The 288,358-nt window shown below is 44.3% G+C and overlaps 6 protein-coding genes across 6 annotated transcripts; all 6 read left to right on the forward strand.

Moving 5' to 3' along the window:
* Positions 1-2,737: 2,737 nt before the first annotated feature.
* LOC138789375 (calcium-activated chloride channel regulator 1-like) lies at positions 2,738-24,279 on the forward strand. The gene is made up of 12 exons (XM_069967987.1): positions 2,738-2,896; positions 3,396-3,536; positions 5,245-5,395; positions 6,674-6,797; positions 8,458-8,626; positions 10,002-10,226; positions 11,161-11,385; positions 12,103-12,286; positions 13,142-13,248; positions 13,492-13,717; positions 21,928-22,158; positions 23,489-24,279. Exons 1-12 carry the CDS (start codon positions 2,738-2,740, stop codon positions 23,911-23,913), a joined length of 2,367 nt encoding a protein of 788 aa, XP_069824088.1. The 3' UTR covers positions 23,914-24,279.
* LOC138789376 (calcium-activated chloride channel regulator 4A-like) lies at positions 24,215-46,710 on the forward strand. Its single transcript, XM_069967988.1, has 18 exons — positions 24,215-24,220; positions 25,310-25,344; positions 26,079-26,181; positions 27,042-27,179; positions 27,892-28,042; positions 29,084-29,192; positions 29,386-29,563; positions 29,641-29,865; positions 31,316-31,545; positions 31,721-31,739; positions 34,750-34,888; positions 36,205-36,335; positions 39,661-39,876; positions 40,888-41,158; positions 41,572-41,739; positions 42,060-42,290; positions 44,144-44,204; positions 46,596-46,710. The coding sequence occupies exons 1-18, from the start codon at positions 24,215-24,217 to the stop codon at positions 46,708-46,710; spliced, it is 2,526 nt and encodes an 841-aa protein (XP_069824089.1).
* A 10,348-nt stretch (positions 46,711-57,058) lies between these two features.
* LOC138789077 (calcium-activated chloride channel regulator 1-like) lies at positions 57,059-85,842 on the forward strand. Its single transcript, XM_069967627.1, has 14 exons — positions 57,059-57,263; positions 62,119-62,256; positions 63,273-63,423; positions 64,544-64,652; positions 67,580-67,757; positions 67,838-68,062; positions 68,145-68,369; positions 70,183-70,363; positions 71,354-71,466; positions 75,274-75,495; positions 77,625-77,895; positions 80,758-80,925; positions 83,273-83,503; positions 85,084-85,842. Exons 1-14 carry the CDS (start codon positions 57,102-57,104, stop codon positions 85,725-85,727), a joined length of 3,018 nt encoding a protein of 1,005 aa, XP_069823728.1. The 5' UTR covers positions 57,059-57,101; the 3' UTR covers positions 85,728-85,842.
* A 26,879-nt stretch (positions 85,843-112,721) lies between these two features.
* LOC138789378 (calcium-activated chloride channel regulator 1-like) lies at positions 112,722-144,978 on the forward strand. The gene is made up of 15 exons (XM_069967989.1): positions 112,722-112,812; positions 114,578-114,708; positions 116,963-117,100; positions 122,812-122,962; positions 126,317-126,425; positions 131,120-131,297; positions 132,342-132,566; positions 132,861-133,085; positions 134,987-135,167; positions 138,456-138,568; positions 139,638-139,859; positions 141,304-141,574; positions 142,732-142,899; positions 143,208-143,438; positions 144,493-144,978. Exons 1-15 carry the CDS (start codon positions 112,722-112,724, stop codon positions 144,972-144,974), a joined length of 2,916 nt encoding a protein of 971 aa, XP_069824090.1. The 3' UTR covers positions 144,975-144,978.
* A 5,429-nt stretch (positions 144,979-150,407) lies between these two features.
* LOC138789078 (calcium-activated chloride channel regulator 1-like) lies at positions 150,408-179,914 on the forward strand. Its single transcript, XM_069967629.1, has 14 exons — positions 150,408-150,613; positions 154,579-154,719; positions 155,505-155,652; positions 156,025-156,133; positions 156,648-156,831; positions 157,463-157,687; positions 164,208-164,432; positions 165,453-165,633; positions 165,872-165,960; positions 167,364-167,585; positions 174,639-174,909; positions 176,129-176,293; positions 177,618-177,854; positions 179,396-179,914. The coding sequence occupies exons 1-14, from the start codon at positions 150,455-150,457 to the stop codon at positions 179,887-179,889; spliced, it is 2,850 nt and encodes a 949-aa protein (XP_069823730.1). The 5' UTR covers positions 150,408-150,454; the 3' UTR covers positions 179,890-179,914.
* Positions 179,915-247,414: 67,500 nt separating this feature from the next.
* On the forward strand, positions 247,415-278,067 carry LOC138789079 (calcium-activated chloride channel regulator 1-like). The gene is made up of 15 exons (XM_069967630.1): positions 247,415-247,479; positions 251,498-251,753; positions 252,612-252,752; positions 261,385-261,532; positions 264,456-264,564; positions 267,130-267,307; positions 267,688-267,912; positions 268,239-268,463; positions 271,686-271,863; positions 272,615-272,721; positions 272,917-273,138; positions 273,617-273,887; positions 275,202-275,366; positions 275,651-275,881; positions 276,955-278,067. Exons 2-15 carry the CDS (start codon positions 251,595-251,597, stop codon positions 277,308-277,310), a joined length of 2,715 nt encoding a protein of 904 aa, XP_069823731.1. The 5' UTR covers positions 247,415-247,479; positions 251,498-251,594; the 3' UTR covers positions 277,311-278,067.
* The last annotated feature ends 10,291 nt before the right edge of the window (positions 278,068-288,358 follow it).

The raw sequence follows: 288,358 nt of genomic DNA on the forward strand, positions 1-288,358 counted from the left end.
TATACTGCTATTAATCTGTATAATTGTACTGTATACTGCTATTACTATGTATAATTATACTGTATACTGCTATTACTATGTATAATTGTACTGTATACTGCTATTACTCTGTATAATTGTACTGTATACTGCTATTACTCTGTATAATTGTACTGTATACTGCTATTACTTGATATAATTGTACTGTATACTGCTATTAATCTGTATAATTTTACTCTATACTCCTATTACTATGTATAATTACCTTCTACGTAGAGACACAGTAGCGGCACTCTCCCATAGGTAAAATTGCTTTATTTCATAGGCAAGAACATAGGACAAACAGTGCGATCCACAGGAAGAGCTACGAATCGTTTCGCGCTACACGCGCATCAACAGGCTCATGTTTCCATACGTCACTGGCGCATCTTAAATACGTCAGCATACGGAGATAATATATAATATAACAGTGCAAAAAATGATAAAAACACACATAGTTATATATAATAAAATCAAAAGTAACCAAAAAGCCACAAGGGAATTTTTCACAAGCACAATAATCAGGAAGGGTTCTACAAAAAAGCTGACATTTCATTTCTATCATTTAAGCCCAGAGGGCCCATGGCTCCAGTCCGGATGATCCATGTCGCCTCTTTTCTGGCTAAAACTTTCTGCCGATCCCCTCCGTCTGGATTATTTCGAATCAGTTCTAAGCCTGAAAATTTAAGCACAGTGGGATCACTGTTATGTTTTTCCCTAATGTGTGCTATTAATCTGGCTGCTCCTACTCCTGTGGCCACAGAGCGCAAATGTTCCCTGAAACGGATCTGCAAATTGCGGATGGTTCTCCCTATGTAAAACATACCACAGGGACATACTAGCACGTATATCACAAAACCAGACCGACAAGTAATGAACTGTCTCACTTCCCAGCTGACGCCTCCCAAAGAAATAAATTTAGACTCGGCATTGTACCTACAATAGGAACAATGACCGCATCTAAAATTTCCCCTGGGTAGGTCCCTGTCCAGCCAAGTGCGATTTTTCTTACCCTCTGTGTGAATAGGTTTTGATAAATGATCTCCTATTGTGTGTGTTCTCCTATACGCAAACAAAGGCTGTCTATGTGCCACTTCTCCTAAGTCCTGGTCATGTTCTATTAAGTGCCAATGCTTTCTAATAGCTGACTGAATCGTTCTGTCCATAGAAGTATGTGTGAATGTAAATACAAAACGTTTATCATTTTTATTTTTTAACTTCTTTTTATTGCCAAGGATTCTTTCCCTTTGCTGTGTCTTAGCCCTCTCGAAGGCTTCCAATATTACACCAGCTGAATAGCCTCTCTCTCTAAGCCGTTCAGTAAGCTCCTGTGACTGTTTGAGAAATTTCTCGTCTGTCGAATTGAGCCGTCTAAGGCGAAGAAATTGGCTATAGGGCAAAGACCTCTTGACGTGAGGGGGATGGTAACTATCAAAATGAAGTAAAGAATTGGTAGCCGTCTCTTTCCGGAAACCTGAAGTGATTAGTTTACCATCTACAATTTCCACCCTCACGTCAAGAAAATCCAGTTTTTGATCCCCAAAAATGGAAGTGAATTTCATATTCATTTTGGTTCCCTCATTTAGATATTCCACAAATTGTTCAAACTGGACTTTTGTGCCCGACCAAACAATAAAAATGTCATCCATGAAACGTAGAAATGTGACAATGTACTGCATAAAGTACTAATTAATCATTAAGCATTTATCATGCTTATTAAGCATTAATCATGTCTTTGGCAGAGCACCACCCGATGGTATAACAGCGGTTCCAGCTTCAGTACACAGCCCGGGCTTGCTCTACTTATTGACTGGTGTGCCAGCCGTTTCCTCTTGGTTGGTGTGGACTATGTATAATTATACTGTATACTGCTATTAATTTGTATAATTGTACTGTATACTGCTATTACTCTATATAATTATACTGTATACTGCTATTACTCTGTATAATTATACTGTATACTGCTATTACTCTGTATAATTATACTGTATACTGCTATACAGAAATTAGTAATGTACTTGTATTCAAAAATCTCCACTCTTCCAGTACTTATCAGCTGCAGGGGTGGTTTAACTTTACCATTGGCCCCCGGGCTGTTCCCCAAGCCCGGGTCCTTTGTCCAGCTGATTTTAAAGAAAAGAATTTTGGTGAACAACCCCTTTATTCACAACATTTACATTGTGAACTTTACCTATAGCATAATAGTCCGCTGCCCCCTTTATATTTCTGGGTAAAGTTACTTTCTTAAAGCCGCGTGATCTTAGCACATAACCTATTACGAAGTTTAATCCCTAAACGGGACACGACTGTAATATCCAGCACGATTGCTATGAAAATATTGCAGCGTGCGGATAGTGATGAGACAGCAGCAGCGCCCAGACCTTCTATCTAATATTGATATCTTATCTTTAACCCCTTAACACCTACTTGAACCCGCCCACACCTATGTTAAATATAGTAACATGGGATATATAAACCATATATTTTATGACTTAGTTCTATTTCTTCTTATCGGATATAGATTCGCCTCTTCCTTCGGTTTCCGCTTCCTGTTTATAAATATATATTGCTGACTTATAGTCATTAATAAGTCACAAATAGACAAAAGAATGTAACCTACAGTAACAAAGTCCGTAGGGATGTCCTGATAAGAAGGAGCACTACATATATATGGACTTTCTTAAGACTCACTCTAAGCACTGAGAGTATATGGAAGAAGATGGGACTCGGCCCCCTCCTACCCTTATTCTTACTATTCCCATTGCTTGCTATAAGCAGCAGTTCTCAGGTGAAGCTTAATAATGGAGGATACCAGGATATCGTCATTGCCATCAATCCTGCCGTACCCGAAGATCCCAAAATCATTGAGAATTTACAGGTAAGAACATTAGAAATTTATTTTATTGTTTCCCATTCTAATAACAACAATTGTTATACGGCGCCAACATATTCCATACTGTCTCATACATTGCAGGCTGACGGTTCAGTCTCCAGCTCCATTATGTCCTCTCCTGAACCATCTTCTATGCTAGACTGTGACTAAACCAAACATCAACATGGATGTGGTCATCAAATAGCTTAGAGGATTATTCAGGAGAGGAGACTGGGCTCGGGGATCTCCTTCTCCAGGGACATTACTACCCTGCTGATGGATTGACCGCTCAGCCAATCAGTGACTGGGGTGGGACAAGCATTTTTTCCTGAGTTACGATGGCGATTTGTGAGTTCTAGCGGGGATCCTGGAGCCTATGTCGCAGCACTTTGGGGGCACGGGGAGAGGTAAGTAGTGCTTCTTTATTATGTCCCCCCTAAATTATTATTTTCTCCGGACTTCTCCTTTAACTTTTTTTTTGTTACTTTTTTTCGTTACTGAACAGAAAATGATAAAAGAGGCTTCAAGTTATTTGTTCTCTGCTACGAGAAAACGACTCTTCATCCAGAGCGCCAAGATCTTAATTCCGATGACTTGGCGAGGAAACAAAAAGTATCAGAAAACAAAAACAGAATCCTATGAAAAGGTAAGAAACTCAAAAAGTTTCACTAGTTACATTATCCCCTTTACAGACCAAGGCCAGTTTTTTTTAAATCTGCTCTGTCTTGTGTTATATATTAACCCCCTCACGTCAGCAATCCGTATATATATGTTCCTGACTGAAGGGGCTGTAGATGTGTGCGGGAGCGCTGCATATCAGTGTGTCCGGGGCCGGAGGTAAGGACTAGGCTTGATCGAACATTCTGAAAAGCAAGGTTCGATCAAACTTGAACCTAGCCGGACCTTCCGCATTTGATTGCTGATGCCTTACCGGTCCGTGGAGAAGGAGGAGGCATCCCGGGACTGCCTGGAATTGCAGGATTCAGCCTATTACCTAGGCTGCATCCCAGAATGCCAAGCGGTCCCGCACGGATCAGGAAGACACCAGCAATCAAACGCGGAAGGTCCGGCTAGGTTCGAGTTTGATCGAACCTTGCTTTTCAGGATGTTCGATCTAGCCTAGTAATGACAAGCAGCTGCTTGCCATTAAAGCCTTATGCTGCATTTACACGGAACAATTATCGTGCGAATTCGCATGATAACGATCGAATTCGAACGATAATCGTACATGTAAACACAGCGAACGATCAAACAACGAGCGAGAAATCATTCATTTTGATCTTTCAACAGCTTCTCAAATCGTCGTTAATCGTTCGCAAAGAAAATCGCAGATCGTTCCGTGTGAACAGTCATTCGCCGATTTAACCAATGTGTGAGAAAGGCTTAAAACGAATTTCCGTACGATATTTCGTACTGTCTAAGCGCTGATCATTATGAACAAAGAAGATTGTGGTGTTTAGGGTACTCAGTGACAGAACAAGCTTCTGTCACTGAGTGGTCGGGACCCAATCGGGTCCCGATCGCTTGTACCAACGGGCAGGGGTAATCCAATTACCTCCGTCCTGTCGGTCCGGCCATCTTTGGATATAGTCTTCTCTCAGGCAGGCTTTATGCATGGATCGCCGATAACACTGATCTATGCTATGCTATGGTATTGATCAGTATATGCAATCTATCGATTGCATGTTTTAAATTGAAAGTAAGTGTAAAAAAAAAGTGTAATAAAAAAAAAGGTTTTAAAGTATTAAAAAAAAACCCTTTATAACCCCCCCCCCCCATGAAAGTTTAAACTACCCCCTTCCCCATTATAAAAATAAAAAAATATTTTAAAAAACATATTATATATCAAAGCGTGCGGAATTGTCCAATCTAATAAAATAACATAACATTATTGTTCCCACACAGTGAACGGCATAAAAGATTCCCTGACTTCAGATCTGTTAATTTACTATTCTCCTGGATCCTATTTTTGTACTTTGCTGCCTGTTCGGTTTTGACCTCGGACTATTCACCTTCCCTTGTATGTAATTATGCATTGTCCTGTGTTATAACCTTTATCGCAAGGTGGGATCATCTCCATGGTTGTCCGCAGTTACCTAGTACTGTTGAGGCAAGTAGGCAGGATCAGCTGGTGGGACCAGATTCATTTAAAAAAAATTATAAAATTTAAATTTTTCTAAATTTCAAATACCTTGGACTTGAAGGGCCTGCATGCTAGAAACCTCCATCACCCCATGTTAAAACTTCCCCCCTCAAAGGATTCAAATTGACACTCATGCCAGAAAGAGTTTGGAAAAGTTAATGTAAAATAATATGAAGTTTTTATTTTTTATTTTTATCATTTGTAAAATTAGGCTGATGTAATTGTTGCCGACCCACACATGAAGAATGGAGATGACCCCTACACCTTACAGTACGGCCAATGTGGGGAGAAAGGCAAATATATTCATTTTACCCCTAATTTCCTGGTAGATGATAACCTGCTGCCAGTGTATGGACCCAGAGGTAAAAATATTTTGTTTTTTAATTGTGTTTTCCTTCTCCAATGCATAATAAGTATAGTATATAGAAAGAATGGAAGGAGGAATATTATGGTGTATACCATATCATCTTCTTGCTCTATTCATATTTTAGCAAAGTTATTTTAAAAAGTTGACTCAGCACAATCCTAAAATAGTCATCCAATTCTCTGCCATCTGTATCTTCTCCCTTCTGTGCATACCCTATAGTGTCCACTGCCCTCCCTTTTGTGCATACCCTATAGTGTCCACTGCCCTCCCTTCTGTGCATACCCTATAGTGTCCACTGTCCTCCCTTTTGTGCATACCCTATAGTGTCCACTGTCCTCCCTTCTGTGCATACCCTATAGTGCCTACTGTCCTCCCTTCTGAGCATACCCTATAGTGCCTACTGTCCTTCTTTCTCTGCATACCCTATAGTGTCCACTGTCCTCCCTTCTGTGAGTGCCCTTTATTATCCACTGTCCTCCCTTCTGTGAGTGCCCTTTATTATCCACTGTCCTCCCTTCTGTGAGTACCATATAGTGTCCACTGTCCTCCCTTCTGTGAGTACCTTATAGTAACCTCTGTCTTCCTTCTGTGTTGCTCCTTACTTCTGAAGTCAATCTCAACCTGTATAGCAACACAACCCCAACTATCATCCTGTTTCTGCCTCTTGTGCCCCTATGGCACTGCTCAGTACCCCCAAATACCATGCTTTGAATAGAAAAGATCCTTAGAATGGAGAGAGAGATCACATTGGGGCAAAAATAGAATATGATGGGCTCCAACCAAACCACAAATTTCAGACCCCCAAATCAGACCATACACTGATTCAAAGCTCCTTATCCCCCCCCCCCCCGTGTCAGAGGGATTACTGTTTATGGTCTCTTATCTCTTTCTCGACTAGTGCCCATGGTCCCTCTCTCATATAGACCATTGCTTTTGCCCCTTTTCGACAACTGCTGCTAAGCCCCTCTCCCCCATTGCAAAAACAGCAATTCATGCTCAGATCACGGCAAAATGCAAAAATCAAACTGTTCCAGTGCGCCCCTAAGATTTTTGTGCCCAGGGCAAATTCTCCCTTTGTCCCCCACACTATGCCATTGTATGGAACAACACTGATTATTTAAAAAATATTTGCTGCCTCTAATGTTTTTTTTTTATAATTTGTTACTGTTTATGTTCTCTGAATATTTGTGTATTTGTAGATCTATATATATAATGTAATTTTTGTGTATGTGATTGTTTGGATATCATCATGACTCCTGCTTTGTTGTTACAGGAAGAGTCTTTGTCCATGAATGGGCTCACCTCCGATGGGGGGTCTTTGATGAGTACAATTCAATGTGGCCATTCTACTTTACTTACAATAATAATACTCAAAAAATAGATATAGAAGCTACAAGGTATGGAAAGCTGCTTTGCATTTTCTACTTACCAATAGTTCAATGGAAACTTAAAAACAGAAAAAAGTGGTTTATATAATATAGAATATCTAGTTCTACTTAGCTTTCCCTTAACCCTGCCCCCTCCTTCCCAATGCCGCCACCACCATGCTTTACTATAGGGATGGTATGGAGTGGGTGATGAAGCAGAACCTGGAAACATGAAGTTTAGTATGGGGGGGCAAAAATCAAAAAGTTTGAGTGTTCTAGAGCAGAGTATGTATCCATCTGAAACTCCCTTCGCTGCTGTTTTACAAACTGGAGGCTATTACTGTCTAGTGACGACTTTCTGATTGCTCTGCATAAAGATCAGGTTGGTGGACGCCATAGTGATGTCTCAGCTTCTCGAAGTTCCTCCATCTGCACACAGGATCTCTGGAGCTCAGCCAGAGAGACCATTGGTTTCCTGGTCACCTCTCTTACCAAGGCCTTCTCCCTCGATGACTTATTGTAGTTTAGTCAGTTAGTCAAGCTCTAGGAAGAGTCCTGGTTGTTCCGAACTTTTTTTTATTGAAGAATTATGGAGGCCACTGTGCTCCTAGGAATTTTCAGAGCAGCAGAATTTTTTTTCGTCCCCTTCTCCAGATCTGTTCCTCTATACAATCCTGTCTCTGAGCTCTACAGGCAGTTCTTTCCTCCTCCACACAATGTTGTCTCTAAGCTCTACAGGCAGCTCTTTCCTCCTCCACACAGTCCTGTCTCTGAGCTCTACAGGCAGCTCTTTCCTCCTCCACACAGTCCTGTCTCTGAGCTCTACAGGCAGGTCTTTCCTCTTCCACACAGTCCTGTCTCTGAGCTCTACAGGCAGCTCTTTCCTCCTCCACACAATGTTGTCTCTGAGCTCTACAGGCAGCTCTTTCCTCCTCCACACAGTCCTGTCTCTGAGCTCTACAGGCAGCTCTTTCCTCCTCCACACAGTCCTGTCTCTGAGCTCTACAGGCAGCTCTTTCGTCCTCCACACAGTCCTGTCTCTGAGCTCTACAGGCAGGTCTTTCCTCTTCCACACAGTCCTGTCTCTGAGCTCTACAGGCAGCTCTTTCCTCCTCCGCACAATCCTGTCTGAGCTCTACAGGCAGCTCTTTCCTCCTCCGCACAATCCTGTCTGAGCTCTACAGGCAGTTCCTTCCTCCTCCACTCAGTCCTGTCTCTCAGTTCTACAGGCATTTATTTCCTCCTCCACACAATCCTGTCTCTCAGCTCTACAGGCATTTATTTCCTCCTCCACACAATCCTGTCTCTCAGCTCTACAGGCATTTACTTCCTCCTCCACACAATCTTGTCTCTGAGCTCTACAGGCAACTCTTTCCTTCCCATGACTTGATGTTAGCTACTATTCATTATAGAGAAAAAGTTCTGAATTTACCACCAGTCACTACCATCAAGAACATCTCCACAATAATTGAGAGCTAAAAGTCAAGTGTCATAGCAAAGTGTCTGAATTCTAACGGCCATGTGAATCTTATTTTTGCCTTTTTAGGAAATTTGCTAAATGTTCTAAAATTCTGTTTTCCCATAATTTTTTGTATGGGGGATGCAGTGCAATTTGTTGGAGAAAACTTGAGTGAGAGGGTCTCAAGACTTTACAAACACATTGTAGATGATCTTTCCCCCCCCCCCTCAGGTGCTCTGTTGAACTACAAGGTGTACATATTAAAGAAAACTGCACAGGGGACATGTGTCAATGTGAAAGGAACAAGAAAACTGGACTGTATGAAGACGGATGTGTGTTTGTTCCTTACAAAAATGCGACTAGCAAGCACTCCATAATGTATCTGCAGGCCGTGACGAGTGTAAGTTATAGTCAGCTCCTTATATCCATAGACACTATCATGATCATATCTGACCTAATACCAACACCGACGGTGATTTATAGAAGGATATAGGAAACAATCAGAAGTAGACATTATACATAAAAATGGCGCCGACCAAAGAACCCTTTTAGGCCACTCTTTTATTCAGATTGGATCCAAAACAGATATCTTGCTATAGATTTGTATACAAAAATTCACAGTGGATTACGAGTGAATGGGGTCATGTTATGACCCACAAGTGTCTTTGGCCGTGACCCCAGAGTAACAAAAAATCCATCAAGGATGGATTTTTAAAATTGCTAAACTATAGTGGGGGACGTTATTCATGGCTTTTGCACCTATTTTAAAGTGAATATACACCCATTTTCCGAGATGGAGTGGTATTTACTAATGAGTAATCACTAGTTGAATATTTATTCTCTGTGGTTATTTTAACATTTGTCCTTTTGTAGTATTATATTCACTCTATTGGGCCAGTACGCCCTATTTATTATCTGCACAAAAATTCAAACATTTTCCATCTGCTGGTGCAAGGATGCATCTGCTCTGAACCAGGTGAATACATTTCACTTATTCAAGCCGTGCATAATTTTTTTAAAAATTCATCAAGAACAAGGAAAAAATACAAATATCTAAAATTTGTTAGAAAAATTGCAGCTACGAGACTCACCAATAGATTTCCATCTTTGTATTGTAGGGGGTTGTAGATATGGTTGCTTCCATTAGGAGGTCCAAAGGCATCGAAGGGCAGTGATGAAGAGACATAGAGAGCCCCCTTCTATAAGTGCTCAATTGTTGGGGCTGCCATTGGCTATCAATAAAAACTACAAGTTCCATAGATGGTGAATAAAGAAGTTAGATAGATATTTTATTTTTCGATTCCAAATCCTAAGTAATTTGTTTTGGGTTACCCAATACGTCATATGATACATGACAAGAAGAAGAGGACTTTTTGCCTACCTCAGTGACTCCTATAACCTTTCATAACCCTGACCCCTACCGAGTGACACTTTGATTATCTATCTATGAAGTTTGGGAAATATGTTAAGAAATCATCAGAGATGATAGAACCTGGAGCATGCTCAAGTCTATCCGAACCCGAACGTTCGGTATTTGATTAGCTGGGGCTGCTGAGGTTGGATAAAGCCCTAAGGTTGTCTGGGAAACATGGATACAGCCAATGACTATACCCATGTTTTCCACATAGCCTTAGGGATTTATCCAAGTTCAGCGGCCACCGCTAATCAAATGCCGATCGTTCGGGTTCGGATGGCTTCGAGCATGCTCGAGGTTCGCTCATCTCTAGAAATCATCCATAAATGACATCTGTCCTAACAAATGTGAATGTTCTCAGGTATCTGAATTCTGTGACGCTCAGAGTCACAACACAGAAGCCATAAATCAGCAGAACCGAATGTGCAACCATCGCAGTACATGGGAGGTCATCATGGACTCAGCTGATATCAAGAATACTCCGGCATCATCTAATACTAATATCCCAGAACCCACCGTCACTCTTCTTCAGGCATCAGAAAGGATGGTGATCTTAGTATTTGATGTCTCGGGAAGCATGGCTGCAGTAAGTGTTTGGATCATCTCTATCTGCTCTTCTCTCTTTGCCTTACTTAGTCTACGATCACATACAGGTCAGTATTATGTATAAGCATTTGTCAGCCAGAACCAGGAGCGGATCCCAGAAAATGGAAGAGCTGCAAAGATTTTCATCTTAGTCGTTCCCTGTTTATGTTCCACTCAGAGGAGTAAGTAGGGTCCTATGGGCTCCAGTGCAGATTTTGAACCAACCTTCACTTCTTAATACATTAGTCATAGTCATGGAGCTACCAAATAACACCAGCATACAAGCAGCAAATATCAACATACATAGTACCATCATACTGTAACCAACCAAACCCAATATACCAAGGCCAACAATGCGAATAATACCTCTATAAGAGACCCATACTACAACCACACCGTTACCACTACCATTACACCGTATAGAGACTGGATAATACCCCTACACTGTTAGTGAATGAAATCTACTATATGAGGTGCACCTATATCCAGTAAAGGGTGTACTTATGTCCCCTATATGCTAGATCAGCTTCCTACTCTCCCCATATAGCATAGGCCCCCTCTGTGCCCCTTACATTATTAAGGCCCCACACTGCCTCATATAGAGGTTAAGACCACAACCACTTTGCCCCCATATAGTAGTTAGGCCCCCCTTACTGCCCCCAAGTATAAGCACCTCTATTCCCCCTTACATTACTTAGCTGTGGTTGTTCAGGGATGTGTGTCCCAGATGGGTAAGCCCCCTTTGCCTTTTGAGCCCAGTTGCACCCCCTGCAACCATGATTTTTATGCCCCTGGTTCCATGCTGACTTTTGGCTTTCAAAGTACCAACCAAGAGCAGACTATACAATTTTATCTTTCATCATAAATTTTCTTATATTTTTAGTTGGCTTTTAGTTTTATTTATGTTGTTTATTAAAAATTTCTTACATTTACAGAATGAACGAGATCTGAGATTAGTCCGGGCTGCAGAAACAATAATCCTGCAGATAGTTGAGATGGGATCCCATGTCGGACTTGTGGAGTTTAACAGTTTAGCTTCAATCCTTTATCCCATGGTGCAAATAATCACTAATGAACAACGGTGGCATCATAGAAACGCCATTAAAAGGAAAGCGAGTGGGGACAAAAACATATGTGAGGGCATTATGAAAGCTTTGGAGGTAATATATCTTTTGCCTTTTTCTTGAAATCGTGTAATTCAGTACATTGTAAGCTAATTGGGGAAAGGGCCTGGTCTCAGCGACCCACTAGTGAGTTATTGGTGACCTATCCTGTGGATAGGCCATCCATAATTTTTACATGGAAATCCCTTTAAGTGGTATTTTTTATAAAATACCTTGTGCTAGGGGGTTTCCCTGCCATTAGAGGTGATCGGGAAGCCCAAACACGGCCAACCCAACTGTCTTCTGAAATTTGTGTAACTCTGACTTTTTTTGCCTTTTTATTTCATCTGACATGTTTCACTAAACTATCTTTGCCCAATTCCCCCCCTCCCCATACTACCCCTAATCCGTACCACCTCCATTATAGTCCATAGTGTGTAAATGGAGTGGTTTAAAGGGGCTATCCAGTGCTACAAAAACATGGCCACTTTGTTTCAGAGACAACACGACTCTTGTCTCCAGTTCAGGTGCGGTTTGCAATTAAGCTCCATTCACTTCAATGGAACTGAGCAGCAAAACCCCGCCCAAGCTGGAGACAAGAGTGGGGCTGTTTCTGGAAGAAAGTGGACATATTTTTGTAGCACTGGATAACCCCTTTAAATTCCCACTTGTGCAATGTGCCGCCTCTGTTCAGAACCAAAAAATTCACAATTACATCATATGTCTAAGAAGGTACCGTACAGGGTCTGCATTTTTTGTTAATTTTAATTTTAGGTTATTATACGATCTGGTGGCAGTTCCACATACAGCAGTGAGATAATATTATTGTCAGATGGAGAAGATCCCAGTTTCCCATCAGGCTGTTACGATGAGATAATAAAGAGTGAAGTCATCATTCATGTCATCATGCTTGGACCTAATGCAACGGCCGCCCTTGAAGAAATGGCAACAGAAACAGGTAAGTCTTAAGTTTTCCAGGCGGTCCTCCGGCTGTATCCACCCTCTCCCCGAAGGTGGAAGACAGCGGGAATCATTGCCAAGAGTTCAGATTCGTACGAACCCGAACCTCGGCAGGTTCGGACCATCCCTAATTTCAAGCTGTTAAAAACCTTGAAAAACGCGATTCAGACAATGTTTCTCTATGTAGAGAAATGTACTGTATGTGGCCGAAACCACTCCCCCATTTCTTCCCCAGTAGTTATGTGCTGTTAGCAGGATTATTGGCCATACGCCTATTGGTTACTGCATGAGTTTCTGGCATCTGCTGCACGTGGTGTCGTACAGTAAGGGTGCCTTCACATGTACCGGATCCGCAGCGGATTTCACGCTGCAAATTTGCGGATTCAGTGTCATTCAACCCTATGACAATACATACACGCAGCGGGATTGACATCCCGCAGCAAGTATGTAAATTAACCCCCTTGGCGGCCAGAGCATAACTTACAGTGACAGCGGACCCATCCTCCATCTAACAGTGGTCTTTGCGGGCGGGAGGATCGGTGCGCTGTCACTGTAAGTTATGCTCCGGCCACCGAGGGGGTTCATTTACATTCTCGCTGCAGGATGTCAATCCCACTGCGAGTATGTATTGTCATAGGGTTAAATGACACTGGATCCGCAGCAGATTTCACTACGAATTTGTAGTGTGAAATCCGCTGCGGATCTGGTACGTGTGAAGGCACCCTAAATGCGGGAACGCGGCCTAAGACTGATCAGATATTAATATGATGTTCAGAAACAAGAAAATCCTGATGCTGATTGGTGAGTGAAGATGGGGCGTCCTTAGGTTTATAAACCCGACTTTATTTTACAGGTGGATTAACGTTTTTTGCTACGGACAGTTTTCATGCACAAGATTTGGTTGATGCTTTTGCCTCAATGGCATCTGGAAGTGGGGACATCAGTAGAAAGACTGTCCAGGTAATGTATTATTTCTTGGATATGATATGTGGTGTTTGGTTGTTTTAAATGAGACCTTACTATGTGTCATTTGTTATTATTATTATTATTATTATTGTTATTATGTATTATTATGTATTATTCATGTATTTTTCGAGGCTTTGGGCATTTTATTGTCGTTCCAAGGATGAGCTGGTTCCAGGACGTCCGAGTGTTGGTTATCCGTATATTTGGTGTAGTGACTTGCTTCTATTCCATATACAGCTGGAGAACACGGCATCAACAATAACAGGCGGTGAATGTTTACAAGGCTCCGTTTTCATTGATGAGACGGTGGGGAATGACACCTTCTTCTGGATTACTTGGCAATCTGAATTACCTAGCATTAATGTGCTGGATCCAGTAGGAACACAATATACAATAGTACATTTTATGGGTGACAGAGAGACCAAGACTGCCTCCATGGAAGTTACAGAAACAGCTGAGGTACGTAAATGTCACAAATATAAGTGATAATTAGATAGAAGTCAATTTTACAATTTTTTTTCTTGTTCAAGTGAATTTACTGTGGTTGATGATGTGCTGCTGAGCCTGCTCCATATGTAGTGAGATGGTATGGTGCTGAGCCTGCTCCATATGTAGTGAGATGGTATGGTGCTGAGCCTGCTCCATATGTAGTGAGATGGTATGCTGCTGAGCCTGCTCCATATGTAGTGGGATGACATGGTGCTGAGCCTGCTCCATATATAGTGAGATGGTATGGTGCTGAGCCTGCTCCATATGTAGTGAGATGGTATGCTGCTGAGCCTGCTCCATATGTAGTGGGATGACATGGTGCTGAGCCTGCTCCATATATAGTGAGATGGTATGGTGCTGAGGCTGCTCCATATATAGTGAGATGGCATGGTGCTGAGCCTGCTCCATATGTAGTGGGATGATATGGTGCTGAGCCTGCTCCATATGTAGTGAGATGGTATGCTGCTGAGCCTGCTCCATATGTAGTGGGATGACATGGTGCTGAGCCTGCTCCATATATAGTGAGATGGTATGGTGCTGAGCCTGCTCCATATGTAGTGGGATGGTATGGTGCTGAGCCTGCTCCATATGTAGTGAGATGGTATGGTGCTGAGCCTGCTCCATATGTAGTGAGATGGTATGCTGCTGAGCCTGCTCCATATGTAGTGGGATGATATGGTGCTGAGCCTGCTCCATATATAGTGAGATGGTATGGTGCTGAGCCTGCTCCATATGTAGTGGGATGGTATGGTGCTGAGCCTGCTCCATATGTAGTGAGATGGTATGGTACTGAGTCTGCTCCATATGTAGTGGGATGGTATGGTGCTGAGCCTGCTCCATATGTAGTGAGATGGTATGGTGCTGAGCCTGCTCCATATGTAGTGAGATGATATGGTGCTGAGCCTGCTCCATATGTAGTGAGATGGCATGGTGCTGAGCCTGCTCCATATGTAGTGAGATGGTATGGTGCTGAGCCTGCTCCATATGTAGTGGGATGGTATGGTGCTGAGCCTGCTCCATATGTAGTGAGATGGTATGGTGCTGAGCCTGCTCCATATGTAGTGAGATGGCATGGTGCTGAGCCTGCTCCATATGTAGTGAGATGATATGGTGCTGAGCCTGCTCCATATGTAGTGAGATGGCATGGTGCTGAGCCTGCTCCATATGTAGTGAGATGGTATGGTGCTGAGCCTGCTCCATATGTAGTGGGATGGTATGGTGCTGAGCCTGCTCCTTATGTAGTGAGATGGCATGGTGCTGAGTCTGCTCCATATGTAGTGGGATGTTATGGTACTGAGTCTGCTCCATATGTAGTGGGATGGTATGGTGCTGAGCCTGCTCCATATGTAGTGGGATGGTATGGTGCTGAGCCTACTCCATATGTAGTGAGATGGTATGGTGCTGAGTCTGCTCCATATGTAGTGGGATGTTATGGTTCTGAGTCTGCTCCATATGTAGTGGGATGGTATGGTGCTGAGCCTGCTCCATATATAGTGAGATGGCATGGTGCTGAGGCTGCTCCATATGTAGTGGGATGATATGGTGCTGAGCCTGCTCCATATGTAGTGGGATGGTATGGTGCTGAGCCTGCTCCATACGTAGTGGGATGGTATGGTGCTGAGCCTGCTCTATATGTTCATATGTAGTGCTGAGTCTGCTAAATATGTGGTGGGAGGATGTAGTGCTGAGCCTGCTCCATATGTGGTGGGATGACATGGTGCTGAGCCTGCTCCATATATAGTGAGATGGTATGGTGCTGAGGCTGCTCCATATGTAGTGGGATGACATGGTGCTGAGCCTGCTCCATATATAGTGAGATGGTATGGTGCTGAGCCTGCTCCATATGTGGTGGGATGTTATGGTGCTGAGCCTGCTCCATATATAGTGAGATGGTATGGTGCTGAGCCTGCTCCATATATAGTGAGATGGTATGGTGCTGAGCCTGCTCCATATGTAGTGGGATGTTATGGTGCTGAGCCTGCTCCATATATAGTGAGATGGTATGGTGCTGAGCCTGCTCCATATGTAGTGAGATGGTATGTTGCTGAGCCTGCTCCATATGTAGTGGGATGGTATGGTGCTGAGCCTGCTCCATATGTAGTGGGATGGTATGTAGCTGAGCCTGCTCCATATGTCATCGGCTGACGTAGTGGCGAAGATACTTCAGATGTAGTGGGGGATGATTTGGTGCTGAGCCTGCTCCATATATAGTGAGATGGTATGGTGCTGAGCCTGCTCCATATGTAGTGGGATGGTATGGTGCTGAGCCTGCTCCATATATAGTGAGATGGTATGGTGCTGAGCCTGCTCCATATGTCGTGGGATGATATGGTGCTGAGCCTGCTCCATATATAGTGAGATGTTATGGTGCTGAGCCTGCTCCATATATAGTGAGATGGTATGGTGCTGAGCCTGCTCCATATATAGTGAGATGGTATGGTGCTGAGGATGATTTGGTGCTGAGCCTGCTCCATATATAGTGAGATGGTATGGTGCTGAGCCTGCTCCATATGTAGTGGGATGATATGGTGCTGAGCGTGCTCCATATGTAGTGAGATGGTATGGTGCTGAGCCTGCTCCATATGTCGTGGGATGATATGGTGCTGAGCCTGCTCCATAAGTAGTGGGATGGTATGGTGCTGAGCCTGCTCCATATGTAGTAAGATGGTATGGTCCTGAGCCTGCTCCATATGTTGTGGGATGATATGGTGCTGAGCCTGCTCCATTTGTAGTGGGATGGTATGGTGCTGAGCCTGCTCCATATGTAGTGGGATGGTATGGTGCTGAGCCTGCTCCATATGTAGTGGGATGGTATGGTGCTGAGCCTACTCTATATGTAGTGGGATGGTATGGTGCTGAGCCTGCTCCATATGTAGTGGGATGGTATGGTGCTGAGCCTGCTCCATATGTAGTGAGATGGCATGGTGCTGAGGCTGCTCCATATGTAGTGGGATGGCATGGTGCTGAGCCTGCTCCATATGTAGTGGGATGGTATGGTGCTGAGCCTGCTCCATATGTAGTGAGATGGTATGGTGCTGAGCCTACTCTATATGTAGTGGGATGATATGGTGCTGAGCCTGCTCCATATGTAGTGAGATGATATGGTGCTGAGCCTGCTCCATATGTAGTGAGATGGCATGGTGCTGAGCCTGCTCCATATGTAGTGAGATGGTATGGTGCTGAGCCTGCTCCATATGTAGTGGGATGGTATGGTGCTGAGCCTGCTCCTTATGTAGTGAGATGGCATGGTGCTGAGTCTGCTCCATATGTAGTGGGATGTTATGGTACTGAGTCTGCTCCATATGTAGTGGGATGGTATGGTGCTGAGCCTGCTCCATATGTAGTGGGATGGTATGGTGCTGAGCCTACTCCATATGTAGTGAGATGGTATGGTGCTGAGTCTGCTCCATATGTAGTGGGATGTTATGGTACTGAGTCTGCTCCATATGTAGTGGGATGGTATGGTGCTGAGCCTGCTCCATATATAGTGAGATGGCATGGTGCTGAGGCTGCTCCATATGTAGTGGGATGATATGGTGCTGAGCCTGCTCCATATGTAGTGGGATGGTATGGTGCTGAGCCTGCTCCATACGTAGTGGGATGGTATGGTGCTGAGCCTGCTCTATATGTTCATATGTAGTGCTGAGTCTGCTAAATATGTGGTGGGAGGATGTAGTGCTGAGCCTGCTCCATATGTGGTGGGATGACATGGTGCTGAGCCTGCTCCATATATAGTGAGATGGTATGGTGCTGAGGCTGCTCCATATGTAGTGGGATGACATGGTGCTGAGCCTGCTCCATATATAGTGAGATGGTATGGTGCTGAGCCTGCTCCATATGTGGTGGGATGTTATGGTGCTGAGCCTGCTCCATATATAGTGAGATGGTATGGTGCTGAGCCTGCTCCATATATAGTGAGATGGTATGGTGCTGAGCCTGCTCCATATGTAGTGGGATGTTATGGTGCTGAGCCTGCTCCATATATAGTGAGATGGTATGGTGCTGAGCCTGCTCCATATGTAGTGAGATGGTATGTTGCTGAGCCTGCTCCATATGTAGTGGGATGGTATGGTGCTGAGCCTGCTCCATATGTAGTGGGATGGTATGTAGCTGAGCCTGCTCCATATGTCATCGGCTGACGTAGTGGCGAAGATACTTCAGATGTAGTGGGGGATGATTTGGTGCTGAGCCTGCTCCATATATAGTGAGATGGTATGGTGCTGAGCCTGCTCCATATGTAGTGGGATGATTTGGTGCTGAGCGTGCTCCATATATAGTGAGATGGTATGGTGCTGAGCCTGCTCCATATGTCGTGGGATGATATGGTGCTGAGCCTGCTCCATATATAGTGAGATGTTATGGTGCTGAGCCTGCTCCATATATAGTGAGATGGTATGGTGCTGAGCCTGCTCCATATATAGTGAGATGGTATGGTGCTGAGGATGATTTGGTGCTGAGCCTGCTCCATATATAGTGAGATGGTATGGTGCTGAGCCTGCTCCATATGTAGTGGGATGATTTGGTGCTGAGCGTGCTCCATATATAGTGAGATGGTATGGTGCTGAGCCTGCTCCATATGTCGTGGGATGATATGGTGCTGAGCCTGCTCCATAAGTAGTGGGATGGTATGGTGCTGAGCCTGCTCCATATGTAGTAAGATGGTATGGTCCTGAGCCTGCTCCATATGCTGTGGGATGATATGGTGCTGAGCCTGCTCCATTTGTAGTGGGATGGTATGGTGCTGAGCCTGCTCCATATGTAGTGGGATGGTATGGTGCTGAGCCTGCTCCATATGTAGTGGGATGGTATGGTGCTGAGCCTACTCTATATGTAGTGGGATGGTATGGTGCTGAGCCTGCTCCATATGTAGTGGGATGGTATGGTGCTGAGCCTGCTCCATATGTAGTGAGATGGCATGGTGCTGAGGCTGCTCCATATGTAGTGGGATGGCATGGTGCTGAGCCTGCTCCATATGTAGTGGGATGGTATGGTGCTGAGCCTGCTCCATATGTAGTGAGATGGTATGGTGCTGAGCCTACTCTATATGTAGTGGGATGATATGGTGCTGAGCCTGCTCCATATGTAGTGAGATGGTATGGTGCTGAGCCTACTCTATATGTAGTGGGATGGTATGGTGCTGAGCCTACTCTATATTTAGTGGGATGGTATGGTGCTGAGCCTGCTCCATATGTAGTGGGATGATATGGTGCTGAGCCTGCTCCATATGTAGTGGGATTGTATGGTGCTGAGCCTGCTCCATATGTAGTGGGATGATATAGTGCTGAGCCTGCTCCATATGTAGTGGGATTGTATGGTGCTGAGCCTGCTCCATATGTAGTGGGATGGTATGGTGCTGAGCCTGCTCCATATATAGTGAGATGGCATGGTGCTGAGCCTGCTCCATATGTAGTGGGATGGTATGGTGCTGAGCCTACTCTATATTTAGTGGGATGGTATGGTGCTGAGCCTGCTCTATATGTCTATATGTAGTGCTGAGTCTGCTAAATATGTGGTGGGAGGATGTAGTGCTGAGGCTGCTGCATGTGTAGTAGGATGATAGGCTGTTGCTGAGAAATTCAGAAGTATGTTACTTTCTATGAGGATGTTCTATTATAATTAAATAAGTCTGCCAATTTGTATAAAAAAATTTCATTTGGCAGGGGCAGGGTAGAACATAATAAACAATTGTAACTTACCTATCCCTGTGCTTGTGAAGTGGCACGTCAAAGGCGTCACTTCAGAGTTCTGATGACGTCATGACTTGGTAGAAAATGCCCGACCCGGCTGATGGAAAGCCCGCTTAACCAATCAGTGACGGCAGCGGTGTCCAGCCCCGGTCACTGACTGGCTGACTGGCCTTGACGTCGACTGTGGTAGAGATCCCAGAGCCCAGTGGGGGTCCTGGAGAGGCAATCCATTGGTGTATAGGCACGGGGAGAGGTGAGTAATGATTGTTTATTATGTGTGTGTGTGTGTCCCCTTCCTCTTCCATTTGAATTTTTTTTTTAATTACCGCACTTCTCCTTTAACTGTGTTGTTAACATGTTCCTAACCTTTCCTTCTAGAGGGGACTGTGGGAGTACAGTCTATGTAATGGTCTGTCATCATCCCAAGCAATAGGAATCACTGTAACCTCCAAAGCTGCAGACGCAGATATTCCACCAGTAGTGGTAAATGCCCATATAAACCAGGACACCATCAACTACCCCAGCCCAATAGTGGTCTATGCCTCTGTTACTCAAGGACTGGTGCCAGTGACTAATGTAAAGGTGACCGCCATCATTGAAGCAGCTAATGGACAAACACATACCCTAGAACTGCTGGATAACGGAGCAGGTAACGTGGGAATTAAAACATATATATATATATATATATATATATATATATATATATATATATATATACAGCTCACTAAAAATGCACATAACAAAGTAAAAGTGGATCCATACCGAGTAACCTACAAGGTTTGCAGTTGGCTAAGATAGTGCTATTGATATCAGAACTTTTTACCCCTTCAAGTTTGGATTGCCAATGGTATGTAATGTGCCAGTGGATGGACAACTAATAGACTTAGGGTAGGTTCACACTGCTTTTTCTTTCTGTTTAGAGTATACATGATGCAAACAGATGCTGCTGTATTCCATATAATAGTATCCATTTTCCATTAATCGTCCTGCACAGTGTTGGGCTGTAAGCACAACCCTTATCTGTGGACATCGGGCCCTCATACCATCCTCATGGAGTTAGTTTCTAACCGTTTGTACAGACACCAGCACATCTGTGGCCTACTGGAGGTCATTTTGCAGGGCTCTGGCAGTGCTCCTCCTGTTCCTCCTTGCACAAAGGTGGAGGTAGCGCTGGGTTGTTGCCCTCCTACGGCCTCCTCCATGTCTTCTAGTGCACTGGCCTGTCTCCTAGTAGTGCCTCCAGCCTCTGGACACTATGCTGCCACAGCTCACATTGATGTGCCATCCTGGAGGAGCTGCACTACCTGAGCCACTTGTGTGTTTCTCATGATGAATCAGGGCCTAAACAAATTCATTTTACAGTGCAGTTGGTGCAGAAGAGGGAAAATAGTTGCATACGGCTTAGTTTGTGCATACATTATGTGCGTATTGGCCCTCTATACTGGGTAGTGGGTGGTACAGGGGGCGTGGCCACACACCTAGGGGGCGGGACCTCTGCGAGCACCACATTTAACACAATTTCTGCCAAGTAACGTTTATAGAAACAGTTCTGTACTTCTATTTATTATGCAAAAAATTATTCTGTATTTCCCCAAGGTGCTGATATCGATCACTTTGATGGCGTCTACTCAAGGTACTTTACAAAATTCTCAATTAACGGAAGATACAACTTAAAAGTGCGAGTCGAAAGCAGCAAAAGCCGTTTGACATTTCCCAGGAATGGGGCTCTTTATATACCGGGCTATGTGGAGAATGGTAAGAGCATATACTATATATATATATATATATATATATATATATATATATATAATTACTTTATTACTATATTAACATTAAACACATAAAAAACATAAGAGATGCCTTCAGTATTACATCTGTAGAAAAATGGTGCCGCAAATAAATGAATTTTATCAAGTTCAGCCTATTTGCCTATAGTGTTGATCCAGAGTAAGGGTACTATTGCACAGAGCGTTTTTCCGTCGATTAACAACTCAAACTCAAACAACCGCTATGGCGAACGACCTGAAATTGTTCATCCAATTACACAGAAAGATGATCGTTATTTATTATCATTATTGTGTTCATTCTGTCGTCGCTACTGCGTTAGCCACTACCGCGAACGACCGAACAACACCTTATTACATGCGAACGATTTGCAAACGATCAACGATTAAAAATAGGTTCCAATTCTATTAAACGACCAACGATTTGTCGTTGGTCGTTTAATTGTTGTCTGCTATTGCACTAAACGATTATCGTTGAAATCTGAATGATTTATCGATTTTTCCAAAGATAATCGTTCCATGTGAAACCACCTTAAGGAAAAAAACCAATGAGGTAGAAGCCAAAAATACTTTCCGAACCCAGGTTGCGTTGACTAGCCTACAGTGTGTATCGGGGGTGGGGGGGGGGGTGGGGTGGTGATTTGAATAAACTAAAGACAAAACCATAAACACCACTTAACACAACACAAACATATTTTTATCGATTTCTTTAGGAGTGGTCTCCATGAATCCTCCAAGACCTGTAATCGATGAAGAACAACTGGTGGTGGATACATTCAGCAGAACTGCATCCGGCGGATCTTTTGTGATATCTAATATACCGGCGAACCTTCCGATGGACATTTACAAACCAGAGAAAATAACTGATTTAGATGTATGGATAAGTCTTGGAGGCGTTGATTTAGCCTGGACCGCCACCGGTGACGAACTGGACCAAGGAACTGGTAAGACATTTCTATGCAATATATTTATTGGATTTCAGTGCTAAAATTTTAAGTCAATGTATCAGCATTAACTATCCTTTGAGAATTACACATAAAAAAATAAAAAAACCTGTTCCCTAGTAAGCATGACACCTTTTGGTAATTTATCTATAGAGTGGATTATGTGCAATCTCGCATTTCCTAATGTAATGAAGAGTCAAAGAGGAGTAGTGGTTCAGCATTTGTGCCGCACCTTGGCCGCCTCACCACTCACCTTTCTCCTCCTTCTTCATGAATAATCTCTGCTGCCCGGCCTTCTGAACCTACACTATTGATCTGAACCTACACTATTGATCTGAACCTACACTACACCCCCCACTCCTCGGTAAACAGATGCCCGTAGTGCTGCACATAGCTACACCATGCACACTTCTAATGCAAAATTTGTGGGGAAAAATAAGCAAAAAACAGTCCTGTGTTTACTGTGCAATAGTATTGAAAGCAGTAGGCAGGAAAGAAAGCTAAGAGGGCAAGAATGCAAACAGACCAATCAGGAAAATGCATGATAAAAAATTTAGTTTCCTGGCCGTCACCATCTTGGATACAGATTGACTTTTAGAAAAACTTGTAACTCTGGATTGGCAGCAGCTAGAAAGACAGAAGACGGCTCAAAATACTTAGGAGGGCTCGGAGAGTAAGATCAGTCAGCATTTCATTTTTTAGCTCTTAGGTGGGTGAGTTGGTACATTCCATTTGATCAAATGGTTTGCTAAGAACCTAATTTTTTTAATGGAATTTTCTATTTTTGTGTGTATGTTGGCCACAGCAGCATGCAAACTGCATAGTGTGAACAAGTGTGAGTGGGGTGCTGACTATTCTGTGTTTTTGTAGAGAGAGGGTTGGAGGTCTTGAAGTCAAACTGGTTAGATGACACAGTAGGTTCACACCAGTGAGAGTGATGGTAGAGATGGGCATTTTACACCTTACGCTAATTTTTTCAATGACAGTGCCCATTTACCCAAGGGAACCAATCAGTGCATTTACTGTCATTTCTAACAAATATTTCATCTGTTTTAGCTTTATACGCGTATATGACCTGATTGGTTCCCTTTAAGCTAACACATATGAATAAGCATAAAAATAATGTAACACATTAGACAAGTTTACCTCACAATACCCAATGTGAGATAAAATGTTTGTCCCTTCCAGAGCACAACGGAAATAAAAATAGAGGAGTTTTACGTGTCTCAAAAAGTTTTCACCTTAATATTAACGGTTTTCATGAGAATTAGAAGCTTTTGAGGTTATCTGGATGACTCACATGATATATTTTTTACATTTTTGTCACCAGCTACGAGCTATGACTTGAGGATGAGCTTCAACCCTAAAGATCTCAGAGAGAACTTTGATGGATCAACTAAAGTGGACATATCCAGTGTCTCTCCAAAAGAAGCTGGAAACCGGGAATTCTTCTGGTTCAAACCAGAAAACGTGATAGAAAAAAACGTGATAGAAAACGGCACAATTCTTTACTTTGCTTTAGTGGCTACTGATAAAGCCGATAAGAGATCAGATGTTTCTAACATAGCCCAGGCCGCTCTGGTCATCCCACCGACACCGGCTCTGTCAACAACGCCTACTACAACATCGGCTACCACCACACCGGCTCCCACAACACCAGTTCCAACAACAAATGATTGTTCCAATAGGATGAATGGAGTTGTGATCACATTGATTGTGTGCTCCGCAGTAACCCTTATCACCTTAATAATATAATCTGCTGCCAAAGGAAGAAGAATAAAGAAATAGAGGAAATTGTATTTGCTAATGCAGATTATTCATTATATAATAAAAAGTTTTATGTGTAGCTATTATTTTTTATTGTATTGGTTAAATGGGTTTTCCACTGTGGCAGCTTTATTCATTCTCTATGGAGCCACTGGAGAGAGCCCAGTACAGTGCTTGGCTCTTTCTGGCAGCTCCATAGAGAATGAATAGAGCTGCAGGTCATGTGCCACACCCGTGGTTGTATTCAAAACAAAGGAGCCGGCGGGCGAACTGGAGATGGCAGTTGGGCATGGAGGTCGGACCTCCCATGATGGCTTACTTGTCCCCTATCCTGTGGATAGGGGCACAATTTTTTTTTGCCCCTTTAACCCTTCAACTAAAACTTTTAGATCTCTATTACATGCTCATCCAACGGCTGATCTGGTCATCAGGCCTGAGAATTCATTGGCTGAGCCATACAAATGATCATTGGGTTGTTTGTGTGGTCCTATACTGCAATTAGCCTAGTGACAGTTGGTTGGAGGAAAGAGCCACACAAACCAATCAACGTATGGCCTGGCCATGTGGCTGATTGAGTCCTGTGAAGGCTGTACAGACAATTGTTGATCACCGAGATCGGCGCTCATTTACAGAGGGTCTTGAGCCATCTAATATGACCCATACCATACCGGAACCTGCGTTTCCATCCAAAGGCAGAACAGATTTTTATGTCTTTGACATAAACAATGGAGGTCCCGATTAAATGACCACAATCTTCATCTAGAATACTATGCAGAATTTATAGGAAAAGTGTCAATATGTATAATTTTTTATTATACCTTGAATAATCTTAATGTGCTAAAACCATAATACCCTTTAAAATCACTTATAGGCTATGTTCTCACACAGTATTTTTGCTCAGTAACCAAAACCAGGAGTGGATTGGGGACACAGAAAGGCTATGTTCACACACTGTTGAAATTGAGTGGATGGTCGCCATTTAATGGCAAATAATTACCGTTCTTGTTAAGCAATGACCATTGTTTTGAAATAACTGTAATAATTTGCCATTAAATGGCGGCCATCCACTCAATTTCAACAGTGTGTGAACAGAGCCTTTCTGTGTGTTCAATCCACTCCTGGTTTGGGTTACTATGTGGGAACATAGCCCTAAGATGTATAAATTGAATGAGCAAATTAGAAACGCTTTGGGATCTGGGCTATGTAAAGCCACGGCTGCCAGCACTACAGATCAATTATTATCAATGATCACCAGCTGTAATTTATCAATAATAAGTAAAGGAGATATGAGCAACAATTTGACTGCGTAGTTTCTTGCTTTTATGATAATCGTCATTCATATATTTTATTATAATGTCAGTCGCTCTTTATCTTTATTTTTTAGGTGGGTGCGTACACAGGAATGCCAAATATACAAAGGTGTGGCATCCATGTAAGCAGACCATGCAACTGCTATGGGGCCCAGGGGGCTGGTAAAATTACTGGAAGATCTCACTTCTAATAACAGCCCATGTAGATGCTGAGAGTTTCAGCAGTATATGCGTTACCCGACATCAGGGCACCTGGGTGTTCTGCTCCTGCTCTCTGTGTAGATGACCTGGTGACTTCTCCTCTCTTTCTATACCGTCCCCTGCCCCACAATGACCTCACTGAACTTACCAGGCCTGAATTCTCTGCCTCCCCTACATGGTGAAGTCTATGGAGCCAGCATAGTAAAAACCGACCATATAATGTAACTGCAGGTCCTGTTTCATTGCAGTCCAGGCTTTTGCGGTGCACAAAATTTTTTTACGGTGCACAAAAAGTCGCTCAAATCCTACCTTGAAGTGAATGACTATATTTCTGGTTACATCTGACATACTGATGTGCTAGGAGTTCACACTGCTGTAGTTTTACCGTCTCAAGAGTGAAAAATAAGGCAACTTTGTTTTTCTTTGTGAAAATAATGACTCAGATTACAAAGCTGTAAACATATAATCCTATTATACTAATGTGTCCCAAAGTCCGGACACAACATTTGATAAGGTGCAGGAGTATATAAATACCAGGGATCAATGCTCATATAACAAGCTCAGATGTTTCTCCTGATCACTGACGATGACACCAGGAAATGTTTTTGCATTATTTTTAGTTTTTCACTTTTTTGCCGGTAGTGGGAGCTCCCTGGTTAAACTCAATAATGGCGGATATGAAGATATTGTTATCGCTATCAATCCTAATGTCAGGGAAGATCTGCAGATCATTGAAAATACTAAGGTAAGAATTATTGAGTATGGTAAATGGGATGGGCTTGAAATGCTGTCTATAGGGGGTGGGGGGGGGGGGGGTAGAATGGCAATGGAGGTCATTGTCAAGGCTCTGTCAAGGATTTGGATGATTTGTCAAGGATTTGGATGACTTACAATGCTCCCGGGGAGCACTGACTAACTTATAAGCCTCCCTACAGCAGCTGGGAGTCTCCACAAAAAGAAAAATTACCACTTCAGACATTTAGTTCCCTTTCATCACACATCCATGATGTTAGGTATGAGCCCTAGTGCTAGGTCCCACAACTGTCCCTACCTACATGTCCATCCGACCATAGATGGTCAGTGTCAACTGGTCCTATGGCAAAGTGCACCCTGAAACGAGACAAACATTGAAGAGTGGTCATAAGGGGAAATGGGTAAATAAAACAAATTGCAAATACAGTGCAAGCAAGAGAATCTACATAAATCCACATAAAGCAAGCCAAATCCCAAAAAGCATCCCAGTCCAGGGCGTGATTGGACCAGTCCACTGACATCCAAACCACTCAGATCAGAGGCTGGTAAGGAAGGAATATTAGTGGTGAAGGAACTGCCAATTACAACGTCTGTAGCCCAGAAGTCAGCAGAAGAAACAGACAAGGAGTGAAATAGAGCAGTGTTCAGACCAGCGCAGGACAAAATACAATGTATACACCACAAAGCATTGAAGAATGTGCTGTCACTTTCTACTGAACTCTATCAGCTTCTTAGCGTCGTCACATATATTTCTGGACATCCAACTAATATAAATTTATAGCGACCATTAATAAATACCTATTAATTTTATTTTTTGTCCATTTTATTTTACCCATTTTATTTTTTCTATAGAAAATGGTGAAAGAAGCCACAGGTTTCCTGTTTGATGCCACTGGCAAGAGGCTCTATATACGTAGCGTAAAGATTTTGATTCCCAAGTCCTGGTCAGCACATGGCTACACCAGACCCAGAACAGAAACCTATGATAAGGTACAGAAATACAATGATATTCAAGGGCAATGACTATTGCATTTTATGTTAGTTTTAAGGGGTATCCAGCGTTTAAAACTTTTTTATACATTGCTGCCCAGTTGGTGAACATAACAAACATCCCATGCTTATCTCTTCGTGCTCCCCCGGTGTCCCAATGCGGTCTCTTCGGTGTCCCCTCTTTTTCCCCTTTGTCTGCCTGTGAATAGAGATGAGCAAACAGCCTGAGGACTGCCTGGAAAACTGGGATACAGCCATAGTAGGCTGTACCCCAGTTTTCTAGGCGGTCCTCAGGCTGTATCCACCCTCTCCAGGGAGCGGGCAGACAGCAAGAATCAGAAGCCAAGAGTTCAGGTTCATACGAACCCGAACCTCGGCCGGTTCGCTCATCTCTCCCTGTAAAGTCATCAGCTCATTGCCTATGTTCCCGACCACTGTTCTCAGCTCAGAGTGGGGTGCCTGGGCTGAGACATATACTATGTGACTTTGGGGAGTAGCAAGTATAGTTTATTCCTCCTCCACTGTCTCTCACTGAGCTTGGATTGTCCCTGGAGACATGTGTAGCAATGCTGAGCTGATGACGAGCTGATGCTGAGCGATGCAGAGCTGATTCAGCTAAGCACCTTCGCATACCATCCTCCCTGAACCAGAAAGTGAGCTGGGAAACCCCCTTTAATGGCTTGTAACAGATATTTTTCTGTGTTAATGTCAGGCAGATATTATCATCGCTGATCCTACCCTGATGCATGCGGATGACCCTTATACACAACAGTATGGAGGCTGTGGAGACCCAGGCCAATACATTCACCTTACCCCAAACTTCATGACTGATGACATGCTCATTTCATCGTACGGACCCCGAGGTAAGAGGAGAAGATTTTTACCTTTTCCATTTGGATCAGTTACTTCCTTACAAATGAAGGCTTTAAGTTAATCTGGAGGGGTATAGTGGGGGGAATAGAAAAAAAATACAAAATTACAAACCCACGGTCCTCTGCTGCTCTCCTACATATCCCGTTCTCTGCTGTCCAGGCACCCCCAGATCATCTTCCTGCTTCCATATTTCACTAAGCCTGGATAACCCCATTAATTCTCCTGAGACCCACTACCATCAGGAAATAGTAACGCACAGGGTGGAGCACTTAAAAGGGGTTATTGAGTGCTACAAAAACATGGCTATTATCTTTCACAAAAATTTGCAAAAGAAGAGCCCGGGGAGCCTCATTAAAGGCTTGAAACACAGGACTAGCCAGATATCCCTCCGGGAAGGACCCGGCCATGGGGGGGGGGGGGGGGGAGGGGCTCCTGTAGGGAAACCACCAAACCCACCATATAAAGTGGCCCTATAAGTCAATGTAATGACAAAGGAAAAACCAAGGCCAGGTATTCATTCACATGCAGCTGTTTTGGGGTGTTGCCCCTCATTAGTGTGGAGCAGGATTCTGGCTAGGTAGGAGCAATGCCTAGTAGAGCCATAAGAGAAACAGATCACAGATCTCAGGGAGACCAGCCAAATGATAACACTGCCGGCTGCTAGTGACAGCGCTCAATGCCGTGAAATCCTAAACAGTGAAATCCCTGGACAGCGGACAGAGAATTTTCCCTCTGTAGAGGGAGAATTCTCTGTCTGGAGCCCTACAGATGCTGCGGTCGTGCTGACCGCAGTATCTATAGGGTTAACTCTCAGCACCGGAGCACGGCTCCAAGGCTGAGAGTTGCGGCGGGTCCCCGGCTATGACCGGGATCCGCTGCGGATGACACAGGCGCAGCTCCTGCGCCTGTGTCATCCTGGATCATTAATTAACGTCGCTGCAGCATTGGGCATTAATTAATTAACAGTGCGGTGGCGGGAGGAGGTTAATAGACAAATAGGATTTATACTATTTATTTATTTTAACTCTCAGGTAAAGTGTTTATTCATGAGTGGGCTCATCTCCGGTGGGGGGTGTTCGATGAGTACAGCCGGGAGAATCCCTTCTACATTGCGGGGAATCTTAGAGTGGAGGCCACCAGGTAAGATATTTAAATTAGTATGTAAGATATTGAAGTGTGATATAGACCACTCCATCTATAGATTATATAGATTTTGAACCCCTCCCCTGTTCTCCACCATGGGCCCCTTTACACAGGCCGATGTACTCCAGAAGTTAAGGGCCGATCCTTTAGGAATGAATGTGACGTTTTGCATTGTTGATGTCATTTCCAGGTGTTCTGGTGATATTCTTGGTGAATACAGAATTCAGAAATGTCAGGGAACTTCCTGTAAGGTCACGTCGTGTAACTTTGACCCGATCACCGGACTCTATGAGAAAGGTTGTGTGTTTGTGCCGGACTATAGACAGATTGTCACCGAATCCCTCATGTACATGCAGGCTCTTCCTGCTGTAAGTACTGATACACTTAATATTCTGTTAATCAGTCGTGTAGCGGCGTGTAAATTAACCCTGTAATTTCTGTCTAGGTCACTATGTTCTGTGATGCCAGTAACCATAACCCTGATGCTCCCAACATGCAAAACAGGATGTGCGATGCCCGAAGCACCTGGGACGTGATCATTAACTCCACCGATATCAAGTCTACTCAACCCAATCCGGGATTCAGTATTCCTGACCCCAGCTTCACACTTCTGCAGCCTTCAGAGCGGGTGATAACTTTAGTGCTGGACACTTCTGAACACATGAGCATCGTAAGTGGTTTCAGGGGCAGCCCATGGAGTGTCAGGTCTGGTAGCATGAGTTCCAGGATTGAATGACTGGGTGAAGCTAACCTCTCAAGGTTCCCTGAGAAGGTCGAGCAGGAATTGAATGGGGTTCCTCGGCTGTGTTGCACTTATCTCCGCTGCAGACAAATCCCTTTTAGACAGTTTGTCCTGACTAGGTGTGAGAATGGTGACCCCAGGCATAGACAAGGTTTTCCAGGTGACAGTTACCCCCCCTCTAGGTTTAGCACTGCATGCTCTCTCTCACCAACTCCAACAACTAATAATCTTCTCCCTCAAAACTCCAACTTTGGAAGATCAGGGGCCCTGGACTTTGGGCCAGGCCCGGGTGCGAACTACAGCCAGAACACTAACTTTGGCCTGTTCTCTCTCCACCATCTACTAGAAAAGACCAGGAAAAGATCCTCCCACCAGGAACTAGCGACCTTAAATAGGGGTGACTATGATTAACCTCCTATTGGTTGGGAAAGTGCTAGACGAACAGGAATCTAAGTGTTTGATAGGTGATGTAGTGCGAAGCACCCAAGTTACTGATTGGTTACATAAAACAGAACATAAAACAGAACATAGAACACAGTTAACCTTTAAAGGGGTTATCCAGCGCTACAAAAACATGGTCACTTCCCCCCTACTGTTGTCTCCAGTTTGTGTGGGGTTTGGAAACTCAGTTCCATTGAAGTAAATGAAGACTAATTGCAAACTGCACCTGAACTGGAGACAACAGTAGGGGAAAAAGTGGCCATGTTTTTGTAGCACTGAATAACCCCTTTAAAGGGAACCTGTCACCCCCGTGCCGGGGTGACAGGCTCCCGACCCCCCGTTAGAGCCCCATATACTTACCTAATCCCGCCGGGTCCCGCTTCTGGAGGTCGGGTGACTGAGATCTCAGCTGCTGCAGCCCGGCGCGCGCGCTGAGAGATGAGTCCAACACCCATAGAGAATGACGGAGCGCTGGACTCTCCTGTCATTCTCTATGGGTGTTGGACTCATCTCTCAGCGGCTGCAGCGGCTGAGATCTCCGTCACCCGACCACCTCCAGAAGCGGGACCCGGCGGGATTAGGTAAGTATATGGGGCTCTAACGGGGGGTCGGGAGCCTGTCACCCCGGCACGGGGGGTGACAGGTTCCCTTTAAGAACCTTAAGCTGTGCAGGAAAGTAGGGGAGAGTGAGACACCAAGTGGCAAAAGTGTAAAACAGCAGCCTTCAACCCAGAGTGTGACACCTGACTTGAGTAGCTTGCGGCAGGTGACATAAAGACATAGTGGCCCACCTTTTTGAAGGTACAGAATATGGTGAGAATGGGGCCCAACATGTCTTGTTCACACAACAAACAAAAAAAAAAAACTAAAAAAAAAACCCCTACATATTAAAATGCAATTAAAAGAAGTGACCTTTGTGTTTTTCTTGTGCTTTCAGTATAGTCGTATCCAGCATCTGTACCAGGCGGCAGAGGTTTTTCTTGTACAAATCATCGAGAGCGATTCCTATGTTGGACTGGTGACGTATTCAGACTCTGCCTCCATTAGATCCCCATTAGTCCAAATAAAAGGTGATGCAGAACGTCAGCAGCTGAAGCGACTTCTTCCCACAGAATCAGGCGGAGGAACAAATATATGTGCCGGACTTCTGGCTGCCATTGAGGTAAAGTACAAACAGATATCTGTGGGAAGGATGCAGCGGTGTAGCTAGGGGTCAGGTGGTTGGGGGGGGGGTTAATCTGGGGTGGAGTGGGCCTGCTGGTGGGTTTGGTGTTTTGGGGGCTACTTTTCACGGTGGCCAGGAGCGGTAGAGATTAGAGATAGTGTGAGAAATGGAGTGTAGGTGCAAGTACGATGGTAGAGTCCTACTTTAAACAACTTTAAAACTTTACTTGGAAAATGTCAAGGATAGTGACAATCAGTGTTTCGGTACTTAGAGCAAACAGTTACAGAGAGTGCTCAGGTAATTAGTGCAAAACAATCTCTACTGATTTAACAGGTAGATAGGTGAGTTGATAGAAGGAAGAGTAAGAGGAGAAAAGGACCGGATAGGAGGGCCCTTTCCTAATATACTAGGTACTCTGCCAGGATGTGGTGAAGTGTCGAGAAGTGTTTGAAGAAATCCTCGTACTCATGTATGGATGATTCTAGGTATCTTACCTAACCGCCTTCTGCCCCACATTGTCGGGTTACCCATCCTACTGGGGTAGTACAAGTCCCAGGTCTCTGCTCTGGGTAGAGCTGGCTTGTAGTGTCCTTCCTACAAAACTGAGTGTCAGTCAGTAGAGAGCGGCTTGCTGTGCTCTATGCAGGTCCAGTCCTGAGTTGTCCGTCCCTTTTCTCTAAGGTGGTTGACTGTCCAGTTGTTAGCTAGTAAGTCCATGGTATAGGCAAGGGTGAAGACTCCCTTGTCTCTGATTTCCCTAGGAGTCTGGTCTAGTGACCCATAGTGGTTGGGTAACTAGTGCTGAAACAACTATATACAGGTCTTACCTGGCCTATAGCGAGACACCAACTTACTAACTGGTGACTAATGACTAAATCCCATACCGTACAGGGACCTCGCTGGGCACGCGCACACAGCTCTCCAGACAAGCCCTGCCCAGATTTCATTGGCTGCTCCGTTCCTAGCAGCCAAAATCAGACCCTGCCGGACCCCTGACCCTAATCCGAACTTTTAGTTTTAGGGTTAGGGTTGGGGGTCGGATTAGGGTTATTACCAACATATTACTTAACTATCCCCTGCCCACACAACAACCCTAATCTTCGGGGTTGGTGCTAATCAGGAAGGTTAGGGTTAAGGTTGGGGCTGTGGGGAGGGTTAGACCATGACAAATAAGTGGGACATAACCCCCAACCCTAACCCTAAAACTAAACGTTCGGATTAGGGTTGGGGGTCCGTCAGGGTCTGATTTTGGCTGCTAGGAAGCCCGGAGTGGAGCAGCCAATTAAATGCGTGTGCACGCACCCATCGAGGTCCCTTTACGGTATGGGATTTAGACACTACTCTTACTAAATACTAAAAGGAAGTATTTACTATAGAGGGAAAATTGTGTGTGTAGCTAGACCTAGTGTTATCTGCAGCTGTGCTGTGAGATTGTGACATCTAGTGGTTGGAGTAAGGAACAGCAGCCTCCTGTCCTGACCTGTGTCACTAGAGAGATGCCCTGTCACCAAGGTGTAAGAAGAAAAGAAAAACACATAGTGGGACACTACATAGCTCTCACGCAATAAGTAGAATCCCCCATATACCTATCCTCCAGACTGGTAGTCCCCCCCCAGTAGTCCCCCCATGTATTCTACATGCAGGTTATGTGCCCTTGTAGTATGCTTTCTAGGTAATCCTCTCCGCAGTGACCACCCCAGCAATAAACCTGTAAGCTATGCCTCTTTTGTAAAAAATAAATAAATAACAAATATATATATATATATATATATATATATATATATATATATATACGCACCTGGCTTCTACCCAGTCCCTCACTTCTCCTCTTCCTTTAGGCACTGACAGTAGGCCTGGGAGTTGGGGAATATGGCTTCTGCTTTACGCTTTATGTACTGTAGTGTGAAAGTGACACAAACTTCACTTACATGCTGAAACAAAAAAAATGGTTAAAGAGCAGAAGACAATGAGATCTCTGCTTCCCTGCTCTGCACTGATGACCCCTGATCTCTGCATGGAGCCCCTCACACTTTTCTACCAGCGGGCAGCTGGAGAACAAAGGTTAGGGGTTATCATTGCAGAGCAGGAAAGCAAAGGTCTCCTTGTCTTCTGCTCTTTAACCCATTTTTTGTGCTGTAGCAAGTATGTGTCACTTTCAAACTGCAGTACATAGGGGTTAAGCAGTCTGGCAGACTCTGGCACAGTCTCCCCTGCACAGTGCATTCTGTGGCTCTTACCTTCCCTTGGCGTTCCTGGGGCTCATGGTACATTGTAGTGCAGGAGGCACTGCCTGTGGGGTAAGGGGGTGGGGGGATCGTGCTTGCTGGCAGCTGAGGTGTTGCAGAAGCCATGCTGAGATACTGCCTTTGTCAGACGGGGGGTATAGCAAGCATCATTGAGGCAGGCTACCCTTTGCTGAGGGCGGCCAGGGCTCCTCTGCTGTACGGGCCCCCAAGCAGCTGCATTGTCTACCCCCATGATAGCCTCTGACTGTACGTCTTCTTTCAGCATTTAGGAATACATATTTATTTTTGCTTAAAGGGGTTGTCCAGCAAAAATCTTTTTCTTTCAAATCAACTGATATCAGAAAGTTATATAGATTTGTAATTTACTTCTATTAAAAAATCTCAAGTCTTCCCATACTTATTAGCTGCTGTATGTCATGTTATTTTTAGTCTCACACTGTGCTCTCTGCTGACATCTCTGGCCGAGACAGGAACTCTGTCTCGGTTTTATATGAATTCCCATAGAAAACCTCTCCTGCTCTGGACAGTTCCTGTCCCGGCCAGAGATGTCAGCAGAGAGCACTGTGTCAGACTGAAAATAAAACATTTCCTGCAGGACATACAGCAGCTGATAAGTATGGGAAGACTTAAGATTTTTTAATATAAGTAAATTACAAATCTTTACAACTTTCTGACACCAGTTGATTTGAAGAAAAAGATTTTCACAGGAACTGCTGATCAAAAAGGATCAAGGACTGTTGTATTTGTGTGTCGGGGGATAGTAAAAGTCATTATACCTAATTAAAAATTTCTGTCACCTGACAACCCCTTTAAGGCCATGTTCATAAGCAATCCTGAGTTACCCGGTTACATTATATACAGAGCTGTTCTGGAATTAGAAAAGGGAGCATTGACGTGTCTTATCCAGGTGTATAATTTATAGCCACATATCCTGTTACTGCACAGGTCAATGGAGAGAAGGCTGATGGATCAGAAATCCTAATAGTATCAGCGGGGGAAGATGACCACGATACACCACTTTATTTTCCACAAGTTATAGATAGCGGCGCCATAGTACACGTCATATTCCTCGGATCTGCTGAAGAACCAAAACTTACAAACAAATAACAGGTGAGCTCCTATATAGTACAGTACTCCCTATAATAGATCCGGACATAAGGAATGGCGCACACTACCCAAATACTGTGTGACTCTACAACGTTTCCAGCCTTATTATTATTATTGTTATTATTAATATTATTATTATTGTTAATATTATTATTATTATTATTATTATTATTATTATTGTTATTATTGTTATTAATATTACTAATATTGTTATTATTATTATTATTATTAATAATATTATTATTATTATTATTATTGTTATTATTATTATTGTTGTTATTATTATTATTTTTTTTTTTTAAGAGACACTGTAGATGTTGTTACTTTATTCTATAAATTTCCTATTACTCTACATGGGCTCAGGGTTGTGGATAATACTCTGATATACTTTATATTTCTGCAGTTGGTGATTTTTACCTTTTTGATGGCGATGATATTTTCTAGAGATGAGCAAATATAAGGTAATAACTAAGCAATTCTCTTCATTAGCTCAGCAGTCGGCTTATTAACCTGCTGCCTTTTAACTCACTGCCGCTCCTCCCCGGGTGCTGGGAAAAGCTGGATCCAACTCTGGGAGAATAAACAAAGTTTCCCAGGACTGGATCCAGCTTTTCCAGACACACCGGGTATGGTAACCACGTCTGGTGAGGGGAGGGGGGGGGGGAGCTCAAAAACGCCTGCCTCCCCCACTGAATGCGGCGACCACTATAAAAAATGAAAAAAAATGAACTCACCTTATAGGTCCAATCTTCTTATAAGCTGGAAAATATGGTAGTTATTACTGTATATTCGTTCATCTGTAATATTTACCATGTGGGAAAAACAACATTAGATTTGACGAGTTGAAAGACAAATGTGGTAATACCAACAATGTCATTGTGATTAAAGGGCTTATCCAGCGCTACAAAAACATGGCCACTTTCTGTCAGAGACAGCCCCACTCTTGTCTCCAGCTTGGGCAGAGTTTTGCACAGCTCAGTTCCATTGAAGTGAATGGAGCTTATTTGCAAACTGCACCTGACCTGGAGACAAGAGTCGTGTTGTCTCTGGAACCAAGTGGCCATGTTTTTGTAGCACTGGATAAGCCCTTTAATGGGGATGGGGCTTTTTGAATTTTTAATACATGGGGCTTTTAGTTTCAAAAACTTTCTTTTTACATGAAAACTTTTAGTTATAGTTCCAAGAGACTTGTACAAGTGATTCCTACTACTGTACTGCAGTGTATTATGCATGAGGATTGCGGAGCGCTGCACAGATAATAGGGAGTTTACATACAGCATAATCTAAAACTAAATGGCTATCCTTCCCCCCCCCCCCCCCTCACAGGTGGATTATTATTACTGGCTGCAGATTCAGGAGGGCCACAAGGGTTAATCGATGCCTTTAGCTCAATTACAGCTAATAATGGAGACATCACTAAACACTTTATACAGATAAATGTTCATTGTCTTAATATGACCCGACAGAGAGATTATATGGATCTGTGCTGATGACTAAGATTTTGTTCTGAACCAGGAAGCACATTAAGGCTATGTTCACACACCTTTCTGAAGTGAAAAATGAAATGTTTTAAATAATAACAGCCGTAAAAAAGAAAGGATCCTGATCATTATTTACAGCCATTCTTATAAAGACAATGCCGCTATTATAAAAAACTTTATTTTTTCACTGTAAGAAAATGATGTGTTAACATAGCCAAAAAGGGAATCTGTCAGCTCCCGGGCCCTACCTGAGGTGCTGCAGTAGGCTGTAGCTGTCAGTCCCCCAGTGAGCATGGTGCCTTTTGGTCATTTGTCCGTGCACATTATTGAGTCTCCTACTGTAAAGAAGATTTAAAGAGGAGTTGTGGCTCAGCGTTTGTGCCCCACTCTGGCCGCCTCACCACTCCTTCCTCTTTCCTCTTTTTCATGAATAATTTCTGTTGCCCGGCCTCCTGCTCGCTCAGCTGTCAGCCAGTGTCTCTGATTGTAGATCAGTCCTCTGTAGGCAGGTTATGTCTGAAAGAAACACATTTAGTTGAATCTCTGAGCCCAAATGTGCTGGAGCTGTGGTTGGTCTAGAGTCGTCTCAGTCATCTGTCGAAAGACAACAACAGTTTTCTGCTGGGTTAAATGCTCCTGATGGAAATAAAATATAGTTATTGACTTTTTTCTTATTTCTCATTTTTGTATAAAAAATGAATTTTAAAACTAATTTGGGCCTGATTGGAAATTCTTTGCACTTTAAAAAATGATACAGTAATGAGAAGACCCCTGGGGGTCGCCTGTCGCAGCAAGTCCATCCTACCTTGCGGCGGGCTCTGGTGAAGACCAGCGGCCCCTTAGACTCCTCTACCTGGTGTGGCTTCGTCATCGCTAGTGGTGGTACAGCGGATCCACGACTCCAACCGTTACATGGAGGCCGAGCAGCAAGGATTATTCATGAAAGAGAGGGAGGAGTGGTAAGGCGTGCCAGAGTGAGGCACAAATGCTGAGCCACAACTCCTCTTTGACTCTTCATTACAGAAGGAGATCTGATATTGTGCATAATCCACTCCCCAAACAAATTACCAAAAGGCCCCATGTTCACTAGGGGACTGCCAACTACAGCAGACTGTCAGCACCTCATGTACCACAAGACAGATATTACCAATAACACCAGCATATACTGTAGGAAGAGAAAATATTATCAGCATATATATTACCGCCATACTGTTACTGACCAAATCCTGTACACTTAAACCAACATTACCAATAATACCAGTATATAGGAAGGAAATATAACTGCCACACCACAACCACTACCATTACCACTATATTGTTACTGACCAAATCCAGTATACTGAGACCAATAAAACACAGTACCAGATAACAAGAAACAAATAACACCCCCACATACTGACTAACACCGCCACATACTGACTAACACCACCACATAATGACTAACACTACCACATACTGACTAACAACCACCGCTGCTACTGAATGAAATCCACTGTACACAGATCACTATCACCTCATCCAGTCATATAGAGGTGGCCCCAGCTCTACACAGGTTGTATACACCATATACATTACAGTGCAGTTACATCAGGTGACTCACAGGGGACGTCTTCTCTGATCAGAGTTCTTCCCTTTTCATTTTCTTCTCCATCTGCCCTGGGCCATTAGAACTTCTCCGAGCCACAAATCCACAGAATCTGCCAGACAGACATATTAGTCTCCTCACTCTGGCACCATCCTCATCTCTTTACTAACTGCACGTCTGTATCGGCCCCTTTACACCCTCATTTAGTGAGTAGACTGACTCTAAGTGATCCCCCTTATACTATATATAGATGGCCCCCACTGTATGTTGCCCCACCTTATAGATGGCCCACTCTCCCCCCCCTTATAGATGGCCCCCTCTCCCCTTACCCCTTATAGCTGGCCCCCTCTCCCCCCACCCATTAAAGATGGCCCCCTGTTCCCCCACCCCTTATAAATGGCCCATCTCCCCCTCCCCTTATAGACGGCCCCTTATCCCCCCACCCCTTATAGATGGCCCCCTCTCCCCCCACCCCTTATAGATGGCCCCTCTCCTTATAGATGGCATGTTGTCCCCCCTTCTAGATGGCCCCCTCTCCCCCCTCCCCTTCTAGATGGCCCCCTCTCTCCCCCTTCTAGATGGCCCCTCTCCCCCCCTTATAGATGGCCCCCTCTCCCCCCACCCCTTTTAGATGTCCCCCACTTCATGTTGCTCCCCCTTATAGATGGCCCCCACTGCATGTTGATCCCCCCTTATAGATGGCCCCCGATGAATGTTGCCTAGCCTTATAGATGCCCCCCCAATCCTTATAGATGGCCCGCACTGCATGTTCCCCCCCTTATAGATGGCCCCCTTTCCCCCTCCCCTTATAGATGGCCCCCACTGCATGTTGCCTCCTCTTATAGATGGCCCCCTCTCTCCCCCCTTATAGATGCCCCCCTCTCCCCCCTTATAGATGGCCCCCACTGCATGTTGCCTCCCCTTATAGATGGCCCCCTCTCGCCCCACCCCTTATAGATTGCCCCCTCTCCTTATAGATGGGCCCCCACTGCATGTTGCCCCCTTATAGATGGCCCCCTTTCCCCCCCTCACCTTATAGATGGCCCCCTCTCTCCCCCCTTATAGATGGCTCCCTCTTCCCTCTATGCAAAGCAAAAAAAAAGCACAAACTCACCTAACAACAAACTCCCCCGTCGATCCCCTCTCCTGTAGTCTCCGTCTGGTCCCCGCACATCAGTAAGCTTCTTATGCGCTGGGGCCCCAGGTACACAGGGAGTTCACTGTGGGTATAGGACGGGACACCCTCGTCAGCCGCATCAACCGGGGGCCCGGACGAGTCTGCTCTTGTGACCGCAAGCAAAACAATGCTTGCGGTCACAAGAGTGATTAACGGGGGAGGGGGCACAGTGTGGTGGCAAGGGCCTCGCCCCCCTCTCGGCGGGCCAGGTCGCAGTGGCGACCCCTGCGACCCTTGTAGCTACGCCACTGTATGGCACCCTGGTGGTCTCAAAGTGGTGCTGCAACCCACTCTCCATGCATTGTCCTTGGCAATGTCTTCCTCGGGTATCTCCAGCACTTCCATATAAAATGCATAGACATTGGTGGGGTCCCTGAGGTCAGAGCTCCTGTCAGCAGACACCTATACCCTGTCCTTTGGAGAGGGGATATTTTAAGGGCTGGGATACCGCTTTAAATTACACTACAGATTCAAATAACATTTGGTATTTACACTGAATCTTCTCCTTTTACCAGCTGGAGAGCTCCGCCTCAAGTCTACAACCCGCTCAGTGCTCGGATGGCACCGTCTACATTGATGACACAGTGGGGAAGGACACGTTCTTCCTAGTTACCTGGCACAATGCTATACCCAACATTACACTGCAGGATCCACACGGCATTACATATACTTCTGTACAATTTACCAGTGACACCACTTCCAAATCCGCAAGGTTATACATCCCGGGAACAGCGAAGGTAACAATTTCCCATTTGTCATTTAATAGAATTAAAAACATTTTTTAAATCACTTTTAAAATCATAAACTTTTTATAGCCAACAGTCCTCGCTGTCTGAGGTCTGAATGAATCAGCACAGGATTATTTTTTTTTTTTAATTACTTACAGGCAGTATCGTCTCTCCGTGGTGGCCTGTAGGCCGTAGAGCCTGAGGGCTGGTTGTGCCTTTTAAGATGTGGAATCACATCACATCATTTACAATTGTACAACTGTATAACAAGGCAATCACTTTGCTAAGAAATATATATATTTTTTTTTACTGCAGGACGTTACACAATTTACAGTTTCAATAGCTTAGCTGTGACTAGCTGAATACAAGGGGAGCTCTTAGAGGGGCACATATATTTAGAATAAGGGGTCCTTGTGTTCTCTCCTCTATCCTTAAGCCCATAAGGTTTCTCTCCACTAAAAGGTAACATATTAGATGTGCTGCAGTGCCCTCTGCGGGGTGCAGGTCCTGTAGAAAAGGTGGCAAGGATGGTTTGGAATTTATTTCTAACACCACCAAAAATTCTTTATTGCCCAAAACAGTCCAAGGCAAAAAAAATGTATAGTCCTTCCCTCATAGGATACCTGCAGACTCCGCTCCATTTGCCGTCTCTTTCAATGGGAGGTCTCCTGCACCTCTGCTCTCCGCTCAAAGCATTGAACATGTCAATTTTTTTGCGTGGAAAGGTGCGTTAGCGTGAGGCCTCCCATTGAAAGAGATGGCAGACGGCATTCGGAGTGGAGTCCGCCGGCAGAGGTTCCGAGCGGAATCTTCACACTGACCCTGTAGTGTGAATGGGCCCTTATATTACAATAAGCCCCTCTACTTGCAGCTAAGAATATTCACCAGTAGGTGGCAGCATAGCACAACAAAGTACAAAGAAGAACATTATAATATGATGTGCACTAAAACAACCAGTGATCTGTAGTGATCTTCCATATTGTGCTGAATTTATTAATGTGGGTTTTCTTTCTGTCCTAGAGCGGACCCTGGCAGAACAGTCTCTGCAATTCCCGTAGTGCAGCTGAAGTTTTGGGTTTAGTTGTGACCTCTAAGGCTTCAGATGAAGAAGTTCCTCCAATTGTTGTAAAAGCTCATATGAACAAAGATATAAACCAATATCCCCACCCCATGGTTATCTACACCTCAGTGAGCCAAGGACTGATGCCGGTCATCGGAGCAAAGGTCACTGCAACAATAGAGACGGTCAGTGGACAAATAGTGACCCTGGAGCTGCTGGACAATGGAGCAGGTAATGCGGTGTGTGTTAGGGTCCTATTACACCGAGCGTTTTTTAACGACTTACGTTAAAGGATCGCAAACGAGATTGTTTATCGTTCACCTGAAATTGTTCACCACAGAACGATGGTCGTTAGTTATGATCGTTACTATAATCGTTATTGCGATCGTTACTATGATTGTTTATTCCTTCTGATCCCAGGAAAACAATGAGCAATGTGCAATTACACTGAATGTTTAGTGAAAAAATGTGGAACTTGAGCGAACGAACGCGGAATTACAGCAAACGATGAGCAATAGTTTTGGGTTCAGATCTAAATCAACGATCATGATATTTTCTCATGTTGCTTCAGATCGTCCCCCCAATAATCTCAGATTGTGCCCCTTGTTCTTGCGCTCAGTCTCTTCCCTTTTCTTCGTTTCCAGGCCCAGATATTATGAAGGACGACGGCGTCTATTCTAGATACTTCACCCAGTTCTCAGCGAATGGAAGATACGGCTTAAAAGTTCGGGTCAAAAGCGATAAAAAGGGTAAAAGTCGTCGGGTCCTCCCCGAGAGCCGCGCTCTGTATATTCCAGGATTTATGGTAAATGGTAAGAGACATTTAAAGGGTCACTGTCACTTCAGAAAACTTTTGACAGGTCATAGAGACATGGCGATGCGTGGTCGGCGCCCGACAATTATGGCTCCAAACCCATATCAACGATCAGCCAATGATCGTTGTCATCACCTGATCGTTGTGTTTATTACACGGAGCGATAATCGTCCGGATAGGGCCGATTCGGACGATTATTGTTCTATGTAATAAGGCCCTTAGAATACCCTTTAATTTACAAGGACAGGCAGGAAAGGGTTAACCTTTCATCCAAATATTTCAATGGTCTTTTCCCATTCTGGACATCTCTCTCTGTAGGTGCCGTCACTATGAAAACTCTACGACCCAAAACTGCTGCAGATGACCTCCATGTTGGAGAGTTCAGCAGGACGGTCTCAGGAGGGTCTTTTCTGGTATCTGATGTGCCCTCAGCTCCTCAACCCAATATCTATAAACCCGAGAAGATAACCGATCTAGAGGCGACCATTGTAGATGATAGGATTGTGTTATCCTGGACTGCGACCGGGGACGATCTGGACCAGGGAAACGGTGAATAATATATTGTATATTTTTATATCATTTGTTTCTTTTTTATGTAATAAATGGGATAGGAGATAGATAGATAGATAGATAGATAGATAGATAGATAGATAGATAGATAAATAGGTAGGTAGGAGATAGATAGATAGATAGATAGATAGATAGATAGATAGATAGATAGATAGATAGATAGATAGATAGATAGATAGATAGATAGATAGATAGATAAATAGGTAGGTAGGAGATAGATAGATAGATAGATAGATAGATAGATAGATAGATAGATAGGAGATAGATAGGAGATAGATAGATAGGAGATAGATAGATAGATAGATAGATAGATAGATAGATAGATAGGAGATAGATAGATAGATAGATAGATAGATAGATAGATAGATAGATAGGAGATAGGGAAATAGATAGATAGATAGATAGATAGATAGGAGATAGATAGAAGATAGATAGATAGATAGATAGATAGATAGATAGATAGATAGATAGATAGATAGGAGATAGATAGATAGATAGATAGATAGGAGATAGATAGATAGATAGATAGGAGATAGATAGATAGATAGATAGATAGGAGATAGATAGATAGATAGATAAATAGAGAGATAGAGAGATAGATAGATAGATAGATAGATAGGAGATAGATAGATAGATAGATAGGAGATAGATAGATAGATAGATAATAGATAGATAGATAGATAGATAGATAGATAGATAGATAGATAGGAGATAGATAGATAGATAGATAGATAGATAGATAGATAGATAGGAGATAGATAGATAGGAGATAGATAGATAGATAGATAGATAGATAGATAGATAGATAGGAGATAGATAGATAGATAGATAGGAGATAGATAGATAGATAGATAGATAGGAGATAGATAGATAGATAGATAGATAGAAGATAGATAGATAGATAAATAGAGAGATAGATAGAGAGAGAGATAGATAGATAGATAGGAGATAGATAGGAGATAGATAGATTAGATAGATAGATAGAGAGAGAGAGATAGATAGATAGATAGATAGGAGATAGATAGATAGATAGATAGATAGATAGATAGATAGATAGATAGATAGATAGGAGATAGATAGATAGATAGATAGATAGATATGGACAGAGGTGGCAGCAGAGAGCACTGTGTAAGACTGGAGAGAAAACACCACTTCCTGCAGGACATACAGCAGCTGATAAGTACTGGAAGCCTGGAGATTTTTCAATAGAAATAAAATTACAAATCTATATAACTTTCTGGCACCAGTTGATTTGAAAGAAAAAGATTTTCGCTGGACAACCCCTTTAAGCCTACACATTCAGGGCATGTAGGATCCAGCTTTTTCCCATGGGATATGGGTGAAGATCTAAAATGGGGGCAGCAGTGGAATAGGAGCGGTGGCAGCAGACCGCCGCTATCTTCTTTGAGCTGCCCGAACAATCTAATGATCGCCCAGACAACCCTCCTCGCCACTCCCCGCGGCCCCCCTGCTCTTACCTGCCCGCTGTCAGCAGATGTAATAGCACCAGCAGCGAGGGGGGCACTCACTTCCTTCTCGTCCCGTGTAATAGGGGCTTAAGGGAAATTCAAATCCTAGATCCTTGGACCTGGTGATAGAATCATCATTTATTGCTCTGAATTGTTTTGCTACATAAGTAGAATAATGTTGATCATGAACAGTCTCAGACCCGGTCCAAGAGTCTCCTGTGCCGCCATCTCCACCCAGCAATGCGCCCATAAGACGACTGACGCCTATGGTGTGTGAGTCAGGGTGTTTGTTGGAGATTCAGAGGAATACCTGGTGATGGTCTTTATGGTTTAATATTCCTTATAAAAGTTTTCCCTTTATAGCTCTAGCAGGATATGGGAAGATTAGAGCGGTCGGAGCCATAAAACGCTTCCATTGTATTGGGTAATTCATATAACGTCTACACTTATGTTCTTAACTTGCCAAAATCTCTCTAAACTTTGTAATTTCCTGCAATAAAGCTAATTTTAGGTCACTGCACAAGCTTAAGGCTATGTTCACACAACGTAAAAAGTACAGCCATTCGTGCGATCGTGCTTAGTCTTCTATGGAATCACAGCTGGAGCGTATACACATACTGTAGTATACGCTCTGGCCAGGATCTCTCGCGGTGCCGTAGAAAACTGACATGTCAGTGCATACCCTGTCAGTGCACACAATGGAGCGAGCGGCTCCGGCCGTACGCTCCATAGGGTGCAGCGGAGAGTTCTGATGTGGGCGCGCATCAGAACTCTGCGGCTGCAAAGATCATCCGGCCAGTACTGCATTACCGGCCGGGATGACCTTTTCAGAGACCGGCCGTTCCGTGACCCGGCCAGGTAACAGAGTGGCCGGTCTCTTATGATGTGTGAACATAGCCTAAGGGTGCATTCACGCGTACAGGATCATCAGCAGATTTTATCCTGTCTTCAGTTATTTAGATCAAATCTGCTGTGGATCCAAGGCAGAAATTCCGCTGCGTTCCGGTACAGGTGAAGCTACCCTACCAAGTACCGGATCCACAGCGGATTTCACGCTGTGAGTTTGCAGGGAAATCCGCTGCGGATCCTGGTAGTGTGAAGGTCTAAGGGATTACATATCCGCAGCAGAATTTTTATTCCACTTCAGTTATGTTACCCAGCCCCTTTAACCCCCCCCCCCCTCACCGCCTGCAGCCCCCAGCCCGGAGCATGCATTACCTGCTCAGCGCTGCAGCTGTGTGTGAGGCTCCTGTCGGTCCCCATCAGCCAATCAGTGCTGCCGTACACCGATTGGCTGCGGTGCTGAGCAGGTAATGTATGCTCCGGGCCGGGGGCTGCAGACGTATGTGGGGGGGGGGGTTAAAGGGGCCGGGTCACATACTGGCAGCCAAATTAAAATATGTGACCCATTCAACTTCACACTACCAGGATCCGTAGCAGATCCGGTACGTTTGAAGCTACCCTAAAGGTTATATGTTAGCTGTTCTCTATACTAAGGTCCACAGACATCATTGCATAGCCAAGTGTCATGGAAGCGGAGCCAAGCTGCTCAAGTGCCACAGCCCGGCACACCTCCTCGCTTTCCTCATCTCCCAGCCCCTGCTTGATTGACATATGGAGCCCTGTACAACCGTTGAGGCCCTCCACCAGCATTGATTTCCATACACACCACAGATGAACAGACTGCATCCATGGAAGATCAATAACGGCCGCCGTTCATGGAACAGCAGCTGTTATTAATTGACGTGTTCATTTTTTTGGAAATAAGGCAAAACGTTTCTTCTTTTTTTTTAACGTTTTTAATATACAAAAATTCAGTGCTCAGCAGAGACAAATATTTAAGAAATGGAGACAGTAGATAAAATATTATTAAAAAAAGTTTTAAGTAAGAAAAATATTATTATTATTAGTAGTAGTAGTAGTAGTATTGCTATTATTTATTATTGCTATTATTTATTATTGTTACTAATAATTATGATAATAATAATAATAATAATAATAATAATAATAATAATAATAATAATAATAATAATAACATGAATCCATTTGGCTGAGGTCCCTAACTTGTACCAACATAGTTTTTTTTTATAGTAGTAAAATATTATTATTATTATTATTATTATTATTATTATTATTATTTATTATTGCTATTATTTATTATTATCATTATTAATAATAATAATATTATTATTATTATTATTAATAATAATAATAAATAATAGCAATAATAAATAATAATAATAATAATATTTTACTACTATAAAAAAAAAACTATGTTGGTACAAGTTAGGGACCTCAGCCAAATGGATTCATATTATTATTATTATTATTATTATTATTATTATTATTATTATTATTATTAAATAATAGCAATAATAAATAATAATAATAATAATAATAATAATAATAATAATAATAATAATAATAATAATAATAATATGAATCCATTTGGCTGAGGTCCCCAACTTGTACCAACATAGTTTTGTTTATAGTAGTAAAATATTATTATTATTATTGTTATTATTGATTATATTATTATTAATAATAATAATAATAATAATAATAATAATAATAATAATAATAATAATAATATGAATCCATTTGGCTGAGGTCCCCAACTTGTACCAACCTAGTTTTGTTTATAGTAGTAAAATATTTATGGAGTTAGGGAAAATAGTTCATAAGAAATGATGAAATCTTATAATAAACCGTTTTCATCCTTTGTACTTTACCCCATAATAACAATAATATCCTGTCCTGATAACGTCCGGAATAATTCCAGAGAAGCGACAAAACATTGTGTTCTGTAACTCAGGGCGACGTGTGACATGTTCTGTCTCTATCACGGACTGCGGCGAGGTGACTACAACATCAGCAAAAGAGAAGCCGAGTCTCGTCAGGCTGTAAACACCGATGAGACGTCACATTGAGGACAGTGCGGACGGAGATAAGGAGTGACAGATAACAGATATCACCGCCTTCCATCACAAGGATCAGAGAGACGTTACACATGTTATAGGCTGCAGCCCAGGAGAAGGTCCAGTCATCGCATCATAAAAGGTTGGAAGGGATTTCAGAGTAAACAAGTCAACGACCCAAGAAAGACGCTGTGCGGGATGGAACTGGCGCTACACGAGGAGCTTAGAGCGCAAAGGAAAGTGAGCAACAAGTCTATAGAAGAAGAGAACCAGGAGGACTTTACAGATGTATAATATATATATATATATATATATATATATATATTCTAGCACTAAAAAAGTCAGAAGTTCCTGTCCATGTGAGACCGATGTCCATGTGAGTCTGATGTCCATGTGAGACTGATGTCCGTGTGAGACTGATGTCCATGTGAGACTGATGTCCGTGTGAGTCTGATGTCCATGTGAGACTGATGTCCGTGTGAGACTGATGTCGATGTGAGACCAATGTCCATGTGAGACCGATGTCCATGTGAGACCAATGTCCATGTGAGACCGATGTCCATGTGAGACTGATGTCCATGTGAGACTTATATCCATGTGAGTCTTATGTCCTTGTGAGTCTGATGTCCATGTGAGTCTTATGTCCTTGTGAGTCTGATGTCCATGTGAGTCTGATGTCCATGTGAGTCTGATGTCCATGTGAGACTGATGTCCGTGTGAGACTGATGTCGATGTGAGACCAATGTCCATGTGAGACCGATGTCCATGTGAGACCGATGTCCATGTGAGTCTGATGTCCATGTGAGACTGATGTCCATGTGAGACTTATATCCATGTGAGTCTTATGTCCTTGTGAGTCTGATGTCCATGTGAGTCTGATGTCCATGTGAGACTGATGTCCGTGTGAGACTGATGTCGATGTGAGACCAATGTCCATGTGAGACCGATGTCCATGTGAGACCGATGTCCATGTGAGTCTGATGTCCATGTGAGACTGATGTCCATGTGACTCTGATGTCCATGTGAGACTGATGTCCATGTGAGACTGATATCCATGTGAGTCTTATGTCCTTGTGAGTCTGATGTCCATGTGAGACTGATGTCCATGTGAGTCTGATGTCCATGTGAGACTGATGTCCATGTGAGACTGATGTCCATGAGACACTGATGTCCATGTGAGACTGAAGTTGGGGAAGATGTTTTATAGGAAAAGAGGGGGGGGGTGAAAATAAAAATTGCACAAGTTATAAAATCCCTCTTTATTAAAGTCACACACACAGGCTTTGTTCACACAATGTTTTTTAACGGCCATTTGTTACCATACTTTACCAGTCGTTATTGCAATAACGGCCATAGATTCAGGTTTGGGTGTAAGATGGCCCCTTTTGGGTGCGGCTATTTAGAAGATAAATTAAATTCATGTTAAAAATGGCAGAATGGCGGCCAGGAAATAAAACAAAGGGGTAGATTTATCAAACTGGTGTAAAGTAGAATTGTCTCAGTTGCCCCCGGCAACCAATCAGATTCCACCTTTCATTTTTTAAATAATCTGTGTGGAATAAAAAGTGGTTGCTAGGGGCAAATAAGACAATTCTACTTTACACCAGTTTGATAAATCTCCCCCTAAGGGTATGTGCACAATGAGGAAATTTGACGTAAAATCTGTTGCGGAATTCGTTGCTCGCGGACTGCGCCGGGCACGCGCGTCTCCGCCCGTTTCATAAACTCTATACTATGCATGGGCAGATTCCTTCATCCTTCCAAAAAATTAACGTGTGAACAACTCAAAATAACGACTGCGAATAAATGTAATATGCGTTAATTTGACGGTCGATTGTTCTATGCATTGTGTGAATGGACGGTTATTATTTGCATAGACTTCAGTTGGAATCGTTGAAAATTCAAAACAACGGCCGTTGTTTTTAAAAAAATTCAGCGGCAATTTTTATTTTAGCTAAAATGACATTTCGTGAACATACAGTAAAAATAAAACAGAAAGAAGACCAGCACAAAATAAACCAGTCCCAGCTCTGTGTCCGTGCATATTATGGTCACACATCGGTCCGTTCACCGTCATATCTGATACATAATATATAAGGTAATAGGTAAATATCCTAGTATGCTGCATTACAAACCCCAATGCTCAAAATAAATAAAAAAAAAAAAAATACCCAGGCATCAAAAATGTGTGAAAGAGCTTCTCTCCATGGCCGGTGATGTCACCCGACCTGCACTTTGCCCCCGCGTTTCATCCGCCCTTCGCAAAACGTCAGAAAATACGCAGAACCTTGTCATAAAAGACTGCCAGGTTTATATATGATTTTATGGAAATAGAGTAAAAGCCTTGTACATATTACAGTATTATGGTCAGTGTTTCCGTCAGTCTTTTGGTCAGTATTTCCGTCAGTCTTTTGGTCAGTATTTCCGTCAGTCTTTTGGTCAGTATTTCCGTCAGTCTTTTGGTCAGTATTTCCGTCAGTCTTTTGGTCAGTATTTCCGTCAGTCTTTGTATCAAAAATCCAATGCTATGGACTTTGCTCCTTTTGTAACTGAATATTCTGCTATATTTGAAAAATATGAGCTCAAGGCTATGATCACACACTGTGGAAATTTAGTGGATGGCCGTCATTTAATGGAAAATAACGGCGGTTGTTTTAAAATAACAGCAATTATTTGCCATAAAATGACGGCCATCTGCTTAATTTCAAGAGTGTGTGAACATAGTCTTTGTGTGTTTTCAATCCACTCCTGGTTTTGGTTGCAAAATACTGACCAAAATACTGAGTAAAATACTGTGTGTGAACATAGCCCAAGGGTGTGACTCTTTCTGCCAGTGGCCGACAGCCGCCTTGTTCATCCATAGCACAAAGTAGCTCATACCGAGAGGGTAGACATCTACTTGTGCATCGAAATCCTCAAGAACAGCCCAGGTTTGGTGCTGTAGAGTCAGGATGGACGGAAATTCTGCCAATAAAGAAAACTCTTTAAAAGTTTTGATTCATCAATTACTGAGATTCCACCAATCAGGAGAACGATTGGGGAGCAGCGCACATCACGTCCTCGCTATCAATCATCTCCATTCAGCGCCCCCCCATAGACTTATACTGGAGCTGCCTGGATGGAGATCACTGCTAGGCAGGGAGTGTAATCCGTTGCCGTCACCGCCTGCTGCTCCCATCTCATTCTTGACATGTCCCTGTGTCAAAGGTTTTATTTATTTATTTTTTATTAATGACGACAGTTTACGAAGAGTTAATCCCTCACCAACGGTTCATAGATGATCAATAGTGTCATGTTTTTCTCTGCTTAAATTTGAGCACCAAAGTATAGGGATTTTTTTAAAAAAACAGTTTGTGTTATTTTTCTGCCACCGACCTCCACAGGGTTCTTGTAAGGTCAAAATGTAAAATAATTTAAAAACAAAAAACAAGGCTTGGAAGCAGGTGTAGATTTCGTACACCGGGCACAGGTTCGGGTGCCCAGCGAGCGCCTCTTAGTAAATCCTGCCAGGGGAAAGGGGGCGGGGCCTAATATAAGACCGGTCTTCATAAATCCCCCCCCCATGTGTATTGTATTGTGCTTTTTTATTTACCTGTTGTATTTTTTTTTATTTTTACATTCTTTCACAGAAATAATTGAATGACAGGATGGAGGAGTCCCATAACTTGCCATGAGAAAAATCATGAAAAAGGCGTATACTATAACATGCAATGTCTGGGGGGAAAAGTTACAAGAACAGCATCATGGAGAACCAAAGGTGCTACAAGAGTTGTCGGGGCCGGGAGGGCTTGTCCTGATTTTGGTCCCTGGTGCTTTCAGGTGCTATGCTGTGTCCTGTTTCTGCGCTCAGGATGACCACTTCTCTACCTGTACATTAGAGCAGTCAGTACTCTGACCGGTAATGCTGAGGCGCTGTATACTACACCGGATCTGTATACACCTGACGTATGTCTGAGATACAGAAATATCCACGTACGTAAGTCAGGCAGGCAGAATAAAATGTGACTTGTGGGGTAAAAGAGAGAATAAAAACCTTTGATCCTTGTAATCCTATCCTCACCAGACAAACTGATTATATGGTAAATAATTTGTAATAATTTGGTAAATAATTGATACACAGGTCACAAAAGTTCAATATTTTTTATTGGCAATGAATAATATTTTATATAGTCCTCACTGAACCATGGGACAGACATACCATTCAACCCGCCCTGGGTTAGAGGTCGCACTCTACTCTTCAATAGACCACAGTGGCACTTTAATAAGACGAGGAAGAAGAGAACATGTTGTGGCAATCCCCAGTTTATACTAATCCATTAAAGGAAGTAAGACAAGGGTAAAGCCTGACCGGGATTCACTGTTTACCTTGCATCCATTACAGCTAATCTTTAGAAGATTCTTTAATCTCCATGTCACAGAGTTTTAGTTCACCTCGAATGGTTCTCTATTTAGTTCCAGTTCTCATACAGTACTCGTACCTAGACGTTCTATCATTCTGTGAAACAAATGAAACCTGGTTGTCTATTGGATATGAAGCATATTTTCCCATTTTTGAGTTTTAGTCTATTTTTCAACTAGATAAAAATAAGGTCAAATAACGGCTGTTTGTGTATGGATGACTACACCCACACAAAAACACCTCTGATAATATCATATTTAACTGCTAATATTATGGAAATGGCACTGAGGAGAACTGTGGACGTTGGTGGATGAATAACTCGTTCAGTATCAGGAATCGACTGCTGTGCACAGCTCTCCTGGGTGACGTTAATACTGTGAAGCACCTGCTAGGTTACGTCAGTGTTTGGCAACAGAATAAGTGTGATTGACAATGACACTTATTCTGCTGCCGGACACGGTTTTAGGACAGGCCACCTGATGTAACCTAACAGGTGCTTCACAGGATTAACTTCACCCAGGAGAGTGGTGGACAGTGTGCACTGACACAAAGTGAAAGGACAGGAGCGATTTCACAGCTACACAGCTTATACTACTACCTTCACACTGTCCTCTGTCATGAAGAACAAACTGTGATGTCATGAGAGAAGGATAAACCCTTGCACCCAGGCTTTTTGTGATGCAATGTACAATATGTGGCTGCCATTTTGAACCAGGTTCCTACAAACTTTAACTTTAGCATACAGTACTAGAACCAAACACAGTTACAAAAAAAAACACACCAGAACCAACAGTAATGGAATTATTAAATTCTGATCACACTGTAGCCTCTTTGGTTTGTACAATAATGAAATAGAGCATACTTACCTCCCCTTACCAGGACCAGTGCTCCATTCTGCCCCGGTACCTGTGTCCACTTACACAGATCACGCACCCTCCCAGCTCTTCTGTAATATGTTCTGAGCGCCATCCGTATAGCCAGGAAAGCGGGTCATCAGTATAAGGAAACCGAAGGGTCGGGGTGGGCACTATGAGGCTACAGATTGCTTTACAGGTTGTGCCATCATTTTAGAGAGCTAACCCCGGATCTTCTGCCGCTGATCCTTCTGTCTCATCATGTAATCTTAGACAGTTTGGATGATGTGAGATCGGGCCGTCATGGTGCAATATCATCCCATTTGTAGCCTGATGGGAGGTGTTTTTGCAGCATTTTTCTACACCTGCCCAAAACGTTGCACTTTACTGTATATCCTTCATATCAAAATGACTGAAACAAAACATAATTTCCCCAAAAAGTACCAGCAAAATAAATGTATCCGATCACTAAGGGGAATCTGTCCCAGTCTGGAAGTGGTTACCTATAGAGGCGAGCTTATCTTCATCAGAGGAATGGCCTCAGATCCGGTCATATAGAGCAGTAAATGCTTAGCTGTATATATAATATTCCTTATATTACGTTACTACTGATCAATAAAATGGTGTTTCCAATAATCTCCAGTATTTCCACGTAAGGATAACATACACATACAGGCGAGAACGTTATCTGCTTTATCGGTGTGGTGACTTCCTATCCTGTCATATAGAGCAGTAAATGTTTATCTGCTGACATTTCCCTGAGTTATGCTGCTACTTGTACAACTACTGCTGATAAACCTCCACATGCTTACGGCTGGGTTCACACTGCGTTCTTGAAATGTTTTTTTTTTTTTCATCTGTTTTATGCAATAAAAAAAAAAAAAAAAAAAAAGGATTAATTTGTGTGCATTTGTGTGACTTCCATTATTAAAAAAAAAAAAAAGGATGAAAAATTGGATCAAAACATCCTTTTTTTTTTTTTAAGCAAACACAAAAACGTGGTCGACCACATTTTTGTGTACACTAACAAAAACAGATGCGCTTTTGTTGTTTTTTTTGTTGTTGTTATAACGGATAGTCAATGGAAAAATGGATCAAAACGCATGCACCCAAATGCATCTATTTTTGTATCTGTTCTTTGTTTTTTTTCATTAAAATTGTAATATTTAAAAGATTGCTAGAAGCAGCAAAGATTGAAACAGAAGGATTGCAGCAGAAAGTAAAAATATCCCCAATAGTGTCACCTTTTTATAAACAATGAAACGTGTTAAAACGCTGACCCCATCAGAAATAATCTGGGTGTAATAGTGGAGGAAGATGAGAAAAAGACCAATCTATTAAAGATATTCTGTACTGTATTTAGACAGGAAAAAGAAGCAGTTAACAAAGTTAAATAGAACTTAAATTATCTACTAAATCAGCTTCTTAAGCCAACAATAATAATAATAAGAAGAAGAAACAAATACTTAAAGAGAGACTCCAGTTAGGAGTCACCGTTCAATCCCCACCCATAATCTAAGCTTGTGTGTAATAGGTTTCTATTATTTGAATTGGGCCGTTTGTCTCCAGCACATCCTAACACCCTAAAGCTGCTGAAAATCCTTAGTGCCTGGTCCACTCTGTCTCCACTCCTACATCCTCCCCCTCCTTTCTGAGACAGAGGTCACATGATCTCTTTCTCTACTGTGGGCCAGGTAAGCTGTAAAATGTCTTCTGTAACTGACTCACACCTATCTGTGATCACCCGGCCAAAGCAGAATGAGCCGGTGGTGGGCAGGTACCAGACATTTGGCTCTGCGGTGCAATGCATGCTGGGAGATGTAGTTTCCCGGCCAGATGCCATGATGTAAAGCTGGGATCATTTGTAAAATTCTGGAGCTAGGAGCAGTGTAGACATGTGAGAAAGGTGAAACCAAAAACCTTTTGCTGAAACCACTCCAGAGAGTAAGAAAATCTAATGCTCAAGGATGTACAGATCACACAACACCCCGAAAGAAACTCTTCCCCCCGAAGAGACATCCGAGCCAAACCACAAATCTTTCGAAATAATCAATAAAGTTTATTTTGTACAATCACTTTGAAAATATAATTTACACAACAATTCAAAAAATATATATTTTATGCAGAGGGGGACAACACAAGACAGACAACACAACACATGGAAAGGGAGACAACATGGGTCATGCAAGTGTCATGAAAGAAATAAAGTGCATGCTTTAGCCAACAAATCTCATATATTACAAAGTGCCACGTCAGCGACGAACCACCGTCACCGCCGCGGATGCCCCAACCAATATGGCCGCCAGGAGGTGCCGTGTGCATGCGCGAGTCACTATAGCGCACCGCAACTCCGAAGGCCATTGACCTACAATAATATTATTCAGAAATGACAACCTATGCATGGCGGGAAGAGTGGTGTCTAAAAAATAATAAAGTAAAAAGATATATGGACAGGGGCGACCCGCGACACAGCGCCTGCGCCGGAAAACGGCGCCTGCGCAGTGCAGCGAGCCATCCAAAAGAGAGACCACCATAGAATGAATAAATGAACAAACCTGGCACAGAAAAAACACAGACCCAGCCACAAGACAAACAGGAGAGACAGTTACAGAACCACATGGCTACCCTTAAATCGTCACGACATCACATTAAAATTTCATAATATTCATATTTGACACATTAAAATATAACATAGTATATAATCCCCCTAAAACATTCCATTACCGCCTATCAATATACCAGTCATACTAAACATATGTAAATAAGTGAATAAGTGACAGAGTCCTAATAGTGCAAAAAGTGAATAAAGTGCGCAGTGCGTAAGTGATCAGTGAAAAAAATATACAAAATCAAAAAGAGCAAAAACAACTGAATTATATAAAGTGAAATCATATACCAATAAGTGATCGGTCAATTTTAAAGAATCATAAAAGTAAAAATTGTATAAATAATGTACAGATCAATTAGTATACAATAAATAAATAATTAGACCGATAAAAGTATAGTAATAATAAATAAATAATTAATTAAATCATTATTTTGTATGTGGGGTGTTTAGTAAGGTACCTGTGTAGATTGTGTAATGTGAGAAAGGTGTCACATCATCAGCGAGTGCACTTATATGCTTTTTGAGCATTTTATTTTTTGGGGGGATCGCCGGAATACCCCTTTAATATAATCTTGTAGATGAAGCATACCTGGCATTAGACAGCTTTCCTGATTGGCATGCAGTCGCTCCTGCTGCTAGATGATTGGGTGACCATGGATACGACCATGTCCAGTGAGTTCTGTGCACAAGCCCTACTGAGTATCCAGAGTAACTCAATCTTCCGGCAGCAGAAGTGACTGCGCGCCAATCAAGAAAGCTGCCTAACAACAGTAAACCTAATCATTCAGGGAGCAAAAAGGGTATCCGGTGTTCTGCTCCCTAGCGCGTCACATCTGCCCTCAGCTTGTCTTGGTATAATTTTAGAGATTAGAGTGGGTGTCAATTTACTTGGTACCCGTCCCTGCTCGTCTCCAAGAATATACCTCCTAAGACAGACCAAGGCTATGCTCCTGCTACGTTAAAATTATGGCAGTCTTTCCGGGCAACAGTCACTTTACCGCTAAATCGGTAATAACGGCCGCATGCTCATGATCATTATTTGTGGTCATCATTTGGCACTAAGATGACGGCCGCCCAGAAAGACGGACATCATTTTTACACAGTGGGAACATAGCCCAAAAGTGAAAGTTGAGCGAACAACCCCTTTTAAGGACCCATAAACAGTTTATAGAGTTCAACCTATTTTGTTACTTCAACTTGTGCACAGTAAAAAATACTATTAAACCAAAGTTTCCCTATAAATCCTCTTGGTTTGCTGTTTTCCCACCACTCCCATGTAGCGTCAAGCCCATCCAGTCCTCTGGTCTCCAACCCATTCAAGCGTTCTTAGTCTCTGCTGCAGCTACTAGATGTGACAACTTGGGAGACCATTTTGCCCTTGGCCCATTTCACATGGGCATCTGTGTCCATATTACAGGTGACTACTGGTCTAATAACCCGAACTGACATCATCATATATCCTGTCCATATTATACACTTGTTAAACTGGGCGAATTAAGCTCCTCAAAGTTGATGTGTGGTCTACTACTGTACAATATACTTTAGTAGCCCTAAACAGAGAACATACACGTACACATGTGTGCAGAACTAGGCTTAGAGGCAGCTGCCCATCAAGCATATCAAATTTCTGTGGAATCCAAATGGTACCCAACTAGTTTCCCTGAGCCGGCTTCATCAGAGGTCGCCATACAGTTTCACTTAGAGGAGAACTCCAGCAACAAAAAAAAAGGTGCAGGCAGGGAGGTGGGGGAACATAATTAGGAATCTATACTTGCCCCATCCCCATGCCCCCGCAGCGCCGTGTCCCCACCACGCTTTCACCCTCTGGTCTCCATTTTCTCAGGTGTTCCAGTGTTATCACGGCTCAGCCTGTCAGTGACTGCAGAGATGTCCCAGTCCTGTCACTGACTGGCTGAGCGAAAGGAGCAGAGGTCCAGGAGCGGTGATGCAGCACTGCAGGGGCACAGGGAAGGGTAAGTATAGATATTTGCCCACACTGCATTTTTTCTTCTTTTAGTTCTCCTTTAAAAGCTTCTTTTATAATGTTTCCAGCTCAATCTGGGTCAAATCCATCATGTAGAACAATTATTTGCATAATTTCATTTATTTCCTCATAGGATCAGAAGCTCTCACTGATGCAGAGACTGGTCGTATAGATGTGCACGGGAGTGGCGTAAAAACCAACCAACCAAGCTGATTTAGACGGAACCTTTGTTTTTATAGCATTGTTACAGTTCACAAGTTATGTTGAAATCCGTGAACGCATTCCTGGTCACACCTGGCGTATTGATGTGACATTGATTTGCGCTTTAAGGTAATTTTATTGTCTCAAAGGCGGAGAATAAGGAAACATACTTTATTTTCCTTTATTTAGTCAATGGTGACTCATCTCAGATTATGTGGCTGTAAAAAGATAATCCCTCTCTCGCTCATGTCAAAACCAAAGTCCGGACATCGTATCTGATAAGGTATAGGAGTATATAAATAAAGCATAAGAGGAAACGATGTTCAGACGTTCCGGCACTTTTCACGATTGTTGACAATGACGCCAAGAAGTATGTTTGTATTAGTTTTGGTAGCTTTTTACATTTTTGCCGGTAATGCCAGTTCTATAGTTAAACTCAATAATGGAGGATATGATGATATCGTTATCGCTATCAATCCGAATGTCAAGGAAGATCTGCAGATCATCGAGAATATTAAGGTAAGAAGTCTAATTATTTTAAGCTTCTAAGCTCTTATCTTGTCCCGTCCAGTGACCATGCTCAGGGATTTCTTGTCCCTTTTTATTTACTTGGACAAATACAAGTGCTAAATATTGATGGGGCCCAACCACTGGGTGCTCAACAAAATTCTCATTAACGGAAGGACATGTATCGATTGGTGGCCCAAATTCCATAAAAGTCCATGGCTAGGTTCACAAACTGTTGAAACTGTGCAAATCTTTCCATTATTTTTCCCTGTCAGTTCCACTCCTGGTTTTGGTTGAAAAAAAGACTGACGGACATACTGTGTGTAAACACAGCCTAGTGGACATCTTCTATCATTCACGGTTAGAAAAAGTCGAAGAGAAAGAGGGAAGGAGTTTCCTCATTCAAGTGAAAAAATATTCCAACAGTCTTTGTTTTCAAATTGTATACAAATTTTGTAAAGAATCAATATTTAAATGTTGAGTCTGGAAACTCTTATCCGACCAGATGTTCTGTGCTTCAATGTATCCATCTAGATACTGTAGTAGTAATAAACAAACAAACAAATATCGGAAAACTAAGATCCAACGGCAATACTATTTTCTGCCATATCCTCATGTTTTATAATTGGAATATGTGTCACCAGATTATGGTTGGGGTTCAATGGCCCCCCAGAAGAACATACTATGTAGCCCATCTCAATCTCTATAGAAGTGGTCTAGTTGAGTAACCTTTATTGCTATCATTGTACACATATAACCTATTGTTAATAAGGTCCAATATATTATAGGTCAACGTATAAGACTATTGGACTATTGTGGCAGCTAATAAAATTACCCTAAAATAGTGTAGTCTTCTGCTGAACCTTTGGGGCTCTATTGTAATGGAGCCTCACAGAGCCTGAGCTCCTCAATGAATGTTTTGAAGACTCCTTCCTACAATCCATGCTCATACACCGACCAGTTGGTCTCAAGCAACTTCTCCCCCAATGTCCTGATGAAGCTATAGGAACAGTTATAGTACTAGCCCCCAATGTCCTGATGAAGCTATAGGAACAGTTATAGTACTAGCCCCCAATGTCCTGATGAAGCTATAGGAACAGTTATAGTACTAGCCCCCAATGCCCTGATGAAGCTATAGGAACAGTTATAGTACTAGCCCCCAATGCCCTGATGAAGCTATAGGAACAGTTATAGTACTAGCCCCCAATGTCCTGATGAAGCTATAGGAACAGTTATAGAACTAGCCCTCAATGCCCTGATGAAGCTATAGGAACAGTTATAATACTAGCCCCCAACGCCCTAATGAAGCTATAGGAACAGTTATAGTACTAGCCCTCAATGCCCTGATGAAGCTATAGGAACAGTTATATTACTAGCCCCCAATGTCCTGATGAAGCTATAGGAACAGTTATAATACTAGCCCCCAACGCCCTGATGAAGCTATAGGAACAGTTATAGTACTAGCCCTCAATGCCCTGATGAAGTAATAGGAACAGTTATAGAACTAGCCCTCAATGCCCTGATGAAGTAATAGGAACAGTTATAGTACTAGCCCCCAATGCCCTGATGAAGCTATAGGAACAGTTATAGAACTAGCCCTCAATGCCCTGATGAAGCTATAGGAACAGTTATAATACTAGCCCCCAACGCCCTGATGAAGCTATAGGAACAGTTATAGTACTAGCCCTCTATGCCCTGATGAAGCTATAGGAACAGTTATAGAACTAGCCCTCAATGCCCTGATGAAGTAATAGGAACAGTTATAGTACTAGCCCCCAATGCCCTGATGAAGCTATAGGAACAGTTATAGAACTAGCCCTCAATGCCCTGATGAAGCTATAGGAACAGTTATAATACTAGCCCCCAACGCCCTGATGAAGCTATAGGAACAGTTATAGTACTAGCCCTCTATGCCCTGATGAAGCTATAGGAACAGTTATAGAACTAGCCCTCAATGCCCTGATGAAACTATAGGAACAGTTATAGAACTAGCCCTCAATGCCCTGATGAAGCTATAGGAACAGTTATAGAACTAGCCCTCAATGCCCTGATGAAGCTATAGGAACAGTTATAGAACTAGCCCTCAATGCCCTGATGAAGCTATAGGAACAGTTATAGTACTAGCCCTCTATGCCCTGATGAAGCTATAGGAACAGTTATAGAACTAGCCCTCAATGCCCTGATGAAGCTATAGGAACAGTTATAGAACTAGCCCTCAATGCCCTGATGAAGCTATAGGAACAGTTATAGAACTAGCCCTCAATGCCCTGATGAAGCTATAGGAACAGTTATAGAACTAGCCCTCAATGCCCTGATGAAGCTATAGGAACAGTTATAGAACTAGCCCTCAATGCCCTGATGAAGCTATAGGAACAGTTACAGAACTAGCCCTCAATGCCCTGATGAAGTAATAGGAACAGTTATAGTACTAGCCCCCAATATCCTGATGAAGTACAATTGTGATTATTGCAAAACATCAAACATCTTTTTTTTCTTTGTAACTAGACAAAAAAAGAACAAACAAGACAGTAAATGTTTTATAAAATGTCACCCTCCCAGTTTATTAGAGAATCTTGGCCCCGATCTGTAGGCGGCCTCTTTGGATCAGAAACGAGGTGGGGGAGCATGCTAGGATTTTAATATATCATCTATTATTAGCTGTATTTTTCTTTATGTTTACAATCATGATGTAGAGATCAGTTCCCCAGTAATAGGTACTGCCTGTGATTCTGTTATGGGTAGGTAGGGATCAGTCACCAGCAATATGTACAGCCTGTGATTCTGTTATGGGTAGGTAGGGATCAGTGGTAGGGATCAGTCACCAGCAATATGTACAGCCTGTGATTCTGTTATAGGTAGGTAGGGATCAGTCACCAGTAATACGTACTGCCTGTGATTCTGTTATGGGTAGGTAGGGATCAGTGGTAGGGATCAGTGCCCCAGTAATATGTACAGCCTGTGATTCTGTTATGGGTAGGTAGGGATCAGTCACCAGTAATATGTACAGCCTGTGATTCTGTTATGGGTAGGTAGGGATCAGTGGTAGGGATCAGTCACCAGTAATATGTACAGCCTGTGATTCTGTTATGGGTAGGTAGGGATCAGTGGTAGGGATCAGTCACCAGTAATATGTACAGCCTGTGATTCTGTTATGGGTAGGTAGGGATCAGTCACCAGCAATATGTACAGCCTGTGATTCTGTTATGGGTAGGTAGGGATCAGTCACCAGCAATATGTACAGCCTGTGATTCTGTTATGGGTAGGTAGGGATCAGTCACCAGTAATATGTATAGCCTGTGATTCTGTTATGGGTAGGTGGGGATCAGTGGTAGGGATCAGTCACCAGTAATATGTACAGCCTGTGATTCTGTTATGGGTAGGTAGGGATCAGTGGTAGGGATCAGTCACCAGCAATATGTACAGCCTGTGATTCTGTTATGGGTAGGTAGGGATCAGTCACCAGTAATATGTATAGCCTTTGATTCTGTTATGGGTAGGTAGGGATCAGTGGTAGGGATCAGTGACCAGTAATATGTACAGCCTGTGATTCTGTTATGGGTAGGTAGGGATCAGTGGTAGGGATCAGTCACCAGCAATATGTACAGCCTGTGATTCTGTTATGGGTAGGTAGGGATCAGTCACCAGTAATATGTATAGCCTTTGATTCTGTTATGGGTAGGTAGGGATCAGTGGTAGGGATCAGTGACCAGTAATATGTACAGCCTGTGATTCTGTTATGGGTAGGTAGGGATCAGTGGTAGGGATCAGTCACCAGCAATATGTACAGCCTGTGATTCTGTTATGGGTAGGTAGGGATCAGTGGTAGGGATCAGTGCCCCAGTAATACGTACAGCCTGTGATTCTGTTATGGGTAGGTAGGGATCAGTGCGGTCATGCTCTCACCCATGATACTGTTCCTACCTACTTGGACTATCCACACTACCTATGTGGCTCTAAACTGGTTTAGGCAGGATGGACCCAACAGATATTACTCATTAGTCAAGGCAAAGGTCATAAAAGAGTCCGGATATCAGGATACTGGAAAAGCTGGATACAGGCAGTAGAAATGTGAGTGAAGGCAGAAGGAGATGAATCATGGGCAGCCTGGTGGCTCAGTGGTTAGCATTGTAGACACGCAGCCCTGGGGTCCTGGATTCAGCGCTGCAGAATCAGTTGGCGCTATACAATCTTTTTTAAAAAAAAAAAGCTATGATGGCTGCCATGTAACGTCATTGCTGCACGGCTGTTTCCCTGACAACCTGGGGAAGAGTAACCAGACATCGGGTCAGTTTTTAAAACAAATGTGTTTTTTTAAATATAAATATTGGGGGAGATTTATCAAACTGGTGTAAAGTACAATTGTCCCAGTTGCCCCCGGCAACCAATCAGATTCCTCCTTTCATTTTCCAAAGAAACTGTCAAGAATATAAAGGTGGAATCTGATTGGTTGCTAGGGGCAACTGGGCCAATTCTACTTTATACCAGTTTGATAAATGTCCCTCATTGTCCCCATGGATGCGCGCGGCGGAATCTGCTTGAAGTTCTCCACTCGGAATCCGTAGTGTGCACATACCCTTATGGAGTAGAATTGTTGGTTTTCTCTACACTGGTCGCTGTACACTACCGGCATATACACCAAACCTTAATGAAATTCTGTTCTGACTTTGACTCAGCAAAGCATGCTGGGAGATTAAGGTGTGTAACTGCGTAATACTGACTGCGACCCATGACCGGGACAAGATAAGTTACGGGATGTATACTGAACGCTGGTGTTTGATGGTCTCCTTGCGTTAAACTCTACTATGAAAGTTTGCACATAGAATTAGAAATTATTTTTTTTCCGATTTTTTTTTTCTTCTTCCTAAAGGATATGGTAAAAGAAGCTACCGGTTTTCTATTCGATGCCACGGGCAAGAGGCTGTATATACGCAGTGTGAAGATTCTGATTCCCGTTTCCTGGTCTGCAAAAAACTATTCAAGACCCAAAACAGAAACCTATGATAAGGTAACGATATAATGCAGGATGACTTAAAGGGATCGACCGGCGGATTCTGTGTATTTGTAGACTGTAAAAGAGAGATAAGGTGTTTGCCATGCGTTTAGATTTTATAGCTATGTTTTTTTTGTTTTTTTAATTGTTTCTGTGAGCTTGCAGCTGTAATTCCTGGGAATGAATGGTCAATAGAGTTTTTTTAAAGTGAATAATGATCGCTAAGTTTTAATAAGTTGCTTATCTGCTCGTACATTAGCAACTTACTGACCAAAAATTTGAGAGCATTGTGCAAAAATTTACAATTTTGCACAAAAATGTGCAATTTTTTAGATCAGGGATGGGGAACCTTCGGTCCTCCAGCCAGTAGCGGATCATAAAAGGTCCGTTTAGGGCGGTAGTCTAGCGCCCCGAGCCCCTGGGGGGCCCCATGGCCACCTAAAAAGACTTATACTCTTAGTGGTGTGCTGTCACCTGGCTACAGTTCGACCATGATTTGCAAAAATTTGCTGCTTTTTTACCACAACTTTGCACAAATCAGGGCATTATGACATTATCTATCCTGTATTATGAACACCAGGCTAGTGCTGCCATACAGTAGTTACAGTGGGGTGGGGGGCCCAGGCTTGGTAAAAAGCCCGGGGCCTATGGTAAAATTAATCCGCCCCTGCCTCCAGCTGTTGCAAAACTACAATTCCCATCATGCCTGGGAATCACGCTAAAGCTTTGGGTGTCCAGGCATGATGGGAAATGTAGATGAAAGTGTAGATAAATTCCCAAGGGTCAATACTCACACGAGCAGTTACCCTTCACATATAAGCTGCGGACCTGCAAACCAAGAGATCCCTCTGGGGAAGTCACCCACTGTTTAGTATACAGCATATTCATTGGATAAGCACCAGGACAGGACTTGGGTAGCTGCGCATGCGCTAGCATTACTGAGCGCCATTATAGTAGGGAATCTCATTGATGCATTGAAGATCCAACCCTGTTACCATCATGATGATGTATTTATGTGCTTATAATTTTAGGCAGATATTATCATCGCTGATCCTATCGTGAAGTTTGGAAATGATCCTTATACACAACAGTATGGAGGCTGTGGGGAACCGGGCCAATACATTCATCTTACCCCAGAATACATAACTGATGACGATCTCATCTCATCGTACGGACCCCGAGGTCAGAGGAGAAGCTTTTATCCTTTACTTTATGTTGATAGATGTACAGTATTATGTCTTGTTCTCATTCTTGTCAAAAATTTGGAGCCGTTGGGGATCTCAAAGCTAACAACTTCATTGATCACCTCTACCTTAAAGGGTATTCCTAGCTCAGCTACTATAGTTATACTCAGTGGCGGTCTTTGGCACCAAGCACCCCAAGCGCTCGCTTGGGGCCCCCAACATCCAGGGGGGCCCCCACGCCCCGCTCTTGTGCTCAAGACCGCTGGACAGGGCCGCTGCCCCGCTCACTGCTGCCATCTGAACTGTAACTATGAGCACTCGTAATGAGCGCTCATAGTTACATGCACCAGCACTGACAGGGCGGGAGACATTGGCTCCCTTCCTATCAGTCACTCTTGTGGCCGCAGGAAGGGTTTTCCCTGCGGTCACAAGTGGCCACTTTGTCCTTGTGGTGCCGGTGCTCCAGTGACATCACTGGAGCATCGGCGCCAGGACAAGGGGAGCGGCCTCTTGTGATCGCAGGGAAAACCCTTCCTAAAACCCCTTTGGAATGCGTGTCGAGGGGGGGGGGGCCCAGACATAACTTCGCTTGGGGCCCCAGAAATGCCAAGACTGCCCCTGGTTATACTTGTAGTGTAGTGTCCCAATACAGATTGGTCACTAAGTCTATAACCCCCATGGTAAAGTATCTCTGTCAAGTAGGGTAAACCCTTGTCTACGCCTGTGATCCTACTTAAAAATCAGGGCAGTCACCTCCTAAAGGAAAGGAAGAGGGACTGATCCCAAGTAGAGCAAAGTTGCCTTAAGAGCCGAAGTATTCTGCTGATTATGCTCAACTACCTTGGGCAATCTTGAGGAGTTAGCTACGCCCAGAGACATAGGTCTAGGACTCGTACCTCCCAGTGCCCTCAGTGTCAGGGGGTGGGTACTACTGCTCCTGCCAACCACCACTCTGCTCTAAAAGCAGTGGTCTACACTGGTTTACATGAACCTAACAAGTTTACCTATAATAGTTGAGCATCCACTTCTTTACACTCATTCTATTGATCGCTTGGCATCTTTGCTCTGTTATAAATTAAAAAAAATATATTTACAATTTCTTTACTTTTTACTGATAGGTAAAGTGTTTGTTCATGAATGGGCTCATCTCCGGTGGGGGGTGTTTGATGAGTACAACCAGGACACTCCTTTCTACATTGCGGATACTCAAAAAGTGGAAGCTACAAGGTGAGCCATTTAAATCAGTATGTTGTATGAAGTCAGGAAAACTTTGGACGCAGGGATTTTCTGAGTCTCAGTTTAGGGAGGTTGTCAGGGCTCATAGGAACATAACTGTGCACTAATACAGTATAACTAGTATCTTTAAAGGGAATCTGTCACTAGGTTTATTCCCCCTTAAATGAGGGCAGCATAAACTAGTGACCGAAATGCTGTACAGATCGGTGTATTACTTACATCATTGTGTTCACCCGTTCTCCTAATATGCAGGAGAATAGTATTCTTGCCACACCCCTCCCCCGCCCTCCAGATGCTGATACATACTGTGTATAAGGCAGTCAACAGCCAATCAGCAGCTGGTGGGTGGAGTTTTCTGCTTCTCATGAATATCCAGGACTAATGAGCTCATGCACATAATGGAGAGGACTACGTATCGTCCATATTATTCAGGAGGAGATCTCTGGATCAGCCGCACAGAACAATGTAAGTGATACATCATTCTGTTCAGCTTCTCTGTCACTAGTTTATGCTATCCTGGGATAGGACACCATAAACCTATTGACAGAGTCTCTTTAAGCTGTTATGATTTTTATTGTATGTATAATGTACTGTAATAAAAGTTAAGTTTTACAACCAGGTAATAAGCATTAGTAAGTTTTCATATCATAGTCTTATTAGATTGACAGAGAGTTATTACCTTAAAAGACCTCAGTGAGTGATAGTACAATCTATTCTTACATCTTATCAGCTCTTCTTATTGCTCCACCACCTCCTTATGTCAGCATCAATACTGTATAAATATAGATTCTTCTTCCTCTTCTTCTTCATTGTCCCTGTGTTAGTGGGTGTGGGCTAAAGTCACGGGGCCTGAGTGGTATGTGTCCTCCCCGGGTAACAAACACACGCCTAATAGAAGTTGAATAGTGCAGGTGTTACGCAAGGAACTACAGAGTCCAGGATAGACTAAAAAAAGGTGCAACTTTTACTTGTAAACTTCTTAAAGGCACGGTACACAATTAATCACAGTCTTTCCAATAAGGTGAAGAAATACAGTAGTTGAGGCTACTAACTGAGATCCGAGACTTGAGGTTTTAGATCACTGCTTAATGCAGGTATACTGTAGGCAACTTGAGATAATCACTGCTAGTTTAATAACTTGATTTGTACCTGAGAAAGTCTCTTGTTACTAGTTATAGACCTAACTTTGGTGACAGTGGGCTACTTGCAGGGAGGGGGACTTATCCAGACCCTTATGGCTCTCAGCTGAAGAAGCTCGAACCATCTGGTGTAATTAGTGATAAAACAATACCTGCTGCGTCAACAGCTATGACTATCCGCTTCTTGCTGTCCAAGGGCACTGAGTGACACAAATCCAGGAACACAGGCCCTAACTCGTGGTTAACGCTAGCCGTCGAGGAGACCCCCTAATGAAACCTAGCACGTTGTAGCAGAGTTTTCGACATGACCTGCACTTATCGAACTGCTGACTCTTGACTCCTGTCTCAGTTTTAAGGAGGTTTGAAATAGAAACAGAACAAAAGTCCCTCAGCCTGAATAAGTTTTCTCTCCTGACTAAGTTTTCTCCCCCGTCTCGTGTAGCCTCACCCAGGGTGTTACTAGCCCAGCATGGTTTATGCTGGAACTCTTCTTAAGAAAATACCAATTACCTCACTCATTGGAACCACTGTATAGTACTCTCCAACTACTTACTACACACTTCTGATCACATGGCCTGCTTTACCACTTTATAAGGCTTCAGGGAGCTGGCAGGAGATTGGAAGAAAAGTTTCAAAAAGAATGTCTGTCTAACCTCTGATAGGTTAGCCGGAGAGAGGAGGGACAACTGTGAGGTGCCGAGTGCAGGCATAGGCTCTCAGTCAGTTTCACAAAACAGTGTTGTACACAGAAAACTACATGACATAAGTCACATCCACAGTTAACCCTTGTTACACCTCCCTTCAGCAGTTCCATGTAGAGCATAGAATATAGTGAGACATCTAGTGGTGGGAGTGCAGAATGCGGCCTTCAGTCCACAGCATAGACGCAGAATAATACTGACCCCGAAACATAGAAGATTGTTGGAAGAAAAAGACCACTTGGTCCATCTAGTCTGCCCTATTAGTATTTCCTTTCTTATTATCCTTTGTTTTATCCCAGGCAGGTTTACATTCTATTATTGTAGATTTACCAACCACATCTGCTGGAAGTTTGTTCCAAGCATCTAAATACTTGCTAAACAGCAGTGGCACACCCGCTCTGGGACACTGCATAAACTTAATGTTGTGCATACACAGAAATGGGGATCTTCTTCCCTATATCTTTATAGCACACCATAATAAGCAGCATAAGGGACATTATAGATCTGTACTGAGCAGTCTAAGCTGTCAATTAAACCCTTATGCAGATATAATACTTAGACATACTTGAACATATTTTTTGCAGAGTCAATGATTAATTTATGATTGGGAGATGCAGTAAATGGGCCTTAAAAGTCAAGAAAGAGGCATTAATCTGTGATAAGATCACAAAGATTCCCATATTCATCTGTACTACTGATTTATGCCACATTTGTTGAAGTGACAGTGATCATTTGAAGAAGTTGTCCTATGATTTCATACTACAAATGAACAAATCAATTTCAAATCAAAGTCTGACTGTCAATCAGGGATGGGAGAAGGGTTGAGGACGCCATACACTTTGGATTGTGTAGCACTATATGCAGTATATGGTGGTGACATACTGTATGGTATAGTCATTTGTATAGTATAGCCATACCATACTGCACTAACACTGAGGCACTGACACTGCACCATAACACAATAAGCAACAATACAATAACAATAAGAGCGTATCATTCACTGTAAGGCCAGTCCGGTGTGCATCTATCCGAGTAGATATCAGGTATAACCGTCTCGCATTGTTGATGTCATTTCCAGGTGTTCTGGTGATATTCTTGGTGAATACAGAATTCAGAAATGTCAGGGAACTTCCTGTAAGGTCACGTCGTGTAACTTTGACCCGAACACCGGACTCTATGAGAAAGGTTGTGTGTATGTGCCGCAGCAGTCGCAGATTGCCACCGAATCCCTCATGTACATGCAGTTTCTTCCCGATGTAAGTAGAAGCACGGCTATTTCCATCAAGCAGTCGTGTATTTCCTTTTGGAAGTAATTAACCCTGTGATTGCTGTTTAGGTCACTAAGTTCTGTGATGACAGTAACCATAACCCTGAAGCTCCCAACATGCAAAACAGGAAGTGCAATTCTCGCAGCACCTGGGACGTGATCATGAGCTCCACCGATATCAAGTCTACTCCACCCAATCCCGGACTCCTTATTCCTGATCCCACCTTCACCCTTCTGCAGTTCTCGGAGAGAGTGGTGACGTTAGTGCTGGACACCTCGGGAAGCATGGCGAGTGTGAGTGCCCCCTGTAAAGTCTCAGTGTTCCTGGACCTCCAGAAATGACCTATTATATATATATTTGTGTCTTTCTTTTCAGTTTAATCGTATTCAGCGTCTCTACCAGGCTGCCGAGGTTTTTATTATACAAATCATTGAGACTGGTTCCGATGCTGGGATGGTGACATTCTCAAACTCTGCCGTTATAAAATCCAACTTAATCAAAGTTAAAAGTGATACAGAACGTCAGCAGCTGAAAGCTCTCCTTCCCAGAGTAGGAAGTGGAGGAACCAATATATGTTCTGGACTCCTGTCCGGCATTCAGGTAATGTACAACAAGAAATCTTCTCTCTCCACATTGTAGAATCACTGTAGTGTAGAAATGATGTACAAAAAGGTCACTACAAGTCAAAATCTATGCTATGTTCAGGGCAGAACATAGCAATGAAGCGTTGCTTACCTCTCCCCATGCCAACAACGCGCCGTCTGACTGGCCCCAGGACCCCTGCCGGAGGCCATTTTTCCCTAAATTGTGATGCCTGTCCCAGCCAATGGACAGCCTGCTCAGCCAATCAGTGACTGGAGTGGCATCCTGTCCCAGTCACTGATTGGCTGAGCGTGCTGTTCCTCAACCAGGTGGTGACGTTGGCAGCGCAGGAGATCCAGGAGCCTGGCAGGGTTCCCAGAGTGGTCCATGGCTGTAGAGGCACGGAGAGAGGTGAGTGTGGATCGTTTATGTTCCCACCTGCCCCTGGAGGTTTTACAAGTGGCCAGACTTTAAAGGAGGGCAAACAAATTATTACTGGGGTGGGGGAACATAAAAAAGAAGTTATAGTCACCTGCCCTGGTGCCCACGCAGCACCACGTCCTGCTCCTGGGCCCCAGCCAGCTGTCTACTTTGCTCCTCTCCAGCTACGTCACGACCCGGTTGACTGATGCCCAGCTCAGCCAGTCAGTGACTGGGACAGGACACCACTGCAGTCAATGATTGGCTAAGCAGGCTAAATCCCACCGCTTGTGACATTGAACCTGGGTCATGATGTACCCCCCCCCCCCCTTTATAGTACATAGACATTAAATACTATATATATGTGATGCCCAAAAACTGAAGTTAGGTGCTCAGACTAGCAATACAACAATCAAGGAAGAACAATAGCAGAACAAATAGTCCAGCGCTAACAAACATTTTAGTTTATTCCATACAAATAGTGCAGGGAGGGGAGGAAGACAGCTGCAGGCGAGCTTCCTGGATCAACGACCATTTCGGGCAGACTGCCCTTCTTCAGGTCAGGAACAGAAATGGTCGTTGATGCAGGAAGCGATCCCCACCACTCGTTTCTCAACACAAAGATCACTCGGGCTCATGGTAACCTGCATCTTGAAATGTACTATTAAGGATATTAGACAAAAATTTTCTTTTTGTTAAAGCAACAATCATATTTTCTGAAACTTGAGTAGATTTATTGGCTGTCGGAGCCACAAATGAGCAACAATCAGCGAGATCAGCGCTAGTTTGTAGTGCCTTTACATGACATTAGTAATCTAGCAGCTGAGCTGCACAAACGATCCTTGTATACAGATGTCCGTGCTGTCAGTTTCCATATCACAAAGCAGTACATACTTACCTTGTGCTCTGCTGCTTGTGATCCAGCATCCTGTCCTCTGCAGCTCCTGTACAGCTGCTGTGTTTTCAGTCTCCGCCTCGTCTAGAATGATAGCCAGAAAAAGCGAGGCCTGAAGACACAGCAGGAGAGCCGGACAGCAGGGTGCCAGATCACAGGCAGCAGAGCACGAGGTAAGTATGTACTGCTGTGTCATATGGAAACTGACAGCACAGATATATGTATATCCTATATGTACATTATATAGAGGGGGGGTGGGCGCAGAGAAATGCAGGATGATCTTTACATCGTCGGAGTGGCCCATGAAAGAGCGACCGTCTGCTGCTACCGCTCCTGTCGCATGGCGGAATGGCCAGAAGACTGTCGCTATCATTGTTTTTATTCAGCATGAGCTTTTACAAGAAATGATTATGGTCCGGAGCGGCCAGTAATCAGCCAAGTACGGTCGATAATCGTTTGTGCAATAGGAACCTATTAAAAATCTAATTTCTATCCCTGTATCATGTGACCGCTCAGGTAAATAAAGGAAAGTCTGGATCTTCTCATGGAACAGAAGTTGTATTACTATCAGATGGAGAAGATAACTATGATACTCGCCTCTGCTTCCAACAAATTATAGATAGCGGCGTCATAGTACACGTCATATTCCTCGGATCTGCCGAAGAACCAACACTTAAAGAGATTGTACAAAAAACAGGTAAGTACTGACAGTACAGAACAGCACTCTCTATATCACACCTGGCTGGTACTACAGTATGACTTTACACATCAGTACTACGCAGATATAGTACCGTATGCCACCTGGACTAAATGTGACTCCATTGATCCATTATACACCATATTTTAAAGACATTCTGTAATACAGCTCCATGGGGCGTCTATGAGAACCAAGGACCAGGGGTTCCATGTGCCTCTGTACAGCCTCTTCTATATTGCTATTTACTGCTCTACCATGTGCAAAACCATTAGGGGGCACTTTGGCATACTTTTGTTATTCATTATGCAGCTAGTCGGAGAATAATTCTCTAATTCGGTTCCAGACCCCCTATTCACTTTAATAGGAACCGAGTCCTATTTTACTGCATCATGGCCCTGACAGCAGACTTTAAAGAGAGCGGATGCATTTTGCAAGATGGTGGCTGTTACATGTCACATGACTTAGATACAGTAGGGAATTGCATGGATGCACCAGAGCTGGGATGAAACAGATGACACCGCAGGAATAGAGATACTGTGCATTACATGGCCCCCCAAAAAATGAAAAAAAAAAAAAAAATTTGGCGATTGCTGCTTTAATTGCAGGCAAAGTAAATGATATATACCATATAGTAATAGAGAGGGCATGGAATTATTATCCAGCATTAGAGATGAGCCGAAGCGCTCACCGAAGCGAATCGCTTCATTTGATTGGCGCTCTGCTGATCATGCCGCCGGGCTTCCTGCACTGCTCCGCTCTGTGGATGCGGGAAAAAGCAGGATTCAATCCTGGGAAACTTCTCCCAGTTTTCCAGAATGGATCCAGCATTTCTCTGGCACCCGGAGTGGTGCGGCAGGGAGTGGAGCAGTGCGGGAAGGCCAGCGGCTTGATAAGCTGAGCGCTGATCTAGCGAAGCGCTTCGCTTAGATGAGCTCTTTGCTCATCTCTATCCAGCAAATAACCTGCTGATTTATTATTATTTTCTTGCAGGTGGAACCATATATTTGGCCACGGATAATACCGAAGTGAGTGCACAAGGTTTAATCGACGCCTTCAGCTCCATTTCAGCCGGTGATGGAGACATTACTAAGCAGTCTATACAGGTGAGCCGGTGATGGAGACATTATTAAGCAGTCTATACAGGTGAGCCGGTGATGGAGACATTACTAAGCAGTCTATACAGATGAACCGGTGATGGAGACATTACTAAGCAGTCGATACAGGTGAGTCGGTGATGGAGACATTACTAAGCAGTCTATACAGGTGAGCCGTGATGGAGACATTACTAAGCAGTCTATACAGGTGAGTCGGTGATGGAGACATTACTAAGCAGTCTATACAGGTGAGCCGGTGATGGAGACATTACTAGGCAGTCTATACAGGTGAGCCGTGATGGAGACATTACTAAGCAGTCTATACAGGTGAGCCGGTGATGGAGACATTACTAAGCAGTCTATACAGGTGAGCCGGTGATGGAGACATTACTAAGCAGTCTATACAGGTGTGCTGGTGATGGAGACATTACTAAGCAGTCTATACAGGTGAGCCGTGATGGAGACATTACTAAGCAGTCTATACAGGTGAGTCGGTGATGGAGACATTACTAAGCAGTCTATACAGGTGAGCCGGTGATGGAGACATTACTAGGCAGTCTATACAGGTGAGCCGGTGATGGAGACATTACTAAGCAGTCTATACAGGTGAACCGGTGATGGAGACATTACTAAGCAGTCGATACAGGTGAGTCGGTGATGGAGACATTACTAAGCAGTCTATACAGGTGAGCCGTGATGGAGACATTACTAAGCAGTCTATACAGGTGAGTCGGTGATGGAGACATTACTAAGCAGTCTATACAGGTGAGCCGGTGATGGAGACATTACTAGGCAGTCTATACAGGTGAGCCGTGATGGAGACATTACTAAGCAGTCTATACAGGCGAGTCGGTGATGGAGACATTACTAAGCAGTCGATACAGGTGAGTCGGTGATGGAGACATTACTAAGCAGTCTATACAGGTGAGCCGTGATGGAGACATTACTAAGCAGTCTATACAGGTGAGTCGGTGATGGAGACATTACTAAGCAGTCTATACAGGCGAGTCGGTGATGGAGACATTACTAAGCAGTCGATACAGGTGAGTCGGTGATGGAGACATTACTAAGCAGTCTATACTGGTGAGCCGTGATGGAGACATTACTAAGCAGTCTATACAGGTGAGTCGGTGATGGAGACATTACTAAGCAGTCTATACAGGTGAGCCGTGATGGAGACATTACTAAGCAGTCTATACAGGTGAGCCGGTGATGGAGACATTACTAAGCAGTCTATACAGGTGAGCCGGTGATGGAGACATTACTGAGCAGTCTATACAGGTGAACGTTTCATTTATGTCTATCACATGAAATTATATGGAAATTATATGGACCTCCATGAATGAAATTTTTGTTACAACCAGGTTATGTTTACGCAACATATTTTTTATGTACTTTTGAAATGGCCGTTTTATTTTTTTTTTATAAAAAAAAAATGTGTTGCATTGGAATCAATGCAATCAACGGCCGTTCACACAATGTATTGAACAATGGCCGTTGTTCACTATGGCTGTAGAAACAATTGACATATCAATTATTTCCGCCCCTTCTAAATTGATTTTAATGCAGTTGTCAGTGCAACAACGGCCGTTGTTCGTACCTTGTGTGAACATAGCCTTAATATGAAACTTAAAGGGGTTATCCACAATTAGGGAAAAGGGGCTTCTTTCTGTCATAAATAGCTCCATACCTGAGTATGAGTATTGTCTGATATTGCAGCTCACCTCGAATGCTACTTATTGGTTGTTGAAAAACCTTTTTTTTATGCCGGCAGACCGTTTCCTAATGCTGGTGGACCCTATTTCCAATGCTGGAGGACCTCTTTAAAGTGACTTTGTACCCACAATCTCACCCACCAAACCACTTGTACCTTCAGATAGCTGCTATTAATCCAAGATCTGACCTGGGGTCCGTTCGGCAGGTGATACAGTTATTGTCCTAAAAAACAACTTTTAAACTTGCAGCCCCAAGCCCAAGGGGTGTGGCCTAGATTGTGTATGCATTAGGCTGGCACCACCTCTCTTTCCCTCCACCCCTGCCCTCCTCATCATTAGGAATGCTCAAGGCAGATTGCTTCCTATTCGCCAGCTGTGTGAATACTGAACATGGGCTGGATCATTAACCCTTAGGGGACACAGCCAGTTTTCATTTTTGCGTTTTTGTTTTTCCCTCCTCGTGTATATAAGGCCATAGCGCCTGCATTTTTCCACCTAGAGACCCAAATGAGCCCTTATTTTTTGCGCAACTAATTGTACTTTGCTATGGCAGATGTAATTTTTGCCTAAAATGTGCCGGGAAACCAGAAAAAAAATTATATGTGTGGTGAAATTGAAAAAAAAAATGTTTTTTTTTTTATTTGGGGGGGGTTGTTTTTACTATGTTCGCCCTGGGGTAAAACTGACTCGTTATATATGTTCCTTAAGTTGTTACGATTACAACGATATGTAACATGTATAACTTTTATTTGATTTGATGGCTTGTAAAAAATTAAAACCTTTTAAAGAAAATATATGTTCTTTAAAATCGCTCCATTCCCAGGCTTATAGCGCTTTTATCCTTTGGTCTATGGGGCTGTGTCAGGTGTCATTTTTTGCGCCATGATGTGATCTTTCTATCGGTACCTTGATTGCGCATATATGACTTTTTGATCGCTTTTTATTACAATTATTCTGGATTTGATGCGACCAAAAATGCGCAATTTTGCACTTTGGGATTTTTTTGCGCTGACGCCGTTTACCATGTGAGATCAGGAATGTGATTAATTAATAGTTCGGGCGATTACGCGCGCGGCGATAGCAAACATGTTTGTTTATTAATTAATTTATTTATTTTTATTTATAAAATGGGGAAAGGGGGGTGATTCAGACTTTTATTAGGGGAGGGGATTTTGTGTTATTAAAAATACATTTTTCTTTTACTTTATACATATACTAGAAGCCCCCCTGGGGTTAGGGTTATTCCCCCCCTGGGGTTAGGGTTATTCCCCCTGGGGGACTTCTAGTATATGCACTCTGATCTCTCATAGAGATCCATGCAGTATAGTTATACTGCATGAATCCATGAGATCGGTGTTCTATTACTTTTGGCTGCTGCAGCCAAAAGCAATAGAATGCCGAGCCGGGATCAGCGCCATTACGGAGCAGACCCCGGCCCGGGATGGATGCGGGGATGGCCCCCCCGCAATCGCGCCGCAGGGGGGCGATCCCCCCACTAGACCACCAGGTATGGAGATTATCAAGTATTTAGAAGCAGCTGTCAACTTTGACAGCTGCTTCTAAGTACTTAATTAGCGGGCACGGTCCGCTTAATTAGCGGGCACGGCGATCGGACCGTGCCCGCTAATAGCCGCGATCCCGGGCTACACGCGGCACCCGGGATCGCGGCAGTTCAGAGGGGGGTCGCCGCGCGACCCCCCTCTGAACTCCCATAGCGGCACGAGGACGTTCAATAACGTCCTGGTGCAGCTATGGGTTAAGGCACCTGTGCAATGTTCAGACAGGAGAAAATGTTCCAGTGGCATTCCTAATGATGAAGAGGGTGGGGAGGAGGGTTAGAGGGGTGGTGCCAGCCTAACGCATACACAATGTAAGCCACAGCTGTTGGGCACAGGGCTGCAAGTTTAAAAGTTGTTTTTTAGGACAATAACTGCATCACCTGCCGAACGGACCCCAGGACAGATCTTGGATTAAAAGCAGCTATCTGAAGGTACAAGTGGTTTGGGGGGGGCAGATTGTGGGTACAGAGTCGCTTTAAACTACAGTACATATAAGAACATTGTCACTTCCTGTATATTAACTCTTTGTCTTCTTCCATCAGCTGGAGAGCACGGCCTTAGGTCTTAAACCCTCTGAATGCTTGAGTGGCACCGTCTACGTTGATAGAACTGTGGGGAATGACACTTTCTTTCTAGTTACTTGGCAAACTGCAGTACCGAATATTAAATTGCAAAGTCCAAGTGGGATTATATATACTGCTGCACAATTTGTTAGTGACAACACCGCTAAATCCTCAAGGCTCGCCATCCCGGGAAAAGCAGAGGTAATGTAGTAAAAAATTATTGAAAGGAAAACCATAATAGTCATATACTTTATGGATCCAAAACAGTCAGATGGTTGGGGGAGCACCATACTGGTAAGGGGTCCCCTATATCCTCATGATTCGTGGGGGTATCGCCAAAGGCATATCCCCTCCATCCTAATGATTGGTGGGGGTCTCGTTGATGGCCTATCCCCTCCATACTCATGATTGGTGGGAGTCTCATCAATGGCATATGCCCTCTATCCTCATGATTGGTGGGGGTCTCATCAATGGCATATCCCCTCTATCCTCATGATTGGTGGGGGTCTCATCAATGGCATATCCCCTCCATCCTCATGATTGGTGGGGGTCTCATCAATGGCATATCCCCTCCATCCTCATGATTGGTGGGGGTCTCATCAATGGCATATCCCCTCCATCCTCATGAATGGTGGGAGTCTCATCCATGGCATATCCCCTTCATCCTCATGATTGGTGGGGGTCTCTTCAATGGCATATCCCCTCCATCCTTATGATTGGTGGGGGTCATATCAATGGCATATCCCCTCCATCCTCATGATTGGTGGGGGTCTCTTCAATGGCATATCCCCTCCATCCTCATGATTGGTGGGGGTCATATCAATGGCATATCCCCTCCATCCTCATGAATGGTGGGAGTCTCATCCATGGCATATCCCCTTCATCCTCATGATTGGTGGGGGTCTCTTCAATGGCATATCCCCTCCATCCTTATGATTGGTGGGGGTCATATCAATGGCATATCCCCTCCATCCTCATGATTGGTGGGGGTCTCTTCAATGGCATATCCCCTCCATCCTCATGATTGGTGGGGGTCATATCAATGGCATATCCCCTCCATCCTCATGAATGGTGGGAGTCTCATCCATGGCATATCCCCTTCATCCTCATGATTGGTGGGGGTCTCTTCAATGGCATATCCCCTCCATCCTCATGATTGGTGGGGGTCTCGTCGATGGCATATCCCCTCCATCCTCATGATTGGTGGGGGTCTCATCAATGGCATATCCCCTCCATCCTCATGATTGGTGGGGGTCTCATCAATGGCATATCCCCTCCATCCTCATGATTGGTGGGGGTCTCATCAATGGCACATCCCCTCCATCCTCATGATTGGTGGGGGTCTCGTTGATGGCATATCCCCTCCATCCTCATGATTGGTGAGAGTCTCTTTAATGGCATATCCCCTCCATCCTCATGATTGGTGGGGGTCTTGTCGATGGCATATCCCTTCCATCCTCATGATTGGTGGGGGTCTCATCAATGGCATATCCCCTCCATCCTCATGATTGGTGGGGGTCTCATCAATGGCATATCCCCTCCATCCTCATGATTGGTGGGGGTCTCATCAATGGCACATCCCCTCCATCCTCATGATTGGTGGGGGTCTCGTTGATGGCATATCCCCTCCATCCTCATGATTGGTGAGAGTCTCTTTAATGGCATATCCCCTCCATCCTCATGATTGGTGGGGGTCTTGTCGATGGCATATCCCCTCCATCCTCATGATTGGTGGGGGTCTCATCAATGGCATATCCCCTCCATCCTCATGATTGGTGGGGGTCTTGTCGATGGCATTTCCCTTTCATCCTCATGATTGGTGGGGGTCTCATCAATGGCATATCCCCTCCATCCTCATGATTGGTGGGGGTCTCATCAATGGCATATCCCCACCATCCTCATGATTGGTGGGGGTCTCATCAATGGCATATCCCCTCCATCCTCATGATTGGTGGGGGTCTCATCAATGGCGTATCCTAACAACAGGCTGTCACTGTCAGATGAGATGTCAAATGAGGATAACTCTTTGGGGGGGAAATATCAAGATACACCCCTAGGGTACGCCAGCTGTATCCCCCACTCCCCTGAGTGGCAGGCAAGTGGGGGCGCGGCTAGGAAGGGAGGAAGAGAAGCCCTACTTGCAGGCATAAATAATAATACAAATCCCAAGCTGGTGTAGATTTGTTCTTGTTCCGCAATGCCAGCACCAGGAAAAGGGCCATCCGGGCCTTTACTTAGTAAATTCGGGCAGGGGAAAGGGGACATACTGAACCTAACTCTTCAATCTTTATTTGTGGTGTTCTTCCATAATAGTTTCCTTTCTGTCCTAGAGCGGACCCTGGGATTACAGCCTCTGCAATTCCCGAAGTTCAGTTGAAATTTTGGGTTTAGTTGTGAATTCCAAGGCCTCCGATGAAACAGTTCCCCCAATCATTGTAAATGCTCATATGAACCAAGATATAAACCAATATCCCCACCCCATGGTTATCTACGCCTCACTGAGCCAAGGACTGATGCCGGTCATCGGAGCAAATGTCACTGCAACAATTGAGACTGTCAGCGGACAAATAGTGACCATAGAGCTTCTGGACAATGGAGCAGGTAATATTACATCTATCTCACTATACCCCCCCCGATTCCCTTGAGCGTCAGCCTACACTCCGCTGCTCCATTACTACCTATGAGATTGCCAAAGATATCTGAATGCTGTAGGTATCTTCATCTGTCCCCTAGAGAGTGAATGAAGCACAGCGTATGTGCTCAACTGCAACTTCATTCACATAGGGGGACAAGGGGCCCCATTCACATAAGGGGACAAGGGGCCCCATTCTTAAAGGGGGACAAGGGGCCCCATTCACATAGGGGGACAAGGGGCCCCATTCAAATAGGGGGACAAGAATCCCCATTCACATAGGGGGACAAGGGGCCCCATTCTTAAAGGGGGACAAGGGGCCCCATTCAAATAGGGGGACAAGAATCCCCATTCACATAGGGGGACAAGGGGCCCCATTCACAAAGGGGGGCAAGGGGCCCCATTCACAAAGGGGGGCAAGGGGCCCCATTCACAAAGGGGGACAAGGGGCCCCATTCACATAGGGGTACAAGGGACTACATTCACATAGGGCAACAAGGGGCCCCATTCTCACGATCACAAGAATCTCACCTGTCCTGTAATTCCCAATCAGGACATGGTATAGGTGTCTGTATTAAATCCTGTGCACATAGGTTTAGCAGCCATTTTAGGGAGCAGGTATTAGGAGACGATCGGGTCACACAAACAATAATTTTAGCTAAATAAGCACTATAGAGAGCATTGTGCATTTGTTTGGCCAGTGCAAAATCTCTTTCATTGCAACTTAAAGGGATTGCTCACGAACAAATGTTTTCCTTCAGATCAACTGGTACCAGAAAGTGCCAGAGATTTATAATTTGCTATAATTCGTCCAGTACTTATTAGCTGCTGTATGTCCTGCAGGAAGTAATGTATTCTTTCCAGTCTGACACAGGGCTCTCTGCTGCCACATCTGTCCATGTCAGGAACTGTCTAGAGCAGCAGCAAATCCCCATAGAAAACCTCTCCTGCTCTAGACAGTTCCTGACATGGACAGATGTGGCAGCAGAGAGCACTGTGTCAGACTGGAATTCACCACTTTTCTGCAGGACATACATCAGCGGATAAGTACTGGAAATTTTTTAATGGAATTAAATTACAAATTTCTGGCACTTGCTGGGACCAGTTGATTTGTAAGAAAAAAAAAAATTGGTAAACTTTATGTGTGCCAGATTTCTCTTTTTTATGGTACACTAATTGTTGTCAAAGAGCAGCACATAGAGGGTTTTATGTGATTTTTACACACAGTCACACACAGTGCCATTTCCTTTTCACTTTCTAGGACACCCTTCCTACTGCTACTCCCCAAAATAAGATAATTATTTGATAACCTGTAAAATGCCATTGCTTCTCTACTTTCCAGGTGCAAAACTTACTACTCCCAAAAAAGAGATCATGTTGGACAGCTTAGAAAAAGTCATTGTTTTTTTTCCGATTGACCTTTATTTATTTAAAAAACGTTAAAAAAAAAATCCACATTGCAGTGTTTTTACGCAAGTTGTTAGTGTCCCTTGGTTGGTACCATATGTTTCCCCATGGCCATACATGTTGACATGCAGACATTAAAGCGAATGTACCACTTTCCATAATAAAAGAATAGTTTTATATAACCTGGTCGGCACCGGTGTGGTTTCTCTATATACAAATAGGGTCGCTCGGTGCACTGAAGGCGGGCCCGGTTCCCCTGGTGGACCAATATTCCTTCCCCTCGGTGACACCTCCAAACTTGATTCAGTAGGCGTGTCACCCAGGGGAGGAGCTATCAGTGCACTGGGGGATGCCACGCCCCCCTACAGTGCCCAAATGACTCTATTTGCATATGGAAAAAATGGTACAAATGGCGTGAAAAAGGCAGCAGTTGGAAAAATGGGCGACGGCGCGAGGATCTATGCACCAGCACCGACCAAAATATAATTTTCCTTACGGGAAGTGATACATTTGCTTCAATTTCATCTCGTGATCAAACAGCGTTATACAGGGCTCTTAGTGACATAGATGAGAGGTTGGACTATTGAGTTCAGATCAAACTAGTTGTCTTCTAAAAGATTTGCTCACCTCACACTTCCTTACAGTCCTACAGGTCCTACAGGTGTGTCCACAATGATTGACTTTCAGTTTTCCTAAAAGATGCAATAGACTGATAGTTAAAGTGTCACTGTTGGTTTTTTTTTGTTGTTGTTGTTGTTGTTGTTGTTGTTGTTGTTGTTTTTGCAGAAATCAATAGTTCAGGCGATTTTGAGAAACTTTGTAATTGTGTTTATTAGCCGAAAAAAATGCATTTTTATCATGAAAAAGCAGTTTGAAGCTCTCCCCCCTGTCTTCATGGCTCTCTATGGAGAGGGGAGGGGTGGAGGGAGATGAGGCACCAAAACAGGACAACAAAGAGTTAATTTACAGTAACATCACCGGACTATCTCGTCTGATGTCAGCACTGACCTCTCTGACCTCTGAATACTAGCTTTCACACAGCTCCCACTGTGTAATCCTTTGTTCTCTGCTCTCTGCTGCCAACTAATCTCCCTCCTCCCCCCTCCCCTCTCCATAGAACAGACAGGATCCGACTGATGTAAAAGAGTCAAGATTTCCTGATAATGAGCAGTGAATGAGAGAGAGGAGGGGAGGGGGGGGGGGACCTGGGGAAAGTCTTTACGAATGCAGATAATGGCAGATTTACCTAATAAACCCAATTACAAAGTTTCTTAAAATCGCCTGGACTATTGATTTTTGCAAAAAAAAAAACCAAAAAACAAACCCGTGACACTTTAAAGTATTGCAAAAAGCTGACATTTATACAAATGTGAACACATAGACCTGTAACGCATGTAACCGTCTTGATGAAATGTCATTTTCAGGTCCGGATATTATGAAGAATGACGGCGTCTATTCCAGATACTTCACCCAGTTTTCAGCAAACGGAAGATACGGCTTGAAAGTCCGAGCTGAGAACAACAGTAAGAATAAAAGTCGCCTGGCCCTCCCCAATAACCGCGCTCTGTATATTCCAGGACTCATCATAAATGGTAAGAGAGACAATATAGGAAATGTATTTCACACTAAACACCAGTAACCAATATCCCTCCGGTTAGGCTGCGTTCTCACTACGTATATTTCAGTCAGTATATTTCAGTCAGTATTGCAACCAAAACCAGGAGTGGATTAAAAACACAGAAAAGATCTGTTCACACAATGTTGTAATTGAGTGGATGGCCGCCATATAATGGCAAATATTTGCTGTTATTTTAGAACAACGGCTGTTATATTGAAATAATGGCCGTTATTTACTGTTATATGGCGGCCATCCACTCAATTTCAACATTGTGTGAACAGAGCCTTTCTGTGTTTTTAATCCACTCCTGGTTTTGGTTGCAATACTGACTGAAATATACGTAGTGTGAACGCAGCCCCCAAAGGAAACTCACCTTGTAATATAGAGACTTGTCCTAAGCTCACAATGAGCAATCAGCTCTCCCTGGTAGCCAGAACTAGGAGACCATTGGTTTCTCTTGAATTTCTTTCCCATTGGAAGGTCACCAGGAAATCAGGGGCGTAAATAAGCCCATGACTAGTTAGGGGTAGCCATCGTGAGTCCAGGCATAAATGTGTTATCGCCATAGTTATTTCCAGCACTGACATATAAGCCTGTTTTTAAACAAATAAGGTTCAAGTGCCCCGGGGGCGTTCCCTAGCAAAGAAAGAGTCCAAGTAAGTCCAGTCTATGTCCTCTTTATTACTGCACACTGGGCCACTTGCATCCACCTACCCCATCATACTGACAGCCATTAGATGAAGAGGACGTGGGATGGAGTTCCCGTGTTCTTGTCGTACTGGGGACCGCCCTTTGGGCACTTGACACCAGTTTGCATAATGCCATGAAAGCTTATATCTCAGCACTGGAAAGGACTTGAGGTTAAAAAAAAAAGCTCTCTGGAATCCTGATTATTAGCGGTATGTAGCCATGAGCCTATTTCCAGCCCTGCGGACAGGTCCACTTTTGTTGTAGGAAGCTGATAGGAGCTTTGGTTGTAGGAGTCCTTGTGGTTTCCACTGAGGAGAGTTTAACACAAGTCACTGAAGCATGCTTACAGTTAGAGGTACACTCCTGTATAATTTACCTTACTGCACTTACGATAACGCAGTCGATTTGCCATTGGCCAGGGTAGCTTTGGCAATGTTGTGGCTGCTAGGTGGGTGAAGTGTCACTCGGGCCCTTGTCACGGTAGCCTGGAGTCGCGTTGGTACCCACCCCAATCAGACAGGCACTGATTTGGATAACCCAAGTGTAACCGGCTGTGTAGGTGCAAAATGATTGACCAGTAGCTTAACTAGGATAACGTATACTTGAATTATTCAGTGTAATACAACCATAAGGCTTCAATGACTGCAGGTGAAGGCGAGAGGTAGAAGAAGTAGCAACTATAGAAGTGAGAGTAGAGGAACATCTTGAGGGCCCTGTCCAAGGTAGCTGTGTACTCTGCAGGGATAGCGTAGTTGAGAAGAGAAGAAGAAATGGATACTAGTACTGACGTATAGATAACTTGGATCTAACTGCCTTATGCCCTACAGTGTCAAGATACCTGTCCTGCTAGGATAGTACAAGGTCCCAGGTCCCTGCGCTGGGTTGAGCAGACTTTCTGAAACTTTACAGAACAGCCGTGTATTGCAGTAGGATACGTAGGCTTACTGCAGCTTTGTCCAACTGTGGTCAGTACCTAGCTCAGGTATGCTGCCCTGTGTGGTGGGTGCAGAAGTTATCCCTGGTGTGGACAAGGTGATCTTCAGAGGACGTCCTTTCCTCCTCAGGGGTCTAGCGATGCATGCTAGCAGTGGTGAACAGCTTAGGAACCCTCTCTCACACTGTCTCTCTCTCGCTGAAGTATTAGAGGACCCTACCACCAGGAACAAATCTCCCTTTTATAGGGGCAACCCAAACCTCCTAGTGATTGGTGGGGCTGTGTGGTGTGAAAGAGAAAAGAAAGAGGACAGGCAGAAAAGTGAGGGAAACCAGGCCTGCACCTGTGATGGGAGAGAAAACAAACATGTGACAACACAGTTAACCCAATGCTTCCTTCTGCTGTGCACACTATAAGACATACAGAAAATGTAGTAGTGACACCTGGTGGGAAAAACACAGAATACACTTTAACCATATCCCACAGTGGAAACCTGAGTCAGTTACTTTTCCCAGGGGCATAAAAGACTTAGTGGCACACCTGTGCTGGGACACTACACCCTCACTTACAATGACCCATAAAATGCTAAACACCATGATAGGTGACTTGTTAAATAGTAACTCCAGAGACTGCGGCATAATAACAACATGAGACACGGATATAACACAACTTTCTCCCTGGACATCTCTCTCTGTAGGTACTGTAATCATGAACCCTCCACGCCCCGAAATACCTGATGATGACCTCAATGTTGGAGAGTTCAGCAGGACGGCCTCAGGAGGGTCTTTTCTGGTATCTGATGTACCCTCAGGTCCTCAACCCGATATCTATAAACCCGAGAAGATAACCGATCTAGAGGCGACCATTGTAGATGATAAGATTGTGTTATCCTGGACTGCGACCGGGGACGATCTGGACCAGGGAACTGGTGAATAATAAATCTTTTATTTATTTTTATGTCTTTTGTATAATAAATATATAAGAGATAGGAGAGAGAGATAGATAGATAGATAGATAGGAGATAGATAGATAGATAGATAGATAAATAGATAGGAGATAGATAATAGATAGATAGATAGATAGATAGATAAATAGATAGGAGATAGATAATAGATAGATATGCGGCAAAGCAGTAGGGGGTGCTATCGGCTGAGGTAGCTTTGGTGGTGTTGTGGCATCTAGGTGGGTGTGGGTCACTCAGGCACTCGTCAGGTAGCCTGGAGTGTCGTTGGTACCCACCTACCGATCAGACAGGCACTGCTTCTGCAGGTTTGGATAACCCAAGCATAACCTGGTGTGTAGGTGCAAAATGACTGACAGAGTCCAGTAGCTTAAGTTCTTTAGTGAAATACAACAATAAGGCTTCAGTAACCGCAGTTGAAAACAAGAGGTTTGAGAAGTAGTAACAGCTGAAGTGAGAATAGAGGAGCATCTTAAGGGCTCTGTCCAATGTAGCCATGTACTCTGACGGGATAGCGTAGTGAAGAGAAGAAGAAAGAGAAGAAACTCGTACTCAAGTATTTGTCTGCCTATTTGCCCTACAGTGTTGGGATACCCGTCCTATAAGGGTAGTATGAGGCCCCAGGTCCCTGCGCTGAGTGAAGCAGACTTCCCAAAACCTTTCAGAGGAGCCGTCTATTACAGTAGGATATATAGGCAAATGGCAAATTTCTCCTGCTAGCGTCAGTACAAAATGCAGGTATACTGCCCCGTATCTTGTGGAATGTATCCCTGGTGTGGACAAGGTGATCCTCAGAGGACGTCCTTTCCTCCTGAGAGGTCTAACACTGTAAGCTAGCTGACGTTAATTGCTTAAGAAATAAAGTATTTTCCTTGGTCCCTGGCAAGGGTCCTGGCTAGAGATGAGCGAACCTGGAGTCCATCCGAACCCGAACTTTCGGCATTTGATTACCGGTGGCTGCTGAAGTTGGATAAAGCCCTAAGCCCAGCAGCCCCTGCTAATAAAATGCCAAAAGTTCGGGTTCGGATGGACTCGAACCCGAACCCGGTTTGCTCATCTCTAGTCCTGGCCTAAGCCAGGCCCTGACTTTACTGCAGCAGCAACTGTGTTTTTGTCTAGTGACTCTCTCTAGTGACTGAAACTAGAAGACCCTCCCACCAGTAACTATCTTCCTTTTGTAGAGGCAACTAAACCTCCTAGTGACTGGTGGGGCTGTGTGTGCAAAAGAGAAAAAGAAGGTGATAGGACAAAAAAAGCAGAAAAACAGACCTGCACCTGTGATTTGACAGAAAATAGTTAACCCAATACATTCCTTAAGGTGTGCATAGATAATACAGAAAACGTAGTAGTGACACCAAGTGGGGGAAAACACAGAATACACTTGGACTATATCCCACTGTGGGAACCTGGAACCTTTGCCCAGGTGCAATATAAACTTAGTGGCACACCTGTGCTGGGACACTACAGATAGATAATAGATAGATGGTAATAGACATATATGTGGAGTCAGTGATGTGATATTATATACTTTACTCCTTGTTCTCCAGCTACAAGCTATGACCTAAGAATGAGCCTCAACCCCAGCGATCTCAGAACCAACTTCAATAGATCCACACCGATCAACATTTCCGCTCTTACCCCCCTGACAGCCGGATCCAGAGAAACTTTCTCATTCCTGCCCGAAAACATAGTTATACAAAATGGCACAATTCTTTACTTTGCTTTAGTTGCGATTGATAAAGTTGATCATCGATCAGATGTATCAAACATAGCTCAGGCCGCTCTGGTCATCCCACCGACACCGGCTCCAACAACAACACCGGCTCTAACAACAACAAGAACAGCGACAACAAGAACAGCGACAACAAGAACAGCAACAACAAGAATAGCAACAACAAGAATAGCAATAACACCGGCTCCAACAACGGCCACCACCACTGAGTCAGCTACAACTGATACTAGACCAAAAAGTACAGCAATAGTTACTCCACCCAGAACTGATAGACCTTACATTACAGCCAAAGTTACCAGACCCAGCACCGATCCCCCGGCTGGCGACAGCTCCGCAGGACTGAACGCGTCAGTAATCACAGGGATCGTATGTGGTGCTGTAGTTCTCATCTGTATCATTGTAAGTGTCACCGTCTGCATTGTCAGCTGTAATAGGAACAATAGTAATATTACAGTCTGAAATAGAAGATGATGCACATGTGTATAATAACGCATCGGTTTCATGTTATATATTGTATATTATTGTGATATATATTGTATATCATTAAAGAGAACTAGCCTCTCATCACCTCCCAGCAGACTGTACTGTAGCTTACACTTTCTCTGCCTCCGAGCTTTGGACATCTGTGCATCGGGGGTTCGAACGGCCACCGTTCACGTCCAGCAAGTTCCATAAACAAGCTATACTGTAATGAATAGGGATCATGTACCCAGTGTGCATGGTTACTAAATCCCCGACATGAAATGTGTCTCCACTTGGGACTATGGAGAGGGGCAGGGTGACAGAGAGAGAGAGAGAACGATCAGTCGATGAAATGATCATCGGCTGATCGTTTCTTTAGGTCCAGACCTAAAATCATCAGGTGCTGGGCATGCATCCTTAGTGATGTCCATGCAGCCCTTGCCATTAGTGTAAAATAATAAAGTATTTACTCACTTTACCACGTTCCCCGGTGTCCTCGGGCCTTCCCTGGTGTCTGCAGCTGCAGCTCTGCCTTCTGTTCCAGTCTCTGCACTGACAGACCGCTCAGCCAATCACTGACCAAGACAGAACAGGACCACGGCCAGCGATTGGCTGTCAGTGCAGACTCCGGAACAGAAGGCAGAGCTGCAGCTGCAGAGACTGGGGAAGGCCTGAGGACACCGGGGAACGTGGTAAAGTGAGTAAATACTTTATTATTTTACACTAAAGGCAAGGGCTGCACAGACATCACTAACAATGTCCATGCAGCCCTTGCTGCCCAATAGTCGTGTAATTGCTCAGTAAACAAGTACTGATCTAGCAGACCGGCACTTGTTTACACTTAATGATCGGCCGTGTAATAGGACCCTTAGTCGGCCCTCCAGTAATAATATTGGCTGTGCACTCTGCTGAAAAGTTGCAAATCGTGATACAGATGCAAAATCTACAACTCTTAACCATCACCAATGCAGAAAAAGCGGAGCAAGGGTATCAGGGATGTGGTCTCAGAGTCTTAGGGTGAGTTCACACACTGCAGATTTAGAAAAGCAGGACTGGAAACTAAACACATTGGAAATATAACAGAGAATATAATAATGACAAAAGGTATAATAAAAAGCCAAGCAGGGAGGGCGCCATCATTCCTGTCATACTTGGAATATTCTGGATTCACCTCAAATCAATAACAAACAGGGACTGCTGGGACTGGAGCCAAGGTTTCGCAATGTTCTCTATGATACTAAACACCTTAGAGATTGTCTACTTTTCATAACTTTTATTATCATTGTTTCATGTTTGGTCACGTCCATAGACCCTCATACATGTACATAGTCCTAGAGAGAATACCGCGCCGGGGGCCCTATACCGGCTAAATATCAAGGACTCAAATAAGCTGTCAATCAAATGTTAGAACTTAAATAATATGGATAAAACCAACAACATGTAAATACTGTTACATATGGTTACCTTTTCAGCAAGCTTAAAGGGGTATTCTAGAGGGGAAATCCTCTGTTTTCATTTGCTACCAGGCTGCAGCTAGGAGGAGCCTCAGTAGAATGGTGTAGACTGCCCCCAGCTGCTCCACTTACGGAACTGACAAAAAAGTAAGAAGAGAACAAAAAAGTCCCATTCAATTTAAAGTTTACCTGTCGCAATTTTTTTATTTTTTTTTAAATCGACGGGTTGTGATCAAAAGCAGTTTTGCAACATACTCACTTTACTTTTATTTTTAAAAGGGTAGTGCGGCGCTCCACAATTATTCACAGAATAACACACATTACAAAGTTATACAACTCTGTGAATCGCCCCCTTCCCGTGTACCCCCACCCCCGCACGTGTACCCGGAAGTGTGGTGCGCTATACATACCTGATCCGTGTCGACCGACCCCATCCGCCATCTTCTTCAAAGATGTCATCTTCGGGATGCCGGCCCCCCTCTGCAGCGTCATCAGCTGCTCAGCCACGTGTTATTCTGTGAATAATTGCTGAGAGACGCCCTACCCCTTTAAGTTGTCTATGTTTAAATCAATGTTTTACATATGGCCAAACTGTGCTCCAGGCTCCCTCCATGCTGATATTTGGTCTTTTCTCTGATCAAACAAAACACAGACTAAACACAGGAAGTCCCCGTCTTCTGTGCGCTCACACAAGGAAAGATGCCTGTCCATCCTGCAGGTTGTATATCAACTGAGGGCAATTCATGTAGGCCAATTATGTTAATAACATTTACTAATTCTATTATCTCTGCAGCTTACCAGGAGACAATGCTCTTTGTTATGTAACAATGCAGCCAGTATAATATCACTGTGTGGTTACAGAGGTTTTGGTGCTGTGTGACAGGAGAGTTGACCGTACAATGTGAGCACCTCCAGTATAAAGAAATACACATAGTAAGCACCACCAGGTACAGGGATTGAGGAGAAGTCATTTTAGTACAGTTTTCAACTGATTCAGAGGGGGGGGGGGAGGGGGGGGGGGGGACAAACAGTTAAGCCGACCTGTGAGAGTTTAAAGTAGCTTTCCCTGTGTCCACCAGGTGTCAGTACACACATATTATGCTATCACCATACACTGCAAAAGTCAGCTCAAAGTGACAGCAGCGTTTATGGAGGTAACTGGCTGGTAACAGGTGGTAGCCGCAGTGTTGTTCCCATCTGCCGGTGTTCATACATAAATAGTTTCAGGATAAGCAAACAGTTTTTTTTTTTTGTTTGTTTTTTTTTACAAAAAGGAGTCAAAAATGTTTGGGGTTTATTATAAAGGTTTTATTTATTCTCCTATGATGATGATAATAATAATAATAATAATAATAATAATAATAACTAGATTTGCATTTCCAGGAAAATACATAGTGCTTGAAAAGAGCGCCCCTTTACCAGTGACTTCCTTTTAAGAGAAACTTTAAGCCTGGGTGTCATCCCTTTAAGAGCGACCTGGGTCCCGTCCCTTTAAGCGCAACTTGGGTCCTGTCCCTTTAAGAGCAACTTGGGTCCCATCCCTTTAAGAGCAACTTGGGTCCTGTCCCTTTAAGAGCAACTTGGGTCCCGTCCCTTTAAGAGCAACTTGGGTCCTTTTAGGAGCGACCTGGGTCCATTTAAGAGCGAAATGGGTCCCTTTAAGAGCGACCCGGGTCCCTTTAAGAGCGAAATGGGTCCCTTTAAGAGCGACCCGGGTCCGTTTAAGAGCAAACCGGGCCCCTTTAAGAGCGACCCGGGTCCCTTCGCTCTTATAGGGACTCAAGTCGCTCTTTAAGAGCGACCCGGGTCCCTGTAAGAGCGACCTGGGTCCCTTTAAGAGCAACCTGGGTCCCTTTAAGATCGACCTGGGTCCCTTTAAGAGTGACCTGGGTCTCGTCCCTTTAAGAGCGACATGGGTCCCTTAAAGAGCTCCCCTTTACCAGTGACTTTCTTTTAAGAGAAACTTTAAGCCTGGGTGCCATCCCTTTAAGAGCGACCTGGGTCCCGTCCCTTTAAGAGCAACTTGGGTCTCGTCCCTTTAAGAGCAACTTGGGTCCCATCCCTTTAAGAGCAACTTGGGTCCCTTCCCTTTAAGAGCAACTTGGGTCCCGTCCCTTTAAGAGCAACTTGGGTCCCTTTAGGAGCGACCTGGGTCCATTTAAGAGCGAAATGGGTCCCTTTAAGAGCGACCCGGGTCCCTTTAAGAGCGACCCGGGCCCCTTTAAGAGCGACCCAGGTCCCTTCGCTCTTATAGGGACTCAAGTCGCTCTTTAAGAGCAACCCGGGTCCCTGTAAGAGTGACCTGGGTCCCTTTAAGAGCGACCTAGGTCCCTTTAAGATCGACCTGGGTCCCTTTAAGAGCGACCTGGATCTTGTCCCTTTAAAAGCGACATGGGTCCCTTAAAGAGCGACTTGGGTACTTATAATGGTAAAGATCATTGCTCGGTTACCGTGACAATCTTACTCATGTCAGTGAGACAAAATCGTTAAAGGGGTTGTCCGGCGAAAAAAATTATTCACAGAATAACACACATTACAAAGTTATACAACTTTGTAATGTATGTTATGTCTGTGAATGGCCCCCTTCCCCGTGTCCCACCACCCCCACCCGTGTACCCGGAAGTGTGGTGCGCTATACATTACCTGTCACGTGCCGACCACGGTCTCCGATCCTCAGCAGTGACGTCTTCTTCGGGAGGCCACGGATCTTCCCGAGTGCTGGCCGCCCTCTGCAGCGTCATCCGAAGCTCAGCCGCGATTGGCTGAGCATAACTGTGCTCAGCCAATCGCGGCTGAGCAGCTGATGACGTGGCCGCGTCATCAGCCGCTCAGCCGCGATTGGCTGAGCACAGTTATGCTCAGCCAATCGCGGCTGAGCTTCGGATGACGCTGCAGAGGGCGGCCGGCACTCGGGAAGATCCGCCGGACTCACGAAGAAGACGTCACTGCTGACGATCGGAGACCGTGGACGACACGACATGCGGTGAGTATAATGCACCACACTTCCGGGTCTAGCGTGGGTGGGGGGAAACACGGGGAAGGGGGCCATTCACAGACATAACATACATTACAAAGTTGTATAACTTTGTAATGTGTGTTATTCTGTGAATAATTTTTTATCGCCGGACAACCCCTTTAAGGACCTTCCATACATTACAACTTCTATTGGCCAATAGTGGACATGTGACTATGTGACACATTGCCTGACAGGACCTTAGAGTTCCTATTGGCTGCTATATTTCAGCTATTTGCATATGTGCTGTGATTGGCTGTCAGCGGTTAGAGTGTGGCCATTATTTCCAATGGGCCATTATTTTCTATGGGAAATTAGGGGTCTTTAAATGTAAATTTCTTTAAAAACGACAATTCCGATCAAAACGAAAGATAGATAGCACACCACACACCGCCGAGGGCTTTGAAACGCAGTTTGAATGGAGTCTGTGCGCAAAGCGGTTCGGGCTGTATTATGCGCAGAAAAATGGCTGGAAGAAGAAGAAGAAGAAGAAGAAGAAGAATACGGATTACAATATAGGGATTTTCAAGCACAATAATAAAAATAATAATAATATTAATAATAATAAAGCATTCTAACCAAGAACAGTAAATACCGTAACAAAACTAAGCACAGTCAATGCTACTAGTACTAAGCGTAGTTAATAGGTACAGTAACAGAATTAAACACTGTATGGTAAATTGACATATACATCAAAGCAAATGTACCAATTCGCCTACTGGTTTCATTAGAATCAAGTCTGGCCACGTCACTGAGGGAATATCGTTACACTGGGGGCGCTGGGCTCGACTCCAGTGCATAGAGCGGGCCGAAAGCATATCAAGAAGAACTGATGCGACGATCACGGGAATTGGGGGACGTTTTGAAAAATGTCCCATGCCACCAGGATCTTTGTGCTGCTACTAGCCAGGTAGTGGTAGTGTATCGGATTGGTATATTTGCATAAATAAAGCACAGTAAATAAAAAGTACCAGGAACAAAAATACTAAATACTAAATATCAGAAAATAAGTGCACTATTAAAGGGGTACTCCAGAGAAATAATTTTTTTTTAAAGGAGCGGGTGTCAGAAAGTTATATACATTTGTAAATAACTTTTATTAAAAAAAAACAAAAACTATAGCTGCTGTATGTACTGCAGGAAGTGGTGTATTCTCTTCAGTCGGACACAGTGCTCTCTGCTGCCACCTCTGTCCATGTCAGGAACTGTCCAGAGCAGGAGAAGTTTTCTATAGGGATTTGCTACTGCTCTGCACAGTTCCTGACATGGACAGAGGTGGCAGCAGAGAGCACTGTGTCCGACTGGAGAGAATACACCACTTCCTGCAGGACATACAGAAGCTGATAAGTACTGGAAAACTGGAGATATTTTCAAATAGTAACTAATAAGTAATTTACAAGTAATATGTAACCTTTTGATATCAGATTTTTTTAAAACAATGTTTTTCTCTGGGGTACACCATTAACCACAATAACAAAGTATAGTACAAGAACCAAGCACAGTAGATAAGTACAATATCAGTAAAAAGGGCAGTAAATAAGTACAATACCAGAATCTAGAGCAGTAAAGAAACACAGGTCCAAATCTAAGGACAGTAAATATGTTACATAAGTAAATATGGTAAATAAAAATAATAAAAAAAAAAGATATTAAAAATTGTAAAGGGAACCTGTCACCTGGGAACAGAGGGAAGAGCCCGTCTGGAGCCCCGGATACTTACTGTACCTCATCCTGCAAGTCCCGCTCCAGAAGCCGGTCCCACCGCGGAGAAATCGCCGCCTGGCGGTCTGCACGCGATATGTAAATGAGAAGAGATGAGTCCGACGTCCATAGGAAATCACTGCAGCAGTGGGGTCGGGGGCTCTTCCCTCTGCTCTCAGGTACAGGTTGCCTTTAAGGTTAACAAATACTAGTGTGGTGACCCCCGGTGTGGAGGTACGACCGGTCACCTACCTAGTTAAGAGTGACGCCAGTCTTGTGGTGGTTGGCCGAGATATAGCCTTGCCCGGTAGTATTTTGTTGTGACACCAGTGCCGGTTGGGCACACAGGTATGGTGGCACACCTGCTTTTAGTTTAATGAGCTGGCTTTACCTTGTTCCCCTGTGGACAGTGACCTGACGGGCTGTTGCGGGGTCCCTTGGTTACTTATCATGGTGGTCCATAGTGGAGTAGTGACCCACCCAGCATATTGGCACTGACACCCACAGAAAGGGGAGATGTCCCAAGGAAGGTGTGTGTACTGTGTCGGTGCATACTGAAGAATCACAGAGTCTCTTTATCATAAATATAATCTTGTTTACTCTGAAGATACTTGAGGTAGACAGCAGGTAATACAGCTTTGCCTTGATACAATACCTTACACTTGATAAGTTATTTAATACTCTTTGACTCTTTGGTCTTTGCACCATTTATTGCCCACTATTGTTGAGTGACCCATCCTAGAGGGTGACACAAGCCCCAGACCTTGTTACCTGGGATGAGCAGTATGCTGAGGGTTCCCTGCTTACACCTGTGCTGTGAGATAGAGTTCATAGGCTTCTAGCAACTTTGCTCTATCCGGATCAATTCCTTACCTCTTTATGGATACTGTCCTGCACTGTGTTCCTCCGGTCCACGGCGTGGCTTAGGATGATCCCTGACTTGTCCTCTCTAGTGGAAGCTTAACACTGCATAGTGTGTTGTGAGGTTACTTGAGGAGAAACTGTGAGGAACATCCTACCTCTACAAAGTCTAAAGGCAAAAGACCCTACACTTCCTCTACCCATGTGACTGCCTTCCTTCAGCAGGTGTAACCTGTGCTGTGAGTGGGTGAGGAGTAAGTGTGTGCAGGTAAAGAGAGAGATGATGATAGGTGAGAAGAAGAATGAACTCTCATTGGTGTACAGACCCATGTGGTACATAAGCAAAACAATAATCCTTTGAGTACTACAGCTGTGCAATCTCTAGATACACATAGTTATAACTGCGACATCTTGTGGCAAAACTCTGGTACTACTACATTACCATTTACTCTTGAAAGTACAGGCTTTTACGAAGGATGTTACCAATAGCAACACCAGTGGTGGGACACCACACTAGAAATCCCAGCAACTCATCAGAGAGGGATTGAAATATACATCAAATGGTAACTGGTTGATAGATGGCGTCTAGTATAGTAAAATAGTTTATTGCAGATGAACAATGTTGCCAGAACAAGATGCCCGAACAATAACCAACTTAGCTGTCCCTTTGTCTTTGATTATGGAGATTTTATTTGTCTCACCCATATGCTTTATAAGGGGACCACCAACTCTGGGTCTCTCTCTCTTTATAATCCAGAACTTTGGTGACCTTGAGCCCATCTGTAATATATGGACATCCATTCATCTGAGTGACAGCCATGTAATTCTACTGTTCCCCTGCAGTGCCCACTATAATGTAGGAATATCTGCTCTATTTACTTAAATTAATGTTAGTGTAACTGGGCTGCAATGCTATACCCAAACTGACGACAAGGGTGGCGCTTTTTCTAGAATAAATCTAGCGTATTTTACTAATTCTGAATATCTCTAAAGTAAGAAATGGACAATACAGGGATTAGACCTTGAATTGTGGGTTATTGGTCTTATGAGACAATGCTCCAGTGTGATTTATACAGCTATGATTGGGTCAGGCTGACAAAGATTGTTCAAGAGAAATAGATTAAATATGGCCAAAGTCTATATAATATTTGCATAGGTTAAAGCACGTCCTTCCTGTTCTAAGGAATCAGAGGTTTTCATTATCTCTCACCAGTACATTAGCTTTGAGTTCTTTATCTCTCATAAACATGACTTGGCCCTCAGTTTATATCAAAGCAGCATAGTGCAATGTCATAAATTTTAACCCATCAAGCAATAACATCCACAACTGGGCTGTGTTATTATACCGATTTAGAGTTGCTTTATATATTAGTCTGTATTTTACCATTTCTATCAAATCTTTTGCATGTGACCCATAAGCCGTATTCACACATGTCGATAACTGTGCCGATCAATCTCGTCAACAACATGCGGCTATTGGTAGATACATGGGGGGGGGGGAGTTTCTGTATGGGAAAATGCAGCCTTAGGAAATTCTAAATAGAGGAATTTCTCATTTAGGACGAGAACAGAGAGCGAGAAAAGACGGCAAATCAGAGAGTTCAATGGGAAATATGTACGGCTTTATTTTCTCCTATAAACCAATTGGTAGAGATGAGCGAAATTAAATTCAGTATGGGTTCACATAATCCTAAACACTCTGAATTTGACCTAGGAAGGAGGCTGAGCTGCTGGAGCAAGGGTTCCACTCCTTTGGGTAGCGTGGGTGGACTGCGTGGAAGACTGGGTGGTGGATAAGTTACTGGACATATTATCCGCTATCCATGTGATCACCTGTTCACTAGAGATGAGCGGACTTTTCGGATTTCTGGTTCAAGAGAACTGGAACGATCAGCGTCGGATTCCCGTTGTCTGCTCGCTCCGTGCAGCGGGTGGATACCTCCTAAGGAACGCCTGGAAAACTGGGATACAGCCAATGCCAATGCCTAAGGGGTTCCTTAGGAGATATCCACCCGCTGCACGGAGCGAGCAGACAGCGGGAACCCGACGCAGATTGTTCTGGTTCTCACGATCCAGAAGTCCGAAAAGTCCGCTCATCTCTACTGTTCACACTGCTGCAGTTTCAATAGTGGTGTACCCTGAGACCCCGTAAGTTGCGAGAAGAAGCTAGAGATTGAATGTGGTGTGCCACTGCTCCCTCCTCAATGGGTGCTGCTGTGTCACCCTGCCTTGAACCACGGCCTCTGCTCACTGCATCGCTTGGAACCCCACGCCCTCGTCCTCAACCCTTACCCCTGGGATTCACCATTTTATGTACACTGCACAGTCAAAACTGAGATAGCTGGACTACAGATCACAGCAAGCCAAGAAAATATATTACTTATATTATATTTATATACTTATATATATAAATATATTATTTGTATAGAGTCTTTGTGTAAGTGGTGCTTTATGGTGTATGCCACCCTCTTACACAAGACAATGAGCAGTGAGGTTGGATGTGGCTGCACTTAAAAAGGAAGCAACCCTGCTGACTGGCTGCAGATGAGAAAATATACTGATCACACTAGTTTTTGGAGGCTGTCGTACAGTCTGTGTGTAAGTGGGGGTATATGGTCTGTGCCACCTCTTAAACGGGACAATGAGCAGTGAGGTTCTATGCAGCTGTACTACAAATCACAGCAATACAATGTACAGCACCACCAGCCACAAAAAAAATAATAGCACTGAGGACTTCTTTGGGGTCTATATGCAACACCTGCTGTCCCCTTTCTGCCAGCAGCCGATCAGCACAGTGTGCTACTAAGATAGTGGTAGCTGCGCTGCAAGTCCCAGCCAGCAGTCTGGAGTAATCCAAAATAAAATAAAGATTTTAGGCCCTTACAAAGGCTGTTGGGTTCTGTATATAGCATCCCTGCAGGATCCCTACAGGAATGCTAATTCCCTCCCAAACTGTAGAAAATGGCGTTGGCACCTGTAGTTTATGGCTCGCCGCAGTAGGATGACATCAGAGAGGTTTCTTTATAAAATGGAGATTTATTGCTTCTTCTTTAAAAGTAATGAAAGTTACAGAATTGTATAGAAATGAATATCAGAGAAACGTCTTACAGCCCTTAGTGTCTAGTGTCCATAGTTCATATAAGAGTCCTTTGAAGTGAAGGGTTTGTCTTACAAATCGTCACGAGCTTCAGGCAGCTGTTGCTTCACTCAAGCATCCTTCACGCTTCCATCATGGATTCCTCACGCGACACAACCTTTTCCTTGAAGGCTCTGGATCCTTCTTGTGACATAGGGCTCATACCTTCTGTACAGCCCTGATCCAACCCAACCTCCATCTTGGTGACTACCATCTTATATAGGGTTCATGACTCACTGTCAATGTCATGTGTGGGTGTGTTTATTATAATTGAGTGTGTGTGTCTGCACATATATGACCATAACAAATATAGAACTCTTTCTCTATGCATCAGCATAACTTGTTTCCACTTATGGATGTATAGTTATCGTGCTGTGTACTGGCATCACCACCCTACATACGTCATGGAATCATAAATAGTGATGTGTACACTTATGTATCTATTTCCAACGTATACACGTTTACTTAGTATAGAATATGATATTATAATGTCAGTATTACAATCACTTTATACAGTGAATAGTGTTGTGCTATTATGGTGAGGTCAGCAGTATATATGACTTACATTATATTACACCAAGATATTGTTCATTGTAAAACACATCGTATTTAACATTTCCCCCTCTTGAGGATGAAATACATTGTACTGACTCCTCAATGTATCAAGACTTTCCACTGAACAATACCTTTTATACATTAGAGATCACGGAATCTTCTTTCTTCATTCTTCTTATAAACACACAGGACAACGTCTATCACTTTAATAACAAGTCTATGAAAATTATCAATTTACCCAAACCATAATGGATTTGTAGCATTTAAATTATTATGTTATGAGAAACTGTGATTTGATTTTATAAAAAGATAGAATTCTAGCTAGACCTAGTCTAAAAAATGTATCTTCTTGTCTCCATCTGGACCCATGGTAAACTTGGAATGGTTCAGATGACTTTATTCTTCTTGTTGTAACAAAGTCTTTAGGTTATAGATCCCTTTGTTGTTAATGAATCAAAATATGATTGGCAAAGTCTTTTGAAAAATAATTCCTTCGCTGAAAAAGTAAACAACAAAATCAATGTCTTGATATTATCCCTCATGCAATAATCCATCTCTTTTCCTTTGCATGGTAAACAATCCTTGAGTCTTTGTCTCTCTGGAATTGAAACTATCAGGTGACACCGGCTAGGCTACTGAAAAAATACAACAAAGAGTTAACACTTCTTGACCCCCCTTGTCTGTGCAAACGACTTTCACATTTCATCTGTGACTTCTGTAATCTTTAACTCTGTAACGTCAGTACCTGGAGCAGACATCTTGTAACATAACATAGTCATTTCTCATCCAGATTGTGGAGATAAAGATTTAGCTTATAGCACAAAGTCCATTGTACTTAGACTTTAGGAACAATCTTTTCCAACAACTCGCTGAGGTGGATAGAATCTTGTATAACTTACACTTGATAAAAGCATAGTCCAGCAACCATCACTTACATATGCCATCTTTTGTCCTTTGCCATCATGACCACTGGAGGAGATTTAATGAAATGAACAAAGTCTTTTAAAACTCACTTGTAGACTTGCTGCTAGCAGAAGAGGATTGTGCAGACTTTCAGCTTTCCTCACACTCTGCCCACTTGGCTTCCGGTCATGGCATCTGTAGTTGGCTTGACATAGTTAAAAATATAACAAACAAAAGAATGTCAATCATGAAGATACTTTAGCGTAGTCCCAGGATAGATCACCTGAAGAAAGTTCAATAGCCATCTAGAAGCTTGTGGTACTAGAAGTCTCAGCATGCCAGTTGATCAAAGAAAAGAATAGTAAAACAGTCCACGATTTATCTGTTCCCTTCAAGTGCTTTACTTGGATAAGAATTACAGATCAGTCTCTTTCTCTTGTTACTGGTCATCAACGCTGGAAAAAATCAAAAATCTATACAAAAATTCTAGGCTTTGATGTCTTGATTGAAGATCCACTTTTTCTTCCCTATCCTACACCAAAAACTTGGTGATTATTACTATCCTATGATAATCACAGTGTACCATAGCATATCACTCTGTTTTACCTTAACTATTCCCATATCTATTTTACTCAAAAACCTCATTTACTAGAATGTTCATGTATGTATTCAGTAAGAATAGAATATGGTCTTGCAATAGTTAGATAACTTTAAATTATCTTTAAGCATGAATTCCAGTATGACTTGGTGTCCTTATACCTAAAGATGTTTTCAACATTATTCAGATAGAATAAATTACATAATGTTTCATTCAATGAATATGTCACAAAAATAATACTATCAAAAGTCCAGACTATTGTAACCATATTCAGTGAAGAAGCATTACCATAATTTACCAAAAAATATAGTTTGAATGTTTTTACCTTTAAAAAACACCATTCCTAATCAATGAAACAATATTATTGTTATAGACCTTGTTTTGTTAAAGTCAGTGTGCTTTCACCTGTTATTATATTATATACTACTTCCTTTATTTACTGGAACACGATCACCACATGTATTTACTATATTTATTAATAATCCCGCAATATAATATTATTCACCTTCTATAACCACCATATTTGTATGAGTGAATGAAATATTTTATGTGATATGTCTTGCTATTCTTGGCAGACCGTCTTCTGAGGCAGACATCAGTAGTATCGTAGTTCTAATGAGACCACATTAAAAATAAACAAATATACCCAAATGAAACATAAAGTTGTGTGTATATATGTGTGTATATATTCATACTACTATCAAACACATATGCTTGTAGATATATGCACACACTGTGTGTTCACACATTTGTATTTGTGTATTGGACTTCTCAACTGAAAGAACTGAAATGACACCATCAAATAGTCCTGTAAGAAACTGAAACAACATTTGTTAGAGAATGAACTTAAACTTCTGATAATGACATATTTATAATGACATGATTAAATATAACCCCTAAACCATTATGTATCTCTGAAAATGTGTCTTTGTATATTATTTGGATAAACATCAAATATATATATATATATATATATATATATATATATATATATATATATATATATATATTGTGACAATCTGGGGGTTACTCACTCGCTGGGATCGCCATCTCCTGAGCCTGAGACGGTTGGCACATCACAAATTGCAGTCCAGTCAGTGCTGTATGCTTTATACTGACCTCAGTCAGCTTTATTTATCCGTTCAAATAACACAAGACATAGGCAACACTGCCAATAAAATAAAACCTGGGCTGTCTAGCCACTGACTAACACATTACAGCTTCCCTAGCTGACTTTCTGAGCCTACTGCTCTATTTGACCAGGTACACTGGTCTCACCCAGACTTCTTGTCTGCAGCTCCCACAGGCCTAGTGCTGCCTGTTCTCTTCACCTGGGAGCCATCACCTGGGCAGCTCTGGAGTCTCTAATAGATCCACCAGGTGGTTTCAGAGCCTCATTAGCTCTAGGGCTGGAGTGGAGTATCGAACAGGAGCTCCACCTGAACTCCAATTCCCACTCCAGAGGCATAGAACTGCCTCTTACAGCCCCACCATGCCACATATCCTCCCCCCCTGACAAAGGCCGTAGGACTTGTCACTTTATTAACACCCCCTCCTGGGTCAAAGGTCCTACATTGGGGTAAGATGCGACACCATTCATGCCTTATCTTCTTTTCCTGGGGACACAACCCACACTTTTCATGAGATTTATGTTTCCCCCACATTTTCCTTAACACAGGAACACCATGGTCCACTTTCTCACTTTGCCGTTCATTTCTTTCATGCAGACGTCCATTAGGGGAGACATATATTGGACGGCTGTACTGAGAACCAGTCTCATCATGCACACAGTCCTTATTCTCAGCAGGCACACAGTCCTTATTCTCATTCACAATTTGGTTTCCCTTATTGGTAACATCCAGGTTGTTACCCTCGGCAACATGAAACCTCTCACTTCCAGCTACATTGGATGGGACTGTATGAGTGACACTCAGCTCAGACCTTGCCTGATAGGTCTCACTACCTCTCACTCCAGACAGGGCAACATACAGACTGCAGACACTTTCAGTCTCCAAAGTGACAGTTTTCACACCAGCTCCTTCATGCACATCTGTGTTTTGAGGACTCAGTTCCTCCAAAGTTACCTCCAAAGTTACCACTTCACCATTTATATCGGCCTCAGCAACTTCCAGACTCCCTGTAAGAGGTAATGTGTGAGCCAACACAAGCTCTTCAGTCGGACCTTCTCTGGCCACCATCTCATCACCTGCTACTTGAGGCGTGTTCACATTAGCCACAGGAACAGCTTCTGGGACCTGACAAAGAAGGGACTCTATAACCATAAGTGGCGACTGTTCTACTACTGTGTGACCACCACTAACATCACTGGATGCGCCTACTGTGTGACCACCACTCAGGTCTATCTGGCTCTGCCGTGTAACACAGTCCTCCACACCAGGCTTACTGTCATAAACATAGGGGGCGCTCTCAGTCAAGCCACATGCATACGGCTTCCTACCAGGCCAAGCACACCTGGCTATCTTCATGCAACATTTCTGTCTACAACCATGTTCACACTGGTCACTTTTTACCCTTCTTTTCTTTCTGTGATACTTGTTGGACAGCAGGCTAGCACAGCGGTGATGGAAAACCTTATTATAGCAGAACTTCTTGACTTGCTCACTGTAAGGACGCAGTGCAGGTTTGAGAATACACAACACATTTTCACTATGTTTCCGCATCTCATGCATTCTCACTGCACCACGTTGGGAAAAACGCACCCCACAAACCCAGCATACATACCGCTTACTGCCACAGTCACTTCTCATATGCTGTTTGACTTTGTAGGTGACTCTCCTGGTATTATGCAAACGGATACGCTTGTCAACAGTCTTCTCACCCTCCTTCTTACCATTTACAGCAGATATCTGGTTTCCACTAGCAACCACATTGGCCTCACTTGTGTTAGTAAAGGCCACCAAACTCTCCATATTGTTTTCAGCCACAGCACATTCATCCCATGCAATACTCTGGTCCTTACACACCATGACCTCTAGGGGCAGCACTGTACCTTCATCACATGCAATCTTCTCATCATTAACCATCATGACCTTTAGGGGCACACTAGAGCTAATCCCCTCTACTGCTTTTTCTGCTTTAGAGGTTAGTTCACAGTCTGCATTCACTAGAACTGCCTCTGTAGCACACCCATCATTTACCTGCTCAGGTTGTGTGACATAGTTATGGGTTAGATGCATGTTAGGCAGCAAATCTGACATGACCTTACTGCTATCACATAACTGCGGGGTGACATTACCGCTATCACATAACTGCGGGGTGACATTACCGCTATCACATAACTGCGGGGTGACCTTACTGCTATCACATAACTGCGGGGTGACATTACTGCTATCACATAACTGCGGGGTGACATTACTGCTATCACATAACTGCGGGGTGACATTACTGCTATCACATAACTGCTGGGTGACATTTTCAATAAACATTGCATGCAATACATTATCATTAAGTTCATCTGACTTTTCAAGTCCATGTTCAGACTGTGCAATAATCTCATCAGACATCAGGATGGTCTTATCAGCCACAGGATTCTTCTCCTCACTTGGTAGCATTGCTGAACATTTGGACTTATTTTGGTCACAGTTCACACAGTAAGACAGTGAGGCTCCACCCACTGGTAACTCTGGGACGTGTGTATATGGTTCTCCTGGTTCCTCCCCCTTAGGCAGTGGTACAGTACACTTTACTGGGGACTCTCCCTCCCACAACTGCCAGAAATAAGGAAAGTCTCTGCCAAGTATGAACTCCACCTGAAGCTCCGCACAGACCTCCAGCACATGATTTACTGTCCCATAACAAGTTTTAAAGTCAATTAGAATAGTCTTACCATATGGCTCTGGTCGACTCTTCACAAACAGTATAATATCCGGGTGGACCCTGGACACCTCCTGGCGACAATCCAGGTCAACCAGCAGTGGGATGCCACCCACCAGCAATTCACAGGTTTTTGGTTTAAATCTCTCTGATCTCCTGACCAGAGGACAATAAGATGCACAGACACCCGCTCCCATGCACCTCCAACATGGCGCTCTCTGCTCAGTGACTGCCGCTTGCTCTTGGGGTTGGTTGCTCTTAGCAACAACATCATGGCGCCTCTGCAAAAGTGACTTTTTAACACTTGGGCTTTGGGCAAAAGCACATCCAATTACACAACAGTCCATTCTCATACATCTCAAGCCTGGCTCAGAATGAGACCAGGATGCAACTGGGACCTTGGTACAGCAACCACTGGGCTTGGACCCCTGTGCTTTCTGGTTAGCAGCCCCCTGCAGTGCAGTGCGGGGTGTAGCAGTACATGCATTTTGTACATTGCTTATCCAATGTCCTTTGCAGTTGGGCTTCACCAGCCTCCCGCTCTGTTTCAAACTGCGCAAGGTTATAACCCATCTGTTTAGCCATGTCTTCACGGCGCTGTATGTCCCATATACGTCTGACATAGTCCTCTGCTAGACCCATGGCAACTATATTCTTTATGCAGCAGAAACACCAGCTTCAAACATAAGCAATACTGGCCTTATCCAGACAAGACAGTCTCTGTAGGTCTCTCTCCACAGCAACACAGTCTCTGTATGTCTCTCTCCACAGGGACACAATCTCTCATAAGGCTTCTGGCCCTTTAAAACCAGCAGAAACACAGTCTCTGTATGTCTCTCTTGCTCCACAGAGACACAACCTCTTATAAGGCTTCTGGCCCTTTAAATCCAGCCACAAACTTCATGTGCCATTTTCTTGCCCACAGCAATCCTCCACCATATGTGACAATCTGGGGGTTACTCACTTGCTGGGATCGCCATCTCCTGGGCCTGAGACGGTTGGCACATCACAAATTGCAGTCCAGTCAGTGCTGTATGCTTTATACGGACCTCAGTCAGCTTTATTTATCCGTTCAAATAACACAAGACATAGGCAACACTGCCAATAAAATAAAACCTGGGCTGTCTAGCCACTGACTAACACATTACAGCTTCCCTAGCTGACTTTCTGAGCCTACTGCTCTATTTGACCAGGTCCACTGGTCTCACCCAGACTTCTTGTCTGCAGCTCCCACAGGCCTAGTGCTGCCTGTTCTCCCACCCTGGGAGTCTTCACCTGGGAGCCATCACCTGGGCAGCTCTGGAGTCTCTAATAGATCCACCAGGTGGTTTCAGAGCCTCATTAGCTCTAGGGCTGGAGTGGAGTATCTGGACCAGGAGCTCCACCTGAACTCCAATTCCCACTCCAGAGGCATAGAACTGCCTCTTACAGTCCCACCATGCCACAATATATATATCAGTGTTCTTATGATGATACCCAGGATAAAATATTGTGCACTTAATATTCCCTCCTATTATTATCTCATGTTAACCCTTTTAACAAATAAGACACTTTTCCTTTCTCATGATTTTGTCACATTACACACACACGCGGTACTATACTCATACATTCCCTTACTGAGCAGCTGCTATAACACGTCACACATCACTTATTCCTGACATGTGTACATTCATTCATCTCAGAGGATTTTCACATTTAGTCTTTTCTTAAAAAATAATGCGCATAAAAACCTTAAGTATTTTCCTAGGATACTTCTAAAAAATAGATGTTTAATGGATCCAACAAGTCTTGGTGTATTGGTTGTACCTCAATATACCGATTCTTCCATGTTGAGGAAAAATATAGGCCTTTCTTTAAAATATTGTTTTCACAGACGAAAACATATAGACATGGGACACGAGACATTCCAGGCCCTCCTGTTCCCATCAATCACTTATCCAAACACATGCCTTTACACTTGCACTGAATGAGAATAACATGCAACAGTACAATACATTGTTTAATCTCAGCAAATGCAATTCCTCTTATATTAGTGACAGATTTTGTTATGACAAATTAGTTACATCATTAAAAAGCATTGCAGGCTAACACAAAACTATTACTTTACATTCAACCATTAACCAAAAAAATGCTCATATTCTTTTTTGTGAAGACTCTATAATGAGAGAAAATATCATTAGAATCACATATCATACATTTAAGAATTTAGCCATTGGGAGTGATTCCTGAAATTAACTACTAGAGTTAATAACAAATGGAAAAGTAATAGATACAATACAGAATCCCTGTACATACATATCTTTCCTGACTTCTGAGGAGTAACCCATATAATTATTAATGGCCTTTGACATTTAAAAAGAATTCCTAGGGGGAGAAAGGTTATTAGCTTTAGGCTGGGTTCACACTACGTATATTTCAGGCAGTATTTGGTCCTCAAGTCAGGTCCTCATAGCAACCAAAACCAGGAGTGGATTGAAAACACAGAAAGGCTCTGTCCACACAATGGTGAAATTAAGAGGATGGCCGTCATATAACGGTAAATAACTGCCATTATTTCAATATAACAGCCGTTGTTTTAAAATAACAGCAAAAATTTGCCATTAACCCTTAGACGACCCAGGGCGTATAGTTACGCCATGGAAGTCTGTCCCCAGACGACCTAGGGCGTAACTGTACGCCCTGGGTGTTTCTCCCGCTATGAAGCGCGCTCCGGAGCGGAGCGCGCTTCATAGCAGGTGGGGGCCGGCTGCAATCAGCAGCCGGGACCTCACCGGTAATGACACGCTGCAGCGATCGCGCTGCCGCGTGTCATTAACCCCTTAAACGCCGCGATCACGGCGCGACCGCGGCGTTTAAGTGTAAGTGACAGGGGGAGTCCCCTGTCACTTACCGATCGGGACCCCCGCAGTGTGACTGCGGGGGTCCCGATCGGTAAAACGGGCCGCCGGAGCTCTCTCACCTGCCTCCGTGCGGTCCGATCGGCGCTCTGGTCACTGAGCCTGCACAGGCAGGCTCAATGAGCAGATCGCCGATAACACTGATCAATGCTATGCCTATGGCATAGCATTCATCAGTGTAAAAATCCAAGTACTGGATGTAGAAGTCCCCCAAAGGGACTTCAAATGTGTAAAAAAAAAAAAGTTAAAAACACTAACACACTACCCCAAAACCCCTCCCCCAATAAAAGTTGAAATCACCACCCTTTCCCATTATATAAATAAAACATATAAAAATAAATAAATAGATAAACATATAATATACCGTAGCGTGCGTAATTGTCCGATCTATTAAAATATAACAAGCGTCATTGCGAACGGTAAACGGCGTACACGAAAAGAGGGAAAAAAGTGCGCGGATTACCGATTTTATGTTACATTATATATATAAAATAATTAATAAAAAGTGATCAAAACGTCCGATCTTCACAAATATGGTATTAATAAAAACTAGAGATCATGGCGGAAAAAATGACACCCCATACAGCCCCGTAGGTGAAAAAATAAAACCGTTATAAGCGTCACAATAGTCCCATTTTATTTATAATTAATTGCCAAAAAAAAGGATTTCATTTAAAAAAAAATATATAACATTAGAGAATCTGTGTAACCTGCATATGGTTGTGTTCAGACTGACCTATAGAATAATGGTATCATGTCGCTGTTACCATATAGTGCATTACGTAGACACAGGAACCCCCCAAACGTTACCATATTGCATTCTTTTTTGCGATTTCACCAATTTATATCTTCATAAATAATATATTTGGAATTCCATCATACATGTTATGGTAAAATGAAAGACGCCATTACACAGTACAACTATTCCTGTAACAAATAAGCCCTTACATGGCCTGTAGATAGAAAACTGAAAGTGCTGGAGCTCTTAGAAGGGGAGGAGGGAAAAACGGAAACACTAAGATCAAAATTTGCGCGGTCCACTGGGTCATTTTGGGCCTGGTCCTCAAAGGGTTAAATGACGGCCATCCACTCAATTACAACATTATGTGAACATAGCCTTTCTGTGTTTTCAATCCACTCCTGGTTTTGGTTGCTATACAGCCTCACAAATACAGCCTCAAATATACATAGTGTGAACCTAAACTAAACCATATACACTGTATATATCTATACCAGTTACACTTTTAAAACTGTCATTAATTCCCTTTCTATGTTCTCAGGATCTAAACTATGATAATAAGTGCTCCGGAATCTGCTGGTGCTATAAAAATAAAAAATATTATTTTTATTATTATCCTTATTATTATGTATTAATTTCCATTGCATTATCCATATTAATAATATCTCATATATTACTAATAATACATAATAACTACTTTTTATTTCGTAATTAAATAACTCAAGTCCTTAGTACAAAGCCGGGTCCGTTACCAGTAATTAATATCCTTCACATATCATATGAAACCTCTAGCCAATCCCTATTCCAGGTCTGAACACTTCATGATTTAGAAAATCATTGACTATATGAAATGCATTTCTCAAATATTGAGGTTCTCCTAATTTATGCATTTTCCTGATCTTGTTATTTATGAGTGCAAGCATGTCAGCTTTGGAACCATTTGGTACCAATCTGTCTTTGCTTGACAGCTCTGTGACAGGCCGAGGATCACGTATCCTTGGTCTCTCCCTACTTTTAGGTGTCTGAACAGCTGTCACACTCACTCCAGAATCATTTACTTGTGACATTGTCTCAAAGTAAGATTTGGGTTTTACATGAATCTTTTTACATCTCTCTAAATAAATTTCATCATTGAAATATTTTTTAGAGGTATATGGCTGTTTTGATATTTTAATCCCTTTTTGACTATTCTGTGGGATTTCTCTGTGGGACTCCTGCCGTCTGGCGATATCGATTACCTTGGCAGCTTCCAAAATAGTTTCCTTGTCAGATGCCAATAATGTTTGAACAAATTGCTTTATATGCTCTTTTGTACATGGACATGAATGTAAAAGTACATTCGTTCCAGCCAATTCTTAATTTATTCAAAATGTCCAATGTAGGAACTCCCTCTGTAGCATTGCAGAGTAACTTTAACCGTCCTACGTCATCAGAATGTAACCATTCATCATTGTCAAAACACTTTTTTAATTCTAGGCATCGACTTAAAGTGTCACTGTCGTGAATTTTTTTTTTTGCAGAAATCAATAGTCCAGGCGATTTTAAGAAACTTTGTAATTGGGTTTATTATCCGAAAAATGCATTTTTATCATGAAAAAGCAGTTTGAAGCTCTCCCCCCTGTCTTCATTGTTCTCCTATGGAGAGAGCTAAAGAAAAGACCAAAACAGGACAACAAAGAGTTAATCTACAAATCCCTCACGGGATATCTCCTGGGACAGTCACCAGTGACCTGTCTGAGCTCGGATTACAGCTGTCACCCAGCTCCGTGCCTGTAATCCTCTGTTATCTGCTTTCTGCTGCCGGCTAACTCCCTCCTCCCCCCTCCCCCCTCCCCTCTCCCTAGAGCAGACAGGGTACGACTCCTGCAACAAGTCACAATTTTCAGATTTTTCAGAGTGGATGAAAAAGAGGAAGGAGGGGGGGGACCTGGGAAAAGGCTTTTTACATGCAGATAATGGCAGATTTGGCTAATAAACCCAATTACAAAGTTTCTTAAAATCGCCTGGACTATTGATTTCTGCTAAAAAAAAAAAAATACGACAGTGACGACAGTTTACTGGTAGCCATATTTTAAACAATTTGTTCTTTTGTTCATTTGACAGATCAAATTTCTCAGCAAAACTCTCAAAAACCTCAGAATTCCTGCATACATGCACTTTCTCATCATATGCAGGTAATTCCTTACTTAGGTTTATCAAGTATCTTTGTAACTTCAGTTTTAAGCTGGCTTCTTTTATATTTAAAAGTTTCTTCTGAAAAGAACTGTCTCCAGCATGGCCCATTGACACATTCTTTTCAGAAATACTACACTGCGTAGCTGTGTCTATTGTTGGAGCAGTTACAGTCGTTACACTAGGATCCATACATTGTACAACAAAAGAATGATAAACATTCACCAAATGTGCAATGTTAATTAATTTTAAATCTTCATCTAAGTTTCTATTCATAGCACTACATTGTGAATACAAATGCATCCATGCTATACTTAAATCTGGCTTATCACTAGAATTTACTGTACTTTCTACAGCACTCTTCTCAGTAATAGAAGATAAAGTTTCCATACTTACAACCTTGTTCCTGATCATAAGCACATTCACGTATCTGGATTCCCGTTGTCCTTCCTACTGTCCTTAGGTTCTCCGTGTTCCGAAAGCTTGAAACGTATGTCTCTTGGGTTTCGACTCACTCCCCCTGTTCAAGCTGAAGGAGCTTGGTATGGCTGGCACTCGCCAAACTGTAGAAAATGGCGTTGGCACCTGTAGTTTATGGCTCGCCGCAGTAGGATGACATCAGAGAGGTTTCTTTATAAAATGGAGATTTATTGCTTCTTCTTTAAAAGTAGTGAAAGTTACAGAATTGTATAGAAATGAATATCAGAGAAACGTCTTACAGCCCTTAGTGTCTAGTGTCCATAGTTCATATAAGAGTCCTTTGAAGTGAAGGGTTTGTCTTACAAATCGTCACGAGCTTCAGGCAGCTGTTGCTTCACTCAAGCATCCTTCACGCTTCCATCATGGATTCCTCACGCGACACAACCTTTTCCTTGAAGGCTCTGGATCCTTCTTGTGACATAGGCCTCATACCTTCTGTACAGCCCTGATCCAACCCACCTCCATCTTGGTGACTACCATCTTATATAGGGTTCATGACTCACTGTCAATGTCATGTGTGGGTGTTTTTATTATAATTGAGTGTGTGTGTCTGCACATATATGACCATAACAAATATAGAACTCTTTCTCTATGCATCAGCATAACTTGTTTCCACTTATGGATGTATAGTTATCGTGCTGTGTACTGGCATCACCACCCTACATACGTCATGGAATCATAAATAGTGATGTGTACACTTATGAATCTATTTCCAACTTATACACGTTTACTTAGTATAGAATATGATATTATAATGTCAGTATTACAATCACTTTATACAGTGAATAGTGTTGTGCTATTATGGTGAGGTCAGCAGTATATATGACTTACATTATATTACACCAAGATATTGTTCATTGTAAAACACATCGTATTTAACACTAACGCGCTCCCTGACAAGCAGCAGCTCTGTCCCTAATCTCTTCCAGCATGCATGTGAAGTGAGCACTGCCGGCTCAGATTTTTATATGGCAGAGTCATCTGATCTGGCCAAACAATCGCTGCTATTGACATGTATGGGCCCCACGTGATCGCAGGATGTACCAAAGAGTATCCTGCATGTTGATTGGCTGAGAAATTGCGCCCAAACTTACAGTAAAAGAATGATGCCATTTTATTGAGTAACACGAGAAGCTCGTCCGAGCATCGAGTACCTTAATACTCGAACAAGTACCAAGCTCATCACCAGTCATGCTCACTCAACAGTCATTGAGCAATTAAGAAAGTGGTGCCTTGAAGACTCTAGGGCAGCCGCCAGTGCAGGAAGGAAGCTCATTTGCATTTACAGTTTTAGGGCAATATCTCAGGAACCAGAACAACGACTGTGGTGCTCATCTGCTGCTACTAACAGGTTACCATGGGAAAGGTTTCTGCAAGATTCCCCGTGAAGACTTTCTGATGAAAAACTTTACAACTACAAAGTCTCTTATATTTGCTTGTACCATTGACTTATGCAAAGTTAAACTGGGACTATTTAAAGGAGAAGTCCGGACCATTTTTTTTAACAAGTGCTGTGGAGGGGGAGGATAAAAGAAATAAAGTGCTCTTATCTCCCCCGCTCCAGCACTGCATACCGACGCTGTAGTGCCCAGGTCTTTCCCCTCTCCAGCACTTGGTAAAAAAATATGGGTCTGGCCGGACTTTAAAGTGACACAGTCCCCCCTTTCTGCATTCTGACAGGTTTAACCCTTAGAGGACCGGTCCAATTTCTCCTTGTGCTTAAAAGGCCATAGCACTTGCATTTTTTCACCTAGAAACCCACATGAGCCCTTATTTTTTGTACTTTTGTACTAATTGTACTTTGCAATGACAGGCTGAATTTTTTCATAAAGTACACTACATAAAGTCCTCAAGTCGTTACGATTACAACGATATGTAACATGTATAACTTTTATTGTATCTGATGGCCTGTAAAAAATTCAAACCATTGTTAACAAATACATGTTCCTTAAAATCGCTCCATTCCCAGGCTTATAGCACTTTTATCCTTTGGTCTATGGGGCTGTGTCAGGTGTCAGTTTTTGCGCCATGATGTGTTCTTTCTATCGGTACCTTGATTGCGCATATTTGACTTTTTGATCGCTTTTTATTACAATTTTTCTGGATTTGATGCGACCAAAAATGCGCAAATTTGCACTTTGGGATTTTTTTTGCGCTTACGCCATTTACCGTGTGAGATCAGGAATGTGAATAATTAATAGTTCGGGTGATTACATGCGCAGCGATACCAAATATATTTATTTATTTATTTTTATTTATAACATGGGAAAAGGGGGTGATTCTGACTTTTCTTAGGGGAGGGGGCTTTTTATTAAAAAGAACACTTTTATTTGTACTTTTACACTTATACTAGAAGCCCCCCTGGGGTTAGGGTTATTCCCCCTGCGGTTAGGGTTATTCCCCCTGCGGTTAGGGTTATTCCCCCTGGGGTTAGGGTAATTCCCCCCTGGGGTTAGGGTACTTCCCCCTGCGGTTAGGGTTATTGTCCCTGGGGTTAGGATTATTCCCCCTGGGCTTAGGGTTATTCCCCCTGGGGTTAGGGTTATTCCCACTGGGGGACTTCTAGTATAAGTACACTGATCTTTGACACTTGACACTGACACTTTGACAGCTGCATCCGAGTACTTTATTAGAGGGCACGGCGATCGGACCGTGCCCGCTAATAGCCGCGGCCCCGGGCTACGAGCGGCACCCGGGACTGCGGCGGTTCAGAGTGCGGCCGCCGCACAGCCCCGCTCTGTACGCATGGGGGCGGCCCTGGTCCAGGGTTGCCTAAGGGTTAAAGGGTAAATTTGGCAGTTTTCATTCAGTATTTTATATATCATGCGTCATGGTGCTTGTTCCAGTAAAAAGTGATCTTTTATCATCTGCGGAATGGGATTTCTGGGCGGGGCTTCACTTTGTCCATTGTTATTGGCACATAGGCCTCGCCCCTCAACAACCATTGGAAGGGCCGGCCTAAAGGTCTAGACCCCACCCCCACTAGATTGGCCCACACCAATTGCTGCTGAGGGACGGGGCCTATGCTCAGTGACGTCACGGAGGTGGTGGGGCTATGTTGCGCTGGGGGCAGGGCTAAATGGCGCTCCGGCCGTGAAGCGCCGCCCAGTTATCCCAATCCGCAGATGATAAAATATCACTTTTTACTGGAACAAGCACCATGACGTATGATATAAAATAAGCTATGAAAACTGTAAAATTTGTCCTTTACACCTGTGTAGGGAAGTCATAATGCAAAAAGGGGACGACAGTGTCACTTTAAGGACGTCTACAAGCTGCTCAAACGTCACCCTCTTGAAGTTCACTGTGTTTGTGATTCAACAAAACACATATTATTAGGACAGGATCTGGATAGGATTCTGTATATACTATGGGGGATATTTATAAAAGGGTGTAAATATACATCTGGTGTAAACTGGTGTATATTTACACCCTTTCATTATTCTCCCCCTATTTGTCTATATCTCTATCCATCTGGGCCCACATGAACTATTTATCTGGATGTCGGGTACACTTTATCTAGGTGTTGGATGCAATCATGTGGACTATACAAACCTTATTAAGTTCAGGTACGTCATTCCACAAATTGTGAATACAGCAACTATTACAGTTATAATACCTGAATTATTTCATGAGTGAGGCCATTATGGTCCAAGAGCATGTAAATGTGGTGGGCCGCCTGTGGCAGCTGCGACCTAGATGGTGTTGTGTGCCTCCACTACTGTGGTGGTTGGTTGGTGGAGTGTAGCTCAGCCAGGTGGTATTGTGTCATGACGCCAGTGCTGACTCAGCACACATGTATGAGGCACACCTGATTTTAGTTCTTTGTGGCTGGCTATACTTTTCTGTGATGGGTCCTTTGGGCGCTTATCACGGTGGTCCGGAGTGGAGTTTGCCCTGCATTATCGAGTTACCAGTCCTATCAGGGTGACACAAACCCAAGTCCTAGTTACTTGAGTTGAGCAAGGTGTCCGAAATTATCCGGTGTCACCTGCATTGCGAGAGTACGTAGGCTGTTAAGTTAAGTTATTCACGGCGTGGGTTGGGGTGATCTCTGACTTGTCCTCTCTTTAGTTGTTAGCACTGCATTATAGGTAGAAATGTTGCTTAAAGAAAAAAAGTCTCTGTGTCTTCCATATGTGTCTGTCTATCACCACACCCCAGTCTAGACTACACTGGACTGACTAAGTGTAGGTCTACACTTCCTCTCCCCATGTGACAACTTCCTACAGGGTGTATTTAACAGCTCCTGTGAAAGGTGGAGAAGAGAGTGCAAGAAGAAAGAAGGATAGAGATTGGTAAAAGAGAAGAGTAGCTCTCATTGGTGTGCAGATCACAAAGAAAACAATAACTCTTAGTTCACTACAGCTGTGCAACAGTTACAAATACATAGACAGTGACCTCTTGTGGCAAAACTAAAATATACACCTTCATTACCACATTCTTCCTTACAAGGCTTGTGAGAGGGGTGTTCAAACTAGTAACAGCCGTGGTGGGACGTCACACAAAAGCCTTCTAAATGCTATGGAAAAATGATAAGAGAAACAGATTGCTGATCTCAGGGAGACCAACCAAACGACAACACTGCCGGCTACTAGTGAAAGCGCTCAATGCAGTGAAGTCCTAGGTGCATTGCCTCCTGGGAAACATGAATATGCAAAAGAAGAGCCCGTGGAGCCTCATTGAAGAGTCTCAAAACACAGGACTAGCCAGATGGACAAATGATAGCAGTTTTATAGGTAGGTTATATTCACCTCAAGAAAGGAGAAACAACATATATAGCACCCGCAGGTCATGTTTAAACATCAACTTTTATCTAATTAACTCGTAACCAAAAATATAACCAAGGTTTCCATGGAGGAAACATCTAGCACTTTTAATACCTGCTACTGGGGTTCTTACTCATAGACTAACAGACTATACAGTGTATGAGTAAGAATGGCAGCAGGTTTAAAATGTGTTGGATGTTTTTTTTCCTGAATATTTTTTTTTTTTTTTTTTTTTAGCAATGTTCAAATACATAAAATAAAAGTGCTGGGTTCTTTCTTTCTTCCTGGATGCTCTATGTGTGACCCAGTGCCAATATGTTGGTTCTGGGTGGTGAAGGTTATCAATGACTGATGATCTGAACTATTTCAGGTGCTTAGCTATTGTCAGGACCCACTGTGTAATGTGCCCGTCTATCCCTAAGGGTGTTGTCTAATGCTATGTTTAAACGAAACGATAATTCGCCAGATCGTCCGATTAACGATGTCGGAGTAACGATTTTTTTTTCATAACAATCAGCATTTAGACGGTACGCTATATCGTACGGAAAATTCGTTTTGCGATCGCTTAAGCCTATCTCACACATTGGTTAAATTGGCGAACGACTGTTCACATGGAACGGTCTGCGAATTTTTTGCGAACGATCTATTTGAGTACGATTTGAGAAGTCGTTTGATCGTTTGCAGCTTTTACAGGTACGATTATCGTTCGAATTCGATCGTTATCGTGCGAATTCGCACGATAATCGTTCCTTGTTAATGCAGCATTAGCGTATCCTCTGTTCTTCACGAGATACTCCTGATGGTGGAGATAGACTTTCCCATAGGATACACCAGGTCGCTACCTCTTAAGATAAACAAAGCACGTGACAGCTGGTCCAGGCAGAGTGGAACCACACGTTACCAACTGACTGTAGAGACGTATATGCACACATTGGACAGACTGGATGAAAGTATCGGATGAAGGTGACAGATTCTGGGGACGAAGACACAGGTGCAGATCACGTGGTGCAGTTCCCACAAAGCGTGTAACTTGATGCAGGAACGGTAGCAGGTGCAAACATAGGTTGGGCCAGGTTCACACTCAGGACAGGAACACACAAGTATAAGGACGTGTCTGGGAATGCAGGATGAGACAGCAGGAACACTAGGACAGGAGGACTCCACAGTGAGAACGCAGGGACCAGGACTGGGAATACAGGAGCACCAGTTGCTCCATGTGGCTAGGACTGAAATCCAGAAAACCCAGGCCACAGCAGTAAGAGGACAACGGACAGAATACCCAGCCATTTTTACAACTATACACAGTATATGCATCATATAATAAAGGGAGGTTTGTGGATGTGGGGGTACGGTTAGTATGGAGTTAAATGAACCTTTGTTTTAACAGCAATTTTTGTGTACAAGGTTAAGTATCTAATAGCATCAGCATATTCCTGGTTCTGATATAATGATATAATATTTGTACTGTATGTGATATACTGTAGTTTTATTGTATCAGTAGGGGAAATAGGAAAACTATATGTACTCAATGACAACGAATCTTTAATTACACTGTTATAAAGAGTTAAACATTTTCCCAGTTACGTCAGAATCAAAGTCCAGACACAATGTATGACAAGGTATAGGAGTATATAAATATGGCCTGAGAGGACATAACATTCATACAGTACATATAGCATGTTCCAGCAGTTGTCCTGATTCCTGACAATGACGCCAAGGTATACTTTCATATTAGTTTTAGTCTTTCACATTTTGGTCGTTAGTGAGAGCTCCATAGTTAAACTCAACAATGGCGGATATGAAGATATAGTTATCGCTATCAATCCTAATGTCAAGGAAGATCTGCAGATCATTGAGAAAATTAAGGTAAGAATTATATGGTCTACCCCTATATCTTTTTTAGCAGTCATTGTTCCAAATTACTTCTCTTGAGGTATATTTACAAATACTGTATAGGCTGCAGATTTTACACTGTGTAAATCAATCTAAACAAATAGCTAAACACATAATAAAATCTGCTGCATATACAGGATGTGTGAAGATAGTCACTAGTGGTTTTAAACATAGCTGTGTTCGGCTCCTGTGTACCGGGTTGGCTGCTGTAAAATCTGCTGAGCCAATCAGTGGCTGAGACAGGGCACCACTGCAACCACTGGCTGGGTCAGCGGATTATACAGCAGTCAACCCAGTACACAGGAAGCTTAGTGTGCCTAGTCTGAAAAAAGGTGCAATCTGAGTGGAGGCGTACTGCACCAACCTCAGTAAGGCTCACTTAACCCCCTTTCTTGCTGGCAAGGGTGCTGTGGGGGAACAGTCTGTGACTCCTGCACCAGGGATTTTAAAAAGCCACCAAAAAGCTTTCTGCTTTTGGTTGGGAGACCCCTTAGAGCAGGAATTTTTACGGCTTTATGAGGGGATTTACTTCTCGCTATGCACCACTTATTACTCCGTGGACTGAGCGATCTGTGCTATACCCACTGACCGATCCGATTCTGCATTAGGTGGTGAGATACACCACCTCTAGTGTGGAGTTGGTTAGGGACCCATGTGTGGATATTTTAGACACTCACACACAGGGCTGATTCTCAGTTTTTTGCCATGTGAGGAAAACCTCAGGTGGACGCCCCCCTCCCCCATCCTTAACCGCATGCCTGCCCGATCACCCCCTGTGGCAAGCTAACCACCCGTCCGATCATCCCCCCCACCCCCCCAATACGACCCCTGCCAACCCCAAGTCCTCACCAAAGTGTACAGTGGAGACGGGTGATGGGAGCTGCTGGGTGACGTTACTGCAGTGTCCCAGAACATGCAGACTACTACTCCTATTATGCTCATTTCTATTGCTATGTCAATGCCTGTTCTGGTAATTGTTTGCACTGCAACTGCTGCTAGTATTCCCTCTGGTATTCTCTGGTTATGTGTATTCTCATGCATATTCATATATATATTCCTGTGTATTATTACATTGTACAGTGGTATGCAAGGCTGCTGATCACGTGACCGTGCCAGTGCCCTGTAACCATGGTTCCTCCAATGGCCGACTAGCTCTGGCCAGGGGCAACCATGTAACCTCCCACTTCCTCCTAACGAGTGAGTCTTCCCCCTGCTTCCAAGCAAGGAGGATGTGTGTCGTCTCTCTCCTACCTCAGAGGAGTTGGACGTGTCACAGGTCCCACTTCACCACTAGAAGTGTGGATAAGGTGCTCTGCTGTATTCAAGTCTTCGGCTGTATCCACCTGCTCAAGTGTCTGGAGTTCCTTCTCTCATCTGGGTGTCATTCCGTTATCTCTCCTTATCGCTGCAAGGATTCACAGCAAGTATTATTCTCAAGCTAATCCACCCAGAAACGCTATTTCTCTCATACTCCTACTCCCATCATCCGGCACGTGTTCTCCCAGCCTATGCAGCATCACTCCTGCCTTGTTTGTCAAAGCCTGCTATATACCCGGTTGCATCCGGACAGAACTGTTACTACTAGTTACCTCATCTATAATAAAACCGCTGTTACTGAACCCTGGCATTGGTGTCCACTAACTGGTGCCCTGACTAGGTGCAGCGAGGAATCGCATGCCCATCATCACCCGCAGATTCCACAGACCGGCTCTACAGCTGTGCCGCCCTCAGGCCTATACCGTGACAAGTATACACCCTGCAGCTGCCCCGGTTATTGCCCGCTCATAACAACAGCACTGCGGAAGTGGCCCCCAGGGGCCAGGGCATCGCATTACAAACCAAGCCAAGCAGGACGTGGGGTGGTGGGACAGCAGTGTTAGAGATGAGCCACTGCCTAGTGGGGCCGTAGCTGCTGTCATTCCGCCTCATGGCAGAAGCGACCCTGGTCACACATGATAGATTACACATATATTCGGCTTTGGTAAGCATGATCGGCATGTCGGGGGAAAGTCACAACATTTTGCGCAGCTATACAATTGCACAAAATTGTGCAACTTTTCCCCGCCAAAAAACATGTATCTTTGATAAATGCCCCTGTGTGTCTCGGGATGAGGACAGTGCAAAGTAAGATGTCTCTGCTGTAAATCCTGAATCATATGTCACTTCTATCATACTCTACTATAATAAAACTAATTATTACATTTTATTTTATTATCCCCTTCCCCAGGATATGGTAAGAGAAGCCACACATTTCTTATTTGATGCTACGGGCAAGAGGCTCTTCATAAGAAGTGTGAAGATTTTGGTTCCTTTCTCTTGGTCTGCAAATAACTATGGAAAACCAACAATAGAAACCTATGATAAGGTACAGAAACCTGATGCTGTCCTAATGGGATGACTGATATATCAATTAGATAGATAGATAGATAGATAGATAAATAGATAGATAGATAGGAAATAGATAGATAGATAGATAGATAGATAGATAGATAGATAGGAGATAGATAGATAGATAGATAGATAGATAGGAGATAGATAGATAGATAGATAGATAGATAGATAGATAGGAGATAGATAGATAGATAGATAGATAGATAGATAGATAGATAGGAGATAGATAGATAGATAGATAGATAGATAGATAGATAGATAGATAGATATGGCACCAACATATTCCTCAGTTCTGTACAGATATTGTTATCACTCACATCAGTCCTAAACTCCAGAATAACCTTTCAGTATGATCTGGGGTGTGGGCAGAAATTGGATATGTCAGCTAATATCCATGCAAACACTAGGAGGACATACAATGTCCATGCAGATATTGTTCTTGAACATAATTCCAGGACCCCAGAACTAAACGGCAACAATGCTAACCACTAAGCCACCATACAATGCTAACCACTGAGCCATTGTGTAATGCTAACCACTGAGCTCCATACAATGCTAACAACTGAGCCCTGTACAATGCTAACCACTGAGCCCCCACACAATGCAAACCACTGAGCCCCCACACAATGCTAACCATTGAGCCAACATACAATGCTTACCACTGAGCCCCCATACAATGGCAACCACTGAGCCCCCATACAATGGCAACCACTGAGCCCCCATACAATGTTAACTTCTGAGCCCCCGTAAAGTGCTTACCATTGAGCCCCTGTACAGTGCTAACCACTGAGCTCCGTACAGTGCTAACCACTGAGCCTCCGTACAGAGCTAACCACTGAGCCTCCGCACAGTGCTAACCACTGAGCCTCCGTACAGTGCAAACCACTGAGCCTCCGTATAGTGCTAACCACTGAGCCTCCGTACAGAGCTAACCACTGAGCCTCCGTATAGTGCTAACCACTGAGCCTCCGTACAATGCTAACCACTGAGCCTCCGTACAGAGCTAACCACTGAGCCTCCGCACAGTGCTAACCACTGAGCCTCCGTACAGAGCTAACCACTGAGCCTCCGTACAGTGCTAACCACTGAGCCTCCATACAGTGCTAACCACTGAGCCTCCGTACAGAGCTAACCACTGAGCCTCCGTACAGAGCTAACCACTGAGCCTCCGTATAGTGCTAACCACTGAGCCTCCGTACAATGCTAACCACTGAGCCTCCGTACAGAGCTAACCACTGAGCCTCCGCACAGTGCTAACCACTGAGCCTCCGTACAGAGCTAACCACTGAGCCTCCGTATAGTGCTAACCACTGAGCCTCCGTACAATGCTAACCACTGAGCCTCCGTACAGAGCTAACCACTGAGCCTCCGTACAGAGCTAACCACTGAGCCTCCGCACAGTGCTAACCACTGAGCCTCCGTACAGTGCAAACCACTGAGCCTCCGTATAGTGCTAACCACTGAGCCTCCGTACAGTGCTAACCACTGAGCCTCCGTACAGTGCTAACCACTGAGCCTCCGTACAGTGCTAACCACTGAGCCTCCGTACAGAGCTAACCACTGAGCCTCCGTACAGAGCTAACCACTGAGCCTCCGTACAGAGCTAACCACTGAGCCTCCGTACAGAGCTAACCACTAAAATTTAATAAAAGGCCTGTGAAAATGAAAGCTGTAATCTGATTGGTTGCTATGGGTGACTGCTCCTCTGGAAAAGGTTTAATAAATCTCGCTATATGTGTGTAACGTACAAAAAAGAAATTTATGAATACAGACCCTGACTACATTTCAGCAGCTTCCTAAGATACTGAGGAGATTTATGGCGCTTCCTTATAATAAGATTCCCTCTGTTGCCCATAGCAACCAATCACAGCCCCCAAAGCAGCCAATCACAGTCCCCATAGCAACCAATCACAGCACAGCTTTCATTTTACCAGAGCATTGTGAGAAATGAAAGCTGCAGTCCATTATAGTAAAGAATCGCACAGATGCCTTAAAAATTGACTGTTCTCTAAGTAGACTGTTCCTCTTACAGACTTGTAATAAAGACTGTACTTTTCAATGGCATATAATAGAGACTGTTATTTTCCATGGCATGTAATAGAGAATGTTCCTCTTGTAGACTTGTAATAAAGACTGTTCTTTTCGATAATGTCAGGCAGCAGACGGCAGGGACAAGACAAGACAGTGAGCCCTGACACTAAACCCACCCACTGTCCCTACCTACTTGCTTCAAACGGCCCTAGGCAGCCGTGGACAACCACGAAGGCGTTCCCTATACTAGTATAGGTGCGCACAGGACAAGACTGACAAACAAACACAATAAAGAATAGTCAACAGTCCGGGTCACAACAATCGGGCAGCAAAAGTACAAAATCACAATCCAATAGGCGTAGTCAAAGTCCAGGCAATATGGTCAAGGCAGGCGGCAAGCCAGGGAGGTCAGAGATACAAAGCAAAGATCAGGAGATGCAAATAACAGAAGACACAAGCAGGCAGAGACAACGTCAATAACCAGCAATAAGTGCACAGGCTGGGGTTAGTTATATAGGAGGCCAGGGCTCTGGTCCAGAACGTAATTGGACCATCCCCCTGATCTCCAAGCACAGACACCTGAGAACACAACAGATCAACTGGCAGGAAGACCTGTCAGTCACAACAGAACCATAACAGATTAACCATGACATGGCCAGACAGAATTAAGCAGGTGCAGTCGGGTGTGTCCACCAAACAAGGTGAGCAGATAAACCAGTGTTCAGACACTGCAAAACAAAACACAGAAACAGAATACAAGAAATTCAGCGCCTTGTCGGCCGCACAGCACGGGCCGAGGGGCGCATCACGCTCCGCAGAGATACAGTCCTGACAGTAGAAGAAGAGTCCATAGCATGGAGAACAGGCTTAGGGTGGTATTACACGGGCCGATGGGGGCCCGATATTACCTGTAAACGAGCGCCGATCTGCTAGATCGTTTCTCGTTTACTGGGCCTATTACACGGCCCGATAATCGTTTGACAAGAGCTGCAAGGACATCGTTACTGATGTCCTTGCAGCCCTTGCTAAACTGGCATACATTACCCATCCACGTTCCAGGGCTGCTCCTGCCGTCTGCTTCTCCCGGGGTCCCGTGCGCGCTCTAGCTTCACAGCGGCCTGTCAGCTGGTAGGCCACTCATCCAATCACAGGCCGGGACCGCCGTTGCCTGTGATTGGCTGAGCGGCCTATCAGGTGACAGGCCGCTGTGAAGCTAGAGCGCGCGCGGGACCCCCGGAGAAGCGGACGGCAGGAGCAGCCCTGGAACGTGGATGGGTAATGTATATCGTTAGTCGCCGGCCACGCACCGCTATTACATGATCATTGTCATCGGCTGATCGTTGCATTTATTACACGGAGCGATAATCGGCCGAATCGGGCCAATTCAGCCGATTATCGTTCCGTGTAATAGTCACCTGGACGTTGATGATCTGGGTGCAGGTTTTCTTGCCGCTTGGGACGCTTGTGGCAGAAACTGATGAAATGGCCACTGTCACCACAGTAGTAACATAGACCGTTGTGTCTCCGGTGTTCTCGCCTGGTCCTGGCGTCCAATAATTCCAGCTGCATGGGCTCGTCCTCAGGAAGTCCGGGGTAACAATAGGGTTTTTGACAGAGCAGGGGACAGAGGTTTTAGAGGGGTCAGAGCCTACTTTCTCTTATGGTCTATGCGAATGGCCAAATTCATGGCCTGCTTAAGGGTGGAAGGATCTGGATGTCCTGTCCAGGCACCCTTAATGTCATCAGACAACCCCTGCTTAAACTGGCATCTAAGCGCAGGATCATTTCATCCAGTTGGAACGCACCACTGACGGAACTCGGCACAATACTCCTCAACCGGTCTCTTCCCCTGACTCAAAGTTGTCAATTGCCTCTCAGCTACTGCTGCCGTCAGGGTCATCATAGAGTAACTCCAAAGCCGAAAAAACTGGTCCACAGAAGATAATTCAGTGGCATCTGGAGGCAAAGAAAAGGCCCACTCCTGCGGAGGTCCTTGTAAGAGTGACATTATAAAGCCCACTCCTGCGGGGGTCCTTGTAAGAGTGACATAATAAAGCCCACTCCTGGGGAGATCCTTGTAAGAGTGACATAATAATGCCCACTCCTGCGGAGGTCCTTGTAAGAGGGACATAATAAAGCCCATTCCTGCGGGGGTCCTTGTAAGAGGGACATAATAAAGCCCACTCCTGCGGGGGTCCTTGTAAGAGTAACATAATAAAGCCCACTCCTGTGGAGGTCCTTGTAAGAGGGACATAATAAAGCCCACTCCTGCGGAGGTCCTTGTAAGAGTGACATTATAAAGCCCACTCCTGTGGAGGTCCTTGTAAGAGTGACATTATAAAGCCCACTCCTGTGGAGGTCCTTGTAAGAGTGACATTATAAAGCCCACTCCTGGGGAGGTCCTTGTAAGAGTGACATAATAAAGCCCACTCCTGTGGAGGTCCTTGTAAGAGTGACATAATAAAGCCCACTCCTGTGGAGGTCCTTGTAAGAGTGACATAATAAAGCCCACCACTGCGGGGGTCCTTGTAAGAGTGACATAATAATGCCCACTCCTGCGGGGGTCCTTGTAAGAGTGACATAATAATGCCCACTCCTGCGGGGGTCCTTGTAAGAGAGACATAATAAAGCCCACTCCTGCGGAGGTCCTTGTAAGAGCTATTATAGGGTCCATAACCAGGTGAGGAGAGAGAGAAAAAAAGTGAGGCTGGTTATTCTGTCGGGAACTGGACAGCAGGGACAAGACAGTGAGCTCTGACACTGAACCCACCCTTTGTCCCTACCTAATTGCCTTGAACGGCCCTAGGCGGCCGTGGACAACTATGAAGACGTTCCCTATACTAAGTATGTGGAACACAAAACGAGACAGACAAAAAAACACAATAAAGAAAAGTCAACATTCCAAGACACAACAATCGGGCAGCAAAAGTACAAAATGAGAATCCAATAGGCGTAGTCAAAGCCCAGGCAATATGGTCAGGGGCAGACGGCAAGCCAGGGAGGTCAGAGATACAAAGCAAAGATCAGGAGATGCAAATAAACAGAAGACACAAGCAGGCAGAGACTAAGTCAATAACCAGCAATAAGTGCACAGACTGGGGTTAGTTATATAGGAGGCCAGGGCTCTGGTCCAGGACATAAGTGGACCATCCCCCTGATCTCCAAGCACAGACAGCTGAGAACAACACAGATCCACTGGCAGGAAGACCTGTCAGTCACAGCAGAACCAAAACACAGATTAACCCTGACATGGCCAGACAGAACTCAGCAGGTGCAGTCCGGTGTGTCTCTAAAGGTGAGCAGATTCACACACTGCAAAACAAAACACAGAAACAGAACAAATACAAAAAAAAGAGCTCCTTTTCGGCCGCACAGCACGAGCCGAGGGGCGCATCACGCTCCGCAAAGATAAAATCCGGACAGTTAACAGGTAATAGAGACTGTTCCTCCTGAAGACTTGTAATAGAGACTGTTCTTCTTAGTGACTTGTATTAGAGACTGTTCTTCTCAATGGCTTGTAATAGAGATTGTTCCTTTTGAAGACTTAGAATAGAGACTGTTCTTCTCGATGACATGTAATAGAGACTGTTTATCTTGATGACTTGTAATAGAGACTGTTTCCATAATGATGACATATTTCTGTGTTACTGATAGGCAGATATCATCATCGCTGATCCCACCCTGACATACGCGGATGATCCTTATACTCAACAGTATGGACTCTGTGGAGACCCAGGCCAATACATTCATCTTACTCCAAACTTCATGACTGATGACTCGCTGATCTCAGCGTACGGACCCCGAGGTAAGAGACAGAGACTTTTCGTTTTTTCACTTTTGTTAATTAATATCTTTTTTTTATGCTATTGGAGATGAGGTTTTGGTGCTTGGAATTTTAATGCTTACCTGGGGTGCAACTGAATGGATTCCTTCCATGTTACGAGGAAAAGGGGTACTCCACTTACCTCCCTGGCTCTAGCCCTGGGACCAGCATCATGCTGCTCCTGTCCCCCAGCCTCCTGCAGCTTCATGGTTTGAAATTAGACTTGATACATAATGTTTCAAGCCCGCTAAGAAATGAGACGTCATGTCTCATACCAGGAATCAGCGGGAGACTGGAGGACCGGACCAGAATGATGCGGGTACCATTGCAGGAGCTGGGGGAGGTAAGTGGGCGTCATTGCTTTCTTCCACACCCTCATCGGCGATACAAAAAAAGAAAAAGGCCTCCTGCCCGGAGTACCCCTTTAAGGCCCTATAGGGGCAGATGTTTGACCAAATGAGCATTCATTGTAATGGAAATGCTTGTCTAAAAAATTATTGTTATGGCCACACATTACTCTTAGGGCACACAAAGGATCCAGCAATTCATTGACCCCAGTAAAGAACCTTTGGCTTGTGTAAGACTGGGTTCACACATAGACAGAGTGGGACTAATATTTTTTTGTAAGGAGTTTTCAGGTCACACTTGAGGTCAATTTAGGCTATGTTCCCACTATGGGATTTTAGTGCAAAATGACATAAAAAAATTTTGCAGCCGTAATTATGGAAAGATGGCCGCCTTTTACTGTTAAATGACGGCCCGTTACTGTAGTGGGAACATAGCCTAAATGTGTCATTATCAGGACACATTATGTTACTGATACCATAATCTTATAGCTTCACCATCACTTGAAACATGAGGGCTAATTTAATAGACAGTTTTTTTAATATAATTTGTGTAGGGATGAGCAAACTTTTAAAAAGTTCGGTTCGATCTAGCAAACTTTCGTTAAGTTCGGATTCGTACGAACCGAACCTAAAGCGAACCTTGTTATAACGGCTGAATTACAGGCTACAGGCCAGTGAGCTTAACATCTGTAGTAGTGAAAATGATGGAAACTCTTCTAAAAAGGAAGATAATGGATCACCTAAGAATCAACAATTTAATGGATCCAAACCAACATGGCTTTACTGGGGGCCGATCATGTCAGACTAATCTCATTGATTTCTTTGATTATGCCACAAAAGTGCTGGATGAAGGTGGTGCTGTGGATATCGCCTATCTGGACTTCAGTGGTCCAAACAGTGGAAATTGAAGTTCAACGTTTCCAAATGTAAAATAATGCACTTGGGGAGAAAGAATCCTCTATCCGAGTATCACATCGGCAGTACTGTGTTGGAAAAGACTTCAGAAGAGAAGGATTTAGGGGTAGTGATATCTGACAGCCTTAAAATGAGTCACCAGTGCAACCAGGCGGTGGGGAAAGCAAATCGTATGCTGGGGTGTATATATATATACAGTATAATGGTAGGCTGGGCTGTATAGCTAGAGGTATAACCAGTAGGAAGAGGGAGATTGTGATCCCACTGTATAGAGCTCTAGTGAGGCCACATCTGGAATACTGTGTCCAGTTCTGGAGACCTCATCTAAAAAAGGACATTGATAAAATAGAACGGGTCCAAAGACGGGCTACAAAAATGGTGGAGGGTGTGAGGCATAAACCATATCAGGAAAGACTTAAGGATTTGAATCTGTATAGTCTGGAGGAAAGACGGGAAAGGGGGGACATGATGGGAACCTTTAAGTATGTTAAGGGACTAAATAAGGTTCAGGAGGGAAGTGTTTTTAGTAAAAAAAAAACTAAGCTCAAGAACAAGAGGACACAGTGAGAGGTTAGTTGGGGGAAAGATCAGAAGCAATGTGAGAAAATATTATTTTACTGAAAGAGTAGTAGATACCTGGAACAAACTTCCATCAGAGGTGGTTGGTAAATCCACAATAACAGACTTTAAACACGCCTGGGATAAACATACATCTATCCTAAGATAATAAGAAAGAAAATACTAAAAGGGCAGACTAGATGGACCCAGTGGTCTTTTTCTGCCGACAATCTTCTATGTTTCTATGTTTCTAATTATTGCAGCTACAATAGTGGGAGTGTGATAGGGTATAGTTTCGTTTAATTGCAATTGCTATTACAATGAAAAAAGTGGGAAAAATCGTGCAAAAAGAATGAAAAAAAAATTGTAAATAAAAAATAATAATAACAAAAAAAAAAAATACTAGTTATAACAATAATAAAATATAGCGAATAAAAGTGCAAAAATATTGAAAAAAAATATTGAAAAAAAAAAAGTTGAGGAGGAGGCGGCAGCACTTGATTGCCAGTATTGTTGAGAACAGACAAGTTGAGGAGCAGGAGGAGGAGGCAACACTTGATCACACCCAGCATCCAGCAAAACAGAATGGACAGGTTTTGTGGGGCGCTGGCTTAGCGTCACACTCTATGGAGGGCTTCTATACGTTTTGCTGCTACAGGTTACTTCTAGAGAAACCAGAAATCTCGGCATCTGACTCCCGCTGTCTGCCGGCTCCGTGCAGCGGGTTGATATAGCGTAAGGAACGCCTAGAAAACTGGGATACAGCCTATGGCATTGGCTGTACCCCAATTTTCTAGGCGTTCCTTACACTGTATCCACCTGCTGCACGGAGCCGGCAGACAGCGGGAGTCAGATGCCGAGATTTCTGGTTCGTACGAACCAGAAATCCAGCAGGTTCGCTCATCTCTAGTTACTTCACCTATAACAGCTTATGAGAAACAAACTTTTTTAAAACTTTCCCTATCTATCACCTTATCTTCTATATCTAGCTTTCCCTGAATCTTGCTATTTGTTTTTTTTTCTCTTCCTCCCTCCTGATTCTCTCACTAACACTTTCTATTGCTTCTCTATCTCTCCCTGTATCTATCTAGTTGTTTGGCTATCTATCTATCTATCTCTTTTCCCTCACTATCTGATACGGAGCTCCTCTCTCAGTGAACTCTGGCCACACACTGAATAGCTGCTGGCGCGCTCAGGCGCTTCCTGGTGCTGAGGAGTGACGTCACACATCTTGATTTTCACGGAAAACCAAGATACAAGGGATTATAGCAGTATAATCCCTTGTATCCTGGTCTATTCTGTGAAAAAAGTATAATTTTGGGTCACCGTTGTTATTTTAACCAGATTCGTAACGAACTTTCTCAAAGTTCGGTTTGGTACTGAACCGAACTTTTTGCAAAGTTCGTAACGAATTTGATTTGTTACGATTCGGTTCGCTCATCCCTAATTTTGTGTATCACTTTGATAGTCTTTCAGTAATGAAAAACTAATATCTATTTTGTTGTTTCGACTTCAGGTCGAGTGTTTGTACATGAGTGGGCTCATCTCCGATGGGGAGTGTTTGATGAGTACAGCCAGGAGAATCCTTTCTATTTTGCGGGGAATCTTAAAGTGGAAGCTACCAGGTGAACTACTTAAGAAATGATTTTGTATGGAGTAGGCAAACCTGCTACACAAAACATGTCACACTATTAAAGGAGTACTGGCAAAGTTTTTCTTCTTTTAAATCAACTGGCGTCAGAAAGTTATATGAATTTGTAATTTACTTTATTATTAAAAAATTTCCAGTCTTCTGGTACTTATCAGCTTCTGTATGTCCTGCAGGAAGTGGAGTATTCTCTCCAGTCTGACTCAGTGCTCTCTGCTGCCACCTCTGTCCATGTCAGGAACTGTCCAGAGCAGGAGAGGTTTTCTATGGGGATTTGCTGCTGCTCTGGACAGTTCCTGACATGGACAGAAGTGGCAGCAGAGAGCACTGTGTCAGACTGGAAAAAATATACTACTTCCTGCAGGACATACAGCAGCTGATCAGTACTGGAAGACTGGAAATTTTAAATAGTAGTAAATTACAAATCTATATAATTATAAATTATAAATCTACGTAAAGGATTCGCAGCAGATCTGCAGCAGATTTGCTTTGAATCTAATCTGCGCCATCAAATCTGCTGCGGATCCTGTATGTGTGAACGCACCCTAAGGCCATGTTCACATGGCATAAGACACCAGCCGTTCTATCACAGAACGGCCTGTGTCTGAGAAGATCATATTGCAGTCCCAGCCGGATGATCTTCACTTCTGCTGAATTCAAATGCGGGCGCCTCAGTGTGCCCCCGCATTCGAAATGCCTGCCGCACGCTCCATTGTGTGAACTGACAGGTTGTCTGCGGCCACTATTCAATGTATAGCGACTGCAGAATACTGACATGTCAGTTTTTTGCGTGGCTGCTAGAGATCCTGGCTGGAGTGTATAGTGCAGTATGTGTATACGGTGGGATTCCCTCTAGCTGCAACACAATGTACAGTGAAATATTAATCATGTCCGTGTTGCAAATCGGCAACAATGGCCGTGATTAATACTTCACTTAAGTTGTGTGAACATGGCCTACGGTGGTATTTAGTCATTATGCGGTGGTCACTTTATGGCTGTAATATTGGTCTGTATATAGTGTGTTTATGGGTCAACGTGCGGTAGTCATGGCGTGATGGTTTTATTGGTCCTTGCATAATAGGTTTTCTTCCGTAACAGTGTGGAGGCAACATTTGTGTTAAGGTAATATTTGGTCCTAAAATAACTATATATATATATATATGTATATATATATATATATATATATATATATATATATATATATATATATATATATATATATAAAGGAAGGAGATTGAGGACAGCATCATCTTCCAAAAGCGTGCTAATTCTTTATTGTGCCAGTTCGCATAATACAGTGCAATACAGAGCCGTACACCGGGAGGACTGTGCATCCAGTGGTGTAGTTTCCACGGACCCAGCCCAAATTCGTTGTATATATATATATATATATATATATATATATATATATATATACATATATATATGTTCTGCTCAAACAAATAAAGGGACCCCTCAGATAACCCCTCCTAGATCTGAATGAAAGAAATCTTCTCAGTGATATTTTGTTGTGTACAAAGCTGAATGTCCTGACAACAAACCACACAAACATCAGCAATGGAAATCCCAGGTATCACCCAATAGCGGCCTGGATTTGGAGTCACACACACAATTACAGTGGAAAAACACTTCAGGCTAATCCAACTTTGCTGTAATGTCCTTATTGTATTGTGTGTGGCCTCCACGTACTTGTATGACCTCCCTACAAGGCCGGGCATGCTCCCGATGAGGTGTCTGTATGACCTCCCTACAAGGCCCGGGCATGCTCCTGATGAGGTGTATGACCTCCCTACAAGGCCCGGGCATGCTCCCGATGAGGTGTCTGTATGACCTCCCTACAAGGCCCGGGCATGCTCCTGATGAGGTGTATGACCTCCCTACAAGGCCCGGGCATGCTCCCGATGAGGTTGCTGTATGACCTCCCTACAAGGCCTGGGCATGCTCCTGATGAGGTGTATGACCTCCCTACAAGGCCCGGGCATGCTCCTGATGAGGTGTCTGTATGACCTCCCTACAAGGCCCGGGCATGCTCCTGATGAGATGTCTGTATGACCTCCCTACAAGGCCCGGGCATGCTCCAGATGAGGTTGCTGTATGACCTCCATACAAGGCCCGGGCATGCTCCTGATGAGGTGGCCAATGGTCTCCCTACAAGGCCCGGGCATGCTCCCGATGAGGTTGCTGTGTGACCTCCCTACAAGGCCCGGGCATGCTCCCGATGAGGTTGCTGTGTGACCTCCCTACAAGGCCCGGGCATGCTCCTGGTGAGGTGTCTGTATGACCTCCCTACAAAGCCCGGGCATGCTCCTGATGAGGTGTCTGTATGACCTCCCTACAAGGCCCGGGCATGCTCCTGATGAGGTGTCTGTATGACCTCCCTACAAGGCCCGGGCATGCTCCTGATGAGGTGGCCAATGGTCTCCTGAGGGATCTCCTCCCAGACCTGGACTAAAGCATTTTCCAACTCCTGGACAGTCTGTGCTGCAACGTGACGTTGGTGGATGGAGGAGACATGATGTCCCCGATGTGCTCAATGGGATTCAGGATTCATGGGGAACGGGCGGCCATAGCTTCACTGCCTTCATCTTGCAGGAACTGCTGACACACTCCAGCCACACGAGGACTAGCATTGTCCTGCATTAAGAGGAACCCAGGGGCAACTGCACCAGCATATGGTCTCACAAGGGCTCTGAGGATCTCATCTCGGTACCTAATGGCAGTCAGGCTACCTCTGTCACATGTGCTCAGTGTGAACCTGCTCTGATCTGTGAGGAGCACAGGGGGGCCCAGTGGAGAATCTGCCAATCCTGGTGTTCTGTGGCAAATGCCAAGCGTCCTGCACAGTGTTGGGCTGTGAGCACAACCCCCATCTGTGGACGTCAGGTCCTCATACTGTCCTCATGTAGTAGGTTTCTAACCGTTTGTGCAGACACATGCACATTTGTGGCTGCTGGAGGTCATTGTGCAGGGCTCTGGCAGGGCTCCTCCTGTTCCTCCTTGCACAAAGGCGGAGGTAGCGGTCGTGCTGCTGGGTTATTGCCCTCCTACGGCCTCCTCCACGTCTCCTGGTGTACTGGCCTGTCTCCTGGTGTACTGGTCTGTCTCCTGGTGTACTGGCCTGTCTCCTGGTGTACTGGTCTGTCTCCTGGTGTACTGGTCTGTCTCCTGGTGTACTGGCCTGTCTCCTGGTGTACTGGTCTGTCTCCTGGTGTACTGGCCTGTCTCCTGGTAGCGCCTCCAGCCTCTGGACACTACGCTGACAGACACAGCAAACCTTCTTGCCACAGCTTGCCTTGATGTGCCATCCTGGATGAGCTGCACTACCTGAGCCACTTCTGTCGGTTATAGACACCACTTCATGTTACCACGAGTGTGAAAGCAACACCAACATTTAAAAGTGACCAAAACATCAGCCAGAAAGCATAGGTACTGAGAAGTGATCAGCCTGGAATGTGGTTTTCCACTTTAATTTTGTGTGACTCCAAATCCAGGCCGCCATTGGGTAATAAATGTCATTTCCAGGGATGATGTTTGTGAGATTTTGTTGTCAGCACATTCAGCTTTGTACAGAACAAAGTATTCAATAATATTTCAATCATTCAGATCTAGTAGGTGTTATTTGAGTGTTCCCCTTATTTTTTGAGCAGTATATATATATATATGTTCAAGCATGAACTTAAACTTTGCAGTTCGAGTTTGCTCATCCCTAGCCATGAGCCACAAATCCTGGCTGACTATCAGCTCTTCACCATTCTGACTGATCTGTGTGTGGATAGCCCCTCAGTATGTCTTCCCCTGGAAAACCCCTTTAAAGGGGTTATCCAGCGCTACAAAAACATGGCTGCTTTTCCCCCTCTCTTGTCTTTAGTCCAGGTGTGGTTTGCAAATGAGCTCCATTTACTTCAATGGAACTGAGTTTGAAACCCCACCCGAACTGGAGACAAGAGAGGGGAAAAGTGGCCATGTTTTTGTAGCGCTGGATAACCCCTTTAAATACACATCCCAGAATATAAGAAGTGTGAGAGACAAACCCAAAACGAAGTGCCACAAAGACTAAAATCAGTAGGCAGGTGGGGGATTGGTGGTGAAAATAAAAAAAAACACGTAAACTCTCCTCCTCGTCCCTCCTTTGCGTTGCTCCAGGGTCTCGATGCCAGCCACCGGATGACATCTGCAGTTGAAAAGCGGGTATGTCACGTACCCAGGTCTTCCAGCGGCAACGTCACAGCCCGGCTGAGTGGTTGCCCGGTTTTCATGTCCGATTCACTGGTTGGCTAAGCGGACAATCACTCAGCCGGGGTCATGACATTGCAGCTAGCAGCGCTGCAGGACCCCAGCTGCAGTGAACAGTACCCCGGAGACACGATACGAGGCTCGAGGAAGGGTGAGTTTACTTGTTTGTTATTTTCACCCTCATCCCCCACCTGCCTTTAGTCTCCACTGGACTTTTCCTTTAAGGTTTTACTCGTCAGTTCTTAAAGAACTGGGACTGGGACTGGATCTAGCTTTTCCAGGCACGTGGAGCAGCACAGACTGGATGCAGTTTTCCAAGCACCCATGGTGGAGTGGCACAGACCTCAAAGGCAGCAGGCTGATAAGCAGATTGCCGAGGTAACAAAGCGATTCATTTGTACTGTAAATCTTATCTCTAATGGTAACTATATTTTCCAGGTGTTCTGTCGATATTCTTGGCGAGAACAAAATTCAGAACTGTGAGGTAACTCCTTGTGAAGTTTCCTCATGCAACTTTGACCTGATCACCGGACTCTATGAGAAAGGCTGCATGTTTGTGCCTGAAAGGGAGCAGATTGCCACCGAATCCTTAATGTACATGCAGGCCCTTCCCGATGTAAGTACAGTCTGAAGTTATGACTGTTTATTTAGGAAGTAATTATAGGAGAAGTCCGGCGGAAATTTTTATTAAAGTATTGTATTGCCCCCCAAATGTTATACAAATTGCCAATATACATTTATTATGGGAAATGCTTATAAAGGGCTTTTTTCTCTGCACTTACTACTGCATCAAGGCGTCACTTCCTGGATAACGTGGTCATGTCACTTCCTGGATAACGTGGTCATGTCACTTCCCAGATAACATGGTGATATCACTTCCTGGATAACGTGGTGATGTCACTTCCTGGATAACGTGGTCATGTCACTTCCTGGATAACGTGGTCATGTCACTTCCTGTAAAACATGGTTATGTCACTTCCCAGATAACATGGTGATATCACTTCCTGGATAACATGGTGATGTCCCTTCCTGGATAACATGGTGATATCACTTCCTGGATAACATGGTGATGTCCCTTCCTGGATAACATGGTGATGTCACTTCCTAGATAACATGGTGATGTCACTTCCTGGATAACATGGTGATGTCCCTTCCTGGATAACATGGTGATGTCACTTCCTGGATAACATGGTGATCTCACTTCCTGGATAACATGGTGATGTCACTTCCTTGATAACATGGTGATGTCACTTCCTAGATAACATGGTGATGTCACTTCCTGGATAACATGGGGATGTCACTTCCTGGATAACATGGTGATGTCACTTCCTGGATAAGCATTTCCTGTAACAAGTGTATATTGGTGATTTGTATAACTTTTGGGGGGGCAATACAATACTTTAATAAAACTTTTCACCAGACTTCTCCTTTAAAGGAGAAGTCCGGCCAGACCCATTTTTTTTTAGCAAGTGCTGGGGAATATAGAGAAATAACATGCCTTTTACCTCCCCCACTCCTGCGCTGATGGCTGAATACCTCTGATCTGTTCCTTGGGTTGCTTCCTGGTCTGAGCATGTTATTTCTTTTATCCTACCCAGCACTTGCTTAAAAAAAATGGGTCTGGTCAGACTTCCCCTTTAACCCTGTAATTGCTGTTTAGGTCACTAAGTTCTGTGATGCCAGTAACCATAACCCTGAAGCTCCCAACATGCAAAACAGGATGTGCAATTCCCGCAGCACCTGGGATGTGATCATGGCCTCCACTGATATCAAGTCTACTCCACCCAATCCCGGACTCCGTATTCCTGATCCCACCTTCACCCTTCTGCAGTTCTCGGAGAGAGTGGTGACGTTAGTGCTGGACACCTCGGGAAGCATGGCGAGTGTGAGTGCATCAATTTACATGGAGACATGTCAGAGTAAAGTAGAGTGATATATATAGTGGAGCCAATGTTTTCTCTTTTCTATATTTTGGTGCACTTTTTTTTTCTCTTTTTTTATTCTCGCTCTTACAGTAAAGCGGTTTCCAGTGTGCTGTAAATAAAGATTATTAAATAAAATAAAAATGTACGCTACCAATGGGAGTGTGCCGTCAGTAATGGGGTCATTCATCTCCAAGTGACATAAACATTATTCATATAAAATTAAGTATTTTCCTATGGCTTTCTTCTGTTTTCAGTATAACCGTATTCAGCGTCTGTACCAGGCTGCAGAGGTTTTCCTTTTACAAATCATCGAGACTGGTTCCTATGCCGGAATTGTGACATTTGAGAGCTCAGCCTATATAAAATCCAACTTAATCAAAATACAAAGTGACGCACAACGTCAGCAGCTAAAAAATCTTCTTCCAAAGGTAGCAAGTGGAGGAACACATATATGTTCTGGACTTCTGGCTGGTATTCAGGTAATGTACAATAAGAAATCTTCTCTCTGCACCCATCATATCAAGCCTCCTCAACAGGCTTGCACTGTGCTAGGCCTGGGATTTATACAGTATATTACTATATATGACGTGGGGGAAGAAGGGGTTACTGATGAACTAGCTTTACAAAGTGCTATGTGAGCAGAAATGGAATAACCCTTAGCAGCACAGCAAGCTAAAGGTTAATTTAAGCCCTGCCACTGCTGCAACAAAAGGTAAGCCTTTACTTTACTTTTCCTCCCGCTGCACAGAGCACATGGTATGACCCACCTCTACCTTCTCTGTTCCATCTTGCTGAGGCTGTGTCAGGATGGTATCTCTGCAGAGCATTATGCGCCCCTCGGCTCGTGCTGTTCGGCCGAGAAGGCACTGATTTTCTTGTATCCTGTTTCTGTGTTTTGTTTGCAGTGTGTGAACACTGGTTTATATGCTCACCTTTGTTGGGAGACACACCCGACTTCACCTGCTGAATTCTGTCTGGCCATGTCATGGTTAATCTGTGTTTGGGTTCTGCTGTGACTGACAGGTCATCCTGCCAGTGGATCTGTCTTGTTCTCAGGTGTCTGTGCTTGGAGATCAGGGGGATGGTCCAATTACATTCTGGACCAGAATCCTGGCCTCCTATATAACTAACCCAGTCTGTGCTCTCATTGCCGGATATTGAGCTTGTCTCTGCCTGGTTCTGTGTTTCTATTCTTGCTCTGTTGATTCTGACCCTGCTTTGCCTTTCTGACCATTCTTGCTTGCTGCCTGCCCCTGACCATACTGCCTGTATATTGACTTTGCCTTCGGATTGTGATTTTGTACTTTTGCTGCCCGTTTGTTGTGACCCGGACTGTTGACCATTCGTTATTGTGTTTTGTCTGTCTGTCTTGTCCTTGTGTCCCACCTAGCCAGCGCAGGGACTGCCGCCCAGTTGCTCGCCGCCATTTTAGGGCGGATTGTGGCAAATAGGTAGAGGACAGTGGGCGGGGCTGAGCTTAGGGCTCACTGTTTGTCTTGTCCTGCTGTCCGGTTCCTAACAGGCTGTTTCTAGAGACAGATTTCCCCTGACAACAGACAGTTGACAGCACATGGCAGGGAGGAAAACACCTAGTGACTATGTGGCCACCATTGCTCAGTTCTCAACAGAAAGATTTCTTAGGTGTTCCCCTTATTAAGAACAGTGGTGACCACCTCCTTGATACTCCATAAATACAGTTGCATTTTATAGACTGTCATGGGGGTAGGGGGCTATCTAACTTTATGCTCCACAGGCAATAGCCCAAACCTTTTGTCCTTTTGTCAAAGCAACAGTCACTATTTAAGTCTATAATAGTGTCAGCCAAAAAGGATGCCAGTCTACTTACTAAAACTCAGGTACGCTAAGGTCCCATGTATCTTTATGAATAACCTAGTGTGACCTGTGGATGGGGCCTGACTGTATAGATATCTATTGAATGCCAGATATCTGTCTCAGGACAGTGGCACTTTATATTAAAGGGAACAGCAATCATTAATAGAGAGATCAAAAATCCAGAAATTTGCTTTTTTTTCCCCATATCACTAAGAACAGGAACATGTAAAAGAATGGAGTGAGTGGCGTTACAAGCAGGATTCTATGGCGTTACAAGCAGGATTCTATGGCGTTACAAGCAGGATTCTATAGTGTTACAAGCAGGATTCTACGGCATTATGAGTAGGATTCTGTGGCATTACGAGCAGGATTGTATGGCGTTACGAGCAGGATCCTATGGCGTTACAAGCAGGATTCTATGGCGTTACAAGCAGGATTCTATGATACAGCTACAGCTGTTTAGATTTTTAATAAACTCTATGTATCATATAAAAATAACAAAAGAGAAAATAAAATGTATCATTTATATCCATGTGTTACTGCACAGGTAAATAAAGGAAAGTCTGGATCTTCTCATGGAACAGAAGTCGTATTACTATCAGATGGAGAAGATAACTATGATACACGCGTCTGTTTCCAACAAATTATAGAGAGCGGTGTCATAGTACACGTCATTTTCCTTGGATCTGCTGAAGAACCAAAACTTAAAGAAATTGTACAAATAACAGGTACCGTATTTTTCGCTTTATAGGACGCGCCTTTTGATAAGACGCACCCCTGATTTTAGGGGAGAAAAATAGAAAAAAAATGTTTTGCTCCTTGTCACAGTTTGGAGATAGCAGCAGTGTGATTGGTGCCAATCCCCCCATATAGTGCCCCACATAGTAGCCAATGCCCCCATATAGTGCCCCACATAGTAGCCAATGCCCCCATATAGTGCCCCACATAGTAGCCAATGCCCCCATATAGTGCCCCACATAGTAGCCAGTGCCCACATAGTAGCCAATGCCCCCATAAAGTGCCCCCCATGGTAGCCAATGCCCCCATACAATGCCCCCATATAGTAGCCAATGCCCCCATACAATGCCCCCCATGGTAGCCAATGCCCCCATACAATGCCCCCATATAGTAGCCAATGCCCCCATACAATGCCCCCCATGGTAGCCAATGCCCCCATATAGTAGCCAATGCCCCCATACAATGCCCCCCATGGTAGCCAATGCCCCCATACAATGCCCCCATATAGTAGCCAATGCCCCCATACAATGCCCCCCATGGTAGCCAATCATCCCTGTGACCAGAAAAACAACAAACAGGTTACTCACCTGTCCGCCGGCCCCAGCAGCTCTTCTCCCGACACTCCGGTCTCCCGTCATCCTCCGGAATAGGCAGTGGAGGACAGAGAGACTGCCGCTGCAGAACACTTCCGGGACACAGGCAGCGTCTCTGTACCCCGCTGCCTGTGCCGGAAGATGACGGGAGACCGGAGTGTTGGGAGAAGAGCTGCTGGGGCCGGCGGACAGGTGAGTTGGACAGCGATCCCCTTCGCTGCCCCCTCCATCGCCGCTTAGCCGATCAGGAGCCCAGGAAAGTGCTGCTCATTGCACTTTCCCGGACTTCTGATCGGCTCAGCTGAGCGGCGATAGAAGAGGCGGGCTGGGCGGGCGGAGGGGATCGCTCAGTGCCGCTCACTATGCATATGCATAGTGAGCGGCAATACAGGGGCCGGGCAGGACGGCTTCCATGCGGTGCTTGGCACTGCTTGGGAGCCGTCTTCGCTTTATAGGACGCACTTGGTTTTTCCTCCCACTTTGGGAGGAAAAAAAGTGCGTCTTATAAAGCGAAAAATACGGTAAGTGATCCATATAATAAATATAATATTAACCAAACAAAAATGTACTAGCTGATACTCTACCCCAGAAGTATAACAAGCAAGTGCAAACTATAAAATATGTGGGGATAATCTACTGGGTGCTATGACAGCAAAACAATACAATATACCTACAAAAAAATACTGTACCCAGATATAATACAATCACGAATGAATTTTTATTGATAACACAGACATATAACAATATATATCATAAAAACACAAACTGAATCAGAACGGATGATGACAAAAAACATGGGTAAAGTGCATATACTACAGTGCCGGCCTATGGCATAAATGTGCAAAAATGCAAGCGTTGTAAGTATTACAAGTAAGGTGCCTGGCACAATCAATAAATAGGGTCTACATATTCAGCAAGGGTTCATTACAGTAAACAACATGTCCCAAAAGACCATAAACCAATATCACAGACAGCCCTATCACTGAAACATTACCTGATATGTATGTTCATACAATACCCATGAGGTGCGCCCCGACGCGCGTTTCGGCAACACGCCTTTATCTCGAACATACATATCAGGTAATGTTTCAGTGATAGGGCTGTCTGTGATATTGGTTTATGGTCTTTTGGGACATGTTGTTTACTGTAATGAACCCTTGCTGAATATGTAGACCCTATTTATTGATTGTGCCAGGCACCTTACTTGTAATACTTACAACGCTTGCATTTTTGCACATTTATGCCATAGGCCGGCACTGTAGTATATGCACTTTACCCATGTTTTTTGTCATCATCCGTTCTGATTCAGTTTGTGTTTTTATGATATATATTGTTATATGTCTGTGTTATCAATAAAAATTCATTCGTGATTGTATTATATCTGGGTACAGTATTTTTTTGTAGGTATAATATAAATATAATATTAGTCCCTATACACACTACTGTTATAAGAAACCATAACTCTTCTGAGTTGTATGTAACTATAATATGCCACCTGCAGATTTCATACAAATGTACATATGGATATGTTTTTATCAGCTTCCATACCAATCCAATAGAAACAAATTGCTCCATTAGACAAAGTAACACCATCAGTTGTCGCCTGCCACCATATCACTTGTCCTAGAACTTACGGCTGCTCCACGTCTCTGCTGCCCCATCACGACTTCCTCTTCCTGTCTCCCTCCTGCCTCCTCTTCCATGGCTGCAGTTCCTGAACTGCCTCCTAGGGGCTGCACACATGTCCTGGCTTCAACTTATAGGGCCAGTGCATACATCTCTATTATATCCTCCACCGATTCCTGCATTACCTATTCAATGCTGATTTGCCTGTTCAGGTAGGCCTATTGTAGTAATATTGTGTTTTTGCAATAGCATACTAACAGTAAATAGCCTGTTTATCTAATGTTACTTCTGCTTGACCTATGTGTACTACGCTGACTTTTCTGTATATGACCCAGACCATTGACACTGAATCTGTGCCACCTGCCACAACTCTTCTGGCTACCTTACTTCCTTCCAACTAGTCGCACTTACCTGTTGCCTAGTACAGAGACTTTCTGCCCAGTTGTTACTCTTAGGAAGCAACCTGGTACCCCTTCCCATCCTGGAAACCTAGAGGCTACTTAGGCTCCGCTGTTGAGCTTGGCCTAGGTTAAACTGGTTCACACCTGTTGGGGAGTCACCATGTAGGAATCCAGTAGAAAATATTTCTGTATTAGGGTGCGTTCTCACTGAGCAAATGTGGCGGAGAGTTCCGCTGCCGAATCCCGCCTGCCTCACTGTGATACTGCTTCTTTATGGGAGGACTTGCGCTCTCCGCCGCGGAATTCCGCCACATTTGCTCAGTGTGAAAATACCCTTATGGCTTTATACGATAGCCTATTACATTTTAATAGGATATAAAAGCATTGAATGTAATATAGTGATACTGTCATCTCAGGCGCAGTTTTCCTGTGTGCAATTGCAGACATTGTCACTAAGGCGAGGCTTAGAGCCCCTTGAGCCTCCTCTCCCTGCCTCGGTCTACTGCTGTTATCCACACCTTACATGTGATGAGGCAAAGAGAGGGGACTCACCTGATGTTAAGACCCACCTTGTTGACGCTGTGACTGACAGGAAAACAGTGGTAGGGTGACAGTATCACTTTAATAAAGAAAAATTTTAATGTTTTCTGTGTTCTAGGTGGAACCATATACTTGGCCACGGATAACACTAATTTGAATGCACAAGGTTTAATCGACGCCTTCAGCTCAATTTCAGCTGGTGATGGAGACATTACTAAGCAGTCTATACAGGTGAGCTGGTGATGGAGACATTACTAAGCAGTCTATACAGGTGAGCCGGTGATGGAGACATTACTAAGCAGTCTATACAGGTGAGCCAGTGATGGAGACAATACTAAGCGGTCTATACAGGTGAGCTGGTGATGGGGACATTACTAAGCAGTCTATACAGGTGAGCCAGTGATGGAAACATTACTAGGCAGTCTATACAGGTGAGCCAGTGATGGAGACATTACTAGGCGGTCTATACAGGTGAGCCGGTGATGGAGACATTACTAAGCAGTCTATACAGGTGAGCCGGTGATGGAGACATTACTAAGCAGTCTATACAGGTGAGCTGGTGATGGGGACATTACTAAGCAGTCTATACAGGTGAGCCGGTGATGGAGACATTACTAAGCAGTCTATACAGGTGAGCCGGTGATGGAGACATTACTAAGCAGTCTATACAGGTGAGACAGTGATGGAGACATTACTAAGCAGTCTATACAGGTGAGCTGGTGATGGGGACATTACTAAGCGGTCTATACAGGTGAGCCGGTGATGGAGACATTACTAAGCAGTCTATACAGGTCGGTCAGTGATGGAGACATTACTAGGCAGTCTATACAGGGGAATGTTTCATTTTGCTCTAATATATGAGATTATAGGGAGATTATATTGTTCTATATAAACAAACAATGTTTCATTTTAAACCCTAAAGCACATTTAATCTAAGAGGGGTTGTTTACAACTAGGAAAACATGGCTGCTATCTTCCAGAAATAGCTCCACACCTGTGCACGTGTCTTGTGGCAAATGTTGCTAAACTGCAATACCACACTCAACCTGTGGAGCAATGTTGGACAATCCCTTTCTAATTTTTAACATTAAAGGGGTTATCCAGCACTACAAAAACATGGCCACTTTTCCCCCTCTCTTGTCTCCAGTTCAGGTGTAGTTGGCAATTAATCTCCATTTACTTCAATGGAACTGAGTTCCAAACCCCACCCAAACTGGAGACAAGAGAGGGAGAAAGTGGCCATGTTTTTGTAGCGCCGGATAACCCCTTTAAATTAAATTAAATCTTCTTTTCCCAACAGTTGGAAAGCACCGCCTTAAGTCTTCAACCAACTAAATGTTTGGAAGGCACCGTCTACGTTGATAGAACTGTGGGGAATGACACTTTCTTTCTAGTTACTTGGCAAACTGCAGTACCGAATATTAATTTGCAAAGTCCAAGTGGGATTATATATACTGCTGCACAATTTGTCAGTGACAACACCGCTAAATCCTCAAGGCTCGCCATCCCAGGAACAGCAGAGGTAATATTTCACCGTTTATAGTAATGTTAAGGTGCTTGTGAGGAGGTATAAGTTTTTAGTTGTATATTAGGAAATTCACTCCTTTAGCCTTGAGTATAGATATCAGGGAAATCACAGTCCTGAAATGTTCCACTAAGAGAATAGAATAGTGGATACAGTGGCGGACATATCACTTGTGCAGTCAGTTCAGCTGCCCAGGGGCCCAGGCCAACAGAGGGGCCCTTCAGGCTCAAACTCTGAGCCTCAGTCAAGCGGGCCCCTTCACTCCCCTGGGTCCCAACGGTGATATGTATTGTCCATCCACACATGTACCAGGCACCTGATCAGATGTCCTACACCCAGTGGCCCGCCAGTGCCAAGATGCCAGCAGCTGCTGCTCAGGATGTGCGCACCAGTGACGTCACCTGGTGGTCGTAAATTGATGATCAGGGCATTAGGCATCCTAATGAGGGGGGTCAGGTGGGGTATTGTTTGTGGGGATGGGGGGCAGCCAGGATGGGTAGTGTGTGAGGATGGGGGGCACCAGATATGTGGTGGCATGGTTGGCTTATGGAAGGTATTGCCCAGGCAATTTTTTTGCACAGGGGCCCTATGCAGTCTGTGTCCGCCCCTGAGTGGATATAATAGTGTTAGACAGTAGTGCCAAGGATGAGTGAGCTCCAGTTTCCTATAGCCGGATGCAGGTTTGTATGGAGACATGATGTGACAGCCATAAAATACCTTGTGGAAAAATAACCATACCGGACTCTCCTTTCTCAATATCAGTGCCAGTGGGTGGAGATTCCTCAATCCCTAGATACTGTAAAGTTGGAGACACAGCAGTCGAGCTTAGATGCAAGTGAAAACACGAAATTTGATTCCAATAATTATTCAAACACAATCCAGTCAGGCAAAATGTAGAGTAGAAAAACTGCACTGTAGTATCACTACTTGGCAACTTTTCGGTCGGATCCACCAACCTTTCTCTAGCCTTTGTAGGTCTGTGTATGACCAATGGAGGGTATGGTGCGCCAATACAGAAACCATACCCTCCATTGATCAAACATAGAGCTATGTATAGGAACAATGGGGTCTGCACTGGGCCAGGTGAGTATGTGTGTGTTTTTTCTATGGGGCCCCATGGATCCTCGCTATGCCCCTGTTTACATGACTTAACCCCATGAACTCCTAGGCAGGGCTGCGAAGCTGTTGCTATTTCGTATACAGCCACAGACTGAAAATATAACTTTTGGCCTATCTAGACTACTTCTGCTCAGTCGAGGGTGTTGGCATAAAATATTTACTTACATCGGATGTAGTCAACCGATTCACAGGTGTAAATAGGAGGGCGACTGGGCGCTGTATACTCCTATATGTATCCAATAAACATTTACATTTTTTTATTGTGGTGATCTTCCTTATTGTGCTAGCCTAAGTGATGATGTGGGTTTTCTTTCTGTCCTAGAGCGGACCCTGGCAGTACAGTCTCTGCAATTCCCGTAGTGCAGCTGAAGTTTTGGGTTTAGTTGTGACCTCTAAGGCTTCGGATGAAAATGTTTCTCCAGTTATTGTAAAAGCTCATATGAACCAAGATATAAACCAGTATCCCAGCCCCATGGTTATCTACGCCTCAGTGAGCCAAGGACTGATGCCGGTCATCGGAGCAAAGGTCACTGCAACAATCGAACCTGTCAGCGGACCAATAGTGACCCTGGAGCTTCTGGACAATGGAGCAGGTAATGACCTCATGACAACATCCACCCAAAATTCTAATGAAAAATGGTCTTCAGTGGCATGGTCTAGTCAAAGTGGTGGTCTTTAGGAGAGGTTCAACATATCCTTATCCTTCCTCTTGGTTCAACATATTTCAAGATAAGTGGTGAGAACTAACCATCACGAAAAAGAAAACATGATTATTTAAAGGGAATCTGGCACTAGGTTAATGCTTATTTAAATAAGGGCAGAATAAACTAATGATAGAAATACTGTACAGATTGGTCTATTACTTACATCATTCTGTTCAGCTGTTCTCCTAATATGCAGGAGAATAGTATTCTTGCCCCTCCCCTCCATCCAGCTGATGATTGACAGGTGGCTGCCTATACACAGCATGGATAGATAACTACTAGAGATGAGCGAACCGGGTTCGGGTTCGAGTCGATCCGAACTTGAACGTTTGGTATTTGATTAGCTGGGGCTGCTGACCTTGGATAAAGCTCCAAGGTTGTCTGGAAAACATGGATACAGCCAATGACTATATCCATGTTTTCCACATAGCCTTAGGGCTTTATCCAACTTCAGCAGCCACCGCTAATCAAATGCCGAAAGTTCGGGTTCGGATGGACTCCAGCATGCTCCAGGTTCGCTCATCTCTAATAACTACCAATCAGCAGCTGGTGGGCGGAGTTTCTGCTTCTCATGAATATCCGGGACTACTGGGCTTATGCACATAATGGAGAGGACTACTTATTGGCCATATTATTCAGGAGGAGATCGCTGGATCAGCTGCACAGAACAATGTAAGTGATCCATCATTCTGTTCAGCTTCTCTGTCACTAGTTTATGCTACCCTGAGATAGGACGCCATAAACCTGCTGTCTCTTTAATGTAAGGAGAGACTGTTTCCACCAAAGTCTGTAGGGAAATTCTTCTGCCAAGTTGTTTCAAGTAAAGAACTAAACCATCTTTGGTCCCATCATCGAACACATCAGTACCCCATTTACTATCCACCAGACACATTGCACATCTCGTCTATGTTAATAACGTCTTGTCTTTTTGGATATGCTTTTTCTCGTATGTAAAAACCCCTCAATGATTTTCTTTTCTTTTACAATCTAAATAAAAGTAGTAAAACTAAACAGCAATAACCATCTTAAGGAAATGCTGTTTTCAGGTCCGGATGTTCTTAAGAATGACGGCGTCTATTCCAGATACTTCACCCAGTTCTCAGCAAATGGAAGATACGGGTTGAAAGTCCGAGCTGAGAACAACAGTAAGAATAAAAGTCGCCTGGCCCTCCCCAATAACCGCGCTCTGTATATTCCTGGATTTATAGTAAATGGTAAGAGACACTCATTACTAAAAGTAACAAGGCCCATGCTCATCCAGGCCTATTTACAGCCACACACCATTTTGTTTGCCGGTGTATTTGATGCCCTAAATAGGTGTTGAGAATGCCCTACCTACCCCCTTAGAGGTCGTAGACACTTTCCATATGATTTGACCATACTGCACTTACACACTATACACAACTGACTGTGACTTGATGATCCGTGACTACAGAGACTGTGGGTGGATTACAGATATGTAGGAACAGTCGTTATGGTAAAGAACTAACCCAATTCTCTCCCTGGACATCCCTCTCTGTAGGTACTGTAACCATGAACCCTCCACGTCCTGAAATTCCTGATGATGACCTCAACATTGGAGAGTTCAGCAGGACGGCCTCAGGAGGGTCTTTTCTGGTATCTGATGTACCCTCAGGTCCTCAACCCGATATTTATAAACCCGAGAAGATAACCGATCTAGAGGCCACCATTGTAGATGATAAGATTGTGTTATCCTGGACTGCGACCGGGGACGATCTGGACCAGGGAAACGGTGAATAATATATTGTTTTATTAATTCTAAAATAGAATAAATGTGTGAAAGAGATAGATAGATAGATAGATAGATAGATAGGAGATAGATAGATAGATAGATAGGCGATAGATAGATAGATAGATACTGTAGATAGATAGATAGATAGATAGGAGATAGATAGATAGATAGGAGATAGATAGATAGATAGATAGATAGGAGATAGATAGGAGATAGATAGATAGGAGATAGATAGATAGATAGGCGATAGATAGATAGATAGATAGATAGATAGATAGATAGATAGATAGATAGGAGATAGATAGATAGATAGATAGATAGGCGATAGATAGATAGATAGATACTGTAGATAGATAGATAGATAGGAGATAGATAGATAGATAGATAGATAGATAGATAGATAGATAGGAGATAGATAGATAGATAGGAGATAGATAGATAGATAGATAGATAGATAGGAGATAGATAGATAGATAGATAGATAGATAGGAGATAGATAGATAGGCGATAGATAGATAGATAGATAGGCGATAGATAGATAGATAGATAGATACTGTAGATAGATAGATAGGCGATAGATAGATAGATGATTAGATAGATAGATGATAGATATATAGATAGATAGATAGATAGATAGATAGATACTGTAGATAGATAGATAGATAGATAGATAGATAGGCGATAGATAGATACATAGATAGATAGATAGATACTGTAGATAGATAGATAGATAGATAGATAGGCGATAGATAGATGATTAGATAGATAGATGATAGATATATAGATAGATAGATAGATAGATAGGAGATAGATAGATAGATAGATAGATAGGCGATAGATAGATAGATAGATAGGAGATAGATAGATAGATAGATAGATAGGAGATAGATAGATAGGAGATAGATAGATAGATAGATAGATAGATAGATAGATAGATAGATAGATAGATAGATAGATGGCAATAGATAGATAGATAGATAGATAGCAATAGACATGTATATACTGTAGATGAGTCAGTCATGTGATATTATATACTTTGCTCCTTGTTCTCCAGCTACAAGCTATGACCTAAGAATGAGCCTCAACCCCAGTGACCTCAGAACCAACTTCAATGGATCCACACGGATAGACATTTCCGCTCTTACCCCCCTGACAGCCGGATCCAGAGAAATGTTCTCATTCCTGCCCGAAAACATAGTTATACAAAATGGCACAATTCTTTACTTTGCTTTAGTTGCTATCGATAAAGTCGATCAGCGATCAGATGTATCAAACATAGCTCAGGCCGCTCTGGTTATCCCACCGACACCGGCCCCAACAACAACAAGAAGAACAACAATGGCCACCACCACTGAGTCAGCTACAACCAGACCCAGCACCGTTCCCCCGGCTGGCGACAGCTCTGCCGGACTGAATGTGGCAGTTATTACAGGGATCGTATGTGGCGCTGTAGTTCTCGTCTGTATCATTGTTAGTGTTACTGTCTGCATTGTCAGCTGTACAAAGAAGAGAAGTAATCCACAAGTGAGGGTGTGAAATGATGGAAAGCTATGTACGTGTGTCTATTAAAGTGTCCATTTCATGTCATAACAGTTTTGTGATAAATCTTTTAGTAAATCACCCGCTTGCAGCGCCTTCATTGATTCAAGTTTTCTCCAAGGTTCAATTTCATGTCATATATATAATTTATTTGGACATAAATAAGTAGAACATGTGAATACATTATACCATAACACTGTGGCCCGGGTGGCTGGAACTGGTGTTGGGCCTGCTGGTGGATTCTGGTGTTTTGGTGGATACTTGTCACGGTGGCCAGGAGTAGTAACACCCACCCCTGGACACACGGGAACCTGACCTTGATTAGGACAAATGTGAGGTGCGGAGTGTAGGTGCAGGTGCGGTGGTATCGCAGTGAGGTGCGGGGAGTGTGGTCAGCTTTTACAGTGGTGTGGTAGATGAGTAGGTCTAGGGTCACTTGGGCACTTGCCACGGTAGCCAAGAGTGGTGTGGGACCAATCCTGGCCAGTTTTGGCACCTCACCAGCACTCAAAAGAGAATTAACCTAAGTGTAGTGATGAGTGTGTGAGTGCAGAAGAGACAAGTCTGGTGCTTCCAAAAGAATAAGACAGTTTACTAGAAGTAACCGTAGTGCAATACAAGGAATAGTGATAGTAACAATAAAGTCCAGTGCAATACAATCGTTATGATCTTGTAGTAACTCAGGTGCTTACAGTTGAAGTTGAAGCCTTATGCCCCCTAGTTGCGAGCTACCGTCCTCAGTGGGTAATATGAGCCCCAGGCATTGTTATCTGGGTTGAGCAGACGTCCGAGGCTTCCAAGTTGTCCTGCGCTGCGCAGTGGGATACGTAGACTTTCCGTACCTTTTCCCCTCTGGGGTCAGGGAACTAACCCTGGCTGTGCTTGGTGGGCTGCGTGTGTGCAGAGAGAGGATAGAATAGGATAAGAAAAGAGGGATTAGCACCTGTACCTGTGAGTGGACAAAAGGCAACATGTGACAAACAGGAGTTAACAGCAGAACCCACATCACTGCTTCATCCCAAGCATTGTGCTGCTCATGGATATCACCATCCACCGAAAACAGTTTTTCCTCATCTGTAACAGGAGAAGTGTTCAAAGCCAAAGATCTGTGTAACTGTTCATCCAGATATGTTATATACTTACTAACATGTCCGTGCAATCTGTAATATGTCGGACGTACGGTCCAATCATTGAGATGCCGGATGTATAAGCATTGGCTCATTGCACATGAAGGAGAAGATGCCGCATGCCGGGAGCCCAGGCCACTATCTATAATAGCCCCCCCCCCCAATTGTTAAAGGCTGTGCAAATGTATTATGCAATGAAAATGACAACTTATCTCCAATGACACTGTTATAAAGAGTCAGAATCAAAGTCCAGACACAACGTATGATTAGGTATAGGAGTGTACAAACATAACATAGGAGGACATAATATCCATACATACAGGATGTCCCTGCAGTTCCCCTGATCCCTGAGTAAAATTAAGTCTTATATTATCTGCCCCTTTATCTTATAGATTTTACACTGTGGATTTGATGCTCTGCAAATCAGTCTAAACAAATAGCTAAACACATGATAAAATCTGCAGCATCTTCACCTTCCGGGCACTCTGGATGGAGCCTGGTGGAATCCAATGGATCATAGAAGGGGATGAATATGGTGGATTCAAAAAGTGCAAGATGCCTCTAGATAACAAAAACTGGCAAATTAATAATAATAATAATAATAATAATATTAATCCTCTAACGGTGGCAAACACTTTTAATAACAGATACCCGAATGATCATTCGTCTGTCAGTTATCATATGTCTATATGTGGACATCTATGTGTTACATCATATGAGCTTCCCTGGAGAAGTCAGTCACCCTCTCCACCTCCCGAGCTTACTCCAGGGTGGTGGTACCGCTGACAGCTCATTCCATGGCAGTGAATTTTTAGATGTTAAAGGTACTCTGGAATTGGTGGCTTCATTTTTTTCTTTGCTTCCTGGTTTGGGCTTTCCCATTATGCACTTTGTCTCCTGTTAGATGGCTTACAGCTTGTTCATCCAATCAGAGCTGAGCAACCTGAGTCATCTGACAAATAGAAGCTGGCTTAACAGGGCTTAGACCCGCCTCCCTCTTGATGATGTCATTGTCACAAAATGGCTGCCACAGAACAGCCTGGGGTCAACAGTCATTAGGTAAAAATGAGTTTACTTCACTTCCTGGTCGGGGATTGAGGGGGGGAGGGGGGGATGGGAAGGGGGGCAGATAGGTGATTGAAGCATATTACACAGTTATATAACTTTCTAATGTGTTTCAATTACTGGGAAAAAGTTTTTCAATGGAGTACCCCTTTAATAACACAGTGTTCAGAAAGAATTGGAGCCTGAGCCTTTTCCTAATGGTCAGTGGATTAATTCCCTATACATTACCTTGTGTCTGCTGTACAGTCTACCATGGTGGGGGATTTGGATACAAGTACTACAACTATACTTTATGGTGGGTGGTTTATTAAACCTTGTGGCCAGGTAGAAGAGCGGTTACCCATAGCAACCAATCAGATTCAAGCTTTCATTTTAAACTGACTCTGAAAGTTGTAATCTAATTGGATGCTCCTCCGTACAAGGTCTGGTATATTCTCCCACTATATGGCTATGTTCACACTACGTAAAAGTACGGCCGTTGTTAGAAAAACGTTGGCAAGTTATGTCTCTTACCTTCCTTCTCAGCGCTGTTCCGGTGCAGTTAGTAATTTGCTCCGCGGTCGGTAAGACAGTTATGAGCATTGCCCGCTCCCATAACGCAGAATGTAAATTTCCCATCACATAATAAAAGGCAGTAAATGATTCTGTAACAAATTCTGGGTCATGTATTAGAATATATATCCTTGCTTGCTCTTAGGCTGAGTTCACACACAGTATTTTTGCTCAGTATTTTGGTCCTCATATTGCAACCAAAACCAGGAGTGGATTGAAAACACAGACAGGCTATGTTCACACACTGCTGAAATTTAGTGGATGGCTGTGATTTAATGGCAAATAATTGGCGTTATTTTAAAACATCGGACATTGTTATGAAATAGCGGCCATTATTTCTCATAAAATGACGGCCATCTACTATATTTAAAAAGTGTGTGAACCCAGCCTTCTAAGGGAACAACTAACAGAGCAAAGTCATTATAGATATGAAGGCACCAATACTAATCAATACATATTAATCCCTTAACGACCAAGGGCGTAAATGTACTCCCTTTCGTCAAGTGCGTTCAGAGGGAGGGGGGGTGCAAGGTGACCCCACTCTGAACTGCAGTGATACCAGGTGCTATCTGCAGCCCGTGACCGCAGCTATTAGTGGGCACAGTCCGATCGCCGCTCCCGCTAATTAGCCTTTTAAATGCAGCTGTCAAAGTTGACTGCTGCATTTAAAATTTTTCCTTTCCTGGTCCCCAGTGGTCTGGGGGGGGCGGGAGGGGATTGACCCCCCGCAACGTGATTGCTCAGCTCGGCATTCTACTGCTTTCGGCTGCAGCAGCCGAGAGCAATAGAGCACAGATCTCATTGATCTATGCAGTATATCGATACTCAATGTGAGATCAGAGTAGTAATACTAGAAGTCCTCCTGGGGGAATAACCCTAACCCCAGGGGGACTTCTAAAAAAAAAAAAAAAATTGTATTCATTTAAAAAACCCTCCCCTAATAAAAGTTTGAATCACCCCCCCTTTCCCCATTTAATAAATAAAAATAAATAAATAAACATGTTTGGTATCGCCACGTGCGTAATCACCTAAACTATAAATTTATTTCATTCCTGATCTCGCACGGTAAACGGTGTAAGCGCAAAGAAAATTCCAAAGTGCAAAATTACGCATTTTTGGTCGCATCAAATCTAGAAAAATTGTAATAAAAAGATCATAAAGTTGCATATGCGCAATCAAGGTACCAATAGAAAGTACAGATAATGACGCAAAAAATGACACCTGACACAGCCCCATAGACCAAACAATAAAAGCGCTATAAGCCTGGGAATGGAGCGATTTTAAGGAACATGTATTTAAAAAAAAAGGTTTGAATTTTTTAAAAGGCATCAAATAAAATAAAAGTTATACAAGTTATATATAGTTGTAATCGTAACAACTTGTGGAACATGCGTCACAAGTCAGTTTTACCCCAGGGCGTACAGTGTAAACACTAAACCTCCACCAAATTAAAAAAAAAAAATGTGTTTTTTTTTTTCAATTTCACCACACATTAAATTTTTTTCTGGTTTTGCAGTGTACTTTGAGCAAAAATTAAGCGTGTCATGGAAAGGTGCAATTGGTGCTCATGTGGGTCTCTAGGTTAAAAAAGTGCAACTGCTATGGCCTTTTAAGCACAAGGAGGAAAAACGAAAGCTTAAAAATGGAAATTGGTCCGGTCCTTAAGGGGTTAACTAATATTGATCATTGACATATGATTGGACAGACAATGGCCCAGATAGGGATGCAAAAAGTACACGGCTGTAGTGTAGGCATAATAATAGCGAATAATATCACTCATATAAGTCATTCTCGCATAATGCACCTGCCCCCTCATATCTTGTGTGGTATACCTATGATATAAGGGGGGAGAGGAAATAAGACCTTTTCTGCCCCCCATACATCCCTTTAAGTAAGAAAGAACAATATGGCTGCAACCTAGGCTGCTATACTATAGCGCTCACGGAGTGGTCCTGGTCCTGTCTGCTTCTCCACCCAACTCCCCATTAGTTCCATGGAATCTGGTGTCCACCAGTGTCCTCTCTCCTCCAGGCTTCCGGCTCTCCTGCAGTTCCTCCACTGACCTCTAGGGCACCCCCACACCTGCCTTCTTAAATATAAAGGGTGAGTGTGCTCCTCAGAATTCTTCTTCCACCTATCCTGTTTTTCCTATACAAAGCTGCTCCACCTGTTCCTCCTTTCCTGAACATTGTTGGTTCCTTCCCGAACAAAGGTATTGTCCCTGCTAATCCATGTATCCTGACCCGTTTCTGTTTCTTGGATTTTGTCCTGACCCGTCCTGTACAGTTTGCCTCTCCTGTTACTGGTTTGGACTCTCTGTTCCTCCACCTGATTGACTAGGCTGCTACCGTTTGCCTGGTACCGATCGGATTCTCCTGTTGATCACCCGGCTTGCTGACTAGGCACATTTTGCCAGTTCCCCCAGTTCTTCGCACCACTCTGTGGACCAGCCGGTACCCAAATTAATACCACGCTTGTGGAACAACCTGATGTCACTAAATGTATTTCACCAGCGACTTCCTGCCCAAACAGCACAAGATAGAAGATGACACAATCTCCTCCACCCATCAAAGTCATCAGGCAAACTATCTCCTCAATTGAGTTAATGCAATGACTTCCTTATAGTCATTGATAGACAGTGTGTGACTTGTACTATGTAACAAAGTCCGTGTGATAAGACGCTTATGTAGCTCTTAGGACAATTATTTCCATTTCCGGGTGAGAGACCAGAAGATGTCTCTCCGCATTGTATTTCTATTACTATTAATCCCTCAATTCTTATATACAAGTAACGGGTCTCTGGTTCAGGTGAACAATGGCGGCTATGAAGATATCGTGTTTGCGATCGGTCCAGACGTGAAGGAAGATATCAGAATAATTGAGAAGATTCAGGTAAGTCCATAGTGCTGAGTGTACGAGAAGACGACTGCTTATATATCAGGCTCGTAGACACCAAACAATATGTTACATACATTAATAATAAGTCTATGTATGTGTGGTGTGACGGGCTGTGGACGTGTATACAGCTCATTATATACTAATCAATGAAATATTCATTATGTCAATTTCTCATTATTAAAGAAGAGAATATATATAAAGAAATAAGTGCTAAGGGGCAGCAGGTCCTAGTTATGTGTCTGAATAGATGGGGAACCTGAGAGGTAACATACAGGTCTGTCCGACAAAGAGGTGACCTGTCTGAGGTCAAGATCAATTTATGACTTAAAAGCAATCTATGAGGAATGGAATGTTCTAGATATGTTGGAAGTATCGATAAAAATGACAGCTCTCCCTGCTAATAAACGCAAAAGTTCTTTTGTTTTTATCGTTAGCGTATTACTGAAGAAGGGAGTGGTGACATAATACTGGCATTTGGTATTTCTTTCCCTGTATACACCATTCACTATACAGGATCATATATGATATAATAGTTTGTGGATTGTTGGTTGTTTTAAAGGAAAAATCCAGCGTTTTACCTTTTTTGCTTAATTAACACATATTACAAAGTTATATAACATTGTGCTGTATGTTAATAAGCTGTCTGGTCCCGTTCCCCCGGGTTCCCATAACCAACCGGGAGTGATAGAGAGCATACATAACTAATTACTGTAGACCATGTCCTCTTCTCCCGACACCATCTTGTGTTGGTATCGTCAGAGCGGGGGGTGGGCCTGGTCTTCTTCCTCCTCTGCGTCTTCCTGCAGAAGTGAATAGGAAAGGAAAGGCTACTGGTGCACATGCTCACTGGCAGCCTTTTCATTGGCTGGAGCGCATCACATGGCTTCCAGTTTGCTGGGTTCTGATTGGCAATGTGATGCGCTCCAGCCAATGAAAAGGCTGCCAGTGAGCATGTCCTAGGGGCCACTCCGCTGATGGGTGTTGTTACTGGCAGGAGCCGGGGCAGCTGCTGGGCAGAGGGTTGTCACGGTTTTGGCAAGAGGGCAACACAGCTGAGAACCGGGCTCCTGACCGAGCGGAGACTGGGCATGCGATTCCTCGTTGTCCTTAGTCAGGGCACCAATTATCACACCAATGCCAAGGTTCAGAAACAACGGTAGTTGTGTATTTATTGTAACGGTGGTAACTAATAGCAACAGTCTCTCCGGATGCAACCGGGTATAAGGCAGACTTGGATAAGGCAGAGTAATGGGTGATGCTGCAATAGGCTGTGAGAGTAGCGTGCTGAATGATGGGAGTAGTAGTGATACTGAGGATAAGATGCTGGGTGGAATGAGACTTGAATAAAATACTTGCTGTTGATGATTAGAGAAGATGATGAGAGGAACGACTGAAGAACGGCACCCAGATCTGGAGAATAGATGAGAATCTTGAGGATAGAACACAGCCAGGAACACTTCTTGTGGAACACAAGAGCACGCGTATCTCTCTCCTGACAGGGGAGAGAGAACACACACTTGTCTCCCTGAAAGTGGAAGACAAGACTGAGGTACAGCAGGAAGTCACATGGTATTCCCCAGTCAAAGCTCAATGGCCATTGGAGTTACCATGGAAGCAGGGGCAGTCACGTGACATCCAGCCATTGCATCATCACACCATTAGGCATATACAGTGAAATATACATGAGAAGTACCATACTTGAACACTGGGGGGGGGGGCGACATAATACCCTTAGGCACTGATAACTGAATATGCATACAAGAAATGAATGAAATAGCAGACCTGAATACTGCAGGGGGTGACACAACACACACAGTTTGCAGTGGACCATAGCTTTCCAGAACAGGACTGGTTATAATAAAAGTGCGAGGATAGAACAGCAGACCAAAGGGCCTGTTCTGGGACACTGCACATGCGCACCAGTAGCCTTTTTATCTCCCATCCATTCCACTGGAACCCAGAAGTGAGGGAGAACCGAAAAAGCCATCTGGGGCTGACGGGGACATGACCAGCACGAGATTCAAGTGGCGATTGGATGGTGAGTATAAAATGTTTTGTTTGTTTGTTTGTTTTTGGAATGCCGGAGTTGTCCTTTAATGGGAGATTGCAGAATGGACTTTGGGGGTAGATTGTGGCGCTCTGTTGATGTTCGTTGTCCTCATCACCCGATGGAGCTACACCCCCATATGGTATCTATGACTATGACTATATGAGGCCGGGTTCACAATGTGTTTTTGAGTTCATTTAACATATACATTTTATGAAGGAGAAAAAAAAAACGGATGAAAAAACAGATACAATTGTGTACAATCCATTTGGATCCATTTTTTCATTGGCTTCAATTATTTTTTTTCTATTTTTTTAAATTTATTTTAACCTTTTTTTATTTAAAAAAAAAATGGGGCGGGTCAAAATGGATGTGTTTTTTTTTCTTTTTTTTTTTTAGCGTACACAAAAATGGGGTTGACCATGTATTTGTGTACATTGAAAGTAACTATTAATAATTCATTAAACAGACTGCAAAAACGCAGTGTGAACCACAGCGTAACTCATGTCCATCAGTGCAAAGGCGGCCAGGAATAGGCAAGTGTCTCAACTGGAGAAATGAAGAAGTATACTGGAACTTATTGCTGCCCAGGACTAAATTTTCATCTAACAAAACACAACAATCACTGAACTCAGGGAGAACAGCGAAAAAATCTAATTGAGTACTCATTTGCAAGTCTCCACTGATTACCCCCTACAAAATTTGAATATGCAAAGAAGGGGTCCGTGGAGTCTCAGTTACGAGTCTCAAAACACGGGAATAGCAAGATATCCCTCTCTTCAGAGAAGGAAGCCCATTGTCAAGGGGTGCCTCCTAGTGGGGAGAGCACCAAACCACCCTGATATGTAGTCCCTCAGGTCCTCACTCTGTTGCGAGCTTTGGGGCCTAAATAGGGAAACACCAGGGTGGCCGCTATTCAGTGATTGTTGTGTTTTGTTGGTCTATTTTTCATTGCCCCCGGTAGCCAGAATCCTACTCCACACTGACGAGGGGCAAATACCCCAAAACTGCAGTCTGTGGATGGATGCCTGCCTTGGTAATCCTTGTCTTATGTCGTTATACTCGCCACAGAGTTAGACTTTGACTTACAGGGGCCACCCTGGTGTTTACCTATTTAGGCCCCAAAGCTCGCAACAAAGTGAGGACCTGAGGGACTACGTACCAGGGTGGTTTGGTGCTCTCCCCACTAGGAGGCACCCCTTGGCAACGGGCTTCCTTCTCTGGCGAGGGGGATATCTGGCTATTCCCGTGTTTTGAGACTCGTAACTGAGACTCCACGGACCCCTTCTTTGCATATTCAAATTTTGTAGGGGGCAGTCAGTGGAGACTCGTAAATGAGTACTCCATTGGATTTTTTCTCTGTTCTCCCTGAGTTCAGTGATTGTTGTGTTTTGATGGTCTATTTTCCATTGCCCCCAGTAGCCAGAATCCTAATCCACACTGACGAGGGGCAAATACCCCGAAACTGCAGTCTGTGGATGAATGCCTAGCCTTGGTAACCCTTGTCTTATGTCTTTATACTCGCCACAGAGTTAGACCTTTACTTACAGGGGCCACCCTGGTGTTTCCCTATTTAGGCCCCAAAGCTCGTAACAGAGTGAGGACCTGAGGGACTACGTATCAGGGTGGTTTGGTACCCTCCACACTAGGAGGCACCCCTTGGCAACGGGCTTCCTTCTCTGGAGATAGAGGGGTATCTGGCTAAACTTTAATCTAACAAGAGGCCTAGTAGTCAGGGCTGGAGTGGGACCTATAGCATCACTAGGGTATGATCATGGGCAGCGGGGCAATGCTTGAGAGCGGTGATGTAACAGTATATACTGCTATCACAGTACTGATATGGACGGGGACGTTGTGCAAGCAGATGTAATAATAGATGGAATGTGCTAGACTATTATTTCTTCTGTTCTAGGAAATGGTGAAAGAAGCGTCAGATTATTTATTTGAGGCCACGGAGAAAAGGCTGTTCATAAGAAGCGTCAAAATCCTCATCCCATCTACATGGACACCGGGGAATAATTACACAAAACCAACGGCTGAAACCTTCAATACAGTAAGAATTAAAGAGACCAAATGTAATAAAATTATATAAATCAACTGTGCCGGAGTGCAGCTAATAACATAAAAGAGCAGCCCACCCATTGCTGACAAAAGGGGTGAGACCAACTTACCCCAGACCCCCTGGCCCCAGCCAATAGCGGGTCAGCTCACCTTTTTTGTGGAAGGTTCATCCCTGGAGCATAACTGAATGTTTTTGCAACCTTGAGCTATTTAGTAATGTTGGCAGGCTATTCCCAGTCCATGCTTCCAGCGGGCCCAGCTCTGGATACAGCTCTGGAAAACTGTGCGTTTCATCCATATTTTCCATGTGGTCCTCAGACTGTCTCCACCTTCTCATATTCTGTGAAACTGCCTCCTTAAAGGAGTTTACCAATTTAAACTCACTTGTTCACTATCCACAGGATAGTGACAAGTCTGAGATTTCGGGGGTCCGACCTCCGAGAGTTCTGGGGATCTCTACATTTGCCCCCCAGCTCCTTTGTTTTGAATGGAGCCGTGCACAGCACTTATCTCTTTCCGGTAGCTCCATGGAGAATAAATAGTGCTGCAGGTCACACCCGCGGCTTCATTAAGAGCCAGGGCGTCAATATAGAGATCCCCAGGGGCACAGAGGTCAGACCCCCTGCAATCTCATACTTGTGCCTTATCTTGTGCATAGCAGACAAGTGAATTTAAATCAGCAAACTCCTTTAACTAAAGGAAAGATAAGCATGGACACATCTGTGCTTTGTGCATATGTCATGCACAAGGATACTATAATATTGCTTTGCGTTTCAGGCAGATATCATTATTACACACCCATATGTGAAATATGGAGATGATCCGTATACCTTACAGTATGGACGCTGTGGAGAGCCTGGAAGATATATCCATCTGACCCCAAACTACCTACTTGATGACAACATAGCTGTGTATGGACCGAAAGGTGAGTGTCTTACTGGTTCCTTAACAGGCAGAATCCGATCATTGCAGATTGTCGCCTCAAAATTCATAGGGAGGGGCGGGCAGGTGGGGGTTGGTTAAGAGCTTTAGCCCCGCCCCCAGTGCACCAAATCAACCATATAACATAAAATGGTGCTGCGGATAAATGTAAGAAAATCATTCTCCGCATCCCCAGCCCGATAGGAACATAATAGCTGTTGACAGTCTCCTTACCTGCTGGTTATTTCTCTTTAATAAAAACTTTGTTCACTTTGAGAAAATGAGAATCTGTGATGTGAGGATTGTGTTTTCTATTGATAGTGATAGTGAAAAAAAATGGAGACTGTACGTTACTTTTATCAATTTTAAATTTTAGGGAGGGTGTTTATCCATGAGTGGGCGCATCTCCGATGGGGGGTGTATGATGAATACAGTGAAGAAAACCCTTACTATATAACACAAGACCGCAAAGTAGAAGCAACAAGGTACGCCTCCGACAAGTGCTCAGAATACTAGGGGCTGTGCTATGACTAATGCAGATCCCCAGCCATGTTTTTTGTTACCCTGTAAATTCTCTAAAACATACCTATCACTTAAGGTAACTTTTCAGACATCACTTGTGTATCCATGAGGAGCAGCACTACTTCTGGCCATTATATAACTCCATCTCTAATCATCAGTTGTCCTTGAGCTGATGGGTGTAGACTATTTGCTATGATGTCTCCATACGCTGCACACACGTAGAGAAGAACCTACCCCTATATAGCTTTATAGTACACCCTCAGAAACAGAAGCAGCAAGGAAGACATTATAGAGCAACACTAAGCAGTCTAAGCCATAAGCTCATGTAGTTTCTCCGCAGTTTCCTCCTGTTTCTCTTCAGCTGCTTAGTTTTTGCATGCCATACTGAAAAGATTTTGAAGACATAATCGAGAAACACCTACAATCCATTATTATATTCCGTTATATACTTCTCCCATTTGTTTGTATTTTTATTAGGTGCCCCTCCGACATTTTTGGTATTAATATAATAAAAACAAGTGAGTGTCACGGAGAGAACTGCCCGACAAGGGCCTGCAACTTTGATTCAGCGTCTGTAGTATATGAAGAGGGGTGTCTGTTTCTGCCAGACCTCCCCCCGTTTGACCAAGTATCTTTGATGTACTCCCAGGGGCTGTCCTCAGTGAGTATTACCTCCATATGTTCATGAGCAGACAAAAATTATGAAAAGCCATGCACACATTTAAAGGGATAATCCAGCCTTCCAAAAACATGGCCGCTTTCTTCCAGAAACAGCGCCACTCTTGTCCTGAGTTTAAGTGTGGAATTGCAGCTCAGTTGAATTAAGTGGGGAGGGCGGGGGTGGCGCTGTTTTTGCAAGAAACCAGCTGTGTTTTTTCTTAACCTGAATAGCCCCTTTAATATGGCAACTGGTGCAATCTTGGTTGGTTACTTATCTCTCCCAGCTTTCTTATAAACATGCTAAACATTAATGGGGTCGGGCAACTTTAGTATAAGATGTATGGGCTTCTTAAAGGGGAAATGCCAAGTGAATAGCGCAGCAGCACATAAAAAAGCTACGGTAAGTGTTGTCTATGGTGTGCCGAGAAACAAGTCGGACCAGTTGTAGGAGGAGAATAGGACACAGAATGGTGGCATCTTATGGCAGCACCAAACAGCACCCGAAGCCCTGGATATGTTGGATCCAGATTATTGATTCAGAAAGTTTTTTTGTTTTTTTTCTAATCTTTACTTTTTTTGTTTTTGTTTTTTTTTTAAACTAATTTCCAATATTTTTCCTTTTCCTTTCCCAGTTAGCCACATTCTGTGACTCCAGCACTCACAACGCAGACGCCCCGAACCTACAAAACAAGATGTGCAATTATCGGAGTACATGGGATGTGATCAAGGAGTCTACAGATATAACCTCCAGCCCTCCGGTATCTGGGAGCACGATTCCAGCCCCGACCTTCACACTGCTGCAGAGTAGAGGCCGAGCGGTCACCCTGGTGCTGGATGTATCGGGAAGCATGGTAGAGGTGGGTCCTAGCACAGTGCGGTCACCCTGGTGCTGGATGTATCGGGAAGCATAGTACAGGTGGGTCCTATCACAGTGCGGTCACCCTGGTGCTGGACATATCGGGAAGAATGGTACAGGTGGGTCCTATCACAGTGCGGTCACCGTGGTGCTGGATGTATCGGGAAGCATGGTACAGGTGGGTCCTAGCACAGTGCGGTCACCCTGGTACTGAACGTATCGAGAAGCATGGTACAGGTGGGTTCTATCACAGTGCGGTCACCCTGGTACTGGACTTATCAGGAAGCATGGTACAGGTGGGTCCTGGTACAGGTGGGTCCTATCACAGTGCGGTCACCCTGGTGCTGGACGTATCGAGAAGCATGGTACAGGTGGGTCCTATCACATTGCGGTCACCCTGGTGCTGGACGTATCGGGAAGCATGGTACAGGTGGGTCCTAGCACAGTGCGGTCACCCTGGTGCTGGACGTATGGGGAAGCATGGTACAGGTGGGTCCTTGCACAGTGCGGTCACCCCGCTACTGGACGTATCGAGAAGCATGGTACAGGTGGGTCCTATCACAGTGCACTCACCCTGGTACTGGGTGTATCGAGAAGCATGGTACAGGTGGGTTCTAGCACAGTGCGGTCACCCTGGTACTGGACGTATCAGGAAGCATGGTACAGGTGGGTCCTAGCACAGTGCGGTCACCCTGGTACTGGACTTATCAGGAAGCATGGTACAGGTGGGTCCTACCACAGTGCGGTCACCCTGGTACTGGACGTATTGAGAAGCATGGTAGTGGTGGGTCCTAGCACAGTGCGGTCACCCTGGTGGTGGACGTATCGGGAAGCATGGTACAGGTGGGTCCTAGCACAGTGCGGTCATCCTGGTGCTCGACGTATCAGGGTGCATGGTACAGGTGGGTCTTAGCACAGTGCGGTCACCCTGGTTCTGGATGTATCGGGAAGCATGGTACAGGTGGGTCCTAGCACAGTGCGGTCACCCTGGTGCTGGACATATCGGGAAGAATGGTACAGGTGGGTCCTATCACAGTGCGGTCACCGTGGTGCTGGATGTATCGGGAAGCATGGTACAGGTGGGTCCTAGCACAGTGCGGTCACCCTGGTACTGAACGTATCGAGAAGCATGGTACAGGTGGGTTCTATCACAGTGCGGTCACCCTGGTACTGGACTTATCAGGAAGCATGGTACAGGTGGGTCCTGGTACAGGTGGGTCCTATCACAGTGCGGTCACCCTGGTGCTGGACGTATCGAGAAGCATGGTACAGGTGGGTCCTATCACATTGCGGTCACCCTGGTGCTGGACGTATCGGGAAGCATGGTACAGGTGGGTCCTAGCACAGTGCGGTCACCCTGGTGCTGGACGTATGGGGAAGCATGGTACAGGTGGGTCCTAGCACAGTGCGGTCACCCCGCTACTGGACGTATCGAGAAGCATGGTACAGGTGGGTCCTATCACAGTGCACTCACCCTGGTACTGGGTGTATCGAGAAGCATGGTACAGGTGGGTTCTAGCACAGTGCGGTCACCCTGGTACTGGACGTATCAGGAAGCATGGTACAGGTGGGTCCTAGCACAGTGCGGTCACCCTGGTACTGGACTTATCAGGAAGCATGGTACAGGTGGATCCTACCACAGTGCGGTCACCCTGGTACTGGACGTATTGAGAAGCATGGTAGTGGTGGGTCCTAGCACAGTGCGGTCACCCTGGTGGTGGACGTATCGGGAAGCATGGTACAGGTGGGTCCTAGCACAGTGCGGTCATCCTGGTGCTCGACGTATCAGGGTGCATGGTACAGGTGGGTCTTAGCACAGTGCGGTCACCCTGGTTCTGGATGTATCGGGAAGCATGGTACAGGTGGGTCCTAGCACAGTGCAGTCACCCTGGTGCTGGACGTATGGGGAAGCATGGTACAGGTGGGTCCTATCACAGTGCGGTCACCCTGGTGCTGGACGTATCGAGAAGCATGGTACAGGTGGGTCCTAGCACATTGCGGTCACCCTGGTGCTGGACGTATGGGGAAGCATGGTACAGGTGGGTCCTAGCACAGTGCAGTCACCCTGGTGCTGGACGTATGGGGAAGCATGGTACAGGTGGGTCCTATCACAGTGCGGTCACCCTGGTGCTGGACGTATCGAGAAGCATGGTACAGGTGGGTCCTATCACATTGCGGTCACCCTGGTGTTGGACGTAAGGGGAAGCATGGTACAGGTGGGTCCTAGCACAGTGCTGTCACCCTGGTGCTGGACGTATGGGGAAGCATGGTACAGGTGGGTCCTAGCACAGTGCGGTCACCCCGCTACTGGACGTATCGAGAAGCATGGTACAGGTGGGTCCTATCACAGTGCAGTCACCCTGGTACTGGGTGTATCGAGAAGCATGGTACAGGTGGGTTCTAGCACAGTGCGGTCACCCTGGTACTGGACGTATCAGGAAGCATGGTACAGGTGGGTCTTAGCACAGTGCGGTCACCCTGGTACTGGACTTATCAGGAAGCATGGTACAGGTGGGTCCTAGCACAGTGCGGTCACCCTGGTACTGGACTTATCAGGAAGCATGGTACAGGTGGGTCCTACCACAGTACGGTCACCCTGGTACTGGACGTATTGAGAAGCATGGTAGTGGTGGGTCCTAGCACAGTGCGGTCACCCTGGTGGTGGACGTATCGGGAAGCATGGTACAGGTGGGTCCTAGCACAGTGCGGTCATCCTGGTGCTCGACGTATCAGAGTGCATGGTACAGGTGGGTCTTAGCACAGTGCGGTCACCCTGGTTCTGGATGTATCGGGAAGCATGGTACAGGTGGGTCCTAGCACAGTGCAGTCACCCTGGTGCTGGACGTATGGGGAAGCATGGTACAGGTGGGTCCTATCACAGTGCGGTCACCCTGGTGCTGGACGTATCGAGAAGCATGGTACAGGTGGGTCCTATCACATTGCGGTCACCCTGGTGTTGGACGTAAGGGGAAGCATGGTACAGGTGGGTCCTAGCACAGTGCGGTCACCCTGGTGCTTGATGTATCGGGAAGCATGGTACAGGTGGGTCCTATCACAGTGCGGTCACCCTGGTGCTGGATGTATCGAGAAGCATGGTACAGGTGGGTCCTAGCACAGTGTGGTCAGTCTGGTGCTGGATGTATCGAGAAGCATGGTACAGGTGGGTCCTATCACAGTGCGGTCACCCTGGTACTGGACGTATCAGGAAGCATGGTACAGGTGGGTCCTAGCACAGTGCGGTCACCCTGGTGCTGGACGTATCGGGCAGCATGGTACAGGTGGGTCCTAGCACAGTGCGGTCATCCTGGTGCTCCATGTATCGGGCAGCATGGTACAGGTGGGTCCTATCACAGTGCAGCCAAAGGATTCATCGTCTCAAATCTCATTTGCGTCAATATTTCCATTTTCTACCATGTTATTCAGTATCCGCAGTTCCGGGTCTAAGATACAACAATATATCACTGAAGGCGCCCAGTGGCCTCCATGGACTAAAATGGGTTTTATTGGATTCCTGTTGTCGGGGGGATTTATCATTGCTCTTTTATCCTATTTGCCTGAGCCAAATTTACTGTATAGCCCTTAATGTATGATACATTTGGCAAAATTGTTCTACTTTCTTTACTTTATGGACTACCTCTTAAGTACCCACGTACGTCATGGAGTGCCTAAGGGGTACAGAGAGGGCTGTACCAGCAAATCCACAACGGATAATGGAGCTGCACCATTCTTTATTCCTATGTCTGCTGTGATGGTGCTTTAAATGTTTCAGAAGAACCCCCTCCCCCCCATAAAACCCCACACACACACTAAACTCCACCCACTTCTATTGTTACTCTTGAAATAAGAGAAGCACAAAAAATGACAAAAAGTTTTATACAATAGAAGTCATAAACTTGTATAGCATTTTCTGCTTTCTCCAGCAGAGGGCGCCGCACTGCCAGGTCAAAGAGTTATTTCTACAACCTATTTCTAAGGTTTCTGTATCAGTTGCTCTTTGACCACAGAGTCATAGGGATCAATGTGATTGGCTCAATTAATTCTAATACACATCTCCAACCACAAGAATACACGAGGAAACCAGAATATTACATTCATCAACAAACTCAGAATTAACATTTGTAGGCCCTTAAGAAGTGACAGGATTGTTTACCGCATATAGGAGTTGTGATATAGCTGTGATACAGGAGATGTGATATAGGACATGTGATATAGATGAGACAGGGGCGTAGATAGGATTCATGCACTGATAACCCCTGACCTCTGCAGGAGCTCAGAGAACAGAGGTCAGAGGTTATCAGAGCAGTGAGGCAGAGAGCTAATTGTTAACCCTTTGTTTGCCTTGCAGCATGTAAGAGAACACTGGGTCACTTACACACTGCAGTAAATAAGGGGTTAAGCAAAAGGACACAGGAGGCTCTTATCTTCCCTGGGCCCCCTCCCTCCACAGGCCACATAGCAACCGCCTTCTCTGCCTCTATGGTAGTTGCCACTGAGATGAGATATAGGAGATATGATATAGATGTGTTATAGGAGATGTGATATAGGAGATGTGTTATAGATGTCATACAAGAGACGTGATATAGGAGATGTGATATAGGACATGTGATATAGGACATGTGATATAGGATACATGATGTAGATGTGATATAGATGTCATACAAGAGACATGATATAGGAGATGTGATATAGGAGATGGGATATAGGACATGTGATATAGATGTGATATAGAAGATGTGATATAGGAGATGTGATATAGATGTGATATACATGTGATATATATGTGATATAGGAGATGTGATATACTGTAGATGTGATATAGGAGATGTGATATAGATGTGATATAGGAGATGTGATATAGATGTGATATAGGAGATGTGATATAGGAGATGTGATATAAATGTGATATAGGAGATGTGATATAGATGTGATATAGGAGACGTAATATAGGAGATGGGATATAGGAGACGTAATATAGGATATGTGATATAGATGTGATATACATGTGATATAGGAGATGTGATATAGATGTAATATAGGACATGTGATATAGATGTGATATAGGAGACGTGATATAGATGTGATATAGGAGACGTAATATAGGATATGTGATATAGATGTGATATAGGAGATGTGATATAGGAGACGTGATATAGATGTGATATAGGAGATGTGATATAGATGTGATACAGGAGACGTAATATAGGAGACGTAATATAGGAGACGTAATATAGGAGACGTAATATAGGAGACGTGATATAGATGTGATATAGGAGATGTGATATAGATGTGATACAGGAGACGTAATATAGGAGACGTAATATAGGAGATGTGATATAGATGTGATAGAGATGTGATATAGGAGATGTGATATAGATGTGATATAGATGTGATATAGGAGATGTGATATAGGAGACGTGATATAGATGTGATATAGATGTGATATAGGAGACATGATATAGGAGACGCAATATAGGAGATGTGATATAGATGTGTTATAGGAGATGTGATATAGGAGATGTGTTATAGGAGATGTGATATAGGAGATGTGATATAGATGTGATATAGGAGACGCGATATAGGAGATGTGATATAGATGTGTTATAGGAGATGTGATATAGGAGATGTGTTATAGGAGACGTAATATAGGAGATGTGATATAGATGTAATATAGGAGACGTGATATAAATGTGATATAGGAGATGTGATATAGGAGATGTGATATAGGAGATGTGATATAGGGGATGTGATATAGGAGATGTGATATAGGAGATGTGATATAGGAGATGTGATATAGATTTGATATAGGAGACGTGATATAGGAGATGTAATATAGATGTGATATAGGAGATGTGATATAGGAGACGTGATATAAATGTGATATAGGAGATGTGATATAGATGTGATATAGATGTGATATAGATGTGATATAGGAGATGTGATATAGGGGATGTGATATAGGAGATGTGATATAGGGGATGTGATATAGGAGATGTGATATAGGAGATGTGATATAGGGGATGTGATATAGGAGATGTGATATAGGGGATGTGATATAGGAGATGTGATATAGATGTGATATAGGAGATGTGATATAGATGTGATATAGATGTGATATAGGAGATGTGATATAGGAGATGTGATATAGATGTGATATAGGAGACGTAATATAGGAGATGTGATATAGATGTGATATAGGAGATGTGATATAGGAGATGTGATATAGATTTGATATAGGAGATGTGATATAGGAGATATGATATAGATGTGATATAGGAGATGTGATATAGGGGATGTGATATAGGGGATGTGATATAGGAGATGTGATATAGATGTGATATAGGAGATGTGATATAGATGGCTCTTTTTTTCGAAATATAAGCTGTGATCTGATTGGTTGCTGTAGCACCCGTCCCCTCTATACTAGGTATACTGAGAACTTTCCCCCTTAGTCCTTTATTTGACTTTTTCCGCCTTTTTTTTTACTTGGACTTTGATATAAGGGATATATTTCCTCATTGCAGAATGATCGGATGACGCGGCTACACCGGGCGGTGGACATGTTCCTCACCCAGATTATTCAGCCCTCGGTTCATGTTGGGATCATCCAGTTCTCCGGGACGGCGTCCGTCATTTCCTCGCTGCAGAGAATCAACGATCAACAACGGGAGAAGCTGAAATCACTGAGAGCGAGTACGGCGACGGAGGAAAGGGCCAACGTTTGTTCCGGAATCATCTCCGGGCTGGAGGTAGGTAGAGTGCCGCCATTGCTAGATCTTAATGTTCAGGCTCATGGTAATAGGAAACCCTTCTCATATGCCCGTGCTTTCTGGGGTCAAAGTGGACCTCCGGGGATAACACTTGCGCACCACTGTGCATGATGGTCATTTCTGTAATGTACCTCTAACTTCAGTGTGTGCCGGAATAAGCTTCTGGGCACCATCTTCCTTCTCCCTCACTCTCCACCACATACAGCGGAACCTTATGAGATGGAGCCATCTGCCAGTGAGGACATAGACTTAGGGTCCTATTAGATGGGCCGATGGCCGATCCAAAATGTACTGTAAACGAGTGGCGATCTGCTAGATCGGTGCTCGTTTACTAAGGTTATTACATGGCTCGATTATCGTTAACGATGTCTGTGCAGCCCTTGCCCTAAACTGTTCATACATTACCTTGCCACGCTTCCGGTCTCCTCCTTCCCTTTGTTCTCTTCCCGGCACCGCATGCTACTGCCTCTCTAAGCTGACAGGCACTCAGCCAATCGGTGGTGCAGCGGTCCCGGACAGTGATTGGCTGAGCGGCCTGTCAGCTTAGAGAAGCTGTAGCATGCGGTGCCGGGAACAGAGCTGTAATGTATGACAGTTATTTTAATTGTTAGCCGTTGGCCATGCATCGCATCAAATGACACTTAGAATAGACCCTTAGGGGGGACTAAAAAGTATACAAAAAAGTTTTGATTTTTTTTTTTTAAACTTTAAAATTTTTCCCCCAAAATAAAAAAAAATTACTGATTAAAAAAACTCCCATTTTCAGTATATAGAAAAAAAATTAACATATTAGGTAGGGCCAGTAAATGTATACAGAAATAAATAGAAATTCAGGGATCGGGAGAAGGTTTAAACTCAAGCTTCAAATACGAAGTAACGTTATCTGTAAATGAGACCAATTCCCTATGTACCATGTACAGTATATATATATATATATATATATATATATATATATATATATATGGATATAAGTGTATAATGCGATTCTCACAAATCTAGGTAAATAAACATCTGGATGGCTCGGCACAGGGGACAGAGATTGTGCTGCTGACCGGAGAAGACGACGCGTACAACGCCAGGACTTGTATCCCTGATATTATATCGAGTGGAGCCGTCATACACGTCATCACGCTGGGAACACGAGCGGGAGAAGAGCTTGAGAATATTACAGCAATGACTGGTAAGAAAACACACAATGAAAAGGCAAAGAATTACAGCGACAGACATGGGCTGAGGTATACGGCATGTAGGCGTACCAATCCCCCACAGAGCACCAGGAGTCAAATCCTCCTCCACCATGTTATAGGTGCAGATGGTAGCCGCGGGTCTGTTATTGATTCTGCAGGATACGGCTCCATCCACTACTGATATATATGAGATATTACATGAGATATAACCGTATCTGTTATATATTCCAGGAGGACAACTCGTTGCTTTGGGTAACAAGGACGTGGACATAAACGTCCTCAGTACAATTCTACCCATAGACGGACAGGAGACTATTCAGGTGACACCTTGTAATGTCTAGAATTAATTTATTTCCAAATGATATTATCCCTTTAAATTTAAATTTCCTTCAATATGATAACATACATGAGAAAAATCACACAGGATCATTTAAAGGGGTTGTTCACAAAAAAAAAGAAAAAGAAAAATTCTTTCAAATCAACTGGGGCCAAAAAGTGCCAGAGATTTGTAATTTACTGGAGATTTTTTTTACAGAAGTAATTTACTAATCTCTGGCACCAGTTAATCTATTTTTTTTTTTTTAGTGAACAACCCCTTTGACGATAGGATACAGTTCTCATCTGCATCGGAGGATCTGTTCCTTCCTCGCAGATTCTACTCAATACTGAGATGTGCAAAACAGCCACCAATGGATCCCAAGAGGCCCAATAGACTTAAATGGGATCTTTCAGGTTTTCTTCTGGTGTCATCTCACTGGATTATTATCCAGTAAAAAAAAAAAAAAAAATACCACGTGTATTTTTTTGTCCTGGTTTTTAAAATTTGGAAATTAATTTTAAGTAATTAAACAAAAAAACAAAAAAAACTCTCTGTACCTGAGGCCAAAACTGTCTGCATAAAGTGTTTCTGTCATTTATTTTTTGCATACTAAAAGTTAAGGTTAGACCAGGTCTCGGTCATGGGGCGCAGACATGTGCCTCACTCCCTGGGCGGCCATCTGATTCATCTTATACCCGTCATTATAGTCTATGGAACACATAGTGTTGATTGGAAGCCCAGCTGCTTCCCCAAGCTTTAATTCCCGAAACCTTTAGAGACCGAAACTTTTGAAAAGCAACACTTCGAAATTATATATTAATGACAGCGCTACTTTAATGGGTCAGGCCCTTCGCACTTCAGAAAAATCTATCCGTATTTCTTAATAGGACATATGGATAGATTTCCGTACCCATAGAATTTTGATAGACATGGACACCCTTCAGGATTTTTTCTGAAGGGTGTCTGTGCCAGAAAATAGGTCAAGAAATGATATTCCCTGTCCTATTTTTGTCCTGACGCTCTGGATGTACGTTCGGGAACTGGTTGGAATTCCTGATGGGCTGCCATCCAGCCCGGGCCAGTGTCAGCACCTGGGTAAGAGCCGCCGGGTGCTGCGCCTGGACTTTTAATCAGGAGCGTATACAGTTAAATGCAGTGTGTGTTTGACAGGGTGAGGAGCCATTGGCTCCCTGTCCTGTTAACCACTTTTCTGGCCAGATGCAGCATCATGCCTCCAGGGGCCAATGAAGCGGCCATTGTATAGACCTGTGATTCCAATATTATTCATTTTAAATGGCCAAAAAAATAACCTTGTTCTGTATATTTTCCTCATTTCTCTCAACTCCATCGCTATTCGCCTCTACTTTCCCAGCACTTACCGATACTCTTTCTGTCTCATCCCAGCTGGAGAGTTCGGCTCTAGACCTTCCACCTAAAACATGTCTGAACGGCAGCTTCTTCATGGATGACACTATAGGCAATGGCACCGTATTCCTGGTCACCTGGCAGACGTCTCCACCGAGTATTCATCTACAAGATCCAAAGGGAATCAGTTATACTGAGACACAATTCACTCACGACCCTGCATCAAAATCCTCTCAACTACACCTGCCGGGAACAGCAGAGGTAACGCTGTAATATTGTCCCATATGGATCAGCAAGGAGCATCTAGGAGGAAATATTAGCAGAAGGATTAAAGGGGTTGTTTTTTCCAAATCAACTGGTGCCAGAGATTTGTTATTTACTTGTATTTAAAAAAATCTCATCCTCCTGTACTTGTCAGCTGCTGTATGTCCTGCAGGAAGTGGTGTATCCTCTCCAGTCTGACACAGTGCTCTCTGCTGCCACCTCTGTCCATGTCAGGAACTGTCCAGAGCAGTAGTAAATCCCTATAGAGAACTTCTCCTGCTCAACTGGAAAGAATACACCACTTCCTGCAGGACATACAGCAGCTGGAAGACATGAGGTTTGTTAATAGAAGTAAATTACAAATCTCTGGCACTTTCTGTCATCATTTTGTTTGAAAGAAAAAAAAATGGTGAACTACTCCTTTAATATATTTATCTATTGCATGGGATTTGGCGTCTACCCTTTTTTTTGCCTTCCTCTGGATCAACACTATAAGGTAATAAATAATGTTGAGCAAGCACTAAAATACTCAGGTGCTTGTAATGAACCCTACTGAAATCATTGGGAGACTTGAGCATTTAACCAGGTGCCCCCTATTCGCTAGAGGATGCTTAGTTCGGGTTAAAGTAACTTATTGCATTTTTTTTATTCTATTTTTTTGTATATTATACTCCTTAAAGGGATGTGTAAATGAGAGAAAAAAAATTAGTACAAAAAAATGGCATATGTTTCTGCAAGAAACCCTAGAACTTTGGCTGTGTACAGTCAATTGCCGGCATACCGCCAGAGTTCTATTATGTCTTGCAGAAACATCTTCTAAAATGTTTTTTTGCACAAAATCTTGTAAAACTTAAGATGCTTTGTAGCTTCTATAGTAAAACACGACAAAGCAGCCATACTTACCTGTCTGCGCTCCTTCTGATTCCCTCTGGCACCAGCTCCGATCACCCGCTCAGTGACAGCCCAATGACTGTGGGTGCGATATCAAAGTGGTTGGCTGAGCTGGCTGTGACTGTACGGAGGAGAGGAGATGGTGGCGGGGGGGCATCGGGAGGAACACGGACAGGTAGGTATGGCTGCTTTATTGTTTTTTTACTGTAAAGGTACCCCTAAACCCAGTGTTGGACTGGGGTATCTGGGCCCACTAGAGGAAATGATTCTGGGGGCCCACCAGTGAAGAACCAGTGAGAAACAACATGTCAGTCAGTGTTAGTGCATGTTCTAAAGCTGGGGGCCCACCGGAGGATCCTCTGGTACTCTGGTGGGCCAGTCAGACACTGCCTAAACCATTTCTGAGCTCCCAGCATCATAATGAATGATATAATTAATATTTGCGCTCCTGTACTGACAAGCTGTGGGTGAATATAGTAGATAGGATGTCACTGCCCTTCATGATGGACACAATTTCCCCACTTTCAGACCTACATGGCACAGGTATATGGGGTACACCCCGCTGTGCTCTACCCCAATAGGTGTTTTGTGATGTGGCTCCAAAATAAAGTCCAGTGAGACAGAGAATTTAGGCAAACTAGTAAGAAGCTTTACTTCTTGATAGATACCAACTACTGAATGATCAGAGAAACCAAACCCCTGACACCAGACGCCTATCCCCAGACTGCTGCTCGCAGACTGCTGACCCCAAACTGCTGTGCCCAGACCGATGTCCACATGCCAATGACCCCAGAGCAATGACCCCAGACCATTGTCCCCAGACTGATGTCCCCACACCACTGACCCCAGAATGATGTCCCCAGACTGATGACCCCAGTCCAATGTCCTTACATCGATGACTCCAGACTGAGGACCCCAGACCAATGTCCCTAATCCACTGACTCCAGACCGATGTCCCCACACCCCTGACCCCAGACCGATGTCCCCACACCCCTGACTCCAGACCGATGTCCCCACACCGCTGACTCCAGACCGATGTCCCCACACCGCTGACTCCAAACCGATGTCCCCACACCGCTGACCCCAGACCGATGTCCCCACACTGCTGACCCCAGACCGATGTCCCCACACTGCTGACTCCAGACCGATGTCCCCACACCGCTGACTCCAGACCGATGTCCCCACACCGCTGACTCCAGACCGATGTCCCCACACCGCTGACTCCAGACCGATGTCCCCACACTGCTGACCCCAGACCGATGTCCCCACACTACTGACTCCAGACCGATGTCCCCACACTGCTGACCCCAGACCGATGTCCCCACACTGCTGACCCCAGACCGATGTCCCCACACTGCTGACCCCAGACCGATGTCCCCACACTGCTGACCCCAGACCGAAAGTCCCCACACTGCTGACCCCAGACCGATTTCCCCACACTGCTGACCCCAGACCGATGTCCCCACACTACTGACTCCAGACCGATGTCCCCACACTACTGACTCCAGACCGATGTCCCCACACTACTGACTCCAGACCGATGTCCCCACACTGCTGACCCCAGACCGATGTCCCCACACTACTGACTCCAGACCGATGTCCCCAGACCAAAAGCAAAGGGCTGCACTGGAAAGGGACTAAAGTGGTCAGTATTGCCCTTTCTTTAACAATCCTAAGGGGCAGATTATTGTTGCCTGCGTTATCGCAGCTCGGCATGGGGTGCATTTTGCCGGACACTACATCATTGTATCTCTGGGGAGCCCTTCTAAAAAAATGTTGTTGAAAAAAGCCAGCAACCCCTTTAAGGATCAGAATTACTCAATTAAAGGGATTTTCCGAGATAATAAAATTTATGATCAAAAGGAGAAAAAAAACAAAAACAAAAGCAGCATTGACTCCATGATAAATCACCCCTAAAATAACCTCTACAATAACAATAACCACCGGGGCAGCAGCGGCCGCGACGCAGTGGGTCACCACATGAGTAATGGCTCTTGTGTTATTTTATCACATTTCCTCCTTTTGATAATTTTTTTAAAAGATTTTGGAACAACCCCCTTCCATAAAGCTCACCCCTGCTACCCCCCCCCCTCCCCCCCAGAGGTCATTATAACTATATATCATATCAGTGTGTAATAATGTTACAAAAATATGATCAGAAAAATATTTCTTTGTAAGAAGATGAATGTGGGAAAGAGACATGTTGTCTCCAATCAGCGGGGTCACACGAGGTTTTATTTGTTACGGTAAAAGAATGAGGTGATATCAGGGGTGACGTGCTGGGGCCTGTATATATGTATCTCACCTGTATCCGGACTTAGAGAAAATGCTCTTCTTATTTTATTTTAAAAATTTACAGTAATTGTCTTTTTGTTTCCCTCACTACAAACTATTTTTTAGGACATCGGGGATTGAATTTTTTTCAGTCCATGTGAACGCTATTTTTTTTGTCTTTTTGTGACGCACAACGCTGTACTTTGTCCTATTTTTATGTTGACTGATGCTGACTTCAATGGGTAGCCCAAAAGATCCAAAGATCATTTGGACAGCCCCTCCTGCTCCTCCCTGCTCACTGTATGTGCATGTAATAAAGCACAGGCAGCAAGTGGGGAACGAGGAACAAACAAAAAGCCTCAGCAGTGAAGAGTTGCTGGTCAATTAAGAGTAGCTTCACACGTACCGTTAATAACGCTCCGAGTCGGCTAGGTCCTGGCAGATCACTTTCACTACATACACACAGTGGTCTGAACGACTGCTGCGTGTATGTAATTCTGCCGGCGGCTTAACCCCTTCAGCTGCCGCCCGGCTCCCGCTCTGTATACATTACCTGTCTTGCTGCACGGGGTCCCGGCGTACTGCTCTCCCGACACAATCAGTGTGTTGCCCTGCCGCAGCCACTGATTGGCCGGGCGGGAGAGCAGTACGCCGGGACCCCGTGCAGCGAGGACAGGTAATGTATACAGAGCAGGAGCCAGGGTGGCAGCTGAAGGGGTCAAGCGGCCGGCAGAATTACATACACGCAGACCGCTGTGTGTATGTAGTGAAAGTGATCTGCCAGGACCTAGCCGACTCGGAGCGTTATTTATGCTGTGAGTCGGTACGTGTGAAGCTACCCTTAGAAAGAATTGAATTTGTTACAAAATCCTCTACAAAGACACGGTCAGAGTTTTGCACATTAGGGCTATGTTCACACGACGAACTAACAACGTCTGTTGTTTTGCATGTTCCTACAGATGACATTGCAAGGAATATTATTTTAGTTCGAAAGGGGTGTGTCTTGAAATAAAGAGTCCATTGACTTTAATGCAAAGGATGGATGGAAGTGCAGCGAGTGAACAAGTTAAAGGAGAAGTCCGGTGAAATTTTTTAATTAAAGTATTGTATTTCCCCCCAAAAGTTGTACAAATCCCCAATATATACTTATTATGGTAAATGCTTATAAAGTGCTTTTTTCCCTGCACTTACTACTGCATCAAGGATTCACTTCCTGGATAACAAGGTGATGTAACTTCCTGGATAACATAGTGATGTCACTTCCTGGATAACATGGTGATGTCACTTCCTGGATAACATAGTGATGTCACTTCCTGCATAAAATGGTGATGTCACTTCCTGGAAAACATGGTGATGTCACTTCCTGGATAACATGGTGATGTCACTTCCTGGATGACATGGTGATGTAACTTCCTTGATAACATGGTGATGTCACTTCCTGGATAACATGGTGATGTCACTTCCTGGATAAAATGATGATGTCACGACCCGACTCCCAGAGCTGTGCGGGCTGTGGCTGCTGGAGAGGATGATGGCAGAGGGACACTGAGGGACACAGGGCACTGGAGGGACACTGAGCATCCCCCTGCCATCATCCTCTCCAGCAGCCACAGCCCGCACAGCTCTGGGAGTCGGGTCGTGACATCATCATTTTATCCAGGAAGTGACATCACCATGTTATCCAGGAAGTGACATCACCATGTTATCCAGGAACTGACATCACCATGTTATCCAGGAAGTGAAGCCTTGATGCAGTAGTAAGTGCAGGAAAAAAGCCCTTTATAAGCATTTTCCGTAATAAGTGTATCTTGGTGATTCGTACAACTTTTGGGGGGGGGCAATGCAATACTTTAATAAAAAATTTTGCTGGACTTCTCCTTTAAAATAACAGCCGTTGTCTGAGCGGAAAAAAAAAATTACTTAAACATTATTTGCACAGCTGCTGGGGAACAACGGCCATTGCTAGCTGCATTGCGATCGACCGTTGTTTGCAATGACTTCTATGGAAATTACCGCAGATAGAAAAGAACGGCCGTTGTTTTATAAAAAGTACATAGTGCGAACATAGCCTAAAGGGGATATCCGTAGAGCAGTGATCGATAGCTGCCCGATGTTACTGATGTCGCTGCAATATTGGGCAGCCATTGGACGTTGTGTGTGGCCGTGGTTTTGCTCGTTCGCAATGCCCGCAGCACCCCGCAGGAAGGGAAATCACTATGTTACAGCCTGAGTAGAAATGAGCGCAGCTGTTGCATAACTACAATTCCCATCATGCCTGAACGGCCAAAGCATAATGGTAAGTGTAGTTTTGCAACAGCAAGAGGACAGAAAGTTCCCCGTCTTTGCAGTACAGTGAGAAGTATTGAAGCCTGACATCAGCTGAATTGTAATTGCAGCTCTGGGGGCTACATGACAGGACGGAACAAGTACATAATAAATAATGAGAAGATTCTGAGAAGTTTATTAACATTCTACACAGATTTTTTTTTTAAATGTTCTATAAATTGTTCAGAGCAGAACTTTTAGCTTTGAGGTTCCCATAAAAGTAATGGCCGCTATCACATCTATGGCGTAATTACCTGGCGAGCTGAGGCAGGCCGGATCACCGGGGATCCTGTAACTGATGGGACCCGAGTTAAGCAAATAACTACGGCCATAAATCTCACTTCTATGAATTCTGTATGGAATGGATATTTCATCGTCCGCTATAAGATACAGTGACCCAGCACTGCAGACAGGCCGCCATGTCTTATACCTGCCCTCCAAACCACAGATATTCAGCTTCTCTCTAGAGAGGAAGATTCTACTCAGCACAGGAACAAGGTCTCCACAGTCAGACGAGTGATGATCCACTGAGGGCTACTACAGGCCAAGCAAGGTCCAAGCACGGGGTAAGCGGGAAGACAAAGGCCTGTTGTGTCCCCTCATACCAAATTGCTCAGTCATCTGCCGCTTTATAGGACGGAACGGCCTAGTCTAAATCTGGGAATTTTGTTATTCTATTAAAGGAGTAGTTAAAAAAAAAATCAATCAATTGGTGCCAGAAAGTATCAGAGATTTGTAATTTACCTCTATTTAAAAATCTCCAGTCTTCCAGTACTTATCAGCTGCTGCATGTCCTGCAGGAAGTGATGTATTCTCTCCAGCCTGAAACAGTGCTCTCTGCTGCCACCTCTGTCCATGTCAGGAAATGTCCAGAGCAGCAGCAAATCCCCATAGAAAATGTCTCCTGCTCTGGACAGTTCCTGACATGGACAGAGGTGGCAGCAGAGAGCACTGTGTCAGACTGGAAAGAATACACCACTTCCTGCAGGGCATACAGCAGCTGATATGTACTGGAAGACAAGCTTTTTTTTAATAGAAGTAAATTATAAATCTCTGTCACCAGTTGATTTGGAAGGGAAAAAAAATAGTGAACTACCCCTTTAAGCTCAATGATTCTGCTAGACTAATGTATCCCTCCATGTAATCCATATCCAAATCCTCTTCAGTTTAAAGCAGGGATGGGAACCTGCAGATGCTGTAAAACTCCCATCATGCCAGGACAGTGATAACCAAAGCTTCGGCTGTCCAGGAATGATGGGAATTGTAGTTTTTTTTATCTGCTGGAGGTCCGAAGGTTCACCACCCCTGGCTTAAAGGGGTTATCCAGCGCTACAAAAACATGGCCACTTTCCCCCTACTGTTGTCTCCAGATTGGGTGGGGTTTTGAAACTCAGTTCCATTGAAGTAAATGGAGCAAATTGCAAACTGCACCTGACCTGGAGACAACAGTAGGGGGAAAAGTGGCCATGTTTTTGTAGCGCTGGATAACTTCTTTAAAGGAAAATGTAACAGATACACGTCCCTATTAATTTTTTTTGCACGTTTTTGTCTGTACTTCAGAGAGGACGTTGGGATTACGGACTTTGTAACCATCTCACATCAAGTGAAGTCATGGGCGTCACTGTAACCTCCAAAGCAGCGGATGAGAATGTGCCGCCGATTATGGCCAGCTGCCATATGAACAAGGACACCAATGACTACCCAAACCCTATGGTTATCTATGCGTCTGTAAGCCAAGGTCTGATGCCTGTGAGCGGAGCCAAAGTGACGGCCATCATTGAATCAGAGAGCGGTGACTCAGTGATTACAGAGCTTCTGGATACTGGAGCAGGTAAGAGATAGAGAAGTGATCACTAAGAGCTCTGCCTCTCCTGCTCTGGACAGTTCCTGACATGGACAGAGGTGGCAGCAGAGAGCACTGTGTCACACTGGAAAGAATATACCCCTCCTTGCAGGACATACAGCAGCTGATAAGTACTGTAAAATTTGAGATTTTTAAATAGAAGCAAATTACAAATCTATATAACTTTCTGGCACCATTGTTGGAGTCATTGAAGTCGTGTTACATCTCACTAGTGGTAACTCATCTTTGTTCCATAAATAAGGCACTGTTGGGCATGTGTGGTGTCCCACTGTGGGTTCTTTACACCCCTCATAAAAGTCTGTACTTGTCTGTGATCTCACTATAGCTGTTGTATTGCTAAAGATGACCACTAGATGTCGCTAGAGTGTGTAACTAAGGTCCAGAAGCTGCACGGCTGAAGTATAATAAAGGGTTATTGTTTGTGTATGTACCAGATTTTGTTTTCCAGTGGGATTTCTCCTTTCTTCTGCCCGACTCTCTCTTTTCTATCCTGTTTCTCTATTGCCCTGTTTCCACCCAACCACAGCACAGTATACACGCATTTGGGACGGGAAGGGGAGGAGTCCACAAGTCAGTCTTAGTCAGTACCCCGCATGGGTAGGTCGCAGAACAGACAGCTCACACAACCCTCTTTCTTTAAGCACCAAACACGCTGTATGATGCGCTGCTAAGCCCTTCAGGAGAGGACTAGCCTACAGATAACCTCAACCCACACCGAGGAATAGTAGTCAGTACAGTGCAGGACAGTATCCACAAAAGAGCCAAAGAGCTAGGAACCGATCTGGGGTGAAGCAAAGTTACGTTAAGTCTATGAACTCCATCTGGCAATGGGGGTGTACTTAGGAAATCCTAACCATTGCGCTTAACCCAGGTAACAGGGTCTGGGGCCTGTGTCACCCATCAGTACGGTTCAGCCAAAGCTAGTGGGCAGAAGGCGGAGTAGAGACTATAGGAAAGGTCAAACCGCAGGCACAGGTTGTTAGTTCCTCTTCTACAAGTATTCTTCTCTACACTCCAACCTCACACTTCCATCTAGTAAGTGACCAGCCGTCCCACCACTAAAACATCCTCCGGGGGCTCACCACACATGGATAGAACTGTTTTCTACCATCATTGAGTATATATGATACATTTATGTTTTACATTAAGACTTTTGCATGAATTTTTGTGATTTTTTTTTTATTAGGTGCTGATGTAGCAAAAAATGACGGCATCTACTCAAGGTATTTCACCTCCTTTACTACAAACGGAAAATACAGCTTAAAAGTACGGGTTATCGGTAAAGACAACAAAAGTCGGCTGACGTTACCGAGGAATCGGGCTCATTACTTACCCGGCTACTCTATCAGAGGTAGGACGTTATTTTATTTAGAAGTTTAAGCGCTAATTTAAAAGGGCTCTGCCAGTTACTGCCGATGCTTTGGAGGTGATAGTGAAGTTAGACATAACTGGATAAGTATACTGTGTGTTACTGGCAATTAACCTGCTCAGTATCCAGTGTGAGGGTGGGTTCATACTACGGAATCCGCGGGGATAAGTTACTGCAGATTCCGCGTATCGTACCCGTTCACGGCAAGGTGCCTATCCGCCCGTGCCATAGGCACCATTCTATGGCTGGGCAGATTCGGCCTTCTGACGAAAGAACTGACATGTCTATTCTTTCGGCAGACAGCGGAATCGGCTTGGCTATAGAATGGTGTCTATGGAGCCGGCGGATGGCCGAGAACAGGTACGTGCCATGGAATCTGCCAGAACTTATCTGCTCAGTGTAAACCTACCCTGAAAATCAGCACGGCGGTCATACTTACCCTCTATTTACCATGCAGTCAGCTATAGGATCCGATTTGGTAAATAACTCATATGGAGAGGGGGTGGGGAAGCCCATTGTTTCTCTTTAATAGAGCTCTACACTGGGTTAGTGGTTAGCGCAAGACATGACCATCAGACAGGGATGCAGCTAAAGCCACTGATTGGCTATGTGGCATGGGCAGCAAGCACGGATCCATTATATGTGCATGTTGGGGGAGTGAGGAAGGTAAGTACGCTCCTCTCCCCTCCACCTGCATTAGCGCCATTTTTTAAATACTCCTTTAGGGTGGAACAGCTTTTATTCAGAGCCCAGACCAGACTCCTAAATTTAGACCAGATGATACCCCAGACGATACATGTGGCAGCACAAGCTACTATACAAGCAAAAGCAATGTATGTCCATAACTACATATCTTTATGGGAACCTGTCACCCAGGCACCCAGGGCAGAACCCACCCAAGCCCCCAATACTTACCGCCTCCTGCCGGTCCCACTCCTGATGCCGATCCAGCCATGGAGAAATTGCTGTGATTTCTCTGTGGCGGGACCGGCATTGGGAGCGGGACTGGCAAGAGGGTAAGTATAGGGGGCTGTATGGGGGGTCTGCCTGGGTGACAGGTTCCCTTTAAAATACATCACATATACAGTATTAGCATAAAACAACCATAGTTAGGCCATAAAAGTCAACTTTATCCAGTTGGAGGTGAACCATAATCCCGTCAGACTGGAAATTGAAGATACCAAATGGCCTCTGACGCTGAAAGGTTCATAAATTGGAGAATGAGGTCAACAATATATCCTCTGCAGGTAAGTACTTATCCTCTAAGACTATAGAGCTAGTAATATACAATTCATGTGTTTTTCAGGCAAGGTCACTTTTAATCCACCAAGGCCAAAAGTAAGTGACGATGATTTGCAGCTTCAAGTAGGAGACTTCAGTAGGACGGCATCTGGCGGCTCTTTTGTTGTGTCTAATGTGCCATCAGGTGTCCAGCCAGATATTTACAGACCTGAGAAAATATCTGACTTGGAAGCAAGACTAGAAGAATACAGGACTGTGTTGTCTTGGACGGCAACTGGGGACGATCTGGACATAGGACAAGGTACGGTACCAGATGTAAGACTAGGATATACCAGCTAAAATGGGATCATTACCACTGGTGTTTGTACATTTACATATGTGTATGGTCAGACACATACTCGTACTAGAAACTGGAAGGTCCAATGTACTCCTCAACATCAACAGAAATCATGGCATTCAGTTTTGGCTAAGGATTCAAAAAATTTTCTGTAAAATTACAAAATTGTAAACCAAACCTCAACGAACATCAATACTTCCCAGTCTGCACAGACAGGTCAGCAGCATACAATTTTTTTTTTTCGTTTTTTTAGATGTGCGAGTGCCATCAACTAAGAGTTTTTTTGTGCAGCCGCTATCTTGAACAGATCTAAAAACTAAGTTTGCAAAAATTTGCTTAATTAAGAAAATTTTTACAAACTTCATTGCAATTCGCTGGATTCACTTCTCACATTCTTAGTGAAGATTTAACTTATTGGGGGATAAACTAGGACCAATCAGTTCTTGAAGTTGATGTTGGAAGATGGAAAATGGTCAAATGTAAGAGTCAGGGTTATGAGCGCTCAAGACTCATTGATTTATGGGGATGAAGACTAACCCATCTGGTCTAAACCCAAAGAAAAACTGTTGTAGAGCAAACTGCTGAAAACTTTCCTGCTGACTATGAAAGAAAAGAGTCAGATCACACAGGACATCACACCAGAGCCCATGTGTCCACCACCAAAGGAGTCTACAATGGGAATCAGAACTAGAGCATGGAGCAATGGAAAAAGGCGCCTGGTCTGATGGGTCACGTTCTCCATCATGTGGATGGCTGGGTGCCCGTCACTCACCTTGGGAAGAGATGGCACCAGGATGCACTATGGGAAGAAGACAAAATGGTGGGAGCAGTGTGATGGGCGATGTTCTACTGGAGACCTTGTGTCCTAGCAGCATGTGAATGTTACTGTGACACCGACCACCTACCTAACCATTGCACACACCAAGTCCCCCACTTCATGGCATTGGGACCCACTAATATATGTAACATATAACGCCCCAGGGGCCACATTGCAGAAATCTAGGTGGTGACTTCAGATACCCCGATCTGATCCGCTAACAAAAGAAATCTCAGTAGATCCAGTTTATGAACTGACATTGTGATTGTTCAGAAATGATATTTTGATTACAGTATATTTCGAAATTAACCTCATCTACATATCTCTAGAATTTCAAGAAAGTCCTTGAAAATTCTGACTCATGTCTAATATTCCTGTGATGTCACAAAAACTGCTGGCTCAGAGGTTACCATGGTGCCCAGCGCTCCGATCGCCAGATTGATTCTGGCCCGGGCTCAACTTTTCTGCACAGGTCATGTTTATATGGTCGTCCTCCAGGTGCTCCAGTTTCCTCCGACTCCCTAGAACACGCATTAGGGGAATAAGCGGCTTTTGACAGAATTATACCGGGTTAATTACGCTCAGCCACAGCGGCTCCTAAATGTACAAAGCTCGGAATAACGTAAAACATACTGGACGCTCAGTACTTTTATAACATGTTATTCTAATCTTTTTTTTTTTTTTTCAGCTTCAAAATATGAACTCAGAATGAACACGGACCCCAAGGGAATCAGAGACCACTTTGAAAGTAGCTCAGTGGTGAACACTGCCGGCCTCATGCCCCGGCCAGCCGGAGTCAAGGAAACCTTTATATTTGCACTTGAGAACACCACCATAGCAAACGGCACTATCCTCTACTATGCCATAGTCGCTATCGACAAAGAGGGGCAGAAATCAGATAGGTCAAACATTGTGCATTGTCTTTTCTATAACGTCCCACTGCCACCTACTACTACACCTGTGCCCACTACTACACACACAGATACAACGAGACCACGCACTACTACAACCGCACACACGAGACCACTCACTACTACAGACTCGTCAAGTCTCACCACTTCTATTCCCATTATAGACTCCAATGGGAACGTTGACCCATTAGCTATAACTATAATAGTATGTTCTTCGGCCGTTCTTATATGTCTTATTGTATGTATACTTGTTTGTCTTAATCACCGATAAAAATAAAGGACGTAATGTATTGAAATGTTGTGGATCAATAACGCTATTAGGACTAGCTTAAAATTAACTGAGATTTGTTAAAAAATAGAGAATTATTCCAGGTACATTGAGTAGTTAAAGGGGTTATCCGGGCTTAGAAAAAAATGGACGCTTTCTCCTAGACACAGCATGACTCTTGTATCCAGTTCGGGGGTAGGTTTTGCAACTCTGCTCTATTTACGTGAATTGAACTTAATTGCAAAAACGCACCCAAACTGGAGACAAGAGTCAAGCTATTCCTGGAAGAAAGTGGCCATGTGGTTTTTTAAGCCTATATAACCCCTTTAATTGTTGCTCTACCTCTGAAATAGAGAAGAGGGAACTTTTCAAGTTTGCTTAATGTTAAGAAAGTTTTGTTCAGACCAAACTAGTTCGGCCGAAGTACCAATGGCCCACAAACATATGTCCAGTGCTGTCTTGGGGTACTATTACACAAAGTGATTGGCCATTTCATGTAATAGGTCATATTTAAAATCAACGACTGTATCTGTGGCCTATGACAGTATCTAAGTTTTCCAGGACTCCCTAAAGCCGCATTCAACTTCTCCAGCCAATCAAACGCAGAGTGTTGGGATAACATTGCCAAACACGAGCATTTTGACAGATCCACTCAACACTATTTGTAAGTGTACATGGAGGTATCAGATGAGGCAATGGCCTCCTCCAAGTGGTCCAAACGTCATCCCATTGTGGGAAGCAGCAACAGGGTCGGCATTGTGGAAAGAGAAGAAGAAAAGTCATGCATGAATTTGGGATTAAACAGGCTGTGTGCAAAAAAAAAAAAAATGGTGATACATGAGTCGTTGAATACAATCTAGATAATGGGGCCAATTAATGGGGCCCCACCTGACACAGAATATTGGGGTCAAAAATCTATTTTACAGTTTTTCATAGATAAAGCAGAGATGGTGTCCTCTGAGAAAGCCCTGACCCTGTAGGTGCCATCGGGTAATAAGAACATGTGCCGGATGCCCCCTTCCCGGAGGAACTAGAAAGAATGGAACCATGGTGCAAGGATCAGGAACCAAGATCCCGTTCCTGGTGTCATAATAGAGAACCACATTTTGATCTTTGCCATAGAGCCCCCTCTCTTCTGTGTCTGCCATTGCTACTTATACACCAGGTCAACAAGGTAACAGGGGACCAAACCATGGTTAGAGGGGGCGACCAGCCTGGCTCCTATACTCCAGCCGCCATATTACAATGTAAATGAGGCCCATCCTTCATGTCATCTTGAGATGAGTTACTGCAATTCTTTCTGTTGTGTAATTTCTTTCTTCTTTGACTTCAGGGAATTTGGCCGAGTTTCTTCTCCTGTATTATCTGAGATGATGATGTATGGAGGTAAATAGACTTCAGGTGTGAGGTTTGGCACGGGGATGTGTAATCCATACCTCACCAACACCTCGCCCAGCTATAAAAGAGAAAGTCTGTGGTTATAAACGCTTGTAGATCCAGCAAGTATTAACAGCAAACGCTTCCAGGAAAACCACAGCCACCTGCTTCATATCACTCTTTCAAGGAAATGGAGAATTAAAAATAATTCCGGCAAATGTATATATATATATATATATATATATATATATATATACAGTGGTGGCTTGGATTACGAGCATAATTCGTTCCGGGGCCATGCTTGTAATCCAAATCCACTCTTAAACCAAAGCAAATTTTCCCATAAGAAATCATAGAAATGCAGACAATTGGTTCCTCATCCCAAAAATAATGATTTATTATTCTGAATAACATGTAAAACAGATGAAACAAACATTCAGAAACAGCAGAATATGTGATATTATAAGTAACTGTACAGTAATAGAGAGGATGGGAAACACAAGGGCTGACAGAGACTGCAGGGAGCAGGAAGGAATGAGCAGGACAGATGTGGGCACAGTATAGCAGCGCTCTCTGTCCGGGGAGAGAGGGGTTACAGCTATGAAGAGATTACCTCCACAGTCCTGTCCCCTGATGTAAGCCCCAGCCTGAAGTGGATCTGCTATGATTTGGAAGGTGAGGGAGACTTCCTGGGACAGAGTACAGGGCTGTAGATCCCGCTATACAGACCATGCCCCTCCTCCACTCGCGTTCCACAGGGGGAAGCTGTCTGTGCCACTAGTGCTGCAGCCTCCTCTGATATCTATATAATACATGTTACCATTAGAATAGACATTACACTGGGGGAAGCTGTCTGTGTCACTAGTGCTGCAGCCTCCCCTGATGTCTATATAATACATGTTACCATTAGAATAGACATTACACTAGGAGAGCTGTCTGTGTCACTAGTGCTGCAGCCTCCCCTGATGTCAATATAATACATGTTACCATTAGAATAGACACTACACTTAGGGAAGCTGTCTGTGTCACTAGTGCTGCAGCCGCCCCTGATGTCTATATAATACATGTTACCATTAGAATAGACATTACACTGGCGGAAGCTATCTGTGTCACTAGTGCTGCAGCCTTCCCTGATGTCTATATAATACATGTTACCATTGGAATAGACATTACACTGGGGGAGCTGTCTGTGTCACTAGTTCTGCAGCCTCCCTTGATGTCTATATAATACATGTTACCATTAGAATAGTCATTACACTTCAGAAGACTTTTTAATTGTGGTAAATTTAATTTACCTTCCTTTAATTTATTTTGTAGAAGCCGTCATTCACTGGATTCCTGTATAGATCTTTGAAATACTTAGGCCCCATTCACACGTCCGTGTCAGTTTTTACTGTCAGGAAATCCTGATCAGGAGACCTCAAATGTCATCAGGAAAGTATCAGGATTTCCTGACAGTAATCCGTTTTTACCATCAGGAAACCATCAGGAAAAACCTTCAGGATTTCCTGATGAGATAATATGGTCTAGTATACCAACATAAATCACAGGTACCCACACAGCCCCTAGTGTACCTGGATGGCCACAGGCTGCAGAACTACAACTCCCATCATGGCCTGGCAGCAGAGCCATAATGGGAGTTGTACTTCTGCAACCTGGATGGCCACAGGCTGCAGAACTACAACTCCTATCATAACCTGTCAGCAAGACATGGTGGGAGTTGTAGTTCTGCAACCTGGATGGCCACAGGCTGCAAAGTACAACTCCCATCATGATCTGTCAGATGATGGAGAGCGGGCGGGCCGGTGGTGAGTTCCGGGGGGGGGATCTCAGGCAGCTGGCTCTCTACCAAACCGGAATCACGGGCACTTTCCTGATATCAGGAAAATGCGCGTGATTCCGGCGCTCCCATAGACTTCTATGGGGGCGTCTGTGCCGGATTTCCGGACGAAAATAGGACAGGATCTAAAAAATCCGGGTCCTATTTTCCGGAACGGACACCCTTCCGGAAAAATCCGGAAGGGTGTCCGTGTTTAATGTTAGCCTAGGAGTCCGGAAATCTAGTCGGGCATACTCCTCTGGCAGGGGGTCTTTCTCAGGCCACCGCTGACCCCACTGGCAATTTGCCATCGATACTATCCTGGGGTCATGCTGTCAATTAATCGTATCATTAGATCCTGCTGCTGTATGCTCTGCACTGAGGACAATGGGATATTCATTGGGGGAAAGGGGAAATCCATAATAATTCTGGGGGGGGGGGGGGGGGGGGGGGGCATTATTTTCTATCAACAACCATATAGCCATCAAAGTTTGGAAGTTCTTGGTGAGAAAAGCGTCTGCTGGGGAACCTACACAATAGAGCAATAGAGAGAAAGTGATGCTCTTTTATATTATGTATATTATACTATGTATGTTATATTATATTATGTATATTATGCCGGCAGTGGTCCTCCTCCTGGTGAAGAGAACATGGAGCTGGTTTACTATCGTGTTCCTGCAGCAAATAGTGAGGTTTTTGTCTAAAGGTGTGCGACACAAACCCGTCATTTTTGTCCAAATAGCCGCTAAGTGGGCGTGTTGTAAGCAAACTGTCATTTTTTTTATTACAGGTTTTCTATTCTAAAAACCAGCCACTACTGCGGCGGGACGGTCGGGTTTTAGTTTTGTCCTGTGAAAAACCCTTCAGATTTACAGTACTAAGGGCGAGCGCCACATTGATGAATTTGTCACGAAAAATCCAGACACAACCGACAGCATAAAATTGACACATGACCAGAGATTAGTAAGTAAGTTAGAAAAATTCAACATATATCATAAAGTAATGTCAACATTCAGGTGATGAAATGACCGGCATCAGGAGTAACTCTGATACCAGTCACTGATGGCAAATACCAATTGCTGATAACAGTGGCAGCCACTGTGTATGGAGCCTGTCAGCTCTCCAGTCTGCTCCATAGCTCCTCTGTGCAATCCATCAGACCTGCAGAAGGCACCAACATTATTATTATTATTATTATTATTATTATTATTATTATTATTATTATTATAATTATACATGATGTATAGATCATAATGGGTTAGAATTTAAACATGTAAAATATAACATAAAATCAAGAAAAAAAAATTAGCAATTTTTTGAAATAGTTGTCTGTCAAAGGAAAGCTTCTTCAGAGGACGTGCCTCTCCAAGTAGCTGGCTCAGTGATCAGCTGATCGCAGCAGGATTGGCTACTCCGATCACCAAACTCAGCTGCTATCTCTAAAGAAAATAAAAACCCAGCAAAAAATAAATAAAAAATGCAACAACACAAAAGAGACAGACGTGATTTCAGAAGAACCTGAAATGTGTCCAACAAATCTGCTGCATGTGAACACACACAAAGAGTGTGCAGACCAGAGCCGAGTCTGGTATAAACTCCATTTTTTGGCTTCTTCGGGACCTCGTGTTGACTCTTGGACGGGTTCGCATGAACTGTTCCATTCAAAATAAAATCTGCCCATAAAAAAGGCTTAAGAGTAGTAAATTATTTTTTTTTCCGTATTTTTCTCCGCTTTGTAAACTTGGAGGCTATTAGAGACCGGGGAGGAAAGTTTCATTACAGAGGCTGAAATAATAGCACGGAGCGCCCCTTACACCTGAGCCGGTTCCTCCTCGATAATTTCCCATCATTGATTTCATTGATTTTCTTTTCTTTTTGTGAGAATTGCTTCTTCTTGTTACTTCTCGTCACCTTCTCTCTGACTATAATGGCCCCAGTGTTGTCTGTGCACCGGAGGGCACGCTGCCCGGCCTCGGCCGACCACAAGGTCAGCTGATCTATTACACAAGGGGCAGCGCAAAAAGTCTGCAAATAAACAGCTAAAATTACCCAAAGGAAAACATGTGGATAAAACAGCATTTACAGCAAATTTAAGTTGATATTTTTGAGATTTATTTTTTATGTTTTTGGCTTAAAGATATTAAAACGGAAAAAAAAATAGAATATCAATAGAAGGTGATGGCTTTTACGGGAATTTCGCTTTTCTGGTTACTCATTAGAGGAAATTAGCCGGGGGATTTATCAGGCTGGAGCAGGAGGTCACACGTCTGACCGCGGACCCAGGAGAATGGGGACAGGTCTCCTATCTAGGTAATCACACAATACAAATGAAAAAAATAAAACATAACACCTAAATGGGGTTATCCAGGATTACAAATTAGCTATGTTTTTATGTTGTTGCAAAAACAGCGCCACCCCTGTCCCCTGGTTGTTTGTGGTATTGCAAGTCAGCTAAATTTACTTCAATAAAAAGGAGCCGCAATACCACACCCAAACTGAGGACAAGAGTGGCGCCGTTTCTGGAGGTAGGCGGACATATTTTCTTACTCCTGGAGCACCTCTGGAGAAGAATCCCTTGAAGTAGCATTTCAGAGGCTTTTAGTTAAGCCCCTATTACGGAGGAGCAAACGAGCCCTGTTGAAAGACCAACGACAGCAACGATCGGCCAATGTCGTTCATGTCGGCTAATTGTTCTATTACACAGGACAATTATTGGCCGTAACGGCCGACAATCGTTCCGTGCGATAGGGCCTTAACCCTCAGCCCGTCCATCATGTCATTACTTCTACATGATCTGATGTTTATTTAACCTGCACAATAACTAATGTAACCTGATAATAAGCTTAGATTGAGGTGAAAACAATATATATAAATACAATAACCTGATCTTATACCGATAAAATTATTCTGCAACTTTTATTTTTAGACCTTTCACCGTGTGATCAGACGGACATGATTGTTTTGTGTTGCAGCACAGAATATCTAAAGCAATAAAAAAAAATTTTTTCTCCATGTTCCTTCTACAGGTGTTTGATCTCTTGAAGATTTATCTACTTAGGGCCCTATTACACGGGACGATTATCGCGTGGAAAATCGTTATTTAGTCGTTAATCGTTCTGTGTAATTGCAGGCAACGATTGAAAAATCGTTCGTATGTCGTTGACCGTTGATTTAGATCTGAACTTAAAATTATCGTTAATCGTTCGCTGTAATTCCACATTGGTTCGCTCAAGTTCCGCATTTTTTCACTAATCGTTCAGTGTAATTGCACGTTGTCCATTGTTTTGATGAAATCAGAAGGAATAAACGATCGTAGTAACGATCGCAATAATGATCATAGTAACAATCGCAATAACCGTCATAGCAACTATCATAACTAACGACCATCGTTCTGTGTAATATGGTCTCGTTTGCAATCGTTAGTCGTTAATTCAATTCATTCCCACATCTGTATTTCAGTCATTTTTGTTGATCTACTAGTACAGCCTACTAATGGCAGCCTGTAATAGCCGATCCCCCATGGCAGTCATTATTATAACGATTATTATTAATTTTTAAAGCACCATGATTCCAGCACTATACAAGCGATGGATGGGGGGGGGGGGGGGGGCAAAAACAGAACATAAAACATTAAAAGTCAAAACACATTTCAAGTAGGGCAAATGGCAGACAGGTACATAGGGATGGAGGACCCTCCCCGTGAGGATTTACAATTTAAAACATAAGGGTAAGGAGACAGTAGGTAAGGGAGATGGTCAAGGTGTGGTGCAGAATTATTGTAGGTTGTAGCCTAGTTTATAGGAGAAGTCCGGGCCTGGAAAGGATGTGACAGTCAGGAGGGAGGGGCAGGGAAGAGCGGAACAATGAAGCATTACTTATCTTTCCCCATTCCCCCCATAACCCCAACAGAAGGCATTTTCCCTTAAGTTGTGACATCATCACATGCCTGTCCCAGGTGATGGACAGCTCACTCATCCAAACAGTGACTGGAATGGCGTTCTGGCAAAGCTGCCAGTTCATCGGCCGGGTTGTGACTTCCTGAGATCCCGGAGCCCGGCGGGGGTCCTGGAGCAGCAATCTGGCTCCAGAGGTGGGTTAGTACTCTTTGTTATTTTTTCCCTGTGTCCCTGTATGGGGGAGGCTCGGACAAAATCTTGGAGGCAGTTGTGTGAGGTACAAACGGAGGTCATTGGAGGGTTGGACGTTGCGTGACGGATGATAGCGGGATGTCAGTTCAGACATATATTCGAAGGGGACGTTGTAGATGGCCTAGTATGTCATAGTCATTAATTCAATAATTGTTAACCCCCTCCAGCCACTGCACTATAAATTAACGTAGTTGCAGCCTATGCCTGATGCTGCAGTGATGTTAATTTTCGAGATCGCCTGTGTCATCCGCGGCAGGTCCCAGCTATTAGTGACATCCGGGGACCCGCCACAACCCTCAGCACCGGAGCCGCGCTCCGTTGCTGGGAGTTAACCCTATAGATACTGCGGTCAGCACGACCGCAGCATCTATAGGGCTCCTGACAGAGAATTCTCCCTCTACAGAGGGAGAATTCTCTGTCCGGTGTCCATAGGGGCTCTGCGAAGTGAGCCCCGATAGTAGCCATGGAATCCGGAAGCCTCAGGATTCCGGTATCCTGGCTACAAAGGCCAACTGGGGGAGGGAGGGAAGGCAGGGCATGCGCCGTTTTTTTAGATTCTTGACTGAGGCTCCACGGACCCATTTTTGTATTTTCAGATTTTTTTAGGGGGCAATGTATAAATGAAGACCCTTGTATGAGTATTAGATTTTATTGCTGATCTCCTTGAGCTCAGTGATTGCTGTGTTTTACGTTCAAGAGCAGTCAAGATTAATATGAATCTTCAGCTGCAGGAATGCCTTCTTCTTGCCCGCCCGTCGGTCGGTGCTCCCTCTAGTGGATGAGGTTATGTAAATCTGGGCCTGCTTTAAAGTGGCTCTGTACCCACAATCTGTCCCCCCCAAACCACTTGTACCGTCAGATAGCTGCTTTTAATCCAAGATCTGTCCTGGGGTCCGTTCGGCAGGTGATGCTGTTATTGTCCTAAAAAACAACTTTTAAACTGGCAGCCCCGTGCCCTACGGGAGTGGCCTAGATTGTGTATGCATTAGGCTGGCACAACCTCTCTGTCCCTACTCCCTGCCCCCCTGATCATTAGGAATGCTCCAGACAGATTGTCTCCTATTCATCACCTGTGTCAGCCCGGCACATGGGCTGGATCCTTAAGGCACCTGTGCAATGTTCAGACAGGAGAAAATGTTCCAGTGGCATTCCTAATGATGAAGAGGGTAGGGAGGAGGGAAGGAGGGGTGGTGCAAAGTTAGGGCACAGAAATTTTTAGCCACGCCTGTTGGGCACAGGGCTGCAAGTTTAAAAGTTGTTTTTTAGGACAATATTGGACAGATCTTGGGTTAAAAGCGGCTATCCGAAGGTACAAGTGGTTTGGGGGGGGGGGGGGGATTTAAAATTGTGGGTACAGAGTCGCTTTAAGCCTTGCCATATATAGTAATTATACCAACACCCCTCTGCCCTTGAGTAACAGTGTTCCATATTATAGCCAAATAAATCGATAGCTGTGGAAATTCCCAGGAAGCCACTGTGCACTGACATACAGTATTGTCATAATTGAAGGAAGTGGCAACGCCTCGCAGAAGACCTGGCATCCACAATAGTTGTGTTCTATCTATGAAAGAAAGTTACATTTAGCGACAGTGATGTGAAGATTAGAAGCCTTGAGAAGACTCAAAATAAAGTTGGATTTAAAGGGGAGCCCCAACAATTGGGAAAAGCTTAGTCATTGACAAGTTATAAAACTTCCTCATATACTAGGAATCAGTTCCTTGTGGTTTTCAAGTAATTTCTCGGTCGTAAGTTCGGGAGGTCAGTCACTGAATAAAAACGTGTAAGTTGTGGACCTGTGAGAGCACCACATGATCAGAGCGTGTCCTATCCTCTAGAACAGGGGGGAGGGGTGGGGTTACTTATGGCCCTCCAGATTACAATTAATCCACCAGCCTGAGAAAGCTGCACTCCTTCCGCTAACCCCATGAGAGCAGGAAAAAGAAAAAAAGTCAAAAATTTTGGGGCAAAACAATCATGGCAGAAAGTCCTTGAACGTTTCCCTCTTAGCGTCTTGTTTCCCAGTTGGTTGAGAAGATACTCTGTAAAGTTTTACGGTGGTCATACACATTGTACAGAAGTAGCGACGCTTCGACCGGTGTCTTCTTACTCGTATGCTCGATAAAGTCCACAACGGTCAAAACGTTGCTTGAACTTGGACGTGTAAATTAAGATTGGGACTTGACCATCTACCTTGGACTTTGCTTTCTTTCCAGCAGATGTCACTGATGTGTTACACAATCGCTGGTTGTTAAATCTTACCAGACAAATGATCATTTTGGTTGGAATCGGCCATTCCTATCAGCTTTGACCATCGGCTACTATTACGATAAGGCTTCACAGTAAATCCCAATTGCGTCACCAGGAACTGACGTGTCGTTCTGGCTAGTCGTGCGACTTCATCAATTGTGCAGGGATAGATTTTTAGACTCACTTGGTCTCAGCCACTTGTGAGTCGCAAAGTGACCCTACTCAATGTATGAGATGCAATACCGGGCAGTGCCACATGGGGGTTCCTGGTAACGTGATCGGGAATGGCCGTAGACAGACTGATACAGGGTCAGAAGGACAGATGCCCAAACTACACAACAGATTAATGAACTGTGTACACGACTGTCCACGTTGCGTCATCTTCGCCTCAGACGGGCGTCCATTACCATGAACATTACTGTGCGCATTTCCCTGTTCCTTTTGCACACAATAGAACATAATTAAAGTATTAGGACGTCTTTCTGTGGTCATTGTTTTCCCTCCTCCGTTCTTCGCCGGGTGATTATATAGTCTAAGCCTTATTTATTAGGTCGGATTAGTTATTGTGCAGGTTAAATAGACATCAGATCATCTAGATGTGCTGACATGATGGACGGATGTAAGGCAGGCTGAGGATTACTCAAGATGTTATCCAGTATTAGAAAAAGATGTCCACTTTCTTTCAGAAACAGCACCACTTGTGACCTCAGGTTGGGTGTGGTATTGCAGCTCAGTTCTAATAAAGTGAATGGAGCTGAATTGTAATACCGCACACAACCTGAGGACAGGGGTGCCGCTGTTTTTGGAGGAAAGCTGCTATGTCTTTCTTATTCTGGAAAACCCCTTTGCGATGTTTGTGCATTCAAACAACATGACGGGAGGGAGACGTGACCAAACTAGTCCGACATATCTGAGAACTAAACAGAAAGTACCAACACACGACGCTGGCCGGGGAACAACAATGCTTCATACTTACTCAGCTTCCTTTTTCTCGTGGAACGCGGACTATGTGCCAATTCCTGAGAAATGTACTAATACAATAGCATTCATCTGCATTTCATCATCACCGGGGGTCAGTTATTATTTCAGTTATTATCTAAGCTAACATAGCTCCTCAAGTTAAAGGGATAGTTCACCAAAGAAATTTTTCTTTCAGATCAACTGGTGCCAGAGATTTGTATTATACTTCTATTTAAAAATTTTCAGTCTCACAGTACGTATCAGCTGCTGTATGTCCTGCAGGAAGTGGTCTGTTCTCTCCAGTCTGACACAGTGCTCTCTGCTGCCACCTCTGTCCATGTCAGGAACTGTCCAGAGCAGCAGCAAATCCCCATAGAAAACCTCTCCTGCTCTGGACAGTTCCTGACATGGACAGAGGTGGCAGCAGAGAGCACCACTTCCTGCAGGACATACAGCAGCTGATAAGTATTGGAAAACTGGAGATTTTTTAAAAATAGAAGTAAATTACAAATCCCTGGCACTTTCTGGCACCAGGGGATTTAAATGATTTTTTTTTTCTGGACTACTCCTTTAAATATTTTTGCACATCCATTCATTCACCACTTTTTCTGACATGTCTGCTGTTTCCCTCCCATTGTTGACTGTACACACTCTACTACTACCCGCTACTGGACTCTACGACTCTTTTTCCTCTTTCTGAATTTAAAATATCAATAACAGGAAAAGCCGAACTTCACAATTAGATGAAACTACAACAAGTTTCATTTTTTTTTTTTTTGTTTTGTTTTTTTCTGTTCCTTTTTAGAGGAAATAAACTCAAAGGTTGAAACGTATTAAATGTTGAAGATTATCCAGAGAACAAAGAAACCCAGGTATTACAGGTGCGGAGACACAGGTGGAGCGCTGAGCTCAATCAGCATCACTAAGAACACGATAAACAATCCCGTTTGCGATCGTTTATTGTTAAAAATCGCAAATTAGATTGTTTATCGTTAACCTGAAATCGTTCTCCATGTTACACAGAACCATAGTCGTTAGTTATGATCGTTACTATGATCATTTACTCCATCTGATCCCGACCGAAGTGGAATAACGCTGCATTTACACTTTACGATCAAATTTGAACGATAATCGTACGTGTAAACGCAACGAACGATCAATCGACGAGCGAGAAATCGTTCACTTTGATCTTTCAACATGTTCTCAATTCGTTGTTGATCGCAAAAAATTTGCAGATCGTTCTGTGTGAACAGTCGTTCGCCGATTTAACCAATGTGTAAGATAGGCTTAAGCGATCGCAAAACGAATTTTCCGTACGATATAGCGTACCATCTAAACCCTGATCGTTTTGAAAAAAAAACGTTACTCCGACATCGTTAATCGTACAATTGGGCTAATTATCGTTTCGTGTAAACGTACTGTAGCATTACACTGAACTATTAACAATGATTTTGGTGTCAGCATCAAACGGACGATGAACGGTTTCCTGTTGGTCGATTGATCGTTGCTACATTTACACGAAACGATTATTGTTTAAATTTGAGCGATATAACGATAATTTGCACGATAATCGTCCCGTGTAATAGGGCCCTAAGAGGGAAACCCAGTCACCCAAATAAATCGAAAGCACAGAAAGGTCACAGTGTAGCCAGGAGGTCACAGATTTAAAAATAAAGTTACCGTATTCCAGCAACTTTTCGTTGGAATCACCAACTTTCAACAGAATCACCGTCTTTATCGAGGGGAGATTCCACTGAAACGTTGTATCTGAAGATGCTGGAATACAGTAACTTTTCTTTCATCCGTGACCTCCTGGCTTTGCTGTGACCTTTTTGTGCCTTGGAGCCTGGTCACCTGGTATCACTTATACCCAATGTCTGAGCAGCCAGATTGGTTTCTATAAGCTTTATTAGAGTTGAGAGAATTTCGCACACGCTCGGATTTGTCCGAACCCAAGTGTGCACAATTTGATTATCAATGGCTGCTGAAGTTGAATGCAGCCTCATGCTGCGTTTACACGAAACGATTATCGTGCGAATTTGCACGATAACGGTCGAATTCGAACGATAATCGTACGTGTAAACGCAGCGAACGATCAAACGACGAGCGAGAAATCGTTTATTTTGATCTTTCAACAACTTCTCAAATCGTCGTTGATCGTTATATCAAAAGTATACAAAGCCCATAGACCTTGTCCTTAGTAGAGCGACCACCATACCACTACACTCCGTCATTCTCTATGAGCGTTGGACTCATCTCAGGAGCGCGTGCGCCGGGGCTTTGAGCGCTGAAATCTCCGTCACTGGACCGTCTCAAGAAGCGGGACTCGGGGGGTCGGGAGCCCGTCATCCCGGCACCGGGGGTGACAGGTTCCCTTTAAGTGGGTGTTTTAGCTTAGTTTTAAGCCTAGTGGCCAGAATGTGAACTACAAGATTTTGGAATTATTTTAAAGTATAGATAGTAAAAGAGAAGGGAAAAAAATCACTAAAAATTCTTTAAAAAAAAACTCGATTTAAACCAGCCTGTTGAGGTCTTTGAAGTGTTTGAGCATGCATTAACCTACTGAGCACCATGTCTAGACTTCCTGTGGGGGCTGGGATCACAATGATTGATGAGTTGGCACCAAACAAGCCAAGTATTCCAAGGTGGAGAAAGCCTGGAAGTTAATGAGAGGTGGACAGGACTATGGGAGAGGATAAAAGAGAAGAGAGTCTCGTAAAATCTATGTAAACACAGGTGGATGTAGAATTTCACTGGTGCGGAGAATGGGGTGGCAGTAATGGGATTCCTTCTGGAGAGGAAGGGTGTCCGAAAGCAGACTATGGCATCCAGGCGTGGCAGGGTCTGAGACTTCACACAGGGCCCGGGGCTGTACAGACGACCATGATGCACTTGGAATAATTGTTGGGATTAGAATAAAACAAAGGTCATTGTTCTTCTCCATCTATATCTGCCATCGGACGGATGTTTGCTGTTCTTTCAGTCTTTTAGCCAGTGACCTGACTGTCTCACCTTGGCTCCGTGTTATATTCAAGAACCTGTTCTTCTTGATTCAATATATGGCCGGTCGTCGCTGACCTGTATATCGTCACAGACGTGATGAACATAGCGAAAATTTTTATCGTCATTCTGTAACTTAAAGGGGAAATTTGGTGTTTTTTCAAAACAGCCAGGGAGGAGGTGGCTGAACATACCAACATGTACCTACCTCCCTGGCTCCAGCGCTGGGGGCCACTGCCCCGCCCTCCAATTCCCAGTCCCCCAGCCACTTCCTGGTCTGAGCGGGGACCCGGGTTGTGATGTGTCTGGCCTGCTCAGCCAGTAGTTGGCTCCCACCTTGGCCGCTGACTGGCTGAGCAGGCCTGACACATCACAACTTGGGTCCCCGCTCAGACCAGCAAGTGGCTGGGGGACTGGGAAACGGAGGGACACTACCACAGGGAATCCCCAGGTCACTACCCTAAGAGTTAAGGGTCAGAACCAATTCATGGTAACAAGGCAGGAATAACTTATAGTCAGTGCAGTTGAGTCCAGTCATAAATGTTAGCCAGGTAGATAAAAGAGCTCGGCACTCACCAGATGTATTATGCTGATTTATTCAAGTGCAGCATGCATCAATAATACAGTAAGGACACATTTCAGCCAAGCACAGCCTTCATCAGATTGCCAGACCATGCCGAACGTGTCCTTACTGTACTATTGATGCATGCTGCACTTGAATAAATTAGCATAATTCATCTGGTGAGTGCCGAGCTCTTCTATCTACCTACTGCTGGACTGTTCCACCATGTGCATCATCCCACCAACAGTGCCGTCCATCCTACCAGCAATAAATGGAAGCCAGGCAGAAGTCAGGATAGGCAGCAGACCGGAAGATGTGGTCTAATATATAAGGCAGGTTAGTAAAAAAAAGTGAGAAAACCTTTGCAGACAGCAAGAAGCAATAAATCGTATTATTCAGTCCAGAGTTGCTTTGTGTAGATGTATGATGGAAGTCAATGGAAAATCGGATCAAAACGGATGCACACAAATACATCCAATTTTTGCATAAAACGGATGAAAAAAAAACAGATTGCAAAAACGCAGTGTGAACCCGGCCTTACTTACAACCTGATTCACCCTGAAGAAGCTGCAGGAGGGATAAACAATAAGCGGTCAGTAATATTTCACAATCTTCCCTGTGTTGTCACACACATAGTACATGCTGACATCTTACATATCGGAGACACGGCCGGCTGGACGCTCAGGAAATCCCGAGAGCTGTGAAATTCCAGGAACGATAATGTGCATTTCGCTTACTCAGCATTTACTGGGATGCACGCTTCTTTTTGAAGGTTCATTTTCCTAATAAAAACGATATTTTATATTTCCGTGTTTTGACATCTACAAACAGGTGCAGCAATGAGAACAGCGATCGTCCTCAAATATTCACAGCCGACATATCACAGCGCTGTACAAATAGGGGAAAACTATAAGACAAGAAGAAAGAGGCGGCTGCCCGTATGAGCTGGTAATCTAAACAGGACGGGGACAGATTGAGCTCTGGCCTCTTGGGTCCTCATGGAGAATCTAAATAAAACTGCATAAACCAGTCCCCCAGCCTGTATACAGATAGAGAGGGCAGAGGTGAGAGTTAGTGGCAGTGAAGTCCACAGAGTAGGTGCAGCATGAGAGAAGTCCTGCCGAAGGAGAACTCAGAAGCTCGGCTGTACACAGATATAATGTATGACAGCACTTTGGATACACAATGTGCAGCAATAATAACCTGACTCAGTCATCACGGTCGGTGTATGATGCAATGTAATGCGAGGCGGCTGCGGCCGGTGGTTTCCACTGTCAAAAAATGACATTGTGTTATTTATATAGTCAGGTCCAGCATTCTTATAGTCTGCAGTTTAGGGTGATTGAGTGGGTGGAAGGGTGACCAGCATAGGTTTAAGGGGGAGGAGAGAGACCAGTTTAGGGTGAGGGGCGGAACAGCGTGGGGTGGGGGTTGCCAGGGTGACCAGTCTGGGATAGAGAGCAGGGTAACCAGTCTGGGGGGGGGGGGGGGGGGCAGGGCGGCCAGTTTAGGTTGAGGGGGGGCACAGTGACCAGTCTCCAGTGTGTGTGTGTGTGTGTGTGTGTGTGTGTGTGTGTGTGTGTGTGTGTGTATGGTGGTTGGGGGGGCAGGGTGACCAGTTTTCAGTGTGTGTGTGTGTGTGTGTGTGTGTGTGTGTGTATGGTGGTTGGGGGGGCACAGTGACCAGTCTCCAGTGTGTGTGTGTGTGTGTGTGTGTGTGTATGGTGGTTGGGGGGGCAGGGTGACCAGTCTCTGGTGGGGGAAGCAGGGTAACCAGTCTGGGGTGTGGGGGGACAATTGGTCCAGTTTAGTGTGGGGGTGGGGGGCAGGGTGACTAGTCTCCAGTAGGGGGGGGCGACAGGGTGACCAGTCTCTGGTGGGGGTGGGGGGCAGGGTGACCAGTCTAGGGTGGGGTGAGGGGGGGCAGGACGACCAGTTTAGGTTGAGGGGGAGGGGGGAGCAGGGTGACCAGTCTAGGGTGGGGGGAGGGGGGAGCAGGGTGACCAGTTTAGGTTGAGGGGGGGCAGGGTGACCAGTCTAGGGAGAGGGAGGGCAGAGTGACTAGTTTAGGTTGAAGGGGTGGCAGGATGACTAGTATGGGGGGAGAGGGTGGTAGGGTGACCAGTATGAGGTAGGGGCTGGTAGGGTGACCAGTATGGGGTAGGGGGTGGTATGGTGACCAGTATGGGGTAGGTGGTGGTATGGTGAACAGTATGGGGTAGGGGGTGGCATGGTGACCAGTATGGGGGGAGAGGGTGGTAGGGTGACCAGTATGAGGTAGGGGCTGGTAGGGTGACCAGTATGGGGTAGGGGGTGGTATGGTGATCAGTATGGGGGGAGAGGGTGGTAGGGTGACCAGTATGAGGTAGGGGCTGGTAGGGTGACCAGTATGGGGTAGGGGTGGTATGGTGACCAGTATGGGGTAGGGGTGGTATGGTGACCAGTATGGGGTAGGGGGTGGTATGGTGACCAGTATGGGGTAGGGGGTGGTATGGTGACCAGTATGGGGTAGGGGGTGGTATGGTGACCAGTATGGGGTAGGGGGTGGTATGGTGACCAGTATGGGGTAGGGGGTGGTATGGTGACCTGTATGGGGGGAGAGGGTGGTAGGGTGACCAGTATGGGGGGAGAGGGTTTTATGGCCCTATTCCACGGAACGATTATCGTTCATTTTCGGACGATATCGACCGCTACGGACGATAATCGTTCCGTGGAATAGAGTGCAACGATCAGCCGACATCGTTCATGTCGGCTGATCGTTGCAGTCGCTTGTTTTTCAACATGTTGAAAAACAAGCGACTGATATAGCAGCGATCTGCTGCCGTCGCTCCGCTGAATAGGAGCATCGGCAGCAGACGCTGCTATATCCTATGGGCTGCCCGGACGATCAGTGATCCTCCGAGCAGCCCCCCCGCAGCTCCCCGCCGCCCCTCCCGCACTCACCCGCTCGCTGCAGCCGCGTTGAATAGCGGCGGCAGCGAGCGGCGAACGAGGAGCAAACGAGCGCTAATAGCGCTCGTTTGCTCCTCTAAAACGGCCCGTGGAATAGGGCCATTAGGATGACCAGTATGGGGGGAGGGGGATGGAAAGCAAACAAAAATGAACATTAACACCTAGACTAAACAGAACCAGGTAACAGGGGCTGAAGAGAAGAATCCTGGAGAGTGGAGGAAAGGGAAGTGATGTCACTGATCTTTGATGACTGTGGAAATGATTCCCACCAAGTATAATATGGAGCAGCAGGAGATCCGATGGAGGGCCCTCCGTGAGATGGGGGGCACTGTCCAGGTATGATGGGCCAATGGTTCCCCATCCTATTGTAGAGAGATCTGACCATCCGATCCTCGCTGAGCTATACATGTCTGTTATAGGAGGAGTTCCAGCTCTTTATAAACAGGTTTCAGAGCCGGGTTGTTTGGGTTGTTAGATATTTGCAGAGAGATTCACCTGAATAGAAGAACAAGGTGAGCGGTATTTGCTTCATCAGTGAGCGGCTCTGAAATCCCTGAGGAGGCTTCGCTGCGAAATCCGTCTATTATCCCCGCACTTATCTAATGAATCATGAGCTGACATTGTGGGGGGCGGGGGGTGCTGCTGTTATATCTATATTTAGGCTCCATTGCTTTTATATTGTGACTCATAACCGGCTAAAATAGAGAACTAGTAACCAAATACAATAAATAACTCTCTGACATCTAATCTATATCATAAAAATCAAAGTCTGTCCTTCTGTCTGTCCTTCTGTCTGTCCTTCTGTCTGTCCTTCTGTCTGTCCTTCTGTCTGTCTGTCTGTCCTCTATAGACTTCCAAACGCCTGAATCGTTTGACCCCAAATTTGGCACACAGATACATTGGGTGCCCGGGAAGGTTATTGCGAAGGTCCCGTCCCCGCCAGATGTACAGGAGGGGAGGGGGAGGGGGAAGAGCGGCGCCCCATAGAGATGAATGGGAAAATCTCCTCACTGCAAACACAGGTGATATAATTAGCTGCAGCAGACACGGCAGTTGGAGCCTTAGCAACCAATAGGATTACTGCTTTCATTTTCACAGGGAGCAATGGTTGCTAGGGAAGCTGCCTCACAACATCCACAGTAATAACTGGTAGACCCCCTACTCCATCTATACAGTATATGTATATACAGGAACCCTACTCCATCTATACAGTACATGTATACAGGGCCCCCTACTCCATCTATACAGTACATGTATATACAGGACCCCCTACTCCATCTATACAGTACATGTATATACAGGGCCCCCTACTCCATCTATACAGTACATGTATATACAGGACCCCCTACTCCATCTATACAGTACATGTATATACAGGACCCCCTACTCCATCTATACAGTACATGTATATACAGGACCCCGTACTCCATCTATACAGTACATGTATATACAGGACCCCCTACTCCATCTATACAGTACATATATACAGGGCCCCCTACTCCATCTATACAGTACATGTATATACAGGAGCCCCTACTCCATCTATACAGTACATGTATATACAGGACCCCCTACTCCATCTATACAGTATATGTATATACAGGGCCCCCTACTCCATCTATACAGTACATGTATACAGGGCCCCCTACTCCATCTATACCGTACATGTATATACAGGGCCCCCTACTCCATCTATACAGTACATGTATATACAGGACCCCCTACTCCATCTATACAGTACATGTATATACAGGGCCCCCTACTCCATCTATACAGTACATGTATATACAGGGCCCCCTACTCCATCTATACAGTACATGTATATACAGGGCCCCCTACTCCATCTATACAGTACATGTATATACAGGGCCCCCTACTCCATCCATACAGTACATGTATATACAGGACCCCCTACTCCATCTATACAGTACATGTATATACAGGGCCCCCTACTCCATCTATACAGTACATGTATATACAGGACCCCCTACTCCATCTATACAGTACATGTATATACAGGGCCCCCTACTCCATCTATACAGTACATGTATATACAGGACCCCCTACTCCATCTATACAGGACATATATATACAGGACCCCCTACTCCATCTATACAGTACATGTATACAGGACCCCCTACTCCATCTATACAGTACATGTATACAGGACCCCCTACTCCATCCATACAGTACATGTATATACAGGAGCCCCTACTCCATCCATACAGTACATGTATATACAGGACCCCTTACTCCATCTATACAGTACATGTATATACAGGACCCCTACTCCATCTATACAGGTATACAGGACCCCCTACTCCATCTATACAGTACATATATACAGGACCCCCTACTCCATCCATACAGTACATGTATATACAGGACCCCCTACTCCATCTATACAGTACATGTATATACAGGACCCCCTACTCCATCTATACAGTACATGTATATACAGGACCCCCTACTCCATCTATACAGTACATGTATATACAGGACCCCCTACTGCATCTATACAGTACATGTATATACAGGACCCCCTACTCCATCTATACAGTATATGTATGTACAGGACCCCCTACTCCATCTATACAGTACATGTATATACAGGACCCCCTACTCCATCTATACAGTACATGTATATACAGGACCCCCTACTCCATCTATACAGTACATGTATATACAGGACCCCCTACTCCATCTATACAGTACATGTATATACAGGGCCCCCTACTCCATCTATACAGTACATATATACAGGACCCCCTACTCCATCTATATAGTACATGTATATACAGGACCCCCTACTCCATCTATACAGTACATGTATATACAGGGCCCCCTACTCCATCTATACAGTACATATATACAGGACCCCCTACTCCATCTATACAGTACATGTATATACAGGACCTCCTACTCCATCTATACAGTACATGTATATACAGGGCACTACAGGTATACCAAACTGTGACTGGGTAACACTGCCACACCAGACCTGACCAATACCGCCATACTGTGACTGGATAACACTGCCATACCAAACCTGACCAATACCGCCATACTGTGATGGATAACACTGCAATACCAGACCTGACCAATACCGCCATACTGTGCTGGATAACACTGTCATACCAGACCTGACCAATACCACCATACTGTGCTGGATAGCACTGCCATACCAGACCTGACCAATACCGCCAAACTGTGACTGGGTAACACCGCCACACCAGACCTGACCAATACCATCATACTGTGACTGGATAACACCATCATATCAGACCTGACCAATACCGCCATACTGTGACTGGATAACACCGCTATACCAGACCTGACCAATACCACCATACTGTGACTGGGTAACACTGTCATAAGACACCTGACCAATACCACCATACTGTGACTGGATAACACTGCCATACCAGACCTGACCAATACCGCCATACTATGACTGGATAACACTGCCATACCAGACCTTACCAATACTGCCATACTGTGACTGGATAACACTGCCATACCACACCTGACCAATACCGCCATACTGTGACTGGATAACACCACTATACCAGACCTGACCAATACCGACACACTGTGACTGAATAACACTGCCATACGGGTAAATACGACCCTGCAGGTATACAGGACACTACAGGTATACAGGACCCCAAAACTATACACTACAGTTGCACGGGACCTCCACAAACTATATACTACAGGTATACAGGACCCCAAAACTATACACTACAGGTATACAGGACCTCCACCAACTATATACTTCAGGTACACAGGACCTCCACCAACTATATACTACAGGTATATAGGACCCCAAACTATACACTACAGGTATACAGGACCTCAAAACTATACACTACAGGTATACAGGACCTACACCAACTCTATAATACAGATATACAGCACCTTCACCAACTCTATACTACAGGTATACAGGACCCCAAAGCTATATACTACAGGTATACAGGAACTCCACCAACTATATACTTACTACAGGTATATAGGACCCCAAACTATACACTACAGGTATACAGGACCTCCACCAACTCTATACTACAGTTATACAGGACCCTCAAACTATGCACTACAGCTATACTGGACCCCCGAACTATATACTACAGGTATACAAAACCTCCACCAATTATACACTACAGGTATCCAGGACCCTCAAACTATAAACTACAGGTATTCAAGACCTCCACCAACTATACATTACAGGTATACAGGACCCCCAAACTATACAGTACAGGTATACAGGACCTTCACCAACTGTACACTGCAGGTATAAAGGACCTCCCTCAACTATACACTACAGGTATACAGCCCCCCCCCAACTACACACTACAGGTATACAGGACCCCCCTAACTATACCCTTTAGGTATACAGCCCCCCCAACTATGCACTACAGATATGGGAGACCCCTAAAAACTATACATTGTGGGTATACAGAACCCCTCCAACTATGCACTACAGGTATACACTAATTCCACTGATTAACTGATGAAACAATACCTTTAGCTTGGCCTCTTGGGCACCTTAGAACAAATCTAATTAAAACACTGACACTTTATACCCGGGCAGCGCCGGGTACATTTTCTAGTCTATATCATAAAAATCAAAGTCTGTCTGTCTGTCTGTCTGTCCTCTATAGACTTCCAAACGCCTGAACCGTTTGACCCCAAATTTGGCACACAGATACATTGGGTGCCCGGGAAGGTTATTGCGAAGGTCCCGTCCCCGCCAGATGTACAGGAGGGGAGGGGGAGGGGGAAGAGCGGCGCCCCATAGAGATGAATGGGAAAATCTCCTCACTGCAAACACAGGTGATATAATTAGCTGCAGCAGACACGGCAGTTGGAGCCTTAGCAACCAATAGGATTACTGCTTTCATTTTCACAGGGAGCAATGGTTGCTAGGGAAGCTGCCTCACAACATCCACAGTAATAACTGGTAGACCCCCTACTCCATCTATACAGTACATGTATATACAGGGCCCCCTACTCCATCTATACAGTACATGTATATACAGGACCCCCTACTCCATCTATACAGTACATGTATATACAGGACCCCCTACTCCATCCATACAGTACATGTATATACAGGACCCCCTACTCCATCTATACAGTACATGTATATACAGGAGCCCCTACTCCATCTATACAGTACATGTATATACAGGAGCCCCTACTCCATCTATACAGTACATGTATATACAGGAGCCCCTACTCCATCTATACAGTACATGTATATACAGGAGCCCCTACTCCATCTATACAGTACATGTATATACAGGAGCCCCTACTCCATCTATACAGTACATGTATATACAGGAGCCCCTACTCCATCTATACAGTACATGTATATACAGGAGCCCCTACTCCATCTATACAGTACATGTATATACAGGAGCCCCTATTCCATCTATACAGTACATGTATATACAGGAGCCCCTATTCCATCTATACAGTACATGTATATACAGGAGCCCCTATTCCATCTATACAGTACATGTATATACAGGAGCCCCTACTCCATCTATACAGTACATGTATATACAGGGCCCCCTACTCCATCTATACAGTACATGTATATACAGGGCACTAGAGGTATACCAAACTGTGACTGGGTAACTGGGTAACACCGCCACACTACACCTGACCAATACCGCTATACTGTGCTGGATAACACTGCCACACCAGACCTGACCAATACCGGCAAACTGTGACTGGGTAACACCATCATATCAGACCTGACCAATACTGCCATACTGTGACTGGATAACACCGCCATACCAGACCTGACCAATACCGCCATACTGTGACTGGATAACACCATCATATCAGACCTGACCAATACCGCCATACTGTGACTGGATGACACCGCCACACCAGACCTGACCAATACCACCATACCGTGACTGGATCACACCGCCACACCAGACCTGACCAATACCGCCGTACAGTGACTGGATAACACCGCCACACCAGACCTGACCAATACCGACACACTGTGACTCAATAACACTGCCATACGGGTAAATACAATCCTGCAGGTATACAGGACACTACAGGTATACAGGACCCCAAAACTATACACTACAGGTATACAGGACCTCCACCAACTATATACTTCAGGTATACAGGACCTCCACCAACTATACACTACAGGTATACAGGACCCCAAAACTATACACTACAGGTATACAGGAACTCCACCAACTATATACTACAGGTATATAGGACCCCAAACTATACACTAAATGGTATACAGGACCTACACCAACTCTATAATAGAGGTATACAGCACCCTTACCAACTCTATACTACAAGTATACAGGACCCCAAAGCTATATACTACAGGTATACAGGAACTCCACCAGCTATATACTACAGGTGTATAGGACCCCAAACTATACACTACAGGTATACATGACCTCCACCAACTCTATACTATAGTTATACAGGACCCTCAAACTATTCACTACAGGTATACAGGACCCCCGAACTGTATACTACAGGTATACAAGACTTCCACCAATTATACACTACAGGTATCCAGGACCCTCAAACTATTCACTACAGGTATACAGGACCCCCGAACTGTATACTACAGGTATACAAGACCTCCACCAATTATACAATACAGGTATACAGGACCCCCGAACTGTAAACTACAGGTATACAAGACCTCCACCAACTATACATTACAGGTATACAGCACCAACTATATACTACAGGTATACAGGACCTTCACCAACTGTACACTGCAGGTATACAGGACCTCCCTCAACTATACACTACAGGTATACAGCCCCCCCCAACTACACACTACAGGTATACAGGACCCACCCCCCACCTATACACTATAGGTATACATTTCCCCCAACTATGCACTACAGATATGCGAGACCCCTAAAAACTATACATTGTGGGTATACAGAACCCCTCCAACTATGCACTACAGGTATACACTAATTCCACTGATTAACTCAGATGAAACAATACCTTTAGCTTGGCCTCCTGGGCACCTTAGAACAAATCTAATTAACACACTGACACTTTATACCCGGGCAGCGCCGGGTACATTTTCTAGTATTTACATAATTATTGCTCCCATTCTGATTCCTATACATCTTCTTGTTTCGGAGTGTCATTGTGTTTATTTGTATAGTCGGGTCCAGCATTGTTATAGTCCGCACAGGAGATACCTGGAGGATGACTCTATTTACTTAAGGGTTTGCACATGAAAGACAATCATACTGCCGAATAGAGGACAAGTGTTCTTCATAATAATATTTATTTGTATAGCGCCAACAGATTCTGAAGCACTTTCATGGGCTTAACCCTTTAAAGGGGGAAAATCTTTTTCTTTCATATCAACTGGGGTCAGAAAGTTACTTCTATTTAAAAAATCTCCAGTATTCCCATACTTATCATCTGCTGTATTTCCTGCAGAAAGTGGTGTATTCTCTCCAGTCTGACACATTACTCTCTGCTGCCACCTCTGTCCACGTCAAGAATTGTCCAGGGCAGGAGAGGTTTTCTATGGGGATTTGCTGCTGCTCTGGACAGTTCCTGACATGGACAGAGGTGGCAGCAGAGAGCACTGTGTCAGACTGGAGACAATACACCACTTCCTGCAGGACATAAAGCAGCTGATAAGTACGGGAAAACTTGAGATTTTTAAATAGAAGTACAGTGGTGCCTTGGTTTACGAGCATAATTTGTTTCGGGTCCGTGCTTCTACTCCAAATCCACTCTTAAACCAAAGCAAATTTTCCCATAAGAAACCATAGAAATGCAGACAATTGGTTCCGCACCCCAAAAATAATGATTTATTATTCTGAATAATATGTAAAACAGATAAAACAAACATTTATAAACAGCTGAATCTGTGATATTATAAGTTACTGTACAATATAGCAATCAGCATGTGGTATATAATGTATAGTAACTGTATAACCCTGTTAACACAGCAGCTGGATATGTGATATATAAGTTACTGTACAGTATAGCAATCAGCATGTGGTGTATAATGTATAGTAACTGTATAACCCTGATAACACAGCAGCTGGATATGTGATATATAAGTTACTGTACAGTATAGCAGCATGTGGTATATAATGTATAGTAACTGTATAACCCTGATAACACAGCAGCTGGATATGTGATATATAAGTTACTGTACAGTATAGCAATCAGCATGTGGTGTATAATGTATAGTAACTGTATAACCCTGATAACACAGCAGCTGGATATGTGATATATAAGTTACTGTACAGTATAGCAGCATGTGGTATATAATGTATAGTAACTGTATAACCCTGATAACACAGCATCTGGATATGTGATATATAAGTTACTGTACAGTATAGCAGCATGTGGTGTATAATGTATATTAACGGTATAACCCTGATAACACAGCAGCAGCTGGATATGTGATATAAGTTACTGTACAGTATAGCAGCATGTGGTGTATAATGTATAGTAACTGTATAACCCTGATAACACAGCAGCTGGTTGTAGATACAGGATGGAACTGCAGATCCCCATAATCGTAGTACAACAGGCTAGAATAGAATAGAATAGGCTGCTGTCATGGGTCTGTGTGGTCACATGATAGCAATTGGGAAGGGGTGTGTGTTCAGCAAGGACCAATCAGGAAGTGAGAATCACAGAGCTGTGCAGGAGGACAGTGACAGAAACCTTATATACAGCAGTTCGAATGGCTGAGTGTAAGTGCAGGCACATTACATCCGCAGTGTGCATAGCTAAGTGTAAGTGCAGGCACATTATAGCAGCAGTCTGTATAGCTGAGTGTGAGTGCAGGCATATTATAGCAGCAGTGTGTATAGCTGAGTGTAAGGGCAGGCACATTATAGCAGCAGTGTGTATAGCTGAGTGTAAGGGCAGGCACATTATAGCAGTAATGGAGAGGATGGGAAACAAAAGAGCTGACAAAGACTGCAGGGAGCATGAAGGAAGGAGCAGGGCAGATGTGGGCACAGTATAGTAGCACTCTCTGTCCGGGGAGAAAGGGGTTACAGCTGTGGAGAGATTACCTCCACAGTCCTGTCCCCTGATGTAAGCCCCAGCCTGAAGTTCATCTGCTATGATTTGGAAGGTGAGGGAGACTTCCTGAGTCAGAGTACAGGGCTGTAGACCCCGCTATGCAGACCATGCCCCTCCTCCACCCCTGCTCCCACCCAGTACAGGGAGCTCTTAAACCAAAGCAATGCTCTTAAACCAAGTCACAATTTTTATAAAAATGTGAGCTCTTCTTGCAAAATGCTCTTAATCCAAGGTACTGCTCTAAATTACAAATCTCTAGCACTTTCTGGCACAAGTTGATTTGAAAGAAAAAGATTTTTGCTGGAGTACCCCTTTAATTCTCAGCCTCTCCTTATAATTTGTTTCTATTGAGTCTCAAACTCTGACCTGCTGACGGGGGGCACCGGATGCACCGATCTACCGGAGGGTTTTCTCCACCTACATGGCCATAGAGATATATAGAGAGATGCTGGACCATTATAAGGAGAAAAAGTTCACAAGTCGTCTAATGAAAATAAATCAAATGGGAATTAGTTTTGCTTTCATTTTCTATAAAGATCTCCGGGTTCTGTCCAGAATCCCACAAACCTTTGTACATACAGCATTGTAGATTTCTCTATGGAGTTCCAGCCAATATCTGGTTACGGTAAAAGTAAAAATGACACAAAATTACACCTGAAAATACAGGGAGGAAACCTGTGCAGCACAGCCTATTGTTTTTTTTTACATTGTGTCATTTCAAATCTGTAAGTGACGAATTCAGAGCATAGTCCGCAGGGACGCAGGTGGGAAACCCAGGATGCGGATGGGAGGGGGTTAATTGGCGTCAATGACCACAAGTAATAATTTTGTCCATCAAAGTGCTAACCCTGGAATTACTGCCGTGTATTCTACCCTGTATTTTATTTATCCCCCAGGGACACATCTGCAGTGTGAACACGTCCTCCGGCCATTCAGAGAAAGAATATTTATGTTTGTCAGAGTAATAAGTGGACTGAAACAACCGAAAAAAAAACAAAAAACAATTAGCGAACAAGGTCTCGGGTGGATTCACATCAGCTGTTTTTGCAACTTTTTTTCTGCTGCAATTTTTAAAATTTTACCTTTTTTTTTTTTACATAAAACTTTTTATGATTGCAAAAAACCTCGTGCTGTCTGCAGAAACCAATCTTGTTATCTAAGGGAATCATTTGCAAAAAATGTTCTCAAATCTTTGCATATAAATATATAATAAAATAAATAATAATAGAATATGAAGAAATATATATATATATATATATATATATATATATATATATATATATATATATTATTATTATTATTATTAACCTAGTTGGGTCTTGCCCTTCTTTATGGGGGGGGGGGGAGGTCAGGGTGTTACAATGAATAATGTGTAAGTAGTAAAGATGTAAAACAGCACTTAACATTCTAGTAACATTCTAGTAATATTATGTAACATCTGGAACCAGAAGAGAAATCCGCCCAGTAAGGAGGAGGGAGGGGGGAGGGGGGCAGGAAAATCCCAAATAATTCAAGGGCCAAGCACAATTCTATTCATATCAGGAAAAACACAAACGTCAAGAATCACTTCCTGAGCTTGTTAGGTGGTAATATTATTGAGCAAAACAATCATCTGTGCACTGACCGCCCGCGGCTGCCGGACATTCTCCACAGAGCGAGGAAAGCTGGGAAATTCCCAGGGATAGCTACAAATTCTTTGGAAAACCCAGGAACAAAGCTGATTTCTCAATAAAGGAAAAAGAAAGAAGCAAATAACTTGTATATTATAGAATGGGTTATAGGTCAGTTTATAGGATTGTTGTTGTTGTTGTTTTCATTCATATAATTTTTTATCTGGAAAAGTAACTTATTTAAGGGGCCTCGACCTGCCCTGACCCCATATAATGTTTAGCAGGAGTGATCTATATACAGCTGTGGCTAGTATATACACAGGGATAACATGGGATATTCCAGGGAATCAGCAAGGAGTTCACGCTGTTATAATGTGTCATGTTAAACAAAATCTGTAACAATATTCTAGATCAGGGGTAGTCAACAACTTTTAGTGAGGGTCCACTTACCGGGGTCTATTGTCAGGTGAAGGTCCGAGCTTAACATCAGTAGGAAACGTGTTTTGTTACTTTTCACAAACATTCAACTACATACAGAATTGCTGCTTATTAGCAGGAAAACTGGCATATTTTCTCTCTCACCAGCACTTTGATATTAGGTACAAAGGGGGTGACTGCCCTGGTAGTATATAGCCCCCCCTGTGTGCTCCCCCAGTAGTGTATAGCCCCCCTGTGCACTCTCCCCCAGTAGTATATAGCCCCTTGTTGCTTCCCCAGTTGTATATAGCCCCCCTGTGCGCTCCCCCCTGTAGTATATAGCCCCCACTGTTGCTCCCCCAGTAGTATATAGCCCCCCTGTGCACTCTCCCCCAGTAGTATATAGCCCCTTGTTGCTCCCCCAGTTGTATATAGCCCCCCTGTGCGCTCCCCCCTGTAGTATATAGCCCCTGTGCGCTGTCCCCAGTAGTATATAGCCCCCTGTGAGCTCCCCCCAGTAGTATATAGCCCCCCTGTGCGCTCTCCCCCAGTAGTATATAGCCCCCCTGTGTGCTCACCCAGCAGGCTCGGACTGGGCCACCGGGGAGCCGGGGGATTCCTCCTCCCTCTTGCTGGGCCCTGCCCCCCCCTCCCTCTTGCTGGGCCCTGCCCCCTCCTCCCTCTTGCTGGGCCCTGCCCCTGAGTCGGAGAGGGGCCTCCTGTTTAGATCCCGTTTAGTATGGGGAGCTCAAGGGGGCCCCCTGCTGGCTCCCACACTGCTGTGGGGAGTAAAGATCGGCATCAGCACCACCCGGTGAGCTAATCATGGGCCCTCCCCCTGCACTCAGTCAGTGTGGCCCAGCTCCCGGCACTGCTCTCTTCCTGCTTGTTATCAGGAAGATGCAGAGAGAAGGAGCAGCTGCAGGGCCCCTCCATCCCCCTCCCCTCTGCAGTGACATCTCTTCTCTTCTGCCACTGTGTGTGCTGTCGGTGCAGAAGAGAAGGGGGAGGGGCTGCAGGCTGCCGGGTCTGGCTGGGAGAAGAGGAAGTGAAGATGGAGACCAGAGGACTCCATGGAGCTTCCTGCCCTGCTTAACATGTGAGTTTTGTTTACTGTATATTTGTCTGTCTTTGTCATCTGTGTGTGTTTGTACATCTGTGTCATGTGTTTATGCATGTGAGTGTTATATCTATGTAATGTGCCTGTGTGTGTGTGTGTGTGTGTGTGTGTGTGTGTGTGTGTGTGTGTGTGTGTGTGTGCGTGCATCTACCATGTTTATAGTGCATATTATGTAATGTAGTTCTATAGATATTTTATTGTATATATGTAATCTGCATGCTTTTGTATCTGTCTGTCCTGTGTCTGTGTGTGTTAGTATGATTAGATGTATGTATATATGTAAGGTGTGTTGTGTCTGCATGTTTGTGTATCTCTGCAGTATGTCATTTTGTGTGTATGTATGTATGTATGTATGTATGTGTATGTGATGAGAAGACGTTTGCCTTTTGGAGGTCCCAGTTGTGCAGGAGATCTGTGAGGCTTAGGCGCCGATCAGCTGATTGAGGATTCTCACATCAAAGATGATAGGAGTTGTAGTAGACGTAACAGTAAGACTTTAATCAATGGATAATGTGTTTTGTAGAAAATCCTCAATAGATCTGACGAAGAAGGTTCCCCTCAAAACATCCATTGATTAAAGTCTTACTGTTACGTCTACTACAACTCCTATCATCTTTGATGTGAGAATCCTCAATCAGCTGATAGGCGCCTAAGCCTCACAGATCTCCTGCACAACTGGGACCTCCAAAAGGCGAACGTCTTCTCAATTATTGCACCGACTCAAAAAATAAATATATAAGCAGCATCAGCTGCCGCAGTAGACGCAGGTAGGATAATGCACTCCATCTGAACAGAGTTTTAAAAAAGCAGCAGAGACAGCACCGAAGTAGTAAAAAAATGTTGTGACTTTATTCAAACCCTCTAGTGTGATGTTTTAATTTTAGTTGCACAAGAGGGAGTGAATAAAGTCACTTTGGTGCTGTCTCTCCTGCGGAATGATTGTACCGAGTCTCCTGGTTGTGTTGAAAGGGCTGCAGATGGCGTCAAGGTGTATAAACCACCACTAAAGTGACTGGCAGTGTTGGGCTTGTAGCATGACCGCCCAAGGTGAGCAGCAAGTTTAGCTACTGGCACAAATCTGTTCTGCAGTAATACGCCATGTGCGCCTTATGGTGTTCTCTGCCATTTCCTTGTACATGTATACAATGGCAGATCACACCTTGATAAGGCTAGATTCACACTATGTAAAAGTACTGCCGTTGTTGCCATTTGCAACAACGGCTGTACTCTGTACGGTGTAGGACACTGGCTTTACTGCTATGGGATCCCGGCCGGAGAGTACACACATGGTATACGCTTCGGCCGGGATCCCATACTGCGCCGCAAACAACATGTCAGTTTTCGCCCGCCGCAATTCAGTGAATTGGGGCCGAATCCTCTGGTGCACTCCCATCTGCTTCTTCCGGTCCTAACTAAAAATCTCCAGTCTTCCAGTACTTATCAGCAGCTGTATGTCCTGCAGGAAGTGGTGTATTCTCTCTAGTCTGACACAGTGCTCTCTGCTGCCACCTCTGTCCATGTCAGGAACGGTCCAGAGCAGGAGAGGTTTTCTATGGGGATTTGCTGCTGTTCTGAGACATTTCTGACACTGTGTCAGACTGGAGAGAATACACCAAGTAAAGCAATTTACTGATCTGTAACTTCCGGATCACCCCTTTACCGGATAACCCCTTTAACGCTTTAATGACCACTGATATGCCATTCATGAAGGTCCTTAAAAGTCTTATTCTAGCCCAACAGCTTGTGGTGAAGCTAGAATGAACCGTCATGGGTCTCCTCTGCTGAAGATTGTAATAGAAGAGAAGACTAGATGGTCATTTTCTCCTTCATCTTCTGAGGCTGTGTTCACACATGACATTTTTCATATGTTTTTGCAGCAATATTCTTGAAATTTCATTTAGGTTTCTACATAAATAATCCTGTTTTACCGTAACTGCATAAACCAGTAACAACTGTACAAGTGACTGGCAGTGCACTAGCATTGCTGCTCACATATACAGCTCAATGCAAAGTCACTGTAGTAACGTGAAAGGTTTGCCGCTGATTATGGCTATGTTCACACTACGTAAATCTACGGCCGTAGTTCTCGCCGCAGAACTACAGCCGTAGATGTGCGTCGTGGAACATAGCATTGTTTGCTATGGGTCCGCAGAAGGACCTGGCAGTTCACACAGTGAAGCGAGCGGCTCCGGCCGCTTGCTTCACTCTGTGCTATGGGCAGCTCTGATGCAGGCGCGCACTGATGCGCCCGCATCAGAGCTCCACGGAGGAAAGATCATCCGGCCGGTACTTAAGTACCGGACGTGATGATCTGGGCTGAGACCGGCCGTTCCGTGACCCGGCCGGAGTCACGGAACAGCCGTCTCCTCCATAGTGTGAACATTGCCTTTGTCTGTGTATGTCGGGTGGGCCCCAAGAATCAATTTCCCTGGTGGGCCAAGGTACCCCAGTCCGACACTGTCACCCAGTAGTATATAGCCCCCCTGTGCGCTCTCCCCCTGTAGTATATAGCCCCCTGTGCGCTGTCCCCCAGTAGTTTATAGCCCCCTGTGAGCTCCCCCCAGAAGTATATAGCCCCCCTGTGTGCTCCCCCAGTAGTATATAGCCCCCTGTGCTCTCCCCCTGTAGTATATAGCCCCCCTGTGTGCTGTCCCCTGTAGTATATAGTTCCTTGTGAGCTCCCCTCAGTAGTATATAGCCCCCCTGTGCTCTCGCACTGTAGTATATAGCCCCCTGTGAGCTCCCCCCAGTAGTATATAGCCCCCCTGTGAGCTCCCCCCAGTAGTATATAGCCCCCCCGTGAGCTCCCCCCAGTAGTATATAGCCCCCCCGTGAGCTCCCCCCAGTAGTATATAGCCCCCCCTGTGCTCTCCCCCTGTAGTATATATCCACCCCCATGCTCTCTCCCCCTGTAGTATATAGCCCCCTGTGAGCTCCTCCCAGTGGTATATAGCCCCCCGTGCGCTCTCGCCCTGTAGTATATAGCCCCCTGTGAGCTCCCCCCAGTAGTATATAGCCCCCTGTGAACTCCCCCCAGTAGTGTAGTCCCCCCTTAATAGCCAGCAATAAGAGACTGGCTCAGCTTTCTTTTATGAGGATCAAGAGTCCGGTCCGGATGCCCATTGGACCGGCGCTCTGATCTTCAAGGCTCCAGACAGGCACAGGAAAAAGTCAGTCAAAAGACACTGCTCAGCTGCAGCAATCAAGTCTAGCAGAGCTAAGTGTAACTCCTGCATTGCCGGAAGCTGAGAAGCAAGCGGGCGTGTCACACAAAGGCAAAAACCAGGCCCAGTTCACACCAGGCTACTGCACATTCCTGACAGTGATACTGTAACCTGAGAGTAACCTGGTTTCCATTTCAGTGCCTTGTAGGTCACAGTCCAGAGCACAGAGATGCACACACTCCGTATAATATTCACATTCTGGAATTTCCCCATTATATATATATATCCAATGTAAATGAAGAATCTCTGGAATGTTCTGTATATCTGTGCGTCCAGGAGCCCGGCATCAGATCTAGAATGATTCATATTACTGTATATGCGGATTCTGAAACCTGCTGGAGCTGTATGATGACATTGGACAGGAGAAGGAATAGAAGATTTACACATGAGATACAGTATGGACAGTATACTAGATGCATTACATATATACAGTAATGAGCTCCATCATCACTTTGATCTCTTCTGTCTGATCTCCTGTTCTTACTATAAAAAAAAAAAAAAAGAAGTCCACTTTCTTCCAGAAACAGCGCCTCTCCTGTCCTCAGTTTGGTTGAAATATTGCAGCTCAGTTCCATTGAAGTGAATGGAGGTGAATTGGAATACCACACAAAACCTGAGGTCCCCCCATGTCCTCCTTCTCTGGTCTCCGGTGTCCCCCGCAGCCACCAAAATCCTGTTCAGCCAATCACTGACTGAGATAGTACAGCGCCGCAGACAGTGATTCAACTGTCACTCTCAGTACTTTTTTTTTTTTAATGTGCGTCCGCCATCTTTACAAACTAGACTAAACTTTGCAAAGAGTTCAGAATAATTTGTTTCGCTTATTGCTAACCAGGTTGTAGAGCCAGATGCATTAGTATAGAAACATTATCAGGCACAATGCAGATGTTACCTATCTATTCTGGATGACATGTGGGACGGGCGATGCCCCCCTGTGAGCACAGAGCATGAAGCAGAAACAACCATCAGTAATATGTGTACAGGATATGGATGAACTACTACCAGATAGTAATGACACCAAGCACCAGCATGGATCCCACCATAACACTGATGCACTGTGCCAGGGGTTGCTCAACAAAAAAAATATTTCAAATCAACTGGTACCAGAAAGATATACTTCGATTAAAAAATCTCCAGTCCTCCAGTACTTATCAGCTGCTGTATGTCCTGCAGGAAGTGGTGGATTCTTTCCAGTCTGACACAGTGCTCTCTGCTGCCACCTCTGTCCATGTCAGGAACTGTCCAGAGCAGGAGAGGTTTGCTATGGGGATTTGCTGCTGCTCTGGACAGTTCCTGACATGGACAGAGGTGGCAGCAGAGAGCACTGTGTCAGACTGGAGAGAATACACCCCTTCCCGCAGGACATACAGCAGCTGATAAGTATTGGAAGACTGGAGATTTTTTTTTTTTATCAGTTCTTTAATTAGGTTTTGTGAAACAAGAAGAATGGAAGACTGGAGATTTTTTAAAAGAAGAAATAAATTACAAATATCTGGCACTTTCTGGCAACAGTTGATTTGAAAGACTTTTTAATTTTTTTTTGGGGGGGGGGTGAACAACCCCTTTAAGAGAAAATAGTGAAACTAGAAAACAAAGTGAAGTGATAAATGATTCAATTAAGAGAAAGGCAAATCTCTCAGGCCAGGGCCGGCTCTGGTGTGACCCCCAGCTGACTATCCGCAGGTCATATAGCAAGATAAGAGTCATTTATATGAAGACTTATCTACAAGTTGTTGTAATGTTTAACTTTCACGGCCACCTGGTAGATGTATATGATAACGTCCACCTGGTAGACGTCTATGATAACCTTTGTGTTTTCTATCTTGGTTTGTATTTTTCTTGCTTTGGGGGGAAAAAAATAGTAGGAAAAAATATTATAAGACTAAATTCAGAAGGAGAGGATTTGTTGTGTATTCTCCTATCAGATTGTGAAGACAGAAGAGAAGGGGACGTCTACAACCAACTAGGTAATAGGCTGAATCCCAGAATTCCAGGCTGTCCCCGGGATGTCTCCTCCTTCCCCATGGACCAGGAAGGCATCAGGAATCAAATGTGGAAGGATCAGCTAGGTTAGAGTTCGACCAGAGTAACCACCTTCTGCCCTGCAGTGTCAGGGGACCTGTCCTATTAGGGTGACACAATCCCCAGACTAGGTTACCTGGGTGAAGCTAAGTGTCTGAGGGTGTCCCGGTTTCACCTGCACTGCGAGACAGAGTACGTAGACCTTTGTTATGGTAGCTTTGCTCTATCCGGGTCAGTTCCTTTGTCCTAGGACACTGCCTTGCACTGTTTAGAGAGCTTCACGGCATGGGCTGGGGTGATCTATGACTTGTCAGCAGAGATGCCTGTTTTGTGTGTGTCCTACTCCCCAGAGAATCAGAGGCAAACTGATGCTACACTTCCTCCCCCCAAGTGACTACTTCCTACCAGGGTATGTAAGAGTCCCCGTGAGTGGTGGAGAAGAGAGAGTGCAAAAGAAAGAAGTATAAAGATAGGTAGACAGAAAAGAAGCATCTCCACTGGTCCAGAGAATCACAGAATACAAAGAAACAGTAACCCTATAGTGCCTACAGCTGTGCAATACATATAGACAAGTTTATACATAGAATACTGACATCTAGTAGCGAAACTTATTCATATCACCACTTCACCTTTGAGTACAAGGCTTTTGCGACAGGTGCCAAACAAGGAACACCCGTGGTGGGACACCACACAAGTCTGACAGATCAGTTACAGCTCAACTTTCCCAGAAGCCAAATTTATTTCACAATTTACGTTGACATGATATAATATATACGTAATATATGCAGTGCACCCAGCCCTACAGACTATAGCAGAGCATTACAGCCGGGGCTTACAGAGAACCCATAACATGTATAATATATAATGTATGCAGTGCACCCAGCCCCACAGACTATAGCAGAGTATTACAGCCGGGGGCTTACAGAGAACCCATAACATGTATAATTTATAATGTATGCAGTGTACCGGGCCCTACAGACTATAGCAGAGTATTACAGCCGGGGGCTTACATAGAACCCATAACATGTATAATATATAATATATGCAGTGCACCCAGCCCTACAGACTATAGCAGAGCATTACAGTCAGGGGGCTTACAGAGAACCCATAACATGTATAATATATAATGTATACAGTGCACCCAGTCCTACAGACTATAGCAGAGTATTACAGCCGGGGGCTTACAGAGAACCCATAACATGTATAATATATAACGTATACAGTGCACCCAGCCCTACAGACTATAGCAGAGCATTACAGTCAGGGGGCTTACAGAGAACCCGTAACATGTATAATGTATAATGTATGCAGTGCATCCAGCCTTACAGACTATAGCAGAGCATTACATCCGGGGGCTTACAGAGAACCCATAACATGTATAATATATAATGTATGCAGTGCATCCAGCCTTACAGACTATAGCAGAGCATTACATCCGGGGGCTTACAGAGAACCCATAACATGTATAATATATAATGTATGCAGTGTACCGGGCCCTACAGACTATAGGAGAGTATTACAGCCAGGGGCTTACAGAGAACCCATACCATGTATAATATATAATGTATGCAGTGCACCCAGCCTTACAGAATATAGCAGAGTATTACATCCGGGGGATTACAGAGAACCCATACCATGTATAATATATAATGTATGCAGTGCACCCAGTCCTACAGACTATAGCAGAGCATTACAGTCGGGGGCTTACAGAGAACCCATAACATGTATAATATATAATGTATGGAGTGCACCCAGCCTTACAGAATATAGCAGAGCATTACAGCCGGGGGCTTACAGAGAACCCATAACATGTATAATATATAATGTATGCAGTGCACCCAGCCTTACAGACTATAGCAGAGTATTACAGCCGGGGGCTTACAGAGAACCCATAACATGTATAATATATAATGTATGCAGTGTACCGGGCCCTACAGACTATAGCAGAGTATTACAGCCGGGAGCTTACAGAGAACCCATAACATGTATAATATATAATGTATGGAGTGCACCCAGCCCCACAGACTATAGCAGAGCATTACAGCCAGGGGCTTACAGAGAACCCATACCATGTATAATGTATAATGTATGCAGTGCATCCAGCCTTACAGACTATAGCAGAGCATTACAGTCGGGGGCTTACAGAGAACCCATCCTAGAAGACTCGGACCCATTGGAGTCGACCAGTCTTTGCTCAGGAGTCGGATGATTTCGGGACACCTGGAATATGAAGGCCGCTGGGAGAACAACATTTCCTGTTTTTTTGTCACTTGTGTCTTCATAAACATTTAGAGGGGAAACTGCATAAATACAACAGTGATCCATGTCTGTGTCTAATGTCTAGGAGTAGACAGAAGAAAAAAGTACCTGGGTAGGTATCCTGGCGCTGCCAAAAAATCCTTCACCACGAGTAGAGTATAAAACATAAAATGGCTGATTTATTGGATAAAATCAGTAAAAATGTACATAAAATAAGCAATTACGCGTTTCGGGAGTTGCATCTCCCTTCATCAGATTGCATGTATGCCGTGTGCCAAACAGCTTGTTTATATGAGCTGGAAAAAGGCGCCAATCCCGCCTAGGGGGTGGGGCTAAGCAATAGTAAACAGTGAACAATAGTAACATAATGCATCAAAGGTGTGGATGGACCAAAAGAGTGTGGTTTACACTACACAGCATGAGTGGTTAAACATGTATTCATTCATAAACAGGCAGGAAAAGGGGGTTTGAAACAAAAATAAATAAATAAATAAATGAATGAATGTTTATAGCAGTAACAGTGTAATTAAGTCCTGAGCAGCTGCCAGCTCCTGCTGGCCAATGGAGAGAGTGAGTGTCCCGTATCCTAGTAACAGGAGGCGGGCCCTGAGTGGTGTGCTCAGAGGTCTGGTCACATGATATGGAGAGGCCAATGGAAAACAAGCAGAGGGATGTAGCAGAGCTGATTCAGAGTAGTGGAGAGGAGTGGGTAAGAAAATGGTCTGACAGTGAATAATTGAAGTTTCTGTCAGCAAAAATAATGGGAGGAGAAGGAGGAGGATAGACAGTATGAGGAGGACGACAAAATATGGTGTAGATGGGACACTGGAAATATAAAAAAAAAAAAAAAAAGGGGGGGGGGAGTGGCTATGAGTGAACTCAATAGAGGATATAGCTGAGCTGATTCAATGTAGCATAGAGGAGTGGGTGAGCAACTGGACAGGGGTAAAATGGAAGGAATGGGTATTTTGAATACATCAGGAGAGATAAGGCGAGTGCAGCTATATAAGCAGTTGAATAGGGTCAAATTGTATGTGGCAGCTTAATGGAATATATACTAAAATGTTATAACAGATAATGTATAGGCTATACAGTGAAATGAATTAAATATGGATATGGTATCAAATATGTGTGGGAGTTTAGAAATGGTCAGAGCTGGTATATAGAAAGAGGCAGTATGGGGGGGGGGAGAGAGATGAACAGTCACAATATGCAGTAGATACAAGACATATAATCAACCTATGTTTTCAATGCATTCGTTTAGTCCAGCGGGTACCAGGGTTCGCAAGGTATACCTATGTATAGCCTATACATTATCTGTTATAACATTTTAGTATATATTCCATTAAGCTGCCACATACAATTTGACCCTATTCAACTGCTTATATAGCTGCACTCGCCTTATCTCTCCTGATGTATTCAAAATACCCATTCCTTCCATTTTACCCCTGTCCAGTTGCTCACCCACTCCTCTATGCTACATTGAATCAGCTCAGCTATATCCTCTATTGAGTTCACTCATAGCCACTCCCCCCCCCCTTTTTTTTTTTTTTTTTTTTTTATATTTCCAGTGTCCCATCTACACCATATTTTGTCGTCCTCCTCATACTGTCTATCCTCCTCCTTCTCCTCCCATTATTTTTGCTGACAGAAACTTCAATTATTCACTGTCAGACCATTTTCTTACCCACTCCTCTCCACTACTCTGAATCAGCTCTGCTACATCCCTCTGCTTGTTTTCCATTGGCCTCTCCATATCATGTGACCAGACCTCTGAGCACACCACTCAGGGCCCGCCTCCTGTTACTAGGATACGGGACACTCACTCTCTCCATTGGCCAGCAGGAGCTGGCAGCTGCTCAGGACTTAATTACACTGTTACTGCTATAAACATTCATTCATTTATTTATTTATTTATTTATTTATTTATTTATTTATTTATTTTTGTTTCAAACCCCCTTTTCCTGCCTGTTTATGAATGAATACATGTTTAACCACTCATGCTGTGTAGTGTAAACCACACTCTTTTGGTCCATCCACACCTTTGATGCATTATGTTACTATTGTTCACTGTTTACTATTGCTTAGCCCCGCCCCCTAGGCGGGATTGGCGCCTTTTTCCAGCTCATATAAACAAGCTGTTTGGCACATGGCATACATGCAATCTGATGAAGGGAGATGCAACTCCCGAAACGCGTAATTGCTTATTTTATGTACATTTTTACTGATTTTATCCAATAAATCAGCCATTTTATGTTTTATACTCTACTCGTGGTGAAGGATTTTTTGGCAGCGCCAGGATACCTACCCAGGTACTTTTTTCTTCTGTCTACTGCATGAAACCACGGGTCCCGACACTGGGAGAGTCCCGTTTCCTGGATCCTTCGGCCGGCAGCCATCATCCGACGCTACAAGATACCCCATAGTGGGGTGATACGCACAAAGCCCAAGGGGCTAAAAGGTGAGAGTCCACCTATACTTTTATTTCACTCATTTTCATGTAACAGGATTACACGAGGTGCCATCCTCCCGGCTCCTTTTTTTTCCCCTCTTGTCTTATTTCTAATGTCTAGGAGGTCCTTCATCCTCATCACTGAAGGAGTCCATACAAGCTCAATGACTGGTGGTCTGACTGCTTGGACCTCCACTGATGCCAAAACCTTGTACACAGAATGAACAAAGTCCACCGCGTGCCCCATTCATTCTCTATGATAAAGTATGAACATGCGCTGACTGCACCCATGCCGCGCGGAGCTCCATTCATTCTGGGGACAATCCCCCCCGTCTGGGTATCGATAGGAGTCCCAGTGTTTGGTCCCCACCAATCAGCTTGTTATCCTCTTTCCTGTAGATAAGAAATAACTTCTTCAGATGGGAATGCCCCTTTTAAGACCACACAACTATTTTTGGCCATTTTTTGGACGGTCGTAATTTTGCACCCAAAGAACGTCCTTTATTTCAAAACAATGCCCGTTATTCCACAAATAATGGTTGCACGACACACCTACTTTTTTTAAAACCTTTTTACGAAAGACTGAAAGATTTCTAATTTTACGAACCGATTAGCGATTTATCTTTCATAGACCAACGATTTTTTTTTCGACATGCTGAAAAACAATTTTGAACGACAATATAACGATTTCGCCTTTGTCCTTCGCTCGTTTACACCAATTCCACATAGCGATTGTCGTTAACGAGCGGTCGTTGGAGCGAGTTTATGAACGATAATCGTTCCGTGGAATAGGGCCTTAAGACCGACCCGTGTAAAAAGACTATCAATAAGCAGATAAACAAACAAATGATCAATACGCTGATTGGATCTTCTGGGCAGCACATTCAATGCATTGGTGTTGGCCACCATTTTATTTTAAGGGACCTGATGAAGGGACCAATCTAACCCCAAAACATGTTGCCTCTATAATAAAGTTCTGTCTTCCATGAGACTTTGTGCGGCAGCACCTCCTTCAAACAGTCTTACAGGATACTACCCTCAGAACAAGATTAACTAGCATCTCATTAAAGACCAATGTCTGATCCTATTGAAGGGTCTAGTGATAATATCCAGCGAGGCTATGAAGAAATGGGAGCCATGGAGCTGTCACCTCTCCGTATAATATGCACAACTATCACATGTAACCAGAGACCCCCAAACATCCACTACGGGGGTTAAACAGTCTCAGAAGCGCAGTAGGCCATAAAATTGGTCAAAATGTATTAACATTTCACTATCATCTTATAAAACCTTGCATAAACCAATAGCACTAGCGAAAATAAGAAACTTTGTAACATATCTTATTAGATAAAAATGCCTATTTCTCCACTAACCAGGCACCTTTCCTTCTTCCTTCACAATCCTAATCTCATATTTCACCCTGCAAAATTGCTAATATTCATCCCTTACTGCCGCTTTAAATCCTTATGACTCGGCCGCTTTACTTTCATCTGACGCTCAGAGCTCTTCTTTGTTTTGGATGAAAACATTTTTTAATATAAATAAATAATAAAGAAAATAATAATAATCTTCTTAGAATAAATAGTTATTGTACATGTAACGGTATGTGGTTATGTGACACTGATGACATGAAGAACCTGCCGCCCTCCAGCTGCTGCAAAACTACAATTACCATCATACCTGGAAAGCCAAAGCTTTGGCATGATCTAGTGAAAAATTATGTTTTTTGAATCAACTGCTGTCAGAAAGTTATACAGATTTGTAATTTAATCTATTCTAAAATCCCCAGTCTTCCAGTACTTATCAGCTGCTGTATGTCCTGCAGGAAGTGGTGTATTCTCTACAGTCTGACACAGTGCTCTCTGCTGCCACCTCTGTCCATGTCAGGAGCTGTCCAGAGCAACAGCAAATCCCCATAGAAAACCTCTCCTGCGTGCGCCCCCCGGGCCGGTCCCTCCAGTCAGCCGGATCTAGTACAGTAAGCTTCCTGCACAGGCAGACTGTCACACACCTGCCCGGAAGCTCACTGCTGTAGCCCCGCAGCACCCGGACTTCTCTTTTCTCTTTGGCAGTGGACATGTGACGTGATCACATGACCGCCGCTGAGGAGAGAAGTCCGGGCGCTGCGGGGCGACAGCAGTGAGCTTCCGGGCAGGTGTGTGACAGTCTGCCTGTGCAGGAAGCTTACTGTACTTACAAGATCAGCTGCCAGACAGAGGGAGACGCTGCCGCAGGATCCAGGAGAGGTGAGTGTATTTTTTTTTCTTCCCATAACTGCTAGAATGTGGGAGCTACAATGGGGCCAATAGTATGGAAGGCTACACGGGGGGGGGGGGAAGGCTACATGGGGGGAGGGCTATACTATGGGGGGCTATTTGGATGGGGGGGCTACTCGGGGGAGAGCTATACTATGGGGGGCTACTCAGGGGGAGAGCTATACTATGGGGGGATACTTGGGGGGAGAGCTATGCTATGGGGGGCTACTCAGGGGGAGAACTATACTATGGGGGGCTACTCAGGAGGAGGGCTATACTATGGGGGCTACTTGGGGGGAGGGATATACTTTGGGGGGCTAGGCTATACTTTGGGGGTCTACCCGAGGGGAGGGCATTACTATGGGGGGCTACACGGGGGGAAGGCTATCCTGTATGGGGCTATTACTATCTGTACTGCACAGGGGGATTAGTACTATAAGGGGGAACACTGGGGGGATTATTACTATAAGGGGGAGCACAGGGGGGATAACTACTATGGGGGCACTGGGGGATTATTACTATTGGGGGGCAAAGAGGGGATTATAACTATAGGGGGAAGCACAGGGGGGATTATTACTATGGGGATAGAGCACAGGGGGGATTATTACTATGGGGATAGAGCACAGGGGGATTATTACTATGGGACAGAGCACAGGGGGGGATTATTACTATGGGACAGAGCACAGGGAGGGATTATTACTATGGGGGGAAGCACAGGGGGATTATTACTATATGGAGGCACAGCAGGGGATCATACATACAGGGGGCAACCCACATACCTACTGACTTTACTGCACATGACACAAAAAAGTGGAAGTTGTTGTTAAAGTTCGGAGCCTAAGATGTTTGTCTGGCAGGTTCAGAAGAGACGAATTGTAGCTGGAAGAAATCATCATGGAGGTCTGGGCCAGAAGGAAAGGAAAAGAGAAGTGACGCCTCAGATCCAAGAAGACGTCACCTGTAAGTCACGGAATTACTTTTTTTTTTTTTTTTTTGGGGGGGGGGGGGGGGGTCGCTTTTAGCAAGATTCGCCCTGTAGTCCAAATTACCTAGAAACGGCCCTGTCTGGACAGTTCCTGACATGGACAGAGGCAGCAGAGAGCACTGTGTTAGACTGGAGAAAATACACCACTTCCTGTAGGACATACAGCAGCTGATAAGTACTGATAGATTTTTAAATACAAGTAACTTACAAATATGTATTACTTTCTGGTACCAGCTGTTTTGAAAAAAAATATATATATATATTTTTTATTTTTTTTTGCTGGAGTACCCCTTTAAGAATTATGGTTAATCATTGGCCAATTATATGTCATGTATAGGATAGGATCACACCCTTTAATCCTATATCTGTGAACTTATGACACCGAACGTTATGCTGAATGACACGATGACAACATTCCCTCAAACCAACAGTGTTTTGCAATGTTCTAAGTTTACAAAACTTCCGTCTATAAATTTGTGTCATCGCATTTCCAACAACTAAATAGTGATATGGGTGACTGAAAACCCCACTGCCCTTCTGACCTCCAGTATAGAGTATTCTCCCGTAACACGATCCGAGGATACTGAGTCAGATAGAGAAAGCTTTACTAGTTACTACCTGGGAGCAATCAACCTATAGCAATACTACCTATACAATATACAGAGGGGTTGTTTTCCCGTATTTTGGCGGGAGAAAAAAAAATCTTTCAAATCAACTGGTGTCAGAAAATTATATAGATTTGTAAATTACTTCTATTTTAAAAAAAATCTCCAGTCTTCCAGTATTTATCAGCTGCTGTATGTCCTGCAGGAAGTGATGAATTCTCTCCAGTCTGACACAGTGCTCTCTGCTGCCACCTCTGTCCATGTCAGGAACTGTCCAGAGCAGCAGCAAATCCCCATAGAAAACCTTTCTGGAAAGAATGCACCACATGCAGCAGCTGAGAAGTACTGAAAGACTGGAGATTTTTAAACAAAAGACATTTACAAATCTGTATAACTTTCTGACATTGGTTGATTTAAAAAAGAAAAGAAAAAAGCTATCAAATAGCACAATGGGTCTTTGTTCAGTGACGCTCATATAAGAGGAAGCCGAAAGGTTGTTGTATCTCATCCGGTGTTTGTCCGGAATTAGAATCCGGTTTATCGACAATAATAACAGAACGCGTCTTTGTAGCAGATTCTGGTAGTTGTGACCTTTAATATCGGTAACAGAACACGTCTCGGGATACAAGTCACATGATACAAAGTAGCAAAACCATAAACCGCCCATCAGCAATAAAAAAGTTAGAGGGAAACTGTAAAAGTAACAGAACATCCTATTACTGGAGACTAAAAAAACAATACATATAATCACTCTACCATAAACCAAGAATATAGCCATCCGGGTGTAACTGGAAGCCTAGTAATAGATCTGTGATAGGCCTGTGGGGGAGGGCTGCTGCTGAGGTCTATGCACACACACAAAAGCACGAGCTTCAGCCAGAACATAGAACCTGCACTTCTAGCACTATAAGGCTTCTTCCATCCATGTGCGTAATATAGAGAATACCCTCAGCTCAGGGGAGGGTGGTAATTACATATACCTCTAATGTTATAGCCTGGAACAGGATTGTGGTGATATCTGAAACAAGGAAACAAGCAGACTAGCTCTAATCTAGAAGAGAGAATCATTTCTATACATTGCCGGTATGTAAGTAACTATAGGAGCCTCTATTACTCAGCTAATGTATCTTGGGTTCTTAAAGGGGTTGTCCAGGCTTAGAAAATTATGGCAGCTTTGTTCCAGATACAGCACCACTTCTGTCCTCAGTTCGGGTGGGGGTGGGGATGGGGTTTGCAGCTCAGTATCATTGAAGTGAATGGAACTAAATTGTAATACCACACACAATCTGAGGACAATGGTGGCGCTGTTTTCACAACAACAAAAAAAAGTAGATTTGTTTTCTAATTCTGGATAACCCCTTTAACCCATAATTTGCAGAGTGACTTACATTTTGGGGGTACATAGTGGATATTTTTGGGGTACATAGTGGATATAGTGGCTATTTCGGAGGTACATAGTGTATATTTCTGGGGTACATAGTGGATATTGTGGATATTTTTGGGGTACATCGTAGATATAGTGAATATTTTGGGGGGACATAGTGGATATGGTGGATATTGTGGGGGTACATAGTGGATATAGTGGATATTTTGGGGATACATAGTGGATATGGTGGATATTTTGGGGATACATAGTGGATATGGTGGATATTTTGGGGGTACATAGTAGATATAGTGGCTATTTCGGAGGTACATGGTGGATATAGTGAATATTTTGAGGGTACATAGTTGATATAGTAGATATTTTGAGGGTACATAGGAGATATAGTGGATATTTTGGGGGTACAAAGTGGATATAGTGGATATTTTGGAGGGATATAGTGGATATTTCGGGGGGCATAGTGAATATTTCTGGGGTACATAGTGGATAGGTAACCCTCTGGTAGCTTCTTGTCGGTCAGATATAACATTGTTCTCTGTCCTATCCTCACTGCATACGGCTGATTTACCATATGAGTTCTGTCCATACCCAGGATGTATCTCCCCAATACTGATGGACGGACAGACATTGCTGACCCCCAGATCTACTTACAGTCACATTCTTACTAATCCTATTCTTAGCATCAAAGATTGTTGAAGCGACATTGAGCGACTGGTGATAAACTCCTATCAGACTCTCCACTAAAGTCCAACTTGCTGGTTGGGCCACAAATGTAACTGGAATGGGAGAGACTTGTCACAGCCGGGTTACAGGTTTGCAATTTAAAGGGATTGTCGCATGATGCAGTTATTTATTTATTAATTGTGTAACGATTGGAGTTGTGGATCCACTGGACCGTCACTAGCGATGGCGTAAGCCGCACCAGGGAGCGGAGTCTAAGGGGCCGCTGGTATCCACCAGAGCCCACCGCAAGGCGGGATGGACTTGCTGCGGCAGGCGACCCCCAGGTCGCTACCCCTGACTTGGCTTGCTAGTGACGGCGGACGAGGTGTAGCAGAACAGTAGGCAAGCAGTCAGACAGGCAGGTAGGCAGCTGGATACAGGGAACCGCAGATGGCAGAAACAATGTGCAAGAACGATGGATAGGAACAACAGGTAGCTGGGATTGAACACACTAGGAAGCATGCAGAGGCTCCAACACCTGTGGTGGGGTGGGGCTGCCATTTATAGGAGAGCCTCAGAGCAGCAGCCAATTAAAGGCACACTGACCCTTTAAATTATAGCAGAGCCGGCGCGCGCGCTCCCTAGGAGACAGGGATGCGCCCATCGAGCTGACAGGGAGCTGAAGGCGGAGGAGCCCCGGCACACAGCAGGAGATGGGGCAGCAGCGGTGCGGCAAGTGGTATGTGCCGCGGCCGCGGATGTGACAAATTGAATGTAAAAAAAAAAAAAAAATCTGCACACACTTCCTGTTCCTGTTCTAACCCACAGGAAATGCTCAATCAGCCAATCACTGATGAGGCAGGTCCCCACTGTGGCCAGTGATTGGCTGAGCAGTCATTTCCTTTGCATCAAGAAAGGAGCAGGAAGTGATGATCAGCAGTGGGAGACTGGGAAGATTTTGGATGGACAATGGTCATTTTCCACTGCCAGTTATATACACAGTGTGAAAATGCTGTAAGACCCGGCCTGGTGCCTGAGAAGGTCCAGTGTCACCTCTGCCATAAAGAAGATATCAGTTATATCGATGGGACTAAATCTTTCAAGTAGGTAACAGCACGTCCCAGGAGTCGTCATAATAACTTCAGACAATACAAAGTAACCAGAGTATAAACCGCCCATCAGCAATAAAAACACTGCGCACAGTTAGAGGGAAATCGTAAAAATAACAGAACATCCTATTATTGGAGACTAAAAGAACAGTCCATAAAATCATTCTACTATAAACCGAGACCATAGCCGGCCAGGATAAGCTGGAAGACTAGTAGAATAGTATAGTAATAGAACTGTGATAGCCCTATGGGGGGGAGGGGGGAGGAGGGGGGGGGGTCTAGAGCTTCAGCCAGAACATATAATTGGGACTTCTACCACTACTGGGCCACTTCCATCCAAAATACAGAGAATATTATAGCTTCTGCATAGTATAGAGAATACACAGAGACATAGCTATACATGGTGTGAAAATGCTGTAAGGCCCGGCCTGGTGCCTGAGAAGGTCCAGTGTCAACTCTGCTGCAAAAGGAGATATCAGTTATATATATATGGCACCTGAATCTACTGCCTGCTATATACAGTATATATAGCACTTACATCTACTGCCTGCTATATATATATGGCACCTGCATCTACTGCCTGCTATATACAGTATATATAGCACTTACATCTACTGCCTGCTATATATATATGGCACCTGCATCTACTGCCTGCTATATATATATGGCACCTGCACCTACTGCCTGCTATATATATATATGGCACTTACATCTACTGCCTGCTATATATATATGGCACTTACATCTACTGCCTGCTATATATATATATGGCACTTACATCTACTGCCTGCTATATACAGTATATATAGCACTTACATCTACTGCCTGCTATATATATGGCACCTGCACCTACTGCCTGCTATATATATATGGCACCTGCATCTACTGCCTGCTATATTCTATATATATATATATATATATATATATATATATATATATATATATATATGGCACTTACATCTACTGCCTGCTATATATATGGCACTTACATCTACTGCCTACTACATATATATATATATATATATATATATATATATATATATATATATATATATATATACTGTATGGCACTTACATCTACTGCCTGATATATATATATGGCACCTGCATCTACTGCCTGCTATATATATGGCACCTGCATCTACTGCCTGCTATATATATATATATATATGGCACCTGCACCTACTGCCTGCTATATATATGGCACCTGCATCTACTGCCTGCTATATATATGGCACTTACATCTACTGCCTGCTACATATATATATATATATATATATATATATATATATATATATATATATACTGTATGGCACTTACATCTACTGCCTGATATATATATATGGCACCTGCATCTACTGCCTGCTATATATATGGCACCTGCATCTACTGCCTGCTATATATATATATATATATGGCACCTGCACCTACTGCCTGCTATATATATGGCACCTGCATCTACTGCCTGCTATATATATGGCACCTGCATCTACTGCCTGCTATATATATGGCACTTACATCTACTGCCTGCTATATATATATATATATATATATATATATATATACACATATATATGGCACCTGCACCTACTGCCTGCTATATATATATATATGGCACTTACGGTACATCTACTGCCTGCTATATATATATGTATATGGCACCTGCATCTACTGCCTGCTATATATATATATATATATATATATATATATATATATATATATATATATATATATGGCACTTACGGTACATCTACTGCCTGCTATATATATATATATATATATATATATATATATATATATATATATATATATATATAGCGCCTGCACCTACTGCCTGCTATACAGTATATTTAGGGCATAGCATCGGAACTCTATTGCAGATTGCACCTTCATATTGGAATACAGATGTATCATGTATGTATGATGGATCTTAGGCCCCTGCACGTGTCCATGGACAATGGTCCTGGTACTGTCTGCAATGACAGATCCCCAGCGGCTCAGGACTCCTTGTATTGTATGGTCAGTGCACTGGGGCCCGGATCACAGAAGCTGCAGACATGATGTTATACGGATTTGTACTCTGGGCTCGTAGACCTCGTTGGTCTCACGGTCTGTGATTGTGTGCGGCCCATGGCGGACTCTCTGTGGGTTATCTGTGCATTACAGACCTATGGGTTTGGGGACTGCAAAACCAATAAGGATGTGTGCAGAAGGTCTTAGGGCCCTATTCCACCGTTCGCATAATCATTAACAATTAACAATCTCAAACGACAGCTATTGCAAAAGACCTAAAAACGTTCACTCATTTCCATGAAACGATAATCGTTACTTATGATCGTATGTGCGATCGTTTGTTCTTCGCTATTGCGTTCGTATCTACAGCAAAAAACCGAACGTCTTATTCAATGCTAACGATTTGCGAACGAGCAACTATAAAAATAGTTCCAGGTCTTATAAAGCGATTAACGATTTCTCGTTCGGTCGTTAATCGTAAACTGCTATTCAAACGAACGATTATTCGAACGATTTAACGATAATCTGAACGATAATCGTCTGGTGGAATAGGGCCCTTAGAGAGTTGTTCCCCAATTCCCATATTAGTCAGAAGAATTGTAGATAAATCCCGGCTCTATGAGGCCTGGTTCTGGCTATAGGAAGAGGCCATAATGCTGCATTATACACACAGTCATTGTGGCACCAAGCACACTTGACTCCATGTATTTCCACTATTGCTTTGTTCAATATTATCTGACAGAGTTTTCCAAAGAACTAGAGAAAGGATCATCATAGCTGTCTTCATTAAAAACTGTAATTTTTTTTCTAAAAATTGATTTTGGCATTAAAGGGTCATTCGTAAGAAAGTTTTCTCCTATCCATAGGATGTTTTCCAGGACTCTATTTCTCCATTCATTCTCTATGGGGCTCAATTTATTCTCTATGGGGCTCCATTCATCTGGGGACTATTTTTTTCTGTCATTGAGATTGGGCTCGGTGGGGATCCTTTATGTTGGATCGCTGTCATCAGCTTGCTATCCTGTGGATAGGGGGAATCTTTTGGAGCTGGGAATACTCCTTTAATCAATAGATTGTATGATTGCACAATTTTGCAGGTAGACAGTAACTGTGCAGCCCATAACAATCAATACAAAGGGGAAGCAAATCTGCATCAAGATCACATCTCCTCCATCCAGCTCCTGCACCATTAGACCGCACACTGAGTATAGAGTAGGGGGACATTTATTAAGTCCGACGTTTTTTACCGCATCTCCGGCGCTACAGAGATTTATGTAGAGGCGGACTGCCTCTACATAAATCCCGTGCGCTCCGGTGCGCACAGCCGAAAACCTACGCCAGCTGAGGGCTGGAGTAGGTTTTCCGCGTATCTTTCAGTGAAAAAAATGCTGAATCGACTATGAGTCCGCGCCCCCCGTTCCGCCCCCTCCACACCCCCTCCCCGCCCCCCAGCTTACCCGGCGGAAAGAGCCAATTTGCGAATATTTTATTTGCAAAATGTCCGATTTTTATAATATGTATACAGCGGATACAATATACCTGCTGCTGGAAGATCCCGGGTATGTATAGAGCGAATACAATGTACCTGCTGCATGATCCCGGGTATGTATAGAGCGGATACAATATACCTGCTGGAGGATCCCAGGTATGTATAGAGCGGATACAATATACCTGCTGCAGGAACATCCCGGGTATGTATAGAGCGGATACAATGTACCTGCTGGAGGATCCCGGGTATGTATAGAGCGGATACAATATACCTGCTGCTGGAGGATCCCGGGTATGTACAGAGCAGATACAATATACCTGCTGCAGGAACATCCCGGGTATGTATAGAGCGGATACAATGTACCTGCTGCAGGAACATCCCGGGTATGTATAGAGCGGATACAATATAGCTACTGCTGCAGTATCCCGGGTATGTATAGAGCGGATACAATATAGCTACTGCTGCAGTATCCCGGGTATGTATAGAGCGGATACAATGTACCTGCTGGATTATCCCGCGTATGTATAGAGCGGATACAATGTACCTGCTGCAGGATCCCGGGTATGTATAGAGCAGATACAATGTACCTGCTGCAGGATCCCGGGTATGTATAGAGCGCATACAATGTACCTGCTGCAGTACCATCCTGGGAATGCATATGTGGTGTGCCCCCTGCGGTGTTATGGTGGAGGTACGGGCGGTCACTTGCCAGATGGTGAAGTGTGACGCCAGCTCTATGGTGGTTGGCCCAATGATGTTATGTCGTGACGCCAGTGCACACAGGTATGGTGGATCACGGAACGGCCGGTCTCTTAAAAGATCATCCCGGCCGGTATTGCAGTACCGGTTGGATGATCTTTTCGGCTGCAGGGTTCTGATACTGGCGCATCTATGGAGTGAGTGGTCGGAGCCGCTCGCTCCAACAGTGTGCACTGACAGGGTTTCTGCGGCCGCTATTCGCTGTATTGCAGCCTCAGAAAACTAACATGTCAGTTGTTTGCGCCGTCGCTAGGGATCCCGGCCGGAGCGAATACTATGTGTATACGCTCCAGCCGGGATCCCATAGACAGAGAGGTAACGTATATTTTCGTAATAATCACGGCCGTTATACAACACGACACTTTATACTTGACAAGGCACTTGATAAGTTAGGATCCAAATCTGTGAGTTGCGTGTTGAGAGTGTATAGTCAGAGGAGCAGAGAGGAGGATGTTGTGAGACTCTCAACCCAATTATTACTGTGCTCTGCCGGGATGTTAGAGGATGAGGTAGAAGAGTACTTGAAAAGAAAGAGAGAATACTTGTGCCAGTGTTTTGACCTTTGGGTCTTCACACCACCTAATTCCTTACCAGTGTCGGGGGACCCGTCCTAGTGGGTGACACAAGCCCCAGACCTTGTTACCTGGAATGAGCGGAATGCTGATCCGGATCAGTTCCTATCCTTCTGCTTTTGTGGATTCTGTCCTGCACTGTGACTCTCCTAGTCCACGGCGTGGGTTGAGATGATCTCTGACTTGTCCTCTCTAAGGAAGGGTTTAACACTGCATAGTGTTGAGGGGAGTTACTGAGAAGAATAGGTTAGCTGCATCTTGTCTCTACAGAGTCTAGCAACAAAAGACCTCTACACTTCCGCTACCCATGTGACTTCCTATCTACAGCCCCTTATAAGGTGTGCTGTGAATGGGTGAAGAGTGCATACAGAAGAAGTAAAGAGAGAAGTGATAGGAAAGAAGAAGAGAACATGCCCATTGGTCCACAGATCCATGTGACATAACAATAACCCTTACAGTTCTGCAGCTGTGCATCAATTAAGTATAAATATTTGCAATAGCGGCATCTTGTGGCAAAACTTTAACACTACTTCATCACCACTTACAACAAGTACAGGCTTTTGTGAAGGGTGTAACTATGAGCAACACCCATGGTGGGACACCACATATAAAGATGATACAATGTACCTTTTGAAGCAATGTATATTACAGAGAGCAAGGACGTGATGTGCTAATGCATATTACATACAGTAACTGGATAAGTGTTTATTACACAAAAAACAAGGAAACAATAAGGAGATATTGTCACCAGGATTGCAGTACTGTACATAGTAACAGCCTCCCTGCTACGTGCCCAGACAGAAGGGGGCAATAAAACAAGTCGCACACCCTATGATCAGTAGCAGAGGGTTTACAACTCTATGTAAGTTTTCACTCTTTAACCACTAAAACCACAAGGAACTAAAAGGGGATATCCAGGATTTAAAAAAAAAAAAACATGACTGCCATCTTCCATAAACAGCGCCACCCCTGACCTCAGTAGCAGCAGATTGTATACAAGCAAATACAAGAAAAAAATATACAAAGTACAAAGTAATATATTTACACATCCAGGCTCCCATGGTGCTCATCTCCCCCCATTGTCCTATTCTGCGTGATGGTGCTGAGTATTATCGGCACGTCATTGCCATGGCCACCAGCTCTTCCTGTATACAATCCTGGTGTACAGAAAACGCCTGACTTCATATACTGATTCTGCAGATTTTTGGGCTTCTGACATTTAGGTAACTGGTAACCCTATCTGCCAGATGATTTGGGTTGTGCACCCATTTAGCCCCTTGTCTGCTGTTTTTGCATTTATATGACTACCAGGCTGTTACTGTTTTGTGCTTTTCCTGCTGACTTTGTCCTGACAGGCTCTTCTGGTAATGACCTGGCTTAAAGAGACTCTGTCACTAGGTTTATGGCGTCCTATCTCAGGGTAGTATAAACTAGTGAAAGAGAAGCTGAACAGAATGATGTATCACTTACATTGTTCTGTGCAGCTGATCCGGAGATCTGCTCCCTAATAACATGGACAATAAGTAGTCCTCTCCATTATGTGCATGAGCCCAGTAGTCCTGGATATTCATGAGAAGCAGAAAACTCCACCCACCAACTGCTGATTGGCAGTTATCTATCCATGCTGTCAGTCAGCAGCTGGGGGGCAGGGGGAGAGGTGTGGCAAGATTCCTATTCTCCTGCATATTAGGAGAACAGCTGAACAGAATGATGTAAGTAATAGACCAATCTGTTAAGCATTTCTGTCACTAGTTTATGGTGCCCTCATTTAAGGAGGCATAAACCTAGTGACAGATTCCTTTTAACCCCTAGACGACCCAGGGCGTATAGTTACGCCATGGAAGTCTGTCCCCAGACGACCTAGGGCGTAACTGTACGCCCTGGGTGTTTCTCCCACTATGAAGCGTGCTCCGGAGCGGAGCGCGCTTCATAGGAGGTGGGGGCCGGCTGCAGTGAGCAGCCGGGACCGCACCGGTAATGACACGCTGTAGCGACTGCGGCGTTTAAGTGTAAGTGACAGGGGGAGTCCCCTGTCACTTACCGATCGGGACCCCCGCAGTGTGACTGCGGGGGTCCCGATCGGTAAAACGGACTGCCGGAGGTCTCTTACCTGCCTCCGTGCGATCCGATCGGCGATCTGCTACACTGAGCCTGCACAGGCAGGCTCAATGAGCAGATCGCCGATAACACTGATCAATGCTGTGCCTATGGCATAGCATTCATCAGTGTAGAAATCAAACTAATCTATGTAAAAGTCCCCCAAAGGGACTTCAAATGTGTAAAAAAAAAAAAGTTAAAAACACTAACACACAACCCCAAAACCCCTCCCCCAATAAAAGTTGAAATCACCCCCCTTTCCCATTATATAAATAAAACATATAAAAATAAATAAACAATTAAACATATAATATACCATAGCGTGCGTAATTGTCCGATCTATTAAAATATTGCAAGCGTCATTGCGAACGGTAAACGTCGTACACGGAAAGAGGGAAAAAAGTGTGCGGATTACCGATTTTATGTTACATTATTAATAAAAAAAAATTATAAAAAGTGATCAAAACGTCCGATCTTCACAAATATGGTATTAATAAAAACTAGAGATCATGGCGGAAAAAATGACACCCCATACAGCCTCATGGGTGAAAAAATAAAACCGTTATAAGCGTCACAATAGTCCCATTTTATTTATAATTAATTGCCAAAAAAAAGGATTTCATTTAAAAAATACATATATAACATTAGAGAATCTGTGTAACCTGCATATGGTTGTGTTCGGACTGACCTATAGAATAATAGTGTCACGTCGCTGTTACCATATAGTGCATTATGTAGACACAGGAACCCCCCAAACGTTACCATATTGCATTCTTTTTTGCGATTTCACCAATTTATATCTTCATAAATAATATATTTGGGATTCCATCATACATGTTATGGTAAAATGAAAGACGCCATTACAAAGTACAACTATTCCTGTAAAAAACAAGCACTTACATGGCCTTGTAGATAAAAAACTGAAAGTGCTGGAGCTCTTAGAAGGGGAGGAGGGGAAAACGGAAACACTAAGATCAAAATTTGCACGGTCCACTGGGTCATTTTGGGCCTGGTCCTCGAAGGGTTAATGACTCTCCTGTGGGTCTTGTGTTAGGTTGTCACCAACTTGACCTAAGCGTCTTTGTGCTCTTTAGATTCAAATCGGGTCCATGGTGGCCAGGTCTGCCTGACCTTGTAGAAGGTTCCAGTGTGCTCCCAGGAATGACCTCAGTCCCAACCAAGTGGAGAGGGGTACTGGTAGCTCATTTGAATCAATTTCCTGGTACTTTGATCAGACCCATAGTGGCCAATAAATCACATATGTATCACATATATGGGGCCAATTCCCATTAGGCAAAAGTACAATTTCCATCTTACATGAACACCAAAGCCAAATCTTTGGCTGCCCAGGCATGATGGAAATTGTAGTTTTGCAACCATCTCCATCCATCTCTGCTCCAGCCTAAAGGTAAGTATACTGCTGAATAGCATTCGCTGATATATGGGAATGGTTCCACAGTCACGTTTTGCTCAGTTCCCGTCTGGTCATTGACCCTGTTATGATGATTATCGGCTTTTCAACCAAGAAATGCAGAAGTTGAAGGAAGTATCTTCGCCTTTGACACTGATCCCACGGCCCTCTGCTGATCCATACTCCAGATAAGTGACCCCTTAGGTCTGCCGGCCCTGTGTGTGTGCGGTGGGGGATGCATGACGAAGTATATTCAAGGTGGGCCTGATAAATGTAAGGGGGGGATGCTTTGGATCTTCAGGAGATCAGTATGCGTGGAGACGTGATTTCACCACAAATATGGACAAAAACATAAGCAAAGGAGTAGGTATGTTGAGATAGATGACTGTGTATAACACATCTAGTATAATGCAGCATAGTCACATAGTTGTTAATTATCTCTCCTGACCGGCTCCCGTCCTCCCCATACACCGGAGTGTTCAGCAAGCTAAGGTAGATAATAATAACAGTCTATAGAAGTGTATACGACCTGTAGTGTCAGGTCCCGATGCAAAAGTGGCAATAGTAATCTGTTATAGACAGTGAGTGTGGACCCGCTGTGCTACTCAACTGGTTTAGCTTAGAGCCACACCAAACAATCTGAGTCCGCAACAGGAGTACAGACAGGGGTCAAGCAGGAAAACATTATCTGAAGGTGGGGCACAGGTCAGGATACACAGGAATAGCAAAAACTTTGCTAGATATGCAGATATCCAACAATGCTCAGGCAGGGAGGGGCAGGTGGAGCTACTGTAGTTTAAATAGGTGAAGGTGGCTCTGGATTGGCAGACAGCAATAGCAGGCGCAGACAAACTGCCTCTATAAACCCAGAGAAGACAGCCGCACCCTGTGCACCCTAGTGGCCAGAGGTGTCAATGCTGCACAGATCAGTAGGAGGTAGAAGGTGCCGGAAGACACAAGATCGCCAGCAGAGACGAGAAGCCCCAGGATCAGCATGGAGTACAGCAGAGGAGCGGACAGGAGCAGGTCTGGGACCCTGAAGCCTTATGCCACCAGGTATCGCCCATTATCGTTACAAAACCCCACGTGTATCGCTACTTGCACCTTCATCAGGAGTAAGCCAGTTATACATATAGGCGTATAAGGCTGGTGCAATAACACAAGGCACACTTTATACCTCCAGTTGTATTATGTGATTCTTTTTTTAATGGTTTTAGTGTTTGTAGCCTGACTAATAAAGCTATTTTATTATATACTTTGGGTGTTCACAACTCAACAGTGTTTCCCTCTTTGTTTAGTGATTGGGTCGACAACCCTTATGCCGAACCCAGTATCTATAACCTGAAATGTATCGGTATTGAGTTCCCCATGACCACAGACTCTGGCAGACAGCCATAGAGCAGATAGAGGAGACACTGGGTGCGGAGAACATGTTAGAACTGTCACAGATAATATGAAAATAGTAAAAAATCTATAGGGGCTGCTGTTTCCTTTGGCAGGAAGGAGGATGAACATGGAGGGAGAGAAGTTATCTGAGATAATTGTCAGAAGAAGCCCGGGGAAGGGAGAGCGAGGCCTGCACAGTGTATAGAATAACAGGATGACTGTGCAGAGGATTCCGGAGGCTTCAAAGACTCTCACAGGACTGGGTGTATTATAGATGGCGGACCTGATCCACTACACGCTGATCCATTAGGATCTTACTCAGTAATGATAAATAATGAGACATAGTCTGAACGCCGTCATATAGATCATCACATTGTAAATCACACAATACCAAGATATTATGATCGAAAATAGTAAGTCCTCATGGGCAGGGTGCTCTGTCCCTATCTACCAGTCTGCCATTTACTATGTTCATGTCATACTTTGTATTGTTCCTGTTTGTTAACCCTCATCACTTGTATAGAGCTCTGGAATCAAAGGAGCTTTAAAAAAAATAATAATAATAATAATAATATTAAATGAACCAAACAGGAAAATTCTTATATCAAGTGGGGCAATATCCTATGCAGTGGACGCAACAAATGGATCCCAAGTGTCAATCAAAGGTGACATCAAATGGAGATTGCAGAAGACATTTGGAATCTTTATTGATGCAACGAGTTTCGAAGGATTAATTCCCTCTTCATCAGGGGGATGGTATGCTTATAAAGAGACAATTATAGGAGGTGTAGAGGCCAAACTCCCAGACAGCATCATGTGGAAGGGGCAGTAATCCCCACCATCGCCGATAGTCGGTTATCACAGGAGGAGTGATCCTAGGGGATACAGCAATATGACCCTAATATGAATATCATTAACAATAATAATATTCATTGATTGTTGGAAAGAGGCAATGGTGAAACTATGAAAGAATAAACTAGTAGAACAAGTACAGAACAGGAAAGAGACTAAGGAGGAGGAGGAAATTGTGTGTCTGCATCACGCCCGATCATCATGTCAAAGGGCGGCAACCTGGTCGCTGTAATAGTGAAGAAGAGAATCAGAAGAGGTCCTCCATCAACAGTCACCCCAAAAGGTTTCTGGGGGGGTGAAAGAAGCCTGAAGTACTAGACTGTTGTTGTTGTATTTTGTATTGTTTTATGCACTAGTTTTATGAAATCCTTCCATTCCCCCCCCCAGTCTTAACTAACTGATATACAGCGTTCACCAACGTCAAAGGGTCTGTACTAAAGTAGTCCGCATAGCTACAAAAACATGGGGGGAGACTTATCAAACATGGTGTAAAGTGAAACTGGCTCAGTCGCCCCGGCAACCAATCAGATTCCTCCTTTCATTCCTCACAGACTCTTTGGAAAATGAAAGGTGGAATCTGATTGGTTGCTAGGGGCAACTGGGCCAGTTTCACTTTACACCATGTTTGATAAATCTCCCCCCAAGTGATTATCATTCAAAAATTGGCTATAACGACTGAAAATGAACGATTATCGGCCCGTGTAATAACACCCAACGATCAAACAATGAAGGAAAAATTGTCAAAAAATTATCGTCGGTAGTCCGCTGATCTTTCACACATCTGTTCGTCTAATAAGTTGTTTGCAGATAAAACTTGAACGATTAATGACAGTAAAAATGATTATTTATATTGTTTCACTTTACAGCACATTTGATAAATCTCCCCCATGATGTACAATTTGTCAGGGGGATAATGTGCTTCCCATCCATCACTCCATAAGGCTAAGGCCTATATTACACAGGCCTGATACAGCCATATTGACCCGGATATTTCTTAACAACCTTTTGCTAACAAACTTTAAAGGATTTTCCAGGCTTGTAAAAAAAAATTCACAGGCAGTCGAGATTGTTGCCACATTCCAAGTCACTTTTTTATTTTTTCTCGATGAATTGTGCCCCCCTTCCCCCCATCCCCGGATCTGCCCCTGCATTGGTCACCCAAAGTTGCCAACAGTCCCGGTTCAGAGGAGACAACCCCGGCAAAACCATGTCCCGGGTATGTCCCAGGAAGCCCCGCCCCCTTCCAGTGCAAGTGATGTCACTCATGCCGAGCAGAGAGAGGAGTCCTGGGGGACTAGAGGAACCATACTGGTGAGGTAATTATAGCTTTTTTTGCTTTAAATACAGATAAGAGGATGCTAAAGGGGCTACTGGTATGATGATGAAGGGATAGCAGGAGGATGAAGGGGGTAGTAGTATGATGATGGAAGGGCAGGAGGATGAAGGGGGTAGAAGTATGATGATGGAGGGGCAGGAGGATGATGAAGGGGTAGTAATATGATGATGGAGGGGCAGGAGGATGATGAAGGGGTATTAATATGATGATGAAGGGGGGAGTAGTATGGTGATGGAGGAGCAGTAGGATGAAGGGGGTAGTAGTATGATGATATGGGGGCAGCTGCATCATATGGGTACAAACTACCAGTATATACAGTTAGTCAGTAGAATGCTATCTGAGTCTCAGTCTGCTCTGAGTGGGGTATGTAATATGCTGGGGACCTGAAACTGGGGGAGTGTAATATACTGGGGACCTCATACTGGGGTGTGTAATGCTCCTTTTGTGTTGTTTTGACTGTAAATTCTAAATGGAAAATTTTGAACCCACACCCATGATAGGCCACGCCCTACCGAGACCACACCCTCAATAAGCCACACCACTTTTAACGCTACAGTGTCCCTGGAAAAAAAGTTTCAAATGTTGGCAACTATGGTCACCTAGAAACCATAACTAATGCAGAGCGTTGGGATCGGCATTTTTATCAGAACCCGATAGCTCTGCATCTGATTCCCGCCGCAGCTGCAGAAGTTGGATGTCGCCCTAGGGAGTTGTGGAAAACATGGACACAGCCATAGGCCAAAGGCTTGAATGAAACGCTGAGCGGATAACGTCGCCGAACCGAAACACTTTGACAGATCCGCTCAACACCAGCCATAACGTTAACCCTTCTCTGGCTTTTACTGTATATCTTTCTTATAAAAGGTGTCCTGTAACAACAACAACAACAGGAACCATTAAGGCTGACGACAATGTGCAGCGACTTCATAAGGAAGGGATGACAACGTCCATCGTGACCTTAATGGCTGAACGACGCTCAACTGGATGATGGACATTAACACCTCTCACTGACATCCGGACAGAAGGGAAATGCTGAGATTATTATTGTCAGCAAACAGGACATCCCCCTCTAACCCCTTTAAGACCGACTGATGTATTGTCTCTCCCTGTAGGATATGGAGGCTGCTACGTCCTCCCAAGAGACTGACAGCAAAAGTTATTTACTTCCCACTGCTTATTGCACAGCGCTCCGGTGTTTAATAAAAATCCAGGATCAGTATGGGGGGTAGGGGGGCAAGTGGGTGAGTCGGAGGGTGGTAAGCTATACTTACCCATCCCCCTACAACGCAACGTCATGGCTCATGGACCCCCACTGGCCTCCTGTAGTTTCCAGTCCTGCGCCATCTGACCTAGCTCAAAAATGCCCACTCAGCAAGTCGGTGACTGAGGGAGGACGCTTCTGCACCCCCTGGGTGAGCGGGCATTTCAAGCTGGGTCATGAGGACACACGAAGTTGGGAGAAACTAGAGACTAGAGGCTGAGATCAAGCTGCCCCCCGCCAGCCCTGGATATTGACGTTTCTCCGGAGCTCTCCTTTGAAAGGCAATGGAAGACGTAGAAAGTCTATGGCAATGCGTCTGGTGACATCCTAGAAACCTTTAACATTACAAAGCAGAGGTGCTACAGTAACCCCTGAGCTGCCATCTGTACAGAACCTATCCACTTCCCTCCCGGTGATCTCCGTAGCCCCCGGGAGTTATTGTCCTTATTGATGGCAGCATATCCTTTCTCTTACATCATTACATCTACAGACGTGTTATTAGCTGCGACTTTTCAGTATTTTTATAGAAAGCTGTTGTGTCTTGTTGGTTTTCCCCCTGGGGCATCTATTTCCTGTCATTTACAATGTTTTCTCCACCGCTTGTTACGCCTGTCACGTCCCAGAGCACGTATATTATTATCGTTACTCAATCCCCATTGCGACATTTCCTATTGCCTATAGCTGCAATGTGATAATACGTACGAGGTGTTATAAGGTCTTTATGATTATTATTACTCTATGATGCATCATGTATAGACATGAACCTACATATTGCTGGTGTAATACAGTTAAGGCTATGTTCGCACGTTATAAATCAGCCATCGGAAAAAAACAGATCTATTATGATTAAGATTAAGCAGAAATCTAAAGGTCCAAACCCGACGCTCATAATGGATTTGGCCGTCAATCTAATGGTGCTTTTACACAGAACGAATATCTTTAGAATTTTCGAGATAGCAATAGCATTTGAGCGATAATCGGCTTGTGTAAACACAGCAAACGATCAAGCGACGAGCGAGATCACTTCGTGTAAGCAGTCTTTCAACGATTTACGCTATGTGTGAGATGGGCTTAAGCGATCTTAAAACGATCGCAATAACGATTTTTTTAAACGATCTATCTAAACGCTGATTGTTATAAAAAACACATTGTTACTTCGAAATTGTTAAACGATCAATTGGGCGAATTATCGCTCTGTGTAAAAGGTCCATAAGGGTACTATTACACAAAGTGATTATCGGCCAAGTTCCGGCCGATAATCATTTCGTATCATAGCTCAGCTGATCGTTGTCTGTCTGCATGAACCAAAATCCTGATAACGATAGCTATGTTTTGCTGGCCGTTGCTCTGGGCAATAGGAATGGCGGCAGCAGACCGCCGCCATCTTCTCTAAGCTCCCTGCTCATATTGGCTGCCAATGGACTTGTCAAAAATGTGATAGACCATGATGAATTTTTGTCGGCTGTGGTTGGCTCAAAGTACAGTTCCTCGCATGACCGGCCATATCCAGACAATCATTTACCACTTTGCACAACCTGTCTATGATCTATATTTTACGAGTAAGCTGCCAGTATACTCTCTCTTGCTGCTTGCCCATTGATAGGAAAGGTATCATAGGTTGGGTTGAGCGAACTTCATGAAAGTGTTCGGTTTGGCAACTTCCCCGAACCTGAACACTCGGCATTTAACTCCCCGTGTCTGGAGAAGATAGAAGAGGCCCAAGGACTGCCTAGAAGACACAGATATGGAGATATGGCCTATGGTTGTATCCAGGTTTCCTAGGTCTCCCTAGGGCAGCTTCCAATCTTTCCATTTGCCGGGAGTTGAATTCCAAGTGTTCGAAGAAGTTACCGAACCCAGACACTTTCATGAAGTTCACTCAACACTAATCTTACAAGATAGCCAGCTGCCAGAAACTTGAACGAGTCGAGATCAGTAAAGAACCGAGCATTCATCCAACATCTTTCTTATGTGTATGGCCAGCTCAAACATCTGCAAACAATGACGTCTGCATGACACAGCCCATACAATGCTCTGCGGCAGCCGTCATTGGAAAATAGCAGAGAGAAAAAACATCTCTAACTACAAGGGTTGGTCCAGTCTTCTCTTTATATCTTCTGAGATGACAAATATCTTCTGGGCTCAGGAAAAATTTACAGTACATTAAGTGGGAATTTCCAACACCGAGCGAAAAACTTTTTTCAAAGTTATTGCTTTAAATAGTCCTGTACAAATTCTTGGGGTTAAGGGTCTGATGACTGGTGTATGAAACACAGTGAAATTAGAACTTTAGATGTTTCCCGTCAAAGTCAATCAGATGGGTTTTTTACCGGCAAAGCCTCCAGTTCTCGTCTATTCAATAAGGTTTATTAAATGTCGCTCAAGGATCTCCATACATACCATAAGTAGCGGTCTTTGGCACCAAGCACCCCAAACAATCGCTTGGGGCCCCCAACATCAAGGGGGGCCCCCACGCCCCGCTCTTTTCTTGTGCCCAAGACCGCTAGACAGGGCCGCTGCCCCACACGCTGCCGTGATCCGAACTGTAACTATGAGCACTCGCAATGAGTGCTCACAGTTACATGCAGCAGCACTGACAAGGCGGGAGCCATTGGCTCCCTTCCTGTCAGTCACTCTTGTGGCCACAGGAAGTGTTTTTCCTGCGGTCACAAGTGGCCGCTCCGTCCTTGTGGTGCCGGTGCTCCAGTGACATCACTGGAGCATCGGCGCCAGGACAAGCGGAGCGCTGCCTCTTGTTACCGCAGGGAAAACCCTTCCTGCGGCCACAAGAGTGAAGAGAAGAGGAGACGCCCGGACCCAGGTGAGTATAAGTGTTTGTTTTATTGTGTTATATACTATATGGGAAGGGGAGCACACAGGGGCCTGTGTAACTTGGGGAGCGCACAGCGGGGCTCTATATAAATGGGGGGAGCACACAGTGGGGCTGTATAATGGTGAAGACACAGGGGGGCTATATATAACTGGGGGAGCACACAGGGGGCTATAGACTACTGGGGCTTCACAGAGGGGTCTATATACTACTTGGGTCAGCACATAGGGGGTCTATATACTACTTGGGGCAGCAGAATGGGGTCTATATACAACTGGGGGAGCACACAGGAGGTCTATATCCAAGTGGGAGAGCACACAGGGGGGCTATATACTACTGGGGTAGCACACAGGGGGTCTATATACTACTGGGGTAGCACACAGGGGGTCTATATACTACTGGGGTAGCACACAGGGGGTCTATATACTACTGGGGGAACACACAGGGGTCTATATACTACTGGTGGGGAACACAGGGGGTCTATATACTACTGAGGCAGCACACAGGGGGCAGCACACAGGGGGTCTATATATAACTGGGGGGGACACAGGGGTCTATATACTACTGGGGCAGCACACAGGGGGTCTATATACTACTGGAGGAGCACACAGAGGTCTATATACTACTGGCGGGGCACACTGGGTCTATATACTACTGGGGGAACACACAGAGGGTCTATATACTACTGGTGGGGCACACAGGGGGTCTATATACTACTGGGGGCAGCACACAGGGGGTCTATATATAACGGGGAGCACACAGGGGGTCTATATATAACTGGGGCAGCACACAGGGGGTCTATATATAACTGGGGGCAGCACACAAGGGGTCTATATACTGCTGGAGGAGCACACAGTGGTCTATATACTGCTGGAGGAGCACACAGGGATCTATATAATACTGGTGGAGCACACAGGGGGTCTATATACTACTGGGAGAACCACACAGGGGGTTTATATACTACTGGAGGAGCACACAGGGGTCTATATCCAAGTGGGGGAGCACACAGGGGTCTATATCCAAGTGGGGGAGCACACAGGGGTCTATATCAAAGTGGGGGAGCACACAGGGGGGCTATATACCACTGAGGGAGCACACAGGGGAGCTATATACAAGTGGGGGAGCACACATGTGGTCTATATACTAGTGGGGGAGCACACAGGGGGTATATGCAACTGGGGGCAGCACACGGGGTATATACGACTGGGGACAGCACACAGGGGGATTATATACAACTGGGACAGGGGTCTATATACTTTTGGGGGAGCACACGTGGGGCAGTAGTGGATTATAATAGGGGCGTTTCGGGCGCCGAGCTCCTGGGGGGCCCATGACCACCCAAAAAGAATTATACTTTTAGTGGTATACTGTCTCCTGGCTACACTTCCGCCATGATTTGCAAAAAAATCAGTTTTTTAATGGCAATTTTGCACAAATCAGGACATCATGACATTATCTCTCCTGTACTATGAACGCCAGGCTAGTGCTGCCATAGTTACAGTGGGGTGGGGGGGCCATGCCTGGTGAACAGCCCGGGGCCTATGGTAAAGTTAATCCGCCCCTGACGGGGGGGGCTATATATAACTAGGGGAACACACAAGCATCTATACACTACTGGGGGAAGCACACAAGGGGTATATACTACTGAGGGGAAGCACACAAGGGGTATATACTACTGCCGGCTGCGCACAAGGGGTATATACTACTGGGGGCAGCACACAGCGCTCTATTGTTGTGGAGTGCGTATCGAGGGGGGGCCCAGACATAACTCCGTTTGGGGCCCCAGAAATGCCAAGACCACCCCTGCATACCATAGAGGACGCCACTGAGCCACATGGAAGGAGAAAACTTCTGCCAGATTGCCTCAACCTTGTCCTCTACCTGTAGAAAATACATATTAGCATGAAAAGAGGGAAGAAACCCAAGAGCCACTGATCTTTCTACTCGTAGATGGGTGAGCAAATGCCATTTACCAGTGATGAAGAATCCAATAACGGGTGTTTTTGCCATTTTGCTCACACGTTGCCTTGCTTCCATCGACGTCAAATACATCTTATACTAAAGTTGTCTGAACCAACCAGTGCCAAGTTCAGCATGGAGGACTTCCAAACAAATATTCAAGTGTATAGGGGGAATGGGTGGCATAACTGTCGGCCAAACAATTGTGAGTGAAGGTCTATGGGCACCTTAAGACCTATAAGAGATCAACAGGACAATGGAGACCACTAGGGTTCTTGGCCATACAGGGGCCATTACCGAGGATATGGCAAAATGCATACAATATGGATAAATAGATGAATGTAACCTGGTTACTATACACACAAGTCAGCGACAGCTGTCACCAAATTTTTACCAAACTGAATGTCCAAAACTCCTGATACGTCTCTCCTACATGTTTCCTGGGCTCAGTCATCATCATCAGAATTAAGATCCTCTGGTTCAGCATTCACGGTTTGTGAGTCATTTATTTTATGCGACATCTAAATATAAGATATTACAGGGGTCACATATAATAAACGGACACAGGAAGAGTTACCCGCAGCAAGTGATCAGTCGCATCACTGCAGATCTCACTGACCATGGACATCGCTGGTGTAATAAGACCTGACAATGGCGTAACCAGCCCTGAGCGTTATAATAACTGTGTGCTCCCCTATCATCAAATACCAGTAAGATGTCACCAAAACGTCCACATGGGCTAAGGAAGAACCCCGGACGTCCTGAGGGCTGAGCGCCCAGTGTGAAACCGCAGAATAAATGTTACCTGTGATATAGTATCTGATGCCGGCGCCTTGATATCAGGGACAAGACATGGAAGACAAGCCAAGATGCCAGGGATTACCTGAGAACGCCCATTGTATATGGAAACAAATGTCCATTCACGCCGCTCACTCAGTGTCCTCTTACACGGGCAGATGAGCAGGATATATGCTGCTGACAATGACAGGCTATATACAGTAGTCGATCAGCACTAGTGATGAGCGAATACTGTTCGATCGAATAGATATTCGATTGAATAGTGAGATATTCGAATATTCGATATTCATATGAATCCCGCAAATATTCAATAGATATTCGATAAGCGTTCAAATCCCCCAGCTTCCGGTTTCACCCTCCAAATGGTCAAATAGATGTTTTTCACTAATGGAATACTTGTTCCCATAGACTTTATTGGGATCGAATATTCGATCGAATATTCGCGGGATATTCGTTCGAATATTCGAATATCTCACTATTCGCTCATCACTAATCAGCACTCATAATATGCAAATAAATATATGAGAAGATGATCATTGGGGACTGTATAAAAGAGGCAATCAGTCAACACATGACCTCCTCCAGCCACGGCCTCCTCCAGCCACGGCCTCCTCCAACCACAGCCTCCTCCAGCCACAGCCTCCTCCAGCCACAGCCTCCTCCAGCCACAGCCTCCTCAAGCCACAGCCTCCTCCAGCCACAGCCTCCTCCAGCCACAGCCTCCTCCAGCCAACAGCTACTCTCCAGACTACTTCATCCCCCAGACCCTTATGTCTTTCTTCACATTCCGGTCTCCCCTCCTCCAGACCCCTCTAGAGTTCTGTCTCCACCAGTCTATTATATCTCCTTCCAGCCACCTCTGTTCCCTCCAGATTTTTTGTCCCCCTCTGCCCCCTCCAGACTCCCCTGTTCCCTTCAATCCCTTCTGATGTAAACAGACTCCTCTATCCTCTCCAGGCTCTTCTGTCCCCCTCCACCTCTTTCCACTTGAGACTCCTCTGTCCTCATCCAGAGACAGAAATTGCAAAAATTCCAGCCACTTCTAGTCAGTTCTTTTTGTCTGAATGAGGATAATATGGCAGGAAACACTTGGGTATCGTTCAGAGCAAGGACCCACCCTTAGGCCTTGTTCACATGTCATATTTAGTATGTATTATGTATACATTATCCCCCCCTATTGTTTTCTACCCGCCATATCGCACACTGCAATGAGCCGTGTATAACAATAAGTGACACACATCAATTATTTCCGCCTATTCCCTATACAAAACAACACAAACCAAAATGGGGAAATCGTAACCCGCTGTACGAACCTAGAAACGGATTCACACCCGGCAAATCTGTCGCAGAAATTTCCAATTGAATGAAAATATCTTTGCAGAAAACTAATTTCTACAAACCCCATTCAGACAGCGAGGACAGGGGCAGAAATTCCTGAAACCAACCTGCTGCATTCTAATTCACCCTAAGGCTATGTTCACACGGAGCAAAACTGGCGGACATGTTCATTCTTCAGCGCGGAGATAGGAGGCGCGCGAGACTCCCATAGACTGGCATTTTGACACAGAGGTTGGGACAGGACAACTCCGCTGCCGAATTCCGACAGTTTATCTCCGTGTGAATGGAGCCTTAGGGCCCTATTCCACCAGACGATTATCTTCGTATAATCGTTAACGATCCCAAACGGCCGTTATTGCGAAAGACCTGAAAACGTTCACTCATTTCCATGGAACGATAATGGTTGCGATTGTTTTTTCTTCGTTATTTCTTCGCTATTGCGTTCGTATCTACTGCAAACGACCGAACGACGTCTTATTCAATGCGAACGATTTGCAGACGTTTTGCAAACGAGCTACGATAAAAAAAGGTCCAGGTCTTATAAAGCGATCAACGATTTCTCGTTCAGTCGATAATCGGTAACTGCATTTCAACCGAACGAGTATCGTTTAGATTCAAACGATTTAACGATAATCTGAACGATAATCGTCCGGAGGAATAGGGCCCTCAGGGTATGTTCACACTGAGGAATAGGCGAGGAAGTAAAGAGGAACGTTTTCTGCTTGAAATTTCCTCTTCTTCAGCTCTGGCAGAATTTGAGCATTGAATACAATGGGAATTTGGTGTATAGTTAAGCATGGATTCCACTTGAAATTTATGAAATATCCCTAAGAGCTCGTTCACATGTATCAGATATGCTGCAGATTTTACATTGTATTCGATGATTTGTTCTATTAGTATAACAACACAGCAGAACATATCCTAAAACTCCCCCCCAAAAAATAAAAAACTAAAAGTTTGTATACACTAAGAAGAAAGAAAAAAAAACTTGCACAATTTAAACTTTTATTTTGCCTAGATGTCCCAGGAGGGTGAACGAGTGTACTGTGAGTGCAGATTATGAGATGAGGGGGAGGGGGGTATAGATGGGCCCCCTCCCCATAGACAGGATGGATATAGAGAAAGGGGAGTGTGCAGGGGAATGCCTGCCGCCCTCTGCTGCTATATATATAGCTGCCATCTAGCACAGGGCTGGTAGTTTGGGGCCAGGAGCTGCGTCTGCTCTGAAGCTTCAGGTGAGCGGCTGCAGGATCAGATACTTTATAATAACTTATTATAACAATCATTATTGTATATTGGAGTGTTTTCTGATATTGTATGTAATAACAGAGCTTCTTTACAGTGTATCCACCAGTGTTCTCCAACATGTGACTGTCAGGGCATGCTGGGATTTGTCGTTTTGCAACATACTGGAGAATACAGAAATGTTGCACTATGTTATTACTATGATACGGGTGGATTATGGAGTTGTTGCTTCCTATATTGGTTTGTGCAGGCGGCATAGGTCCAGTTATAGGAGAAGTCCCTTTGTGCTCAGTTTACGGTTTACCCCTCCTCCTACCTTAAAGCGCAGTAAAATTCATAAGCTAACATTGCACATAGGGGGCAGCTGGGGGGGGGGGGGGGCAGAATAAGGGCCCTATTACACAGAACGATTATTGGGCGAAAAATCGTTAATTTGTCCAAATGTGAGCGATAGTCTTTCTGTGTGTACGCAGGCGATGATCAAACGACTAACGAGAATTCGCCCGTGATCGCATCTTTTGGGCCAATCATAAACTCTCCTGTTTGTTATTGTTTGCAAATCTTTCGGGGTACGTACACATTGTTTATTCGTTATTCTGGTTGTTCATAGACTGGAGCACATGCAAACAATCACATATACAATCATTATCATTGTAACGGACGGCTGGTTCCGTGTATAATGATCAATCATTTCAGGTTGCTCGTTTGCAATCGTTTATCGTTATTTGGAGAAAAATGAAAAATTTATTGATTGATCAGTTTGATTGCCAATCAGTTTATTGCTGGAACCCATTCACACGCATGCGATGCCAATGGGATCTCACATGGATTTTGACACAGAATATCTACAGGGAAAGAAAAATCTCACGTGAAGGTCGGGGAGGCTGCAAGTGCAGGAGATTCAGGAGGAGGCGGAACGTGTTGCTGTGGTGTAAAAGTGAAACATTGTCTATTCTTGTGAATACTCCGCCACAGTATATAGATAGCAACGTTATAATGTAGCCGTATTATAATAACAGTATATAGATGGTAACGTTATAATGTAGCCGTATTATAATAACAGTATATAGATAGCAACGTAATAATGTAGCCGTATTATAATAACAGTATATAGATGGTAACGTTATAATGTAGCCTTATCATAATAACAGTATATAGATGGCATCGTAATAATGTAGCCGTATTATAATAACAGTATATAGATAGCAACGTAATAATGTAGCCGTATTATAATAACAGTATATAGATGGTAACGTTATAATGTAGCCTTATCATAATAACAGTATATAGATGGCATCGTAATAATGTAGACGTATTATAATAACAGTATATAGATAGCATCGTAATAATGTAGCCGTATTATAATAACAGTATATAGATAGCAACGTTATAATGTAGCCGTATTATAATAACAGTATATAGATGGTAACATTATAATGTAGCCTTATCATAATAACAGTATATAGATGGTAACGTTATAATGTAGCCTTATCATAATAACAGTATATAGATGGCAATCGTAATAATGTAGCCGTATTATAATAACAGTATATAGATGTTAACGTTACAATGTAGCCGTATTATAATAACAGTATATAGATAGTAACGTTTGTTGGAAGAATGTAGCTGTGGATTTTTAGTCCTGGGTAGTCCCTTTTAATAGCAGATGCCACAGGATGAGCCGATACCTTTTAGGCTACGTGTTTGGGTTTGAGAGCTACTAAAACAGATGCTAATTTACGTTCAGTCAGGTTTTATGGATGTAAAAATTAAGTGCAGAGATGTTGTTTTTTTGTTGTTTTTTAGCAGTTTTCCATCCTAAAAAGTATCTGGTTTGCAAATTGCGTAGATTTCTAAGTCATGAGGTTCAAGCGGTAGAAATAGGATAAAATGCAGATGTTGCGGAGAATGAATATTTATTAGATTCTATCGGCCCCCGATACCTCCGGGATATCACTTGTTTTGGGTTATAAACCATTGCGGAGGGTTACACAGGATTCCTCTCTGTCCCGCCGCTGACAGACGCTGGAATTTCCTACCGCTGAGTCATGTGACCACTCTGGTTTCTCTTTCGCTGTGCGACTCTAACACCAGCAGGATGAAAGCAGATTCATTCCAGTCTCAATATCTATATAGGCTGTGTTCACACATTGCAGTATCATTGCGGCACTGTGATCCTTTCTGTGAAGATGCAGCAGAACCGTGACAGTACTGCGAGTAAACTGCAGCGTGTGTGAACACGGCCTAAAGGGAATTGTCTGCATTGTAACCGTGACAACAAGCTGATCATGTACAGGAGGATCGATAAGACCTTGAGCCCATAGCAATCAGATCGTTTCTTTCAATTTTGAAAAAGCTTGTATAAAATAAAAGCTGGCATCTGATTGGTTGCTATGGGCAACAGACTGGTTTTATAAGTCTCCCCAATAGTGTTATAGATTTATGGCGCTGTTGTTGTTACCTATAGCAACCGATCACACTGGTTTTATTATTAGTCAGCGCTGGTGAAATGAAAGCTGAGCTGTGATTGGTTGCCTAATACATATATACAAATCTCTCCTGTTATCCAGACTGGAGAGAATACATTACTTCCTGCAGCGCATACAGCAGCTGATAAGTACTGGAAGACTGGAGTTGTTTTTTTTTTTTTTACAGACGTAAATAACAAATCTATATAACTTACCGGGACCAGTTGATTTGAAAGAAAAAAAGTTTAGTGAACAGCCCCTTTAACCCCCCGACATATTGTGTTTGGGGTGACAGAGACTCCTAGATGATGGACCCCACTGGGGCAATTACCCCATTTACCCTTCCTATAACGATTGTTTTATTATTATGTAACCTACATAGAACAGGACCCAATGACAGCGACTTTTCCAGTTACTTTGCCCTGAATATCTCTTTCTATGGACAACGTGTCGATACTTGATACAAAAAATTCTGCGGTCACATTAGATAAAGCTGTAAATCGGAGAACAGAGCCGGGATCGGGAGATTAGTACCATATCCTGAGGGCAAAGAAAGTCTCTGCATTCCATGGGAGTGTATAATAATAGAGGACATGCATTCCTATAGGTGCGCTCCTGCCCCGGGCTCCTTCTCATGTATCGCTATAGTACATCGCAGGATTTACTGCAGCCAAAAATAGTGAAAGTCAGGCAATTACCTCTGATTAGGGTGGGATCGGCCCACTATTTCATACGTATCATGATCTTCCAGTACTTATCAGCTGCAGGAAGTGGTGTATTATTTCCAGTCTGACACAGTGCTCTTTGCTGCCACCTCTGTCCATGTCAGGAACTGTCCAGAGCAGGAGAGGTTTTCTATGGTCTATGACTTGCTGCTGCTCTGGACAGTTCCTGACATGGACAGAGGTGGCAGCAGAGAGCATTGTGTCAGACTGGAGAGAAAACACCACTTCCTGCAGGACATACGGCAGCTGAGAAGGACTGGTAGACTGGAGATTTTGAAATAGAATTAAATTACAAATTTGTATAACTTTCTGATTAGAAAGAAAAAGAAAATTTCTGGGGTACCCCTTTAAGTGAAATGGAGAGGAGTGAAGTGCTCAGGTGAGTGCTTCTCCCAGCTTTATTAAATCACCCAGCTCACGACCAGTCAAAATGTTCAACATGTCAAAAGTTTTTTTTTCCCTTAAAGTGACAGCGTCCACTCACACCTAGTGCCTTTGGCGCCTCCTATTGGATTACATGTGCTACCCAGAGGCTGGTGGGTCCTATGGCTCAACCTGTGGACAATAAATCTACAATAAGATTGGAGTCTATGGGCAAATCCCTTCTATTAGTATATGCACAAATCCATATTTTCTGCCCTATTATCAGATTATTACTGTACGTTCACAAAAATAGTGAAAAATCAAAAACTATAAAAAAAAAAGTTGCTTAATCTCCGTTATACAATGACTAAGCTGTGTGTACATATAATGGGAAAACCCCATTACACAGCTCATACAATAGGTTATATTGTGAAATCATCGACTCATTTCAGGTCCCTGGGAAGGAGGATTACAGCTCCGGAGGATAACATTGTGTCTGCAAACTTCAGCTGAGCCGGACTACAACCAGGAGGAACCACATAGAGAACAATGAGGATAGCCGGGATACTCGTCCTGATCTGCACACTACACGTGACAGAGCCGTCCAGAGACTCCATGGTAAAGCTGGTGAACAATGGATATGAGGACATCATCATTGCCATAAACCCCAAGATCCCGGAAAACAAGAAGATCATTGAGAGTATAAAGGTAAGTGGCCTCTGTCCACTCCTCAGCATTGTCTATGGGTCAGCGGAATCTACTGGGTGGTCACTGATGTATATGGGGGACCTCTAACTCTCCTGACAGCAGCTGTTGGGGAAGAAAGGGCAGTGCCGGACTGGGGTAACTGGGGCCCACCAGAGGAAATGATCCTGGGGGCCCACCAATGAAGAAACAACATGTGTGCAGGTTCTAAAGCTGGGGGCCCACCGGAGGATTCTCCGGTCCTCTGGTGGGCCAGTCCGTCACTGAGAAAGGGGCATATTGGATAAAATATACAAGGTGGTTTAAAAAGTAGGGGGACAGTATGTGTAATAGGGTTATGAAGGGGGAGATTTAGCAAACATGGTGTACAGTGAAACTGGCCCAGTTGCCCCTAGCAACCAATCAGATTACACCTTTCATTTTCCAAAGAGTCTGTGAGGAATGAAAGGTGGAATCTGATTGGTTGCTAGGGGCAACTGAGCCAGTCTCACTTTACACCATGTTTGATAAATCTCCTATAACCCTATTACACATATTGTCCACCTACTTTTGGACCACTATATATATATATATATATATATATATATATATATATATGTATATATATGTATATATATATATATATATATGTATATATATATATATATGTATATATATATATATATGTATTATACCAGGGGGTTAAACTCGTGTCCCTCCAGCTGTTGCAAAACTACAATTCCCATCATGCCTGGACAGCCTTCGGCTGTCCAGGCATGATGGGAATTGTAGTTTTGCAACAGCTGGAGGGACATGAGTTTGACCCCTGTGGTTTATATTGTATTTTCTAAAGCTTTTTCTTTTTCTTTTTACATTTTGTAGAAAATGGTGACGGACGCGTCTTCCTACATGTTACAAGCTACTGAGAACAGAGTCTATATCAGAAGTGCAAAAATACTAATCCCCAATACCTGGTCCACTAACAGCACGTACGGCCGGCCGAAAACCGAGTCCTACGACAAGGTAAGTCATATACACTGTGGTGGGGATGTGTGATGTATTCATGATTCCCAGTGCTGGGGCAGCATGTATGTAATGGTAAAGACGATCCGGTCCCCGTCATTGCTCAGGCAAGTAGTCACCACATTCCGGCTGTGTCCCGCCTTTACGGAAATGGGACGCGGTTATTAGGAAATCATGATAATTTTTTGCACTCATCGTTATTAATAGATAACGCCATTTCCTACATTTTCGTTATGCTTTGAATGGGACGTGGCAGATGGTTTTCCTCATCTCATAAAGTCATGCCAAATTTTTGCCAGGATATGCCATCACTTTATTACAGGAGAGGTTTCAACCTCTGAGACCCCAACAAAGAGAATGCTGCCTCCCTTGCCGCACCGTTACCCATTCACTTCAATAGGTCTGCGCTGCAGTTCTCTGCATTGTTGTGTTGTTGGGGGCCAATGTGCAAAGTAAGGGTGTGTGCACACTTAGGAATCCCGACAGAACACCATTTTATGGTTTGCCAGATTCCGCCCTCCGCCCAAAGAATGAGCGGGTTCATTCTTCGGGCAGAATCTGGCAAACCATAAGATAAAGTGTGGTGTGAGCCCCTGGTCATGTTGTGTTGCATTGGCCGGTCACTTGCTAGGCAGTGAAGTGTGACGCCACTCTGGTGGTAGATAGCCGAGATACAGACGGACCTCAGGAGGATGAGGTATAACACTGTGGGTGACACAGTCCCCAGACCTTGTTACCTGGGATGAGCGGAATGCTGAGAGTTCCCTGCTGACAACCGCGACGCAAGATAGAGTTCCCATGCTTATTGCAACTTTGCTCTATCCGGATCAGTTCCTAGCTTACTGCTGTCTGTGGATACTGTCCTGCTCTGTGATACTCCTAATCCACGGCGTGGGTTGAGGTTGTCTCTGACTTGTCCTCTCCTGAAAGGGTTTAACACTGCATAGTGTTGTGTAGCAATACTGAATAGAAACTGTTAACTGTGTCCCGTCATGCATCCTACTCATACAGGGTTCTGACTAAGACTGACCAGAGTAGCGGACCTGGCAAAGGGCCAGGGCCCAAAAAGGACAACTGTAGAGAGTTGTCTAGCTTGCGTTTTTCCTCTACTATGTCCAACACGAAAGACATACACACTTCCTACACCCATGTGACCTCCTTCCTCAGCGTATCTAAGGTGCGCTCTGAGTGGGTGAAGAGTGCAATAGAAGAAGTAAAGAGAGAGAGGATAGGAGAGAAGAAAAACAGATTCCTATAGGTTCAAAGATCCATGTGACATACAAACAAATAATAACCCTGTACATACTTAAGCTGTGCAGCATCTGAATACACACATCTATAATAGCGACATCTAGTGGCGAAACTTTATCATTACCTTCATCACCACCCTTACACAATAAGTACAGGCTTTTTCAAAGGGTGTAACTAACAGTAACACCCGTGGTAGGACACCACAAAAGTCTATGGTAGCAGCGGAGAGGCGCGCGTCTGCCAGAGTCCGCGAGCGAGTGCGAGCTGCCAAATCCGTGACAGGTGTTCCATCAGGATTCTGTAGTGTGCACATACCCTAAAACAGTAAAGTGCATGCAGCATCACCACATGACAATCACACTTCAGGCAGGTATCTGTAGGGGGTGCTATAGAGTCTGTTTTTTTTCTTTCTGGGGGAAAGTTAATTCGCATACACAGGGCATTGCCTGTAAGACTCCATACATAGCTGGATATCAATGAGAACCAGCATCCGCCCAGAAGTTAAAGGGGAACTATCAGCAGGTTAGACAAATCCAACCTGCTCATAGTTCCCTATTGCACACGAGGCACGATAGGTATGTCTCTTACCTTCCTCCTCAGCGCTGTTAGCAGTGTAATCCTTGGTCTGAAGCACCGTTAGGTCCCTGCTAGGGGGGGGGGGCAGTACCCCTAATGGTGCTCCAGACCAAGGATTACACTGCTTACAGCACAGGAACGGTGTCTAGAAGGAAGGTAAGAGACATACTGTCCTCCTCGACGCCCTGTGCACAGTAGGGGGCAATCAGCTGAAAGTTCCCCTTTAAAGGAATCTTGTAATCCTTTATTCCCCCTGTATTGATGCTACAAGAAAATTGAACACTTGCTGCTAAATCCCCCCACTGAGTTGATGTGGGTCATTCTAGAAAAAAAAAATTAAAATAAATTTAAAAAACTCACAAATTTCTGACTTGTACTAAACCCCCTAAAAATTCACAGAAGAGGAGTTTCCACCTTCCCCTCATCCTACATGTACAGTATGAATGAAAGCAGAACTATACTTCATGTTACAGACTCTCGGCGCTGTACACGTGCCGCTCCCATAGCCGACTATCTGAGCGTTACATCACGCGGCTGCTCTCCAGCTAATCAGTCTAAACCACACGCACCACAAGCAGTTATCAGATCCCCTTTATGACTCTCTGTATTATGGGCTATGAGCCATGCTGGGACAGAACAACATCGCTGGTAAAACCTATAACAGGAAGCTTAAAGGGGTATTCCACAAAAACATAACTTTCCATATGTTGCTGCCCATGGTGAGACTAACAATTCATTTCATACTTGTTATAATCTATTCAGTCTCCTTCCTCCAGTTCTCAGCTGCTGCTTTCTGCTGAAGAGGGGTATGTCTCCCCCTCCTCCCCCCCCTCCCTTTTGATATGGCTGATGTAAACATATCCCTGGCAGGCTGTATCTGCAACATTGTAGCTTCTTTGTAATGCTGGGAGGATTAAAGGAGAACTCCTGACTGGGGTAATTTTTGGAGTGCTAGAGAAGGATGAAAGAAGTAATATGCTCTCATCAGGCCTGCATTTAGAGTTCATGCTGCCCTAGGCACTTTGCACGCAGAGGCACCCCTCCCCCCCCCCCCCACACACCGTTACTGTACATGCATGGTATATACCCTGGCACTTGGGTGCCGCTCTGCTTGATGCCCGCTGTTCTCATCAAACAGACGTGATGGAGGGAGGAAGGAGGCCGGGGACGTCTTAGTTTGGGGACTGGTTCTGTCCAGTGTCGGACTGGGGTACCTGGGGCTCACCAATATACAACCAGTGAGACACGACATGCTGACCCGCTCCTTTCCTGAATTCATCTGTATCTGTGACAAATCTCAGAACACCCTCCATTTATACAGCTCTCAGGGTATGCTGGGAGTTGTAGTCTCTGAGAGGACAACCCTGTAATAAATCACTGTGTGCAGAGTCTCCTGGTGGCTGCAATCTGTGGGTGACAACCATCAGCCCTGAAGGTCCAGCAACACATCTGTCTACAGCGGCAGCTATCAGAGGATTGTACTACTCTACTACAACTCCCAGCATATCCTGAGGGCTGCAGACTGTCAGTACATGCTGGGAGTTGTAGTGCCTGCAGCTGTTGTAGTTGGGTCCTAGGTGCATTATACACTGGATGCTTTGTGGCATATAAGAATACATAGATCTGTGGGGGCTCAGTATATAGAAGTGACCCCAGAACAGCACTAATAGGGGATAGAACAAAAACATCTCCCCCTATATCTTATTAGTGATGTTCTGGGGTCACTTCCCTGCACTGAGCCCCCACAGATCTACGTATTCTGATATGCCACAAAGCATCCAGTGTATAATGCACCTAGGACCCAACTACAGCAGCTGCAGGCACTACAACTCCCAGCATATCCTGAGGGCTGCAGACTGTTCTGGGAGTTGTAGTGCCTGCAGCTGTTGTAGATGGGTCCTGGAGGCATTGTGGGAGATCAGAATACATAGATCTGTGGTGACGTGACCCCAGAACAGCACTAATAGGGGATAGGGGGAGATGTATTTGTTCTATCCCCTATTAGTGATGTTCTGAGGTCACTTCCACACACTGAGCCCCCACAGATCTCTGTATTCTGATCCCCCACAAAGCCTCCAGTGTATCATGCACCTATGACTCAACAACAGCTGCAGGCACTACAACTCCCAGCATTTACTGACAGTCTACAGCCCTCAGGATATGCTGGGAGCTGTAGTGCCTGCAGCTCTTGTAGTTGGGTCCTAGTTTAAAAGTTTGCGCTAGTGTACTGTAGTGACCGCAGGGCTGTGTCAGTACACTACCGCAAACAATACACTGACCCATTGAGACCCCAATGGTACACAGGCTCTGCACACTATAGAAGTGATTACAGTGCAGTTACTAATGACTCACAGGTGACGTCTTCTCAAATTGCCGTCGCTCACTTTTTGCTTTCTTCTCCATATGGCGCAGCATCATGAAGGCTGGGGTCAGGGGAGACGCTGAGGGTTAGGTGGAGAGGCTGGGGGGGCAGGGGAGAGGCTGGGGGGCAGGGGAGAGGCTGGGGGGCAGGGGAGAGGCTGAGGGTTAGGGGGAGAGGCTGGAGGAAAGGGGAGAGGCTGAGGGTTAGGGGGAGAGGGTTAGGGGGAGAGGCTGGAGGGCAGGGGAGAGGCTGAGGGTTAGGGGGAGAGGCTAAGGGTTAGGGGGAGAGGCTGAGGGTTAGGGGGAGAGGCTGAGGGTTAGGGGGAGAGGCTGGGGGGCAGGTGGAGAGGCTGGGGGGCAGGGGAGAGGCTGGGGGGCAGGGGAGAGGCTGAGGGTAGGGGAGAGGCTGGGGGGTAGGGGGAGAGGCTGGGGGTTAGTGGGAGAGGCTGGAGGGCAGGGGAGAGGCTGAGGGTTAGGGGGAGAGGGTTAGGGGGAGAGGCTGGAGGGCAGGGGAGAGGCTGAGGGTTAGGGGGAGAGGCTGGGGGGCAGGTGGAGAGGTTGGGGGGCAGGTGGAGAGGTTGGGGGGCAGGGGAGAGGCTGAGGGTAGGGGAGAGGCTGAGGGTTAGGGGAGAGGCTGAGGGTTAGGGGGAGAGGCTGAGGGTTAGGGGGAGAGGCTGGGGGGCAGGTGGAGAGGCTGGGGGGCAGGTGGAGAGGCTGGGGGGCAGGGGAGAGGCTGGGGGGCAGGGGAGAGGCTGAGGGTAGGGGAGAGGCTGAGGGTTAGGGGGAGAGGCTGAGGGTTAGGGGGAGAGGCTGAGGGTTAGGGGGAGAGGCTGGGGGGCAGGTGGAGAGGCTGGGGGGCAGGGGAGAGGCTGGGGGGCAGGGGAGAGGCTGGGGGGCAGGGGAGAGGCTGAGGGTAGGGGAGAGGCTGGGGGGCAGGGGAGAGGCTGAGGGTAGGGGAGAGGCTGGGGGGCAGGGGAGAGGCTGGGGGTTAGGTGGAGAGGCTGGGGGTTAGGTGGAGAGGCTGGGTGGGCAGGGAAAGAGGCTGGGGGGCAGGATGAGAGGCTGGGGGGGGCAGGGGAGAGGCTGGGGGGGGGGCAGGGGAGAGGCTGGGGGCAGGGGAGAGGCTGGGGGCAGGGGAGAGGCTGGGGGTTAAGTGGAGAGGCTGGGGGGGCAGGGGAGAGGCTGGGGGTTAAGTGGAGAGGCTGGGGGGCAGGGGGAGAGGCTGGGTGGCAGGGGGAGAGGCTGGGTGGCAGGGGGAGAGGCTGGGTGGCAGGGGAGAGGCTGGGGCAGTGGAGAGGCTGAAGGGGCAGGGGAGAGTCTGGGGGGCAGGGGAGAGGCTGGGGATTAGGTGGAGAGGCTGGGGGGCAGGGGAGAGGCTGGGGGGCAGGGGAGAGGCTGGGCGGCAGGGGGAGAGGCTGGGGGCAGGGGAGAGGCTGGGGGATGGGGAGAGGCTGGGGGTTAAGTGGAGAGGCTGGGGGGCAGGGGAGAGGCTGGGGGCAGGGGAGAGGCTGGGGGGGCAGGGGAGAGGCTGGGGGGGGCAGGGGAGAGGCTGGGGGGGCAGGGGAGAGGCTGGGGGGGTTAGGTGGAGAGGCTGGGGGGGCAGGGGAGAGGCTGGGGGGCAGGGGAGAGGCTGGGGGTAGGAGAAGAGGCTGGGGGTTAGGTGGAGAGGCTGGGGGTTAGGTGGAGAGGCTGGGGGTTAGGTGGAGAGGCTGGGGGTTAGGTGGAGAGGCTGGGGGTTAGGTGGAGAGGCTGGGGGGGCAGGGAAAGAGGCTGGGGGCAGGGAAAGAGGCTGGGGGCAGGGGAGAGGCGGGGGGGGGCAGGGGAGAGGCTGGGGGCAGGATGAGAGGCTGGGGGTCAGGGGAGAGGCTGGGGTCAGGGGAGAGGCTGGGGGGCAGGGGAGAGGCTGGGGGTTAGGTGGAGAGGTTGGGGGGGCAGGGGAGAGGCTGGGGGGGCAGGGGAGAGGCTGGGGGTTAGGTGGAGAGGCTGGGGGTTAGGTGGAGAGGCTGCGGGGGCAGGGGAGAGGCTGGGGGGGCAGGGGAGAGGCTGGGGGTTAGGTGGAGAGGCTGGGGGGGTTAGGTGGAGAGGCTGGGGGTTAGGTGGAGAGGCTGGGGGGGCAGGGGAGAGGCTGGGGGGGCAGGGGAGAGGCTGGGGGGGCAGGGGAGAGGCTGGGGGGGCAGGGGAGAGGCTGGGGGGGGCAGGGGAGAGGCTGGGGGGGTTAGGTGGAGAGGCTGGGGGGCAGGGGAGAGGCTGGGGGGCAGGGGAGAGGCTGGGGGGCAGGGGAGAGGCTGGGGGTAGGGGGAGAGGCTGGGGGTTAGGTGGAGAGGCTGGGGGTTAGGTGGAGAGGCTGGGGGGGGGCAGGGAAAGAGGCTGGGGGCAGGGGAGAGGCTGAGGGTAGGGGAGAGGCTGGGGGCAGGATGAGAGGCTGGGGGGCAGGGGAGAGGCTGGGGTCAGGGGAGAGGCTGGGGGGCAGGGGAGAGGCTGGGGGTTAGGTGGAGAGGCTGGGGGGGCAGGGGAGAGGCTGGGGGGGCAGGGGAGAGGCTGGGGGTTAGGTGGAGAGGCTGGGGGGGTTAGGTGGAGAGGCTGGGGGTTAGGTGGAGAGGCTGGGGGGGCAGGGGAGAGGCTGGGGGGCAGGGGAGAGGCTGGGGGTTAGGTGGAGAGGCTGGGGGGGCAGGGGAGAGGCTGGGGGGGCAGGGGAGAGGCTGGGGGGGCAGGGGAGAGGCTGGGGGTTAGGTGGAGAGGCTGGGGGTTAGGTGGAGAGGCTGGGGGGGCAGGGGAGAGGCTGGGGGGCAGGGGAGAGGCTGGGGGTAGGGGGAGAGGCTGGGGGTTAGGTGGAGAGGCTGGGGGGGCAGGGAAAGAGGCTGGGGGGGGCAGGGAAAGAGGCTGGGGGGCAGGGGAGAGGCTGGGGGGGGCAGGGGAGAGGCTGGGGGCAGGATGAGAGGCTGGGGGGCAGGGGAGAGGCTGGGGGTTAGGTGGAGAGGCTGGGGGTTAGGTGGAGAGGCTGGGGGGCAGGGGAGAGGCTGGGGGGGCAGGGGAGAGGCTGGGGGGGCAGGGGAGAGGCTGGGGGTTAGGGGGAGAGGCTGGGGGGGGGGGGCAGGGGAGAGGCTGGGGGGGCAGGGGAGAGGCTGGGGGTAGGGGGAGCGGCTGGGGGGGGCAGGTAGAGGCTGGGGGTAGGGGGAGCGGCCAGGAGCAGGATGGGCAGCAGGCAGGCTGGTTCCCTCCCCCCATGCAGCGCCGGGCTTGCGGGGCAGGTGTTGAGCTTCCGGCACACACAGTCTGACAGAGGCCGGAAGCTCACAGCTGCAGCCCCGCGTTCCTGGATCTTCTCTCCTGCTCGGCGATGACGTCACTTCACGTGAGCGCCGCCGAGCAGGAGAGAAGATCGTGCATCGCGGGGCTGCAGCTGTGAGCTTCCGTCCTCTGTCAGACTGTGTGTGCCGGAAGCTCGGCCCCGGAAACGGGACCTCGGACCTCGGCGCTGCATAGGGGGAGGGAACCAGCCTGCCTGCTGCCCATCCTGCTCCCGGACGCTCCCCCGCCGCCCCTCCTCCCCCCCCGGCGCGGACTAGGCACCCGTGGGCCGGTGCCTACAAAGATTTTTTTTTTTTTTTAAATAATAAAAAAAAGTGTTCCCTGCAGGTGCCGCCCCCCGCAGGGCGCCGCCCTAGGCACCGGACCACGGGTGCCTAGTGACAAATACGGCCCTGGCTCTCATCTCCCCTGCTTCACCACTGGTGCTGGTCCCCGCCAAGCCGCTAAGCCAGTCAGCGGCTGTAGCAGGGTCCCACCTCAGTCGCTGACTGGCTGAGCAGGCCTAACACATCCCATCCTAGGTCCCCACTGAGTCCCAGAAACTGGCCCGACTTTGGGACTGGGGCTGTGGGATAGAGGCACCAGCACTGGGGATGTGAAGCAGTGAAGATGAGAGCATGTTACTTTATTCATCCTCCCCCTCCCCAGTACAGCCAAAAGTCACCCCAGCCTGGAGTTCTCCTTTAATCACAGAGAGTTCGGCAGCAACTTGACCTCAGATTAACCCTGCTAGCATTACAAAGAAGCTACAATGTTGCAGATAAAGCCTGCCAGTGACTTGTTTACATCAGCTGTCTCAGACGGAAGGGGGAAGGAGGAGGAGACAGAGAGAAAGGCTCAAACAGAGATTTTTGTGTTTTCAGCAGAAAGCAGCAGCTGAGAACTGGGGGAAGAAGACTGAATAGATAATAACAAGTATGGAAGGAATTGTTAGTGTCACCATAGGCAGCAACATATCAAAAGTTATGTTTAAGCGGAGTACCCCTTTAGTCCAGATAGACCTGTAAGAGGTGCTTCATGTTTTCCCATTTATAGGGGAGGGCAGAATGTAACATGTGTCTGTCTTTTCTTTTACAAACCTTTGATGGTTACTAGGAGGTCATGGTGATGTACATTACTCTTCTTTCTTCCCCAGGCCGATATCATCATTGCTGATCCTTTTATATATGGGGATTATCCGTACACCTTACAATACGGAGGCTGCGGGGAGAGAGGGAAGTACATCCATCTTACACCAAACTTTATGCTGAATGACAAAGTCCTGCGGGTATACGGGCCCAGAGGTAATAATCTAATAATATACAGTAATAATACACAGAGTATATATGTATAATAATCTAATAATATACAGTAATAATACACAGAGTATATATGTATAATAATTTAATAATATACAGTAATAATACACAGAGTATATATGTATAATAATCTAATAATATATACAGTAATAATACACAGAGTATATATGTATAATAATCTAATAATATATACAGTAATAATACACAGAGTATATATGTATAATAATCTAATAATATACAGTAATAATACACAGAGTATATATATATATATATATATATATATATATATATCACATGGGATCTGTCAGGCCTCTTATGTTACTCCTTACTGGAGGCAGCGGAGGAAACGCTGAGCTCAGGGGAATATATTCACTATCTATAGGTGGGGATCTAGGCAAATTCTGCAAGAAATTACAGAAAGTTCTGTTTGCCCCGCCCACACACAATGATTGACAGCTCGTCCTGTATGTATTTGCCTGCACCACCTTTTCTTGCCCCTCTGCACTAGTTTTTATACAGGGGACCTATGTATTTAGTCGCAGTTAATAGATATTACCTGTGGTATGAATACATGCAATGCTCTGTGTATACCTCTTATATATGGAAGAAAACACTATCTCAGGCCGGGTTCACACTGTATTATTGCACTTAACTTTGCAAAAAAAAAAAAAGGATGAAAAACAGATGAAAAAACAGATGCATTTGTGTGCCTCCATTTTAATCAGTTTTTCCTTAACTTCAATTAAAAAAAAGTGGGGTCAGAATGAATCAGTTTTTTTAATGTACACAAAAACATGGTTGGCCGCGTTTTTGTGTACGCAAATAAAAAACAAAAACAGATGCGTTTTGATCCTTTTTTTGATCTGTTTTTTTTTTTTTTATAATGGAAGTCAATGGAAATGATCAATGATTAAATGCATCTGGGTTTTTTTATACATTTTTTTTGCAAAAAAAAACGATTAAAAATAACGGACTGCAAAAACGCAGTGTGAACCTGGCCTAGACATCTGCAGTGAATGTCCGTTGCGGTTAGATCTGTGGGAGTGCTGCATCTACTCTACTTATGGGAGCGGATCCAAACCTACTTTCACTTCTCAGTTTTTTTCCCTCCCGCTTATCTGTCCTCTGCAGACAACAAGCGGAATATTCTGCAGCCAGGAGAATAACAGAGCAGAGGAGTTAGATAGATAAAAGATGGGTTACGCAATGTTATGGGATCAGACTGGGGATTTGCTGGTAATTCTCGTGACTGGTACAGAGCGGCAATGTATCCGTCATCTCTCCTGACTTATCTGTATCTAGGAAATACTTTAAGTTCTTTTAGTTCTGGAGAATTGCAATGTGCCGTTTCTGGCTTAGGATGTGTTCACATCATGACTATGGTAGTTGCCAAGGCCCTTCCGCCTTCCCAAGGCCCCCCTTTTTTTACCACTCTGAACCCCTCCCTTCCCAATAACCACAGACACCGTTCTGGAATTAAATGGCCACAGCAGCCGTTTATTACACCAAGTATAAACATCTCAAAACTGTAACATATTTATTTTGACGGGGCGGTCCTCGGAGCCCCAAAAATCCCCTCAGGCGGCTTATTTAAACTTGACCCCAACAGCACGCAGGATTTGCCTCTGGCCGACGGGCCACATAACCCAGAGGCACCAACTAAGCACCTGTGTGCGTATAACTGTACCCCTTTTAATGGTGGCTAACTACAGCCGCCCAGCCCAATAATTGTATTTCCTTTTTCCCGGGAGTCCGGAACCACTCCGAGTCCCCTCCCACCACGACCAAGTCCACACCAACCCCGAGGACCCCCACCGCCACACAGCTGCCATGACGACTGCCACAACCAAACCCACCACCGCTGCTGCACCACCCAAACCCCAGAACTCCAAACCAAAAAAACGCAACAAAAGGGAGGGTGGGTGGGCGATCTCTGCCTGCTAAACCACAATGGGTGACCACCCCCCCCCCCTTAAGGCTAACTTTTATACCCCGGCCCCTTCAGCTACTCCCCCCTCTACCTTCTGACCAACCACCTCTTCTGTTTACTACTCCACGCTCACTTGTTCTCCTCCCCCCCTTGTACACGTGCTCCCCACCTGCTCACCCTGAACCTGTTGCCCTCTATCTGACCTGCAACTGGTCTGTCAATCCCTGTCATGAGGGACTCCCTTTATGCTGCGCATTAGTCCGTCCCCACTCGTCTGATTTATTATTTTCTAATAGATTCCTAAGGGAATCCAGAGAATTGTAATCTATACCTCCCCTTACATTGCTACAATAAAAGAGCCCATACTCACCTCCCCCGCTCCCCCAGCACCGCAGCTGCCAGATACTCATTCCCTGCTCAGGTCCTGTTGTTTGATGTCCCTCTTCTGTCATTGGGAGCAGGTCGTCATACATTAAAGGTAATCTGTCACTAGGTTTATGATGCCTTAAATGAGGGCAGCATAAACTAGTGACCGAAATGCTGTACAGATCGGTGTATTACTTCCATCATTCTGATTAGCCGTTCTCCTAATATGCAGAATAGGATTGTTGCCACACCCCTCCCCCCGCCCTTCAGCTGCTGATTAACAGCTGACTGTCTATACACAGCGTGGATAGATAACTGCCAATCAGCAGCTGGTGGGCGGGGTTTTCTGCTTCTCATGAATATCCAGGACTACTGGGCTCATGCACATAATGGAGAGGAATACTTATTGTCCATGTTATTCAGGAGGAGATCTCTGGATCAGCTGCACAGAACAATGTAAGTGATCCATCATTCTGTTCAGCTTCTCTGTCACTAGTATATGCTGCTCTGAGATAGGAGAGTATAAACATTACTCATAGAGTCTACCAGGACAAGAGCCGCTCTTGGTTATATATATATAGACCTTTTATAATGTGTGCTTTGTTTTCACAGGCAGAGTCTTTGTACATGAATGGGCGCATCTTCGTTGGGGGGTCTTTGACGAGTACAATGAGGATATTCCCTTCTACCGCAGTAAACAGGGCAGCATTGAGGCAACAAGGTGAGATGGAAAGTCCCATTTAAATGGGCACTGTCACTTTAAAAAAAAAAACTTTGGAAATTTTGTAGAGATGTTTTGATGGGTGGGTGTCTATGGGTTCAGGCCCTCATTGATTTGCTAGACTTTATATAGAAGTCACCTCGGTCACAGCTGGAAGACAACATGTTCACCACACCTTCTCGGCTCCTTCTAGAAATAGGTGGGGATCTCAACACCCAGACCTCTGACCTCACCTACTGAGATTTTACTATCAAAGGGGGGGAAGGGTTGAGTTGTAACAATCATCTACAGTGAATGACTTGATCCTGTCTTATCTATATACTGGTGTGATGATAAGGAGGACACTGCTGAGGAGGGATCTTTACACAACAGGAAGTGTCACCTTGTTATTAGGCTTAGTGGCCAAAATGAAAATTGCAAATTTTCAAGATTAATTTAAAAAATATAAAAAATGGGGAAAAAAAGAAACTAAAATTCAAGGCTGGATTTACTAAGAGGCGTAAACCTTAATGAATGAGGCCACACCTCCTCCCCACCTTGCCTCTCCCCCCTTGCCCGCCCATCAGGCGAGCGGGAGTTATGGATGGCAAATTATCCTCGGGGCCCACCAATGAAGAACCAGTGAGAAACATCCTGTCAGTCAGTGTTTGTGCAGGTTCTAAAGCTGGGGTCCCACCATATATATCCATAATATACCTCCTCTTCTGATAATTATCATGGCCTTCTGATTGTTTCTCTATATGTATACATGTGTATATGTGCATACGTGAGATGATTGCAGGGTTTTTCCCTTATAATAAATCCTCTCCGTGCCCGGACTGTAGTGACCTCATTGTTGCTACCAACGTTGCCAACACGCTCCGGTTCACTTGAGGTGAAATGAGAGACATTTACAGATGATAAACCTCGGCTAATGCTTCTGTACATACAGGATAGTCATCTAGTAGTAACTTCCTTGTCTTATAGCGTAGTAAAGCAGACATAATCCATCAGTAAATATTACAATTACTTCCGTGCTTTATAGCTATATAAATAGTGCACCGCGCACCAATCTATACCCATTGGGAGACTGTATGGACCGCCATTTAATTAGTTAATTTTAGCAGTGGAAGACCCGTCTACCTTGCCATTCTAAACCATAGAAGCCCAAATTGTTCACTATATAAGTGTTCAAGTATACTAATTGCCCTGGCTACCCAGCAAGTAAATTGTTAAAGGAGAAGTCCGGGACGGGACGGGGGGAGGGCGGGGGTGTAAAAAAATTATTCCAGGTTGTGGGTGGGGGAACATAAAAAAGAGGTTATATTGACCTATCCTGGCACCCATGTCCTGACGGCTGTCTTCTTAGCTCCCCTCCGGCTTCATCATGACCCAGATGACAGATGCCCCACCCACCCAGTAAGTGAATGGAGAGGACACTGCTGCAGTCACTGATTGGCTGATCGAGCTAAGTCCCACCCGCTTGTGATGTTTCTGCCGCATAGTGACCCAGAACTAGGGAGAAGATGCCTCGGGGTACAGGAGCCTGGTGATGTGGCACAGCACAGGGACAAGTGATCGCACTGTCTTTTTCATTTTCCCCCCTCCCCCTGCCCGTAATAATTTATCCCCCACACCCTCCCCCCTTCCTGGACTTCTCCTTTAACTCCTTAAGGTTTGGTTGTAATCCATACAATACCCCACTAACATTAGTTTTACACCATAAACAAATCCCTCACAAACCCCCTCTTGGTCTTCAGAGGACCACACACCTTCTATCACTTTCAACCAAGTAGTCGGTGGGCTGATGACTTTTTTTTCCCATTCATTCTGCCAACACCTACTGACTTTCTCCAGCAGATGATTTTGGGGACTAGAGGGATTGGGCAAGTTGAGTTTCCCAAGACATAAGTCATCACCAGAAGAGATGATCGAACAGGGCCGAGGTTCAGGTTCGTACGAACCTGAACCATAAGCATTTGACTCCTGCTACCTTCCCGTTCCGTGGGGAAGGTGGAGACAGCCCGAGTACTGCCTGGAAAACAGGGATACAGCCTATTACCTAGGCTGTATCCCTGTTTTCCAGACTGTCTCCACCTTCTCCACGGAACGGGAAGGCAGCGGGAGTCAAATGCCTATGGTTCGGGTTCGTACGAACCTGAACCTCGGCCCTGTTCGATCATCTCTAATCACCAGTAGTGTCGGAGAGCAGCTTTCTTTCCCTATGAAAAACATATGCCTACTCAACCAAGCATGCATGTTTATGGGGCGATCGGGACAAATAGTGTTGAGCCAACAGCTGTGGAAGGTGTATGGCTGGTTGAATTCTTGACAGTTACCACAAGGGACAGATGTTCTCCATTGATGAAATGGGACAATTGGTTTTTAATGTGTAAACCTCCAATGAGATCTATCTTAGTATTTTGGGAATATAGTCATAGGACAGTCCCAGCAAAATCGCCCCAGTTACCAGGCTATGGGAATGGTGCCAGTCTATGGATTTACTCATCATTTCTCCGCATGTAGCACTACTCTGAGGGACACGGATTTACAGTCTAACATGTGGCGTATTCTCCTTTATTTTAGATGTCCTCTGAGCTTAGGAGGAGTAAGTAAAGTCGATATTTGCATAGGACCAAGGTGTGAGAAGGTAGACTGTGCCGAGGACCCAGAAACCGGCGTCTATGAGGAGGAGTGTCAGTTCTATCCTAAGGTGGACCGAAGTGTCACCGAATCTGTTATGTACGGACAAGCCCTGGAACCGGTAAGTGTTCAGAATAAATATAGCGGCATTTCGACTATAGACATTCATGGTTAATCTAGAGGAGAGGTCATAAATGGTGGATTAATTGGTGCAAACCAATTGGTTGGATTAATCGGTCCATACCAACCTTTAGACAATGGAGTTGCCTCACCAGGCTGGGCAGGGGTCAGGGGGGCCTTATTCTAGAGATAAATGTGGGTCCCAAAGTCTCATACAGAGATCGACGGGGACTGTGGAAGATGTCAGAATGGAAGCTGCAGTAGATCAGTGTATGAATTATGTTATTAATATATAGACGATGGTCCACAGTAGACCACGTGCTACTGATTTGCCTGTCTATTTGACATTTGTCTGTTCTTGTATCTTCATACATCTTTCAGGTCCATGCATTCTGCAAAGAAAACTCTCACAATAAAGAAGCTCCAAATCAACACAACAGGTTGTGTAACCAGAAGAGCACATGGGAAGTCATAATGGATTCCAATGACATGAAGACCAGCGCCCCAATAGCCAACACCAATGTCCCCGACCCTACGTTCTCCTTGCTGCAGTATAAGGACAGAGTGGTCACCCTGGTTCTGGATATTTCTGGGAGTATGGGCCAGGTGAGGTCTCTGTCTTATCATAATAGCCTCCATTGAAATGTACTGTAACCTGCCCGAACCATATCTGGGAGACCACCATACACATTAGATGGTTGGACAATCTCATTGAAATTGAGCGATTCAGATGACGTCAATGTGTGTGGCCACCTGTAGAGAATACATAGAGAGTAATACTAATCTAATGCAAATGTATCCAAAAAAAATTTGTGGATCTTTTCTAAACATTTTTCTATTACTAGAATAGAACTGTACTGTATATCGATGCCATAAAAACGCATAAGTATATAGCCCAGATCCATCTCACAATGTCTCCCTGTACGCTGCAGTATGACCGCATCAACCGTCTCTACCAAGCCTCCGAAGTCTACATCATGCAGATCGTGGAGTCTGGATCCTTTGTTGGAATCGTCATTTTCTCCTCGGATGCAACAATAAAGTCTGAACTGGTTAAAATTCTTGACACCTTCCAGCGAGAACAACTGAAGCAGCTGCTCCCAAAAGCGGCCACTGGGGGCACTAACATATGTGCCGGGGTCCGCAAGGGATTCGAGGTACATATAAAAGTTTGCTTATTTTTCTTTATATATACACACAAATGGGCTGTCCATGAAACCGGGCCATTGAAAAACATGACCACTTTTTTTTTTCCTTGAAAAGTACCACTCCTGTCCTCAGTTTGGGTGCAACTCCATTTTATTCACCTGAATGGAACTGAATCGTAATACCACACACAACCTGAGGACAGGGGTGGCGCTGTTTTTGGAGGAAAGTAGCTGTCCTTTTTCCCATTCTGGATCCCTTTAAGATAATGTAGCACTATCACAGTAAATATCAAGAACATTTTCTAGCAAATATGTTTGTGACTATTGCATTATAATATTTTTATATTTTATATTTATTTTTATATTTTATATTTATGTATATGGGCAAACGTATGGGGTGTTTCATAGTACCCGGAAACTTTCCTCCCCCGAACACTTTAGGGGGTAACATTCTGGGGTTATCTGTTTTGGATAATCCTTGTCTGTTAGACAAGTCCCCTAAATATAAGCTACAGGCTGAGACACCCAGAGATCATCCGATTCCCATGAAGTAACACGTGTTCAGCTTCCCTGCAGCACCACCTCTGGTAAATGAGAGCATTACATGGTAATTTCATACAGTCAATAGACTTGCTGAGTAATTCTTGGACGTGTCAGGTCCTCCTGAGCAAGAGATACTGTTTGTAGCCTAATTCTAGTACACGTTATAACTAGAGATGAGCGAACCTGGAGCATGCTGGAGTCCATCCGAACCCGAACTTTCGGCATTTGATTAGCGGTGGCTGTTGAAGTTGGATAAAGCCCTAAGGCTATGTGGAAAACATGGATATAGTCATTGGCTGTATACATGTTTTCCAGACAACCTTAGAGCTTTATCCAACTTCAGCAGCTTCAGCTAATCAAATGCCGAACGTTCGGGTTCAGATGGACTGAAACCCGAACCCGGTTCACTCATCTCTAGTTATAACCAGAAATACTAGATATTAAAGAGGTTGTCCAGGCAAAATTAAGTTGTCCTCTATCCACTCGATAGGGGACAAGTAAGAGCTCGCGGGGGGTCTGACCTCCGTACCCCTTGCTGATCTCTGTATGAGGCCCCTGGCTTCTTTGTTATGGAAAAAACGAAAAAGCACTCTCTTGGCTTACTCGGCTCTTTCGCACCTCTGTTCATAACAGAGAAGCCGGGCGCCTCATATAGAGATTGTAGAGATCGTCCCCATCCTGTGCATTGGAGACAAGTTAATTTTTCCAGGACAACCTCTTTAAAGGAAGTGCGGCGAAAAATTTTATTAAAATATTGTATTGCCCCCAAAAAGTTATACAAATCACCAATATTCACTTATTACGGGAAATGCTTATACAGTGCTTTTTTCCCTGCACTTACTACTGCATCAAGGCTTCACTTCCTGGATAACATGGTGATGTCACTTCCTGGATAACATGGTGATGTCACTTACTGGATAACATGGTGATGTCACTTCCTGGATAACATGGTGATGTCACTTACTGGATAACATGGTGATGTCACTTCCTGGATAACATGGTGATGTCACTTACTGGATAACATGGTGAAGTCACAACCCTCTTCCAGGGACGTGCGGGCTGTGGCTGCTGGAGAGGATTATGGCAGAGGGACACTGAGGGACACAGGGCACTGGAGGGACACTGAGCATCCCCCTGCCATCATCCTCTCCAGCAGCCAAAGCCCGCACAGCTTTGGGAGTCGGGTCGTGACATCACCGTGTTATCCAGGAAGTGACATCACCATGTTATCCAGGAAGTGACATCACCATGGTATCCAGGAAGTGACATCACCATGTTATCCAGGAAGTGACATCACCATGTTATCCAGGAAGTGACATCACCATGTTATCCAGGAAGTGACATCACCATGTTATCCAGAAAGTGACATCACCATGTTATCCAGAAAGTGACATCACCATGTTATCCAGGAAGTGACATCACCATGTTATCCAGGAAGTGACATCACCATGTTATCCAGGAAGTGAAGCCTTGATGCAGTAGTAAGTGCGGGGAAAAAGCACTTTAGGTGAATTTCCTGTAATAAGTGTATATTGGGGATTTGTTTAACTTTTGGGGGGCAATACATTACTTTAACCCCTTCCCACACGAGGACGTAACTGTACGTCCTCCCCCAGGGAGAATAACACTAACCCCAGGGGGGAATAACCCTAACCCCAGGGGGGATTCTAGTATATGAGTAAAAAAAAAAAAGTGTTGTTATTAATAAAAAGCCCCCTCCCCTAATAAAAGTCAGAATCACCCCCCTTTTCCCATTTTTTAAATAAAGAAATAAATAAACATGTTTGGTATCGCTGCGTGCATAATCGCCCAATACTATTAATTAATCACATTCCTGATCTCACACGGTAAACGACGTAAGCGCAAAAAAATTCCAAAGTGCAAAATTGCGAATTTTTGGTCGCATCAAATCCCCAAAAAATTGTAATAAAAAGTGATCAAAAAGTCGCATATGCGCAATCAATGTACCGATAGAAAGTACATGTCATGGCGCAAAAAATGACACCTCACACAGCCCCATAGACCAAAGGATAAAAGCGCTATAAGCCTGGGAATGGAGCGATTTTAAGGAACGTATATTTGTTAACAATGGTTTTGAATTTTTTACCGGCCATCAGATAATATAAAAGTTAGACAGGTTACAAATTGTTGTAATCGTACCGACATATATAACATGTCAGTTTTTACTAGGACACACGACATAAAAACGAAGCCCCCCTTCCCAAAGAAAAAGAATTGCGTTTTGTTTTGTTTTTTCAATTTCGTCGCACATATAATTTTTTTCTGGTTTCGCAGCATATTTTGTGCAAAAATTCAGCCTGTCATTGCAAAGTACAATTAGTGACGCAAAAAATAAGGGCTCATATGGGTTTGTAGGTGTGAAAATGAAAAGTGCTATGGCCTTTTAAGCACAAGGAGGAAAAAACGAAAACGCAAAAAAACGAAAATTAGCCAGGTCTAGAAAGGGTTAATAAACATTTTCTCTGAACTTCTCCTTTAACCTCTTGGCCTCTAGACCATACAGCATAGTAGAGGAATACCATCACTAACGCCTAAACTATAAGTAAACACTATGCAATGGGAGATTTATAGAGTACATTTTTGGGGATGCACCAGACCCCTTCTGTTTTTGTTTTAGACACCAACAAACTTCTTTTTTTCTAAATTTAGTATTTTCCTTAAATTTAGGTAAATAAAAAGCTTGATGGTAGCACGTACGGCACAGAGATCGTCCTGCTGACCGACGGCGAGGACACTGGCATCAGCAGCTGCTTTGATGAAGTGAGGTCCAGCGGGGCCATCATCCACACCATCGCTCTAGGACCCAGTGCAGACAAAGGACTGGAAGAATTAGCCAGTATAACAGGTGCCTCGCATTGTAGCATACATTCTGATGGTCAGATAGCATTGGCTTTAGTTGGCCTTTAGACTCCATTCACATTCTGCAAAAATCTGCTGTAAAATGTTACTAGATATTTACATTTCAAGGTAGAGTGGCAAATATGAGAGCACTGTGCATATATATATATATATATATATATATATATAATGTGTGTGTGTGTGTATTGGAGACTGATAGCGGCTGTATAAACATTAAAGGGATTGTTCACCCGAAAAGTCTGTCTTTCAAATCAACTGGTGCCAGAAAGTGCTAGAGATTTGTAATTTACTTCTATTTAAAAATCTCAAGTCTTCCAGTACTTATCAGCTGCTGTATGTCCTGAAGGAAGTGGTGTATTCTTTCCAGTCTGACACAGTGCTCTTTGCTGCCACCTCTGTCCCTGTCAGGAACTGTCCAGAGCAGGAGAGGTTTTCTATGGGGATTTGCTGCTGCTCTGGACAGTTCCTGACATGGACAGAGGTGGCAGCAGAGAGCACTGTGTCAGACTGGAGAGAATACACCCCTTCCTGCAGGACATACAGCAGCTAATGTGTACTGGAATGCTTCAGATTTTTTAATAGAAGTAAATTACAAATCTCTGGCACTTTCTGGCACCAGTTTATTAGAATTTTTGTTAAATAGCCCCTGTTGTACAAATCCTGCAGAAACATTTGGCCGTTCTTCTTCTTTTTTTTTTAAGAACATGCATCATTTAATCAATGTGATCTGTCCGCAGGGGGCCTAAAGCTCTACGCATCTGATAACGTTGATGCAAACGGTTTGATTGACTCCTTCAGTGGGATCACATCCAGCACCGGAGATGTAATACAGCAATCCGTTCAGGTATGCAATGCGTATAATACACAAGGAGGTTGTCTCATCACAGACTCATGGGAGAATGGGAGTTTTCGTGGAGTTCCCCTTTAAGAAAATACTACCACCATATGGAGATTGATATTACTGGGGATGGAGTTCTAGTAAATGTTACAAGGTTCCCCCATAATTTATTGCTGTATTTTACATATTTTTCTTTAACAGATTGAAAGTTCGGCCACAACCATCCAACCCAACAAATGTCTGACCGGCAAAGTGACCATTGATAACACAGTGGGCAATGACACCTTCTTCCTAGTGACCTGGAACAGTGTAATCCCAAGTATTGATCTAAAAGACCCCAAAGGGAAACAATATCAGAGCGGCCAGTTTGTCAGTGACTCTGTCTCTAAATCGGCTCGACTCAGCATCCCGGGCACAGCAGAGGTAACTCACACTAGACCCATTCTCTTCCTTCTATTATATAGTTAATATGGTGGGAAACATTAGTAATTTAAAGGGGTATTCCCCTCAAGTAAAATACATGCTGAATAATTTACTGATGACCTCACTGTGATGAACCCTTCCAGCATTACAGAGTGCAGAGACAGCCGGCCAGGGACTTGTTTACATGAACCGTCTGAGAAGGGAGGAGGGGGATCAGAGCGGAGACGGACAGAACAGCTCACACACAGTTTTCTGTGTCTTTAGCAGAAAGTAGCAGCTCAGAACTAGGGAAGGAGACAAAAAAGATAATGACAAGTATGAAACAAATTGTAAGTCTCCCGGAAAGGGGATGGTTGGACATGAATTTTACCTGAGCAGAATACCTCTGTAAGGTGAACAAAGACATTCAAATGAGATAGATATAGACTTCACTTCCCTGAAACTAAAAATCTAACAACCTGTTTCCATATCAATGTAGAAAGGAGACTGGGAATACAATCTATGTAATACACAAGCATCAGAACAAGTTCTTGGTTTGACAGTGAACTCCAGAGCAGCCGATCCGAAAGTTCCCCCCATCATTGCCGAGACATACATGAACGCTGACACCAGCAGTTTCCCTACTCCAATGATCGTCTACGCCACAGTCACTCAGGGACTCGCTCCGGTCTTAGGAGCAAAAGTGACTGCGTATATAGAGCCCCAGAACGGAAATGTTGTAACCCTGCAGCTTCTGGACAATGGTGCAGGTGAGTGCTTGTAATAAATCTCTACATGCATATAAAATGGGCAAAGAGAATCAGTCAATGACTCTACATACTTACATATAGGCCCGGACTGACAATCTGGCAAACTGGGCAGTTGCCAGATAGGCCACTCAGATTGGCAGTCAGTGGGCCTTGTGTCCTGCTGTAGATTTACACCGGCCCTCTGCACAGGGCACTACCTGCACTGCTCACTCAGCCCCTGTAGAGGGGGGATGCCTGGAGCCCTTTAACCGTGAGTGTTCTTGATGAATGTTCACATTTAACTCATGAGGTGTCTGACTAACAGGATTATACACAAAAACACAAAAAAATGCAACAGCTCACCACTATGGCAAGATACAGACCCACTACAGACATGAAAGTAGTTAAAAGCAGCCCCCCCCAACTGCCAAAAAAAAATCTTCCACAAAAATTATGAGGCTCTTGGTTACCATTTGAAAATGGTGTAAACTACCCCACCACGTTACGATGGCCTCATAACGGGGCAGTCCTACACTGTACTATGGCCTCTCCATGGCATGAAATACACCTATGCTCTGGGCATACAAGAGCCGTGTTATACCGGCACAAGTAATTACACCACCTGGGTGGAATGGGTGGAGTGCACGACAAAGTAGAGGCAGCCACTCCCCCATCTGGAACACAGAAAAAAAAAGACAAACTTGGTCAGCTCTCCTAGAACACCATTCACACTAGGCAGGAGCACGTTGCTATGGCTGAAGTTGCAAACACAAAAAAATGCAACAGCTCACCGCAATGGCAAGATACAGACCCACTACAGAGATACTCAGTTGCTTGCGGTACCATAGCTGAACCTTTTGTAGCAGGAACAGGATTTTCTTAAAAAAAAAAAACTATTAGGAAAACTAATAGAATTTGATGAGGATTTTGTTGCAAACTCTCTGCCAAAATCTACATAAAGATTACTCCAAAACTGCACTCCATTATCTTTAGTAGGCATCTGCATGGTGTAATTTTTTTAAAATATATATATATATATATATTTTTTTTTTTTTAAAATAGGGTTAAAAACGTGGGTTTACTCCACATCCCAAAACTTGGCAAAACCCCGTCAGCCTTCAGAGTGAAAATCTGTGCCAGAAAGTTCTTATTCTAGTAAACATAGCATTTTTAAAAATAGTCTCTGTGGCCCTCTGCTGGCGATCACTGGCACTACATTTTTTATTTAAAAAACAACAACTATACAGTATATATATAATTTTTTACACAATTTGTAAGATTATAAAAGTTATGCTGTAGTTTAATTTTGCCTTTAATTCTGCCTTTTCTTTGCAGGTGCCGATATTATAAAGAATGACGGCATATATTCCAGATTCTTCACCGACTACAGCGGCAACGGCAGATACAACTTAAAAGTACGCGTAGAAAGTCAAGATCAAGACAGCAAAGGCACCTTACCAAAAAGCCGGGCATTGTACCTCCCTGGATATGTAGAGAATGGTAAGACCATATAACATTATGCAATACATTTATTATTTATGCAATTAAATTTATTGTTTGTTTTGTTTTTTTTACTTTTGATTGTTTACATTGATGCACAATCAGTAGGATGACATAACCCTCACCTCTTCCCCCATCTAATTATGATCCAGCAGTTGGAAGTGACCTCAAGATCTAGTTGGTTACACAGCCAGGATCTGAGTTATCTCCAATCCTGGCCAGGGAGAATCGGTATCAGCCGTAGTAATATATCTCGTATGATCGACATTCCTCTCTTTTCACAGATACATTGATCGTCAACCCACCTAAACCCAAGGTTACTATTGAGGACCTAAATGTGGGAAATTTCAGCCGTACCGCCTCGGGAGGAGCTTTCGTAGTGTCCAATGTTCCAGCCGGCCCCTTACCAGACGTCTTTAAACCTAGTAAAATCACTGACCTGGCTGCAGACATTAAGAACCTACAAGTGATCTTGTCCTGGACGGCGACCGGAGATGACGGAGACAAAGGAAATGGTAATGACTATTCATGGAAACATTTTATACGGGATGTGAACGTTTTACTATTTTATACTTGTGTGAAAAGCCATGACTATTGGAAGCCACTATTGGGTTAATGGAAAGGGGTCTTTACTACTATAGTCTTCTCCTTACACCTATGGTTGCTCTAGTATTTGCATTCAATATGGCACAAGACGTGTAACTGAATGTTTTTGGGCTTCAATGCAAAATCTGTAATAAGGCCCCTAACTAGAGTTGAGTAAACTTACCGATAGTTTGGGTTTGCACAAACCTGAATTGTCAGGAGAAGGTGGATGCAGACGGAGGACTGTCTGGAAAACATGGATACAGCCACAGGCCATAGGTAGCCCCTGTTAGGTCTCATAGTTATCAGGGGTTTTTTTTAATATTTGTCCTATTGTGGTATATTGTAGTAGACGCAGCAGCGATACAATGGAGTATAATAGACAAGGCAAGAGATGTAACAACCACCATTTCTAAAGCTAAGTCCTAACTAGTGATGAGCGAACATACCGATGTTTGGTTCAGAACATAACAGAACAAAAAAAAAAAAAGATTTTGAACAGTTTGCGTTCACCGAACATTCCCGAACAAATAACGAACATAGAGTAGAAGCGTACGTTTGGTCTACGCACATGCATAGGGATTATCGGGTGCTAAGCGTAAATTACTCAGTTGCATGTGCATTTCATTTGAATTAATTTGCGTATAGATTGCATACATTTTGGTCTAGAGTTACGCACATGCATACAGATTATCAGAAGCAAAGCGTAAGTTACGCAATGGCGAACGTTATGTTGTTTTAACCATTTCGATCATCTAAAAAAATTGTTCATGATCGGCGAACACAAACAATTAGCACCATGTTCCTACGAACATTGACGAACATGTTCGCTCATCACTAGACCTAACTAAATCTCAAGATTCTTCAAATTTTGGGAAATGGATTAATCATTTTTTTTCCCACCACCAATAGTTACATGAAATTAAATTTACAAAGATATTTATGTAATGTTGGTATCTTGTAGATTCTGTTGTTCACGGTTGATATTTTTCCCACTTTGTAGCCTCCAGATACGACCTACGTATGAGCCTTTCCGGTGAGGAGCTGTCAGTCAACTTCGAAAACGGCACAGCCATCAATATCTCCAGCCTCACGCCATCACCAGCCGGTTCAAGTGAACTATTCAGTTTTAGCCCTCAGGGAATTCCTATTAGGAATGGCACAGTTCTGTATTTTGCTTTGGTTGCTGTAGACAAGGTAAATCTAAGGTCGGATCCATCTAATGTGGCGCGGGCATCTCTGTTCTTACCGGCACCACGTACCACAACTAAACCACCGAACTCAGCCAACAGTCTATTAGGAACGGGATACATGATGACATTGACTCTTGTGATGATGCTAGCTGCTTTCCATCTCTGAAGTGAAACATCAAGATTTTGGACTTCAGTAACTTTGTAAGACATGTACATATGCTTCTCAATCAGATTCTCTACTGGCAAATGACAGCCAGCGTTGTGCAATTTCCCAATGGGTTTATATGTGAGGCTTTTACTATCGGTGACTCAGAACAACGTGTCAATGTCTCATCTCCCCCAACTTCTTGGTGAGAGTCAAGACATTTACCTATTCAGAGTATGAATGGAATGATCCATTGGAATGGAATGGTCCAAAAAGGGAGTAAGATGGCTCCAACGCACGTAAAGCTCCAAAGACTAACATGGCATGTCTGCAATATACAATCCTTAAAGACGTTCATGACTGATGCCAATTCTACCTTCTGCCAATATTTTTGACTATTTTTTTCTGTATACCATACCACCAACGACAAGACAGACTAAACCGGCCTTCAGGTTCTCATACACTTATAAAATGTAAGTGAGAGACCACCTTTAGCCAATGCAAACCAACAGTGGGTAGCTGCAAGCCAATGCAAACCAACAGTGGGTGGCTGACCCATTAGGTGACCTTTATCTCATACGGATGGCCAGCTTTTAGTCTTACTGGTCCAGGTGGCTTCCATTAAAAAAAAAAATATTGCATTGGGGGGGGGGGGGGGGTTAGGGGTCACAGTGATCATGCCCTATAAATCCATCTCTAGCTGATAAAGGATTAACCTACAGATCTCCATAAAAGATTCCGGTTGATAATTTATTTAGTAGTTTTATAATTCTTCATTGGAAGCCACATTCGTCTCAAGTATAAAGAGAATTTTTGAATGTGGACAATAAGGAAAGTAAGGAAAAACTAATTTGCTGACACTTATTTAAAGGGATTGTTTCACAAAGCAAAGTTGGTATGTATGTAAAGTAGGACAAATGTGCTGTTTTAAAGTAGAGTTCTTCTCCCCATGGATTTGATCACTTCCTTGTTTTCTCTCTGAACTGTGACCCTCCTGTTGCCATGAAGCACTGCACACACTCCCTTCCCCCCCCCCCCCCTTGTTTGCATGTGCAGTGGAGACCAACTGCCAGTACTTCCTGGAGATTCCAGTTGAACTGAGCACGTGTGACCCACCTTAGTGGGTTGTAACCAAGGGCCGCAGGTTATCAAAGCAATCTGGGCACATGGGGGATTAATAAGTCTATATCTCTCGCACAGGACACTGTGAGAAATCCTTGTACATTTAAAAATATGCTTAAATTCACATAATACATCAATGAAGACCGATTTAGCTGCGCAAGACAACCCCTCAAAGTGTCCGGTCTGTCACTGTTATTGTATTACAGTGCACCACAGAATGGTATGTCTGCTATAGTGTCAATTTTCAGTGCAATGGTCCTAACTTAGTGGTCCTATGTTGAGCCAAACAGAAAGGGGTTGTGAGCCACATGTAGCCTCCTGATCCGCTGGTTGGGGACCATTGGTTTTGAGCGTCAGGTGTTTCCTGAAAGTAGAGGTCGAAGTTCAGTCATTTATTTAGCACAATTTCACCTTTCTTTTTTCAATCATCTCCTGAGCATCTTCTAGAGTAGTGATCCACTGGATAGTTTGCTGTTTAGGTACAGAATAGGGTTGGTCCGAACCAAGTTCGGTTCGGGTTCGTACGAACCCGAACTCTCGGTAATGATTCCCGCTGTCTGCCCGCTCCGTGCAGCGGGTGGATCCAGCGGGAGGACCGCCTGAAAAACTGGGATACAGCCATAGCCATAGGCTGGGATACAGCAGGAATCTGATGCCGAGCGTTCGGGTTCATACGAACCCCAACCTTGGAGGGTTCGGACCATCCCTAGTACAGAAATATTAATATGTATACAGTATATATATATATATATATATATATATATATATATATATATATATACTGGTGTATGACACTGAACAAGCAGCACTGAAAGTCAGACAGAAATGGATGGGTCGCCCTTTTAAATACTAAAAGGACGGTCTAGATGGACCAAGTGGTCTTTTTCTGCCGACAATCTTTTATGTTTCTCTATTACTGTAAAAACCATTGAGAAACAGCTGTATCATGTAGCAATACTGTAGTTTTTAGATGACATCAGATATATTACAAGGAATTGTTGGAATTTTAAGAAAATTACTTAAAAAGCTGTGATAATTTTTTTTAATTTTTTTTTTAAGAGATATTAGCCCATTCTGCTTTGATTTTCAAAGCCTCTACACCACAAAAGCCCCATACTGGCCTCAGTGGTTCTGTACCATGTACATAGACATCACCAACAAGACCAGTGCTCGGCTGCAGCCATCTGGTGAATGTGGTCATTGGTGTAGGAGTGGTGGAGGATTTAATGGGCGATCAATGGTCAAAATCTAGGCAACCTCCTGACCTCTCATTCTCTTTCCCATCCAAAGTAGATGTGATAAGGCCGGGGCTCTATGGCACTAGGTGCACCTCAATCTGTACAACCTACTGTAGGTCACCCCCAATTTTTTACCGATATGAAAAGTTGCAACATGGTCATCGTAATCCAACGGATTCCAATCTGGAATATTACATTGCACAGATAATAAGGGTGTAGTTTTATTACAATCTGTATATTTTTATTACATTGATTTCTATTTTTCTGATGCAGTGAATATAAATGTGAATAAAACCTTAAAGTGACTGATTCAGTAATGTCCTTGTCTTCTGGAGATATACTGCACAACATAACTTTCTTAAAATAATTGTAGCCTTTTTTTGTTTCTATATAATCTTCTGTTGACCGGCAGCAGTTAGGGGCATCAAGAGACCCTCTGCTGCCACCTATGTCCATGTCAGGTACTGCAGGGCTGTCTAAGCAGTTCTTCCCGCATCTGTGCTCTGATGAAAAAAAAATACATATTTGGGATCACTGAGTGCGGAATTGTCCGAAATACTAAAATATATCATTGCTGATCCCGCAGAGTAAATGATGTGGCAGAAAATAAAAATAAACACCAGAATTACAGACTTTCTGTTGAATGGTATAATGGCTACAATAGGATAAAGAGAAAACAAAAAGCCCCATCTATCCAAATGATAAATAATACAGATCACGGTGCAAAGAAAATCATCCTACTGCCCCATAAATGGAAAAATAAAAAGTTATAGAGGTCAGAATAAGGGTCTATTCACACGTCAGTATATTTTTCCAATCCGCAAATTTCAGTCAGTATACAATCCGCAAATTCAGTCCGTATTGCATCCGTATTGCTTCAGTAAAATACAGACCCCATAGAGTTGTATTGGATGTGTCAGTTACTGTCCGTACTAGGGTCTGTCCTTTTTTTTTTGCGGAACGGATTGCAGCCCAGTACACAACACGGATGTGTGTATAGGTCCATTGAAATACATTGGTCCTATATTATTGCGGATCCGCAATTGCGGACAGGAACAGGATGTGTGAATAGGGCCTAAGAGGATTCAGGGTTTTTTGTTTTTGTTGGGCAATAACATATTTAAAAATGTTTATTCCGGAATTCTCCTTTAAGTTGACTTATTAAAACATAACAAAAGTTGTATAAAGAGGGTATCGCTGTGATCACACTGACCTTCAGAATAAAGAGAAACAGATTACTGACGTCAGGGAGACCAGCCAAAGATAATACTGCTGGCTGCTAGAATTCAGAATTTCAGATGACTGATCTCAGGGAGACCAGCCAAAGATTACACTACCGGCTGCTAGAATTCAGAATTCCAGATCACTGATGTCAGGGAGACCAGCCAAAGATAATACTGCCAGCTGCTAGAATTCAGAATTCCAGTTCACTGATCTCAGGGAGACCAGCCAAAGATAATACTGCCGGCTGCTAGAATTCAGAATTCCAGATCACTGATCTCAGGGAGACCAGCCAAAGATAACACTGCCGTCTGATAGAATTCAAAATTCCAGATCACTGATGTCAGGGAGACCAGCCAAAGATAACACTGCCGGCTGATAGAATTCAGAATTCCAGATCATTGATCTCAGGGAGACCAGCCAAAGATAACACTGCCGGCTGATAGAATTCAGAATTCCAGATCACTGATGTCAGGGAGACCAGCCAAAGATAACACTGCCGGCTGCTAGAATTCAGAATTCCAGATCATTGATCTCAGGGAGACCAGCCAAAGATAATACTGCCAGCTGCTAGAATTCAGAATTCCAGATCACTGATGTCAGGGAGATCAGCCAAAGATAACACTGCCGGCTGCTAGAATTCAGAATTCCAGTTCACTGATCTCAGGGAGACCAGCCAAAGATAATACTGCCGGCTGCTAGAATTCAGAATTCCAGATCACTGATCTCAGGGAGACCAGCCAAAGATAACACTGCCGTCTGATAGAATTCAAAATTCCAGATCACTGATGTCAGGGAGACCAGCCAAAGATAACACTGCCGGCTGATAGAATTCAGAATTCCAGATCATTGATCTCAGGGAGACCAGCCAAAGATAACACTGCCGGCTGATAGAATTCAGAATTCCAGATCACTGATGTCAGGGAGACCAGCCAAAGATAACACTGCCGGCTGCTAGAATTCAGAATTCCAGATCATTGATCTCAGGGAGACCAGCCAAAGATAATACTGCCAGCTGCTAGAATTCAGAATTCCAGATCACTGATGTCAGGGAGACCAGCCAAAGATAACACTGCCAGCTGCTAGAATTCAGAATTCCAGATAACTGATCTCAGGAAGACCAGCCAAAGATAACACTGCCGGCTGCTAGAATTCAGAATTCCAGATCACTGATCTCAGGGAGACCAGCCAAAGATAACACTGCCGGCTGCTAGAATTCAGAATTCCAGATCACTGATCTCAGGGAGACCAGCCAAAGATAACACTGCCGGCTGCTAGAATTCAGAATTCCAGATCATTGATCTCAGGGAGACCAGCCAAAGATAATACTGCCAGCTGCTAGAATTCAGAATTCCAGATCACTGATGTCAGGGAGACCAGCCAAAGATAACACTGCCGGCTGCTAGAATTCAGAATTCCAGATAACTGATCTCAGGAAGACTAGCCAAAGATAACACTGCCGGCTGCTAGAATTCAGAATTCCAGATAACTGATCTCAGGAAGACCAGCCAAAGATAACACTGCCAGCTGCTAGAATTCAGAATTCCAGATCACTGATGTCAGGGAGACCAGCCGAAGATAACACTGCCGGCTGCTAGAATTCAGAATTCCAGATAACTGATCTCAGGAAGACCAGCCAAAGATAACACTGCCGGCTGCTAGAATTCAGAATTCCAGATAACTGATCTCAGGAAGACCAGCCAAAGATAACACTGCCAGCTGCTAGAATTCAGAATTCCAGATCACTGATGTCAGGGAGACCAGCCGAAGATAACACTGCCGGCTGCTAGAATTCAGAATTCCAGATCACTGATCTCAGGGAGACCAGCCAAAGATAACACTGCCGTCTGATAGAATTCAGAATTCCAGATCACTGATGTCAGGGAGACCAGCCAAAGATAACACTGCCGGCTTCAGAATAAAGATAACAGATCAAAGTTACTGAAAAATAACAAAATCCCTCAAAAGTTGTAGAACTATGCCATATAGTGTTCTCTGAATATGGAAAAAGTTATGGTTCTAAGAAAGTCAAGAGTAGTGATGAGCAAATTTACAGTAATACCGAAGCTTCTCCCAATTTCCCAGGACTAGACCAAGCACCGGGGAGGAGCGGCAGGGAATTGGAAGGCAGGTGGTGGATGAGCGGATTGCAGAGATAATGAAGAGCTTCACTTTGTTATTACTGTAAATTCACTCATTCCTTGTCAGGAGTTACAAACATGGCAAAAATGGTTTCATAGGAATACACTGAAGCTGCACTGTTCATTAAGGCCACTAGGGGTCAGTGCTTCCATGGACATGGACTTCATCACTGAAGGCCCAATGAACCTATGCCATAAAGAAAAGGGTTAAGTGACCCCTCCCTTGCAGGGGCGGGTGCCAGACCTGGCACATTGACTTAGTTGTGTGCCGATTCGGTGAGCCAACCAGCAGCTGAGGCGGTATGTTGCCTCAGCTGCTGATTGGATGATTGGACAGTGCAGAAGCCAGAAGCCGGCACACGTCAAGCTCAGTGAGCCGCGTCTGGTGAAGAAAGAAGACATCGGATGGTGAGTATGAACGCTCTCCCCCTACACCTGCTCTGCGTCCGTCCAGCAAGGAAGGCAGGATGTAGGCATCTCATAAACTTCTATTGACTTCCAGCTAATTTCTGGCCGCTGCATTTATGCAAAATTTGAAGTCCGTGTGAAAGCAATATGTAACATACCTAATAATATCTAACAATATCTCCTCTCTCCTCTATCTTCCTCCATTATGAGACATTATGAGCTGCTTAGTAATGCCCAGCGGCTCTTGTTCCCTATGTCTTTCATGTAAGTTTTCCTTTTCCATTATACATTTTATCGGGGGAACAATGTACAGTCTTTTGGTTATTTATCCCCTTCCGTTGAGTGGCAGCAGTAATGGAGAGACAGGGGCTCTCTGCTGCCACCAGTGTTCGTGTCAGGAACTGCAGGGCCGTCTCTGAAACAATAATGCAGCACTTGACCAGAGCACAGCACCAAGAACTGCAGGGCTTAAGCGGCATCGTGGAAGAAGTTACTTTGTGATCTGGACGGTGAAGTTTCCTGTTACCCTATTAGTAAGGTCCTGGACCAGCTGGGTTATCCTATGCAACTGGTCCACCGGAGCACTCATCCTCGTCGGCCTCCACAAGATACAGTGGTACCTTGGTTTAAGAGTAACTTGGATTAAGAGCGTTTTGCAAGAAAGCTCACAGTTTTCCAAAATTGTAACTTGGTTTAAGAGCATTGCTTTGGTGTAAGAGCTCACTGTACTGGGTGGGAGGGGCAGCGGGGGAGGGGCATGGTCTGCATAGCGGGGGCAACAGATCTGTATTCTGACCCTGGAAGTCTCCCTCACCTTCCAAATCATAGCAGATCCACTTCAGGCTGGGGCTTACATGAGAGGACAGGACTGTGGGGGTAATCTCTCCCTGGACATTCAGTGCTGCATGTATGTGCCCACATCTGCCCTGCTTATTCCTTCATGCTCCCTGCAGTCTATGTCAGCCCTTGTGTTTCCCATCCTCTCCATTCCTGCTATAATGTGCCTGCACTTACACTCAGGTATACACACTGCAGTATATAAACTTTCTGTCACTGTCCTCCTGCACAGCTCTGTGATTCTCCCTTCCTGATTGGTCCATGCTAAACACACCCCTTCCCCGTTGCTGTCATGTGACCACAGAGCCCTCTGACAGCAGCCCTGCTTCTCTATTTTAGCCTGTTGTACTACGTTACTGCATTATGGGAATCTGCAGTTATATCCTGTATCTACAAGCTGCTGCTGTGTTATCAGGGTTATACAGTTACTATACATTATACACCACATGCTGCTATACTGTACAGTAACTTATATATCACATATCCAGCTGCTGCAGTGTTATCAGGGTTATACAGTTACTATACATTATACACCACATGCTGCTATACTGTACAGTAACTTATATATCACATATCCAGCTGCTGCAGTGTTATCAGGGTTATACAGTTACTATACATTATACACCACATGCTGCTATACTGTACAGTAACTTATATATCACATATCCAGCTGCTGTGTTATCAGGGTTATACAGTTACTATAAATTATACACCACATGCTGATTGCTATACCGTACAGTAACTTATATATCACATATCCAGCTGCTGTGTTATCAGGGTTATACAGTTACTATACATTATACACCACATGCTGCTATACTGTACAGTAACTTATATATCACATATCCAGCTGCTGTGTTATCAGGGTTATACAGTTACTATACATTATATACCACATGCTGCTATACCGTACAGTAACTTATATATCACATATCCAGCTGCTGTGTTATCAGGGTTATACAGTTACTATACATTATACACCACATGCTGATTGCTATAACGTACAGTAACTCATATATCACATATCCAGCTGCTGTGTTATCAGGGTTATTCAGTTACTATACATTATACACCACATGCTGCTATACTGTACAGTAACTTATATATCACATATCCAGCTGCTGTGTTATCAGGGTTATACAGTTACTATACATTATACACCACATGCTGCTATACTGTACAGTAACTTATATATCACATATCCAGCTGCTGTGTTATCAGGGTTATACAGTTACTATACATTATACACCACATGCTGCTATACTGTACAGTAACTTATATATCACATATCCAGCTGCTGTGTTATCAGGGTTATTCAGTTACTATACATTATACACCACATGCTGCTATACTGTACAGTAACTTATATATCACATATCCAGCTGCTGCAGTGTTATCAGGGTTATACAGTTACTATACATTATACACCACATGCTGCTATACTGTACAGTAACTTATATATCACATATCCAGCTGCTGCAGTGTTATCAGGGTTATACAGTTACTATACATTATACACCACATGCTGTTATACTGTACAGTAACTTATATATCACATATCCAGCTGCTGTGTTATCAGGGTTATACAGTTACTATACATTATACACCACATGCTGCTATACTGTACAGTAACTTATATATCACATATCCAGCTGCTGTGTTATCAGGGTTATTCAGTTACTATACATTATACACCACATGCTGATTGCTATACTGTACAGTAACTTATATATCACATATCCAGCTGCTGCTGTGTTATCAGGGTTATACAGTTACTATACATTATACACCACATGCTGCTATACTGTACAGTAACTTATATATCACATATCCAGCTGCTGTGTTATCAGGGTTATGCAGTTACTATACATTATACACCACATGCTGTTATACTGTACAGTAACTTATATATCACATATCCAGCTGCTGCAGTGTTATCAGGGTTATACAGTTACTATACATTATAAACCACATGCTGCTATACTGTACAGTAACTTATATATCACATATCCAGCTGCTGTGTTATCAGGGTTATACAGTTACTATACATTATACACCACATGCTGCTATACTGTACAGTAACTTATATATCACATATCCAGCTGCTGTGTTATCAGGGTTATACAGTTACTATACATTATACACCACATGCTGCTATACTGTACAGTAACTTATATATCACATATCCAGCTGCTGTGTTATCAGGGTTATACAGTTACTATACATTATACACCACATGCTGCTATACTGTACAGTAACTTATATATCACATATCCAGCTGCTGCTGTGTTATCAGGGTTATACAGTTACTATACATTATATACCACATGCTGATTGCTATACTGTACAGTAACTTATATATCACATATCCAGCTGCTGCTGTGTTATCAGGGTTATACCGTTACTATACATTATACACCACATGCTGCTATACTGTACAGTAACTTATATTTAACATATCCAGCTGCTGCTGTGTTATCAGGGTTATACAGTTACTATACATTATATACCACATGCTGCTATACTGTACAGTAACTTATATATCACATATCCAGCTGCTGTGTTATCAGGGTTATACAGTTACTATACATTATACACCACATGCTGCTATACTGTACAGTAACTTATATATCACATATCCAGCTGCTGTGTTATCAGGGTTATACAGTTACTATACATTATACACCACATGCTGATTGCTATACTGTACAGTAACTTATATATCACATATCCAGCTGCTGTGTTATCAGGGTTATACAGTTACTATACATCATATACCACATGCTGCTATACTGTATAGTAACTTATATATCACATATCCAGCTGCTGTGTTATCAGGGTTATACAGTTACTATACATTATACACCACATGCTGATTGCTATACTGTACAGTAACTTATATATCACATATCCAGCTGCTGCTGTGTTATCAGGGTTATACAGTTACTATACATTATACACCACATGCTGATTGCTATACTGTACAGTAACGTATATATCACATATCCAGCTGCTGTGTTATCAGGGTTATACAGTTACTATACATTATACACCACATGCTGCTATACTGTACAGTAACTTATATATCACATATCCAGCTGCAGTGTTATCAGGGTTATACAGTTACTATACATTATACACCACATGCTGCTATACTGTACAGTAACTTATATATCACATATCCAGCTGCTGCAGTGTTATCAGGGTTATACAGTTACTATACATTATACACCACATGCTGCTATACTGTACAGTAACTTATATATCACATATCCAGCTGCTGCTGTGTTATCAGGGTTATTCAGTTACTATACATTATACACCACATGCTGATTGCTATACTGTACAGTAACTTATAATATCACATATCCAGCTGCTGTGTTATCAGGGTTATTCAGTTACTATACATTATACACCACATGCTGATTGCTATACTGTACAGTAACTTATAATATCACTTATTTAGCTGCTTCTGAATGTTTGTTTCATCTGTGTTACATGTTATTCAGAATAAAAAAAATCATTATTTTGGGGTTTGGAACCAATTATCTGCATATCAGTGATTTATAATGGGAAAATTTGCTTTGGTTTAAGAGTGATTTGGATTACAAGCGCCGTCCCGGAACAAATTATGCTCGTAATCCAAGGCACTGCTATACTTGGTCTTGACACGCAGGAAATGTCTGGGATTAAGTGGAACATGGTGGTGATTGGCTGAGAAGGGATTACCTATGTGTCTACACTGGAGATGAGCAAATTTACAGCAGTAATAAAGTGAAGCGCCTTGTTATCTCTGCAATCCGCAATATATATAAATAAATGTATATATATATATAGATATATATATATATATATATATATATATGTTTCCTCGGGCGTTTCTCCTGGGATAATATTAACATCTTCAACAATAAAGCCAGGGTGATGAGTAAGCGAGATGCTGGGATTCATCTAATAGAATAATAACGAATGTCTAGCAATCATAAGCTAGGCCGCGGCATAGCGGGTGTTTTTCAGTGCCTCCCCCTTGTTCTTTCTGCTTGAACCCACTATGAACACTTCATGTTCTATCCCCCACTATGGCGGCCTAGCTTATGATTAA

The sequence above is a fragment of the Dendropsophus ebraccatus genome, chromosome 4, assembly GCF_027789765.1.
Source record: "Dendropsophus ebraccatus isolate aDenEbr1 chromosome 4, aDenEbr1.pat, whole genome shotgun sequence".
In the NCBI taxonomy this organism is placed as follows: domain Eukaryota; kingdom Metazoa; phylum Chordata; class Amphibia; order Anura; family Hylidae; genus Dendropsophus; species Dendropsophus ebraccatus.

Bases quoted from the DNA above. Each gene is read 5' to 3' on its own strand.
- LOC138789378 (XM_069967989.1), top strand. From the start codon at position 112,722: ATGAATATGCAAAAGAAGAGCCCGTGGAGCCTCATTGAAGAGTCTCAA. The intron at 132,567-132,860 runs GTGAGTGCATCA...TTCTGTTTTCAG, and splicing joins CCTCGGGAAGCATGGCGAGT to TATAACCGTATTCAGCGTCT. The intron at 135,168-138,455 runs GTACCGTATTTT...TCTGTGTTCTAG, and splicing joins AGAAATTGTACAAATAACAG to GTGGAACCATATACTTGGCC.
- LOC138789376 (XM_069967988.1), top strand. The intron at 27,180-27,891 runs GTACAGAAATAC...TGTTAATGTCAG, and splicing joins GAACAGAAACCTATGATAAG to GCAGATATTATCATCGCTGA. The intron at 29,564-29,640 runs GTAAGTACTGAT...ATTTCTGTCTAG, and splicing joins ACATGCAGGCTCTTCCTGCT to GTCACTATGTTCTGTGATGC.
- LOC138789077 (XM_069967627.1), top strand. From the start codon at position 57,102: ATGACGCCAAGAAGTATGTTTGTATTAGTTTTGGTAGCTTTTTACATT. The intron at 70,364-71,353 runs GTAAGTACTGAC...ATTTTCTTGCAG, and splicing joins AGAGATTGTACAAAAAACAG to GTGGAACCATATATTTGGCC. The intron at 75,496-77,624 runs GTAATGTAGTAA...TTTCTGTCCTAG, and splicing joins CCATCCCGGGAAAAGCAGAG to AGCGGACCCTGGGATTACAG.
- LOC138789079 (XM_069967630.1), top strand. From the start codon at position 251,595: ATGAGGATAGCCGGGATACTCGTCCTGATCTGCACACTACACGTGACA. The intron at 268,464-271,685 runs GTACATATAAAA...CCTTAAATTTAG, and splicing joins GGGTCCGCAAGGGATTCGAG to GTAAATAAAAAGCTTGATGG. The intron at 272,722-272,916 runs GTATGCAATGCG...TTTCTTTAACAG, and splicing joins TAATACAGCAATCCGTTCAG to ATTGAAAGTTCGGCCACAAC.
- LOC138789078 (XM_069967629.1), top strand. From the start codon at position 150,455: ATGTCTCTCCGCATTGTATTTCTATTACTATTAATCCCTCAATTCTTA. The intron at 165,634-165,871 runs GTAAGAAAACAC...TATATATTCCAG, and splicing joins GAATATTACAGCAATGACTG to GAGGACAACTCGTTGCTTTG. The intron at 165,961-167,363 runs GTGACACCTTGT...GTCTCATCCCAG, and splicing joins ACGGACAGGAGACTATTCAG to CTGGAGAGTTCGGCTCTAGA.
- LOC138789375 (XM_069967987.1), top strand. From the start codon at position 2,738: ATGGGACTCGGCCCCCTCCTACCCTTATTCTTACTATTCCCATTGCTT. The intron at 8,627-10,001 runs GTAAGTTATAGT...GAATGTTCTCAG, and splicing joins ATCTGCAGGCCGTGACGAGT to GTATCTGAATTCTGTGACGC. The intron at 11,386-12,102 runs GTAATATATCTT...TTTTAATTTTAG, and splicing joins GCATTATGAAAGCTTTGGAG to GTTATTATACGATCTGGTGG.